The 258,471-nt window shown below is 44.3% G+C and overlaps 2 protein-coding genes across 8 annotated transcripts in view; both read left to right on the top strand.

Annotated features, from left to right (window-relative positions):
• Nucleotides 1–49,849: 49,849 nt before the first annotated feature.
• LOC137432941 (uncharacterized) lies at nt 49,850–184,855 on the top strand. Its single transcript, XM_078783760.1, has 38 exons — nt 49,850–49,873; nt 51,175–51,210; nt 64,926–64,976; nt 71,867–71,902; nt 76,407–76,433; nt 76,615–76,641; nt 78,252–78,278; nt 79,078–79,104; nt 82,601–82,657; nt 84,473–84,598; nt 85,035–85,061; nt 89,056–89,100; nt 92,348–92,383; nt 92,531–92,566; nt 92,709–92,753; nt 103,640–103,684; nt 103,988–104,059; nt 105,942–106,022; nt 110,396–110,458; nt 122,100–122,189; nt 124,704–124,757; nt 129,309–129,353; nt 132,078–132,104; nt 132,209–132,253; nt 133,863–133,970; nt 134,248–134,310; nt 134,755–134,808; nt 134,896–134,946; nt 138,159–138,185; nt 139,008–139,088; nt 148,600–148,635; nt 155,933–155,986; nt 164,453–164,506; nt 166,773–166,799; nt 166,909–166,935; nt 168,174–168,260; nt 178,469–178,507; nt 182,463–184,855. Exons 2-38 carry the CDS (start codon nt 51,199–51,201, stop codon nt 182,490–182,492), a joined length of 1,839 nt encoding a protein of 612 aa, XP_078639886.1. The 5' UTR covers nt 49,850–49,873; nt 51,175–51,198; the 3' UTR covers nt 182,493–184,855.
• A 16,586-nt stretch (nt 184,856–201,441) lies between these two features.
• LOC137432940 (ethanolamine-phosphate phospho-lyase) overlaps nt 201,442–258,471 on the top strand; it is a gene marked incomplete in the record, with an annotated part of 103,347 nt that continues 46,317 nt past the window's right edge. For 2 of the 7 annotated variants that reach the window (XM_078783752.1, XM_078783751.1), the window contains 6 exon segments: nt 201,452–201,601; nt 233,614–233,732; nt 243,629–243,788; nt 253,546–253,620; nt 253,918–254,011; nt 257,770–257,886. In XM_078783752.1, the coding sequence (XP_078639878.1) occupies nt 201,540–201,601; nt 233,614–233,732; nt 243,629–243,788; nt 253,546–253,620; nt 253,918–254,011; nt 257,770–257,886 (627 nt within the window). 7 annotated transcript variants of the gene reach the window in all.

The following is a 258,471-nucleotide window of genomic DNA, read 5'->3' as shown; positions in this document are numbered from 1 at the left end:
TCAGGTGTGTGACAAGGACGGATTGATTAGATTTTGGTAAAGATCTGGATTCGGATACTAGAATTTTAAGTCATTCTTCACTATTGAGAGATTGGGCCAAAAACGATATATAGCAAGATATCTCAAAAAGTTGCAGACGGATTTGGATGAAATTTGGTAGATATGTCAGGTGTGTGACAAGGACGGATTGATTAGATTTTGGTAAAGATCTGGATTCGGATACTGGAATTTTAAGTCATTCTTCACTATTGAGAGATTGGGCCAAAAACGATATATAGCAAGATATCTCAAAAAGTTGCAGACGGATTTGGATGAAATTTGGTAGACATGCCAGGTGTGTGACAAGGACGGATTGATTAGATTTTGGTAAAGATCTGGATTCGGATACTGGAATTTTAAAAGTCATTCTTCACTATTGAGAGATAGGGCCAAAAACGATATATAGCAAGGTATCTGAAAAAGTTGTGAACAGATTCCGACGAAACTTGGTGGACAAGTTGTGTGCATGACAAGGAAGAAATGGTTCGATTTTGCTGAAGATCCAGATCTGGATTCGGATAGTAGAATTTTCTTCAATGATTCTTCACAATCCAGAGATGGGGCCAAAAATGATATATTGCATGATATCGGGGTCCACGCGAAAATTCGTTCCCCTATTCATCATTTTGCATAACTGTCGTCAATTTATTCGGGAAACAAAACATCTATCCGTCCAGTAGTTTCACACTTACCTCATTTTCTGACTGAAGCAGAGGGGATCGATGTACTCCACACAGTGTGAGAACGGTCTCTAACGGGTCTTGATGTCACACCGCTTCGTTATCCACAATGCTGTATGATGATCTCCCTCCCAGGTCTGAATATACAACGTTGTGGACGTACATCGTGAGAGCGTAGGATTTACCATGTTGTATACCTGTAATCCTGTGACCATGAGCGGAAAGTGTCGTGCCAATATAAAGTCGAGCAGTTCGGGTGATGCGACCTGTGCTGCAGGTACGGCCGAAGTGGGCGTAATGACCAAAGTGGTTCCTTCATGTGGTCCCGTGTGGACACCGCAGAGTGGGTCGCAGCAGTGCATGTGCGTGCACAAACACTGGAGCCTGGGTCCTTGGGGGGGGGGGGGGGGAACGTGGCCCAGTAGGAAGGATGGTTTAGAGGGTGAAGGGGTGATGCGGACAGCTTGACAGACGATTCGAGATTTTGAAGGTGCAAAACCGCTAAATAATCATTATAAATGAGTCAAAAGTTTAAAAAGTGTTTGGGTTTTAAAATTTGTTTCATTTACAGTAAAACTTTGCCGTCCATGGGGGTTAGATTCCTGTAAATCTCAGCATTGGCGAAATTGCAAACAGTGAACAGTTTCTAACATGCAAGTCAATGAGACATGTTCCAGCCTCACAAAATTGAAGTCCAAAAATCATGAATGAATTAAAAAATGAGATGTTTAAATAGAAAATTAAGAAAAATTCAGTAAAATAAGATCAAATAAGTAAGATAACATCATAAGATAAGATCATAAGACCACCCCTCCCCCACATGTTTTCAAACAAGGTGTATGTGTGGATTAGGTGACAAGAACAATCCAATTCTATTTTGGTTCAGTTCCGGATCCAGGTCAGGCCCATCAGTGGATATAAACAACAACATGCAATTTAAGGCCATTTTCCCTGCTAGAGCGGGGTTAGCCTTGCGGTCCCCATGACAATCTTCTCCATTTTGCCCTATTTTCTGCATCTCTCCTTGTTAACCCCCTTGCCTGCATTTTTTCTTCCACCATCTTTAGCCAAGTCTTTCTCAGTCTTCCCCGTCCTCTACTTCCTTCTACATTCATTTCCATCACTCTTCTCAACTAGTCACTTTCGTCCTTCCTCAACACATGACCAAACCATCTCAACCTGTTCCTCTTCACAGCATCAATCACAGGCTCTATTCCCATCATCTTTCGCAATTCATCATTTGTCTTCCTCTCTCTCAACGATACCGCACATCCACCGAACCATTCGCATTTCCACCCTTTCCAGCCTTCGTTGCTGCTCTACGTTCATTACCCATGTCTCGCTCCCATAAATCATAACACTTCTCACACATGCAGCATACACCTTTCCCTTCAGCTTCAACGACACTCCCCTCCTCGTCAGCACGCCAGTGGATACAAAACATAAACTGTTCAGCCTTGTGGAGGTATGCCCTCCACAGAGCGACGGTCTAGTTTTGCAGTTGGTGATGGAACTCATTGGTTTCATCATAAAACACACTGATCTTTGGTAAAGACCTTGATCTTGTTGTTTTTCAATCAACAGCCGCATATTGATTCAACATTTTGAGAGGTATCTGGAGAATATAAATAAACTTTTCAGCTGATACCATTGTCTTCATCTTCTTTGCTATGCAGCTCAGGTTTTTTTTTAAAGTTTTTTTTTGTATACAAGATCGAGGCTCATATAAGAGCTAACATTAATCACAAAAAAACAAACAAGCGGACACATAAAAAACATATAATAAAGGGAGCGGGAGACAATATTGGGAGAGAGAGGGAAGCACACAAGTGCAACAGTAGGGAACAGGGACATCGGGAGATCTGTGGGAGGGAGGAGGCATGGGAAGGTGGGGGGGGGGGGGGGGGTGGTGGTATAGTACCGTACATTCACTGCTGTGTGATTTGCGTTTTCGTGGTTTTCCCGGTTGCGAATTTTAGCCGCACTATAAGCGAGCTTCGCGGGATATCCTACCAGATGTGTAAGCAAGTCAACTACGCAAATTATAGAATGCAAACGCTTCATTAAATTGACTACAGTTTGCAATTTATGGTAAAGCATCATCAGAGATGTTACACAATGAAAACGCTTCGGGGGATGTTCCATCAGCGACGAAAACAGGTCAACCCCGTGACTTATAGAATGCAAATCTATTACTGAAATTAGCAGATAGGCTCAATACGGCATCATCCGATAACATCCCCAACAAAAAATGGGTAGAGTACTTCCCGCAACTACCCACGATGCTCGCAATCCTACATATACAGACTGTTTCCTCAATCTCAATCATTGTTCTCGTCCCATTGCTTCGACCTGTGTTTTTGACTCGCTCTGCTCATCATTCAATAATGGCTCCCAAGTGCAAGACCAGTGCCGGAGATGCGTCGACTACCAAGAGGCAGAAGAAAGTGATGTGCCTGAGCCAGATAGTGGAGCTGCTCAACCGTCTTTCGAGAGGAGAGAGTGCGGCCTCTGTTGGCAGGCATTACGGCATCAACAAATCCACTGTTCGTTACATACAGAAGAAGGAGAAGGCGATTTGTGAGAAACTTTCAGCGAGCGCTATATTGAGTACGAAGTTGGTCACCCATGTCCGGAATGTCCACATGAAAAGGATGGAAAAGACTGTCAGAATATGGATTGAGGACAACATGCCGACGAGGGACTTCATACTGAAAACCATGATGCTGAACCGTTTTCTAAACCTGTTCATTGAGGACGAGTTGGACGCCATTCCAAAGGAGGAGGCGGTGACGGGCAGTAAGGAGGAGGAGGTGCCGGGGTCCAACCTCACAGACCAGTTCCTGGGCAAGTTGCGGCAGGACATGCGGGCGATTGTTGACAGTTGTGGGGAGGTACCTCAAGTTCAAGAGGGGCTTGGATGATGTGCTGTTCCCGTACAAAGAGCTGCATCGAAATGTTAGGCAAATGTTGGGCAATGTGTTAGGCTCCCCATTACCCATTTCTTCAGCCCTGATCCCTCCACCTCAAGACCACCAGCACCCTCGCAAGCCTTCCTCTCAGTGTCTTCACCAGCATTCTCACCAACGTCCTCACTTTCTTCTACCTCTCCTGGCTCTGCCTTAGTGCACGATTTTGCTGCACCATCATTTGGGTTGCCCTCAAAGTTCGGGGAATTAGTGGGATTTTAAGTCCATCATCATCATCATCATCATCATCATCATCACCATCATCATCCTCATTTGAAGGTTGCGTGTGTTTGTAGAATAAAAAATTTAAACAGTACATGATTGTGTTGTGTTTCTTTTTGTTTCACGGTACGGTATGGTTAAGCACTTTTAATAAACAGTAAGCGCATTCCTTCAATAAATTGGAAATGCTACCTGGTGTCGTTTTTTTTAAAATTTGGAAGCATTTTTTTTAAGGAAACTGTAATCACGTGCATTTGCGGTTGAAAACATTTCAAACTTAAATCAAAAATTTTCCTCTGAATCGGGAATCGCCGGGAACCTATAACATAGCCCCCTTTTCCCCATTGAAACAATGCCACGGCATACATTCACGGGATTTTCATTGACCTTCCCGGATTTTCGTCGACATTCGTGGGTTTTGTCTCGCCATTTGCGGGACTTTCATCGACTATCGTGGATTATCGTCGACATTCTCGGGATTTGCCTGACCATTCGCAGATTTTGCCTCGCCATTTGCGGTTGTTTCCTCTTTATTCGCGGATTTTCGTAACTCGGGAACCGATTCCCCCCTTTTACATTGAAACAATGCCCCGTTATTCGCTATTCGCGGATTCTCCAGGAACGTAACCCCCGCGAACAGCGGGGTACGACGGTATTGCACGGACTAAATGTATTTTATACAGTGTCACGATATTTTAAACTATTTTCAATAGTTGCTGGAAAACACGACAGCATGTCGAATCATACAAAAGGAATAATAAGACTTAAAACTAAGCAACAGATCTATATACTCTTATAATTAAATAATCGTGGTTATATATTTATATGCACACACACACACGCACTACATTGTACATGCATATTAAGCTTTTCATCTGCTTAGTGACAGCTTTTGACTTTGCATTTGTGAATTGCTGGATGCCCTTCTGGGTTTGCACGTATGATGCCCTCATAAAGAGGTCATCGTGGCGTTTGTCTAAGTTCGGAGCATTTCAATATTTCCATCTACTGAAATATATCTACCATATAAAACACGATGTGAGTTTGTGTGTGTCCTGATGTCTGTCCCCCTTCTTAAAGACGGTGGTGGGTCCACCGCCTTAGTTGTGTCAGAGAGAGACAGAGAGGAAAAAAAGAAAGAAAGAAAGAAACAGAGAGATAAAAAAGGATGGATAGATCGATATTAAAATATATAGCTTTTGATTGCCATTTTGAAGAAATACATTTTTTATGAAAGTCTTTTCTTTGTTGTTTTTTTGCAAGAGGTGATGTCAAGAATGTCAAAAGTGACTTCATCCCACAGTGACTGCCTTGACCCAGCTTGTGTAAAATGCACCTGCATACTAACGAGCTAAACCAAAAGCATTTACGTTCAACTTTTGGACTTGTCGGCTGACCTTGACATTTCTCCTTCCCCTGTTCATTTCTCATGCCTTGATGTCTGCTCTTGTCTCTTTGCTAAGTATGTGTTGAGCATCATGGAACATACATCAGTCCTTTCCACGAATCCTACCCAATGTATATATAAAAATCGTTCAATTTCTCGGCAGCCATTCTTGCCTGTGCTATTTTTGGAGGGGGGAGGTGTGCGTGAAAGCAGAGAACAGGAAGGCTGGCTTGCATTTCCCCCCAGGCCTCGCTGTAGGATGGTGCGAGTGGCCATGACATGGCATGGGATTTACCTCAAGGGCACATGGGAGTCGTCTTGGCATTTGTGTCTTGGCGTCGGCTGGCATCTGATGGCATTCTCTAAAAAAAAAAAGATCTCATCTTAGGCCCGGTGCAGAATGATGCATGAATCTCAGTATATGGCTGTCTGGAGATAACTAGCATGTGTGTTCTCTGAAAGTGACTGACATGTGACCCCATGAGCGGCTGTATTCGTGATATTTGTGCATCCTTTGGTCTTTTGATCAAGTGATAGGTTCTAACATGGCGTAGCATACTTGGCATGTTGACTATGAAAAGCTTGGATGTAATGGATAGCGTTCTGTGGCAGAGGATTCCAGCATTCCCTTCGCTTAAACCTCATTGTCGATTTTTGGATTTGTTGTTTGAGTTTGCCTCTTAGAAAATTCTTCTTTAACGTTGTGGTATTGGTACCCTGGCACTCGGCCATCCAAACTGTTTCACTACGTTGCTGATGCAGACTTGAGCTCGTTGTTTTAGAAGTATTATTGACCGTTTCTCAATTTGCGGTGTCGTTAAAACATGGATTTAATATGAAAACACTTTACAAATGGTTTGCAATTTTAAGAGTCAGGTAAAGGTGAGCTAAGATAGCCTTCTCCTTGCCCTCCCCTACCCCCTCTCTCCAACCTTGGCCCTAGTGGTTATGTGTATCCTGAATATGAGGACTCTCTGGCTAATGATTTGTGCATTATGTTGTGTTTGTGTTGTTTTTGGTTGTTAATCTCCATATGTGAGTTTCAGAAGGTGGAACAGAGTCCTCCCAGGTGTAGAAGTATTCACTTTCATTTCGGTATGGAGTTGGAAGGGGATCATGATTCATGGACAAAGCTGTGAAGTTTTGTTCACAAAGTTTTGTTCCGAGGGCTCTTTTGAGGATCGTCGCTGAGCCCCGGACAGCTTACAACTGCAGTTTGTTTGTTTTAATATTCCTAGTAATAATTTTTAAGATCTCTGTAAGGTTCTTCTTCATCATTCCTGTTGCTCCAATTATCACTGGCACAATTTCAGCATTCTTCAGCTTCCAGGATCTTTTCACTTCATTTTTGAGATCCTTGTATTTGGTCGTTTTCTTGATTTTTGTGTTGTTTAGGCCAAAGTCGCTGGGTACTGACACCTCAATTAGCAATGCCATCTTTTCCTTTTTGTACCTAAGTACTACGTATCCGGTCACAATGCTTTTTTTGTTCTATGTTCACACTCGATAGGATCATCAGTTCATATGTGAGTGTTACTTCCTTGTTTTCAATTATTGCTTTTGGTTCATGTTTCCATGAGTTTTCTGGAACTGGGATATTTAATTTTTTGGCAGATGTGCCATTAGATTACTCCACATACCTTGTTGTGCCTTTGTGTGTACGTACAGAATACCCTGCAGAATCTACACCTGTCTGATTGATTCAGTCCTGCCATTTTCTCAAAGCTGTTGGTATAGCGTCCTTTGTTTTTGGGCATTTTTAATGACTTGTTCTCCATACTAATTGAGCCGACCTCTTCTTAACCATTCCAATGTGTCTTCTTGGTCTATTCCCAATCTGTCCAACTCTTTATTTATTTATTATGTCCATTCTTTTTTTATTGTTCTTCCAGTTGTTGGTGTATATCTCTTGATATTTCATTTTGTATTATTTTGTGTTTTTAGCAATTATTACCTCCTCCACCAAAGCTGGATGGAGGTTATGTTTTCACCCCGTCTGTCTGTTTGTTTGTTTGTTTGTTTGTTTGTTTGTTTGTGAACAAAATATCTCAAAAAGTTGTGGACGGATTCGGACGAAATTTGGCAGAGTTAGCGTATGTTACAAGGGCAAAATTATTAGATTTTGGTGAAGATCTGGATTCGGATCCGGCTACTAGAATTTTTAAAGTGATTCTTCACCATTGGGAGATAGGGCAAAAAACTATACATTGTGGGATATCTCAAAACGTTATGGATGGATTTGGACGAAACTTGGTGGACAGGTGTTGTGTGTGTGTGTGTGTGTGTGTGTGTGTGTGTGTGTGTGTGTGTGTGTGTGTGTGTGTGTGTGTGTGTGACAAGGAAGAATAGATTCAATTTTGGTGAAGATCTGGATCTGGCTAGTAGAATTTTTAAAATGATTCTTCACCATTGAGTGGAATGGCCAAACACGAGGGGTAATCAGGGTATCAAAGACTGGACCTATGGTGATTCCTGTGCTTGATTTTGATTAAATTGTGTGTTGTGATTTCTGATCTACTCTGAGATACAAAACGTAAACTGTTCACCAGCCGGAGGTACGCTCTCTACTGAGTGCCGTTCTAGTTGGGGCTGTATTGCTGTTTCGGTTTAATGTGTGGCATCTTCAATTCATACTTCTCCTTGGAAATCGTTTGCAATGTGGGTTAGTGATGCCTTCTCTGGTTTGCTGTCTTTGTGTTTGGGTGGAAATATAATTCGGTAATCTGTCAAACTTTTCAATTACTTAGCCATTCCTACAGTTACTTTGTGCACTTGTTTGAGCTCCATCAGACCACCACTTTTATGGGATGTATTGGTTTTTGTAGAAATTTTGTGGATGGTGAGGAGTCTTCTTGTTTTGATAACTAGTTCGTTGCTTTCTAGTTGTGCCAAGTTTATTATTCTGCAACTAGATTGGAACACTGGTACTCCGAGTTTGTTTTTGGCTTCATTTTGTTTCTTGGGGAAAGGTGTGTTTTCAGGATCATCCTTGTTCTATGTAGGTATTATTTTGTAATTTCTTTACACAGTTGTTTGTGACATTTTTGGTAGCCCTCTTCTACTTTGAGGTATTTGTGAAATGAATAAAAACCACCTTTAGAGGCCATTTTTCCCCGCAAAGCGGGGGTTGGCCTTTTTCGGGCACCGTGGTTGTTGTTGTTTTTGTTGGTCCCCTTTTTGAAGCAATGTTTTACGGCCGGATGCCCTTCCTGCCGCCAACCCTGTTTGTCGCCTTTTTACGACACACAGGGAATTACCAGTGAACTGGTACTCAATTAGCCGACCTCGGAAGGATGACAGGCTGAGTCAACCCCCCTGGCGTTAATTCAGCGATCGACCGGGAATCGAACCCAGGATCCTAGGATCCTAAGCCGGCACCCTAGCCGTTACACCAACACCAGGCTACACCAGGTTACACCATTTGTGAAATGAATGAATGAATGAATTCATATTCATTCATTCATTCATTCATTTTTGGTAGCCCTCTTCTACTTTGAGGTATTTGTATGATACTTTATTCTCTAGCTCCTGCTGTTTAAGTGGATTTTCATATCTGTTTTTGTTGGTCTACCTCGTACGAATGTGCAATGGGCACATTTATTTCGGTCTTTGAATGATGTCACAGTACCATTTTAATAATTTCATTTGTTCTGCCATTTTTAAATTGTTCAGTGCCAACAGCTTCAAATCATCAATGTATAGTAAATGTGCCACCTTTCCTGTCTCTTTGGATGCTCTTCTATTGGATGTTAGGGTGTGTCTGTGTCCTGACTCAAATGAGGTTTCTCAGTGGGTCCACAACCAGGCAAAACAGGAGGGGTGAAAGGCTGTCTGTCTTCCTAGAAGATCTCACATCATATATATTCACCCCTGGTATTTCGATATTTCCTTCCAAGTGCTGCTGTGAGCCTGGTGTTGGCCTAGCGGTTAGGGTGCCGGCTTGCGATCCAAGGATCCTGGGTTTGAATCCCGGCCGATCGCTGAATGAACGCCAGGGGTGTTGACTCAGCCTGTCATCCTTCCAAGGTCGGCAAATTGAGTACCAGTTCACTAGTAACTCCCTGTGTGTCGCAAAAGGCGACAAACAGGGTTGGCGTCAGGAAGGGCATCCGGTCATAAAAGATTGCTTCAAAAAGGAGACCACGGTGCCCAAAAAAGGCCAACCCCTGCGCTGTGGAGAAAAATGGCCTCTAAAAGTGGTTCTTCCAAGTGCTGTAATATCAATGTGGTATTTCAGAGCTCCATTGCTTTCTCAATCAGTTTGATTACTTGAGGGTTGATAGTGTACTCTTGTGTGCATTTTATCATCCATGAATTTGGAACACTACCAATAGCTTCTTTTTTTTTAGTCTATCCAGGCTATCTACAATTTTCTTCTTCTCATTTTGCAGTTTTCAACGATGTCCTTGTGTAGTTGTCAGTGGTCTATTGTTCTGTAGCATCCTCCTACATTACTTCCGTTCTACCTTGAGACCTCGTTGTTGTGTTAAGTGTTGGTACATCATGTCTGTGATGATTCCCATTAGAAGTGTATACAGTCATGTGAAAAAGTAAGTACACCCCATGTAAAGTTTTGACTTTTTCAACATATTTCAACATACAGATATTTGATCTTCATTTCAACAATATTGACAGATAAAGGTGATATAATATAACAAATATCATGAAACATTTACATTTTGTAGTCCATTGTATAATTTAAATAAACATAAATGCAAATTTCGCATGTGGAAAAAGTAAGTACACCCCTACATTTAACACTACTTCAAATACCTAAAATTAGAATCAGGTGCACCAGCTCAGGTGCAAATGATTAGAACATCGTTAGAGAGGATCTTGGAGGAACCTGCCTTATTTAAACCTCAGACATTTAGTTTGGTTTGCTCTTTGTTGTTGAAGTGTGCGGCGTCACCATGCCTAGATCAAAATAGCTCTCTGAGGCCTTCAGAAAGAAGGTTATAGATGCCTACGAGTCTGGGAAGGGATTTAAAAAGATCTCAAAACAATTTGAAATCAATCATTCGACTGTCCGGAAGATCATCTACAAGTGGAGAAGATTCCAAACAACTGCCAACTTGTTCAGGCCAGGCCGCCACAGCAAGTTCAGCCCGAGAGCAGACCGCCAGATGCTGAAAGAAGTCTCTAAGAACCCCAGAATGTCATCACGGGACCGACAGGTAGCTCTTGCCACTGTTGATGTCAAAGTGCACGAGTCTACCATTAGAAAGAGGCTGCACAAATTTGATCTATATGGGAGGTGTGCCAGGAGGAAGCCTTTGCTGTCCAGAAAGAACATCAGGGCAAGACTAAAGTTTGCCAATGAACACCGAGGCAAAGACCAGCACTTCTGGAACAATGTGCTCTGGACAGATGAGTCAAAGGTAGAGCTATTTGGCCACAGTACCAGAAGACATGTTTGGCGAAAACCAAAGACAGCATTTGACCACAATAACCTGATACCAAGTGTAAAGCATGGTGGTGGAAATATTATGGTTTGGGGCAGCTTTGCTGCATCAGGGCCTGGGCAGCTCACCATCATGGAATCCACTATGAATTCTTCATTGTACCAGAGGGTGCTTGAGGATAATGTGAGGCCATCTGTCGGAAAGTTGAAGCTCAACCGATGGTGGACCTTGCAACATGACAATGACCCTAAACATACCAGTAAATCCACCAAGGAATGGCTGAAAAGAAAGAAATGGAGGGTTCTGGAATGGCCAAGTCAGAGCCCAGATCTAAATCCCATCGAGATGTTGTGGGGGGATTTGAAACGAGCTGTGCATGCAAGAAACCCCTCAAACATCGCACAGCTGAAAGAATTCTGCATGGAGGAGTGGGCAAAAATTTCTTCCAGTCGACGTCAGAGACTGGTGGAACACCAACTTGTTGTTCCTTATAACTGTTGAACAGTTATAAGGAACACCAACTTGAGGATGTTTCTGCCAAAGGGGGCAATACCACCTATTAGAGCCAAGGGTGTACTTACTTTTTCCACATGCGAAATTTGCATTTATGTTTATTTAAATTATACAATGGACTACAAAATGTAAATGTTTCATGATATCTATATTATAATAGCCGTAGATGAGTCTGTCTGTCTGTTGGGCGTCTGTCCGGGGTGTGGCTTACTCGGTTTGCAGAGTAGCTCCACCCATAGCTCCACCCATTCTGGGAGAGCCTTCGCTTCATATAAACAAATATCCACCATTTTATTAACTCGCATAGCTTTGAGGCCTGTTTTGTAGGCCCGTGGTGTCTTGCTCTCTCTCCCAGTTTTATTTCAAATCAAATTCGATATATCATTTCATTTTTCACAGTCGCTAACATAGTTTTAGACTCGGTTGAAAAAAAACGGGAAGAAAATCCGATGAAAGTTGCCGTTTATAGAACGAAATGAATTCTCAAACGCCTGTAACTTCAAGGCCATTGAGTCTCTCTCACGCCTTTATCTCCAATCTAAATCTAACTCACCATATTATTTCATTTTTATCGATGGTTTTGGACTCGGTGTCAGCAACGCGGGAAAATGCAGAGATATATTTTTTAAAATACACCATATCACCGCCCACCGCCCAACCGCCAACAACCGCCCAACCGCCAACAACCGCCCAATATGTATCATACACCGCCCAACATGTATCATACACCGCCCAACATGACAGACGGCAACATGACAGACGGCAACATGACAGACGGCAACATGTCGACATTATCGCTTTTCCTTTAAACGGAGTGAACCGAGCCGAACCGAATAAACCGAGTGAATTCACCGTTTACTTTTGATGACAGTCGTCACAAAACGACATATATTTCTTCGTTTTTATTTCATTCAACATTATTAGCCGGAAGTAAAATATGGTTCAGGAAATTACCGAGAGATATTTCTTCTTTTCTTTATTTATTAGTTATTTGCGCATACACTTTAAATAGGTTTATTTGAAATCTTTAATTTTCACAATGTAATATATTTGTCATTTGATGATGACGAGACACTTCCTCTTGACTCGTGACAATTCATGCGTTGCGTGGAAACTTCCATTTCCAAAATGAATGACACAGTCGATGAAGAACGACTCGGTGTCAGCAACGCGGGAAAATGCAGAGATATATTTTTAAAAATACACCATATCACCGCCCAACAGCCAACAAGTATCATACACCGCCCAACATGACACAGACCGCAACATGTCGACATTATCGCTTTTTCTTTAAACCGAGTGAACCGAGCCGAACCGAATACACCGAGTGAATTCACCGAGCGAATTTCATCCAATTCCACCGAGTTTCATGAAACCGAGAGATATTTCTTAGTTTTTATTTTATTAGTTACCAGCAGAAGTACCCAGCGTTGCGGGCGGGGGAGGGGGGAAAGGCACGTACACTTTAAACATGTATATACATGTGGGATGTGGGATATATACATGTGGGACATGTGTACGTGTGTGTGTGTACGTGCGTGTGCGTGTGTACGTGTGCATATGTGTGTGTGTGTGTGTATATATGTGTATGTAGGCTAACCCCCGCTCTAGCAGGGAAAATGGCCTTAAAATGCATGTTGTTGTTGTATGTGTATATATATATATATGTGTGTGTATGTATGTGTATATGTGTCTGTACGAGTGTGTGTGTGTGTGTGTGTGTGTGTGTGTGTGTGTGTGTGTGTGTGTGTGTGTGTGTGTGGAGATGTATAAATGTGTATAATGTGCATATATGTGTATATGTGGATACATATGTGTATATGTGGATACATATGTGTATACATATTTGCGTGTGTGTGTGTGTGTGTGCGTGAGTGTCGATGTACGTGTGTGTGTATGTGTATATGTGTGTGGGTGTATATGTGTGTGTGTGTATATGTAAACATGGGCCGGTGTGTGTGTAAAGTGTGAGGAGGTATTGGAGAGGAAAATGCAGAGATATATTTTTTAAAATCGCGCCATGATGATAAACGAAAATACACCGCCTAAAATAACAGTCGACATATATTTAAAATTCGTCACACACATCCATGCCCGTGGGATTCCCACGGGTGGGAATCCCACGGGCATGGATGTGTGTGACATTTCGACATATTGAGTTAGATGCTGCACCTGCACATTCAGTTATATAAAATGGTTACTGCCAATTGATCACATCCACAAATGATGTAATCCACACAATTTATGTACTTTACATAACGTTAATAGGAATACATCGCCGTGTAGATGGGAATGACATATAATTCACCGAAAACGTTGAAGCAACCGCATCATATTACGGTGATGTTTAACTCTGAGTGAGAATAGTTCTAAATTTTAAAAACTTTCTTCTGATATTTGTGATTTATTTCAAACAAACTGTATTTCCCATCTACACGGGCATGTATTCCTATTAACGTTATGTAAAGTACATAAATTGTGTGGATTACATCATTTGTGGATGTGATCAATTGCCAGTAACCATTTTATATAACTGAATGTGCAGGTGCAGCATCTAACTCAATATGTCGAAATGTCACACACGTCCATGCCCGTGGGATTCCCACGGGTGACCCCGCTAGTTTGTTATATTATATCACCTTTACCTATCGATATTGTTGAAATGAAGATCAAATATCTGTACGTTGAAATATGTTGAAAAAGTCAAAACTTTACATGGGGTGTACTTACTTTTTCACGTGACTGTATGTTGTTTGTAGACATGTTATTCTTGGTTGATATTTGTGAGTTAGTTGGGTTAGATTTGGGGATGTGGAAGGTGCTGCCTTTTTTGAACAACTCATCCATTACCTTTTCTTCTTGAATAGGTTTGTTGAATGCTCAAGGAGACCTGCTGCAATTTGCTTTCTGTGCACAGTGCTGGTTGAGATGTTCACGTTCAGGCCTGATATAATTTAATTTGTTCGCTGCTGACATGATTTTCTTCTATCACGTAAGCTGAGCAACTTCAACTGCTTGTATTTCCTTGAGGAGTTTCTTTTTGGTCTTCCTGGCCTTTTCTTGTCCCGTTTCCGGGACTATTTATTTAAGGCGTTGCAAAGTGTACCGACACTTGTGGGAGATCTTCAGCTTTTCTGCTATCTTCTTCATAGTGTGCCCATCTCGCAGAGTTTGGATCTTGACACGCTCTTCTGTTGAAAGTTGCTTCCTTGGTGCCATTCTGAACCCACTCATAGACGTTCAAGGAATGGAAGAAGCTGATGAAAAATAATTTCACATGTTCACTAATTTGCTGCTTTTATTGTGGTTTCTTGTAATTCACATTCATGTAACTGGTGTTGATTACTTCATTAATTATTATTCACTGCACAAAAATCCACGAAGTTTCCTGCATATTTTTTTTGTGGTAAGTGCATATTACTCACACATGATAATATAACATATATATATATATATATATATATATATATATATATATATATATATATATATATATATATATATATACAGTGGGACCTCTAAATCCGAATTTAATTCGTTCCAGCGGAAGTTCGGATTGGGAAAAGTTCGGAATTAGAAACTATTTTCCTCATTAGAAATAATGGAAAGTGAATTAATCCGTTCCTGGACCCCAAAAACCCATTATCAAGACACTGTTAACTGCAAATACACATGATTCAAGGTAAAATAAGATGAGTAAATGCCCTAAATATCAAATAATAATAATAATAATAACAAGAAATAAATGTACTAACATGAAAATAACTGCATTTACCTTAGTGGAGAGTTCTGATGGTGCATGTGGAAGCTGGAGAGGAGGAAGGAGGGAGAGGGTTTTATTGCTTGGAAGGTGAGGCACCTTCCAAGCTAACATCAGATGACTGTGCTTCTGGTGTTTGCTCTCTTTGTCTCTTAACACCACTTGTAGAGGGTTGGGGTTCACTAGGCTTGCTTTCTTTAGAGAACCACCTCTCCAAAGTTGCCTGGTGTTGGCGACTTTTCTTAATTTTTCTGAAGTGGTCAATCACATTGTCACCGAACAAGTTAATGCTCCTGTTAACCACTGCTTTATTAGGGTGCCACCTTTCAACAATGGCCTGTGTTTTAGACCAATGGAAGCACAGTTCTTTAATTTCAGCACTGGAAATGTTACCACTAGCTCCCTCTTCCTCCTCTGAATAAATTTCCACTGCCACTTCTTCTTGCTGCATCTTGTGGAGGTGCTGAAGTTCTTCTGTGGTGAGTTCCTTGTTGTGATCCTCCACTAACTCCTCCACATCCTCTTCACTCACCTCCAAGCCCATGGACTGACCCAATGCTACAATAGCAGGCACAATAGGTTCTTCAAAGCCTTCAAAATCTCGACGCTCGCGGCGGGAAATATGAACGACGCTAACGCTATGTTGGCGGTTCGGTTATAGAAATACATTCGGAATTAGGGACAAAATTTTCTCGAATTTACAGTTCGGAATTAGAGTAGTTCGAGATGAGGGGCGTTCGGAATTAGGGGTCACTACTGTATATATATATACAGGGGGCTGCAAAAGTAGGTATACAGTAAGGATTATACCAGTATTACCAGTATTATAATAGTGGTGCTAAGATTCATTTAATTCATTAAAATCATTATTACCATTTTTAATATTTTTTTTTTCGTAATTTTTTCTCTAATACATCTATTATTTGCAGGTGAAGTGGAAATTGATGCTGATAAAGACCTTTGTGCCAGAGTGTGCATGAGTGTCCACACTCGACTAGTGGAGTGTGTGAATGCTGGGGGCAAACAGTCATTTGAGGGATTAATATGTTTATTATTGATATGTTTATTATTGATATGTTTATTATTGATATGTTATTATTGATATGCTTGTATAATCAATAAAATACGTTTTGTGCGCACGTTTTGTTTTTCATTACTGTATACCTACTTTTGCAGCCCCCTGTATATATATATATATATATAATATATATATATATATATATATATATATATACAGTGGAACCTTGACTTACGAGTGCACCAACTTACGAGTTTTCCGAGATACGAGCCGTCGCTCGGGCGGTTTATTGCTTTGAGATGCGAGCCGAGATCTGAGTTACGAGCTTTCGCCACCCGCCACCAGGTGGGTTCCGGTCACGTGGTTATCTTGCCGTGCAAGTACAGTATCTCTGCCGTATATCGCTGCATTTTTGTTTTCGCATGTTGGTTATTTTGAGTTACGCCACCCGCCACCAGGTGGGTTCCGGTCACGTGGTTATCTTGCCGTGCAAGTACAGTATCTCTGCCGTATATCGCTGCATTTTTGTTTTCGCATGTTGGTTATTTTGGAAAATTTCTTAGTTTTAACCACGAGAAAGAGTCCTAAGAAATTGAGTGCCAAGGGCAGTACTGAGAAGAAGAAGAGGATGATGTGCTTGGATATAAAACACGCAATCGTCGAAAAACATGAGCGAGGTGTGCGTGTTGTCGACTTGGTGAGGCGGATGTGAAGGCAGCTGAAGATTTTATTATAAATTTTGCCGAACTGATAGAAGCCGAACGATACATCCCCCAGCAAATCTTCAACTGTGACGAGACAGGGCTCTTCTGGAAAAAGATGCCGAGGAGGACGTATATAACGGCAGAGGAGAAGAGCATGCCAGGCCACAACTTGTTCAGAGTGCCGGCGATAGCTCGCCTTCTCTTTGTGGAAAACACGGTGAGATCCTTAACATCCAACAACTAATGGGACGCAAACGGGGCGCCCAGTTTAGCGGTACACACATTGATGAATCACCCTGCCTGTGATTCACCCATGACAGGTTATAGCTGGGTCGGGATTCAAACCCAGGCTGGACAGTTTAGAGTCAAGTGTGCGTACCTCCAGTCCAGGCCATCCTGCCAACTTGTATGCTGCATACAGGTGAAATATAAAACGCGAGATATTTTTATATATACTGTATATTTAAAAAAAAATTGGTGTGGTTTTTGGCGGGCTGGAACGGATTAATAGCATTTCAATGCATTTTAATGGGGAAATTTGATTTGAGAAACGAGCAAATTGAGTTACGAGCTCGGTCACAGAACGAATTAAACTCGTAAGTCAAGGTTCCACTGTATATATATATATATATAAAAAATACAGCTTTTTCAATTTCCTAATTGATTTTATATACTTAAAGGTCCACAGACACAGAAAATCATGCTTGGTTTAATGAATAGATATGGCTTCACTTAACACTTAATCTTAACTTAATCTAACTTAACACTTAATTGTTCTTTTCTTGAATAAATATCTTGGAAGGAAGATTTTAATGTTTTTAGGTGCCCTTTTAGGCTTGATTGGCACCGCTCTCCCCAAAAAGGGCGATTTGATTGTCATCTATCACATGACTCGCCACGTCATATTGAGGATGCTTTTGCTGCGGGACTTGTTTACATGTGGCCTACATACCCTCGGAACTCTGAAAAAGTATTTCGAATGCCAGCTGGGTGCATTGTTGCTGGTTGTCGCAATACATATAAAGATGGTGTGAGTATGCATAGTTTCCCACAAGATCCAGCTGTAAGGACAATATGGATAACAAAGGTAAAATTGACCAGGGGAAAGTTGCTTGGCCCAACTGCTTCAATCATCATTTGCAGCGTCCACTTTGAGGATGATTTTTATGACACTGGCCTGTATTCCCAGTTTGGGATGAGGAAGTTTAAGCGATTAAAAGCTGACGCGATCCCCACGAAGATTAGAGATGATTCTAATCTCATGGACAAGAAGGAAAAACAGAACAGCTGCAGAAAAGCATGAGAAGCTGAGGGTAAGAAGCGTTTTTGTTTTTTCGCATTTCTATTTTGCATCGGCCATGATTGCCACCACTTTAGTAAAATATCAGTAACTAGCTACGTTGCGTATCAGATATACGTACAGGTACAGCAGTATCAGACATACGTACAGGTACAGCAGTATCAGACACACATACAGGTACAGCAGTATCAGACACACGTACAGGTACAGCAGTATCAGACACACATACAGGTACAGCAGTATCAGACACACGTACAGGTACAGCAGTATCAGACACACATACAGGTACAGCAGTATCAGACATACGTACAGGTACAGCAGTATCAGACACACATACAGGTACAGCAGTATCAGACATACGTACAGGTACAGCAGTATCAGACACACATACAGGTACAGCAGTATCAGACATACGTACAGGTACAGCAGTATCAGACATATACGTACAGCCTTAAGGCTAATTGTAAAATACCCTCCCAACTCGGTCCCATCTTTGCTCTTCATCTCCCTATCCCCCACTTACCCTCCAACCCCAAGTCCTGGGAGGGGGTTAACTGGTGAAGTGGTGATGTCATCTTAAAAGTTTAGAATTTCTTTGTTACAACAACCCCTGACTTACCGTTGTCATTCTATTTGATCACAAATTGGTTGAGTAAACATAAGGCACAATCATGAGATATACAGTGCATTCAGAAAGTATTCAGACCCCTTCACTTTTTTCACATTTTGTTATGTTGCAGCCTTATGCTGAAATCGTTTATATTCATTTTTTCGCTCATCAATCCACACTCAATACACCATAATGACAAAGAGAAAACAGGATTTTAGAAAGTTTTGCAAATTTATTAAAAAGATATCACATTTACATAAGTATTCACACCCTTTGCTATGACACTTGGAATTTAGCTCAAGTGCCTCCCATTTCTCTTGATCATCTTTGAGATGTTTCTACACCTTGATTGGAGTCCACCTGTGGTAAATTCAAACACCTGTCTGAAAAAGGTCTCACAGCTGACAATGCATATCATATCAGAGTCTGGCCACTCTGCCATAAAGCCCAGATCGGTGGCGTGTTGCAGTGATGGTTGTCCTTCTGGAAGTTTCTCCCATCTTCATACAGGATCACTGGAGCTCAGCCAGAGTGACCATCGGGTTCTTGGTCACCTCTCTTACCAAGGCCCTTCTCCCCCGATTCCTGATTGACCGGGCGGCCAGCTCTAGGAAGAGTCCTGGTTGTTCCAAACTTCTTCCATTTCAGAATTATGGGGGCCACTGTACTCTTGGGAACCTTCAATGCAGCAGAATTTTTTTTGTAGGCTTCCCCAGATCTTTGCCTCGACACAATCCTGTCTCTGAGCTCTGCAGGCAGTTCCTTCGACCTCATGGCTTGGTGTTTGCTCTAATATGCATTGTCAGCTGTGAGACCTTATATAGACAGGTGTGTGCCTTTCCAAATCATGTCCAATCAATTGAATTTACCACAGGTGGACTCCAATCAAGGTGTAGAAACATCTCAAAGATGATCAAGAGACATGGGAGGCACCTGAGCTAAATTCCAAGTGTCATAGCAAAGGGTATGAATACTTATGTCAATGTGATATTTCAGTTTTTCCTTTTTAATAAATTTGCAAAACTTTCTAAAATCATGTTTTCTCTTTGTCATTATGGGGTATTGGGTGTAGATTCATGAGGGGGAAAAATGAAAAATGAATTTAAACGATTTCAGCATAAGGCTGCAACATAACAAAATGTGAAAAAAGTGAAGGGGTCTGAATACTTATTGAATGCACTGTATATTGATTATATACAAGGAAATTGGACACAGGAGGGATACATTTGACCCACCATGCCTGTGCTGTCTCAACACTGTCATTTTTAACTCTTACACGAGCCTCGATTCTGTCGACAAAAAAAAAAAAAAAAAAATTTGGACCGATTAGAATATTACATGAAGGTATTGGGATTCCCAGGCATTCCCATGGCAAGTACCAACTCAGGGGTGTGTTATTTGGCTGAAAAACAACCCAAGGTTTCCATTGCCAATCGGCTTGCTATCGCTTGCCAAGCCAGCTGTTCTGTTTCCAGGTTTGGTTGGAATGTGGTTGGAGTACAATTTCAAATTGAGATTAAATTTTTGGTATATGCGTAAATATTTGACCAAATATTGGATTTTGATGCTCGTTTGTTATTTTTGGCAAAGTGAACATGTAGTTTAAAACGAATATCGTTCATTGTGCTTACACCTTTGCAAAATATATCTGGGGGTCAAATTCTTCACCCACTTTCATTTTTCATTCAGTATTTTTGGTGTAAAATGTGCAATGTAGGCCGGATTTCATATTGGGGTTTCTTTTTCTTAATCCAGCAACATTTTTTTTTCAGTCAAGGGGATATTGAAAGGACATATAATAGGGTTTCCAAAAATACTGCACTCTGCTTACGGATATTGCAGGTGACTTTTGCCTTGCGAATAAAACGGTGATTACGACACGCATCGACAAAGAAAATATCATGGTATGGGCTCAAATGTGTTACACCTTTGCAGTGAAAATCTCCAAAACACGTAGCTCTGTAATAGAAAATATGGAGCGGTTTCTAAGTGTTTGGATTGAAAGCCAAACCCACAAAATGTTCCAGTTAACACAACACCATGGTCCTTAAAGCAAAGGCCAATAGCCTTTTCAAAGACTTAAAGTGCAGTGAGGGTGAAAGTTCCACTATGGAGACTTTTGGCGTGAGTGACAGGTGGTTCTCACGTTATATGAAACACCTTAGCTTGCATGGCTTGAAAGTGACATTAGTGGAACTTATTAGCCCACTACCTGGAGGGGACTATACGTTTGCTCTCCGTTTGTCTGTCTGCCTGTCCGTTCGTCCCACCTGTGTTTTTCTGCACTTTTATTTTCTATAGACTACCCTTTAACATATTGAACTGAAACTTGGTAGGGGAAATGTACTGCAAAGCCATTCTCACTCGTTATTATTATTATTTTTTTTTTTTTTGTATTATTAGTATTTTAATATTTTCTCCATTATTACTGAAATTTTGTGGTGGAATTGTTTTGGGGGAAATACCTCCCCGCACTATATTATTAAATACATGGAAAAATCACTCCCGATATATGAACTTTGATTTAAGAACTACTTTTCAGGAATGCATGGTGTTTGTAAATTGAGACATTACTGCAATGATATTTGCATGTGTACATGTGCGTGTGTATGTATATATCTGTGTGTGTGGTCAAAAATCACAATATAACAACATTATCTTTGCTAACTCCACCTACCCCACCCTCACATTTCCCTCTTTTTCTTCCCCCCTCTCGCCTCGCTCTCCCCCTCCTAATAGTACTACGCTCTCTTCTCATCTCTCTCGCTCCCATCCGTCTCCTCAAGCACTCCTTCCCTCCCAGACTATATAGGTGTTGACGTGTGGTGAGGTGTTGCTCTTCCGCGCTTCCTCACTCTCCTGCCTTCCTCACTGCCTCACCCTTCCTTGCTCCCCTCCCCCTTCCTAGCTCACCCTTTCCTTGCCCTCCTCCTCGCTCTACCACCCCTCTCACTCCCCTCTCCCTCCTCTCTCTCCCTCTTCATTTCTCTCTTTCTCTCATACCTCTCTCTCCCACCCCTCTCACTCCCCTCTCCCTCCTCTCTCTCCCTCCTCATTTCTCTCTTTCTCTCATACCTCTCTCTCCCACCCCTCTCACTCTTCCCCCTCTTTCTCTCTACCCACTCCCTCCTCACTCTCCACCTTCCAACCCCCTCCTCTCTCTCTACCTTCCCCCCTCTCTCTCTCGTCACCCTCTTCCTCCCTCCTCCCCCCCCCCCCCCCGATTTCTCTACTATCTCGCTCCCTCTCGACTATCTCACTCTCTCTCCCACCCCTCTCACTCTTCTCCGTCTTTCTCTCTACCCCCCCCCCCCCTCTCCTCTCTTAGTATTCCTGTCAGTAAAGCGACAGATGGTATTTGCTAGTACAGTACATAATAAATTGAAGCTTTATACATTTGATGAAGTGGATTGTGTTTGCATTCAGCAAGCAGCTAAAAAGCTAAAGTATCAAGAACGATTGATTAAAATGAGCTCTTAATTTAACAGTTTACAGCTGTAGTTATTTTAATGTAAATATGACAAAAGTTGAAAAATCCATTTATTCTTTGCATTCTAACGAGTTAGGCAACGCTGTTTGTCGTTAAAGGCGGCAAAAAGGGTTGGCGTCAGGAAGGGCATCCGGCCGTAAAACATTGCTTCAAAAAGGGGACCGAAAAACAACAACTACCACGGTTCCCGAAAAAGGCCAACCCCCGCTTGCGGGGAAAAATGGCCTCTAAAGGTGGTTTTTTTTATTTTTTTATTTTTTTTAATTTTATTTTATTTATTCTAACGAGTTAGGCAACGCCATGAGTTGTAATTTGTGATTTTAAGTATAAGTTTGCTCCCACATTGCAAAGCCACATTGCATTAAGGGGTGCTCCCACATTGCACATTGTTAACAATAGAGCCGGTTTGAGTTATCAACACCACAATTCCACCACCAGACACAGGATTGAAAGGATTAGAGCGTTTCCTCTGGGTCTGCGAAGTTGGCAGTTTGAACCCTGACCGAGTCGTACAAACGACTTTAAATAATGAAAGTTCTGCTTCCTTACTGGATGCCCAGCAATGAAAAAGGATAGAGCCTGGAAAAATGATTGTGGGTCATGTGTGACCTAAACAGACATGTAGCATTTTTGACTTTTTCACAAATAAAATCTACATTTAAGAGGGGGAGTTTACACTCGAACTGATTGCTAGGCAACGGTAACACGCCGCTCTTTCTTGGTGGTGCAGATGCACTTGCACTGGGTGGTGTATTTCAGTGCCAGAGTGATCCAAAATGCAGCAAAAATTTAAATGATGTTTGCAAATTGTTGAATTTAATATTTTGCACAATTTATTTTGGCAATCGATCTGTATTTTGAGAATTTTTGAATGTATGGCCATGCATCTCCTGCATGCTACTTTCCAGGACAAAGCGCTATATCTTTATTTCCTGGTTAATTTCCAACTATGTGGATCATGAATACAGTAAAGGGAAATGTGTATTGATGAAAACATGTTGTGAATGTTTGGCCGAAACAGTGTGCCTGACAGAGGTTAGACTGTAGATATAAACATGTAACCCTTTTAAATATGCACTGTAACACTTGCTTGCCATAGCACACCATCTGTAAACGATAAATTTTTATGGGCACCCTCTCTATTCGAACTGCCATAAAACCAAGAAGTACCAGCTCCCTCAAAGAGCAATCGTACCCGTGCAAGATCACGGGATGTCCCGTTCGCTCGGATCACGTGACCTGCCGTGAGCAGAGCGAGGCTGCACCGGCCGACTTTTATTGCCTCATGTTTTCATTTCCAGACATTTTCCGATGGTTTTGTTTCCTGGGATATTGGCTTTGAGTTGCATTAGTATGCAAAATTTTAGCTTTCTAGCACACCTACAAAAGTACTAAACATTTCGATCAGTGAGCGAGTGAGTCAGTGGTTAGAAATAGCTTTATATACACTAGCAACGGTACCCGCCCTATGTGCGGGGCTTCAATTGGGAGACCCAAATGAAAAGGCAAAATATCAGAAATTGAAGGCTTTTTAAAATTTTAAACGATTCATATAAACATCCGTTGAATCATATTACACGCAAATCATCAAAATCTAAACAGTATATGGCGCCCATTTTGAAAAAAGATTTAATTCTGCAAAACGGAAGCGGCCACGACACGTCTTTCTCAGTCGCATGTTTATGCGTGAAGAGTGCGTGCCGAATCTGTAACACGGAAGCGGCCGCTACAACCTGTTTCTCAGTCACTTTGCACACGCTGCCGTGTTACTTCGGAGCCGCACGTTTATATAGGAAGAGTACGTCAGGAGTCGATCTACTCTCTCCTGGTACGTAGAATAAACAGTATTTGTAGAATTTCAACAAAAGCCACATCACTGTTCATATCGGTAAATATTATTCCATCGTGTTTGGGAAAATTGGAAAACTTGGAAAAACTGGAAAAACAATATAGCCTATTTTACTCCCAGGGTTCCCAGGAATACCCACCCAAAATATCGTTGCAATCAGTTGAACCGTTTTTGTGGTACCTTCGAACGGACGGACGGACATTTGGTGAATTATAGTAAGATTACTGTTTGGGAATGCTTACACACTGCAAGCAATTACTTGAGTGCATCATCTGGCAATATATATATAACTAAATAAATTAATAATATATAACAGAGATAAGCTGTCTGTTCATCAGTTTGCAGTTACACTGATTGGCTGTGTGAGGCTATGTTCAATGTGATTGGATCCTGGCAAGATTGAATAATGTATCGTATAGGCTTATGAAAAGCTGATATTCAAAATATGATTCCGTATTTCGCGATCGGAACTCTTGGCTTAAATAATTGTCAAAATGTAGAGTGAAATCAGAGCAAAATTAAGAAAAAGGGTTTAAAAAAAATTAAATAGGCTCCACGAGACGTGAGGTTAAAATGGCTCCAAATTATTTTTTTCACTCTTTTAAAGGTAATGAATGTCCGTCTGATTTTGTTTTACACCGTTCAGGGACATCGTTAGTGATACTTTTGAATTGCGATTCTACTTTAATTATAAAACTTTACCGTATTGAAATATATACACAACATGGAATCAACAACAACAACATGCATTTTAAGGCCATGTTCCCTGCTAGAGCGGGGGTTAGCCTTGCGGTCCCCATGACAATCTTCTCCATTTTGCCCTATTTTCTGCATCTCTCCTTGTTATAACCCCCTTGCCCGCATTTCTTCTTCCACCATCTTTAGCCAAGTCTTTCTCGGTCTTCCCCGTCCTCTACTTCCTTCTACATTAACTTCCATCACTCTTCTCAACCAGTCACTTTCATCCTTCCTCAATACATGACCAAACCATCTCAACCTGTTCCTCTTCACAGCATCAATCACAGGCTCTATTCCCATCATCTTTCGCAATTCATCATTTGTCTTCCTGTCATCGCATCATTCATCGCAACATGGAATCGCAGTATGATTATTAACAGTGCGTTAAGGATTAATGGTACGCACACAGGATTACTTCGAGGTACGCACACTTGCCTCTAGGTTGTCTACTGTGGGTTCGAATCCTGACCCAGATATAAACTATCATCCCGCTGTTTCACAGACGGGGTAAATCATCAATGTGTGTCATCTCTCCTATGGACGTTAAACTGGGTATCTCATCTTCCAGCATTATTTGATAGACGTTAAAGATCCCGAAGAGTATGTGAGCTATTACCAGCAAATTATAAAATGAACAAATTATAAAATCCTGTCTCCACTACAGCTGGGAAGGCAATGGCAAACCACCCAGTACAACCAATGCTGAGGAAGCTGCTTTGGCAGCACAGGCGCTCTGTACCGAGTATGGTACATCAAATATCAAATATAAGTAACAACTGAATAGCGAAAGCAAAAAAAAAGTGTGAGAGAGGGGAGTGGGGAATGGGGAGGGGGCAGGGATAATGGGGGAGAGAAATGAGGGACAGAGGAGTGGGCGAGGGAGGAGAGAGGGATGAGGAGGATAAGGGGAAGGAGAGAGAGGAGGGGATACTTATGCTGGCTTTTCCTGTCACTTGGGACGGGACTCGTCCGAGTACACAATAAATGTAACCTTTATATATTTGATGAAGTCGATTGAGAGAGATCTTTTATAATTGAGGGCATGGATTGTGGTTGCATACTGTAAGTCAAGAATTGGTGATTAGAATGAGCGCTTTATTTAACAGTTTACAGCCATAATATTTACCTCCGCCACCAAAGGTCGAGTCTTCTTGAGCAATGATGGCATTGCCTTTCTATGGCTGGTACACACGGGTAAGTGTGTGGTATAGACTGGGGGGGGGGGGGGAGGGGGGAGTCGCTCCTCTTGGTCTCTCTGCTGGCCGTTGGGGAATTCATTATCTTCTGCCGGTGCTGTTGGAGTCGACTGGGCTCTCATTCACCAGATATGCAGGGCCATCTGACATTTAAACTGCATGGCTGCAGACCATTACCCTAGTAAGGGGGGCTGACAGGTATTACACCTTGCCTACAGGTGGCCTACACCTTGCCCACAGGTGGCCTGTGGTTCAAAGGATGGAGGTGGATGGAGGATATGTTTTCACCCCCGTATGTCCGTTTGTGAACAAAATATCTCAAAAAGTTTTGACGGATTCGGACGAAATTTTGCAAAGAGGTAGCGAATGCGACAAGGACGAAAGGATTAGAATTTGGTGAAGATCCGGATTCGGATCCGGCTAGTAGAGTCGTTTAAGTGATTCTTCACCATTGAGTGATATGGCCAAAAACGATACATAGCAGGATATCTCAAAAAGTTGTTTGAAAGCCCGCAAAAGACACATGAAAGCCCGCTTGGAGTTTGCAAAAAACCCCTAAATGACTCCCACACTGTGAAAAACAAGCTTCTGTGGGCTTTCATGTGTCTTTCACTGAGGAGAGGCCTCCGTATGGCCACTCTGCCATAAAGTCCAGATCGGTGGAGTGTTGCAGTGATGGTTGTCCTTCTGCAAGTTTCTCCCATCTCCACACAGGATCTCTGGAGCTCAGCCAGAGTTACCATCGGGTTCTTGGTCGCCTCTCTTACCAAGGCCCTTCTCCCCCGATTGCTGTTTGGCCGGGCGGCCAGCTCAAGGAAGAGTCCTGGTTGTTCCAAACTTCTTCCATTTAAGAATTATGGAGGTCACTGTGCTCTTGGGAACCTTCAATGCAGCAGAGATTTTTTTGTAGGCTTCCCCAGATAGGTACCTCGACACAATCCTGTCTCTGAGCTCTGCAGGCAGTTCCTTCGACCTCATGGCTTGGTTTTTGCTCTGATATGCATTGTCAGCTGTGAGACCTTATATGGACAGGTGTGTGCCTTTCCAAATCATGTCCAATCAATTGAATTTACCACAGGTGGACTCCAATCATGGTGTAGAAACATCTCAAAGATGATCAAGAGAAATGGGAGGCACTGGGCATCCTCCATCATGCGAAGTCCTTCCTTGGCACACCTGAGCTCCTCACCACATCCGCAGCTCTATGGAATACTGCTCTCCCCTCTGGTCTGGTGCTCCTGCCTCACACCTAGCCCGTCTTCACGCTGTTGAAACCAAAGCTTTCAGAATCATTGGAATCTCCCGCGATGAAGCTAATCTCTGAGGGCCTTTCACTCACTCACCGCAGGCAGGTAGGTGGTCTTTCTGTCTTCTACGACTCCTCTCCGGCCTTGCCCCCCCAGCCCTCTCTGGGCTCTGTCCCCCAAATATTCCTACAGGTCGCACAAGATCTGCCTGCAACCCTCTTATGGTTAAACTGCCAAAATCAAGACTTTCTGCTCACCTTCACTCCTTCATTCCTCTTTTCTCCCGCCTCTGGAACAAACTCCCTCACTCTCTTCAATCCCACTGCACCCTCCAGGTCTTTAAAACAGCTGTTCACCACCATCTCTTATCCTCCCCCATCCAAAACCTTGATCTTTTCTACCCCCGCTAATTTCGGTCCCCTTGTGTTTTATACTCTCCCCCCTGCCCTCCCCCTCCCACGCCTCCTGCCCCCAAGCCCTCTCCCTCCCACACTTCTCCCTGCTCTCAAATGTTGTGGTTGTGTGCTTCCCCTTCTCTCCCCATCTTGTCTTCCGCTCCCTCTTTTTGTGTGTTTTGTTTGTCTGGTTGATTTGTTTGTGAAATAAATGTTAGCTCTTTCACGAGCCTCGATTCAGTATACAAAAAAAAAAAAACAAACAAAAAAAACCCGAGCTAAATTTCAAGTGTCATAGCAAAGGGTGTGAATACTTATGTAAATGTGATATTTCAGTTTTTTCTTTTTAATAAATTTGCAAAACTTTCTAAAAATCTGTTTTCTCTTTGTCATTATGCGGTATTGATTGTAGATTGATGAGGGAAAAAATGAATTTAAACGATTTCAGCATAAGGCTGCAACACAACAAAATGTGAAAAAAGTGAAGGGGACTGAATACTTTCTGAATGCACAGTAGTGTAAGCTCCATTGTCTTGGGTCACTTGACCTGCAATGAGCAGACAAACGCTGCAGCAGCCGACTTTAATTTCAGATAACTTTGTTCGAACAAATTTTCTGACTGTTTTGTGATTTTTTTTTTCCCTGGAATATTGGCTTGAAATTGCAGCAGAATGTAAGATTTTAGCTTTCTTGCCAACTGAGAAAGCAATAAACATTTATATCACTGTGTGGGTGTGTCAGCAGTGGTTAGAATGAACTTGATATATTTGATTACAGGCACTCCTCGCGATATGCACTCCTGGTTAACCCATTCGAAAGCTTCTTTGAAAATTAAAGATCGACCGTCTTGAAGCTACGTCCACGACTTATTTAATTTCTTCCGATTATTTATATATATATATATGTATGTATATATATATATATATATATATATATATATATATATATATATGTATATATATATATATATATATATATATATATATATATATATACCCCTTCCGTTGAACTTGGGGCTGACTCAGAAGAAGACCTTTGTTGGTCGAAAGCTTGTCGACAATTAAAGATCGACGTCCTGAAGCTACGTCCGCGTCTTATTTAATCTAACGATTATTTATTCAATACAAATGAGACGCCCTGCTCGTACTTTGGAGTTTCTACTATTTCTTACAGTTATATATATATATATATATATATATATATATATATATATATATATATATATATCAACACAGTATACAGTCACGTGAGAAAGTAAGTACACCCCATGTAAAGTTTTGACTTTTTCAACATATTTCAACATACAGCTATTTGATCTTCATTTCAACAATATTGATAGGTAAAGGTGATATAATATAACAAATATCATGAAACATTTACATTTTGTACTCCATTGTATAATTTAAATAAACATACATGCAAATTTCGCATGTGGAAAAAGTAAGTACACCCTTGGCTCTAATAGGTGGTATTGTCCCCTTTGGCAGAAACAACCTCAAGTAGGCATTTCTTATAACTGTCTACCAGTCTCTGACATCGACTGGGAGAAATTTTTGCCCACTCCTCCATGCAGAATTCTTTCAGCTGTGCGATGTTTGAGGGGTTTCTTGCATGCACAGCTCGTTTCAAATCCCCCCACAACATCTCGATGGGATTTAGATCCGGGCTTTGACTTGGCCATTCCAGAACCCTCCATTTCTTTCTTTTCAGCCATTCCTTGGTGGATTTACTGGTATGTTTAGTGTCATTGTCATATTGCAAGGTCCACCTTCGGTTGAGCTTCAACTTTCCGACAGATAGCCTCACATTATCAAGCACCCTCTGGTACAATGAGGAATTCATCATGGATTCTATGATGGTGAGCTGCCCAGGCCCTGATGCAGCAAAGCTGCCCCAAACCATAATATTTCCACCACCATGCTTTACAGTTGGTATCAGGTTCTTGTGCTCAAATGCTGTCTTTGGTTTTTGCCAAACATGTCTTCTGGTTCTGTGGCCAAATAGCTCTACCTTTGACTCATCTGTCCAGAGCACATTGTTCCAGAAGTGCTGGTCTTTGCCGAGGTGTTCATTGGCAAACTTTAGTCTTGCCCTGATGTTCTTTCTGGACAGCAAAGGTTTCCTCCTGGCACACCTCCCATGTAGATCAAATTTGTGCAGCCTCTTTCTTGTGGTAGACTCGTGCACTTTGACATCAACAGTGGCAAGAGCTACCTGTAGGTCCCGCGATGACATTCTGGGGGTTCTTAGAGACCCCTTTCAGCATCTTGCGGTCTGCTCTCGGGCTGAACTTGCTGGGGCGGCCTGGCCTGAACAAGTTGGCAGTTGTCTGGAATCTTCTCCACTTGTAGATGATCTTCCGGACAGTCGGATGATTGATTTCTAATTGTTTACAGATCTTTTTAAATCCATTCCCAGACTCGTAGGCATCTATAACCTTCTTTCTGAAGGCCTCAGAGAGCTCTTTTGATCTAGGCATGGTGACGCCACACACTTGAACAACAAAGAGCAAACCAAACTAAATGTCTGAGGTTTAAATAAGACAGGTTCCTCCAAGATCCTCTCTAACGATGTTCCAATCATTTGCACCTGAGCTGGTGCACCTGATTCTAATTTTAGTATTTGAAGTAGTGATAAATCTTGGGGTGTACTTACTTTTTCCACATGCGAAATTTGCATTTATGTTTATTTAAATTATACAATGGACGACAAAATATAAATGTTTCATGATATTTGTTATATTATATCACCTTTATCTATCAATATTGTTTAAATGAAGATCAAATAGCTGTATGTTGAAATATGTTGAAAAAGTCAAAACTTTACATGGGATGTACTTACTTTTTCACGTGACTGTATACTGTATATATAGCATGTTAACGTTGAACTAAACATGAATAAAATAAGCAAACGCACTACTTTTACGTTTTCAATTCATTCCAAAATAGCATCGAGGTGATTTTTACAAAACAGTGAGGTGGGTGCGGGTAAACATATTATGTACGCACTCTGCCGTAAATAAAAGCACAAGACGTGCATAGCTCGTGATGATGCTGGTTGTTCGATCATCGTTACGGCAAAGCCGCCTGATGCATTGCAACATTGAAGAAGGCCCCACACTTTACTCTACTTTTAATTTGTGTTGTTATGCATTTCCAATTCAGTTATTACGACATCATATACTTGCCAAGCACAGGAATGAAAGTAGCATTTGTTGTTATATTTGAAGTGATTTTCATACATCATTTTGGAATTTGTCATGGGTTTATACATACTATATCATAAAATATTTGCAAGGACATAATAGAAGAATACCTCTTTGAAAGATGGCATTCATTGAGATGTTCTAATAATATGAGCATGACATTAAACATCAATTGTGTATCAGATGTTTTGTGCTAAGCTCCATTGCTCTGCCTTCAACAAAATATCTTCTGTAACTGTGTCCAGACACAAGGCTTTTGAGGACAGCTGTTGGTCTGAAATAGGGTGGCATTCTATCCCAGGAGCTCCGTCTCCTTGCAATATGCTTCTCACTAATGATCGTTGTCACAGTTTGTCGCCATTTCATTTGTGGCTCATGCTTTAAAATTAGAAGGGCATGGCATTATTCAAACAGGACGATAAGGTAAATGCAAAATGTTGAAGCTCTGGAAAAGCTTCTCTTCCTTTTTTCAGAATACTACACATTGTATCGTACAGTAATCCATTCTATTGACAGACAGATCACAGATTCTTCACTCTGCTTATTTTGAATCGATTAGATGTTGGTCTAACAAATGGAACACGTCTTTCAATCATGCCAAATTTTAGTCTCACCGGTTGCATTTGAAGGATCGTAAAACTAACCCACACATCTATTTTCCATAGATAGCCACTGAATGAGGATCAGTCGCTTGAACCCCTAGGTATTATTATTATTTTTGTTATTATTATTATTATTATTATTGTTATTATTATTATTATTATACATGACCTCTTCTGGGTTGACCATATTACCAAGCTGTTGCCATAGTCAGTTGCACACTGGACATCTGTCGTTCCAACTCATTCCTTAATAAATTAGAATTACTGACAGCCTAGAAGGCCTTTGTCCATACCTCAATGGAGAACTGCTCTCCTCTTTGTGCTGGTGCCCAGCATCACATCTTTCTCTCCTGCAATTTGTCGAATCCAAAGCACTCAACATTATTTGCATCTCCGCAATGAGGCCGAAATACAAGGCCTGTTGCTGTCACATTACAGATAGGTCTTTGGTCCATGTTTTTAACTGCCTCTCCTCCAGTTTGTAGTTCCTTCAGCTCCCTTAGTTCTCCGACCACCCCAAGGTCCTCTGGTGTATGTGTTCTTCTAATACCCCTCTCCTGGTTAAATGCCCAAGATTCAGGGTTACTGCACATCACCACATTTTGTTCCTCTTTCCTTACATTTGTGGAACCACATTCCTGAGACTGTTCAATCCCAGTCTTCCCTCCAGGACTTCAATCGGATGGTGCACTTTCATCTAATGTCATCCTGAATCCCCATCCTTGATCTTTTCTCCTGCCAATAACCCCAATCCTTTTACTTCTAGGTTTCACTGTTTCCTCTTCTAAGTCTCTAAGTACTAAGTCCACTACTATTTGTAGCTGTGATGGAGGTGCTGGCTCAGAACGTAAAGGAGGGTTTACCGTGGGAGTTGTTGTATGCAGATGATCTGGTGTTGATTGCGCAAAGTATGGATGGACTGAAGGAAAAGATGAACAAGTGGAAGGAATGTATGGAGACAAAAGGTCTGAAGGTGAATATCGGAAAGACGAAGGTAATGGCAAGTGGTAAAGCATGTGGTGAGGTGGAAAGAACTGGGAAGTGGCCGTGTGCTGTGTGCAGGAAGGGTGTCGGAGTGAACTCCATTCAATGTACAATGTGCGCTGAGTGGGTTCATCAAAAATGTAGTGGTCTGAAAGGGTCATTAACCAGTGTGGCAGCTACATTCAAATGTAAGGTGTACACAGAGGGAGCTGCAGATGGAGGAAATGTTGAGTTGGATCTTGGAGACGGCGTGAAGCTGGAAGGTGTGAAAACATTTTGCTACCTCGGAGACGTGCTGAATGGAGAAGGTGGATCAGACTCGGCAACGGTTGCTGGAGTGATATGTGCATGGAAGAAGTTTCGGGAACTGAGTGGCGTGCTGATGAGGAGGGGAGTGTCGTTGAAGCTGAAGGGAAAGGTGTATGCTGCATGTGTGAGAAGTGTTATGATTTATGCGAGCGAGACATGGGTAATAAACGTAGAGCAGCAACGTAGGCTGGAAAGGGTGGAAATGCGAATGGTTCGGTGGATGTGTGGAGTATCGTTGAGAGAGAGGAAGACAAATGATGAATTGCGAAAGATGATGGGAATAGAGCCTGTGATTGATGCTGTGAAGAGAAACAGGTTGAGATGGTTTGGTCATGTGTTGAGGAAGGATGAAAGTGACTGGTTGAGAAGAGTGATGAAAATGAATGTAGAAGGAAGTAGAGGATGGGGAAGACAGAGAAAGACTTGGCTAAAGATGGTGGAAGAAGAAATGCGGGCAAGGGGGTTAACAAGGGGAGATGCAGAAAATAGGGCAAAATGGAGAAGAGTGTCATGGGGACCGCAAGGCTAACCCCCGCTCTTGCAGGGAAAATGGCCTTAAAATGCATGTTGTTGTTGTTGTTTTCACTGTTTCCTCTTCTCATCTTTCTCCTCTTTCCTGTTTATTCATTCCCCTCCTTGTTCAATCGAAGTATGGCTTCACTGCACCACCGTTGGTTTGTTGCCTCGTTACCCTCTTGCCACATTTCTCTTCCATGAGCCTCTATTTCTATATTGTATCGATAAATATATCAAGAAATTATGTCAACAAATAATGATTCTGTTTTACATTGTGATCATTCAAATTATGTATACATTTGTTTTGCTGATTATCATTCTCTTTCCCCAAACCCTTCTCACCCACATCCCGTCGTAGGCCCACAGGTACGTAATACCCTTTATTCCTTCACTGGCTTGAAAGATGGCACTTTTACATCTGCTTCTGTGTTGTGCAAGAAAAGCTTAAGATAAGGAAGAGAAAATTGTCTTGGTTAATTTCTAGTCTTTGAATGTTGTCTTTATTTGTTCATATGAACAGTTCCATGGCTAAGGCCTTGTTGCAGTGCATTCCCTTGGCTGGTGTGCGTTTCATTCCCCTGACTGTTCAGCTCAGCATCTATATAGCAAACCACCGAATGTTTTATTGTGCTGAAACCTTCTTGGCAATATTGCCACGCTGCGGAGGAGTGTGGTGTGTGGGGATTTGCTTGTATACGTTTGAAATATACACGCAACCTTTATTCATTAACATTGATGCCCGTGAATTGTAGCAACGCCAACTTCTCTGATACAAAGCGTTCTCTAACATTTCCTTATTATTCCCTTCTTGATCGATTTTCCATGTTAGATCTAGGTTTTACCTTTACTTTTAACATTTTCAAGGTTGCCTGCACTTTTTGTCGTGGAAGATTTGACAATGAACTAAAGTTAATGAATCCCTGTTTTTGAATGACAAAAGTATTCCCCAACTCACTTCAAATTTGAAAAGTATCTCTCTGCTTGGTCGCATTTGTCCTGTTGGTGTGGTGAAACATTAATGCGAGAAGCATTAAACATCTTAGGACAATCACTCAGCCATTTCAGAACATCTGCATTCACATCCTTGTTACCTTGAAACTTGATGCAATGAAGATGATCTTTGTGTGGTTTGTAGAGATTGAAATCATACTGTAGAATATATCGACAATAGGGAAGATTTTTTTTAAACTGCTCCCAATCTCACCTGCTTTCTATGAAATATGATTTCACCTAGAATTTATACGCGATCCGCCAACGGCTCGTATTTACTTTGTCTGACCGTTCGCTTCAGAAGAGCCGGACCGGGCCAGCCAACCAAGAGGGCAACGCTCGCTCACTAGCACTACGTCGCTGAAAGTGAAACATTCTTTTGTGTGGAGTTTCATTCGTAGCGGTACACAGTAATGACCAAATTGCGTGCAGTACGTTTGGAAGTACACGTTCCCACTGCTGCGAAGGTAACCTGCGCGACTTCGAGCTCAGTGACACGGCTCTCCATATAATCCCATTATTACATTCCACCAAACCATTGCCTTGAGGATTGTACGCGGTAGTACGGCTCGTGGCGACACCTCGATCCTGGTGAAACTGCTTAATCTCTCGAGACAGAAAAGCCGTACCTCTGTCGCTGTGCATGAATGCGGGATATCTGAACATTAAGAACAATTGCCGCAAACATTCAATCACTGTTGCCAAAGACATGTCAGTGCATGGCAAAGCAAACAGAAATCGAGAGTACTCGTCGACAACATTAAGAATGTAACAGCGTCCCCCTGCGGCTGGCAGCGGACCCTTGAAATCCACGTTCAAACGCTCCCACGGCCGTCCGGCATGAATCAGCGTCCCCATAGACGGTTTATAAAAACTCGGTTTAACTTCGGCGCACGCGGAGCATGTCTTGCAAAGACGCCGGACGTCCTCTATAGAAAAAGGCAAATTCCTGCTTTGCACAAAATGAGCCAATCGAGTGACCCCGGGGTGACAGAGCGAATCATGAATATCCCCTAAATCGCCGGTGGTCATTCCCGAGCAGACAGGTCGAGACAGAGCGTCGGTTGCCAGATTATCTCGTCCCGGTCTGTAAATTATGTCAAAACTGAAGTCAGATAATTCAACACGCCATCGAGCGATTTTCTCATTTTTTATCTTCTGCATATGGCGTCCTTCATACATGAACGCAATTGACTGTTGCTCCGTGATTAACTAGAAATGTTTCCGTAGAAGGAAATGACGACACCGCCTGACAGCTTCAACGATCGCGTAAGCCTCCTTTTCTATAGCGGAATGTCGCCTTTCACTATCAGTCAGTGTACGAGAGAAAAAGGCGACTGGCCTCCCAGCCTGATTGAGGGTAGCCATGATAGCACAGTCTGAGACGTCTTTCTTGATCATAAAAATAATAGTCTTGTCGATCGAGGTCACAACAGCATTAGCTATGTCTGTTTTCAATAGCTGAAAAGTGGCCTTCGCGGCTACGTTCAGTGGAAGTAGTTTACATTCCACCAAAGGCCTTATTTTCTCTGAGAACCCGGGTATCCACTTGGAATAGTGCGCAAACAGTCCCAGTACTCTGTGCAAGACCGCACGGTCGGTGAGAGGAGACATTTCAAGCAAAGGTTGTAGCCGAGCGGCGTCAGGTCGTATCTCCCCTCCGGTCACGGTGTACCCCAAACGATCCACTGTCTGGACGGAGTAATTACACTTCTCTTCTTTGAAGGTCAGTCTGTATTTCTTTGAGACATCCAAGAACCGCCATAAATTCGAGTCATGTTCTACCTGATCGCGGCCACATACGGTGACATTACGGTGACAGTATCGTTGACATTATCGACATAGACAAAAACATCCTTCAGTTGTTCCCTGGTTAAAAAGTCATCCATCACCCGTTTGAAACACGCAACCCTGTTTGTGACTCCGAAAGTATTTATTCGAAACTGATACAGCCTTTGACCAGATTCGAAAGCGATGTAAGGTCAATCACTCTCCCTGATTGGTATCTTCTGGTATGCACTTTGGAAGTCCAAGGTACTGAATACCCGGTAGGTAGATACCTCTCTGACCATGGCATCAAGTTGGGTAAAGCGATTGAATGTCTGGGAATAGTCAATGACCATACGCTTCCGGTGATTAGGATTATTGACAACGAGCACTTGAGCCCTTCTGGGCGAGCTACTCGGCTCGATTATACCCTCGTTTAGAACCATTTGGTCTCATCGGCCATAAATTGTGCATCTGGGCGCGAATATCGCCGAGACTTCACAGTTATAGGGTGAAAATTATGGGTTAAGCATGGGAACAGCGGGGGAGGTTCGATCGACATCTCCGTCAAGCTACATACCGAGAAGAAGCGCATCTCTAGTCGCCCGTGCCTATTCAAAAAATCATGTCCCAGGAGTATGTCAGACGGTTTTACCACACCAAACGGTCTTTACGAGGTCTTACCACGAAAAGGAAAGAAAAAAAGAAAAGAGCACACATTCGGCAATACCATCATTATAACATCCTAGTATAGTATCTCGTTAGCTACCAAGTTCACCACACAGAATCCCTTGGAGCTTTGCCATAGAGCTGCAGAGGCCATGTGCACGTGTTGAGAGGCCGGCACAGTGGACCAGCCGTGCCTGCAAACAAGATCCTGACTGAGATAACTTTCACGGCTTCCAGTGTCGATCAAAGCATTTGCAGCTTCACCGTTAATCACCACAGGAATCATAGCCCTCATCAGGGTGCGAGGCGCATCCCCCAGAGCCGTTCTCAAGGCACGTGCCCCCGTGAGCGTCGTTCGTCTGGTTTTAGCTGATCAACAGACTTTGGAAAAATGTCCTTTCTTACCACATCTATTACACAGCGCATCTCTAGCAGGGCATAAGCTCCTAGATGTCTGCGATTCCCGCAAAAGAAGCATTTGCCAGTCATCGCAGCAGGGGTCGTGGTTGCCGGAGTAATCAAACTGCTCTCCTCGGCATCTGGATTCTCGTCGAAAATACTGGCAAGTGGCGTGCGACGGACAACTTGACCCTGCGGCTGTCACTGTGTCCGAGCATTTCTTGGAGGCAGCAGCGTGCGCTGACAGATAAGGTCGTACGTATGTCTCCGATCGAGTCTGGGCCAACTGCAATACTCGGGCTTGGAGCATCTCGGTCTCCAGCAGCCACTGACGGATGGCTGGAGAAAGGAGACTGGTAATGAAAGCATCTCGCATTAGATCCTCAAGGGCCGTCTGATCCAGAATCCCACAGTCCTTGCCGAGTTGTCGTAACTCCTGCATATACTGCTCCAAAGTCTCAATAGCCTCTTGCCTGCGTGTAGCGAGCAAATGTCGAGCATAAACAGTGCTTCGTGGTTTCACATAGAGAGCTCGCAGGGTCGCCAGAGTCAGCGTAGGTTTCACAGTGGGAGAAATAGTCGTAGACATCGCTGGACACGTTACAGGTGAGAACCTCCATCTGCTGTTGGTCCGCGGCTTCGTGCAAAGCTCACATGTAGAGCTCTGGGGATTTGAACCAGTGGGTCCAGCGTCATCCAGCATTGCTGGCATTGGGATCACCGTCGAGCCTCTCCGGTTTGAGAAACTTGTCCATGGCACTCGAGAGGTGAGATGGGTTTCAATAAATTGTTATGAAATCAATTCGAGACCTCGTTTCCAGATATGAAGCTTTATTGAAATCTATCTCCACATACCCTATACGCACAAAAAAAAAAAAGAATAATATCGGAACTCCTGCAAAGATTCTACTCGCATTTAATTATTCATAAGCAAGCAAATAATTAATTCCCTGTCATACCTTTCTCGAGCGTCCGCTCACAAGAGACAGATACCAAACCAAAAACCCCCTCCTTTCTTGTACAGCCTGTTATATTACCTTCTCAAGGCTATTCCATTCGAATCCTCTTCTTCATATTTTACCACACGTATGCAATGTCGAGGGTCGTGGAAGAGCGAGAACACTGAATGGATCAGGATACAAGAGAGAGAGAGAGAGAGAGAGAGAGAGAGAGAGAGAGAGAGAGAGAGAGAGAGAGAGAGAGAGAAAGAGAAAGAGAAAGAGAAAGAACACGAGAGAACGAGAGCCAGCAACAGGGTTGAAGGACAAAATAGAGGGAGACTTGGACAGTAAAATAACTAAACAAATAAAGAAATTAATGAAGACAAAATAAATGAAGATTATAGAACGGCAAATCGTATATGTCTGATGCAACAAATCTGGGCAGTGTATACTCAGCAGAGGCCTACAGGCCTAATGTGTGAGGCCCACCAGAAAACCAAGATGGTGGCCATATCATTTTGTCTCGGTGCTATCAAGCAACAGATGTGGTGGGGTCCTGTGACATGTCACACGTAAAAACACGACGGATCCAGTTCAGAAAACTTAACTTTGATTGAGGTGGAAGGAGCAGCTCTAGATTGGACCCCCAAAACAGAAGTCGTTATTTTGAAATCCACCTGGCACTTATTGAGCTTCAGGTGCTTCAAGAATGATTGTTTCCACACTACAATACCAATCTGTGACAAATATTATGCATGGATGTGGAGAATGCCCAAAATAATCTGATCAACATGGATAATGGAGTCCTGTACAACTCCATTATCAATACAGCAACACAACGGAAGCAAACAAAATCCTTATCGTTTTGTCAGATAACACACCAAAGTTGCCAAAGCCAGACTGTTATTGGCTCAATCGTGCGCCGATGCTGTTGACCAAATCCCTGCAGTTCCGGCCTGATACTAATACCAATAGCCATCAGCGGAGTTATCAGCGGAGCGCAACTTAACAATGCATCTTCGGGGAAGTGACTACTCTCCTTTGCACATGAGTGTGTTCATCATCACATGACCAATTCACGTTTATGTTTCAACATTATGCACCACTCAAACACATTTCAGAGAGAGAGAGAGATAGAGACAGAGATAGAGATAGATATCGACAAACTGTAGCTGTAATCTCATGTGAATTGCGGCCGGATTGCAATTTTTGTTCACCAGAAGCTTTATGACATATAGCACCTTTGCTTAGCACCCGTGACACAATTTTCTGCCACTTTTGGAAATACCCAGAATTATTTGCACAGCTGCGACATAACTCACAGAAGTTGCTAAGACCACTTTACAAAATTTCAACCACCTGTCATTCTTTTTTACGACAACAATTTTTTTGACAAGGAATGCAATTAACCTTCAAGGAGCTTCAGTTAAAGCTTTTTGTCCCCCGTCGCACCGCGGAGCGAAAGGGGGACTATGGTTTTCTCCTCCGTGCGTCCGTGCGTGCGTGCGAAGGACCAAATTCCAATTTGGTGTGTGGGTGCAACCCACGTCAAAATCCAAGATGGCCGCCGCCATGTATGTCTGACGCCATGTATGTCTGAACCTTGTGAGCGGAATATCTTGAAAAATAAGCGAAGTACCAACTTCTAATCTGGTGTGTGGGTGTTTCTAGGCATGAGGAAGAACGCTATTGAAAATTGGGTCGCCACGTCAAAATCCAAGATGGCCGCCGCCATGTATGTCTGAACACTGTGAGCGGAATATCTTGAAAAATAAGCGAAGTACCAACTTCTAATCTGGTGTGTGGGTGTATCTAGGCATAAGGAAGAATGCTATTGAAAATTGGGTCACCACGTCAAAATCCAAGATGGCCGCCACCATATACTGTATATGTCTGAACCTTGTGAGGGAAATATCTTGAAAAATAAACGAACTACTAACTTCTAATCTGGTGTGTGGGTGGATCTACGCATAAGGAAGAATGCTATTGAAAATTGGGTCGCCACGTTAAAATCCAAGAAGGCCACCACCATATATATGTCTGAACCTTGTGAGCGAAATATCTTGAAAAATAAACGAACTACTAACTTCGAATCTGGTGTGTGGGTGTATCTACGCATAAGGGAGAACTCTATTGAAAATTGGGTCGCCACGTCAAAATTTAAGATGGCCGCCTTGCGTCTTCCACTTTGTCATCTCACATCACTTCACCGACGGGGGACCGAGGCGTAACGCTTGTTCTAAACAGTGATCTAAGGCCAGACTAGAGCTTGCGCATATATCTCTGTCTCACTGAGACCTGGCAACAACCTCTGGACTACTTTGCACTCAACCTCACCACACCCAATGGATATTCTTACATCAATAAACCACGCTCGGAGGGCCGAGGTGGTGGAATTGCCGTTATTCACCGACAAGACATCAGGACCAGCCTCATCTCCATCGCATCTGCTCCATCATTTGAACACCTGGCTTTTAAACTCTCTGGTCACACACAGTCAGTCATGGCTGTTGTCTACCGCCCTCCCAAACCACACCCATCATTCCTGTCTGACTTCTCCTACTTTCTGACCCAGCTATGTTCCCTCTCCCCCTCAATCCTCCTCCTTGGTGATTTCAATATCCACATGGACTCCACTGACTCCACGATAACCACTGACTTCACTGATTTACTCACCTGCTTTAACCTCACTCAACATGTCAACTTTCCTACCCATAACCGTGGTCACATTTTGGACCTTGTCTGCTCTACTGGGCTAATTTTGCACCATCTCTCTGACCACTTAGCCATCACTCTGACCATCAACATCACCACCCCAGCACCAAGGCATTATCGCACTATCAACTTCCGTAAGCTAAACGCTCTTTCACCTACCTCATTCTCATCCACCCTCTCTGAAAAAATGTCCACTTCTCCATTCGTTGACCTCCACACCCCTTCTGACCTCACTGACTACTACAACCACACTCTCTCCTCCTGCCTTGACCAACTTGCGCCTATAAAAACCAAAACAGTTTCTTTCACCCATTCTGCTCCCTGGTTTACCCCTGAACTCCGCCTGATGAAAACTCGTGCTCGCCAACTTGAAAGACTCCGCAATAAAACAGGTCTCACAGTTCACTCCCAGGCCTACAAGGACCACCTACAACACTATAAAGATGCCCTCTCCCGCGCCCGCTCTGCCTACTACTCTCAAATTATCCACTCTGGCTCCGGAAACCCAAAAGCACTCTTCTCTACAATAAACAAACTCCTCAGCCCCCTGAACACCACCACCCAGTCATTCACTGCATCTGCATCTCCAGACAACTGCATCTCCTTCCTTTCATTCTTCCAACGCAAAATTGAAAACATCTACAACAGCTTGACCACCGCTGCACCCGCTCCCCCTCAAACCACCTGCCCCCCCTTATCCTGCCACCCCCTGTCTCAATTCTCCCCAGTCTCCCCTACTGACCTCTCTGAACTCCTCATAGGAATGAAAACTGCCACCTGCACTCTTGACCCCATCCCCTCCAGCTTTGTCAAGGCCTCCCTTCCTGCTCTCTCTCCACTTATCATTGCAACAATAAACTCCTCCCTGTCTACAGGCATCGTCCCACCGTCCCTCAAAATTGCTGCTGTTACCCCCATTCTGAAAAAACCTGGACTAAACCCTGACACTCTAAATAACTTCAGACCCATCTCCAACCTACCCTTTCTGTCAATAGTTTTGGAACGCGCTGTAGCCACTCAACTCAAACATCACCTCTCTGCCAATAACCTGTATGAAACATTCCAATCCGGATTCCGCTCCAACCACAGTACTGAAACTGCTCTCCTCAAAATCACCAACGACCTTCTCCTCTCCTCTGACGCTGGCAACCTCAACATTCTCATCCTCCTCGACCTCAGCGCCGCCTTTGACACCATCGATCACACCATCCTCCTCACCCGACTTGAAACCACCTTTAACATTACCGGCACTGCCCTCTCTTGGATTAAATCATACCTCTCTGACAGACGCCAGTTCATCTCCATCAATAATCTGCAAATCCCCCACTGCTCCCCTCCTCCAAGGTGTCCCCCAAGGTTCAGTTCTTGGCCCCCTCCTCTTCATCCTTTACCTGTCCCCCCTCGGTCACTTAATCCGCCGTCATGGTCTCCAATTCCACTGCTTCGCCGATGACATCCAGCTTTTCATCTCCACCAAGTCCATCTCCACCGCCACCCACTCTATCCTGACAAACTGCATCACTGAAATAAAATCCTGGCTTCAAATCAACTTCCTCAAACTTAACTGTGATAAATCTGAAATAATCATCATTGGCCCAAAAACGCTCATAAAATCCACCCATAACTTTGCCCTCAACATCGACGGTATCCCAGTATCCACCTCCCCTCACATCCGGAATCTTGGCATCATCTTTGACCAAACCCTCTCCTTTGACAAATACACTAAACAGATCACAAAGACAGCCTTCTTTCACCTGAAAAACATCGCCCGTCTCCGTCCATCCCTCTCCTCCGTGGCTGCAGAAACCCTCATCCACGCCTTCATCACTTCCCGTCTGGACTACTGCAATAGCCTCCTTTATGGTTCACCCTCAACAATCACCAATAAACTCCAATACATTCAGAACTCCGCTGCCCGTCTACTCACCCATTCCCGGACCCGTGACCACATCACCCCCGTCCTTTACAAGCTTCACTGGCTCCCCATCTCCCAGAGAATCCAGTACAAAATCCTCCTCTTGACCTACAAAGCCCTCCATAACCTGGCCCCATCCTACCTGGCTGACCTCCTCTCCAGACACACTCCCACCCGCAACCTCCGCTCTGCTGGTACCAACCTCCTGACCCCCCCCCCCCATCCGGACCAAATTTAGATCCTGGGGGGACAGGGCCTTCTCCATCGCTGCTCCCACCCTCTGGAACTCACTACCTCACACCATCAGAGACTCCTCCTCACTCACCACATTCAAAACATCACTCAAGACTCACCTGTTCAACACTGCATTCAACATTTAACCCACAGCATCTAACCCCTGACTATCTCCTCTCCTTCTCCCTCCTTTGTGCTTTGAATATTTCCCAATTGATTCTTCTTTTTTGCAATTGTTTTTATGTTTTGCTATGCATTATGTTTTGCACTCTGTCAAAGCGTCTTTGGGCTTCCTGAAAAGCGCTATATAAAATAAATGCATTATTATATATATATATATATATATATATATATATATATATATATATATATATATATATATATATATATATATATATACATCACATGTCGGACAAGGACTTCAAGAGAGTGTACCTTCACACAAATCAAAAGGACATTAGTAGACAATGGATACATCATCACAGTATTAGGTTGAAACAAGAGCTGTGAGGCTCATGGAAGAGCAAAGTTAAATTGACAGTAAGATATCGGGCAGCAATTATTGGGAGAGAGAGAGAGAGAGAGAGAGAGAGAGAGAGAGAGAGATAGATAGATAGATAGATAGATAGATAGAGATAGAGATAGATAGATATGACATTTCATTCCTCTTTATTACTGGGAAGTTAGTGTACATGATGAAAAGTCATACAACACATTTCATATAAATAAGGATGGGGTTACATGAGGGCAAGGACTAGAATTTACAAATGAACTTGGAGGACACCATCAACCAAGCGGCAAAGGGATTCCTTCACGCACCATCGCTGTGAGAAGAGCGTACATTCAATGAATTCAAGCTCCAGATGTAAACGAGATGTAACTAGACCTTTGAAAATCATAAAAACATCATCATCAGATAAAAGTGGTGCACGAATGGTTTGCATTTTGTGCTTTCTTGATAAATAAATAGCAAGTTTTGCCTCCGCAAACAGATAGTTGGCTAAAATACATTCTTCTTTACACCGGTAAGAAAAATTAAAGCCAAATATAAAAACGCAATGTGTGAAAACCAAGCCTAGCCCTTCAATCACACGTGATAAAACTGAAAAAAGAGGAGCCAACCTCGTACATTCAATAAAAGCATGAAAAACAGTTTCAGGGACATCACAGAAGGGACACATTTCCGAGTTGTCAGGGCATATGCGGTGAGATAAAACGTTTGAAGATAAAATATAATGTGCCAGTCGCCATTGCAGGTCCCCAGTGCGTTTGACAATGGGTGCCCTATACATGGTGAGCCATTTGATTGTTGCGGCAGCGCCAATTTGGAGCAGAGGTCTCCAGTGTGTTTGAGGTTCTGTCGGTTTACAGGGAACAAGAATTCCAACACACATGGAATAAACAGAGGATTTCTCCATTGTATTAAAAGGAATAAAGCCTTGGAAAGAAATTAAAAGTTTTGGAAAGGGGCATTGTGACAAAGAGGGGTTAGCTTCCACCAGTGGGTCCCATTTTAGCCCGGTTTGTTTAAAAAGGCGTAAAATCAGAGAGAAGATCCTCCCAATGACTCTGATACAACGAACACCAGTAGCCACAGCAACGTCAGCTGCTGACTTCCATTTATGGAGAAAAGGGTCTCGAAAGTTTTTGACCTTAGTGCAATCAATATCAATGAATTTTTGCATAAAAGATCGGTCACTACAGACCCCTTTAAAAACTGGGTTTAAAAAGACTGGCTCATTTAAAAACATTGGGAGGGAATAATCACATGCATCACGCTGAAATTGAATCGCCTGCCATGCTTCCAGCATGCTCCTGTAGAATAGGGGGACCAAAGTTAAGTCAATGTTCTTGATGTTGATGAGAAAGAGTTGCTGGTCAAAACCAAGTTTCCCGGCTTGCCTAAGTAGGCAGTGAGCAAAAGCTTTCCACGGGACATCCGTGTACAAGAGCCGGCGTAGTGAGAGGAGGCGAAAAGCCATCACCTTACTGTTGACATCGACCAACCCCTGTCCACCTTCAGCAACGGGCAGGCTTAGCACGCCTGACCGGAGCCAGTGTTTCCCCCCCCCCCCAAAAAGTCAATGAAAACACTTGAGAGTTTTTTAAGAATAAAAGCTGGGGCTTGTAGTGCCTTAAGCTTATGCCACAGCATTGATGCCGCAAGATTGTTTATTATCAGGGTGCGACCCCGATAAGAGAGCTGATTCAGTAAACCTTTCCATTTTAGAAGCTGCTGCTCAGTTTTAGTTATGTGTTTCCCAGTTCTTCGAGACGAAGTCCGGAGTGCCAAGAGAGACCCCGAGATAGTGTATCCCGTCTCGTGCCCACACAAGCTGGCCGGGCAAGGTTGGAGGAGGGGCGTCACTTGGCGGACCCAAGTAGAGAGCATTGCTCTTGAGCCAGTTGATTTTTGCAGAGCTTGCCGAGCTAAACTCCTGGACACAATGAACCAAGGAAGAAACATCTTCATCAGAGCGAACAATTACGCACAGGTCATCTGCATAGGCAATTGTCTTGACCGGGTTTACTGCTGGAAGGGGGGCGAAACCAAGAAGGCACGCACGCAATCGAATAAGCAGAGGCTCAACTGAAAGGGAGTACAAAAGACCAGACAAGGGGCACCCTTGGCGAATTCCTCTACAAACAGAGAATGGCTGGCATAAAATATTATTTACTTTTAACAAGCTAAAAGTATTATTATACAATAATTTAGTGTAAGAGATAAAAAATTCCCCGATACCAAAGCCACGTAAAACAGAAAAGAGATAAAAATGATCAATTGCATCAAAAGCTTTTTCCTGGTCGAGGAAAACCAAACCAACATTCCTTTGTTCAATGGTACAAATATCGATAATGTCGCGAACGATAAAAATACTATCATGTATAGTCCTTTTGGGAATGCAGTAGGATTGGTCGGGGTGTACAATCTCCCCAATCACCAGCTTGAGGCGGTTTGCAAGAGCTTTGGCAAATATTTTATAGTCAGTACAAAGTAACGAGATTGGACGCCAGTTTTTCCAAGTTCTGAAGGTCTCCTTTCTTGGGAATGAGGGCAAGTACAGCCCTACGACAACTGAGGGGTAGCGAGCCAGATCGCAAGCTGTCGTTTAAAAGACCAAGTAGTTCAGGACCCAAAAGGTTCCAGAAGGCCCGGTAGAGTTCCATTGGGATCCCATCTAAGCCTGACGCCTTGCCAGTGGGTAAAGTTTGCAATGCGGAAAAAAGTTCTTCCGAAGTAACTTCCACATCCAACTGTTGGCGTGCCATTTCGGACAAGGTGGGCAAAGAGGTAACCAGAGAGTCAATCATTCCATGATCAATGTTCTTGGCACGGTACAAGTCAGAGAAATATTCCTTGGCGGAACCTCTGATACATTTTTGATCATATGTCACTCTCCCTTCTTTTGTCCGAAGCGAGGTTAGTTGCTGGCTTCGTTTGGTTCGGGTTTCCAATCCAAAGAAGAACTTGGAAGAGGTATCGAGAAAACACAAATTTTCCATTCGGAGCTGGACCAAAGCTCCTCTCGCTCGCTTTACACACAATTCAGCAAGAACGGCCTTTTTCTTAGCCAACAAAAGATTAGTCCGTTCAGCATTAGAAGCTGAGAGGTTAGATTGTAAAGTTAAAATCTCCTTGGTAAGCAGGGATTGAAGAGCAACATCATTCTTGGTATGAAAGGACCCGTACTGCTGGCAAAACATTTTTATCTGGACTTTTGCATTGTCCCACCACTGTCCGAGGAGAGGGAAGGAAGCTTTCCGCAGGAGTAAGGTCTCCCAGAAGATTTTAAAAGCATCAATAAAACATTTGTCTTCCAGAAGACTAACATTGAATGTCCAATAGACAGCACCACGATTACAAATCGGGGAGAAAGTGCGAAACACAACCATGTGGTGATCTGAGAAACCACTCGGGACAATAGCAGTATGGGTCACAATATTTAAAAAATCACTATTAATATAAAACCGGTCTAACCTTGCGAGGGACAGACGGCCATTTAAACACCGACACCACGTATACTGGCGTGTGGATGGATTTCGAGTTCTCCAGATGTCAACAAGGGAGAAGGTTGTCAAAATCCGAGTCAGAGGCACAATACTTGCTGGATGAGGCTCATTCCCATTGCGATCAATGGTAGAGTCCATCGTACAGTTAAAATCCCCTCCTAAACAAACAAATCCATTAAAATCAAAATGTGCAAGGGAGGTTTCTAACTGTGTGTAAAAAGCAATTCTATCCGTGCTGTCACTGGGTGCATAGACGTTCACTATTGTGTGTTTAAAACCATTAAGGGTGAAAGTGAGAGAAATTAAGTACCCTTTAATTATTTCATTAAAATCAACAATGAGATTACAGAGAGAAGGATGCAAATAGATGGCTACCCCAGCCCGAGGACACTCTAAGCTACTGAAGAACCACCTTCCTTTCATTATTCTTTCCCATTCACTCATACAGGAGGAACTACATCTGGTTTCTTGTAAGAGTAAGATATCGATGTGGTTCTGCAAAACAAGCTCCTTAACTTCAGCTTTTCGTAAATACGAGCGTCCTCAGTTTATGTTTAAAGTGGCTATAGAAAAAGCCATAGTGTGGAATTTGGGGAAGGGTATCAGTCAATTGGGTCATGATATGCCTGCAGGTGCTTCCTTGCTTTCAGAACCCATTTCCTGAGACGAAACATTTGTGGTTCAGTCAAACCAAACTGCTCGGACTGAAGGAGCAGTCGCTTTGCGGAGATGATAAAACTGTGCAGATCAGGGAAGGAATCCTGAATTTTAACATTTCTCTTACGGATGGTGTGATGTAAAAACTTTAGGATCTCCTGGGGGGGCACAGTCGGACCACTCTCCGGTTCCTGGGATAAGCCTGGATCATTCCAGACCTCGGTGCTACCACCAGAGGCAAGCGACGACGCGCCATCAGAGTCGTAGTTTAATTGGGGATCTACATTAGTACCGTGCTCCCCCGGTGGAGCAGGTATTTCCATTTCTGCCAGGAGGGGAAAAACTATTTCCGAAACAGAACATACACTCTCTGCTTCCATCATGTCCGGGGTTGTCTGTGGCGCAGACATCTCAGACACTTCACCCTTAGCAGGGAGAGGGACCAAAACAGGTTCATTGCTGACGTCCATGGTTGTAGTATCGGCAACCACAGGGGTAGTCACAGCTACCTCTTGGAACACGACGCTACCTCCTTGTACCTCTTGGGGCACAACACTACCTCCTTGTACCTCTTTGGGCATGACACTACCTCCTTGTGCCTTTTGGGGCACAACATCACCTCCTTGTACCTCTTGGGGCACGACACCACCTTCTTGTTCGTGCTCGTGTTTGTCTTGCTCGTTATCAGGAGCGTTATTATTATCCTCCGTAGCTAACACGGCAAATCTGTTTTCCGTTTCCACGGCAGCAAACGGGGCAGCTGCTTCCAAATGGGAGCCATTTCGTTTGCCCGACGCCGCCAGTTTTTTCGGAACGCTCACCGTTACATCGTGACCATTGACGTTTGGGCGCTTGTTTCTCCGAGATTGAACGGTGATAAAACCCTCGTCATCCGCTTGAGGTCCCTTTAGTTCTGCACTCGCACCGCGGGGCTGATTTATGGGAGGCGTCTGTACACTCCGCTCTAGATGTGCCACTCGTGTCTGGCTTGGGGTCCGCGACTCTAGATGTACCACTGGTGCTTGGTTTGGGTTCCAGGTGTTGAGATTCCCGGTTAGATTCCACACGTTGAGATTCGTCACCGGGAATATTTGGTTTCGGACAAGCGTTCTTTAAATGTCCGTGCTCGCCACAAATAAAGCACGTCATTGCCTCAGTAGCGATGTAAATTTGGTAGCTGCGATCTTTGTGCTTCAAAGTCACAGCAGCACTAAGCGATTGTGCATTGTTCTTTAAAACAATATAACAGTGACGCCGGAAAGACATGATGTGTCTAACCGAAGCGCCAGAACGCAAACGTAAGGGGATCATTGAGATCCGTGACACGACCGTCCCAAAACGGTTTAAAGCACAGGTAATCTCCTCGCTTTTAAAAAAAGGTGGTAAATTCGAAATAATAATTTTGACGGCAGGTGTGTCCAAAGGACACACAGTAAGAAAAAGATCCGGTGCGACAGACAAGCCGGTTTCGACTGTCTGAGCAACGTATCGCTCTTCGGACAGGAAGAGCACGACACGTTGATTCATTTTCGACGCTGCGAGAATGTTTTCGAGCCCAATTTGTTCTCCGAAACCCATTACAACGTCGTCAACACTAACTCCGTCCGGCGGACAAACTATGACCCCGTTCTTTGGAGTAAGTGCCTCGTACACACTATTGTGCAAACGTACGTTTGCCATAGTGTAAAATTAACAAATGAAGTAAATTGAAAAAACAAAAACAAACCTGCCACAAGCAAAACTAGCAAGTGGAGGAAAAGGAAAAGTAATAATATCGGTGAAGTATTTAGCCAAGAAAAGGCTAAATGTATAAACACGGCAAATGGAAGAGCAGGCCCAAACCAGGGGGTCCTGAAGAGGCCTGCTAATCACTTACCATGTGCGCTCTCTTTCTCTCTCCTGTCTCAACAAAGAAAGGAAACACGGGGAAAACTTCACAAACACGTACAAGGACACAAATGGAGTGAAATGGAGGACGGGAAAGACGCCAACACAGCACAGTACTCACAGCTCCTCACACACAGCAGCCATGATTGCCACACCCACGCACGACTCACCAACGACCAGCAGGGGGGGGGAGAGAGAGAGAGAGAGAGAGAGAGAGAGAGAGAGAGAGAAAGAGAAAGAGAAAGAGAAAGAAAAAACTCTGAAACCAGCGAGCAATTGGTTTGGGAAGGGTTAATTGGAGTAATGGATCATGGGGGATGATGTGAGATAGCGATGCACAGCATGCTTGAATTATTGGAGGGAGACGTGTAACCAGGAAAAACCCCCTAGTAAAACATTAAAAAATAGTTATTGTGTCAACAACTGTCATTTTTAACCATGTACAGCAGACATTATATGTTTTGTTCATATTCATGTGAGATAAGTTTTAATTTACCTATCCGGTTGACTGATTTTGTTGCAGGGTCCTCCTGGAAGAGATGGATTTCCGGTAAATTTTTCAAATTGTGATCATCATTATTCTGTTCTCACTCCTGTCATGCGAGTTTTTTTTATTATTATTTTTTTTTTTACAGTCATTTTTTCCACTTTGTCCTCAGTCTAGCCTACTTGCTCTCTTTCTCCATAGCAATCTGTTTCTTACCCTATTTCTATCTTCCTGCCCACCTCTTCCTCTGTATTGAAGTAATGCATACAGTCTCAGGATCATTGAAGTATAACAGGAGTGAGAAAACCACGTCGATCGGCTTATATTTTAGATGGGCATGGGATGATGGAGACGTTTGATGTTAAGGTGATGGGGCCTGGAAGCATTGCCATGTTGTATAGATGGTTATACATGATGGTTTTAGCTTTATGTTGCAAGGGAAAAGGCTATCAAGCCAAGGGTATAATTGTTTCTGATTGGCTGATTTGCACTGTCAAATTGAAGATGGAGGACAGACTTGGAGTAAATTTTCTCCGTTTTTCTTTTCCACCAATTTAACCCATTGTTTGGGCCAAAGATTTTCAGGCAAATGCAATCTAGTAAGCTATTCCCAAAATCTTTCGCTTGGGTTCATTTGTGTTCTGTAAGATGTTAATTTCAACATTTCAAATCTTTTTGGGGCCCTCTTTCGAGTTGTACTTTTCTTGCAACCAATCAACACATTGGAAGGTATTGGCACCAGAAAGAGTCGATAGGTTTAAATTGGAATTAGATAGGTACCTAGAAGTATTGGAGATGGAGGTGTGTAGGGATATTGGCGGGACTTGCAGGTAGCTTGCGTGTGGATGGATGATATCATCTGGCGTTGTTGTAGTGCAGGTACGATGGGCCGAATGGCCTCCTCCTGCGCCAAAGTTCCTTGTTAGTCACATTGTGCTCTCATTGTGGTATAATTACTAACATAGTGAAAGTTGAGTATGACAAGTTTATAAATTTTGTTGTTGTTGTTGTTATGGACAAGAACAACAACAACAATAACAACGGTAGGAGCATCAACATGATAGTTGTACTAGCAAATTTTCCATTGTACATTGGCCTGTCAAAATGCCAGAGATTTGGCCAAATTCCAGCCAAAAGGTAAATGATTCAGCTCAACTAAAACTGGATAGTATGGAACTCGGTAATAGGAAGAGATTTGGGCATAACAGGGCCACAGCACTGGGAGGTGTGTGTACGTTTGCTGTCCGATCGTGTGTCTGCCTCTGCTTGTACGGTTTGTACAAGTAGGGGTGAGGACGAAGCACGTTGCGGCACGGGAGAGATTGGCTGCTGGAAGTTGTCAATGCTGCCTGCTGCCTGTCTAGGGCTGGAAGGGAACACAAGGAAGCATGGGCCTAACGGTGAGTATATACGGTGTACTACATCCCCAAAATAATCTCTGCCTTGTCCACCTGTCCAACATCCTCTCCTCGCCCTGTATCCTTTCTTTTGTCTTCTGCTCTTTGGTGTCCTCCTTTCCTGTGGTCTCCTTAATGATGTTCCCTTCTCCAATCTTCTTCGTTCTAATTTTGTTCCTTTCTGTTTTCTCTTCTTTCTCTCCTCTATCCTATCTCTCTCTCTCTCTCTCTCTCTCTCTCTCTCTCTGTCTCTGTCTCTGTCTCTGTCTCTGTCTCTGTCTCTCTCTCTGTCTCTGTCTCTCTGTCTCTGTCTCTGTCTCTCTGTCTCTCTCTCTCTCTCTCTCTCTCTCTCTCTCTCTCTCTCTGTCTCTGTCTCTCTCTCTCTCTCTCTCTGTCTCTGTCTCTCTCTCTCTCTCTCTATTGTCTCCCATTCTTCTGTCCTACATCTCCCTCTCTGTGCTGCTCGTTTCCCCTCCTATCTTTCATTCATTCCCTAGTTTTGGCAATTTCCTCAGTTCATCTTATTTTCATGTCTTTCCCTTTTTTGTCTCTCTTCATGTTTTTCCTCGTGTGCCCCCATCCCACTCCCTCCCTCATCCGCCTTCCTGCGTTTTTCTTTCCCCATGTCGCTCCTTCATGTTGTCCTCCTCTCTAGTTCCTCTTTCCCTATTGAGTCTTCAGATCTAATATATCCATTTCCCTTTCATCTATCAATTTCCTGCCTGCTGCCCCCCTTACCCATTTCCTTCCTGCTGCCCCCCTTACCCTCCACTGCAACCCCTCCCTCCCCCCTGATTCGTCATCCTGTCTTTCCTCCTGAAAAACGTTCATTATTCCTGTCTTTTTTTCATTTTGAAAGAAAGCAAGACTTTAAAAATACGTTTTCTTTGCAATATCATCCCCTTCCCTCTCTATTTTCTTTATTCGGAATGACATTTACTTTTTTTTATGCCTGGGTTAAGATTATTTAAAGTAAAACCACAATTATGTTATGTGATATATGGTTGGGGAACGAAATGGTACTTTTAAATTTTTGCAAGGACGAAAAATGCAATTGGTGCACAGGGAGTGGTTCGGGGGAAGCCAAAAAGCCACCGACAGGCGACGGTGCATGGCCACGCTAATTAGCAGCCAATTTGTTTGCGGAAACGAGACAGAAAGGCCGGGTGGCCTGAGTAGGCCCTGGGCGCCACCTACAGCTGCACTCCATCACCGAACCTGGCCCAAGCAAAGACCACACGATGTAGGCCTGGTAATCGAAATTCTAAAGATCAGGCTGCATTTGGGTCTTCAGCCCGGTGCATAAAATGACAACTCCTTTCAGTTGGTTTCAGGTTATTATTGTCTTAACAATTCATGATTTTCTCATTTTTGTTCTTGATGTCAGTGCCTTTTGACCAGCACTTTCCCAAATTGAGAAAGAGTACAGGATTATTGCAACACTGGTGGATTCGTTTCCTAGGATCTGACAATTTGAATTGTTTTAGCTCGGTTTCATCTTTTATATTTGCCTTTTTCATCTTGAACTCTTATTTTGAAAGAAGGACCAGCTTTTGTGTTGCTGGGATTGTGTGCAGCACAAGTTTGATACTCCAAACAACTTGTCCTAGGCCTGTCCCTGGAATTTTGTGAGTTAATTTGTTTGTAACCATCATGGCTGTTTTGGGCCCTCGCAAGCCGTCAACACCGAGGATGGAGCACGTTTGTAACCCCAATACTGACCCTTCTTGACACTCATGGCCCCAGTTTGGCATGGCAGCTCGGACTTTGCAGCTCTCTGGTAATTTAGGCTATTACTGGCCCTGCACTTCCCAGTCACATTCCTCTCCATCGTACCACAACTGGGTTGCTCGTCCATGAAAATAATTCAACTCAGCAGTGGCTGACCCCATAGAGCAAACATTTGAGAGGATGAAGTTACACGGGCCAATTTGACGGAACAGATTTATTGCCTTTTTTTTACTGCACTGAATCAATCGTTCTTTAAGGACTTTTATCTGAGACGGTCTTGGAGCGGTGGGTGTGGTGTGGGAGAAAGGAAGCGGCAAGGGAGAGGAGGAAAGGGAAAGACGCAGATAAGAAACACCTCTCATCTTTAACAACAGCGGCTGGCCATATGTATCCCATGCGGTGCATTGTTGCGTGTGTTGGGGTCAAGGCTCAATACACTCTTTTCACTCTGAACTACTTGGAATTCTCTCTATTTGATAAAGCGGCAGTCGATATTTTTAAATATGTTCACTGCAAAATTAGAGAACTTTGACCTGGAGGGTCGTGCATGCTCAGAAAATGTTCAGTTTGCTTGCATTAAAGTTTGCACTATGTGGAGAATGGAACAAATTAGTAACTCCTTTTTAAATGTCTGGACGACCATTGTCCGTGCAAATAATTTTCGCATTTACGACGACGTAGTGTGTTTAAATAGTTGTATGAAATCAGCAGATTTAATTATATAATTATATCGGCAGAAAAATAGATTTCTTTTTTCTCCTTTAATTCGTGTGTGTGTGTGTGTGTGTGTGTGTGTGTATGTATATATATATACACACAGATTGAACCCCCTAACTTTATTCGGAAGCAAGGCACAGATTGAGTCTCACCCCAGCAATTGCTGCACAACCTGATAGCAACGAGTGTCACCTGCCACGCGGACACATTGTGTCTGCCCTGCTCCTCAGCAGTTAGGAGGTTTGCAGTCAGGAATATTAATTTAACCAAAGAAGCACACTGACCCTATGACATGATGCTGACGTCATGTGCCGCTGACGTCATGTGCATAAATTACACCAACACATCACCTCCAGACTCGTAGGCATCCGTGTGGTACTCAAGTCTTTGCAGACTGAGAGTAAAGCTCTATGGTCACAAATAGACAAAGGCAGAGATGTTGATCTCGATTTCGCCCTTATTATGGGCCTTATGGGGCCTGCCTTTTTTATAATAAAAAAGGTTTAAAAAATCAAACATTTAAACAGCCTCGGACGTGCACCTTGACCCCACGGCCAAGGCACACCGTCTATCAAGACTGTCCCATTGGCATACACATGCACCTCAACCAAAAGGCTGAAGCACATGGTCAATAAAGACACATGCATCCTGACCCCAAAGGGCCAGAATGCATGGTCATACAATTGGACCCCTCCTACATAGGAGTGAGTCCCCACAACTTCAACACCATGCCGTCCCGACGAGGGCTTATTATTATTATTTTTTTCCTCATCAGGACAACATAAAACAACAAATTCTTTAATTGTGACCAACCTAAGCCACTAATAAACACAGATTGAACCCCCTAACTTGACTCGGAAGCAAGGCACAGATTGCTGGAGTCTTACCCCAGCAATTTTATGTAATTTATGCACATGACGTCAGCAGCACATGACGTCAGCGTCATGTAATAGGGTGAGTGTGCTTCTTTGGTTAAACTTAATATTCCTGACTGCAAACCTCCTAACTGTTGATGAGCAGGGCAGAGACGATGTGTATGCGTGGCAGGTGACACTTGTTGCTAACAGGTTGTGCAGCAATTGCTGCTCATCAACAACAACCTCTTACAGGTTGTGCAGCATACACTTTTGAAGTGTGTTTGGGGTCATTGTCCTGCTGCAAGGCCCATGACCTTCGATGGAGACTCATCTTTCTGACACTGGGTTGAACATTGCGCTCCAAAATGCCTTGGTAATCTCCTGATTTCATGATGCTGTAGCGGTTCCCGCTGAATGTACACAATCGCCTTGCACCTGCCAGGACGCGGCCAGGGCGCGATCGCCATGCCGGGCTCGTCTGGACGGGCCCAGACGCGCCTCTCCTGGGCATGCCCGGACTCGCTGTTCCCGGGCACGCCCGAACCTCCCGGGCACGCCCGGTCTCGTCTTTCCCGGGCATGCCCGCTCTCGCCTTTCCAGGGCTCGCCCAGAGCGCCCGGGCACGCCCAGCCTCGACTTGCCAGGCCGCGTCCAGGACGCCCGGGCATGTCCAGACTCGCCTTTCTAGGACTCGCCCTTGTCACCCGGGCATGCCCGGTCTCGGTTTTCCCGGGCAAACGCCCGGGCATAAATGTGTATATATATTGCTGCCCGATAAACGGGCTTTTCAGAATACCTGAGCTGTTTTGTTTCAATAAAGCAACTCGGACGAATTCCGTCTTTGGTCGCGTCAATTCTTTCGACTCGCGTTGGAGCGCATCTCCTTCACTGGTGACCTACCGACATGGACACGGCAGTGACTCTTAAACTGCCTACCTTCTGGGAGGCTCACGCGGCTGTTTGGTTTGCCCAGGCGGACTCCCAGTTCGCCCTGCGAGGCATCACCGCGGACGACACCCGCTTCCACCACGTCGTGGCAGCGCTCGGTTCCGCCACCGCGGCCCGCGCCCTGAGCCTCCTCGAGCACCCGCCGGCTGCCGACAAGTATGACGCGCTAAAGACGCTCCTCCTCGACGCTTTCGCCCTCTCACCGGCGGCACGCGCACGGCGCCTGCTCGACCTGCCCGAGCTCGGCGACACGCGCCCGTCCGAGCGCATGGACTATATGCTCTCGTTGCTCGGTGAGCACTCTCCGGATTTTCTGTTCCGCGAGCTGTTCCTTCGCCAGCTGCCTCACCCGGTACGCCTCGCCCTGGCTGGCACGTCGATCATCGATCCCCGCGCCCTCGCCAGGGAAGCCGATAAGATCTCCTCGGCAGGCCAACACATCGGCGCGGCTACCTGGAGCCTGCCGCCGTCAGAGGCGACGCCCGAGCGCCCTGCGCGGTTGGAGGCCGAACTGCCGGTGCAACTGGCGGCCGCCACGGCGCGCCGACCGCTTCCGACACGACGGCCGGGGCCTCCACCTGACCAGGCGTGGTGTTATTACCACGCCAGGTTCGGATACAAGGCTCAGACGTGCCGACCCCCGTGCACTTTCGGCAATTCGGGAAACGGCCGGGCCGGCGTTCATTCCCAGCCATGAGCGCCGGCCACTCGGCGGCGTCCGGGCGGCGTTTCCTTTGTGACACCGGCGCCCAACTGAGCGTCATACCCGCCTCCGAGCAGGACAGGCGGGACGCCGTTTGCGGCCCCTCTTTGGTCGCTGCTAATGGCTCGGCCATACGCACTTTCGGCCCGCGCGACGTCACCCTCTGCTTCGGCAGCCAGCGCTTTCAGTGGACCTTTGTGACCGCCTGCGTCCCCATGGCTTTGCTGGGCGCCGACTTCCTCTGCGCGCACGGGCTGCTGGTCAACGTCAAACGTCGTCGCCTTGTCAACGCCGAGACCTTCAGCTCCCTGGCGTGCACGATGAGCAGCTCCGCGCCGACCGAACTGGCGTGCGCCCTCCCGACGGCGAACGAGTTCGCTCGCCTGCTCGCGGAATTCCCGGCCCTCACACGGCCGACGTTTTCGGCTGTCGCAGTGCGGCATGGGATCGAGCACCACATACCCACTACGGGCCCGCCGGTCTACGCCAGGGTCCGCCGCCTCGACCCGGCCAAGCTCGCCGTGGCAAAGGCCGAGTTCGACGCATTGGAGCACCTCGGCATCGTGCGGCGCTCCAATAGCGCGTGGGCCTCACCACTGCACATCGTGCCAAAGCCGGGGGGCGGGTGGCGACTACCGCCGCCTCAACGACGCTACCACCCCCGACAGGTACCCGATCCCGCACATCCAGGACTTTTCCGCCCGTTTGGCGGGATGGGTCATATTTTCCAAAATTGACCTGATACGGGGATACCACCAGGTACCTGTCCGGGCGGCCGACGTCCCGAAGACGGCCGTCATCACGCCGTTCGGCCTGTTCGAATTTTTGAGGATGCCATTTGGCCTCAAGAACGCGGCCCAGGCGTTCCAGCGCTTAATGGATGGCGTGCTGCGCGACCTGCCATTTCTTTTCGTCTATCTGGACGACATCCTCGTCGCCAGCACGTCCCGCGCCGAGCACCTCCTCCACCTCCGAACACTGTTCGGTCGCCTCAGCGAGCACGGCTTAATTGTCAACCCGGCCAAATGCCACTTCGGCACGACGACAGTTGACTTTTTGGGCCACCGCATCACCAAGACCGGGGCCGTGCCGCTGCCGACCAAGGTCGAGGCCATCACCACGTTCCCGCGTCCCCGTTCCATCAAGGCCCTACAAGAGGTCCTTGGCATGGTGAATTTTTATCACCGATTCGTGCCCTGCGCTGCTCAGCTCATGCGGCCCCTTTACGAGGCCCTCCGGGGCAAGCCGGCCAAGCATGACATCGTTTGGTCCGCGGCCATGGACGCGGCCTTCGCGAGCGCAAAACGGGCCCTCGCCGACGCAACGCTGCTGGCTCACCCGGTGCTCAACGCTCCCATCGCCCTCACTACGGACGCCTCCAACTATGCGGTGGGCGCCGTCCATGAACAATGGGTGGACGGGGTTTGGCAGCCACTCGCTTTTTTCAGCCGGCAGCTCCGGCCGAACGAGTTAAAATACAGCACGTTCGACCGCGAGCTGCTCGGTCTATTCCTGGCCGTTCGCCATTTCCGACACCTCCTGGAGGGCCGCCCGTTCACGGCTTTCGTCGACCACAAGCCGTTGGTCTACGCAATGGCCAAAGTCACGGAGCCGTGGTCGGCCCGCCAGCAGCGCCACCTCCACCGTGTCGGAATTCACCACGGACATCCGGCACGTCGCCGGCAAAGACAACGCCGTGGCCGACTGTCTTTCTCGGGCCAGCGCGAACGCGGTCCACCTCGGCGTGGACTTCGCGCTCATGGTGGCCGACCAGACCAACGACGCCTCGGTGCAGGCCCTCCGGGCGGCGGACACGGGCCTCCGCCTGGCCGACATCCCCTTCGCGGCACCGTCCTGCTCTGCGACGTCTCCCAGGGCCAGCCTCGCCCCATCGTGCCCGTTTCCTGGCAGCGCCGCATCTTCGCCTCCATCCACGGCCTTTCTCACCCGGGCCGGAAAGCTTCTCAGAAGCTGGTGTCGGCGCGTTTCGTCTGGCACGGCCTTCGACGGAACGTCCGCGACTGGGCCAACGCCTGCACGGCCTGCCAGGGGGCCAAGGTCCACCGCCACACCCAGGCCCCGCTAGCACCTTTCACCGTGCCTGCACGGCGTTTCGACCACGTCCATGTGGACCTGGTGGGTCCCCTGCCCCCATCACGGGGGTTCACCCACCTGCTCACCATGGTGGACAGGACCACCAGGTGGCCGGAGGCCGTGTCCCTCACCTCCACCACCACCGCCGACGTGGCGCAGGCATTCATCGCCACCTGGGTGGCGCGCTTCGGCGCACCGGCGGACATCTCGTCCGACCGCGGCCCACAGTTCACGTCCGAACTTTGGGGCGCGGTCGCCCGCTCGTTGGGGGTCACGCTGCACCGCACCACAGCCTACCACCCCCAAGCCAACGGGTTGTGCGAGCGGTTTCACCGCTCCATGAAGGCCGCACTCATGGCCGGCCTTCAGGACGACGGTTGGACCGACCGGCTGCCGTGGGTCCTTTTGGGCCTCCGCACGGCCCCCAAGGAGGACCTCCGGGCGTCCGCCGCCGAGCTCGTCTACGGCCAGCCACTCCGCGTCCCGGGCGAGTTCGTGCCCGACGCTACCAGTCCCTGGTCCGCCGCACACCAGTGCTCGGACCTCCAGGAGGCCGCCCGCCGATTTGCCCCCGTGCCAACGTCCCGCCACGGTGGCCCCCAGTCCTACGTCCCCCCGGCGCTTCGCACAGCGGAGTACGTCTTTGTGCATCATGACGCACACCGGGGGCCACTCCGGCCGCCGTACGACGGGCCCTTCCGGGTCCTGCGACGGGGCGACAAGTCCTTCGTCGTCGACGTCGGCGGCCGGTCGGACCGGATCTCTGTGGACCGCCTCAAACCGGCGCACGTGGACGTCGACCGACCACCACGGTTGGCCCTTCCTCCGCGGCGAGGCCGCCCCCCGTCTACAGTTCCCCCCGCTCGACCACCCACCACCGGATCGGACCCCCCCCCCACCCCCACGACCCTGCAGGGGTCGCTTCGGCCGGGTCATCCGGACCCCCCTTAAATTGACCCTGCCGGTGCAGGTCGATTCTGGAGGGGCGTGTGTAGCGGTTCCCGCTGAATGTACACAATCGCCTTGCACCTGCCAGGACGCGGCCAGGGCACGATCGCCATGCCGGGCTCGTCTGGACGGGCCCAGATGCGCCTCTCCTGGGCATGCCCGGACTCGCTGTTCCCGGACACGCCCGAACCTCCCGGGCACGCCCGGTCTCGTCTTTCCCGGGCATGCCCGCTCTCGCCTTTCCAGGGCTCGCCCAGAGCGCTCGGGCACGCCCAGCCTCGACATGCCAGGCCGCGTCCAGGACGCCCGGGCATGTCCAGACTCGCCTTTCTAGGACTCGCCCTTGACACCCGGGCATGCCCGGTCTCGGTTTTCCTGGGCAAACGCCCGGGCATAAATGTGTATATATATTGCTGCCCGATAAACGGGCTTTTCAGAATACCTGAGCTGTTTTGTTTCAATAAAGCAACTCGGACGAATTCCGTCTTTGGTCGCGTCAATTCTTTCGACTCGCGTTGGAGCGCAGCTCCTTCAATGCCATGCACACATTCAAGGCACCCATTTCCAGGGGCAGCACAGCAACCCCAAAATATCACTGAACCTCCTCCATGTTTGACTGTAGGAAATGTGTGCTTTTCTTTGAAGGCTTCATTTTGTTTTCTGTAAACAGAGTTGATGTGCTTTACCAAAACCTCTAATTTGGTCTCCTCTGTCCACAGGAAATTATCCAAGAAGGATTTTGGCTTGTTCAGATGTGTTTTGGCAAACTCCAGTCGGGCTTTCTTATGTCTCTCTCTCTCTCTCTCTCTCAGCAGAGGGGTCTTCCTAGGTCTCCTACAATAGAACCCCTTTCATTGAGTTGGCAACGGATGGTGTGAGTTGAAACTGTCGTACCTTTTGTCTGAAGGTCAGCTTCAATCTGTTTGGCAGTTGATCGAGGTGCTTTCTCCACCATTCGAACAATCCTTTGCTGCAATCTTCGATCAAGTTTTCTCTTGCGGTCACGTCCAGGGAGGTTGGCTACAGTGCCATGGGCCTTAAACTTCCTGATAACATTGCGTACGATGAACACAGGAACATTAAGGTCTCTGGAGATGGACTTGTAGCCCGAGATTGTCCATGCTTGGCTACAATCTTGTGTCTGACCTCAGACAATTCTCTGGTTTTCTTTCTTTTCTCCATGCTCATTGTGGTACATGCAGTGACACAAAACAGCAGAATGGCTCCTTTTCCCTATTCAAACTGGCTGAATGAGTGATTTTTTTTATTGCAGGCACCTGTAACTCACTACAGGGGAGTTCAATTCCAAAGTAAGGGAGAATCACCTGCTTGAAATCGAATTATTTCTTACAACTTCTAAAAGGTGCCAATAATATTGTCCGGACCATTTTAGGATTTCTGTGTGGAATAAGCTAAGATTTAGTAATTTTTTCACCTTTTTTGTTTTGTTCCACTGCAAACCAAAGAAATACATATGTGGATACCAAAATATTTTTTTATTTCAACAATTTTCTGGAAGAAAATTTTGAAGGAAGTGCAACGGTGCCAATATTTTTGGCCACGACTGCACAGGCCACAACTGTACATTATTTGTTGACTGGTATCCCCTTCCAGGTCACTATCCTCTTCAACTAAAATATCAAACAAGCCCGGCTACTCCGCTGTTAGACTTTCGGTCTTGTTTTTTAGAGATTGACACAGCAGTCAAGCATAGTTTTTATCGGGAGTTTCTTTTAAACTTGGTTTATTTGTCGTTAATTAGACTTTTATTGCACGTGCCTCTCAATATCATCTTGCATGCCACTCGTGTGGCTCACGTGCCATACGTTTACCTTCCTTGCTCTAATTTTGGGTCTTCCAATTCAAAAGTAATAAAAAACCCAAATTGTCAATTTTGAAATGTCCCTAATCCCTCTAATCCTATCATTGTCTCGGCAAATCTGCCTGCATCCGTCTCTTGCCCTTCTACATTAAAGGTACCCTCTGGGTCACATGGTTACCCCACAGATCCATGCTCCAGCCTTCGTGCTGGTGCAGGCTTTCATGGGAAACCCAACACTGGCACTATACTCCATCCCTTATTGCTCACCACATTATTGCTCACAAGTGCACACACTCATGCCGGCATGCACGGGGCCCGCGACTTCAATCTCCTGCACTTGTAGCCCAACATGCACTGAGGCGCACCCATCACCGACCGGCGGTTTGATCTCCGCCACGCAGATTTGAGTGTTGACAGCAGCTCACCCGCATTTGCTCATTCACCCTCCGCCACACCCATGCCTGGCAGCCAGCACCGGGTAGTTTCAAGCTCGTGGCATGTCTGGTCGCGGCATGAACAGAGTAGATTAGGGATAGCAAGAGAAAGATGATGTGAAAGATAGCACTGCCTCCTTTCTGGTATTGCACCCCCTCCATGCTTTGTCCCACCAGGTACCTGCAGGACACACACAGTTCACCGGCAACCCCCTCCGAGTGAAACTGGCAAAATCGACAACCACTTCCTACCTCCACTCATTTGTTCCTCCTTTTCCCCACCTATGGAACCAACTTCCACACTCCCTTCAATCGCATTCTTCCCTCTAGGTCTTCAAGGCAGCTGTTCACCATCATCTTCAATCATCCCCCATCCAAAATCATGATCTTTTCTACACCCGTTAAACCACCCACCCCTCTCGAAATTTTGCTTCTGTATCCATCTTGTCCACCACTTGCATTCTTCCCTACCTCTCATCATTACCCACATCCCTTGTTTGTCTGTCTCCATCCATTTTCTACCTCCGCCCTACTGTTGGCGTTTCTCCTTTCTCCTTGTGCTGTTGCTTTTATGTTGCGTCCTGATCTGTTCTGTGTTCCAACTCTAACACGAGCCACGCCGATGTGTACAAAAAAAATAAAAAATCATATCAATATTCACCAATGCTGAGAACACAAGTGGCAAATTTGATTGGTCGACATGGCGTAAAATGGCGTAATATTTTGGCGTAGAATTTGTGGTCTACATTGTTCAAGTAAATAATTCAATTGAAATAAATAAAAACTTTAAAGGCTGGAGATTTTTTTTCTGGACGTTTACCGCCGTTGATGCACCCACCATCTTTTACACCACCTTTTTGTTTAACACGTTAAATTAGTTATTCGTGCCTGTTGTTTGTTTCCTTTATGACGTCCTTAAAAGCAGGAAGTTTCCTGTTTGGAATTATTTTTCCATTTTGTTTTGCCGCCAGAGAGGCAGACAGAGTAACACAATTACCCAACTTCTCTGTGCGCCTGCGCGCTCAGGCCGAGATTCTGTCCAACTTGCCAAATTCAGAGCGAAAGTGCTGCTAAAATGCAGGTTCCCATTCCGATTCGTGTTCTACAGTGTTCAAAATATAGAATTCAATTGAAATCAAGTGGTTCCTTGATCATACACTGACAAATGGAGACGGACAGTCTGAACCAATTGCTTCACCCCTCTGTGTGCTTCCCGCACAGGGTAATAACCATCTCCTTCTCTTACACGAATCATGAGGACAATTTTCCTGTATCATATGGACAGTCAATCTCAATGAATACTGTCTGCAGCAGCCATTTCTTCAACAACTGCAACATGGTCACCAAGCATCTGGAAGCAACCAATCCCTAAAATATCAAGGAAAATCACCTTGCCAGCTTTACGCAAACACAATGAACATTCCATTGGGTATTTGGACTGCAAATCAGCTTTGTATAATTGGGCTGTTTATTGTTTGCCATTATATACAGGACTGGCGCTCGCATTTTGAGCATACGATCAGTGATTGTCTTTGGCGAGTTAATTTGGCCAATGTCATTCAGCGTCCACTGGAGAGATGTACTCTGACCTCCAAGCTGAATGACTTCCAGAATGAGATCAATCGTGACAGCATATGTGCCTGAAAGTGGGTCTTTTATTCTGGCCTTATAACAACCGTCATTTATATCACGCGTAATCATGCGTAGCAGTATTTTTAAAATTTTGAACAAGTTGTACACTTGAACGTTGTGTTTTTGCTTTCTCTGCATACGTTTTCATTGGCATAAATTGGGAAGATGAGGCTTTGGACTTCTCCGTGGACTGACCTGCAGCTTTTCCAGTGTCACTGTGCTGAGTAGTAACACTGACGTTTCTTGCTCAGATCTTAGTAAAGTACAGGTGCTACTGCCAGGTCCCGCTGAGCTATGGATGGAGGCGAGTTTTTCCACGTCTGGGCACATTTGTAATTATAAGATTTATTGTCCTCATGTGTAAAATTCCACGGGAGATTTATCAGCCTGGGATGAGGTTTTTTTGAGGAGCAGTCTACTTTTTGCTGAAACCCTACGAAGTTTGGTGAAAGCTATCCAGGTTGGGAAATTAAGATGTTTAAGACTGCAGGTGAAGGCCGACCAACCACTGCAACTGATAAGGAACACATTCAGAAGGTGTATATCATTCTTCGGTAGAATTGAAGAGATATTTACCGGGATTTTACACACATCTTTGGATGAAGGAATTGTTATGTGGGTATCAGATATGAGACTTGGACGAGATCAAACCCGTTCGGGCATATTTCAGGAGTTCATAAGCACCAGAAATGACTGTGCTGACATCTTTTCCGTGCCGTACTGCCGGCAAAATATGCATTGCACTTCAGGTAGATATGTGGAATAATGGAGGGTTCTGCTTTCACATCCGCCAGTATTCATTCATCTTTGGCGATTGCAAGGTATCATGTTCATTAAAAGCATCCACAAAACTTTTGAAACAACCCTCGTATATTCCTCAAATTATGAATAGAATAAGAGCTTTGAATATGAAAGAAACTATAATGACAAACTTGATTTTATTCACAAGTATACCCATACATATATATATATATATATATACACACACACGTTTTTTTTTGTTTTTTTTTACACGAGTTTCCTTACAAGGAACTTCAAAGCATGAGGAGGCCATTTAGCCCATCAATCATGGGTTATGCTTCTTTTTTTTTTTAACCCAGCCTAGGATTGTGGAAGAGCTCGGATACAGAACAGATCAGGACGCAACATAACAAAGGGAACATCAGGAGAAAGTGGGAAGATCAATTTCAGGCTGGAGGGAGAAGGTAGACGCAGACGGACAAACAAGGGATGCAAGTAAGGATGAGGGGTAGGAGAGAACGCCAGGGGTGGACAAGATGGATACAGAAGCAATTTTTTGGGAGAGGTGAGGGGTGGTTTAACGGTTGTAGAAAAGATCATGGATTTGGATGTGGGACTTACGACCTGAGATGGTGATGAACAGCTGTCTTGAAGACCCAGAGGATTGTCAATCTATATGGTTGTTTGTCCGTGCTCTATCGTTTTTAAATGCGGAGCATCAAGCAAGTAAGCAGCGCGTACCATTTTTAACGTCTTTCGTATGAGTTGGCCGGGGTCAAACCGCCGACCTCCCACACTCAAAGCGGACGCCCTAACCAATACACTACGAAGTCTGGTATTGATAAGCTCTTCTGGAAACCTTTTTCTATTTTTGCCTTTGCTTTTGTGATAAGGGGTACGTTAGATGCATCAATTCAATCAAGTGGTGTAAACACCATGTATTTTTTTCTGACTTAGCACATGTTGAAGTCATAAAAAAAAGTTTTTGCTTGGAGAGTTCTATTTATGCCAAAATGACCAGGTTAGTATGGCTACAAGTGAGATGTGGGTATTAGTATACCATCGCTCATGATGACTGTGTGTGCTTACAGGGTGCACCTGGAGAGCCAGGCCTATCAGTGGTTGGGCCGCGAGGGCCACCGGTAAGTCTTAGCGTTAGGGCATCTTTTTCTTCTCTTCCGCACTCCTCACCGTTTCCTCATTTATGGAGCTTCAATACTATTCTCACATGGCCATTGTGCTGTCTCTTTGTGTTGTAGTTGATGATACCGGCCTGCGTGGGTCTCTTTCTGTTGGTATCATTATCTCTGTATCTTACGGTCATCAAGCATTTGCCAAAAGTTCCCCTCATGCAATATAGAGTCAAACACTATACCATAGAGCAGATCTTGGAATTTGGAGAAGGGTTTGGGAGTTTATGATCATCATGTGATCAGTTTTCCAAGAATAGGATGTATCTGCATTGTTAATCTTAAAGAATCACATCCGAACGATCTCACATCAGAACTTAGGTATCACTGCATGTACCTAACATGTCATTTTTTGTGAGGACGTTAATATTTTTAATTTAAAAAATGGTTGAAATAACGGCAGAAGATTCCATGCCAGATCTAGGATAAAAATCATATTACAGTGGCATTGCCATCGGCGCATGAGCTGAAAGGCGGGAAAACTGCAATTGTACTCAGATGATCAATCGGATCAATTTGAGGTCCGCTTATTATCTCGTGAAATCACGTGACTATGACGTATTGATTTGATTCCATCATATTTCGGTTTTAAACTATGAATGAATTTTTTTTTTTTTTTTTTAGTTTTGCTGCTCCATCTTAAGAACGTTACATTAATATGAATTTTTTTTCTTCTTAAATTGCTCACGTGGTCGAATTCTGCAACGGACGACCTATACTTAGCTGGGGCATTGCCGGGAAGCGAGAGTTTTCTCTACCCAGAAATGCCATAATTTATATCTCCAACCAAACCTCAGAACAAAATTGGAAAATTGCAGGAATTATTTTAGGACTTTTATTTTTCTTTCTATTGCACCAAAGTGGAAAATTACTATAAGTCCAGAACCACTGCAGGCAGCTGTTTGATATATGAGCGTGGTGGGTTGGCAGCTCAGGGTTTAAATCTCGCGAGACCGTGGAGGCCATATATAATCTTGTCAGTAAGCAAAGGAGAGCATGGTAATGTTAACAAGGCGATCAGATGAGACTTTATTCGTGATAAGCACACTTTGATGGCATTTAGTACGTATATATAATTATATAACACTTGCACCAATAGCACCATTTGTGCAAGTTGTTTTTAATTATTCCCTCCTAAATTGTTCCTGTTTTTTTGTCTTGAAAGGAGGTGATGTGAGGACCTCCTGAACCCTCCTCCGAACCAAACCCTCCCTTCCCCCATCCCCTGATCCACTCTTGCTATACAGAGCTATCCAATAGCTGTGCATATTAAACCTCATTTTTCATGTAATTTTCACAGAAACTGTTCAAAATTCCACTTTTAAAATGTATGTCAAATGCTCACCCTTAGGGGCTCCTTTTGCTTTTCTTTATATATTTATATAATTATATTTTTCATGCTTTATTTATATTATATATAATTTTTAATATAATATGTAGAGTGCTATCTAGGGTACCTGGCATTGTCCATTGCTGTTCTAATCCTGATTGCATTTCTAATAAATCAAATTTATATATATATTTTCCAATTTTTTTTTTCAGTTGTTTTTTGTCGGGGCCTAAAACACTTCCCTACACCCACTAAGGAATGGGGTCAAGGATCATTTAATATAACCTTTCACATAACTACAACGGCATAGGAACGATAAAGTGACTAAAAAAAAAAATTGAAAGAAAAATAATCCAACTTTTTATTCCTCAAAATTGTCAAAAATTGTTTTTGCCTAAAACACTCCCCAGCACTCACTGATGAACCACTGAAAGTTCACACACATCTCGTTTTTTCATTTCTGTTCCTCACAATTCTATCCCTCTTTCATTCACAGACATACACACACACACACACACACACACACACACACAAAAACACACACACACACACACACACACACAAATAATTGTACAGTATCGGTTGTTCCTAAACTTAAATAATTTAAAGGATTGTTGTAAATGATATTAATTTTACAACATCCCATATTCAACTTTATTTAAATTGTAAACCTCAAAGTTTCTCCACCTAAAGCAAGAACCTTAACCTGTAAGCAATTGACTGGTTTCCCGACTGCATGGATCATCAGCTGGACACCGTTCTTCCTCGAGGTTTCAATCCTTTCAGCCCAGGACCTCTCCAAACGGCGGATCCACAACCTCGATCATGGATCCACATCAATAAATGGTACATCAGTAGATCCACAACCTCAGTTGTGTCCAGGCAGTCAGTCAACCCATCAATGCAACATAACTTATTCCAACTTTACTTGCAATAGGATTTAATGTGTTATCATATATTTATAACTTTCCTTACACACTCTATAATATGATAATATCATTAAATCATTCACATCTTACCCTTAAATACATCAATCGACCAACACACACACACACACACACACACACACACACACACACACACACACACACACACACACACACCTCTCTTGTATAGTTCTATATTTAAATGCCTATGGAAGCCGAATGGTTTTGCATCACTCATACTCATCTTGAATGGGGGCCTGATAGGTTATCCATGAAGTTGCAAGTTAATCTTACTGAAAAGAGCAATATTAAATACTTGCAAAAGTACCCTCCATAGTGACGGAACAAGTTTAAGTTAATCTATCAATTTAAATAATTTCATGAACTTTAAAAGGTTCATTGTGTTGCCCTCTTGGTTTCACTCCGAGCCAAATGTTTGAGCTACTTGTACCACCCACTGCAAAATGGTTGTGCAACATCGGGTGGCGGAGGTTGGATTTGTCTAAAAAGAGGACAAAATATAGCTATTTTAAATTTTGTATAACTCCATGAAGATCAGTATTAAATCTAGTTTAATCCAGATGTTTGTGTTAACCTGAAAGATTACCGGAAGGGGCAATAAGGTGACTGACTATGTTGCACCAATAAAAGTGAAATGAAAATGTAAAATAACCAATCAGCAGCTTTGCAAACACAGCACGGGAAGTGGCCGCCGTAAACGGGAGACAGACAAATGCACATACAGTCACCATGGTTTGCAATATATGAGAATTTGACTCTAAACTTGTGGAAACTGAAACCAGACGGCATCAGCCCACGGGTCCTAAAATCCTGCTCTGCCGCTCTTTCACACCCTCTCTCTGTTCTCTTCACCCTCTCTTTTGCTCAAGGTCATCTGCATTCAGTTTGGAAATCAGCCAACATTACCGCTTTACACAAAAAATGTGCAAAAACAAATCCTTAAGGTGGGTTTTCACAGGACACGCGAACGGTTCGCGAAGGATGCGAATGTCGAAAAAATGGCAAAGTCCAACATTCGTATTTTAGGCTCCAAAAGTTCGCCAAACATGCGCGGGGGTTCGGAAGCGTCGTCAATTGTTCGCAGGCAGTCGTTTTTTGTTCGGCGGGTATTTCAAACATTTTTGTTTGAAATACCCGTACGTCAAAAGTATATCGTAGCGTTGTCATTTAAGTAGATTGCAATAAATACGTTGTTCATATATGCACTCTTCATTCTCATCTTTCTTCCTAACTCTTACTCGGACAAGCAAATCCCCTATGCCATCCATAATGGTACACTCTATCCATACACCACATCCTCCCTTCCGTGGATGTTCCACGGGTTTCGGCTAGTTATTAATATTAAGTCCTTGCCTCCCCAAATAGAGAAGTTAAAATACACCAATATATATATATATATATATATTTATATATATTTATATTAATATATTTATATATATTTATTTATATATGTATATATTTATATTTATTTATGTATATATTTATATTTATTTATTTATATATTTTTATTTATATATTTATATATATTTATTTATATATTTATATTTATATATTTATATATTTATATATATTTATTTATATATATTTATTTATATATGTATATATTTATATATTATATTTATATATTGATGTATTGATGTATTTATATATATATTTATGTATTGATATATTTATATATTGAAATATTTATATATTTATATATATATTTAAATATTTATATATTTATCTATATATGCTGTATATATAATGTCCATGTCTCTTTTCATCTCTTGAAAAGTCTAAAGTATGGTATACTATTTCACATAGGGTCATACATTCATTCGTAAGATGTAGGGATATGTTCACATGTGGCTGTTTGTATATGTTAATGCAGCGAAAAATCGATCAAGTTGTAAAATTAAAATCTCCTTCCTTCTTTCTTCATCTGCTCATCATGATACAGACTTGGCATTTAATATGGAATATTTTTTTTGTGCCGGTGAACTTACTTTTCAAGATGACTTAGAACCAAAAGTTCATTGGAATTATGTTGAAATTATTCTAGATTTTGTTAATGTGACCTTTAAAAGAAACAAAAACCACATTTGACATTTCGAAGCAAATAAATTGATCCTTGAAAGTGATGTAAACTGATATCGAACTCAATTCATGCACAGTACTGTGTTAAACTTCTGTACGTTTTCCAGAAGTATCTCTTTATTTTGCACATTATCCCAAAAAAATTTCAACAAAAACAAAAGCTAAATTATGACTGGGCTTACAGACAGTAAAATTACAGTTCAGTACTTCGTGTAACCCCCATGAGCATTCGGGAGAGCACGTACACATCGAGGCATGCTGTTCACGAGATTTGCCAAGGTTTGGACAGGAATCGCTTGCCATGCAGTGACAATAGTCTGCTGCAATTCACGCACAGAGGTCGGCTGGTCCAAGTTGTCGATTTGATGCGTTAATTCTGCCCACAAGTTCTCTATCGGATTCATATCCGGGGACATGGCAGGCCACTCCATATGCTCTACACCACGGTCAGCAAGAAAGTGTTGGATCATGCGAGCACGATGAGGCCGTGCATTGTCATCTTGGAAGACAAAGTTTCCTCGAAAGGCTGCACAAGCAAATGGGAGCAATGTTTCTTCCAGAATGACGCTGTACTTGAACTGGTTCAGGTTTCCATTCAGAACAAGCAGGTCAGTTTTTCCCCCTGCATGAAAAGCAGCCCAAACGGTCACCCCACCACCTCCAGCTTGGACTCTTGGCACTATACAATCTTCGTTGTGGGCTTCATGCACTTGTCTGTGCACTCAGACGTGGCCATCTTGACGATAGACCAGAAATCTAGACTCGTCACTGAAGGTCACGTGATTCCAGTGTCCTGACTGCCATTGACGGTGCTCTCTGGCCCACTACTATCGGCGCTGGCTGTGTTGTCTGGTCAGGCGTGGCTTTCTCAGGGGACGCCTGGCACGATAGCCTGCTTGAACCAGTCATTGGTTGACTAGCCTTCTGGATACAGGCACATTTGTCAGTTGCTGCCGCTCAACCCTAAGCCGATTAGCTGACTTGGTACGGCCATTGCAGACTAACCGGTGCAGCTGGCGATCATCTCTCCTTGTGGTTCTTCGTGGACGTCCTGGCCTCGGTATTGGAGTAGGGACACCCCTCTGAGCATTTCGTTTCAGGATCTTTGACACCTGACCTTGAGTGATGCCACACTGCCGAGCAATAGCACGCTGTTTCATGCCAGAATTTCGTAAAGCCACCACTCCATGACAAACAGCATTGTCAAGTTGACGGACCATCTACAGAGGAAGCGGCAATAACTTTTGTAGACGTGCAGCAGTTGTTTTCCACTAATACAGAACGCAACAACCCTTATATACCCGATTGTGAAGCCAATCGTCAAATGTACCTGTCCTTACATTTTGTCACGCCACCTGTGATATAATCCTGTTATTGACTTCTTGCTGCGAAAGACAATCAGTGACATGGTTCTTTCAACAAAGACATCACCGAAGGGTAAAATAAACTCACCAGATTGATATACCGAGTTCAGAAAGTAAACCCAAGTCAAGAAAAAAAATATATATTCCATATTAAATGCCAAGTCTGTATATAAATGAATTAATTTTGGTGGTTTTCTTTCTCCTTTTTTCTTTCTCCCTCTGTCTTATATTGTAGGTTTATTTTTATTTCATCTGTTTGTTTATTTCTCTCTGACTGGGAAGGTTTTTATGATGTGCACTGCTTTGAGTCGTCCTCCCTTACCTTTTCTCTACCCCATTTCTCCTTCTCTGTGAACCTCTTCTGTCCCTCTTCCTCTCCCGCACCACCCCAACACTATGGCAATGGCTTGTGGAGATCTATTTTTCTCGTCATGTAATGTGGTGTCAAGAAATGTCTCTACCGAGGCAAAAGCATCAGAATTTAACGTTAATTTTAAGGTTTTGCCAATTAAGTCATTAAGGCAAAAGCACATGACAAAAACGTAATTAAGGTTTAAAATACTAGCTTGAAAATGACCCTCCAGGAGGGCCTCTCTCTATCGATCTACCTTTCTCTCTCCCTCTCTCTTGCTCCCCTTCTCAATAGACCTTCAGTGTTTATGTTTTATTCTCCAATGATTGACTCTGAGTGGCATGACGTGGCGCCGTAGATTTGTCGAGGTGAGCATGCCAGGAAGTTGAGGACTCTTGATGCTGAGGAATGTAGCAGTTGTAAATGAAATGGAGAGCAATTGCCAAACTTATTTCTAAAGGAATTATTTTACTTCAACAGTGCTATAGGCCCTGTGCACTTCCTAGAGTAATGGTCATTTGTGCTTGAATGGAGGCAGCGGTGGATGCAAACAAATCCTCTCGGTTCTTCATATCCAACAGTAAGTAAACAGGCCTTAGCTTTACAGAGTGTCCGTTCACTTGTGTTCTTTGCACAAACGTTGAGTTTGAGCAGGTTCTGCATTTCTCGCCAATGGCAGCGAAGGAGAGTTTGAGAGACCATGTGTGTGTTTATTTTAATTTGTTGTGTTATTTATTTTGTTTTTCCTGTTTTCCTCCTCCTCCCTCTAGGGTCAGCCTGGGATGCGGGGTTTCCCAGGATTTCCGGTGTGTGGTCTTGCAAGTGGAGCTAACAACAACCATACCTAACCACTTGTGTCTGGCCAACTGACTAGGATTGGCACAATTATTTTGTTTTTTCCTATTTGCTTTTTTGTGAGTCTTTAATCCAGCGTTGCAATCTAATTAACTCCGCCACTGAAGGGGCGGAGGTCGAGGTTATGTTTTCACCCCTGTCTGTCTGTTTGTCTGTCTGTCTGTCTGTTTGTTTGTGAACAGGATATCTTAAAAAGTTGTGGACGGATTCAGACGAAATTTGGTGGACAGGTTGGGTATATGACAAGGACAAAAACATTAGATTTTGATGAAGATCCGAATCCTGATCCGGATCAGAAATTTTAAGTGATTCTTCACCATTGAGTGATAGGGTTAATGCAATATATAGCAAAATATCTCAAAAGGTTGTGGACGGATTCGGACGAAATTTTGTGGCAAGGACGAAATTATACGATTTTGGTGAAGACCTGAATCCGAATCCAGATCTGAGAATTTTATTTATTTATAAGTGATTCTTCATCATTGAGTAATAAGGCCAAACACAATATATAGCATGATATTTCAAAAAGTTGTGGACGAGTTATGACAAAACTAGGTGGATGAGTTGGTTAGGGGACAAGAACAACCCGATTAGATTTTAGTTCAGGTCTGAATCTAGATCAGACCTATCAGTGGGTACAAAACGTAAAGTGTTCACACTAGCTGAGGTTTGCACTCTACCGAGTGTCGGTCTAGCTTTAACCTGTGATGACAACTCTGGTTCTCGGTTTACAACATAACCGGCTTTGTCTTCATTAAGATGGAAAGCAACAAAACTGAAGATAGCTTTGGCCACACTCAAGCAGATGTGTGTGTGTGTGTGTGTGTGTGTGTGTGTGTGTGTGTGTGTGTGTGTGTGTGTGTGTGTGTGTGTGTGTGTGTGTGTGTGTGTGTGTGTGTGTGTGTAAGTAATGGATTGATGTGACCATAACATTTCCTCTCTAATACTATGCTGTTTCTTTGGGTGTGCATATTTGCATGCATTCTATTAAAACTCCTTTATGTTTAAAATGCAGAATCTCCTTTTTACATTGAGCCCTGTTAGCTGGATTTGCAGGTCAATATATCATGGTAGTTTGAGTGTAGTGCTACTGAGAGATGTGTGAGCCCGGATATATGTTTTTCTCCATATAGGCCCAGTAACAAGTGAATCACTATGATAGATAGGAACAATGTTTTGCTGAGAAAAGAGGTCGCTTTCTGAATTTAGTTTGATAGTTGATTGAAAGTTGAAGTTGAAAACTGATTTGATTGATTTGATTGAGTTGATTTGATAGTTGAAAAAGCCTGGTGTTAGCTTAGCGGTTAGGGTGCCGGCTGGGGATCCTAGGATCCTGGGTTTGAATCCCGATCGATCGCTGAATTAACGCCAGGAGGGTTGACTCAGCCTGTCATCCTTCTGAGGTCCGCAAATGGAGTACCAGCTTGCTGGGATGAATGATCCCGGTGTGTACCCCGGTTTAGAATAGGTACACTGTATCCCTGTGCATCGTAAGAGGCGACCAAGGGTTGGCGTCAGGAAGGGCATCCGGCCATAAAAACATTGCCTCAAACAGGGAACCATGATTGTCATGGGGCCCGCAAGGCTAACCCCTGCTCTAGCGGGGAAAATGGCCTTAAAACGATCATTCATTCAGTTGAGGTTGGTTTCGGTTTAAAAAAATGAACTGGTTTGCATTTATTTAGTGCTTTTAAACAGCAAAAGTAGTATGTTTTGCTGAGGCAGGAAAGTCCCCCTGGATCAATCGGAAACAGGAAGATTAGAGCTGATGGAAAGATGAACCGTTAATGATATAACATTGGTATCATGTGACGGGACACTTCACACTCGTGATTGGTAAGCCACATGCTGCTATCTTGTCACAACTCACAACAAAATGTCACCGTGATCATAAGTGTTACCAGCTTCACAATATTCTCCGTCGGAAATGCGAGCACTTTAGGCTATCGCAGGCACTTTGATGTAATGAGTTCCTAGTTGTGACATCCAAGATAATACTGCCACAAGCCTTTCCCTGACATCCAAGATAATGCACGTCAGACAGATTAATTGGAGCAGATGCTGCAAAAATCGCTGTCTTGTTCGTTTGGCTCACTGTTAAGCCATTGCTGGGGAGCGATAGGTCATTGCAGATTCGCACTCACCCTGAGCTGTCAAGCCTGGGTTCAAATCCCGACCCAGCTATAAACTCCTCCTGGTGTTTCGCAGGCAGGGTAATTCATCAATGGGTCTACCAGGTCCCTCGGATGGATGACAAACTGGGCGTCCCGTCTGCCGGCATTAAGATCGCACGGTGTCTTTCGCGAAGCGTAGGCAGACTGAACTAATTCCCAAAAAACTCCTAATTTAACCTGGAGGGGGCATTGCATCAGCAGCACAGATGCGCCTCCAGCAAACGATGCCACCTGCAGCCATGCACTTTATGCAAAAGAAGGTCATTGCGGTCTTTTTCCCTTGTACCGGTTTATTAGACTGGCATCATTGCTACAATATGCAGTGAGTGATGAAGCAATTGCCTTGAAACATCCCCTTACTTTGTTCCCATTGTGTTTTTGTTGGTTTCTTATTGTATATCCCTTAAACCCGGTTCGTTCTCTTAATGTGCTGTCACTTTTATTACTTCTCAACAGACCTTGAGTCAGTGGTCCCAATATTGAGGGTCATCTCTAGTTGAGTCTCAAGTCAGATTTGGTTTTTGTGTTCATGTCAACCTGAGAATGATGTCACCTTGTCTCACAGGTATTTCTTTCATATCAATCTGTTTTTCCCCTTCATATTCACTTCCACCTGCCTTCCCAGTGGAGATTTTATTTGAAATGCACAATTAAGTTTCCAACGACTCGTAAAATGACTCTCGAGATCAGATCGAAAGACTCGAGTCGAAAGGTCCAAGTCCGAGTCCTGTTGAGTCTCCAGTGAAGTTGTGAGTCATAAAAATCTGGTGACGTATCTACCTCGAGTCTGTCTTCGGCTCAAGTACTACAAACCTGCTTCTCAACTTCCACCCTTCGACCGATTCCTCGTCTTTTTTTTTTCTTTTTTAGCTCACCTGTAACGTATTCCGGGGAACTTTTAGGATGTCACGTCGTCCGTCAGTCCGTAAACACTTGCAAGTTCTTCTCCAAAACTGCTCATGGGATCGTGACCAAACTTGGCTAAAATTATATTTGGTATGTTGCAACTCAAGATTGTTTACAGCATTATAAAAAATTCCGATCGGCAATTCCGATGAAACTTGACCATAACCTTTGTCACCCGTGATGTGCAAAAGTTTGTTTACGACATTTAAAAAATCGGGTTCTAAAGGGGTATTTGGGGGGACAGTGGGCGGTTGCCCTCCAAAATAGGTTGTTTTGTTGTTTAAAGTCTTATGATTATGTTAGTATGATTCTACATGCTGCCCTGTCTCCTAGAAACCATTGAAATTGGTTTAAAATACCGTGATACTGTTTAAAATACCTTTAGTCGGTGTAGTGTACTGTTTTATTCTACCAGGTGTGCACCCAGAGGTATTGCCCCGATTTTTATTATCATCTTCGACGTACTCCTGTTTAAGTTGGACACAAATATTATCTACAATCTCATATTGCTTCTATTAAAGGTTCATTTGACAGTGGATATAGTGTATGTCCATCACACGAGGCTGACATCCTCATCGGTGATGCCTTTTCCTACTTGTTACCCTCTTAAAGGAACACCTGGTTGGTAAAGTGGGGCCAACAGACGTGAACTTTAGGATAATTCTTATTCTTATGATAATTTACCATAAAAATATGTTTTTTACATTTTATAATATGTGCTCTGTGGGATAATAATGTACGAGCAATAAAATAGCAGTAAGAGATTGAGCTTTTATCCCAGTTGATGATTCTGGAGTGGGAACTTGAACTTGTTCAAAGGTATAATCCTATGAGGGACCATGGGAGAGAGATTCCCTTCGAGGCACCTGGAAATGGGAGAAGGTTTGATTGATTTGGAGACAACACTCACCCACCATGACAGGCCCAATGAAACAAAATTTCTCAGCAGATGGCTCGCTCAGCAACTCTAAGCCTCAGCTTGTCACTTGGGGTTTACTGGAAGCCTCTGGCCTAGCAAATTGTCAACTTTCCCATTTCTAGCTAAGCCTTTCTGCCTTAGTTAGTTGACTTGTGCATTACTCCAATACTCACCCTGCTTGTCTTGTTCTTACATGCACTTTGACCTTTCCCTTTCCTTCATGCATCCATCCCCTCCTCTTTTTCCTTTTGACTTTCCCATTGCTGCGTTGCCCGTCTCGGAAAACTTATGCTTGTGTGAATAAGTTTCCGATATGGCGATATAATTGTGTGCCAACAATGTTCACACTCTCTCCCTCTCTCTTTTCTTCTCCTCCTTTGCCTCTCTCATTGCTTGTATTTTCCTTTTTGGATACATTTTCTTATTACTTCTTCCTCTCTTGTTTTCCTTCTTCAGGGGCCGATTGGGCTGGATGGAAGGCCGGTAGGTGAACTCCCCTCTCCTCACTACTGCTAAATGACAAACAACACAATTTGATTGTTCTGGCATTAGTCATTTTATTATATCAGTAATCTGACTATCTTTTTATTGTTTTTACCTTGATCACTTTCTAATGGTTGACTTTGTGGATGCATTTGCCTTGTTTGATGGACTTTTTTCCCAGGCTCCTCCCGGTCGCAAAGGTGACAAGGTGAGTGTTCTATTTCTGCGTTATCATTACCTCCGTCAATAAAGGTGGACGGAGGTTATGTTTTCACTCCTGTTTGCTTGTCTGTGAGCAGGATATCTCAAAAAGTTATGAATGGATTTGGATGAAACTCAGTGGATAGGTTGGGTGTGTGACAAGGAAGAACTGATTTGATTTTGGTGAAGATCCGGATGTAGAATACTGGAACTTTCTTAAGTGAATCTTCACCATTGAGTGATGGGGCCAAAAACGCAATATAGCATGATAACTCAAAAAGTTATGGATAAGTTATGACAAAACTTGGTGGATGAGTTGGTTAGGTGACAAGAACAAGCTGATTCGATTTTCGTTCAGGTCTGAATCCAGATCCGGCCTATCGGTGGGATACAAAATGCAAACTGTTCTACCTGGGGGAGGTATGCTCTCTACCGAGTACCGTTCTAATTCCTCCTTTCATCATAACATATGAGAGGTAGAGTAAGAAGAAATCCGAAGAGCATTTGATCAATGAAGAGCAAATATACAACTGGTTTGGTGGTTGTGCGTGTGTTCGACTAGTTCTTTTCCATTCACTGGCGTGGGGTTGACACCAACATTCATTCATTTGTGATGTTACATGTCTTTGCCTCCTCGAGTAAAATACCTTACCGAAGCAAGATTAATGACATCATGCAGACAATATGCTGCTCTCGCCAAATCCTCCATCCACATTTTCCGAACCAGTGTGTATGCATTTTGACAACGACAATGATGCGGGGCTTTCAGCACCCCCAATACCATATAGTTGAGGTTTAACATTCCTGAGACACAAACGAGTATTCACAACTCTATTAGCGCAACATAATCCAATCAAAATGGTATCGTAAACAAAGGAAAACACTGTTATTATAGTTTTCAGATACGTGGCTCCACGCGGGTAGTTTGTTTACAGCGGGCCTTGCTCGAATGCGAGATTTCACCACCTCTGAAGCAGGAAGACATAGCAGTGGAGAGTTTTGTCTGTGAATGAAAAGTGGTGTGAAATAGAGAAATGAAGGTGACGTGAGAAAATAAACAGTCGGATCAGAATTGATTTTTGGTGAGAGAGCGCTGTGCTCCTCGGTGGGTCGCGGTGCAGAGCTAAAGAGAGAGGGAAGGGCACGGTGGAAGTTCTGAGGGTTGTGAACGAAGGGTTGGGCCTTAGGTCTGTGTATTTTTAATGAAAATTCCGGAAGGTTTGTCTGACAGCTGACGAAAGAAAGTGTGAGGAGAGAGAGCTACCTTGTCTTTGAAAGGCATCTTTGTTGAGGGAAATGAAGAATGTAAGTGGAGGCAGATGTGGCTCGTGTATGGACATGCTGAGAATGGTGTGCGAATGGCAAGCGGCCTTGTCATTTTTATTTTTGTCGATATCTGCAAATCAAAACCATGTATATATCTATCCGTCTACCTTTCTATCCTTCGTCATCTCCAAACTATCCTTCGGTCATCTCTGTGATGGTCGTTTTAAGCTTTGGCAATTCCACAAAGGCAAACCTATAAGTTTGGGTTTTAAAACGATGTACATAGCCATGACGTCACATGGATGTGACATTGAATTCTTATGATTTACACCTGCATTTCCATGTCCGCAGGGTTCACCTGGGCCAAAGGGCGATAAGGTGAGTTTTATCAATTTATTTAAGACATGAGATGTATCAATGCACCATATATACTTGATGGTGATCTTTTTTTTTCAGTACGCTATCATGCATACTTTAAGCGATGCCATAGATTCATAGAATGACAAAAAAGATTAAAGAAAACCTTTCTATAAAACAGGAAGTAAATAACCTTGGAGTTTAGGGAGACCTGATGCGTCTGTTGGACGGTTGAGAAGAATTGTTGCTTCATAATCTGTAATAGAGAAGAAAGTACACTAGCTCAGCTGCAATAGTATCCCTACCAACTTTTATGAGAACATTATGGAATAGAAAACAAATATCTGTGTTTACGTCATCGCCTTTAGGAAATCTTGTATGATGTGGCAAGTGTTCCTTGGCTTGAGAAATGGGTGCATAACACAGCTTACTTATCCTGTGCTGCTCTCTAATAATATATGAGTTGCCGCACAAGGAGCATCAATGCAGGAGGAGGTTGTTCAGCTGCCAACCTATGGTTGGTTGGCAATGCTCTATCTGTTTTTTAAATGCTGAGAGTTCAAGCTAGGAGGTAGCAAGTACCAAGTTTCAAGTCTTTCGTATGACTCGGCCAGAGTCGGGTTCAAACTGCCGACCTCCCATCCTCAGAGCAGATGCTCTTACTGTGACGCCACCAAATGTGGTGATGAGGTTTGTTAAAGTTTCTGTGTTTAATTCTCTGCAAGACAAGTCTGAGTTCAAAAGCATTGTGAACTGAGTGAGGTAACCTTATGAAGTGAAGTCCGCATTGCTTGGTAACCCGATGCTTGGTGTCTTTCAGGGTGATCAGGGAGACATTGGACCACGGGTGAGTAGCATGCCGGTGACCTGTGGTAACTACAAGGGAATGATGTGTTGGGTGCTTTTTCGATGCTTCCTCCTAATCTCGCTTCGCTTCGTGCCACGAGCCACACGTCAAAAGCCGCACCTCGGCACACTGTTCCGTGACAACATTGGCTCGCATTTCTTTTTCCCGAAATTCCAGCACTAGCACCCAGTACTCTGCTAAAGTCCAAACACGTCGTGGGTGTGAGCTAATCCTTTACCTATCCAAGGCACGAGCCTCAGGCAAACAGGCCCAGCTTTGCTTTGCTTCCCATGGCGGTTATCATACCTGTGTCAACTTTTAATTGATAAAACCTATTGGTTGAATTGTCCACTGATGCAGCCTTACATTATGCTCTACAATACAAAGGCGTTGCTGTTCCTTTTCATAATATGGAGGACTTGATGTACCTCTTCGCTGTTTAATATTCTTTGCCAAATAACCTGCCAATAAACCACATCTGTTATCCATATTTAACATTGTCCGTTGTTGGATGTTCAAACCATAAGGCTTGTTCGAGAGCAGTGGTAGTTGTTCCCATACTCTTGACAGAGTGCCAGAGGAACTATCCTGGAGAGGTTGCGAGTCCATCACTGGGGGTTTGAAGTACCCTCAATATCCATGGGAATCAGATCCAAACCAGTGAAGACGATGCACACGTAATTTATTGGACTTATTCAATTGGATGGGCTGGCAGGATGGCCAAGACGTACGCACAAGATGTACGGTTTGAATCCCGACCTGGCTCTAAACTGTCAACCCAGTGTTCCACAAGCAGGGTGATTCATGAATGTGTGTGCCGTACCTCGGATGGATGTTAAATGAGCATCCCATCTGCCAGCATTCGTTGGTGGACGTTAAAGGTCACTGAAAGGTTGACTACTGAGAAACTGCTTTAATACAGCACTAATCCACCTTTAACATTGATATAAGCCAAACAACATTGTTTGTGCGAATGATTCTTCAGATTGGGAGTGATGTAACCAGATCATCATTCATCCAGAATATTTCTATAACTTTCCAACCGTGTGGAGTTCACATCTCAGAGGGTCTAAGGGTGACAAATTCCTCGAAACAGGATGTCCTGGAGATGTTGTATTAGGTTAGGTTTGGAGACATTGCAATCCATGGAATGATTGGGAGACACGGCTTGCTGTGGATAGTCATTGTCTTCTTGCACAATGCACAGTTGTCTATGATGGCATGAAATGGAACAATGAAGAATTGACCAGAATACAGCAGAAAGTTATTCCTCGATGATGATTAGCTTGCTGGTTTTTTTTCCCCTATTCAGTTATGGCCATACATACCATCAGTTACTTTTGCCGTACAAACCACATATTGCATAAGTTTCTGGGAGATACCATCTCCAAGGATGTTTCGGTACCTTATTTTGGTATTTTGGAAGTCAAGGTTGAAACATTACTCCTATTACATCTAAATGTTCCAGGCCCACTACCTCTGGACCAGTTTGCACTCGTGCCTTGTTAAACTCGTATGGAAAAGTGCTGTCAAGACTAATTGGGTTTGCAAATCCGTCTCCATTTTTTTTAAAACGAAATAGCTCCAAACAAGGCATAAAGCCACTCCAGGTAAGGGGCAATGAATGATCGTTTTAAGGCCATTTTCCCCGCAAGAGCAGGGGTTAGCCTTGCGGGCCCCATGACAATCATGGTTCCCTGTTTGAGGCAATGTTTTTATGGCCGGATGCCCTTCCTGACGCCAACCCTTAGTCGCCTCTTACAATGCGCAGGGATACGGTGTACCTATTCTAAATCGGGGTACACACCGGGATCATTCATCCCAGCAAGCTGGTACTCAATTTGCCGACCTCGGAAGGATGACAGGCGGAGTCAACCCCCCTGGCGTTAATTCAGCAATCGACCGGGATTCAAACTCAGGATCCTATGATCCCAAGCCGGCACCCTAACCGCTAAGCCAACACCAGGCTTTTATTTCATATACATACTTAATAAGCATTATTTATTTAAATCTAAAATCTGCACGGCCCATTTCTAAAGTGCGTTTGTAACTGTGTCCTTGATGAGGTCTTGCATCCTGGTTTTATTTTTTTTAGTTTAAACGACGATTAATCTCATTGAAACGGAATCATCGAAAACAGAATCTGCTTTTGCTACGGCTGTCTCGCTCGCCGATACCTGATACAAAGTCTGAATGCCAAGTTTTTGGTTGCAGTTCCTTCATGCCAGATTGGTTCAAGAATGCCAAGAGCAGTTATCTTCAACGATGCAGCTCATCGTCACAAACCTGCTGAAAATAATCATTGAAATTCCATCTGGATTTTAAGAACATTCTCGATGCACACGGTGTGCTTTAAGAACGAGCACCGTGCGTTTTCTTACAGCTACGTGCCACTGTCTCTATTTAGTGTAATCGATATGTTTGTAAATTCCGTTCATTTCGCCTTCTAGAACATTCAGAAATGCAGGCTTTTCCTAATATTTCTTCCTAATTTTTGTTTTTTGCAATTATTTTTTATTTATTTATTATTATTATTATTATTTTTAATTATTTATTTATTTATTTATTTTTCTCCTTTTCCGAATTTTTTTTCCTTATAAAACAACAATGCAAATGATTTCGTGATGTCTAACATAATAGCAATTTAATAGGTCGGAATATCCCTTTTTATTTGCAGCACGTATAAAATTCTTAAGACTGGTCTGACAAACCGAAGGAGTATCGAGTAATTTGTTTATTATGCACATTTTATACCAATTGCCAACCTTCCATATCCTTAGAGACTGGCATGCACATAGCCTTCTGCCAACGTTTGAAGGCCTAGCCTTTTGCTAGTTGTACAACACAGGCCTTGTGTGAGTGATGGGATTAAATTTCCCTCAATACGAATGCGTTTTGCTACAGCTCCTCCTGGGTACTGTGCACCATGTGTAAAAGAGAGTAGGAAGTCGAGTTCAAATGTGTCAAACTGCCACATTTCTTTGGCAGTTAAATTTCTGACAAGCGTGGTCTTTTTCTCTTAAAAGCTTTTACCTTGGCCATTTTTCTTATCCAAATCATAACACGGTTTCAATTGGAGTACTGAGATGATGCAGGGACGCATGGACAGAAACCCGATCGCGTGGCCTCACACGCGGGATTCGTCCACCATGTTTGCCTTTTGCTGTCACTAATCTGCCTGCTGAGTGATTCCACTTGTTGCCTACCGCCCTTCCCTCCTCCCTCCATTCTGCCTCCCCATCCCTCCCGTCAATACCCACATTCCCTCATTTAAACCCCACTTTCCTCATCTATATGCTCTTCATTCAGTTTATTTGCTTTTTGATTTTATTTTATCCTATTTATTATTAATTTTTTAAAACTTAGAACTCTTGCGCAATCTGTATTGCAATTCCATCCGACAACTCCACTTCTCAATCACACCACCCACTCCCTCCACCCATTCAACCCGTCTTCCTTTCTACTTCCCCCTCCTTCCTCGGCTCCTGGGTACCAGGGCCTTTCCGGATTACCACCACCTATTGGTTTCCTCGGTAACCAGATTCAGCTGAAGGTTTGTCTACTAATGCCGCCGATCCCTCTCCCACCTTGGTCGTGCCGGGCCCAGTTTCACCAGTCGCCAACTCTGACGGACCCGACTCTAAAATCGTATTAACGAATGCAACATATGCACATAGCAAAGGCAGTTGAAATGTGTAACATTTCTGACATCAAACTTGATTCCAGTAAACCAAAAATTCATTCAATGAAAGTGTCCCTGGCATGGTCATTTCTGTCAGAATTGCGATCGGCTGAACTGGATTGGTCGTTTGAGTAACTTTGTTCACAGCCTCATATGTCAAACTTCACTTTTTTAGACTCACAATTTGATGCTTGTTTTTTTCATACAACCGTTATTTGATACATCTGTAATGAAACATGGAATTTGCTGGAAATCAGAGGCACCTGTGACCTTGGATGCTCAACGACATCTTCCTGGCACTTTCGCTCACTCTGCCAAACCTTTACTGCACTGACATTTCTCTCTGTCTTTGTCTCGATGTTGCTTATGTTGTCTTTGCTTCCTTTTGTCCCCTGCTTTTGTCTTTTTGTCCTTGTTCCTGTCTCTGTGTGGTTTTGTCTTTCTCTCTCTCTTTCCAGCTCGTCTTCCCCAGGATAAGCCATGGCTTCCTGGCTGCTGATCAGCACTTTATCAAACGACGGTTCTTCAAGGTGGAACGAACCTAATCCTCGATCTGTTTGACACGAGTGGTTCCTTGATCGACACTAACCTATAAAGGCCCAAAATTGATTTTCAAAACCCATGCTGGAGTCATTAGCAAGGGTCTTAATACCCACTTTTCTTTTCCCCGAGGCTCTGTATGAGCGTGCGTTAGGTGTCCCAAAACTGCTTCGTAAGAAAACAGAAACCAGTGTCGAGGCATTCAATGTATTCCAACTTTTCCCAATGATTGCCTTACATTCCTATCACCGTCATGTCCTCTTTTATTCCAATTTAGAGACCTGACATTGAAAGGAAGTACAATTGCATACACTGCACGTTCTGAGTACCTACAGCTGCCACCTTTTCCCCACATTTTCATTGCCTCTCAACTCCAAGAAGTACCTACTTTTTGGATTCCTTGACATTGTACGACGTATACCGTCACATTTGTCAAAATTTTCCTCACGGAGAAGATTTTCTCGTTACTTTCAGTATATTTATAATCCATCCCCAAACCTTCACAAATCGGCCTGCTGCCAGCATGGTTAAAGTCTTTGAAATGTACAACAGGGCCTTGGTAATTCTTGCTGACTTTGTGTGCACTTTGACCTTTTTCAAAATTCATTTGTTTTTCTTCTTCCCTTTTTATTACGTTTCATCCTTTCCTCTTTTCCATATCTGAAGTTTTTGAAAATGCAAACCTCATTGAAAAAGTATAAATGCAGCTGAAATATCACTTTGGTGATTATGCCACCATCTCCGATAGATCGATTGTGGATGTATAATCCCGAAAGTGATATCCCAGCTGTACCCAATTTCTGCATTTATTTTATTTTCTGAACTATCCACTTACTAACTGCTTCCATCATTTTCCAAATCCACCGACGCTTATTATTGTCAGCAATCGAAATATATCACTACGTTCTCATCATGTCAATAATGCTATCACGTCTAATTTATTCACACTCGTTTGTCATAACAAAATTCATTCATCTAATTCATCACTAATGTGGTCATTCATTCTGTTATTTGTTCATAAAGTTCATTCACATATTGCTGTCCTAATATATTCATTCTTGTATTCACAACACCTCCTGGAGGTGTGAAAGTAAGTTCCACATTTTAATTTTTTTCCTGCTATTCCATTTTTTTTTAATTGTTCAGGGTGAACAGGGAATTGCTGGCCCACCTGGACCAGCAGGACCACCAGGACCTCAGGGTATTGAGGGGCCGCCAGGCCCTCAAGGTCCCCTGGGAAAGGATGCTTCCAGAGGCCTTCCAGGGTTACCGGTAGGCCTTGCATCTGTCTGCTGGCTCACTTGTAAATGGGATTGGTGTACCTTTGCCTAATCTATATTCCAGACAAAAATGTAGCTTGTAAGTCTGTTGACCATTAATTTGGGCCTTCCATGCAATAAATCATCAGACTCAAACATATGACCTATTCAATCTTTGAATTTCATCGTTTCATATTTGCATCCCACACATTCCCATTCTGTGCTAAAGCATTGGGCCAAACTTACCAGTACACAATGCTTTTTCCTTACAGTATTCATCCTTTACGTCTTCCTCCCTAACAACCCTTCAGAATAGGAATCATTTTATTTTAACAAAACGCCACGTTTTAAATGAGTCATTTTCCCACGTTTCCTTTTTCTTTGGCTCTTGTTTGAGTATCTAACTCTCATATATTGATTTTCTAGATGTAATATTTTTCTCTTTTCAGGGTGCCCCGGGAATCACAGGATCCAAGGTTGGTCCATATATTAATTGCACTAATGCTTTCCATAAACCTAATTAATTCCTATTTAAAACGGTCTGTCTGTGTCCACATTTTAGAACGGTTTCCTCGGCGTCTCTCAATGGCAAACCACAATAAAAATGACTCACAGAGCATGCAGAGGCAGAGGATTTAACTTCACATCAACTATAAACCAGGAATGCCTCTTCATCTTCTTATTCTTCTTCCTCTTATTCTTCTTTCTCTTCCTCTTCTTCTTCTTCTTCGAGGATTTAATGACTTGGAGTTAGTTGGTCCTTTTATTTGGCAGTTTTTCAGCAGGAAATGCCAGGATATGTGTTGTACAAAGGTGTTGAAAATCTCTCTTTCAGAAAAGGTAGTCCATACAATGCCTTGGAGAGCAACCTTTTTATTGTAAAAAGAGAAATATGTGTCTAAACTCATGGCATTGCTGAGTTACAGTGGAAATGTAGAAATACTGACATTGAGGAGGGAAAAGCAAGCAGATGGAAAGGACAACTTGAGGGCAGTAAACGTTTCGTATAATTAGAAGTTTAGGAGAGAACTTTGGTATAATTTGATATGACGTGATCATAAGCTAACACCTTGAATGAGTTAGATGTGCAGGACTGGACAGAAACTGAAAGACTGTTCCACATATGGAAGAAAAACAAAAAGGGTGACAAGGATTGGACATTAGGTGTCACAATTTCATTTGGAATAAAAAGTGTGTTGGACAATGAAACATGTTCAACAGAATGGAGTTGGAGATGGAGTTGGAGATGGAGTTGGAGATGGAGTTGGAGATGGAGTTGGAGTCGGATGGATTTTTATTTATTTATTCAGAGCCAAGGCTTGTGGAAAAGCTAAAACACCGAATGGATCAGGATGCAACATAACAAAAGGAACAGTAGAAAAAGAAGAAATGCTAACACGTAAATTGCAGAGGGACAAAGTAAATGGAGACAGACAACCAGGAATGCGCGTGTAAGATGAGACCGGGGAGCCAGCCCAGAGGGGAGAGCAGTACTCCATCAAGCGGCGGATGAAAGCCTTGAAGGTGGATAGGAGTTCACCTGTGCTAAGGAAGGACCTTACACGACGGAGGATACCCAGTCGGAGACTGGCTTTGGAGGCCAATGAAAGATCATGGCTGAGTGTGACACCCAAGAGATTTAGTGACTGAACTTCTTTGAGAGAGTTGGTAAGAGATGAGATGGATTTGTCATATGGTCATATGTCATATGTGTGCGTGTGCGTGCGTGTGTGTGTGTGTGTGTGTGTGTGTGTGTGTGTGTGTGTGTGTGTGTGTGTGTGTGTGTGTGTGTGTGTGTGTCATTTCTGAGGAGTAAAAGACATGTTCCAAGTGTTTGGCCAGTTTGATTTTGTTATGGTTTGAAGAGATCCCAGGGCTGCTGCCTGTCTATCTGATGGATGAGGAATGTCATGGCAGAGGTGAAGACATCCTCAAATAGATAACAAGGATTTTCTAGAGTCAGAAAGATCATTGATGGAGATCAGGAATATGACTGGGCCCAGAACACTGCCTTGGGGTACTCAAGCTTTGACAAGGAGAGGGGATGAAAGGATTCTGTTGAGAGCCACATGTTAGCTACGAGAGTAGAGGAAGTTATAGTAACCCAAGAGTGGAGTTGGCCTTAGGTGCCAGAGGCACAGAATTTGGAGAGCAAGTCAAGATGCCAAACTATCATAAGCTTGAGAAGCAGAGGTGGGCTGGGGGAAAAAAACACCACTTAAAATATTGCAATCTATATTGGATCACATGAGCAGATGGGGAGGGTGCTGACATCAAGTGGTGTGACACCATGAATGGATGTGAAAGGGAATTTATTGTCGAGTTGACGTATCATCTGCAAAATGGACATCTTAGGATTCCCCAACTGGATATAAGGTGACGATTTGGTTGAAGCCACGTAGGTGCAAGATGAGGCTTGGTGAACTGTCCATTTTAGAGTGAAGGGGTTGGGTAAATAAGCCTTTTGAAAAAGAAAAGGAAGAGGTTTTGAAGAAGAAGAATAAATTGGTTGTTCCTCATGGAGTAATAAGGAGAGTAAGGCATTTTTTAAATTACATTTTTGAAGGGTTTTGTAAAATGTTGTTAAGAGCTTTCAAAGGAAGAAACGTTTTATTCATTGAAGATTCAGTTTGGGGATATTGAAAAGGAGATGGGATAGGGAATGAAAGAGTAACTCTGTGCATGAGATTAGATTGAGTTTGGTTTATTTTCTGATGATTATGTGGTGTTTTTTGTTGTTGTTTTTTGGAGTGAAGAAGAGCTTTTTGTTGTTTATATATATTTTGGAGCGAGGAGGGGAAAATTTTAATTTGAGGGATAAAGAGTAACAATGCCTTGGCTAAAAGGAGTGAAAATCATGCAAATGCAATCAAAAATGGACACAGAAGCAACAACCCGACTAGCCCAGCCCTTCACGAGTAGGCCGGACTATACCAGAAAACTCGATGATTAACACAAAATACAGTTTGGTACAGAAAATTGGACGAAAACACAACCAGCAAAATAGGAATGAAAACAACATGGTAAAACACAACGTAACTTGTCCGGGAAACATAGATTTGATGAACTGGAAGGACGAACTGCTGATTCCACATCCGTGTGCATTAAACCCTGAACTTAATAAAAGAACTGATATTGCATGACCGGAATAAAGTCGCGAATGAGAGATGCCCACAAAAAAAGTGTGTATATATATACGTATATCTATATATATATTTCTATATATTTCTATATATACTAGCCGAAAGCACCCGACGTTGCCCGGGTTCTTTTTGAATGAATTTACTACTATAATTCAGCTTTTACCTCGCGGCCGTAGAAGATTGACTACTATAATTCAGCTCAGCTGTTAATTGCGAAATGGGCCCAGCCCGGCCGAGGTGGGCCTCGACCGGCCTCGCCACCTAGCCTATAACCTTCCGGGGCCTGTCCCGACATTTTTTGTTTTTGAGGTTTCCTCCTATCTTTCACCGTTCAGGAGATTAGCGTGTGTAGACAAACAAACAAACAAACAAACAAAAACTTTCTTATATATATATATATATATATATATATATATATATATATATATATATATATATATATATAGATATAGATATATATATATATATATATAGATATATATATATATATATATATATATATATATATATATATATATATATATATATATATATATATATATAGATAGATATATCAAGACAAATGTCTTCATTATTTAATTTCGACAAGTTGTTGATTTGCACTTCCCAGCTGCCCTGGCTTCCATTTGATGTAATATTCCCATAACCTTTCGAATCATTAAGTTTGATTAATTTCTGAACCATTTATCCTCGTGTCACTTGAACTTTCATTCTCTGTGAGTCACCACTTAAGATAAGCTTTTTCGGATTTTTATTATTATTAAATGAATGCACATCATTGACTGACTTGTATAAAGGCCATCTTTATGATTTATTTTTATTTTTAAATGAGCGTTTTTTAGCCAATGGAATGCTGTTCTCAACTGTTGCTTTGATTTGTAAGTTCAGGTCCGATAGTTGGATCCAATCAGCATTCTCAAACACCTTTTGTTTTGAGAAGGAGACAATAGTTCAGACCTGTTTATTGGTGTTATATGGATCCACATCTCGTGCATACGAGTCCACAACCAAGTAACTAACGTTAAGTGAAACTTGTAGCCATCTTGGAGAAATAAACTACTACCTTGTGAAGCACTTCGCTACCGTCAGTTCTATATACAATTTCTAGGAAATATATTGCACGCATATTGGGTCACATGATCAGGTATCTGACACTTATTTATGAAATAATAATTAAAAACACATTTCTGCATTGCAGTAGCTTGGTCAACGTAATTTTTATTGCCTTTGATCATTCAGTATGCAAAGATACTTCTTTAAGTCAATATTCCTCCTCCATCTCCTTGACCACCCCTCCATCCCCCCCACCCTTCCCGTTCTCTCACAGGGTGATGCTGGAGACCCAGGAATAAAAGGAAGACAAGGAGAAAATGTAAGGTGTATTGCTATGAGTTCCTGCAGGCAATCTATCACAACAAAGGCCTATCAGTCCTTGTTGATTTATTTATTTATTTTGGTCATTTTCACATCGTTCTATTCAATTATCTTCTCCAGAATTGCAATTGCAATACTACCAAAGCCTGAGTCATGCAAAGTAATTGTTTTATTTTAAGATACCAGTATAATAAAATGTGACAAAATATTGGTAAAATAATGTCTACTGAACGAAATGTTCTCGAACACCATATTGATGTATACAAAATAACAAATGGATTTTTTTTTTTTTTTTTTTTTTTTTTTTTTTGTATACTGAATCGAGGCTCGTGAAAGAGCTAACATTTACTTCACAAACAAATCGACCAGACAAACAAAACACACAAAAAGCGGGAGCGGAAAACAAGATGGGGAGAGAAGGTGAAGCACACAAACACAACATTTGAGAGCAGGGAGATGTGTGGAAGGGAGAGGGCTTGGGGGCAGGAGGCATGGGAAGGGGGGGGGGGGGGGCGGTGGAGGGAGAAGTATAAAACACAAGGACACCAATGACTTCCAGGACAGAAGTTGGTATTTCAAAAAAGTGGAATTGGGGTGAAATTAGCGGGGGTAGAAAAGATCAAGGTTTTGGATGGGGGAAGATAAGAGATGGTGGTGAACAGCTGTTTTAAAGACCTGGAGGGTGGAGTGGGATTGAAGAGAGTGAGGGAGTTTGTTCCAGAGGCGGGAGAAAAGAGGAATGAAGGAGTGAAGGTGAGCAGAGAGTCTTGATTTTGGCAGTTTGACCATAAGAGCGTTGCAGGCAGATCTTGTGAGACCTGCAGGAATATTTGCGGGACAGAGCCCAGAGAGAGCTGGGGGGGGCAAGGCCAGAGAGGAGTCGGTAGAAGATGGAAAGACCACCAACCTGCCTGCGGTGAGTGAGTGAGAGGCCCTTGGAGTTAGCTTCATCGCGGGAGATTCCAATGATTCTGAATGCTTTGGTTTCAACAGCGTGAAGACGAGCTAGGTGTGAGGCAGGAGCACCAGCCCAGAGGGGAGAGCAGTATTCCATTGAGCTGCGGATGAAAGCCTTGTATGTGGTGAGGAGCTCAGGTGTGCCAAGGAAGGACTTCGCACGACGGAGGATGCCCAGTCGACGACTGGCTTTGGAGGCCAGATTTGAAATGTGGTTTTCCCAGGAAAGATCATGGCAGATCCCATGCCCATGGCAGATCCCATGGCAGATCATGGCCCAAAAGCTTGAGTGACAGAACTTCTTGGAGAGGATTATTCAGAAAGTGGATGGGAGGGTTGTGTCCAGTCGGTCTTTTCGGAGAGACATCGTACGAGTGTGAGATTTGTCAGGATTGAAAGACATGTTCCACTTGTTTGCCCAGTCTGTGATTTCGTCCAGGTCTGCAGAGAGTGAGGAGGCAGCAGACTGCCGATCTGAGGGATGAAGAATGGAGCGACAGAGAGTAGAGTCATCAGCAAAGAGATACAGAGGATTTTCAAGAGAGTCAGAGAGATCATTGATGAAGACCAGAAAAAGCACAGGGCCTAGAACACTGCCTTGTGGAACTCCAGCCTGAACAGGAAGAGGAGATGAGAGAAACCCATTCAGGGCCACACGTTGACTACGACTAGAGAGGAAGTCCGCCAGCCATGCGTGGAGATTTCCATGGATACCAAAAGAGGAGAGTTTGGTGAGCAGAGCGGGGTGCCAGACCGTATCGAAGGCACGTGATATGTCAAGGGAGACTGCTCTAATTTCCTGTTTGGCATTGAGGACCTCCATCCATTGTTGAGAAAGCAGAAGCAGCATGTCCAGAGTGGAGTGTCCCGGTCTGAAACCAAATTGATGATCAGAGATCAAGCCATTGGAGAAGAGGAAAGATTTCATATCTGAAGCAATGATGGATTCCATGACTTTGCTGATAATTGGGAGAAGACTGATTGGTCTGTAGTTGCTGGGATCTGTTTTTGCACCTTTTTTGTGCAAAGCGGTGATGTTGGCAGATTTCCAAGCAGATGGAAGATGACCTTGAGCAAAAGAGAGGGTGAAGAGAACAGAGAGAGGGAGTGAAAGAGCGGAAGAACAGGATTTTAGGACCCGTGGGCTGATGCCGTCAGGTCCAGTTGCAGAATCCGAGTCGAGGGTTGACAGAAACTTTTCCACCTTGTCAGGAGGAAAGGACACAGAGTCCAGGAGCAGCTGGGTACGACTGGGTACAGTGGGTACAGAGAGGGATGGGTTTGGGACACAAGATTTAGAGGCAAAAACAGAGTTGAGGCATTCAGCTTTTTCACGTGCGGAGTCAGCCGTGTGGCCATTTGAGGTGAGGGAGGGGATGGAGGGGGAACAAACACCAGAAACAGATTTGACCAGACGCCACCAGGATTTGGAAGAGGGAGACAGATAAGAGAGTTCGGTCCTGAGAACGGAGAGATATTGTTTCCTGGCTCTCCTGAGGGTGGACACACACTTGTTTCGGGCTTTGTGAAAGGAAATGAGATTTCCTTCCGTTGGATTTGCTTTCCAGGAGACGAAAGCAAGTTGTTTCTGGGCAATAGCCTCACCACAAGATTCCGTGTACCATGGACGGGAGGAAGGGTATGACAACAGAAGACGAGATGGGATAAATCTGTGCATGAGAGAGAGCAGTTTGCTTTGGAAGAATTCCCAGGAAGAATTTATGTCAGAGGCAGTAGAGATGGGAGACCAGTCCAGATGATTGATGGCTGCTTGAAGACCGTGCCAGTTGGCCTGAGTGAAATGCCAGACTCGTCGACGCTGAGGAGGCTCTCTGAGAATGGTCAGAGAGATGTCCACTTTAACAAGCACATGATCAGAAGAGCCGATTGGAGCAGAAGAAGAGCAGCAGACATTTTCAGCGAAGTTAGTCATAACCAAGTCCAGAAGAGAAGATGCTCCGTTGACTGAAATCCGGGTCGGGAAATTGACAGATTGTGTCAGTCCCAGTGAGTCACAGAAGTCCTTTGCTGAAGAGCCATGGCTGGTGAGAGAGGTACCCACACCCAGCCAACTGGCATGGTGACAGTTGAAATCACCACATATGAATATTGAATGGTATTGAATGGTTTGAATTTGGTTTGAATGTTGTAGAAACTTCTAGTTTGTTGAGATTGTATTTTCATTTGGTGTCATTTTATTCACGGCTTAGGTAATGGCCTTAGGTGGGTCGACTTGTCTGTCTCAATTTTTTTTCATTCTTAATGTCTCAATGTCTCTTCTTGGCAAGGGTCAAAGTGGTCTTCCTGGCCTCCCTGGGAGGAAGGTAAGTTTCCTGTTTAAGTGTTTCGTCATGCTTAAACAAATGGACAAAGCACGTTTTGATCAGTTTTACATCTTTTATTTCCTTTTTTTTGTCTTTGCTACTGCTTGCTCTTCTTCTTCTTCACATCTATTTCTTTCTTGACACTAGGGTGATACTGGAAGTCAGGGTTTCCCAGGCCTGAAGGTAGGGGCATCTCTTTAATTTGCACATAACCTAATTCTATTTTTATTTTGCTGCTCTGTTTTCGAACCTTTGGTCTTGCATTCATTTCACCAACTTTTCCAATTCGTTTTATCTGTCACCATCCATCATGGCGTTACGCAAGGGTGACAGAGGATATGTAGGTTTTCCTGGAGAGCGAGGGAAGAAGGTGAGTTTTATTTGATTTCCGTTCACTCACCAAGACTGCCAAACTCCCTCAACCTGCTGTGCTGATTACCTTTGCCTAAACAAGCCTGCTCTCTGCTGTGATTTGCATGGGTTTGTTTGTCATGTGTGCTCCTTTTTTATCTGTTTTTCCTTTTCCTCTCTTTTTTCGCTTTTATATACTCTATCCTGCCACACAAGCAAATATAATATTCGGAAATATAAACAAAAACTGACAAATATAGGAGGAAGCCATTTGGCCGATAATGCCGGTGTCGTATCCATAACTCCCATGAATCGGTATATTAACTTGTCTTCTCCTACTCAAATCTTTAAAAGTGAAGGATTTGGGAAGACCTGGGAAGGCTCTGTTCCACCTTCTGAAATCTGTATTTGGAGATAACCACACACCCACGCACACACCGTTGTATGTGAATATTGAATACACACACACACACACACACACACACACCCTGAATACGTTACACTAACTTTTGGGTGACGAATACAAGAATCGATTTTTGCTTTAAGCGAACAAATGTACATTATTGACATTATTGGAATATCCTGTGATCAAGCCAAAGAACAAGACCTGTTGCTGTCATATCACGAATAGATTGGTGACTGATATGTTTTTTTACGGTCTCTCCTCTGGCCCTCTCCCTCTGCCCTCTGATCTCTCAGGCCCTACAAACCCCTCTCCCCCTTCTCCAAGATGTACACATTTTTCCAATAACCTCGTCCTGTTTAAGCTCCCAAAATCCAAGCTTACCACACACCTCCACTCTTTGGTTCCTCTTTGCTCTCATTTGAGGAAGTGTCTTCCTGAGGCTATTCAATCCCATTCCTCCATCCTTGGCTTTAAGCAGGTGGTGCACCACAATCTCATATCATCTCTATCCCCTTCATGTATTATTTGCTACCCCCATTAACATTGCCTAATCGAACCTTCAAATTACTGTGTTTGCTCTCTCTGTCCCTTTCTCCCTGTTCCCCTTTTCCCCTTCTTTCCTTCTCTCTCTCCCCATGTCCTTCTGCTCACTCTCTCCTCCCCTATTCGCCTATTCTCCTTTTCTCCTCTTCCCTTATTCTCCCTTCCCCTCCCTGCCTCGCTCCCATCTCGTCCTCGCTTCTCTCACATCGTCCTCTTTTCTCGCACTCTTTTCCCCTTCATTCACTTGTTTGTTTTGTCAAATTGTGGAACCACTGTCAGTATGTTGCCTTTTTACCCTCTACCTCCTCACCCTTCCATGAGCCTCGATGTAATATTTATTTTTAAATTGTAATCTTCCACTTTCCATGGAGAGAAAAGCCAAACATGACGGAAACAGGTGCATGAGTGTCTCATTCATGGCTTGCACCATCCATATTAATACCAATGTTTATAAGTTATATCTATAGTTATCTTCACCATTGCTATTTTCAGAGTAGTCGTTCTTGTGTGTGCGGTTTGTGTGTGTGACAGCTTTTACGAATGTTCTTCTAAAATGACTGAAGCTGAGAGTTTGCGAAGGACATTCATTTTTGTCTTTTTAAATGTTTCTCTTAGTCTTTTGCAAATGGCAAATGTACAACAAAGCCAGAGATTGTTTTCATTTTGTTCTAATATAAATCAAATACTATTTTCCTTTTTCCAAGGGGATATCTCATGTGGCCGCAACATAATGTTTTCCTACTATTCTTACCCAGGAATAGAAACAGAAAACGTTTTTCTTTGGACCCGGGAGGTTAATTGATTTTGTCATGTACCAACTTCTCCACCATGGCCAATAACATTGCCAACTGAGGCCTACGGTGCTGTGATGATGGAACACACCAGATTCATTATAACACCTTTTGCCAGTTTCTCTTTATTTTAAGTAAAACATTTAGTTTCCAGAATATTACTAAAAGTCTTAAGTCACCCAAGGGCCTCGATTTGTTTAACGGTCATAAAAAAGAGCCAGCACCATGGACTACACATGCTTTTAACACCCTGCGGCTGAAGGGGAAAGCTCTGCCAAAACAAGCGATGCGGACCGGACTTAAGGCTGAGCTGCGATTGGTCTTGCATGGAAACACTAATGAAAAATGATATTTTGTGATAATTTGACTTCCCCTCACCCAAGCGTTTGTTTTTTCAAATTGAAACGCTACGATGGAACACGCCAGTTCTTCGGGGCTGAACGAGGACTGACAGCCGAAACCCGGGCAACTCGTGCAAACAGATTGAGAACAGGAGGCAGTTAGCACGGATGGATTCAGGGCATTGGAAACATCGTTCCAGTATTTCCAACTTAACGCATTTACTGCGTCAGATTATATATTACTTAGCGGCCTTCTCATCACTCACCTAAAGTGTATTTACTTTTTTTCCTGGCCATGGTTAAGCTAAAATGCATTACGGTGACGATCTGATTGTTTCTCGTCGGCTTCACAGTTCATACAACTATTGCTCAACACAATGTTGAGGACCTTGTTTATTCATTAGGCAAGTAAAGAAATTATCGAAGGCTCACTCTTTCGTGAATGCTGAAACTTGTACGCTGGAGCATTATCTCACCGATGGCCTACTCCTATTGATATGGAATATTTTTTGTATACAAGTTTGAGGCTCGTGAAGGAGCAGCACAACAGAGGATGAGAGTATGTCAAACTGCAAGGAAGAGTAGAGGTGGGTTGTCGACATTGAACACATAGTGCAAACCACTTGACATAGGAAATTGGTGGAAGTTTAAAAACACAGGATTATTGGATGGAACAGGAAATGAGATGACGGTGAGTTGCAACCTTGAAGTATTTGAGAAAAGAGTGTGATTCCACTGACATGGGGAGACTATTCCATCAATGAGAGAAAATAGGGACGAGGTGATGAAGGTGAGAAGATGGCATGGAATTTGGAAAGTCTACCAGAATGAACATGTTTATCTGGATTGGGCTGGAGAAGGAAGGACTAGAAGAGCAGGCGGTGCAATACTGAATGAGGATGGTAGAAGACTGAATGACCTCTAATCTTACTTATGGGTGGGTGTAGCACTATGGAGGAGTTTGTACATAGATCACCTGTAGGGTAAGGACATTAGCAGGCACAGCTGTATTTTTTGACAGGGACTTCTAAAGACAACGGATAAATCAACAGTTTGGGCGATTGAAACTTGGATCACAGCAGAGTGAGGTCGTAACTCAGATGGGATCACCAAACAGGGAAACCCAAACTCTTCTTCATAATGCAGCATTTTGCTCACACATTCCCAGGATGGCGTTTTATTGCGGAATCAAATTTGCTGAGAGATCAAATCAGGAAACACGATGACTCAATTGGTTGGATTGAAAGATTCTGAGATTCCCTCTGAGATTTCTTGCAAACTAACTATCTATATACTGTATATATAAAACACAGTTTGTTTGTGTGTTACCTATAGACTCCTAAACGGAGAGGCTCACGTACTTGATATTTGGCATAGACATGGCCATTGAGCCTGGGAAGGACATGGCCTCCCTAAAAATATTTGACGAGATCCATATTTTTTATTCATATTTACCTCAGTGCATTTTATCGAGGAACATTATACACGGAATTTCAGCATGTGCCAGAGCAGCTCGCTGATTCGCTCAGAGCGATCACGTCATGTTCCATCCTCTCCGCCAGACCATTGAACGGAAAATATATAGAATGACCATTGCCATTCACACCACACAGGTGGAGATGTAGCTACCGGGCGCCATCTTGGTTGGCACTCGATGCTGGGCGATGGTGATTTCCGTCATGCGTTTGCACGTAATTCAGAGCGAAAAGCGATTGCGTTTTTTCACCTTTTGTGCGATCGTGTTTTTGTGTCGATTTTTGTCGATTTTGTGCGATATGAATTAAACGTCTTTGAAACAGCTGTGAAACGTCTTTCCACAACCCTTCCGTAACCGACAAAATGGCATTTTAACAGTTGTCTGGCTCCTCCTCTTCCTCCTCTTCCCTCCCCCCTCCCCTTCCCCCCTCCCCCTCCCCTTCCCCCCATCCCCTTCCCCCCATCCCCTTCCCCCTCCCCTTCCCTTCCACCCCTCCCCCCTCACCCTCCCCCCATCCCTTCCCCCTTCCCCCTCCACTTCCCCCTCCCCTTCTCTTCCCACCCCCTTCCCTCCCCTCCCTTCCTCCTCCCCCTCCCCCCTCTCCTCCCCGTTCCCCTCACCTCCCCTCCCCTTCCCCCTCCCCCCCCGTTCCCCTCCCCTCCCCTGCCCGGCAATGCCGGGTACTTCTGCTAGTCCATGATAATGATGCTTTAGGGAATTCCTGACCCTCTTTATTTTACCTTTTCGTATACAAAATCTAGGCTCATCATTCATCATCAGAGCTGTTGAAGAATCCAATGGTCAGGGTTATGCTGGGTGGTTTGCCATTGCTTTTTTTTAGCAGTCAGGGCAGGATTTTGTAAATTGTTCAGGGTGTCGATGATAAATTCACCTTCTCTTCACAAAAGACACTTCACGGATGTTTAATGTCCACCAACAACCATTGCCGGCTAACGGGTCTTCCGGCTTAATCATGCAAAGTCCTTGCTTGGCAAATCTGAATATTTATCAGCTACAAGGCCTTCATCTGCAGCTCAATGGAGTAATGCGCTCCACTCTGGACTAGCACCCCTTCCTCAGACCTTCCACCTCTTGATGCCATGGAAACCAAGGCCCTAAAAATCATTGCAATCTCCCACAAAGACCCTGATTCTCTGGGCCTGTTACTTTCACATCTCAGACAAGTCGATGGCCTCTACCTTCTACTGCCTCCCTTCTGGTCTTGCACCCTCTGCACTTTCCCTTCTCTGCCCCTGCCACCGCTCCCTTGCTCCCATTTTTCTCCAGGAAACAAGCAGTCTGCTAGTAATCCATTTCTAGTGAAACTTCCAAAATCCAGGCTCACTGCTCACCTCCACTCACTTGTTCCTCTTCTTTCTTGCTGTGCAAGCAACTTCCTCAGTCTGTTCAATATCATTTTCCCCTCCAGTGCTTCAAGACCGCTGTTCACTAACATCTCGTCTCATGACCTTTCCTACCCTCATTAACCCTCCCTTCGCGTGTCTTTTGCTTTCCAGCTTATTTTGTGGTCTCCCCTCTTTCTCAACCTTTTGTTTTTGCTATTTCACTCAATTTATGTCTCATTCCCGGTTTTCCATTCCACTTGCTGTGTTTGAACCTGTATCCAACTTGTTTGCCCCCTGTGCCCTCCATCTGCTCCTCTTGTCATTCTTCCCCATTCCCATCATTTCTCCAAGTGTTCCTCTGTTGTGTCCCCACCTTGCTGCTGTTGTTTTCCCCATTTCCATTGTGCTCCTGCTCTGTTTTGTTATGTTCTGGCCCATTCTGTCTTCGAGCTCTTCCAAAACCTCGACTTTGTATTCAGAAAATGTCTTTTTTTCCCCTTTAACCCAAATAATATCCCACAAAACGTGTGCAGTGTGTACAGATGTGATAAAAAAACAATAATATAGCGGTGGAGAAATGGAAAAAGGTTTCATTTGAGAAATGTCATTAAACGTTGCCAGAAAAGTGGAGAGAAAGGCGAAGCAAAGGGATGAAAAGCAGACAGAGGAAAAGAGAGGAGAATGATTAACAAGAATGCTTTTGCAGCTTTTGCTCAGGCAGACTTGGCTGCAGTTGCACAGAGAAACGCGCTCCTGTGTTGCGCGGGACGCAACTCTGCCGTGGGAAGCGATTTTGGTCTCAGGTTACCAGCATGACGGCGCCCCGACTCCGCTACCGCAATACCGGCAGCCCTGACGTTCGGAGCTGACTGCAAAGCACGGCTCGTTAGCTCCCTAGGCCTCTCCTTCCTCGTTAGACTGCCATAGCAGTCTGTTTGTGTTTCACGAAATGTGAGCTGCGCCATAGTTGTGCAAATAGAGGCTGCGTTTTCAACATACTCCTTTTCTCTTCTTGTTTCAACTTTCCTTACCCTTACATTACATTGCTCTTGTCCCGATTCTCTCTTTCTCGCTCCCACCCATTACCTCTCAATGTCTCACTCTCCATTTCCGTCTCTCTCCCCATCTCTCTCTCCTTCGCAGTCTGGTGTTTTGTATTCGTCTCCATTGATTAATACCGTGTGACGTTCTGCTCCACTCCGTTCCTTGTATCCTCCATGTGTATGGTGTAACGTAGTGCGCAAGCTGCCTGGTGGCAAGCCCTGCATTTTAACCTAATTTGTCTTGCTTACGACGCCTCACAGCAGAAACACGTGTCCAAGAGTGATGCTCGTAGCGCCAAACTTGCACACTTCCCCTTAGGGGTTGGTGTCTTTAGTTGAAACGTCGAAACAAATATCACTCGGGGTTGGTCAAATTCATCAATTTGGTTAAGGCTCAGGATTGACGCTTTGGTTTTTTTAATGTATTTTTACTTTTTTTGTATTCAGAATCGAGGCTCGTGGAAGAGCTAACACATTGAACATGAAAACATGCATAGACACATAAAACATACAATGAAGGGAGCGGGAGACAAGAGGGGGAGAGAGAGGGAAGCACAGAAGTACAGCAACAGTAGAGAACAAGGACGTCGGTAGATCTGTGGAAGGGGGAGGGCTGGGGGGAGGAGGGAGGAGTACACGGTATAAAGCAAATGAACACTACTAGGAATTTCAGGAAAGAAATTGGGGATTGAAAGAGGCGGATTTGGGGTGTTTTAACGTGGGTAGAAAATATCAAGGTTTTGGATGGGGGAAGATAAGAGACGGTGGTGAGCAGCTGTTTTAAAGACCTGGGGGAGGAGAGTGATTGAAGAGAGTGAGGGAGTTTGTTCCAGTGGTGGGAGAAAAGAGGAATGAAAGGGTGAAGGTGAGCAGAGAGTCTTGATTTTGGCTGTTTCACCAGAAAAGGGTTGCTGGCACATCTTGTGTCCTGCAGGAATATTTGGGGGGCAGAGCACAGACGGAGCAGGGGGCACAGGGCCGGAGTGCGCCATAGTGCGCCGAAGAAGAGCCGGTAAAAGACAAAAAGACCACCAACCTGCCTGCGGTGAGTGAGTGAAAGGTCCTCAGAATCCGCTTCATCGCGGGAGATTCCAATAATTCTGAATGCTTTGGTTTCAACCACGTGAAGCCGAGCTAGGTGTGAGGCACGAGCACCAGCCCAGAGGGGAGAACAGTATTCCATTGAGCTGCGGATGAAAGCCTTGTATGTGGTGAGGAGCTCAGGTGTGCCAAGGAAGGACTTCGCACGACGGAGGATGCCCAGCGGCGACTGGCTTTGGAGACCAGCTCGGAAATGTGGTTTTCCCAGGAAAGATCATGGCAGATAGTGAGACCCAAGAGCTTGAGTGACAGAGCTTCTTGGAGAGGATTGTTGAGAAAGTAGATGGGAGGGTTGTCCAGACAGTCTTTTTGAAGAGACAAAGTGAGAGTGTGAGATTTGTCAGGATTGAAAGACATGTTCCACTTGTTTGACCAGTTTGTGATGTTACTCAGGTCTGCAGAGAGTGAGGAGGCTGCAGATTGCCGATCTGAGGGTTGTGATATAGAGCCGCAGAGAGTGGAGTCATCAGCAAAGAGATAGAGAGGATTTTCCAGAGAGTCGGAAAGCTAATTCATGAAGACCAGAAAAAGCACAGGGCCCAGAATACTGCCTTGAGGAACTCCAGCCTGAACAGGAAGGGGAGATAAGAGGATTCCATTCAGGGCCACACGTTGACTACGACTAGAGAGGAAGTCTGCAAGCCATGTGTGGAGGTTTCCATGGATACCATACGAGGAGAGTTTGGTGAGCAGAGCGGGGTGCCAGGCCGTATCGAAGGTGTAGAGTGTGAGATTTGTCAGGATTGAAAGACATGTTCCACTTGTTTGACCAATTTGTTTGAGGCTTTCTCAAATTTGGTTGTTCAATTTCCTGTATGTGTTGGCATTTAACATACAAATGGGGTATTTGCTCAAAGCAGCCTTCATGTAGTTACCTCTGCCACCAAACGTGGATGGAGATCATGTCTTTACCCTGTTTGTTTGTCTGTGAGCATGACATCTCGAAAAATTACAGATAGATTTGGATGAAACTTGGTGGACAAGTTGGGTGTGTGACAAGGACAATTTTATTACCCTCGCCAGAGGAGAGGGTATTGCATTTGAGTCAGTTTGTCTGTTTGTCTGTCTGTTTGTCCGCACAGAATAAATATGATTTTCTCTGCAACCGTTGGTCCAATTGACAAGAAATTTTTACCATAGGTGCAACTCGACCTGTACAATATTTTTAATGATAATTAAAACATTGTAGGTCACGTGGTATGGGTGCCATATTTATTTGAACACAAAAGCCTTAAAAAGCACTAAAACCCTCCTGGCGAGGGTCTGAAACCTCTGATTGTTTTAAATCTTGTTAGGCTTTGTTGAAGATCCGGATCCAGATACGGGTGTTTTTTTGAATTTCCAATTGATTTTTCACCATTAAGAGATAGGGCCAAAACGATATATAGCATGATCAAAATGTTTTGGACGGGTTATGATAAAACTAGGTGGACGAGTTGGTTTGATTACAAGAACAAGCCGATTATAGTTTGGTTCAAGTCCAGATCCAGATCCGGCCTATCGGTGGGATACAAAACGTAAACTGTTCAGCGCCTTGCAGAGGTATGCACTCTACTAAGTGCCCTTCTAGTTTTCCAATATATTCAAGCCACGTAGCAAGCCTTGTTTGCTAATGTGATTTTGTCTTTCTGATTAACCTTCGTGGTATAAATAATCTTCCCTAGTGATGACCATGCATTTCGGCCTTGGGGCCAAGGTGCTTGTGTGTTGTTTTGACAAGGTTTTCATGGCCTTCGGAGTAAAGTGTACAGGATGATCTTTGTCAAACGTTCAGATTGTCTTTCTTGATGATCTTTGTCAAATGTTCAGATTCTCTTTCTTAACCTTTAAAACAACAAAATCGACGTTTCATAACAGAGAAGCATGTCTGTCTAAGAATTCAAATACAGGCTTCCGTGTTGCTGTCTTTGGTAATTTAAGGAGGAATTTCTCTCGGGATTGGTTAATTTCGTTTGCTTGATGCGATCTCACACCCTATTAATCTTCATATTAATTTGTCGATCATGTCCTTTTCAGTTTATCATTTTGTCTCTCTGTTTCGTTGTGCGGTTACCCATCTTACAAGGAGTTACATGGAACTTTAACACAGGAGGAGGCCATTAGGCCCATCCAGGCTACAAAATCTTGCTAATATCGAAGTATCCTTCTATCCACACTGCTTCTAGATATCAAACTCAAATTTAAACCTAGAGACTGTTTCTGCTGCCTTTCTAGACCTTTCTAGGGAGACCATTCCATGCATTTTCTACTCTCTTGAGTGAAAGACCCTTACTTTACGACCATCTTAACTCTCGTCTTCCTACAGACTCTACAGTAGCCCCTGCTTCTGTCGCTGTCCATTCTTCTGAAGAACGATTTTGCATTTATTCTGTCCATAACCTTTATTATTTCAAACATCTTTCTCATATCAGCTTGCAATTATCCCTTTTCTAATGTAAAAACTCGGGTCTCCTTCTTTATGTGTCCTTCTCGCTCAACGTTTTCCTCTAAAAGTTTTAACCTCGTTATGCAGTCCTCGTTCCAACAAAAATAGTCTGCGGCACCTTACTTTAGTCCTTACATGCCCGGCGATTCTACTTCCTTTTATAATTGTGGTTTGTGCCTGAAAACTGGTTTATTATTTCTAACTGGATGCTAAATGACTTCCCGGCTCCTTTCATTGGCAGGTTGAATAGGATTGGAGAGTGCATGTGGTGGAAAATCTACAGGCTTCTACTCTTCTCTCGATAGCTCAGCCTTTCAGCTAGCCAAATAAACAGTTCCGGTACCTGCGACTTACCATCTGCCTTTTAATTTACTCTTTCCTTCCTTTTCACCCCTTTTTCTCCCTTTCAAATTGCACATTCTAGTTTTTTCTATCGTTTTGCACCGTTCTCTAAAAAAAACTTTAAGGATTTTTGTGAAGAATGTTTGGATTTTTTACAGGGTCTCAGCCTCATTTTTTTTTTTTTACCTTTTTTTTTGAGCACTGGCCAAACTGGATGTTCGAATGGAGCATCTTAGGTCAGACTATTTTTCAACACATTAACAAGAAAGAGTCTTTCAACATGTCACGATACCACTGCTCTGTCTCTGTGGTGTTCTGCTCCTACGGCAGGTTCAATGCTGCCAAAGCAGTCTCTTAGCAACAATTACACTGGGTGGTTTGCATTTGCCTTCCCAGCTATAGTGAGATTAGGAAACTTCACTACTTATTTTTCATTGCTATTATTTTCCTCTACAAGAATGATTAATAGAAGAACTGAGTGACAAAGTAAAAAGACGATGAACTTACAGTAGGGGAATAGTTGGACACAATAAGAAAGGAGGATATAAACGAACAGAAAAAAAGAAAGAAAGAAAGAAAGAAAGAGAAAAAGAGAAAAAGAATACAGTCACCTTCAAGCAAGAGGGCTCGGTTCGGTAAGATCAATGGTGCTCGCAAAAAACATCTTCGTCCAACTAATGTTTGCAGATAGGTTCCCAGTTTAATGTCCATCCAAGGGATGAAGACTTTACGATGCAACTCCCTGCCTGAGAACCACCAATCCGACAGTTTATGGTCGGGCAAGAATCAAACTCTGACTAGACAGCTCAGAGGAACGTGCCCTACCTCTACCCAGTCCTGTTGGATATGGCTTTTGATTGCAAAATATCAAAATAAATACATCTTTTGTTATTTGTCAATGCCATAAACTTATCAATACCTATTTCGACAGCACCTGTGCATGCAAGACTTCCAGCAATAATCAATTATATGTTACAGTCTTCAATAACCTATCCTAACCGCAACCTCTATCAACATCCTATTCATGTATCTCTACGTTTCCTATACATTTCCTTATTTTCCCCCTTTTCTTATTTCAAAACCTTCCCAGGGTGAGCGAGGCCCATTGGGGTTTGCAGGCCTTTCAGGGACTAAGGTATATTGATTGTTTAAACCCTGCCTTCATTTTAAACAGTACTTGGCCGGCACCACACCTTTAGGCCTAAAACCCCAGCTTTTTTTCCTCTTTTTTTTTTTCATTGTTTGTATTTTCTCCTTTCTACTACATGTTCTATGATGCTGTTTTCATTTCCTTGTTTTTCTTTCAAACGTGCATTTCTCATTCCTCATTTCTTATATTTCTTGTGCTCTTTTTGTACCGTTGTTGTTACCTTGTCAATTGGCCTTCCTCTACTTTCTCTACCTGCCGGGTCTTTCATGTTCACTCGTACTCATCTAGGGTGAGCCAGGTTTCTCCGGCTCTCCTGGCCTCTCAGGGCCACCTGGTTTACCTGGAGTTCCTGGCACCAAGGTGAGCACCCTGTGCACTCTAATAATGGATATGGTTAATTTTGCCTACATTTCCCTCTTGATTAACTTTTCCTTGCATGTGATCGAACGAGGATAGTTTGAGTTCAGCATTTTGTTAAATGACAAAGAAAAGACCAGTTTTTGGCTAAGGGTGCAATTTCCTTGAGTACAATATTTGATACTAGCAACGGTACACGCCCTACGGGCAGGGCTTCAATAGGGAGGCCCAAATGAAAAGGCAAAATATCGGAAATTGAAGGCCTTTTCTTTTCTTTTCTTTTTACTATTTATATGGAGTATTTGTAGATCCCGGTGTGTACCCCGGTTTAGAATAGGTACACCGTATCCCTGCGCATCGTGAGAGGCGACTAAGGGTTGGCATCAGGAAGGGCATCCGGCCATAAAAACATTGCCTCAAACAGGGAACCATGATTGTCATGGGGCCCGCAAGGCTAACCCCCGCTCTAGCGGGGAAAATGGCCTTAAAACGATCATTCATTCATTCATTCATAGAGTATTTGTAGAATTTCAATAAAAGTCACATCATTGTTCATATCGGTAAATATTATTCCAGCGTGTTTGGAAAAATTGGAAATTGGAAAATTGGGGAAAAAAAATTGGAAAAACAATATAACCTATTTTACTCCAGGGGGTCCCAGGATTACCCACCCAAAATTTTGTTGCGATCGGTTCAGCCGTTTTGCGGAACCTGGGAACAGACGGCCAGACAGACATTTGGTGAATTATAGTAAGATTACATCCAAAATTGTTTCCCTCACATATATCACATGAAAAAAATCCATTTATTTCTGTAATTTAACAGGAATTTGTGAAAACTGATCTATGTTTAGTACTGAAACAGAAGGTACAAAAAGATACACCTCCTTCATAATGTCGCACATTCACGATATCTATTGAACTTTGGTTTAATTTAAACAGATAGATGAATGTCTGAGCCCAACTGCAATCAATTCAATGCTTGGGGTATCACGATAGCACCTCATCACTATTCGTGAAATGGCTGACAGGATGGCCGAGACTTGGAGGTGCACACACTCACCTCTAAGCTGTCTGGCCTGGGTTTGAATCCCAACCTAGCTGTCATCCCGATGTTTCACAGGCAGGGGATTCATGAATGTGTGGTGCCGTACCTCGGATGGATGTTAAACGGGCGTCCGTCCCGTCTGCCAGGATTTGTTGGTGGACGTTAAAGATCCCACGGTGTCCTACGTGAAGAGTAGGCGAGCTATCGGTGGCACCATGAACAAATTCCAAATTCCTTCTCTTACCAGCAGAGGGCACTGCATCAGCGGCACAGCAGCGCCCTGAGCCAATGATGCTACCCCGCAGCCTTGTGCTTCACACGAACAAACTATTTTTGAGCTAGCAGACACTACTTTAAAGCTGCCATATTAGTCTTAACCTGCACTATCCTTCCATAAAGAGTGATGTCATAATAGTTGGAGAACTGTTGGTCAATGGTGTTTATCGATTTGACTATGTGGGTCTGCAAACTTGATCAAACTTTCAGCGGATATGAAATGTGATTGATGAGGAGACGAATCGGAATAACTACCATCCAATCATGTGACGTACCTCTACCTAATGTAACAGAAAGGGGGCGTACATAATTTAATCTGGAAAATTTAATAATAGTTACCTTTGCTGCTTAATAAGAGGCTTCTGCATATGAAGATGTAAAGTGAAACATCCGATCACAATTATGTATCGTCAATCTCATTTTGCCTTCATAACTTACCTTACTTTAGTTCCACTTTTAAATGACAGAACAAAGAGAGTTGGACAAGAGGACAGAGGGCATCCATTGAAAGTGAATGTTGTTTGCTGCTCTATTTTAGTATTCTCCTGTCTGTCGTTCTCAGGGTGCCGCTGGCATACGTGGGCTTCCTGGGCCTTTGGGTCTTCCAGGCCTTACTGGGCTATCTGGTCCACCAGGCATGAAAGTGAGAATTTATCATGATCATCAACTAAATAAGCCTTCACATACCCATTTACCCCATAAACCGATTTTCCTCACTACTCTTTAACCTCCATATGTTTCTCCGTTTAGTTAATTTCTCAGCTCATTTATTTGGGATTGGAAGGGGTTGGGGGATATATGGATGGAGTTTGTGGCACTTGAGAAGATTGGTGATTTTCGATACTTAACTAGCACTGAAATGTCAGAAAAATGTAGCTTTTGATTTGGATTAGTACTGATTTGAACATGTAGATAGATCATGCTGTGGCAGGACCTGAACGAGGGGAAAAACTTAGAGTTACGATGAGAAGTCACATTTTTATCATCACCAATGCCATGTTATGAGCTGGCGCGGTAACTTAGAGGTATGTTCACTTGCCCTTAAGATGACCCAGCCTAGTTGTGAATCTTGATCTTTCTTGGGTGAGCTCCCCCTCCTCTGCTCTCCATCCCCCCAGCCTGGTGTTGGTTTAGCGGTTAGGGTGCCGGCTTGGGATCCTAGGATCCTGGGTTCGAATCCCGGTCGATCGCTGAATTAACGCCAGGGGAGTTGACAGCCTGTCATCCTTCCGAGGTCGGCAAATTGAGCACCTGCTTGCTGGGATGAATGATCCCGGTGTGTACCCCGATTTAGAATAGGTACACCGTATCCCTGCGCATCGTAAGAGGCGACTAAGGGTTGGCATCAGGAAGGGCATCCGGCCATAAAAACATTGCCTCAAAAAGGGAACCATTATTGTCATGGGGCCCGCAAGGCTAACCCCCGCTTTAGCGGGGAAAAATGGCCTTAAAACGAACATTCATTCATTCATTCATATTCATTCGTTCATTCATTCAGTCTCTTTTGTGATACTTCTACAAATCAAATACTGTTGTTTCTGGAAGAGCAACACTTCTACTAGACTACAAGCATTGTTTTGCTTAAAACAAGGTTATATACACAATACTTGCTGAAATCAATGCAAGGGGGGAATAATTTTGGCTCACAGGAAGAAGAAGATTAACCCTAATCGGGTCGGGTTATTTTGGATCTTCTCAAATCCGGATTGGGGAGGAGGGGGGAAGGGGTGGGGCAGAATTCCATGGCAACCGTAGATCCGATTTTTTAATATAATTAGTGTCAAAATGTGCGCAAGAGTTGAGCAGAAAAAGTAATGAAAAAATGTCTGCGAAAATATGGCGAAAAAAGTAGAGGGGGGCTGTATCTGTTCCCCGGCCTGATTATGGTTAATGCCATGAATATAATTCTGCAAAATCCTTGTTCTGCAATGGTAACAACTCTTTACTGTGCACGTTGAAAATATATGTATTCCTTGCAAAGAACAGGGCAGTAGACCTGAAAACAACACCATTTTCTTTTTATGTCTGCATTCAAAATTAATGTTCACCATCCATAACAGTCAAAATGCAATATAAAGGTTCTGATGGTTACTTTATGAATGATGGAATCCAGAGAGGAAACCAGCCATAAAAATGTCCAGTTAATTCATGTCCCAAGAAAGCGCATTAGAGGGTGGTGTTCCTCTTGGCTTAACATAAATCGAGAATCATTAGAGCAGCAAGCTGCCTTATTCCGATTCCTTTTCTTTTTTACTCTTACACGTCTCACTGATGTGTGCCATTGCCGGTTTAAACCAAGAAAATTGTATTTGCTCAGGATAATTATTTATTTATCTTCTATCTTCTATTATATATATATAAAAGAAAGTTTGTGTTTGTTTATTTATTTGTTTGTTTGTTTGTTTGTCTGCACACGCTAATCTCCTGAACGGTGAAAGATAGGAGGAAACCTCTAAAACAAAAAATGTCGGGACGGGCCCCGGGAAGGTTATAGGCTAGGTGGCGAGGCCGGTCGAGGCCCACCTCGGCTGGGCTGGGCCCATTTCGCAATTAAAAGCTGAGCTGAATTATAGTAGTCAATCTTCTACGGCCACGAGTAAAAGCTGAATTATAGTAGTAAATTCATTCAAAAAGAAATAAAAATGTCGGGACGGGCCCCGGGAAGGTTATAGGCTAGGTGGTGAGGCCGCTTCGGCCAGGCTGGGCCCATTTCACAATTAAAATCTGAGCTGAATTATAGTAGTCAATCTTCTACGGCCACGAGTAAAAGCTGAATTATAGTAGTAAATTCATTCAAAAAGAAATAAAAATGTCGGGACGGGCCCCGGGAAGGTTATAGGCTAGGTGGTGAGGCCGCTTCGGCCAGGCTGGGCCCATTTCACAATTAAAATCTGAGCTGAATTATAGTAGTCAATCTTCTACGGCCACGAGTAAAAGCTGAATTATATTTGTAAATTCATTCAAAAAGAACCCGGGCAACGCTGGGTGCTTTCGGCTACTTTAATATAAAATTACAACTTACGTATGTATGTGTACCAAATAATTAATGTGATGGAACATGTAGTACATTTGGCCGAAGCCGAGCGAAGCAAGTTCGAGGCCGTTTATACGTGTAACACCCTGCAACCCATGCCTACAGAAAACGGATATTTTGGAACGCCGACTACTTTCTCCATCCAATCGTCATGTAACTTTGCTTTAAAAAAAATTGCAGGTAGCAAGTGCGCTGATCTTCTTCGATGTCCTTTGACACCAGTGCATCCTGCTTGCTAGCATTGCTGTATTTATGGTAGTGGAGGTCCTGGGACACACGTGGGTGGTGGTAGCCCTTTCTGCCACAAACGATGAAGTAAAGCATTGGTTTGCAACCTTTTTCGCTGATTGGACCCTAAACTCTTATGTCTTATTCTGTGGCAGCCCTATTCAATTTTCTATTTGTATAGTTGCCTCAATAACATTGCAGGCTCCACGAGTTAAATTATTGGATAAAATACATAATTTCCTTGGAGCTTGAATTTCCTCGGTGCTCAGCGAGTGCAGCTTTCGGAATAAATCAAACAATCTCGTCATATGCTTACTATTCGCTGTTGTAGCACATTCAATAGGCAATCAATAACTGGCAAAAATGAGGTAATTTTAGATGCCTAGCAGCCCTGATCCTGATCAGGTTGTTCAATGACTGCATGTGGTGTTCGACATGCAGCATGTTCCTCAACAACAGCGCAGTCTGAATTGCTGCAATTTTCCGCCACTAGCTTCTCGTAATGCTAGAAACTGCTGTGCTTGGACTTCACAAAAATACGCAACCCTTTAAGCGACACAACATTGGGTGGTGGAGGCCCCGGGGCATATGTTCAGTGGTGGAGGCCCCCGGGACACATGTTGAGTGGTGGAGGCCCCGGGACACGTTGAGTGGTGGAGGCCCCGGGACACATGTTGAGTGGTGGAGGCCCCGGGACACATGTTGAGTGGTGGAGGCCCCGGGACACAAGTTGAGTGGTGGAGGCCCCGGGACACATGTTGAGTGGTGGAGGCCCCGGGACACATGTTGAGTGGTGGAGGCCCCGGGACACGTTGAGTGGTGGAGGCCCCGGGACACATGTTGAGTGGTGGAGGCCCCGGGACACATGTTGAGTGGTGGAGGCCCTGGGACACATGTTGAGTGGTGGAGGCCCCGGGACCCATGTTGAGTGGTGGAGGCTTCGAGACACATGTTGAGTGGTGGAGGCCCCGGGACGCATGTTGAGTGGTGGAGGCCCCGGGACACATGTTGAGTGGTGGAGGCCCGGGGCACTTGCCCCGGTTACCCTGGGGGTAAATCCGGTCCTGGGTGCTACACTGTAAACAAATTTGAATTCACTTTGTTGTTTGTTGTTGAAAAGACACTGTGATGCAAGTAACGGAAGGCCGGAATAACATTTATTCAGCAAGATGTGATGTTGCATGAAGTTAACAGATTGTAGTAAAAAATGATGTGTTTTATTGACATCCAATTCCTCGCCATTTTAATTGGCCACCGATACAAAAAGGTCAGTATGCCAATGGTGTGATATCCTCTACCCCACTACAAATCATCATCATCATCATCAGCATCATCATCTTCATCTTCATCTTCATCTTCATCTTCACTTGCCTATCATTCTCAAGTCGGTTTCATATTTTCATTGTAAACGGGTAAATGGCGTAAATACCTGTTTCGAAGACATTTACTCTCTGGCCAGTCTGGCAGTGAGCAATCCATAGTTTTGCATTATAATTAAGAGTAGAGGTTCATAAACACAAAAAAAAAAAAATAATACCCCACCTCCAGGTTCACCTGGCTCAGGGAGTCATAAAAGATTAAATTGCATCATGATTTTTGTATTTCCATGATCGTTTTTAAACCGTTACTTGCTTCATAATCTCGAGCGACTCCTGGTGGCTCCATGAGATGCCACATGAGTAAGACCATGATTAAGTGAATCTTTTTGCATACCTACCTGTGCACTTACATTTGCCTTTCTTTTGTCTGCTCAGGGTGAGCAGGGCCTGTCCGGTCCAATGGGAACACGAGGCCAAAGGGGCCGCAGAGGACGCTGGGTATGTGTTACCGCACACGCGACAAGTGCTTCTTAAATCCCGAGATGAAAAGGGACAATTTAATTACTGCGAATCAACATTGGAGACTAAGCAAGCATAGATTTATCCTCATCACGAATCCTCATGAGGTGGAGATGTAATGGATGTCGATGACCTCGTTGGGGAGAACAGGATGGTTTAAACCCTTTAGGGAAAGTGAAACTCGTGGAATTCGTAGAAATAGGGAAAAGATACTTCAGAGTATATCTTTGGTTGCTTTGTTAATACACATGTTTAATTTCGGGTTTTGTGAATCACATGTGTGAAAATGTAGTCTGAGAAAAGTTGGAAATATAATTTACTACTTTTAAAGATCTATATTAACCCTGTCTCCTGAAACAGCATTTTGGGAAACTCAAGATTGGACCAAATTGAATCGGGAGCCTCTCGTATAACCATGTCATGTTCCACTGATGGCAGAAAGTGAAACCGGATGATCAGTTTTTGTTTGGCTTGACTTAAAAAGGCGAGTCGGAATTCATTGGTTAAGTCTCCAATTATATTATTCAGCCGTGGACGTACTGAGCAGCCTTGGTGTTCAAGTCACAGTTAATAATGTGGCAATTCGGAGCAAAGTCATTAAGCGCAACTAAGAGTCAAAAACCTTTTATTTGTATTATTTCTGATGTGAGTAAAACAAACAAACAGGAAATATGTCGTACATAGCACAATACTTTTGAAATCCCTAAAATAAGTTGTTGACCTTTGGCCTGTTGACCTCAAAATAATTGGTGGTTGAATTCAGTGACCTGATGTGGAAATCCTCTTCAAATTTCAAGTCAATCGGATGAAAATTGTTGACCATTGCCATATGTTGACCTCGAAAATAATTGGTGGTTGAATTCAGTGACAGGATATGCAAATCGCCTTCAAATTTAAGGTCATTCGGAAGAAAATTGACGATTTTCGAAATTACACCCAAGTTGTTGACCTTTGGCCTATGTTGACCTTTTGGCATATGTTTACCACAAAAGTTATTGGTGGTCAAGTTCAATGACCAAGTATGCAAATCCTCTTCAAATTCCAAATCAATTTGATGAAAATTGACTATTTTAGAAATTTGGCCTATGTTGATCTTTTGACCTCAAGAATACTTCGTGGTTGAATTATGTGACCAGATATGCAAATCCTGCTCAAATTTCAAATCAATTGGATGAAAATTGAGGATTTTAGAAATATCACCTATGTTGACCATTTTGCTAAAGTTGACCTCAAAAAGAATTGGTGGTTGAATTGAGTGTCCTGACATGTAAATCCTCTTCAAATTCCAAATCAATCGGATGAAAATTGAGGATTTTAGAAATTTGACAGTCATTGACCTTTGGCCTATGTTGACCTTTTGACCTCAAAAATACTCTGTGGTTGAACTAAGTGACCAGATATGCAAATCCTGCTCAAATTTCAAATCAATTGGATGAAAATTGAGGATTTTAGAAACGGCACCTATGTTGACCATTTTGCTAAAGTTGACCTCAGAAATAATTGGTGGTTGAATTGAGTGTCCTGACATGTAAATCCTCTTCAAATTCCAAATCAATCGGATGAAAATTGACGATTTTCGAAATTACACCCAAGTTGTTGACCTTTGGCCTATGTTGACCTTTTGGCATATGTTTACCACAAAAGTTATTGGTGGTCAAGTTCAATGACCAAGTATGCAAATCCTCTTCAAATTCCAAATCAATCGGATGAAAATTGACTATTTTAGAAATTTGGCCTATGTTGATCTTTTGACCTCAAAAATACTTCGTGGTTGAATTATGTGACGAGATATGCAAATCCTGCTCAAATTTCAAATCAATTGGATGAAAATTGAGGATTTTAGAAATATCACCTATGTTGACCATTTTGCTAAAGTTGACCTCAAAAATAATTGGTGGTTGAATTGAGTGTCCTGACATGTAAATCCTCTTCAAATTCCAAATCGATCGGATGAAAATTGAGGATTTTAGAAATTTGACAGTCATTGACCTTTGGCCTATGTTGACCTTTTGACCTCAACAATACTTTGTGGTTGAACTAAGTGACCAGATATGCAAATCCTGCTCAAATTTCAAATCAATTGGATGAAAATTGAGGATTTTAGAAACGGCACCTATGTTGACCATTTTGCTAAAGTTGACCTCAAAAATAATTGGTGGTTGAATTGAGTGTCCTGACATGTAAATCCTCTTCAAATTCCAAATCGATCGGATGAAAATTGAGGATTTTAGAAATTTGACAGTCATTGACCTTTGGCCTATGTTGACCTTTTGACCTCAACAATACTTTGTGGTTGAACTAAGTGACCAGATATGCAAATCCTGCTCAAATTTCAAATCAATTGGATGAAAATTGAGGATTTTAGAAACGGCACCTATGTTGACCATTTTGCTAAAGTTGACCTCAGAAATAATTGGTGGTTGAATTGAGTGTCCTGACATGTAAATCCTCTTCAAATTCCAAATCAATCGGATGAAAATTGAGGATTTTCGAAATTTTACAGTCATTGACCTTTGGCCATCCATGTTGACCTTTGGAACTTTTGTCCTCAAAATCAATAGGCTTCTTTCTTATGACCAATTCTACCATTTTGTGACGTTTTGTAAAGATCGGTTTAAAATTTTGACCTGTATGCGATTGACAGACAGACAGACAGACAGACAGGATAACACACAAGATCAACCAATTTTCCTGAAAATCTTAGATTTTCGCAAGTAACAAACAAACAAAAACCAATGGATTTAACTTGTAGGGTGTTCAAATGCTCTCGGAATGGGATGCTCACAATAGTCCAATAATCTTGTTTTTTATTGAAGGTCGCTCAACATCGAATCTTATAAATATTTTCAAGTGTTCGTGTGTTTGTGTGTTTGTATGTATGTTATTCTTTCACGGCCGAACCGTAGCACCGAGAGTCCCCAAATTTTGGTTGTAGGCACTTCATGATATGGGCAAGGTTTTAAGCTGCTGCATGTTGGCCTTGCTATCCGTTTTGAGGTCACAAACGGTCGCTAGAAAGTGTATATTGGGATGTGGGGTCAGGCAGTGCTTCTGCCGGCAAAAAGTAACCACCATGATGCTGATAACTTCCTAGCTTTTCAATGTCCAACACGTCCTGAAACCAAAATCTCTATCTAAAGGCCATAGGTGGCAATGAATGATGCCTTTCCTTTCTTTTGTATACTTTTTGTGTCTTGTGGAAAGGCGAGAATGCAGAACGGATTGGGACATAACAGAAGGAAAAGAACAGTATAATCGAATTCCGAGTTTCCAACTACAAACCAAGTTTCGATGGCATTCAACCTCCTTTAACCGACAAGGAGGGCAGCCATTTAATGAGATTTAATAGATGAGCAACTTAAATTGTGTAATCTCGAGTGTAATTTTTTTAATTTTTTTTATTTCAAGCCACACCAGCTGAACCAAAATTGCTATTATACTTTGATGTGTTCAGGTGGAGTCCTTGTGTTTAACAGTCTTTCTAAAAAGTCTCTCTTCGTACAAGAGTAATCTGGCAGTAGAAACTCGTTGTTGTACTTTATTATCTGTACAAACATCCATAAATTTAATGAAACGTGTTTATTTGGGTGAGTAAGAGTTAATCAAGTCTGCTAAAGAGATTGGCACGAGAGACCGCATGCGTCTAATGCGCTGCTCTGTTCGTGTACGAAGGATTTGCATGACATCCGGTTTTTATTAACCGAGGCAGAAACGCACCGAGGGTAACAAGCCAAGCTAAGCAAAGTTAGCAGCTGTGTCAGATTAACCAGGGCTGCCCACATGTCTTTCTTTCCATCCTCTTTCTCTCTCTCTCTCCCTCTTTATTTTTTTATTGCAACTGTGGTTTAATATGTCCAGCTGTCGGACATGCGTGGTGGGCCTCACCAGTGTTAAATTTGCTTGGTGCAGACGGATAGGTGGTCAACCATCTGCGCCTGGTTCAACAGAGCAGTGAAAGCATATTGGAGAAAAGTGGGAAAAGGGGAAAGCAAGCGGATATGATGATATCCGCTTGATATCCGCATATCCGATGATATCCGATATGACGAATATGATGATGATTAAAAGTCCACAATGAAAAATTGGCATGTTGTTTTTTAATTTATTTGATTATGGAGCTGCACAATGAGTGGACTGGTTTCACTTGTAGACAAGACCAGGTGAGAAAGACAGATTGTCCCTTCCCTGAAGTTCACTGGTGAGCCAGCTGGGTTTTTACTTCTTCAATTCTATCGCAAAAAATGGTAGTTCTCCTGAGGCTCGCTCGGTTTCCAGAAGCTTCAAATTCAAGTCCTTAATAGTGTTCCCTTCAGCCAGATTTGACCTCGTAACTTCTGATATACCAGTCCAGGCCATCAAGTAATGTTGAGGGGAAACATCTTAAAAGCCATCACTGTATTTGTGGTTGAGATTCGACAATCTTACAAGAGGGGTGTTGTTCTCTTATGGATCTTCCAATTATTAATCAAGAGCAAGGTGGTCTTCCACTCACCTCTCTTTCATTTTTCAAGGAGGCAGGCAGGTCGTGGACTTAAATGAAAACAGAATTTGTTTAAGGATGGTCCATAAGGAGATTATTTGTAAAATCTATAGTATATACTCTGCCGGCAAGAGCAATGCCCTGCTTGCGGTCACTGTTGTGACATCAGGAGCTGCGTGTCCAATGAAGAATGGTTCTGGGGAATGCTGAACTGATTGTCAAACACTGGAAGTTTTATGAGTAGATCAGTCTTTAGATGTGCTGAAACTTTGCTGATGATCAACACGAAGCAGTTTTTGCAGTGAGTGATGCTGGACCCTTTTTATGGAGGAATGTGACATCTTGGACATGCGATGACCTACAGAGAAAAGATGGGAAGAGAGGGAAGTCAGTTTGGCAGAAAGCTGATGCCATCAGCTCAGCAAAAGCAATTTAGGTTTTCCATGAACTTTCGCTCCATTATGGTTCCTAGTATCATGTGGATATTAGAGATAGCCGTTCTTGGAATTGGCCTTAGGATTGGGAATGATGGGTTAAAATCTTGAGCTGAGCCCAGCATTTAGATGCAAAGACAGACTTTATGCCTTTTAACGAGATCGTCTTAAGTTTTACCATCATGTCTGAGGGAGGTAATGGATTATGAAGTGACTGATGGATTATGCATACTGTATATCCTAATGAATGATATCACCTGCATGCTCACTATATACAGGTGTCCGTTTTAATTAGGTACCCATTTTTACCTCCACCACCAAAGGTAGATAAAGGTTAAGTGTTCGCATGTCTGTTTGTCCGTTGGTTTGTGAACCGGATATCTCAAAAAGTTGTGGACGGATTCGGATGAAATTTGGTGGCGAGGTTGGGTATTTGACAATGATGAAATTATTAGGTTTTGGTGAAGGTCCGGATCTGGATCCAGATAATAATACGAGAATTATTTAGTGATTCTTCACCATTGAGTAACAGGGCCAAAACGATATATAGCATGACATTGTCGCATCTACCCTGTAGTGAAGACCTCAGGGCGACGGATGAACAAAACGAGCCTTAACTCCGAGGCGTATGAGCCGAATCGATGGCGGTTCTTCTGTAGGGCGCGTGCAGGAAACGGAGGACCCGTGGTCTTAGTTGAACGGACGGACACGAAGAGGGTTTATCCGAAACCAGAAACAAATAAACGTACAAGAAAATAAATTGAAAATGCAACAAATAATGATTTAATGAAAATAATGCAGGCAATAAAGAAATGAACGGTGAGGTAAAAACTATAATTCCTAAATGAGGAACCACCATCAGACACAAATACAGACACAGGGAGAAAGAAATAAAAATAAAATTTGGTGTGGTGTGTTGGCCGGTACTCAGCCTGGCGTCCTCAAACGGCCCTCGAATCCTGGTGGTCGTTGAATGAATCCCGAGTCATTGCGCGGGAAAACGCACAATAGCGCGAAGTCGCGCCGCAGCCCACTGCCCGCGTGAGTCAGCCGAGATCCCTCCTCCTTCGATTGACACGATCCACTGGGCTCCTGCCACTCGCCTTGCGAGCATGTACCGCTCAAAGCGCAGCCGCCTCCACCGAAAGCCCAGGGGGAGAGAGCGAACAACTGTAACCACCTGCCACGAATGCTGGAACAGAGAGAGAAATGGCATGACCGCTCGCACCAAGAGCCTGGACCAAGAGAGAGAGAAAATGGCGGTCCCTTCACTTTTTCCTCCTCCGTTCTAGATGGTTCCCTCTGACGTCATCCTTTTGACCAATCGCCCAGCGCCGTCAAATCGTCCCAAACAAACGTCCTTCAGGGAGTGGCCTCATGGCCATTCTTGACACCCACTGACGAAACTCGGGGTGTGGCCTAGCCGTCCTTCGGGGATGTTCGACTGGGCGGGGTTCCTCTGTCGATCGGCATGTCCAGTCATACTGTCGGTGGTTGAGGTGGTTATAATTGTTGTGCTTTTTAATTGTAATAAAACATAGGGAAAATCACAGAGCAATTTCACACTGGGGATTATTCTTAAGCCCTACCTAATTAACATGACTTCGCCCCTTGTACGAAGACACACAACCCCCTACACGGACATTCGGCCCTAACTTAGATACATGAAGGTTTATTCTTCACGACATTCGGACACGCTAATCTATACCATTCTATCTCGACTAATGTATTGCATTACCTACCTCCACACACGTAACAATATTTCAAAAAGTTGTTGAAGACATGACAAAACCTGGTGGATAAGTTAGTTAGGTGATAAGAACAAGCTGATTTGATTTTGGTTCCGGTCCGAATCCAGATCCAGCCTATTAGTGGGATACAAAACGTAAATTGTTCATCCTGGTGGAGGTATGCTCTTTACCAAGTGCTATTCTAGTTATTCATTGAATACAACAAGCACACAGCTTTCCAGTTGAAGATGGAACAGTTAATGGAGTAATGTTTGAAGTTTTGTTTAGTACTCAACGTCTATCTTCTCTGTTCTCTTTCAATACATGTCTGGAGACTGAACAAAATTGTCCATACCTTTGGCACAGGTGGCATGGCATGTAACATGAACAGCATTCGTGATGCGATCTTTGACGTCATCCAAAGACGATGGGGGCATGGCATAAACTCAGCTGTCCTTAATGAAACCCCACAAAAACAATCACAGGGAGTCACGTCCAGGGATCTTGGAGGGCCAAGGAAGCAGTGAGTCCACCACGACTGATCCATTTGTTGGGGAACGTTGAATCAAGCAACTCACAGACAGTTTGTTCACAAAAACAATAAAGACAAGTCAGGAGACGACGATGGTTCACGAGCAAGCAGTATTCAATGACAAAGGACGGACTATAACCGAAACAGGCCTGGACAGGCCAGGCCTGGAAATGTCAAAACGAAGGTTACTGACCTTGAAATGAGATAGAAAATAATGTATAATCAGTTATGAGGTTAGTTAGCTACACAATACCGAAAATTCGGTGGAAAATGAAATGAAAATAAATGAAATGAAAAAAAATGATGAAAAATCGAGCTCCGTGGGGCTAGACACATGACATTGGCCAAACCAAATACCGAAACCCCTGTCAGATTCCACCAAACCCCTCGGAGAAGATGTAGCTTGAACTCGATTATCCCCTAAAAATACCTCTTTTTCGGGCGTGGCTCCGCCCACAATGGGCGCAATACGCCCACTCTAGGCAGGACACAACGAGATCATGATATCAACCTTCCACCCAAGTTTCATCAAGATCGCATGATATCATTGGGTAGTTATGCTGCAGACAGGCAGACACACACACACACACACACACACACGCACACACACACACAGACAGACACACACATGACGAATATAGTGGTCACTTGATAACTCGTGAACCAAAAATGAAGTAATAAACTGAAAGACATGGTGGACATATTGAGTAGAAAACAAAACTTCAAACATTATTCCAACTATTTCATATAAGTTTCATCTGGAAAGTTATGTAAGCTTGTTGTATTCAGTAAATAGGAAATAGCCTGTGGGGGACTAACGGATGTGCCCCCATGGTTTCTGAGAAGATTTAAAATAAATGACCTGAATTTTAGGCAAAACCCCCCTTTTCAGCCTCTTATAGGGGGCGGATCAAAATGAGGAGCAAACTGCATTTGACCTTCATGTTCTGATTTATCGTACCAAATTTGGTCCATAATATAATTGGTCATGTAGTTTGTGAGGAAAATATGTTTTGGTGAATATGAGGGATTTGGGGAGGAAGCCTGTTTGGTCAAGCCTCCATTCCAGGGGAGATATGGCCATGGGGTCACAACTTAAGGTTAGGGCATGGTCTCGATACTGTATGGCCAGTTTCGTGTGGATCTGGTAGTTGGTTTCTGAGAAGATTTTTGAATTAAATACCAATATTTGGGGCAAAACCCCCATTCACCCCATTTATAGGGTGCGCATCTGGATGGGGAGCACAACCCCATGAGACCTTGTTGTTCTGACCAAATTAGGTTTTGATCTTTCCCCTTTTATGTTTGCTTTGTGCACCAGTGACTGTCGCAGTTCAAGTCCTAATTATAGTGTTATTAAATAATGCAGATGAGTAATTACCAGATTCCGATTGGATGATACATGTGAATATGTGATGAAGATTAGAAGCTTGTAGGCTCAGGTGTGACCATCATTATTTGGTTCTTCATTTTTTTTTTTTTTTAAGATTTTTTTTTTTTACCGCTCAGCAGGAGGCCATGACACTTTAAATATTCATGATCATAGTAAGAACAAGTTTGAGTATCGTGATTAATGACAAATTGAAATGGAACAATAATTTTGAAGTGTTGGCCAGCAAAGCAAACCAAATAGTGAACTTCCTAAGGAAAGTGAAAGAGTTTCAGATTGATAATATTACTTTGCTTTGAGGCAGGGAAGCTCTCTCTGCCCACTCATGTTAATCATGATGCCATCTGGCAAGCAGGAAGGTAAACATGAAAGGTATTCTGGGGAGGATGTTGTATGCGGACGATCTGTGTGTTATGGTGGAGAATAGACGGGAGATGCAGGATGTACTGTGGGAATGGAAGGAGGCATTTGAGAAACATGGGCTGAAAATGAGTTTGGAGAAGATGAGGGTAATGTGGGTCGGGCAGTAGAGAAAATAAATTAATATCAGGTTAGATGGGCAGGACATCAGACAAGGAAATATGTTTGAGTATCTGGGGGGAACAGTGACCGGGGATGGTAAGTCGGAGACAGAGGTGCGGAGTAGGATTCAGGTGGGTGTGAATGCATGGAGGAGGGCAGAGGGATTAATGGCAGACAGAAAGATATCAAGGAGATTGAAAGGGAAGGTTCTGATGTCGTGCGTAACGACACCTTTACGGTTTTACGGTAACGTAACGGTAACGTAACGTAACGGTAACATAACGACTACCTTTACGGTTTGGAAACGGTGGCACTGACTGAGTCAACAACAGAGGCTGCAGGTTTGTGAGAACAACTGGGTGAGGAAGATGGCATTGATAAATGAACAGGATGGATAGAAGGAGGATGGATGATCTGAGGGAGGAGATTGGTGTGCAGATGAGCTTTGATGGAGAGATTGGTGAAATGCCGGCTGAGATGGGCTGGACATTTGGTACGGATAGAGGAAGAGAGAATGGCAAAGGGAGTTGAAGGAGCAAGGCAGGAGAAAAAGAGGTAGACCACGGTCACCCCTTATCAAGGGAAGAGGAGGAGGAGGAGAAGAATAAAAAAAGACATTATCTTGCTTCTTTTATCAGTCTCTGATCCAAAGTATTCTCACTTTCAATTGTTTCATACTTTTGTTAATTTGTCAAAAGCAAGTGTAAAGAAACTACAAAGATCCAGGAAGATTGCACAACGAGTAACTTAAATGAACCTCCCTCAATTTGTATTTGAGAAAAGTGTTCTCCTGAAGGTTCACAAGACCCATCACACCTTCGGTTTTGTGTTCCACATAGTGTATGCTGTCGTTGTAGACAATCATTTGTACCGAATGCAATTCCTACATAATTAATGGGAATGCAAGAAGAGTTTGATACAATGTAAACTCCTGTAGATACACAGTCTGATCCCTGATCACTGATTCCTCACCATCATAATTTATACCTATAAAAGGTGAATCTCTCTCTCTCTCCCTCTCCCTCTCCCTCTCCCTCTCCCTCTCTCTCTCCCTCTCTCTCCCTCTCTCTCCACCTCTCCACCTCTCCACCTCCCCACCTCTCTCCTCCCCACCTATCTCCTCCCCACCTCTCTCCTCCCCACCTCTCTCCTCCCACCTCTCTCCTCCCCACCTCTCTCCTCCCCCCCTCTCTCTTCCCCCCTCTCTCTTCCCCCCCTCTCTCCTCCCCCCTCTCTCTTCCCCCCTCTCTCTCTCCCTCCCCTCTCTCCCCCCTCTCTCCTCCCCTCCTCATCTCCTCCCCCCTCTCTCTTCCCCCCCTCTCTCCTCCCCCCTCTCTCCTCCCCCCTATCTCCTCCCCCCTATCTCCTCCCCCTCTCTCCTTCCCCCCTCTCTCCCCCCTCTCTCCCTCCTCTCTTCTCCCCCCCTCTCTTCCCCCCTGCTCTCCTCCCCCCTCTCTCCTCCCCCCCTCTTTCCTCCCCCCTCTCTCGTCCCCCCTCTCTCCTCCCTCCTCTCCTCCCCCGTCTCTCCTCCCCCTCTTCCTCCCCCCCTCACCTCCCCCTCTCTCCTCCCCCCTCTCTTCTCCCCCCTCTCTCCTCCCCCCTCTCTCCTCCCCCCTCTCTCCTCCCCCTCTCTCCTCCCCCCCTCTCTCTTCCCCCCTCTCTCTTCCCCCTCCTCTCTCTCTTTTTCCCCCTCTCTCTCTCTCTTTCATCCTTTCTCTCTCTCTCTCTTTCTTTCTCCCTCTCTCTCTCTATCTCTCTCCCTCTCCTCCCTCTTCGTTTGTTTGTGTTGTATGCATGGCCACATCTTTTAAGTTACAAACTCAGGGTACAAATCCAACTTTGTGTGTGGAGTAACATTGGCTATGTGGCTGCGGCCCCACGCGGTGATGTTGTGCCCTTTTTTTTTTTTTTACCTGGGCAACGCTGAGATTAGAGCACTCTTCGCACGAGTAAATTAATTTTGGCAAACAGGGCATCTAATTGGTCCGCAGGGAAGCGATGGGTAGGCTCTGCTAGTTTCTAATCTTTTTGGTTGTTGTATTGCCAATGGATGTCTAGTTTCTATGTTTTATTACATGGACCTTAAGTTATCTTGAATCTTAAATCTTAGCAAAGACCCTCGGAAAAAGATTTAGTAGTTTGTTGTATGCGTGTTTTGTAGTTGCAAAAATGTGTAGTAGTTACAAGAATTGATTTTGTAGTTACAAGAAGAGTTGCAGAGAGGAAGTCGGAGTATGGTACTCATTTTGGCCAAAGTACTGTATATAGAATAGGGCAAGGCTTACTTTGTTCTGAAGTTGGCTGTGTCAAAATGGTCGGAAGTAAAGCAAGGAAGAAGAAAAACAACCGGAGAACTAGTTCCTGGAGAAGAAAGGTTTTGATGAGGATGGATCTTGTACTTTAAGGCCTTAGTCTGACCTATATATACTGTATAGGTATTTATGAAACACCAAACAGGCAAGCTACCTCACATTGCTCTTTTGTGCCTTCCCTCTCATACACATTATTTACCCCGCACATCATCTTTGGCAGAAACGCATTCAGGAGGAAGTGCTAAAAGCTGTAAAGGCTAATGCTGGCCTATTTGGTCAACCAGGAACTCAAGGACCACCTGGCTCAAAGGTAAGCCTTCCATTCATCCACCCAATTTATTTACTCAGTCATCTCACTTTCCCTTTTAAGTCGACTTGTATGTTGTCTCTGCCTATGTCTTCTTTCATCATCCTTTTTACTACACTTCTTGAATTGCTAAAATAAATCTGTGGGCCATGCAAAATGTTCCTGACGTGACTGAAATATCAAATAACTGACATCATTAAGTTACCTTTATCGTTATTGTTGCATTTATTGTGATTTAAAGAAGTGTATCAAAAGGTCACTTGCAAATGGTGATCTGGTTAAGTCGTGCGATGTTGATCTGAAGACCCGTTTGCCACCATGAGTTGCTTCGGTCATTAAAGATCCCATGGCGTATTTTGCAAAGAATCGGTGGCGCCCTGAACAAATTCCAACTCAAGGTACAGGAGGCACAGTATCAGCAGCAAAGAAGTGCCCTCCTGAAATGCTGTACTGCATCTAATGAGTGAATGAATGCATGGATGAATCAAGTCAAGTCCTTAATGAGCAACATCTTGGTTTTGGTTCTAAGGTTTCAAGTCTGAGTCTTTCAAAATATCGTGTCTCAATTTAGTTCCGACTGCATAAAATATTTCACAAAAATAAACCAGACATCTTAAAATAATTGGATGTGTGTCCACTGTCCACTGAGTCAGTGAGGTCCGGTAGTTCGAATTTGGACCGAGTCAAACAAAAGACTTTAAAAATGGCACGTGCTGCTTCCTTGCTTGATGCTCAGTATTGAGAAAAGGTGGAGAACAGACAAACAACCATAGGTTGACAACCATTGTGCAGACTTGATGGGCCAAATAGCTTCCTGCATTGAAGTTGCTTGTCAGGTAACTCGTATTATTTATTACGATAGCAGAAGCTCGTGGTAAAAAAATACCACATTATAAAAAGAAGAAAAAAAGAAGCGTTTTATTCTTATGCTGGTTGAAAGAGCTCAAAAATAGGTTATATATTTATTTTGAGGTCATATATTTAATTCTTAGGTTGTACACTACATGACCAAAAGTATGTGGACACTGAACATCACACATCTCATTCCAAAATCATGGCCATTAATATGGAGTTGGTCCCCCCCCTTTGCTGCAAAAACAGCCTCCACTCTCCTGGGAAGGTTTTCCACTAGATGTTGGAACATTGTTGTGGAGATTTGCTTCCATTCAGCCACAAGAGCATTAGTGAGGTCGGGCACTGATGTTGGATGATTAGGCCTGGCTCGCAGTCGGCGATCCCAAAGGTATACGATGGGGTTGAGGTCAGGGCTCTGTGGAAGCCAGTCAAGTTCTTCCACACCGATCTCGACAAACCATTTCTATTTGGACCTCGCTTTGTGCATGGGGGCATTGTCATTCTGAAACAGGAAAGGACCTTCCCCAAACTGTTGCCACAAAGTTGGAAGCACACAATCGTCTAGAATGTCATTGTATGCTGCAGCGTTAAGATTTCCCTTCACTGGAACTAAGGGGCCGAGCCCAAACAATGAAAAACAGCCCCAGACCATTACTCCTCCGCCACTAAACTTTACAGTTGGCACTATGCATTCGGGCAGGTAACGTTCTCCTGGCATCCGCCAACCCCAGATTCGTCTGTCGGACTGCCAGATGGTGAAGCGTGATTCATCACTCCAGAGAACGCGTTTTCACTGCTCCAGAGTCCAATGGCGGCGAGCTTTACACCACTCCAGCCGACGCTTGGCATTGTGCATGGGGATCTTAGACTTGTTTGCAGCTGCTCAGACATGGAAACCCATTTCATGAAGCCCCCGGACGAACAGTTGTTGTGCTGACGTTGCTTCCAGAGGCAGTTTGGGACTCGGTCATGAATGTTGCATCCGAGGACAGACAATTTTGTTGCATCCGAGGACAGACTCTTGTGAATATTACTTATGATGAACAAATTCATTTTGAACAAATGCTGCCTTAATATGCATGATATTGCAGCAGAATTGTGTATCATTCTTATAAGTGTGGAAACCATTATTCATAAACTTCAATATAGTAAGGACGCAGTGAGATTCTGAAATAACTCACGTTTAATCAGATGGCAGTCTAGATAGGATTTGCTGAACAAGTCCAGATATGTCACCCCTCTAAGTCCCCTGTAAGTCCAAACATGCCACCATGTGATTCCCATCTCTTTAGACCACTCGATGAGCATCTGGGTGGCATCAGGTTTCAAAGCGATGAGGATGTTAAAGGAAATGCCCTGAAATTGCTACAAACTCATCTTAAAATCACTCACTTTTGGCTGTATTAAATATCACCTGAAATCTTTCATTGTTTCTGATTTTAAAACTCTGGCACAGAATATATTTAAGATATTCTTTGACTTCAACGTCTTTCTGTTCAAACTGCCTGTATATATATTTTTTCGGACCCGTCTCGTGCTATTGGATTTTGCATTTCCCCCATTCCATACATTGATCGTGTGATATGACAAATCCTGGTAGTGGTAGTCTCCTCAATTCTTAACACTTCAGAATGACATATCTTGTGTGGTCACACTTTGCAGGGAGATCCAGGCATTCCTGGGAAACTAGGCCCAGGTGGACCATCTGGAGCTGTGGTCAGTCTCTTGTGATTGTGATCATTATCATCCCAATTGTCAACAATGTTATTCTTGTTGCTTTGAGGTTCACATTATGAAATGGAAATTATTTTATAATGAAAAGCTAAAGATTATTGTATTTTGATTATAATTACAGTCTACGGATTGTATATTTGCATGCAAATTGAAAACAAGAGTTAGACATAATGAACAACCAATAACATCACCAAACAGAATCTGCTTCCCTTCAAAGAATATCCAAATCCAATTCTGGTTCTCCGCCTGGAGGCAGGCTCGGTGATGCCAAAGCAGCTTTGTAGCCAAGATTACACTGGATGGTTTGCCGTTGCCTTTCAATCGTAGTCAGGACAGCCATTTGCAATTTGTTTACGGTGCTGGCGATAGGTCACGTACTCTTCGCAAAGGACACCATGGGATCTTCAACGTCCACCAACTAATACTGGCAGACGGCTTCATGTCCATCCGAGGGACGGAGCACACATTGCTGCCTCGGCCTGAACACGAATCACCAGGATGGCAATTTATAGCTGGGTTGAGATTCGAACCCAGGCGAGATAGCTCAGAGGCGAGTGTGTGTACCTCTAGTCTATCCTGCTCGCCCTCAGAGAATATATTTATACTGAAGTTACACATCGTGCTTAATGCTGCTTTTTTACATTAAGGAAATTGATGTGGAAAAGAACGATTTTTGGATTTTTATGTTTTTCAAATTATTTGACTTTTATTGCTTTTAAAAGCTGTTAATGAATTTCTAACAATTTTTGTGCTTTTGGCGACTGAATCAGTTACAGATAAATTGATAATAATTGGCATCATTCAGTGTCTTATATTTTATTTTAAACATTTTACAGTAATACTCTGATTTACATCTCCCATTTTTTTGTCGTTTCGCACATATACCACGACCTGATTTGCGTCGCTTCACTTACGTGGCCTTAAAAGCCATTCCTTTTATTATTTTAAGAACTTAAAAGATGGATAAAGATGTCGGAAATACATGGATAAAGTTCCAAATCAGGAGATCACAAATTCGCATAAACAACTATTGTATTTGGCTTCACACATAAATAAATCGACTGTGCTGTAGATTAGCTACGAGGCATTGTAAAAGTGTTTACCTTGGAAGTTAAATCAGATTTACTTCGTCTAATGGAGGCTGGTCCCTGGTGTTGGGCTAGCGGCTAGGGTGCCGGCTTAGGATCCTAGGCTAGCGGCTAGGGTGCCGGCTTAGGATCCTAGGATCCTGGGTTCGAATCCCGGTCGATCGCTGAATTAACGCCGGGGGGTTGACTCAGCCTGTCATCCTTCCGAGGTCGGCTAATTGAGTACCAGTTCACTGGTAATTCCCTGTTTGTCGTTAAAGGCGGCAAAAATGGTTGGCGTCAGGAAGGGCATCCGGCCGTAAAACATCGCTTCAAAAAGGGGACCAAAAAAAAAAAACAACAACAACAACCACGGTTCCCGAAAAAGGCCAACCCCCGCTGTGCGGGGAAAAATGGCCTCTAAAGGTGTTTTTTTTTTTTTTTTAATGGAGGCTGGTGAATGTGCAGTTGATGTTGCTGGGTTATTACGTTTACCTCCAACTACGGTGCATACCATCTATAAAAATACTGACGTTCATTGTAGAAGGAGGTAAAAGAGTTACCACACAGTTTGATCACTTCCGGAAGAAGTTTATTTTTACCTTTTTTTATTTTTGTGGAAATAAAACTTTATTTTACCTTTTTATCCGGAAGAATTTATTTTTTTTTTTTACCTTTTTGATCACTTCATTTTTTTATTTTTTTTTGTATACAAGATTGAGGCTCGTGTAAGAGCTAACATCAATCACAGAAAAAGAAAAAAAACCAAACAGACACACAAAAGATACAACAAAGGGAACGGGAGACAAGATGGGGAGGGAGAGGGAAGCACACAAGTACAACAGTAAAGAACAGGGAGATCTGTGGGAGGGAGAGGGCTTGGGGAGAGGAGGCGTTGGAAGGCGGTGGGGGGTCGGGGGGGGGGGGGGGATGGGAGAGGTATAAAACACATGGGCACTGCTAGAACTTCCAGAAAAGAAAGAAGTTGGTGTTTCAAAAAAAGTGGATCTGGGGTGAATTAACGGGGGTAGAAGAGATCAAGGTTTTGGATGGGGGAAGATAAGAGATGGTGGTGAACAGCTGTTTTAAAGACCTGGAGGGAGGAGTGGGATTGAAGAGAGTGAGGGAGTTTGTTCCAGAGGTGGGAGTAAAGAGGAATGAAGGAGTGAAGGTGAGCAGAGAGCCTTGATTTTGGCAATTTCACCAGAAGAGGTTGCTGGCAGATCTTGTGCGACCTGTTAGGAATATTTGGGGGACAGAGCACAGATAGAGCTGGGGGAGCTAGGCCCGATAGGAGTCGGTAGAAGACAGAAAGACCACCGAGCTGCCTGCGGTGAGCGAGTGAAAGGCCCTCGTAGTTAGCTTCATCGCAGGAGAATTCCAATGATTCTGAAAGCTTTGGTTTCAACGAAGTGAAGACGAGCTAGGTGTGAGGCAGGAGCACCAGCCCAGAGGGGAGAACAGTATTCCATTGAGCCGCAGATGAATGTCTTGTATGTGGTGAGGAACTCAGGTGTGCCAAGGAAGGACTTTGCACGATGGAGGATGCCCAGTCGGCGACTGGCTTTGGAGGCCAGCTTGGAAATGTGGTTTTCCCAGGAAAGATCATGGCAGATAGTGAGACCCAAAAGCTTGAGTGACAGAACTTATTGTAGAGGATTGCTTAGAAAGTGGATGGGAGGGTTGTCCAGTCGGTCTTTTCGGAGAGACATACTAAGAGTGTGAGATTTGTCAAGATTGAAAGACATGTGCCACTTGTTTGACCTGTCTGTGATTTTGTCCAGGTTTACAGAGAGTGGGGAGGCTGCAGACTGCCGATCTGAGAGATGAGGAATGGAGCGGCAGAGAGTGGTGTCATCAGCAAATAGATAGAGAGGATTTTCAAGAGAGTCAGAGAGATCATTGATAAAGACCAGAAAAAGCACAGGGCCCAGAACACTGCCTTGAGGAACTCCAACCTGAACAGGAAGGGGAGATGAAAGAGGTACCCATTCAGGGCCACACGTTGACTACGACCAGAGAGGAAGTCCGCAAACCATGCGTGGAGATTTCCATGGATACCATAGGAGGAGAGTTTGGTGAGCAGAGCGGGGTGCCAGACTGTATCGAAGGCACGTGATTTGTCAAGGCTCTAATTTCTTGTTTGGCATTGAGGACCTCCATCCATTGTTGAGACAGCAGAAGCAGCATGTCCAGAGTAGAATGACCTGGTCTGAAACCAAATTTGTCGGTCGACAAGAGCGTTGTGTTGCTGCTGTTGCTATTGGTGGTGTTGGTGGTGGTGTTGTTGTGGGGTCGATTTTTGAAATGTGCACCCATTGGTCAGACTGCTGCTGGACCACACCCACCTCTGTTGCTTCACTCCACCCACCAAGACAAAATGTTTTGGCTGCCATCTTGTTTCCTGGTGGGCTTAACACAGGACTATAGGTTCTGCTGATTATACACTGCCGGCTTTGTTGCTTCATATGTCCATTGGCTTTGTTTGGGTCGAGTGTTAAATTAATTAGTAAGGTTTATTCAAGCTCAAAGGTGCCTCCCTAAAAAAAATGAAATTTTTGAACGGCCCCGTATTCGGCCCGTTACTGGATTTTTAAAGTCAATTCATTCACGCTTAATGGCAAAGTCCAGTACCTCAAATGACTACGTGTATTTGGAGATGAATTGTCTAATACCTTCAACAGCAAGGATGAGGGGGTTGATGTGAAAATATAATACGTGAACTGGTGACATTAGGAACGCATCCCACGCTTATTCCATTAATTCTTATGAGAAAAATTGCTTTGACTTACTTGTTTCGATATTTGTCGCACCTTTCAGGAACGCATCCCCGATGTAAACCAGAGTATTACTGTACAGTGTTTGCTGCTTGTTTGTGTGCAAATCAAATTGAATGCACAGCTTACTGTATTTTGTTTTCCGTGATCTATCTGTATTTCACTGAATTTATCTCGATTTAGATCTTTCTTGATCCCGATCTCAATCTCTCTTTTTTGGTGTCAATCTTAATCTTCCTCAATTCCTATCATTTGAATATAACCTCCCATATAACATTAGCCTGGTGTTGGCTTAGCAGTTAGGGTGCCGGCTTGGGATCCTAGGATCCTGGGTTTGAGTCCCGGTCGATCGCTGAATTAACGCCAGGGGGGTTGACTCAGCCTGTCATCCTTCCGAGGTCGGCAAATTGAGTACCAGCTTGCTGGGATGAATGCTCCCGGTGTGTACCCGGTTTAGAATAGGTACACCGTATCCCTGCGCATCGTAAGAGGCGACTAAGGGTTGGCGTCAGGAAGAGCATCCGGCCATAAAAACATTGCCTCAAAGAGGGAACCATGATTGTCATGGGGCCCGCAAGGCTAACCCCCGCTCTAGCAGGGAAAATGGCCTTAAAACGATCATTCATTCATTCATTCTCCCATATAACATTACATGATTTCCATGTGCCTACTTGTGTTGTACTTTACAGGGGGAGCCAGGAATTCCTGGGAAACCCGGACCATCTGACGCTCGGGTCAGTCTCTTATGATTGTAATCATTGTCATTATCATAATATCAAAGATGATTTCAGATATGATAGAGCAGGAGGATGAAACAAATGTTCATATTTTACGGATAGGGATTCCTAAATACATATATTTTTGAGGTTTTATTTATTGGGGACATTAAAACATTCATCAATTGTTATGATGCACAGTGGGGTCCTTTCTAGAGTTAAATATCCTCTTTCTGAAAATAAAATAATTCCATCAACTAATCTCTATGATGCAGTAATTAAACTAAATGTAATAACCTCGTCATTGCATCATAAACTAGAACGGCACTCAGTAGAGAGCAAACCTCCGCCTGGTTGGCCGCCTTCATTTAATGGTGAAGAATCACTTAAAAATATTCTAAAAAGCTGGATCCAGATCCAGATCTTCACCAAAATTGAATCGATTCTTCCTTGTCAGACACCCAGCGGGTCCACTAAGTTTCGTCCAAATCCGTCAACGACTTTTTGAGATATCCTGATATGCATCATTTTTTGACCATATTTCCCAATTGTGAAGAATCACTTAAAAACTTCCAGGAGCCGGATCCGAAGCCGGATCTTCACCAAAATCTAATCATTTGGTCCTTGTCACATACGCTACATCTCTGCTAAATTTCGTCCGAATCCGTCCACAACCTTTTGAGATATTTTGTTCACGGACGGACAAACAAACAGGGGTGAAAACATAACCTCCATCCACCTTTGGTGGTGGAGGTAACAAGTGCTTGTGAATCGAGACTGTTATCCATAATGTCTTCTTGGGTCACAGCAGTGTCTAACCAGCACACGTGCTCCTGGTTCGGTCCATCTTGACTTGGCATAGTGACAAACTGCTATCAAATCTTTCACTTACCGCACACTCTGCAATCTTGCTTTGAGGACACGGTCTCCTGCGCCTCAGGTCCAAATCCCACTCCTGACACCTTTGTGACAGTTGTTGCCCATGGTAACTTCAGATGGCATGACGAGTCTTTAAATACCACAATCGCCTTTCGTACCCTTAACCTCGAGCTGGCTCTCAGGTCCAACGCAGTGTTATCATTACAGGTGAGGTTACCCTTATGAACAGGTATCATGCCGACAGTCACATGCTGGAGCTTACCTGATCAGCCATGTGGGACCATGCCATGTACCCCATTCCTTTATACAGCCCAATTGTATTAGACCAATTCGTCAACAGCTGTCATATATGCCACCATCGGGATGAGCAGGAAAAGTCAGGAAACATATGCTTTTTACCTCCGCCACCAAAGGTGGATGGAGGTTATGTTTTCACCACTGTCTGTTTGTCCGTTTGTCTGTCTGTCTTTGTCTGTGAACAAAATATCTCAAAAGGTTGTGGACGGATTTGGACGAAATTTGTCAGAGATGTAGCGTATGTGACACGGACGAAATAATTAGATTTTGGTGAAGATCCGGATTCGGATCAGGCTACTAGAATTTTTAAAGTGATTCTTCACCATTGGGAGATCGGGCCAAAAACGATACATAGCAGGATATGTCAAAAGCTTATAGATGGATTTGGACGAAACTTGTTGGACAGGTTGTGTGTGTAAAAAAATCCATTTCGGTGAAGATCCGGATCCGGATCTGGATCCAGCTCGTATAATTTTTTTAAGTGATTCTTCACCATTGAGTGATATGGTCAACCAGGCGGATCTATGCTCTCTACTGAGTGCCGTTCTAGTTATACATGTATTCAAATCTGGCATGTATTTACAAAGCAATACACAAAGCACATATATACAAGGCAACTCACATTCCCCTTATCCCCTATGTGTACAAACCTGCCTTTGGAGTCCTCAGCAATCACGTATCACTTTACAATATGGCCGGCCTCACCCATCTGAGAGAGAGAGAGAGAGAGAGAGAGAGAGAGAGAGAGAGAGAGAGAGACAGACAGACAGACAGACAGACAGACAGACGGAGACAGAGACAGAGAGACAGAGACAGATGGTGTATATGTAGCACTTGTAGCAGAGCCCCTCCGCACATCACGGCATCTCTGCAGATCTGACACAATCTACCTGTTGTGAGCGCTGCCGGGAATTCCCCACACATCTCGTGGATAAAGCTTTGAGGAGATGAAAACACTGTCATAGAAGAACTGCTCCTTTCACGTGTTCAGACGCATTGGGCTGCTGGGGTAGATTTTCCTTGGGTAGGGGGACACAGTCCTAGATGGGTCGCCACTCCGATGCAGGATTATCTTTTGGCTTATCAAAGGAGTATATTGTGCCACAAAAAGCTACAAAAAGTTATTATGGCGTATCGAACGAAGTTTGGCTTATCGAAAGAGATGCTGTGAAATTCCACTTGTAGGAAGTTTCTTAGAGGTTTCATGTTGCTGACCTTCCTGCCATTAATTATCGAGGCATGTCAGAAAGAGCCAAATTGTTCTGGGGTTACTTGGGGTGAAGCCTTAAGTTAGAATACTCTGACCAGTCATTAACTAGCAAGACAAATGCCCTGGTTAGAGAGAATCCTGGTCCACTGGTGTTTGTTCCCAATCCCCGAATGAATATCAATAACGATACTTGTACATGTCATGGAGAACGTCCTATTCATTTCGATTTGTCGTGCTGTATCAAATGATGTCTTTATTCTGCCCCGCCTTTCCTCTTCCTCCCCTTTTGTGCTATCTCTTATATCATTTCCTCATTGACTGTTTTATCTTTTTCACCTCGTCTTCCCAAAAATCAGGCTCTTCTCGGCTCACCTGGACCCAAGGTAAATGTTCATGTATCGAGTCATGACAGACTCACACATTTAAATAACCTTTTGTCATGTGACTCATATTTTCGCACCATTTCCAACCCCATTTTTTGCCATAGGGGGAGATGGGATTTCCAGGTTCTCCTGGCCTTGATGGAAAGCAGGTATCCACAATTTCCTCACACTCGAGATATCAGTCATATCATTTTAGGCTGTTTTACTCTCGTATTGTTGAGTCTGTCATCCTTAGATATTTGCTATTTATGCTGATGATAGTACTTTATGTTATCATATTACATGCTAATTTAATTGTGTTTTTCACTATATGAAGGCAACTGTACAAAAGTCCCCTTAGTAAAAACATGTAATTACTTATTTATATTACCATTAATTCTTTCTTTCATTCGGAGAGGTCGAGATATTGAATGAATGAATGTGTGGAAAAGGGAGAGGGTCAGTGTAGTTCAGTTGAGAAACTGTAGAACTTTGGAAAGGAATAATCTGCATGGAAAAGGGAAAAATTGGAGGGTAAAGAGGTGGTGAAGATGAAGCTTGTAGAAAAGGGAAAGGTCATTTTGAGAGGATTTAGAGAGGGGACAGAAGGGAATGTATGGAGGAGAGGTGGTAGATATCAGATTCTGCCAAATTCGTGTACATATTATTTAGATATCCACTTTTAATACTTTCATCATTTTAATATATTGCATTACCAAAACTAGAACGGAACTCGGAAGAGAGAATACCTCTGCCAGGATGGACAGTTTATGCTTTGAATCCCACTGATAGTCTGGATCTCGATCTGCATCCGAACTTAAATCAAAATCGAATAGGCTTGTCCTTGTCGCCTACCCAAATCTTCCACCAAGTTTTGACCAAATCCGTCCTTAATTTTTTGAGATATCATGCTATATATCGTCTTTGATCCTATCTCTCAATTATGAAGAATCACTTAAAAGTTAAAAAAAACATTCTCGTATCCGGATCCCGATCCCAACCTTAACCAAAATCTAATTGGCTTGTTATTGTCACCTACCCAACTCATCCAACAAGTTTTGTCATAATCTGTCGATAACTTGATGAAATGTCATGCTATATGTCATTTTTGTCCCTATCTCGGTTTTCCAGAAGACCTGGTTTCGATTCCTGGTCTGGGCATGTAATTTTCCCACATATGTCAATTTAATTATTTGTAATCCTGTTAATTAATCTTATTGCTTCACTTCGCCCCCAGTGGTGTTTATAATAGAGGACATGGATATGTCCCCTCCCATTGGAGAAAGACCCTCTCGTGTTCAGGCCGTTGGTGCTTCTATGGTTGGCAGCGAGTGCCCCGGAAGCATTGACGGAAAGAGTGGCAATTCTATGTGTGGGAAAATTGCATGCTCAGTCAGGGTCACCCAGATAGCTCAGATGGCAGAGCACTGGTACGGTTTTCCAGAGGACCTGGGTTGGGGTTCGATTCGATTCCTGGTCTGGGCATGTAATTTTCCCACATATATCAATTTAGTTATTTAAAAATTAAAATTTTCTCATATCCGGATCCGGATCTTCACCAAAATCGAATCTATTTGGCCTTGTCACACACCCAATATGTCCCCCAACTTTTCGTCGGAATATATGTCCATAATTTTTTCAGATATCCTGCTCACAGATAGACAAACAGGGGTGAAAATATAACCTCTGTCCAACTTCAGTGGCGGAGGTAATGATGTTGTTTTAAGAGGCCATTTGAATTCAATATCATGATCCTACCATTGTCTTTTCACATTATAGGGTGCCCCAGGGGTGGATGGTGCGCCCGGGCCCAAGGGAGACTTTGGACCTCACGGTCTTCCAGGATTGAAGGGAGACAAAGGGGGGTTCGGACTACCTGGACCACAGGTAGAGTTATTTCCTTAGAGTGACCGGTTTTCTCGGCTTGAATTTGAATATCAGTGGAGAGTGAAATAGATATGAGTATCATTGCCATTGTATGACAATGAAATGCTCTTTGCTCTGGAGGATATCTACATATTACACATGCAAAAATGTTGGAATGTTTGACCCCACCTTTCACATGTATAATATTTACTTGAATATGTCCCCCTATTGTATTTCGAGGAGTTAGATTGCAGAATGTTATGAGAAATGACAATGTTGAATCGGTCTGTGTCGACAGGGTGAAGTAGGACAGAATGGCATACCAGGGAAAGATGGAGCACCTGGACCTCGAGGTCCACAGGTAAATTAGTGAAGTGCTGCCTCATGAATACTTCAATTGTTGTTAAAAGGATAATTTATTTAAATGTTCATTTCCACCAAGAATAACAGGCACATTGAGGAGTAAATATGAAAGCATGGTGTCGTGAAGGCAGTAAGTTGTCCATTTGGGACCAAGCTCACTTGTGAACTGATGTTGTAAATTGTGAGAGATGTTTTGACCCATTTATTGTTTAATCCACAGTGTAGTTCAATCAGACGTTAACTTCCATGTTGCTGCATTACTAGTATGGGAGCAAGTCATTGTGGATGATGCCATATTCCGTCAGAAACATGTTCTCGGCTGCCCCTTCTGCAATCATGTCTCCAAACATTTCCCTCTTTTCTTTTCTTTTTTCCTTTTCCATACCTCTTCCAAACTCTCTTTTATCATACAAAGTTCAATGCCATCTTTCATACCTCACAGGGCTTAAAAGGAAAACCTGGGAACATCATAAGCAATCATAATCTCCCAGGCACAGTGAGTTTCTCCATTTGTCTTATTCAATGAAATTGTGCTTTGCTAACCAATCCACCTGCAATTCTAATTTTTGGTCTTTTGAACCAGATGAGCCTTCGTCAAGGACTTCCAGGTCCCCCTGGTCCTCCTGGGATTATGGTGAGTTCATCCCAGTTTTATAGCAATTGGGAATTTTCTACAGCTGAGTGATGGAGTAGGTTAGAGATCATGTGGTATCAGTCCTGCATTCATGTATATTTTTTTCTCGTTTACCACCACATTGGTGATGTCACATTATGGATGCTATCCCATGGAACTTCAATTTCAATGGTTATTTAAACACTTTTCTATTTCTCAGACATCTACTAATTTATATTTAACCAGACTAGGTGGGGTAATGGTTAGAGTGTCCACTCTGTGTCTAGGAGGTTAGCATGTCAAACCCTGACTGAGTAACAACAAAGACTTTATGTGCACCCTCCTCTCTTGACACTCAGCATTTAAAAAAGATAGAGCACGGACAGCCACCTTAGGTTGGCAAAACTAGCGCAAGTGTTGATGGGCCTAATGGCAGCGTCTTATGACGAAGTTCTTTCCATGAGAACATAATTACCCTGTGCTCTCGAAGCAAAAACTGGGTTAAGCGATCAGTGGCAAACATACATACGTACGTCGGTCATACATACATACATACATACATACATACATACATACATACAGTCACGTGAAAAAGTAAGTACACCCCATGTAAAGTTTTGACTTTTTCAACATATTTCAACATACAGCTATTTGATCTTCATTTCAACAATATTGATAGATAAAGGTGATATAATATAACAAATATCATGAAACATTTAGTAGTCCATTGTATAATTTAAATAAACATAAATGCAAATTTTGCATGTGGAAAAAGTAAGTACACCCCTACATTTATCACTACTTCAAATACCTAAAATTAGAATCGGGTGCACCAGCTCAGGTGCAAATGATTAGAACATCGTTAGAGAGGATCTTGGAGGAACCTGTCTTATTTAAACCTCAGATATTTAGTTTGGTTTGCTCTTTGTTGTTGAAGTGTGTGGCGTCACCATGCCTAGATAAAAAGAGCTCTCTGAGGCCTTCAGAAAGAAGGTTATAGATGCCTACGACTCTGGGAAGGGATTTAAAAAGATCTCCAAACAATTTGAAATCAATCATTCCACTGTCCGGAAGATCATCTACAAGTGGAGAAGATTCCCAACAACTGCCAACTTGTTCAGGCCAGGCCGCCCCAGCAAGTTCAGCCCGAGAGCAGACCGCAAAATGCTGAAAGAAGTCTCGAAGAACCTCAGAATGTCATCACGGGACCTGCAGGTAGCTCTTGCCACTGTTGATGTCAAAGTGCACGAGTCTATCATTAGAAAGAGGCTGCACAAATTTGATCTACATGGGAGGTGTGCCAGGGGGAAACCTTTGCTGTCCAGAAAGAACATCAGGGCAAGACTAAAGTTTGCCAATGAACACCGAGGCAAAGACCAGCACTTCTGGAACAATGTGCTCTGGAGAGATGAGTCAAAGGTAGAGCTATTTGGCCACAGTACCAGAAGACATGTTTGGCGAAAACCAAAGACAGCATTTGACCACAAGAACCTGATACCAACTGTAAAGCATGGTGGTGGAAATATTATGGTTTGGGGCAGCTTTGCTGCATCAGGGCCTGGGCAGCTCCCCATCATAGAATCCACTATGAATTCTTCATTGTACCAGAGGGTGCTTGAGGATAATGTGAGGCCATCTGTCGGAAAGTTGAAGTTCAACCGAAGGTGGACCTTGCAACATGACAATGACCCTAAACATACCAGTAAATCCACCAAGGAATGGCTTAAAAGAAAGAAATGGAGGGTTCTGGAATGGCCAAGTCAAAGCCCGGATCTAAATCCCATTGAGATGTCGTGGGGGGATTTGAAACGAGCTGTGCATGCAAGAAACCCCTCAAATATCGCACAGCTGAAAGAATTCTGCATGGAGGAGTGGGCAAAAATTTCTCCCAGTCGATGTCAGAGACTGGTAGACAGTTAGAAGAAACGCCTACTTGAGGTTGTTTCTGCCAAAGGGGGCAATACCACCTATTAGAGCCAAGGGTGTACTTACTTTTTCCACATGCGGAATTTTCATTTATGTTTATTTAAATTATACAATGGACTACAAAATGTAAATGTTTCATGATATTTGTTATATTATTTCACCTTTATCTATCAATATTGTTGAAATGAAGATCAAATAGCTGTATGTTGAAATATGTTGAAAAAGTCAAAACTTTACATGGGGTGCATGGCTGGGATGTCTTGTGGAGGACACACTTAAAGAGAGGGCAGGAGAAAGGACAGCTGCAAGCATATATAAACTAAAGAGTCGACCAACTTGCTGCTGCTGGAAGAGTGACAGTCCCAATGAATCAACCTCCTTCCCGTCTTGAGCTAAAATGGTGCAGACGCCAGAAGGCCATGTTTTCGACTCTCTCAAGAGGAGCAAGGTCTGACTGTACATACATACATACATACATACATACATACATACATACATAATTACATACATACATACAAACATACATACATACATACATGTCTGCATTTTAAAACTTCATTTTCTTGGCAAACGTTGGTCTTTAATTGACACAATTTTTTCACCATACGATGTGTCTGCTCATGTAGAATTTTGTATTGATTAGTATGACATCATAGGTCACATGGTACTGGCACTATTTTGTTGAAATTCATTTTCTCCGCAACCGTTGATCTGATTGACATGAAATGTTCACCAGAATATGCATCTACTCGTGCAGAATATTTAATAATTATGATGTCATAGGTCACGTGGTACGGGCACCTTCTTGGAAAAACGGAAAAACATTGGACCTGTATATCTCTGAAACTGCTCCATGTAAAAAAAAAACTTGAAACATGGCTCATTGTAAAGAACTCTGCATCGGTTTAAGCATTAATGATGACGTCATTGGTGCCTCCATTATGACGTCATAATTAGACCCGGACTAATTCGACTTGGTCTGATTAGTTTGAAATTTATTGAGCATGATCTACCCAACAATTATATTGGAGAATGTAAACTTATGACATCATTGGTCATGTGGTCAGTAGCCATATTGGATCAAAGAAGAAAAAAAAAAAACCTTAAAAAACGGAAGAGTTGGCTCACACCAAGTCGACTCCGGGGGATAAGTATTCTTTGAACACCATCTAGTTATTATTATTAATTGGTACATTACTTTGAACATGGTTAACTCACTATCGACCATTAATTCCTTTCATCTCTCTCTCTCTCTCTCTCTCTCTCTCTCTCTCCCTCTCCCTCTCCCTCTCCCTCTGTCATGGCAGGGGCCTCCCGGTTTGCCTGGACCCAAGGTGAGGTTTATGGGCTGTCCATATGGTTTTGTTACCTGTTTCCTTCTTGCAATCATTGGCATATCCCTGCACCAATACTCCCAACAAAATACAGTGGAATCTAATTTTGAGGAGGAACTGTCGTTCAGAAAATTTATCAAAATAATAGCAAAACAGTTAAAATTCCATCTCTTTCATTAATTCATTCAATCTTTTATAAATCTGTTTGCTTGTTTTCAATTTGACCCAATGTCCAAACAGCAATCTGGCACGCACTAATCCTTTCTTTACCTCTCTAGGACTGTACCTCTTAATGAGAGTCTAGTGCTGTATAAAAAAATGTGACATTTGCTAATTCCAGCAAATGGGATGCCAGATTCAACATCCATTTGATGGAAGGCGCAGCCATTCCACTCTGATGGAAGGCGCAGCCTCACCATGCATGCGAAACATCAGGACGATAATTTATAGCTGCATTGGGATTCAAGCCCAGGCTAGACAGCTCATGGATGAGTGATATACTGCTATAGCCTATCTTACCATTGGATCCCTAAAACTTAAATGGAATATCATGAAATCGTCAAAATTATTCTTTGAAGTATTTTCATATGGCCACAAATTCCTTTGGGTTCATATTGCTCAAGGTTCCATAATTTCCTGTTCTCCCTTATATACTTACTCCATAATTATAATGCTTCCATTGTCTTCTGATATTAGTTTCCATTTGGAATCTGTGTGCAATAATAACCCCATGATACTTAATTTCACCCCTTTTGCATCATGACTGGTAAGAATGACATGTGAACAATGCACTTTGCAAGGCAACATTGTGTGTTGTTGTAGGGTGACCTGGGTTTCGATGGCTTGCCTGGACCAAAGGGCGGCACTGGTACTAAGGGTGAACGTGGCGCCTTGGGTCTTCCGGTTAGTGCCACGGCCGCTTGTGCTAACGCTCGAGGAAAATGGAGCATGCAGCAGTCTTGTAGGATGACAGTGATTGTTTTATTGATTTTAATTGCAGTGAAGATAATTTTATTGATGTTGAGTAAATTAATTGCAAAGTCCCTTGTTTCAAATACCTCCTGATACTTTCATGAAATCAACTGAGAATGCCATTTTCTAAAGGAGGTAAGTGATTGAATAAGGTGGGGCAAGTTGGTGTTTCACTTTGTGTGTGTCCTCTTCAGTCCTTTGCTCAGTATATTGAACGTTTTTCATGTCAAGCTTCCCACGACACCATTAGCCAGAAAGCCCTCTGGGTTGGACGTTCAGGATACGGAATATATAACTAGGACTGAGGAGGTTGTATGCATAGGGTTCAACGGAGGGGTTTTACCCAATCATTCCCGACAGGAGCATATTGCCCCACCTTACTTTAATTACATCTACCCCACGATCGGGCCACATTGAAGTGTGGCACAAGAGCCACCTTTTGCATGCTTTTGTGGTGTGTCATGGTTTGCTGTGGTTTTTATGTGGCCATTAACTTGTGAGCCTCACTTAATTCCCACCGTGGCGTAGCACATCACATGGGCAGGCCATTCTTTCGGCCACATGTTTCCCATCAGCAGGGTCTCCCTCAATGTCCACGCGGCCATCTGGCGCTCGATTGCTAATCCTCTCAGCTTTGATGCTCCGGTAATTATCCAAAATCTCAAATTTTGCTTCCAAGTGATCTTTCCCTCAACCTGAATCTCTTTCAGAACTATCAACCCATTTTGAGTTGGTTGGGTTGTAAATGTATCCATTCCAGGCGTCTTGTTGAGGTAATCCGAAGGTTAAAGTTCACTGATGTATCCCTTAAATGAGCACAGTAAGTCACCTGTTGCCAGCTCTTCTTTCCTTGAAAGCCTTTTTTTTTGCCCAATCAGTGTGTTTCAAGCCGTAGGTGTTCAAAGTAAAACAAGATGAATAACACATGAAATTGGCCTGATCTGGGTCTGGTTTATCTTGCGTAACTTGTCAACATCAAGAATGATGCCACTTTGATGAAGAACATTGAAAACAGAGTATAATTCATTAATTAGTTGAAGTTAAAAAAAACATATTTAAAACAAATGACCTGCATTTCATTAACTACAGAATATAAAACTCCTCAGAAAATAAAACTCCATAATGTCTCTCCTACTCTGAAATCCCTGAACACCCCTCTTCTATCCCACAATTATTTGTTGTGTACTCTTTTACTTTCACCTTCTCCAACACTTCCTTTTCTCCCCCCTCTCCTGGCTCATTCGCAGGGCCACATCTCACCTCTTTACCCACACTTACAGTTCTAATAAACTATACACCCTCAACCAACCCTTGCTCAACAACTGTCGGGGACGCCTCTTCGTGGTGGTTGTACCGCCCAATGCAAGCTGGGGGCCACATATTCCCCATTATTCCCTGCTTCCGAGATTCTCAGGGCAGTGCAGTCATGGTCAGAGTGCCGATCGGTCCCCATGAACCAGCCCTTTTCATTTTGTCTCTGACTCTTCTCTCTCTCTCTCCCTCTCTTCCTCTCTCTGTCTAACTCTGTCATGGTCCTGACTTGCAGGTGGGAGTGCGCCATCCCGGATGTGGGAGATCTCTGGGTCACTGCTCGGAGATTGATCAGCTGTCTCCCTGCTGCGGACTTGTTTGAGATAACTGTCCAGGGCTATACAACAACAACAACAGCAATAACAACAACAACCCTTGCTCACTCTCTGTTGACATGCTCAACTCTGCATTGCTGAAATGGGTTGATTGAAATGTGACCAGACCAGCACAGGTCCAAAAATAACACCTGCTCCCTGCTCACTCACCCCCCTTCTCACCTTTCCCTGCTTACCTCCACCAGCGTCCTCTTGTGTTTGCTTCTCTCTCTCTCTCTAACCAACTGGTCCACCAAAATCAGAGGTTGCACTTTAAACCTCTGACTCGGATATTGTATGTCTTACTGAAGCACATCTTTCACAGAATGTTCCGGACTCTTTTTGTGTGCCTCCTCTGCTGTGACGTGCCTGATCCCACACTGATTCTGGTGTCGCTGTGTATGTTTGTTCTTCTCCCACCCTATGGAGTACATTTGCCTTCTTGGGCCTTTCTGTAACAATCTATTCTTTGTTTGTGTGGTCGGCCTTCCGCCACACCGATAATTAATGATTCCATGTACGAGACTCTCCACAAACCATTCTCTCTGTGGTCCTCTCACTCCTATGCACCCTTCCTTAATCTGTGAAGACATTAATTGCCACCATGATAGCTGGCTTGGTATTGGTTGACATGTCAGCATTTGGCCAGGTAGCTAAACCATTCTGTGAAAGGACTGGTCTTTCTCTGTGTGTTTCTTTTCCAACACAAATCTCCCCATATGGCAACCATTCTTTCCTGGACCTTGTCCCATCAAATCTTTCCTCAAAATTGTTCTGCTCCTTCTCAGCTTCTCTCGGCTCTTCTGATCATGTATTGGTAAAATCAGATGGATGTCTCTTTGGCAGTTATTGAGAACCCACAAAGTGCAGACGTGTGCATATTGGTAATGATGATTGATTTGGCCTAAAATAAACCCTCCAGTCAAGACTGGTCCATTATCACATCAGCTCCAAACATTGATTGTTCCTGGAATAGATTTTACAAGAGACTAGTTTCTCTTTGTCACAAGTTAATCCCATCACATATTCAACTTTTTTGTCCATCATCTCGACTCTGGTACACTGATGTATGTGGTGAGCCCATCGCAAGTAAACAACTTACATTCTCCTTCCGGAAGGCAAGCCCAACTGATGGTAACCTGTAGTCCCTCCACACAGCTCAGAAACACTGTGTATCTGTCCTACAGTCACATGAAAAAGTAAGTACACCCCATGTAAAGTTTTGACTTTTTCAACATATTTCAACATACAGCTATTTGATCTTCATTTCAACAATATTGATAGATAAAGGTGATATAATATAACAAATATCATGAAACATTTACATTTTGTAGTCCATTGTATAATTTAAATAAACATAAATGCAAATTTTGAATGTGGAAAAAGTAAGTACACCCTTGGCTCTAATAGGTGGTATTGCCCCCTTTGGCAGAAACAACCTCAAGTAGGCGTTTATTATAACTGTCTACCAGTCTCTGACATCGACCTGGAGAAATTTTTGCCCACTCCTCCATGCAGAATTCTTTCAGCTGTGCGATGTTTGAGGGGTTTCTTGCATGCACAGCTCGTTTCAAATCCCCCCCCACAACATCTCGATGGGATTTAGATCCGGCCTTTGACTTGGCCATTCCAGAACCCTCCATTTATTTCTTTTCAGCCATTCCTTGGTGGATTTACTGGTATGTTTAGGGTCATTGTCATGTTGCAAGATCCACCTTCGGTTGAGCTTTACTTTCCGACAGATGGCCTCACATTATCCTCAAGCATCCTCTGGTACAATGAATAATTCATATTGGATTCTATGATGGTGAGCTGCCCAGGCCCTGATGCAGCAAAGCTGCCCCAAACCATAATATTTCCACCACCATGCTTTACAGTTGGTATCAGGTTCTTGTGGTCAAATGCTGTCTTTGGTTTTCGCCAAACATGTCTTCTGGTACTGTGGCCAAATAGCTCTACCTTTGACTCATCTGTCCAGAGCACATTGTTCCAGAAGTGCTGGTCTTTGCCTAGGTGTTCATTGGCAAACTTTAGTCTTGCGCTGATGTTCTTTCTGGACAGCAAAGGTTTCCTCCTGGCACACCTCCCATGCAGATCAAATTTGTGCAGCCTCTTTCTAATGGTAGACTCGTGCACTTTGACATCAACAGTGGCAAGAGCTACCTGTAGGTCCCGTGATGACATTCTGGGGTTCTTAGAGACTTCTTTCAGAATCTTGCATCTGCTCTCGGGCTGAACTTGCTGGGGCGGCCAGGCCTGAACAAGTTGGCAGTTGTTTGGAATTTTCTCCACTTGTAGATGATCTTCCGGACAGTCGAATGATTGATTTCAAATTGTTTGGAGATTTTTTAAAATCCCTTCCCAGACTCGTAGGCATCTATAACCTTCTTTCTGAAGGCCTCAGATAGCTCTTTTGTTCTAGGCATGGTGACGCCACACACTTCAACAACAAAGAGCAAACCAAACGAAATGTCTGAGGTTTAAATAAGACAGGTTCCTCCAAGATCCTCTCTAACGATGTTCTAATCATTTGCACCTGAGCTGGTGCACCTGATTCTAATTTTAGGTATTTGAAGTAGTGATAAATGTAGGGGTGTACTTACTTTTTCCACATACGAAATTTACATTTATGTTTATTTAAATTATACAATGGACTACAAAATGTAAATGTTTCATGATATTTGTTATATTATATCACCTTTATCTATCAATATTGTTGAAATGAAGATCAAATATCTGTATGTTGAAATATGTTGAAAAAGTCAAAACTTTACATGGGGTGTACTTACTTTTTCACGTGACTGTACAAAGGGCCAGGGCTAAACATCAGGCTCACCTGCAATCCAATTTCAAATATCAGGCTCACCTGCAATGCAGATTCGCCAGCCTCTAAACATCTTCCAATGTCTAATGTGAGCTTGCCAGGTCTACCTCTAGAGCACGCTCCCCTTCCATTCATAATCTCTGAAAGGACAGAGTAATGTTGGACACAGTCTTTTTGACTGAAGCCAGAGTTCACATTCTCTGCTTTTTCTTCAGCAAAGGTTCCAAATCCGTCCCTTCCTGTACCCCATTACAGAATGCTCCCGGTAGTATGTGGACTCCCCCCCCCCCCCCCCCCCCCCAATCCCCCACCATAGCAAGAATTTTCTTACTGAGCCCTACTCCTCTTCTGCAATCAGTCCTGATATGACCCAAATGCTCTAGTCCTCAAGAATGTGCTTCAGTCCTAATATACCCTCTCTCCTCTCTCTTTCATAGGTTCTCTATTTTGGAAGGTTACAAACAGTATGCCTATCCCAAAGAAATACTCCAAAATGGATCCCTTCAACTATAGACCCAACAGCCTTCTCCCCACAATAAGCGAAGTCATTTAAGTCAATCATTGCATCCGAGCTCAAGAATTTTCTCTTCTCTTATCTCACTAATCTCTGACAAACAGTTTGGCTTCCGACCTGATTTCTGCCTTGGATATGCTACTCCTTCTGACACAGCAGTGTATGGATGCCCTGAACCATATGCAAGAAGATAGGCCAATCTCGCTAGATGTCTCCTTTGACAATGTCAGGCATCTCGCCTTTGATGCTGTCTGGCATCCATAAACAGGTTAAGAATGCAGGTGAGACTTCCCTTTTCTAGGATGCGCAGGGTGGAAGAAGGACTCAAACCTTTGCAAATCAGGTGCAAGACGAGAGCCAGTGACGAAGTTGGTCCAAATACGAGGTAAAACTGCCACAAACAGCGCCAGTGACGAGTGTAACCCAAGATTCAGAAAGTCAAACGGAGCACAATGAAAATGAGCCATGAGGAAGGCCAGCAATGACGAGCCCCTCTTTACCAGGCGTCGTGGTGCTCTTTATCCTTTTCAGATGAGGCCTCTTGTTCCACTCTTCATCCTTTCTCCAGGCTCTTCTTCTTCACCCCCTTCAAGTGAGGTGGCTCCTTCCCTTCTCCAAAAACAGGATGATGCCAGCTTGGGCCAATTCCACAGAGACAAAGCCACAATCAATGTCTCCTCACAAAACTCCTCCATGACCAGCTTGCCCTCCTTCCACAAGCTCCTTTCTGATCTCCCCTTCTCTTCTTCCTCCTGGGTGGAGTTCTTCTCTGGGCCATCCCACCCATGGGGCGACCACAATAAAAAATAAATGTACATTGGCACTTCTGGCTCCATAGCACACTGTGCCACCATGGCTGACACACACTGGCCTGACAGATCGTGATGGCTTTGTCACACACATTTGACACATGTGTCTCTCTCATGAGAAATCCTCACCTAGCCCCATCCACAAACAAGAGGTGTTTACACACAAAATTAATGTCTACCCTGTCTATAAATTACATATGATGCCTCCTCAGCATCACGTTTCAAACGACTTACTCTGACAGGTCCCTATTACATGGCAATCTAACCTACTCAAAATACATTGACCATAGTACACTTACCACAATCTAGTTATGGACCCCTCCCATCCCCCTTCAACATTACGATAAAACGGATTCTATTGAAACCAACTCGACCGTTTTGCCAATAACTCCACTGTGTGCAGAACGATACATCCCACTTGTGAAGGATTGGCCACTGCTGAATCGTTTTTGTCAGACCTGACAAGATAAGCTGCTTGTCAAATACTTTGTCATGTATGCAGTGCAAATGTTCACCGTTGTATCCCTACACCGGGACCGGGTTGTATCCCTACGGCAGAGCTCGGATGGCGCTGCTGTGAATCGGGCCTTGATCGGCAGAGTGAATAAACGCGTACGACAATTGATCGCAGTTTGTCGAGATACTTTACATGGCGACGAGGATGGGTCTCGTCGTTTATTCACTCTGCCGATCAAGGCCCGATTCACAGCAGCGCCATCCGAGCTCTGCCGTAGGGATACAACCCGGTCCCGGTGTAGGGATACAACGGTGAACATTTGCACTGCATACATGACATACTTGGAACATGACGTTGCATGCTGGCAAGTCACACACACTCGCAGTCTCTCCACAAGGATCCGTAGACCGTAATCAAACGATCCAATCTACCTCTCCCAACAGCCACTTAAAGAGGTGTGCAGTCCCTGGGAATCCTCGACATCACTATCTGCCATAACCTTTCATGGGATGTTCACATCACCAAGCAAGCATCAAAGATTAGTCACTGCTGGGGTATTCTCTGCAGAGCTAAGGCATTCCTTGGTCGGACCAAGCTCATCACGGTGTACAAGACTTTCATATCGACTTCCATGGAGTATGGCTCTCCACTCACGACCTTGCTCCTCTTGAGAGAGTCGAAAACATGGCCTTCTGGCTTCTGCACCATTTTAGCTCAAGACGGGAAGGAGGTTGATTCATTGGGACTGTCACTCTTCCAGCAGCAGCAAGTTGGTCGACTCTTTAATTTGTATATGCTTGCAGCTGTCCTTTCTCCTGCCCTATCTTTAAGTGTGTCGTCCACAAGACATCCCAGCCATGCACGCATTCCTCAAGAAATCATCACTTGCTCAGCTTCTCACAAAGTCCAGGCTGTCTGCACATCTGCATTCATTCGTCCCCTTATGCCCCCGATTGTGGAATAGTCTCCCTATGTCCGTTATCTCATCCCCCTGATTATGGAATAGTCTCCCTATGTCCGTTATCTCATCCCCCTGATTGTGGAATAGTCTCCCTATGTCCGTTATCTCATCCCTTTGATTGTGAAATAGTCTCCCTATGTTTGTTATCTCATCCCCCTGATTGTGGAATAGTCTCCCTATGTCCGTTATCTCATCCCCCTGATTGTGGAATAGTCTCCCTTTGTCCATTATCTCATCCCCCTTATTGTGGAATAGTCTCCCTATGTCCGTTATCTCATCCCCCTGATTATGGAATAGTCTCCCTATGTCCGTTATCTCTTCCCCCTGATTGTGGAATAGTCTCCCTATGTCCGTTATCTCATCCCCCTGATTGTGAAATAGTTTCCCTATGTCCGTTATCTCATCCCCCTTATTGTGGAATAGTCTCCCTATGTCCGTTATCTCATCCCCCTGATTGTGAAATAGTCTCCCTATGTCCGTTATCTCATCCCCCTGATTATGGAATAGTCTCCCTATGTCCGTTATCTCATCCCCCTGATTATGGAATAGTCTCCCTATGTCCGTTATCTCATCCCCCTGATTGTGGAATAGTCTCCCTATGTCCGTTATCTCATCCCCCTGATTGTGGAATAGTCTCCCTATGTCCGTTATCTCATCCCCCTGATTGTGGAATAGTCTCCCTATGTCCGTTATCTCATCCCCCTGATTGTGGAATAGTCTCCCTATGTCCGTTATCTCATCCCCCTGATTGTGGAATAGTCTCCCTATGTCCGTTATCTCATCCCCCTGATTGTGGAATAGTCTCCCTATGTCCGTTATCTCATCCCCCTGATTGTGGAATAGTCTCCCTATGTGTTATCTCATCCCCATGATTGTGGAATAGTCTCCCTATGTCCGTTATCTCATCCCCCTGATTGTGGAATAGTCTCCCTATGTCCGTTATCTCATCCCCCTGATTGTGAAATAGTCTCCCTATGTCCGTTATCTCATCCCCCTGATTATGGAATAGTCTCCCTATGTCCGTTATCTCATCCCCCTGATTGTGGAATAGTCTCCCTATGTGTTATCTCATCCCGCTGATTGTGGAATCATCTCCCTGTGCCTGTTATTTCATCCCCCTGATTAGGAATAGTCTCCCTATGTTTGATATCTCATCCCCCTGATTGTGGAATCATCTCCCTATGTCTGTTGTCTCATTCTCCCCACTTCAATCTTTAAAATGTGCTTCCCATCACCATGTCATGCGCTCACCCATGCACATCCACAATCTCGTCCACACACGCTTGTTCTTTCCCATTGCATTTTGATCAAAGTGGTTAGTTAAACACAGTCAAAGCAATAACATTTAGAAGACTTTTAATTCATTTTATCAGTGAACGTTGTACAGAAGGAAAACAATGCAATGTCTTGCAGGGCACAGGCCTGTCTATGATTGTCTATGATTATGTTGCTAATCATAGCAGACAATGGTTTAGCATTGTGGAGGGATACCAACACGAGTTTATCGAAGAAGCGAAGAGTGGACGCTGATTGCTGAGTGTTTAACAACAAGTGGACTTCAAAATACTTTAACAGACATTTGGACAATCTGGCAAACACAAACTCACTATTACCTCTGTGATTGTCATGCGAAAACGTCTTAACGCATTAAAATTTAATGGCTTACCGTTCACGCATCATGAATTCAAAAATGATTTTGATGATGAGGAAATTTTATTACAAAACAGATATGCGACCTGTGTGACTTGACATACCGAAATTCTTATGTGGCCCACCCGCAAAAATGAGTGCCCACCTCGGCCCAGCTTTGTCGTTTTGCTCCTCCATGAGTGGAGACCCTTGTTAAAAAAAAAAACAACCAATGTAACCCTGTCTTTATCTGCATATCATTCTGAGAGGCAATTGATCAGCATTAGAATTTCATGTATCCTGCAATTTTCCAATACTGCATCATATGCTTGAACCTCAGAACGTTTTTCCAGCTGCACAGCAAAAATGTGCAGCTTTCCAGTTTTTGCCATGAAAAAAAAAATTACCAATAAGAAAATGCCTATGATGTGTTTTACTGCTTTCCGTCACACGAAGAACCCAAACCACTACCGAGTAGATTTGGGAAGGCTCTATGGTCACATGGGTTTGCCATCCCTCATCCTTGCTGTGCACCGCCACCATTTCCTCAGCCATTTCACTGAACGCTTTACCTTGTGTTTTCCATGCTCGTCACACTAACCCCATCCCAACACCTCCCCTAGGGGGCTTCGGGCTTAGATGGGCATCCGGGGATGCCGGTGAGTAGCCCTACTCAAGCCCCTCTCCACTCTTGCTTATCGGCTAATGCAATGCACGTATCCCTGGCTGCGTTCATCAAGTTGCATTTATTTACAGATGATTCTTGGAAAAATTTACCATTTGTACTCCTTGCTTATCGGAATGCCAGTGCACAAACCATCATCAATCATCAATCTTCATGCTTCATTTCAGGAAGCTAAATTTGTTTTGGATAAATTCTATATATTGGCAATGAGATACCTTTGGCAACTTTTGAGTATCATTGCTTGTAGTCGATTTAGAACATCTTGCCTTTTCACAAAGCACTCTCCATCATGAATTAATTTTATACCTTTTTGTTTCATGCTGAGTAAACGTTGTAATGGATCACTCGTGTTCAAAGGTCTTGGTGGCTGAGGTGGAGTTTGGTGGTAAACCGATACCCGTGAAGCACTCGGATTTTCCACATCCTCCGAGGGAAAGCGAAAGCTTAGCCAGAGGAGATATCTGGAAAAGTCAATATCTGAAAAAGTCAATATCTGAAAATCAATCTTGGAACTCGTGTGATCAGCTTAATCGTGCAGAAAACAACGGGGATCAAAAAGGGGGAAGTGACATCAGTATGATGTGATTGAAACTTTTAAGTAGTAACAATGAAAATGGTTATTTCTAAATTATTGGACAAAAAAAAGATTACGGCCTTTCAGGTTTTGTGATGTGGATCCATTTGGGTGGGAGGTTGTTTGGGGGCCTTGGGTGTTTAACTGACGTAGACTAATTCCTCGAACCACCATCAGCCCAAAACCTTTGTTGCTGTCTCTGTGATCCCCATAGCATCTCCTCACAACACTTGGTTTCAGTAAGGCGCTGGTTGCTACCTGGATGAACCCAAATGGATGAGAGGCAGAGAAATGGAGATTCTTGAGGAAGTGAATGGCAGGAAGGGGAGTGATGCAGCAGGAAAGGAGGAGAAGAGAGACAAATCGGAGGGAAATTATCGAGAAAAGAATTTTTTTGTTCTGAATTGGTGGAACTAATTGAGGTTCAAGAGTGACATTGACAATCTCACCTATGGAGTGCTGTTTCGGTCTGGAGGAGAAGTACGTGATTGACCAAAACCAAGATGGGTTGGCTTGACCTGCTCTGGAACAGACTTCCGTTTCCACGAGCATTTTCCATCCATTCCACGGGCCTGTCCATCCCACCATACATCGGCTCTGTGCTGAAAAACGAGGTCCTCCGTGGCTTAGTACCTCCATTCCTCATTCCTGCCAATCACCTCATCACTGCCAAATGGCACCAACCTGCCACATCATACTGCCCTTTTATTCAGGACATTATGATTGGTGCTTTGCATGTTTGCCTGCTTAACTGCCATCTATTGGTGTATTTTTAATTATTATTTATACCTTAAGGAATGTTTTTCTTTTCCAATATTTTGAACACAATGTGTTGATCTTGTCTTGTTCGCGTAAACCTTGTAGCTGTTAATTAAAGTGGAAATCTGGAGTTTGTGTTGGGGTTATGGGTAAGGGAGGGGAGGGTGGGCAGTTCCAAAAGTGGGCAGAGGTTATTTCTCTTAGAAAACTTGTAATCCAGTATAGTGAAAGAGAATCTCCTTTGCCTTTTTTTTTCACTGGGGGTGAATGGGCTGGGGAGGAAGAGGGGAGCTGGGGTGGGTGAGAGGGCTTGACACCCCTTATTTCCCCAGTCTAATCACCGCTCTTGGTGTTTTTCATGTAATTTTATGATTTGAAGTTCCTGCAAAATGACACCATTCGATGCAAGATAAAGCGTTTCCCTTTATTCAAGGCAAAGACTTTACCGGGTGTTTGATAAATTGCATTGCCTTTCGATAAAGACTACAAGTAATCTACTCAGCTCTAGATTGGACTCGTAATGCACTGAAGAATGCTGATTGTCACGAGCAATAAAAACAACTTTGTCGGTGGACCATGAAACCTCCCTCCCGTCTCTCTAGCTCCAACCGAATAATTTTTTTAAATTCCGCTGATACCTGGGCAGCGGAGAATTTTAGTGCTGGCAGTGGCTAACCATATTGTAGAGTTAGAAAATGAATAAGGTATTGATCAAGTCTGTGGAGATGTATAAAAATACACAATTATTCATTATTTTATTATACGTACACAAAAACTGGTTGTAATTGGGAAGATTCGTATTCAAAAGTGATAGCACTACCAAGCAGTATAGCTGACCAACCAGCACGGCTCAGGTCCGGAGTTTCGACCACCGAGGGGTCTTCATCTTGGACTGCGCAGGAATTGTGTGCTCGGTGTTAGGTATCCTCTCAAGGGAGCCGAGAGTGGGACATCACATGGCTACAGCATGCGGATTGTTAGACCCTACGTCATTTTCATCATCGCCCATTTTGACGGTGTTTTGATGAAGACCACTCGATGGTCAAACATTGGACCAGAGGCTTGCCTACTGGGCAGCTATACTACTTGGAAGTGCCTTCAGTTTTGAATATCTACTCTAGTTATTTTATCATGTACGAGACGAGCAATAGGATAACTCAATTGGTAAGTGTGACAAACTCATGACATTAACGTGAGTCGCTAGTGTGTGAAGAAGAGTATGTAATTATAGGTGATGTATCTCCTAGAACCAAGTGCATTTGCAGGTTTAACATATATATGCGGTGCTGATTTGTCGGATAGTGTCAGCCATTCTCGTTTGGTTGGCTGAGACACTCACACTGTACTATAAACACAGCTTTGGTCTGATTCCACCTCCTGTCTGACCTCACGCTTCCTGTCCTATCAGTCATATGGCCCTGTCAAACACTAACATGTTGCACACATTTAGGTAATAGGTATATCCAATCGGACCACTTGACTAGGGGGATCTTTGGAGGAGATGTGGAAACTATCTACCCAAGACGTCTCATCTTAATTCATAAAGCGAGACCCGAACACGCCGTTACTTCCTTTCTTCTTCCCCGAGTTGCAACCTAAGGGAATGGAAAACCCACCGCATGTGTCTATAACAAATGAAGCACCAAATAATTTACTGCAAACAGCGAAATGCAGGATTTTTTTACTCAACGATGTCGACGATAGGAGGAAAGTTTGAACCACCGACACTCCCGAGCTTTCTTGGAGCATCATCGGGGGCAACCGATGTTCCTCCAAGTCAACTCGCAATTGTTCTGCGTGAAGTATATGCTTGGGAATATATAACGATGATTAAAGGACCTTCATAATTCGAATAAGGGCATGATTATGATTTTTAAAATGTCATCACTCCTGAAAACAATGTTCTTAAGGACCTGCAGATGAAGCTTCTAGAGCTTTTGCAGGATTACGGAATGTCGTATGGAAGCAGGTATTCAGCCCTCCATGATGAATCGGCAATGTCCAAGAGGTCTCCATTTGAAGATTCCTTCTAAAGCTTGAGCACGCACGGTTGTTGCCAATCTGTAAAGTCCAATTTCAAAACATGAGTGCCCTATGACGTTGTTTCAATCTTGATTCGCTGCTTAGATCCAGTGACAAAACAAGGGTCAATGCAAAGGAAACTTAATGAATTTCAGGCATTCAAGGATTTTCAAATGCAATCCTAGACCAGAAATATCATGGTCTCCTTCATTTATTCTGGGATTCTCTTGGGTTGATTCTACACATTGACGGGCCATTTTTTTTTTTTTTTTTTTGTATACTGAATCGAGGCTCGTGAAAGAGCTAACATTTATTTCACAAACAAATCAACCAGACAAACAAAACACACAAAAAGAGGGAGCGGAAGACAAGATGGGGAGAGAAGGGGAAGCACACAACCACAACATTTGAGAGCAGGGAGAAGTGTGGGAGGGGGAGGGCGGGGGGGAGAGGTATAAAACACAAGGGGACCGAAATTAGCGGGGGTAGAAAAGATCAAGGTTTTGGATGGGGGAGGATAAGAGATGGTGGTGAACAGCTGTTTTAAAGACCTGGAGGGATGAGTGGGATTGAAGAGAGTGAGCGAGTTTGTTCCAGAGGCGGGAGAAAAGAGGAATGAAGGAGTGAAGGTGAGCAGAAAGTCTTGATTTTGGCAGTTTAACCATAAGAGGGTTGCAGGCAGATCTTGTGCGACCTGTAGGAATATTTGGGGGACAGAGCCCAGAGAGGGCTGGGGGGGCAAGGCCAGAGAGGAGTCGGTAGAAGACGGAAAGACCACCAACCTGCCTGCGGTGAGTGAGTGAAAGGCCCTTGGACTTATCATCAGGATCTCATCAGGTGGATCAGGATTTAAGATGAGATTTGCATTAAAGCATTTTTGGAGACGACTGTATTGATACTAAAATAATACAAAAGTGTCACAAGGACATTCTGCAAATAATTTAAGGAGATTCCAGAACTGTAGTTTGCTGGTTTTATTTATTTATTTATTTATAGTTTACTAATGCAGTTGCCCTCTTCATATTGCATCCCATCTACATGGTTGATTGCACAGAGCAATCTATCAGAGGTGGGTGTAACAGCTCTGGGTGTCCATGATGAATTGCCAAAGTCTCAGAGGTCTCCATTTGAGGATTCCTGCTAAAGCTGAACACGCGTGGTTGTTGCCAATCTGTGGAGTCCAGTTCAGGGAAACTTTATTTTTAAATAAGGTACATATACAGGGTGTTTCAAAAAGAGTGATACAACTTTAAACGTTTATTTACAAAGAAACAGGAACCTCAGGAATGTGAACCAAACATTCCTTGAAAGCTTATGACATGGTATTTTCTCGAACTTATTGCTATTGCATTAAGTCACCGCTTGAGTCAGTGAGAGCCCAAGGACTGAATTTGGCATTTACGCAAAATCCTTGTAATTAACGTTCTCGATGTGTGCCCCTCCACGGTTCAAACAGGCATTGATCCTGACTCCAAAGTTCTGTCCAGCTTTCCTGTCGGTCTCATGTGGCATTGCCTGGAGGTACTCTGACACCTCCTGCTTCAGATCATCCCGTGTGGCAGGGCGATTGACGAAGACAGAGCGGTCGGTACCCAGGGCAACGAGGCGGTTTCTGAAGAGCTGCTGCAGGAAAGTGATGGTGTCACCAGCTGTATGCGGGGGTGCACCATCCTGCATAAACCAGGTCATGCTGCGCTGGTTTTGGGTGACCTTTTGGGATAAATCATTATGGAACTTCTGGAGCACGACCAGGTAGCGCTCACCATTGATCATCACCGTTCTACTGTTGTGTTTTCTCAAATAAGTAAGGCCCTAGCATTCCCCATCTGGCATTGAAGGCGCAGAAGCAGGTGACCTTAGGCCGTTATAGGTACCTCTCAGTGATCTCATCAGGTGGTTCTGCCCCCCAGAAAATGTTGTTTTGGTTGTTGATTTAGTCTCCGACCACAGAGCCACCACTTTTGTCTTCTGCTCCACTGTCAATGGTATAGTTGAGCTACAGAGCTAGAAATCCCAGGGAGCAAATACCACGATTACACCACCAAACCCTGGAAAGGAAAACGGTACAGGTCAAAAAACAAAGAAATGGCAGGAAGCCAGTTGTATCAATCTTTTTGAAACACCATGTATACAGGCCTGACAGGAACTGGTATGGCCTAATGAACAGGAAGTGCGCAGATTTCAAGCCTCGTAACATGGGACCTCCAGTGCAAAACAACATGTATATGTGGCTATTGTTTACGGTATCACCAATGGGTTTATATGGTTACTACAGGCAAGGATATATTGAGAGGACAAGCTATATATAGGGGTAGCACTGTGCAAGCCGAGAATATCTGCTACAGATGACTTCATACGAAGGCAAAACGAAAGCAACAATTTCTAAGTTATTCCACGTTATCCAAATTAATTATTCCTTGGAGCAAAAGTTCATCAGGGAAAGTGTGATTGCATATAAAACTCTGCAGCCATGATTACTAAGCAGGATAGGCACTAATTAAACAAATTAAACTTTTAAAAACTGATATTAGAACCTTGTCAAATTAATTTATTTTATCTGTCGTACTCCAAATGGCTTAGCGGTTAGGGTGCTGGCTTGGGATCCTAGGATCCTGGGTTCGAATCCCGGTCGATCGCTGAATTAACGCCAGGGGGGTTGACTCAGCCTGTCATCCTTACAAGGTCGGCAAATTGAGTACCAGCTTGCTGGGATGAATGATCACGGTGTGTACCCCGATTTAGAATAGGTACACCGTATCCCTGCGCATCATAAGAGCGTGACCAAGGGTTGGCGTCAGGAAGGGCATCCGGCCATAAAAACATTGCCACAAACAGGGAACCATGATTGTCATGGGGCCCGCAAGGCTAACCCCCGCTCTAGTGGGGAAAATGGCCTCAAAACGATCATTCATTCATTCATAATTGTCGTACTCCAAATGCACAAGAGCACAAAAGGCAACTTGAATCCCTTTCAGAAACCAGGCCAAGTTCAGTTGATACTGTATAGCGCCATCTAGTGCTCCTACTTAACACTTACCCTCTGTCACTCTTTCCTTCCAGGAACTGATTACATACAAAGTAGACATACAAGGAACTTAGATGCAGGGGAGGCCATTTGTCCCATCATGCCTGTGTTATATCAATACCACATGAATTCAATCGATCAGTTTATCGACTTAATTTAAATTTTTTTTTAAAGGTTTGGGAGAGGTGGGGAGAATAGTGGGACAGGCACAGGGGTATCACTAGGGTCACGTGTATTACATATATATATAGTGTATATATATATACTGTACATACTGTATATATGTATGTGTAGAGGGTGTGGAAGTGGTATGAAGAGGGTTATAGGGTAAGAAATTAACATCACCAAAAGCACATTTACCTTTTGAGGAGACCCTCTCACACACATGACAATCACTGCACATGTATCCAATCACCCATCCATACCTAAGCTACTAACCAGTCCTGCCAATGTCCATGTGCACCTCCATCCATGATGCTTCCAGGTATCTATCCAACTCCAGTTTAAATATCTCTGCTGTTCCTGCTGCCACTGTCCTTCCAGGGAGACCATTCCATGCATTAACTACTCTCTAATTTAAAGCTACCGGTACCAATTACTACTGTCCTAACTCTCTTCTTCTTTTTTTTACTTTGAAACTGTGACCTCTGGTCCTGTCACTGCCCATTATGCTTAAGACATTTACAACATACATCACATTAACAGTAACGTCATTGTCACAGTTTTACTAATTCACCATTGTGACAGGTTGATAAAACTTCTCAGACATACATTAATAACAAGGCATTGATTATTTTAAGAAGCTTATTGTTATTGAGCACTCTTGGTTGCCTCTAATTGCTTGTTTGTAAGTTGTATGACAATTCAATATATCTTTCCTCCTCCATGCAGGGCCCTGTAGGAGCAGTTGGTCCATCCGGCCCGCCCGGCCCAAAGGGAATGAAGGTGAAGTTGGGTTTGACCCTTTGGAAGGTTGTGCGCAAGTGTTGTTAGCTTTTAATCATACTAAAATATGCAATTTGGTGTCTGTCTGTCTGTCTGACTATTTTTGACCGTGATATATTCGGTCGTTACTTACCCAATCTCAACCAAATGTAACAGGAGGACTAAGGGTCACCCAATGAAGGCTGCAGCAAATTCATTCCCCCTCCCTCCCCAAGGGTGTTTTATCTGCCAAGGGGGATTATACCGCCATTGGGGTTGCATGTTGGGGTGTATATCTGTGTAAAAATAGCTTTATCGTGGCGTTTTTCCAAGGCCGCTTCTAATAGCAAAAACATAATATTACAAAACAAAACAAAATTACAAATTACAAATGTTATTATGTTATTACATGTATTACAATGTTATTACAAAACAAAATTAAAACTAATAATATCCAAACCCCCCAAGGGGTGTTTTGTCCTTGAACAAACACCGTGTTAACGTTTATAAAGAACTTATTGTGCCGTTTTTGTGGGAGCACCCCTATCAGAAGTAACAATATTATAAACCACAAACACATATGATTACCTTTTTAAACAGTTGTTAATACTGTTTAACACTAAACTGAAAGAAATTTGGAGGAACCCCAAGATCCGTGAGGCAAATTTTAGTTACGGAACTGAGCGACGATCTACTGTAATCTACATACCCCACACGGGTTAATAACATGAACCCTCCCTGTTGCTAATGTGGCGTTTTTCATGGAGGCCTTTTGAAACAGTCGCTACTGCTGTTTAACACGAAACTGAAAGGGAGAAAACCCAGATATGTTCAGTTACCATTAAGCTTTCTCTTGCCAAGTCAGCCGTTCCTTATCAACGATTTTGAATGGAGTGTTTGCTTGAATGCTTAAGCCACTTGGTGAGGGCTCTACAAGAAACATTGGAAATAAACATGCCCCCAACCCATGTTATTGAAGCCAGACCCTAGATATACTGTAATCTATATATCCCAGAGAGGAATGACCCTTCTGCCGCCACTGTAGGGAACAGGTGTACTAGTGTTTTAAATGTGTAAATGGCGAAACTACAGACTTGGCATTTAATATGGAATCTTTTTTTTTTCTTGACTTGGGTTTACTTTCTTAACTCAGTATATCAATCTGGTGAGTTTCTTTTACACTTTGGTGATTTATTTGTTAAAAGAACCATGTCACTGATTGTCTGTCGCAGCAAGAAGTCAACAACAGGATTATATCACAGGTGGCGTGGCAAAATGTATGGACAGGTGCATTTGATGATTGGCTTCACAGTCGGGTATACAAGGGTTGTTGCATTCTGTATTAGTGGAAAACAACTGCTGCACGTCTCCAAAAGTTATTGCCGCTTCCTCTGGAGATGGTCCGTCAACTCGACAATGCTGTTTGTCATGGAGTGGTGGCTTTACGAAATTACGGCATGAAACAGCGTGCTATTGCTCGGCAGTATGGCATCACTCAAGGTCAGGTGTCAAAGATCCTGAAACAAAATGCTCAGAGGGGTGTCCCTACTCCAATACCGATGCCAGGACGTCCCCGCAGAACCACAAGGAGGGATGATCGCCAGCTGCACCGGTTAGTCCGCAATGGCCGTACCAAGTCAGCTAATCGGCTTAGGGCTGAGTGGCAGCAACTGACAAATGTGCCTGTATCCAGAAGGCTAGTCAACCAACGACTGGTTCAAGCAGGCTATCGTGCCAGGCGTCCCCTGAGAAAGCCACGCCTGACCAGACAATACCGCCAGCGCCAATTGCAGTGGGCCAGAGAGCACCGTCAATGGCAGCCAGGACACTGGAATCACGTGATCTTCAGTGACGAGTTTAGATTTCTGGTCTATCGTCAAGATGGCCGCGTCCGAGTGCGCAGACAAGTGCATGAAGCCTACAACAAAGATGGTATAGTGCCAAGAGTCCAAGCTGGAGGTGGTGAGGTGACTGTTTGGGCTGCTTTTCATGCAGGGGGCAAAACTGACCTGCTTGTTCTGAATGGAAACCTGAACCAGTTCAAGTACAGGGCCATTCTGGAAGAAACATTGCTTCCATTTGCTCGTGCAGCCTTTCGAGGAAACTGTCTTCCAAGATGACAATGCACGGCCTCGTCGTGCTCGCATGATCCAACACTTTCTTGCTGACCGTGGTGTAGAGCATATGGAGTGGCCTGCCATGTCCCCGGATATTAATCCGATAGAGAACTTGTGGGCAGAATTAACGCATCAAATCGACCACTTGGACCAGCAGCCGACCTCTGTGCGTGAATTGCAGCAGGCTATTGTCACTGCATGGCAAGCGATTCCTGTCCAAACCTTGGCAAATCTCGTGAACAGCATGCCTCAACGTGTACATGCTCTCCTGAATGCTCGTGGGGGTTCCACGAAGTACTGAACTGTAATTTTACTGTCCGTAATCCCAGTCACAATTTAAGTTTTGTTTTTGTTAAAAAAATTTTTGGCTAATGGCCAAAATAAAGAGATACTTCTGGAAAACGTACAGAAGTTTAACACAGTACTGTCCATGAATTGAGTTCGATATCAGTTTACATCACTTTCAAGGATCAATTTATTTGTTTCGAAATGTCAAATGTGATTTTTGTTTCTTTTAAAGGTCACATTAACAAAATCTAGAATAATTTCAACATAATTCCAATGAACTTTTGGTTCTAAGACATCTTGAAAAGTAAGTTCACCCCCACAAAAAAAATATTCCATATTAAATGCCAAGTCTGTATATGAAACACTTACATTAATCCTGAAAATAATAATTACTTGAATTGTGTTTTTACTTTTATTTTATTGCTCTATGTCTATGATGTCTCAGGCTCATGGATGTACTTGCACGTATCACATGTTGGATTAAGAGAATGGAAAACATTTATGTACTGTTACCTGAATTACAAAGACATCAGTATAAAATGGGCCTGACATGATGGCCTAGACTCCTAGAGGTACGCACACTCGCCTCTAAGCTGTCTAGCTTAAGTTTGATTCGCAACCCAACTAAAAACTGTCATCCCAGTGTTTCGCAGGCAGGGCGATTCATCAATGCGAGTGTCGTCCCTTGGATGGACGTTAAACTAGTGTTCCATTTGGCAGCAATCGTTGGTTGATGCTAAAGATCCCATGATCCCAGATCCGGCACCATGGGCAAATTTTGAAATTCCAGCCCTCACCAGCAGAGGGCATGGCATCAGCGGCATTTCCGTGCCCTTGGCCAACGATGCTAACCCACAGCCTTGTGCTGCACACAAACGAAGAAGTAGTGCAAAAAATAAATGCAGAATTTTGAATTCAACCTGGGATCCTGACATCGTGAGCTGTCCATCGCATCGTCCACAAAGTTGCGTATTTACAATCATCTGCAATTCGTCTGCAAGTTTAGTCGGATCAAGCTTAATCAATGGCATTCTGTTTTATATTTCCCTGAACTCATGAAATGGCCAAGGTCTGTACATAAGCTCTCTGTCCCCCTGTCCAACCCCCGGAACCTGTCTGTGGGGGAAATAAATTAATGTGGGATGACAGCTTCGAGATCCCCGTCGTTACAGTGTCATGGTCCCCCTTCAAGGGCGTCACCCTTTGAGAGGCTGGTGGCAGTGTGGGACCCGGCCCACCACTTCGCAAATGATAGGCTTGGGAACCATGCTGAGGGCTGAAATAATTTGAGGTCGGGACAATCGGTTCTTGGGTGCTCTGTTGGATCCCCATATCACCAAAATCTAACAACTAGGTAATTAATAGACATATCACATTGGAACAGTAGGTAATTAATAGACATATCACATTGGAACAATAGGTAAATAATAGACGTATCACATTGGAACAGTCGGTAATTAATAGACGTATCACATTGGAACAGTGGGTAATTAATAGACATATCACATTGGAACAGTAGGTAATTAATAGATGTATCACATTGGAACAGTGGGTAATTAATAGACGTATCACATTGCAACATTCGGTAATTAATAGACATATCACATTGGAGCAGTCGGTAATTAATAGACGTATTACATTGGAACAGTAGGTAATTAATAGACGTGTCACATTGGAGCAGTAGGTAATTAATAGACGTATCACATTGGAACAGTAGGTAATTAATAGACATATCACATTGGAACAGTAGGTAATTAATAGACGTATTACATTGGAACAGTAGGTAATTAATAGACGTGTCACATTGGAGCAGTAGGTAATTAATAGACTTATCACATTGGAGCAGTAGGTAATTAATAGACATATCACATTGGAGCAGTCGGTAATTAATAGACATATCACATTGGAACAGTCGGTAATTAATAGACATATCACATTGGAGCAGTCGGTAATTAATAGACGTATTACATTGGAACAGTAGGTAATTAATAGACGTGTCACATTGGAACAGTAGGTAATTAATAGACGTATCACATTGGAACAGTAGGTAATTAATAGACTTATCACATTGGAACAGTAGGTAATTAATAGACGTATCACATTGGAACAGTCGGTAATTAATAGATGTATCACATTGGAACAGTAGGTAATTAATAGACGTGTCACATTTGAGCAGTAGGTAATTAATAGACGTATTACATTGGAACAGTAGGTAATTAATAGACGTGTCACATAGGAGCAGTCGGTAATTAATAGACGTATTACATTGGAACAGTAGGTAATTAATAGACGTGTCACATTGGAGCAGTCGGTAATTAATAGACTTATCACATTGGAGCAGTAGGTAATTAATAGACTTATCACATTGGAGCAGTAGGTAATTAATAGACTTATCACATTGGAACAGTAGGTAATTAATAGACGTATCACATTGGAGCAGTAGATAAATTAATAGACGTATCACATTGGAACAGTAGGTAATTAATAGACGTATCACATTGGAACAGTAGGTAATTAATAGACGTATCACATTGTAGCAGTAGATAATTAATAGACGTATCACATTGGAACAGTCGGTAATTAATAGACGTATCACATTGGAACAGTAGGTAATTAATAGACGTATCACATTGGAGCAGTAGTTAATTAATAGACCTATCACATTGGAGCAGTAGGTAATTAATAGACGTATCACATTGGAACAGTAGGTAATTAATAGATGTATCACATTGGATCAGTAGGTAATTAATAGACGTATCACATTGGAGCAGTAGGTAATTAATAGACGTATTACATTGGAACAGTAGGTAATTAATAGACGTGTCACATTGGAACAGCTCACATGGAAACATCAAATAGAAATCTCACATCCAATGTCAATTTGAACTGGGGATCCATCTCTTCATCCTGTGAAATGAAACTGCATGTACATGTCATCTAATTACCGTAAATAATTATCATAAACCAACCGAAATCAAACACAAAACATTGTTAAAAAGCATTTTAAATGTACACATTTCGCCTAATACTTTTGTCCTGAATGAGATGTTGTTAGACCGGTTTTATATCCAGGATGCGTTCCAGAGAAGTGCAACAAATATCGAAACGATGTAAATCAAATGTATTTTTTCCTCACAATAATATAATTAATGGAATACGTGGGGGATGCGTTCCTCATATTGCCACCTCACCTATTATATTTGGCTTCTTACCGATGATATTACCCTTTTTGATTAATGACAGTTATATTCAAGTTTACACATGCATAAATAAATAAATAAACTAGAATGGCACTCGGTAGAGAGCACACTTCTCCGCCAGGCTGAGCAATTTACGTTTTGTATCGCACTCACTGATGGATCATATCTGGATCTGGACTTGAATCAAAATATAATCGACTTGTTCATGTCACTTACCCAACTCATCCACTAAGATTTGTCATCAGTCGTGCACAACTTTTTGAAATATCATGCTACATGTCATTTTAGGCCCTATTACTCAATGGTGAAGAATTACTTTTTTAAAAAATTATAACTCCCCTATCCGGATCTGGATTTGAATCTTCACCAAAATCGAATCTATTCGTCCTCGTCACATAACCAAGCTGTGCGCCAAGTTTCGTCCGAATCCTTCCACAAGTTTTTGTGATGTCGTGCTATATATTGGTTTTAGCCCTATCACTCAATGGTGAAGAATCTTTTTTTTTTTTTTTAAATCTCTGATTCGGATTCGAATCTTCACCAAAAATGAACTGTCCACAACTTTTTTAAATTAAATTTTAAATTTTTGAGATATCGTGTTTTTTGCCTTATCTCGCAATGGTGAAGAATTATTTTAAATCAATTTAAATGGTTGCTAGAAGACAGGGCAGAATGTAGAATCATACAAACAAAATCATAAGACTTTAAACAAACAAACAAAAAAATAGCTATTTTGGGGGTCAACCCCCATATATCCTCAGACCCCAATTTTTGCAATGCCTTGAACAAACATTGGTTCATCACGGATGATGAAGGTTGTGGTGAAGTTTCATCAAAATTGTGTGTGTATGTTCTGAGAAAAAAGCAAATGCCTATTTTGGGGGGCAACACCCCCCCCCCCTCGATCCCCAAAGGGGCAGATTTTTTTTAATGCCGTGAACAAACGTTGGTTCATCACGGGTGGTGAAGGTTGTGGTAAAGTTTCATCGGAATTGCGTGTGTAGTTTCTGAGGAAAAGCTTCAAAAATTTGGGTCTTAGGAGGTATTTGGGGGAGGGGGGGCGAGGGTTACCCCCAAAATAGGTATTTTTTTCTTTGTTTGTTTAAAGTCATGATTATGTTAGTATGATTCCACATGCTGCCCTGTCTTCTAGCAACCATTGAAATTGGTTTAAAATACCTTTAGTCGGTGCAGTATACTATTTATTCCACCAGGTTTAGTGTCGGTGTCCATCGTGCCCTGCTTTTTGGGGAAAAAAATTCATTAAGGTAGAATTTTAAATGCTACCAATTGGTTAACATTACGCGATGGTTGAATGGGAACCATCAACGATCGCCAACCGCAGCCCTATAATTTATAGATGGCACGCATCGTAATCGGAGGCAAACTTAATAACCCGGCACCATCAACTTGGTTCACCAGCATCTAATCGATTCGACGAATCTTACTATAATTCACCAAATGTCCATCTGTCCGTTCGAAGGTACTGCAAAAACGGCTCAACCAATCGCAACGATATTTTGGGTGGGTATTCCTGGGACCCCTGGGAGTAAAATAGGCTATATTGTTTTTCAAAATTTTCCAAATTTTCCAGTTTTTCCAAAAACGATGGAATAATATTTACCGATATGAACAGTGATGTGGCTTTTATTGAAATTCTACAAATACTGTTTAGATTTTGATGACAATTATGAACCTGCCGCGAATGCAGAAGTGGACAGATGATGGCAATGCGCGGGTTTGATAATATCCAAATACAACGTCATTCAATCGTAATGTTAAATTGTTAAACATTAATCGTGTTAATCGTTTTGTTAAAGTGTCAATTGATGATTGGAATTGAGTGAATACAAGTACGATTTTGAATTCGTAATTGTGTTCACCCAACCGTACGGAACTTCACATCAGGATTTAAATATTTGTTTATGTCACGAATGTTGTTAAAAGTTTATTTTTTATATTAATGTTATTTAATTTGTGATTGGAGTTTTGCTGTTTTGGAATGAAAAAAGAGATATCGAGTTCAAGTGAATGACAAAATGTGAAGGGTTTCTACTTTCTAAATGTGAATTCGCGGATCGCCATATGCAGATTCGCCATTGACTGGGTATGGAACAAACGTACACGTTTGTTTGCCAACGGGTACGTTTTTCATGGAAGTCCTCCACGAACTTGCTGTCCATGTCTGATGTGTGACTGAAGGTGCTACAGGAATGTGGAATTTATTGGTTTCATGCTTTAGCATTCGACGTTTCTGCATTGTCTGTTTGCTTCTGGCCTCCCACCCGTGATACGCACGGGTGCCTCACTAGTAATATCTAATTTCACTTCTAAGGTAACAAACACTTTTACAATCCCTTATCCAATCTGCAGTGCAGTACATATCTTTGGATGTGACACAAAGTAAGGTAGTTCCTTTGGTGATGTTGCGATCTCCGGATTTGGTAATTTAGCGATCTATCCTTGTAAGTTCTGAAAACACGCGAGAATAAAAGGTATGACTTTTGAAGTGACGTAAGTGCGAGTTGAGGCAACGCAAATCGGGTAGAGGTATTAAGAAGGTGACGACGCATTTGCTAAACAACCGAAAAAGAGGAGACATAAATCAAGGTATTGCTGTATATGTACAAAATGTCCAAGGAGCCCGAGATGCTTTAAAAGAAATAGTTTGCATATAGACGCTTCGCAATTTATTCACTATTTAATGACCTGGGCGAATGATTAAATGTTGAAATGCCCAGGTCCATCCAGTTGGTGCTTCTCTGAGGATGGAAGGCAAGCATATCTTTATTAGGCCGTGATGAGTGACTGGCCAGTTAAGATGTGCTGTATGGGCAATAATTTCTGTCATGTAACCAAGCAACCAATCGGTATGTATGCAGGGTGACCAAGGTGACTCTGGAAGGGAAGGTACCCGCGGTCCACTCGGAACACCCGTAAGTCAAAAAAGCAATGGCTACGTTTGTTGTCATGATCATAATAATTGTGCTTTTGGTGAATTGATGTGTGCATATAATTCTGCAATATAACATGTCTTGTGTTAAATTTCCATCTGTGGCACAATATTACGTAATGTAGGTTGTTTCACATCACAAAATGCTGTGCTGTTTATTGCATTTTACCCAGACAATCTTCCTCTACTTCTCTCTTTAAAAGCCACAGTTATTCCCACCTTCTAATTGTGGTCAGCCAGGGAAAGTTTGGCCCATGTCTTTCGCAAATATGCTCACCTAGTCTGATGTTCGACTAATAAGTAGGTTGGAGCAGGTATTAGCAATTTCTTTATGGTGCCAGCCGCAGCTCACCTACTGTTCACGAAGGACACCGTGGGATCTTTACCTTCCATCAACTAATGCTGGCAGACAGGGCGCCCGTTTAACATCCATCCAAGAGACAACACACACATTGATGAATCACCCTTCCTATAAAACATCAGGATGACAGTTTACAGCTGGGTCGGGATTCAAACTCAGGCGAGAGCTTGGAGACGGGTATGCGTACCTCTAGATGATCTTGCCAGTCAGTTTTAGACAAAAAATGGCATTTAATCACATATAATACAGGTTGTATGGCATATCGGTGTATAGGTTACCCTATGAGCCATCAATTTATTATGTAGACACAGAGGGAGTGCATATAGTTGCAATTTAAAAAAAAACACAGAAAAGGAAAGGGGAGGATGGATAAAAGGGAAGGAGGATAAAAATCACTTATTCAACCAGTTTGAAGAGAAAAAAGGAGTCATTCTGCTGCTTTGTGTCACTGTGTGCACCGCAATGAGCATGGAGAAAAGAAAGAAAACCACCAAAGAATTGTCTGAGGAGGTCAGACAGATTGTAGCCAAGCATAGACAATCTCAAGGCTACAAGTACATCTCCAGAGACCTTGATGTTCCTGTGTCTACCATACGCAATGTTATCAGGAAGTTTAAGGCCCACAGCACTGCAGCCAACCTCCCTGGACGTGGCCGCAAGAGAAAACTTGATCGAAGATTGCAGCGAAGGATTGTTCGAATTGTGAAGAAAGCACCTCGACCAACTGCAAACAGATTCAAGCTGTCCTTCTGACACAAGGTACGACAGTTTCAACTCGCACCATCCGTCACCAACTCAATGAAAGGGGGTTTTATGGTACGAAACCCAGGAGGAGCCCACTGCTGAGAGAGAGACATAAATAAGCCTGACTGGAGTTTGCCAAAACACACCTGAACAAGCCAAAATCCATCTGGGAGAATGTCCACATTACAGATATAGACAGATGAGACCAAATTACAGCTTTGTTGTAAAGTACATAATCTCTATGTTTACAGAAAACAAAATGAAGCCTTCAAAGAAAAGAACACCTTCCCAACTGTTAAACATGGAGGAGGTTCAGTGATATTTTGGGGTTGCTGTGCTGCCTCTGACACTGGGTGCCTTGAATGCGTGCATGGCATCATGAAATCAGGAGATTACCAGGGCATTTGGAGCGCAATGTTCAACCCAATGCCAGAAAGCTGTGTCTCCGTCGAAGGTCATGGGTCTTGTAGCAGGACAATGACCCCAAACACACTTCAAAAAGTACCCAGGAATGGTTCAAGACAAAACGCTGAACTGTTCTGAAATGGCCAGCAATGAGTCCAGATCTAAATCCCATTGAACACCTGTGGGGAGATCTGTAAACAGCATTTGGGAGAAGGCACCCTTCAAATCTGGGAGAACTGGAGCAGTTTGCACACGAAGAATGGGCCAAACTGCCAGTGGAAAGGTGTAGGAAGCTCAATCATGGCTATAGGAAGCGCTTGACTGTAGTTATTTTGTCCAATGTCTGTGCCACCAAATATTAAGTCGAGGGTGTCATTAATTTTGTCAATGCCATTTCTTTTTATTTTCTGATTTAAAAGGTTATATTAAGTTCTGAATCAAAAACAAAGGTTCTGTTATATTAATAGTGAAATACAGAATTGTGTAGACTAAATACGTTCGTTAATTTCAACTTATTTTTAGAGAAAATTGTGAGTTATTTGAAAAAGTGCAAGGTGTCAATATTTTTGGCCACGACTGTGTGTGTGTGTATATATATATATATATATATATATATATATATATATATATATATATACTCGTATAAGTATGTACATATATGTGTGTGTGTGTGTGTGTGTGTGCGCGTGTGTGTATATGTGTTTATGTAAGAAATTGATTGATTATTGATCGGTTGCAGGGCCGCAATGGTGCGATGGGTATCCAGGTAAGGATGCTTCTCGTAATAGACACCTATCAGGAGTTCAATCTGCTGCCAAACGACCAGCTTTTGTTTATGGACCACCAATCGTTTTTCTCTTTATGTCCATTTGCAGGGACCTACAGGAGAGAAGGGAGAGAGGGTAAGCATCGACTCCTGTAAGCACACATATGGAGTTAAAAACATGAATCGGTTGTAATATTCCCACCTAAATGATAAACCAATCATTTGCGCTTGGTTCGGCATTTGAGTCACTATCCTAATTTTTACAGTTCCATTAGTTCACCATACTTTCTTTAATCCTGGATGACCATCATTCAATTTATCAATGATAATGGGGACTCACAGCTGTGTCTGCTCTTATAGGCCACTAACATACCTATTAAAGAAAATTGAATGTAATTGGGACACATCACATGCCACAGACTTTGCAGGTCACACACCTTCAGTTGGACACATCCTCATTCCTACTGAACCTCTCCTGCTCACTGTCCATCTTCTCTCCTTCACCCTTTTCCTTCCCGCATTTCCCTCCACTCCTTATCTCTCCAACTTTCACCTTGTATTCCAATGAACCCCCCACTTTTCTCACATTCCTCTTGCCCCATTCCATCTCACCATTCACTTTCACCTTATTTTCCACCCCTTACTTTGACTTCACACTTGGCACATATATCTAGCCTAGTCCTGATTGAAGACCATCCCTTCATTGCAACGCCAAACCACCAAGCATGTGTCCTCAGGAGAGATTCCAAAGTGGTTTTGTTTCCGAATCTTTTCAAATTTGGTGTCACTGCACATTTTAAACCATATCTTGTTTTTATCACCCTGCCATTGTGTATATAAAGCATTACATGTATCAAGATATTACAATTCTTTCTTTTTTTGTGATTAAGAAAGTACAGGAAAAATGCGAGCGTGAGTTCGGTTTTGTCCCGTCAGCTAATCATGGTTGTGTGCTCTCTTTTCACGCCCATCAGGCAAATTTTCCTTTCCAGCTGGCATTTCTACTTTGTCTGTTTAACCACTCCCTGGTGCTCTTCACGTGCACTGTAGGCACTTCAGTTGTGTATTTTGTGTACAGAGATCTGCACCACCACATGCTCCCTCTTTTCACAGCTCTGGCTCCTATCTGCCTTGCTCTCCCACTCTTCTATTCACACTGAACTCCTTAATAATGTCTTGTTTTCCTCCCACATATTTGTTGTTAGTTTTTTTAATCCTAAAATTGTTCATTTCTATTTTGTGCCTTTCTTACTTTCACTGTTTTCCTATTTGTTTTTATTTTTCTTTGCTCCTCATACTCTCCATGTTGCCGAAGCAATTCCTCCATGCATCTCCTCTCCATGGGAGCTACTAATGTGCTCATTGCCTTTACAGGGTGTGAGGGGCAACCGTGGTCGAAAGGGTCCCAAAGGTGCTAAGGGGGAGCAGGGTGCTCCAGGATTAGATGCACCTTGTCCGTTGGTATGTTTTCCTTTGCTCCTCACCCACCCATCCCCTCTATGTCTGGCCATGTGAACCCAAAATGTACTTGTCAGGATGGAGTTCGGGGTCTCTGCTCTCTTGTGTCCGAATCCCAGTTCCTTACCCTCTCTCTGTGGCCGGCGGAGAGAGTGGAAGGGGCGAGGGAGAGGGTATTTCTAATGAAATCCCTGCTGTGATGCTCAGGGCATGCGGGGTGTCAGAGGGGAGAAGGGGGATCCAGGAATGCCAGGACTGGACGGCATAGATGCACCCTGTGCATTGGTACAGTATTCCTACCACTCAAGCTGCTTTGGCCCCAACCCTCTCACTCAGTCCTCTCACAGCATGCTCTTCATGTAACCACCCCAGCCTTCTCACTCATATAACTCACCCATACCTTCAAATCCCCAACTGCGACTACTGCATTACCTTGTCCTTCACCTCAGAATATTTCCTTCCTTCCTTATAACCTTTTCCTTTGCACCTTTCTCTTTTCTCACCTTTGTGTGCTTTTCTTTCTTCTTTCTTCCACTCTACTCCTTTTCATTTTCTCTATTCTCTTTCTCCCCTTTCAATGGATCTGTTCCCATCATCCAATACATGGTGCTCAAGCATGCATAATACCATTGGGCATCAGCATGCTCCTTGTACCCGAGCATGTTACACCCTGGCATGCTGCACCTTTGCATGCTGCACCCTTGCCTATGGCAATTTTAGACATGTTGCATCCCTGCATCCTTGTATTGTGCACCTTTGCATCTTGCATCCCTGCATCCTTGTATTGTGCACCCTTGCATCTCGCATCCCTGCATCCTTGTATTGTGCACCTTTGCATGCTGCACCCTTGCCTATGGCAATTTTAGACATGTTGCATCCTTGTATTGTGCACCCTTGCATCTTGCATCCCTGCATCCTTGTATTGTGCACCTTTGCATCTTGCATCCCTGCATCCTTGTATTGTGCACCCTTGCATCTTGCATCCCTGCACACATGCCTATTGACAAGGTCACTCGTCGACTGCTGGCTGTGCAGGGATTTTACTATAGATAGGGTGCATAAAAAAATGTACGTACATATTTACATTCTGCATGCTGTCCTCTTCAAATACCTCAATAATAAGAAGGGTCAAAAAGCTGCTGAAAATGGGAAAGCTTGCATCGCCCAGATTCATCGCAATGATCCGCCATGATTCCTTTTTTCGCAAAGGGTTCAGTCTCTAAAGATTGTAGTCCATTCGATTTGTAGAGGTATTTTAAAGTGAAATTGTGAAGCTCCTCGTGCTGGCTGACAATACGTCATTCGAATGTGTTGTTTTCTCTTCTGCACTTGTTGGAGGAGGTATTGATGTTGGGTTGTTTTTTTAATACCAAATCAATGTCAAGAACCGTGAAGGTATCAACATCCGAACACTTTCACAGCCACAATCATTCCTCTGAAATAATTTACTCATTACTGGGCCTGTCCATTCTTAAACTAATGACACTGGTAAGTTTACAACAAAGAATACCTAACCATTAAAAAAAAAAACATTCACTTGCGAGTAAACAGCTGTACCCTTCACCTACATCACTGTGATGTTCGGATTTTGATAACTGTTTCCTGACAGTTCAGGTTCCATTCAAAAAGCGGTCGACCTTTGTTCATTGCAGAAACTTGGCCCGAAAGTTATGCCAACCGGTGGTGAGAGCAAACAAATAAAACTAGATAATACTTGGACAAATCTTGCATAGTTGCAACTGCTGTTTATCCTAAAAGAATCTTTTTGTGATAAACATGTGCTGTTTATACAGAGTGACTCTGCATTTCCTGGAAATGCAACAGTTGGCAAAGTTTAATGAGGGATTTGTGAGTTCCATGTAGTAAAATACTACGTGGGTTGAAGTCTATTTAATCAAATAAATAAACTGTGTTGGCATACTTTACGGACCCTTTTTTGATAGCTCTTCTATTGCACACCGCTCCTTTCCCTATTCCATCTCCAGGCGCTGCCTGACGTCATTGCTGGGCACCGAAGGGGGCCCGGCAATGATGCACGCTGAAAGGGAGTACTCAGTTTTCACCGACTCGGTTTTTGTTTTTTTTGTTTTTTTTGTATACAAGACCGAGGCTCTGGTAAGAGCTAACATCAATCACAAAAAAAAAACGGACACACAAAGCATACAATAAATGGAGTGGGAGACAAGATGGGGAGAGAGAGGGAAGCACACAAGTACAACAGCAGAGAATAGGGACATCGGAAGATCTGTGGGAGGGAGAGGGCTTGTGGGGAGGAGGCATGGGAAGGGGGGTGGGAGATGTATAAAACACGTGGACACTGCGAGAACTTCCAGGAAAGAAGTCGGTATTTCAAAAAAAGTGGATCTGGGGTGAATTAACGGGGGTAGAAGAGATCAAGGTTTTGGATGGGGGGAGATAAGAGATGGTGGTGAACAGCTGTTTTAAAGACCTGGAGGGAGGAGTGGGATTGAAGAGTGAGGGAGTTTGTTCCAGAGGTGGGAGTATAGAGGAATGATGGAGAGAAGGTGAGCAGAGAGTCTTGATTTTGGCAGTTTCACCAGAAGAGGGTTGCTCGCAGATATTGTGCGACCTGTAGGAATATTTGGGGGACAGAGTACAGATAGAGCTGGGGGAGCTAGGCCGGATAGGAGTTGGTAGAAGACAGAAAGACCACCTACCTGCCTGCGGTGAGTGAGTGAAAGGCCTTGGAGTTAGCTTCATTGCGGGAGATTCCAGTGATTCTGAAAGCTTTGATTTCAACAGCGTGAAGCCGAGCTAGGTGTGAGGCAGGAGCACCAGCCCAGAGGGGAGAACAGTATTCCATTGAGCTGTGGATGAAAGCCTTGTATGTGGTGAGGAGCTCAGGTGTGCCAAGGAAGGACTTCGCACGACGGAGGATGCCCAGTCGGCGACTGGCTTTGGAGGCCAGCTTGGAAATGTGGTTTTCCCAGGAAAGATCATGGCAGATAGTGAGACCCAAAAGCTTGAGTGACAGAACTTCTTGGAGAGGATTGTTCAGAAAGTGGATGGGAGGGTTGTCCAGTCGGTCTTTTCGGAGAGACAGTGAGAGTGTGAGATTTGTCAGGATTGAAAGACGTGTTCCACTTGTTTGACCAGTCTGTGATTTTGTCCAGGTCTTCAGAGAGTGAGGAGCCTGCAGACTGCCGATCTGAGGGATGAGGAATGGAGTGGCAGAGAGTGGAGTCATCAGCAAAGAGATAGAGAGGATTTTCAAGAGAGTCAGAGAGATCATTGATGAAGACCAGAAAAAGCACAGGGTGCAGAACACTGCCTTGGGGAACTCCAGCCTGAATAGGAAGGGGAGATGAGAGAAATCCTTTCAGGGCCACATGTTGACTACGACCAGAGAGGAGGTCTGCAATCCATTCGTGGAGATTTCCATGGATTGCCACGGAGACCCCTGGAGTACCTTCAGATAGTGAATGTGGCGACGCGCTGCTCATCCTCCCATACCTGACCTGACCTGACCTGACCTGACCTGACCTGCATGGGGGTGGTGTACTTTGAATATATCATCTGTAGTTGTTTTGGAACTGTTTCTATTTTTCTGGAAGATGTTACTCAACGATTGGCTTCTAAATTATATCGGTGTAAAAAACAGAAACATTTTAAAGTACATCCTTCATTATTATTTATCTTCAGTGTTGTTTGTGAATTTTTTTTTTCTGCATTGAGCAATGGTTTGGCCGGTACATTTGTGTGTGTTTTTGTGTGTTCGGTCAGTAACCCGCTTGATCTCGTTATTTCAACATCACTGTCATCATAGAATGGTATAATCAGCATCATTGTACTTCTAGTTATAACCTTTCCCATGTCACATCTAACTCTGTCTGTTATGTTCATGATTAACGAGATAATCAATTACAAACTTTATTGTGTGACACTGACATTTTTGTGCATCCATTTCTACTATGAGGTATGTTGTGGTGTGGGGTTTTAAAGCCCGTGCTCTAACGGCGAACCCAGGGATGTTAATGAAATGACATTGAGGAAAGCAAACACAACAAAAAGGGAGGATTGTTTGTTTATGGACATATTTACACATGTATACATACATACTTATATATATATATATATATTGATATTGATATTGATATTGAACTGGATATAAACAGGCACTCCTCTAAGGTTAAAAAGCAACCCTATGTCGGTCCACAGTTCTCATTGTAAATGTTTGCCATTGTTCAATCTTCTTGGCTGCAAGTATATTTATCTGTGCAGTCTTTAACCTAGAATGGCACTTTGTAGAAAGCATAACACCGCCAGGCCGAACAGTCAACGTTTTGTATCCCACTGATAAGCCGGATATGCACCCGGACCTTAACCAAAATTTATTGAATTTGTTCTTGTCACCTACTCAACTCATCCACCAAGTTTGGTCATAATCCGTCCACAACTTTTTGAAATATCGTGCTGTATATCGTTTTTGGCCGCATCTCTCAATGGTGAAAAGTCACTTTTAAAAAATTTAAAATTCTCGTATCCGGCTCCAGATCTTCACCAAAATCTAATCTCCCGTGAATCTGTCCACCAAGTTTCGTTTGAATCCATCCACAACCTTTTGAGATATCTTGCTCACAAAGAGACTAACAGACATGAAAACATGACCCTCGTCCACCTTTGGTAGCAGAGTAACTATGCTCTCCTGAAAGCCATGCCTCAATCATTAATGTACCACATTGCCCTTTGTAATCATAGAATTATCTTTAGACTATCATCTCTTGTAGCTCGACATGTTGCCCCTGATGACATTTTATGCTTTTTACAATATATAACAGCAAGAAAATGCTGTTTATGTAAGGCAATCATGAATTTGGCAATTCATTATATAAATGTACAACGCAAGACAAGACATGGCCAGCAGTATCTTTTTCAGCAAATAATTCATTTTCAGTTTAAAGCTTATGAGTGATTAAATGCTCTAATATTATACAATATATAAGGCAGAATGTCTCAACTCATTATTTGTCCACACGTCTCGTGTAACCAACCCATTTGGCTCTGTCGCCATCTCACACCCACTGTCCATTGGACTTTGTCCCTCTGCACTCTTAAACTAGCTGTCATTACCCTTTGGCCACCTTCTGTCTGCCTGGACGTCAGCAAAATTACTTTATCCCATCCACAATGAGGTTGCAAAACCAGACCGTATCAACTGCAGATATATAAATCTACTTCCAATATTGTAAACAAAATTCATAGAATTCATCGTTGCTGCTGATTCATCGTCTTTCATCGAATTCATCGTCTTTCCCCCATTTCAAACACTGATTGTTTGGATTTCGTCACACTCACTCAATTCTGAACATGCTGTTGTTCCTCTCTCAGTAATGCTTGAATGGCATAAATCTTAAACAAAAAGTCAAGACCATTTCCCCCAGACAGGTCCCAGGAATTAGACACAGTAAATTAAATTCAATTCGGTTTTATTACAAAAATAAATATCCCCGAGTGGACTAACGGTCATCTCTTGAGGTTGTAGTTCAGGCCTCTGCTGATTTGGGGAAACTCCCTCCACCCCCTCTTGAGAGTCCCCTGATCCCCTGGGTGGCCCCTTGATCCGAAATCGAAAACTGAGTGATCTTGTGGACCATTGAGTAGAAGGGCTGTATCGGGTTTCAGAGCAATTGGTTGGTAAATAAGGAACGAGTTAGGACCCGAAGTTTCAGGGGGTAACCCTGTCCTGGGAACCCCTCCTCATGCGAAATCGAAAAATCTAAGCCCGAGCGATTGTGTGGGTTATTGCCTTGTATTCATTACCGTGCGCTCGTGAAGCGAAAAGCAGAGTTAGGCATTCGGTTGCATACGTGTGGCGTGTCTGCATTTTCAAAATTCATTTTCTAAGGAACCGTTGGTCCGATTGACACAAAATTTTACCATAGGAACGCCTCTATAAATTTTTCACTCATAATTATGACGTCATAGATCACATGGTACGGACGTCATCTTGGAAAAATGTTACACCTCTGTATCTCCAAAACTGCTCAATGGAAAAAGTGGAAACAAGGCTCGATTGTATAAAAAAAAATTCCTCTGCAACTGTTAGTCCGATGGAAACGAAATTTGTACCATAGGGCCCCCTCCTGTAGAGTTTTTTTTAATGATAATTATGACGTAGGTCACGTGGTACAGGCGCCATCTTGGAAAAATCTAAAAACGTTGCACCTCTATATCTCCGAAACCACTCCATGGAAAAAATTGAAGCATGGCTCATTGTCAAGTTCTCCCGATGGGGAATAAGATATGTTAATGATGATGTCATCGGTACCTTATTGATGACATCATAATTCGACAAGTACAATGCTTCATTCGATCAGTATGAATTTTTTTTTTCTCTGCAATTCTTGGTCCGATTGACACAAAATTTTCACCATCGGAGCGGCTCCTCCGGTTCATTATTTTAATGATAATTCTGATGTCATAGGTCACATGGTACAGGCGCCATCTTAGAAAACCTGAAAAAGTTGCACCTCTATATCTCCAAAACCACTCCATGGAAAAAATTTAAATGTGGCTCAATGGAAAGAACTCCACATGGGAAACGATGACGTCATATGACGTCATAATTCGACAGGGACTACACTTAGTCTGATCATTTTGAAATTTATTGAGCGTGATCTAAACAACAATTATATTGGAGAATATAAATGTATGATGTAATCGCTCACGTGGTCTGGCAGCCATATTGGATCCAAGAAAAAAAAAACAGAAGAGTTGGCTCGCAACAAGTTAATTGCACAGGGTAAGCATTCTATGAATACCCTGTAGTTTGTCAAGTTTCAGAACAATTAGCCAGGTGGCAAAGAAGTAGTAGCAAAAATAGCAAAAAAAAGTTAACGGATGGACAGCCATCCGGACATCATGACCCATTTTATAAGTTAATCTCTTCGAGAATCGAGATGAGATGACCTCATGACATGACAGAGGTCTGAGGACTAAAATAGTCGGTGTTACAATTTAAAATGAGAGATGATTTACAGGTTCTAATAGTAATAATTATGGATTAAGAGATGATAAAAAGCGAGTTGTGAAATACATACACCAATATAAAGTTATGTGTACAAGTATAGCCTGATGAAAAATAAGTTGAGACAAGCATTATCTTCTGCTTTCCAAATTTGCTGCCTGTGGGATACGAGGCCGTCTTCAGACGTCACTCTCTGACTTCCTCCACTCACATAGTCAGCACTTTTCTTTAAATGGAACCTTCTTATCTTCTATTCCAATGGAACCTGGACCGCCACAAGGCAGTATATTGGGCCCAGTCGTGCTCCTTACCTATGTTAACAACCTCTGCTATGCTCGAGATATCTCTGTTCCTTTTGCAGGTAAACTCCACATTGTATCGTGCCATCCCACTGATGGGCATACAGCAGCTGTATTACTCTCAGCTGATCTGGAATTGATTAGTTGTTTGGCTGATAAAAAGAGCATGCCTATCAACCCTGGCAAATCTCAGTCTCACCCGATCACTTCAGAAGGATCGTCAAATAAACATACTTTCTGTACCTATTTCTGTGGTCAGCCACTGGAAGTTGTTCAGTCTCTTAAAGTTCTAGACCTCACCATCAGCCATTATCTCTCCTGGACTGACCTCAAAAGCCATTCACAGACTGCGCATCCAACGTTAATCAAAGTCATTCCTGAAAAAAAAAATCACAACTACTCACAACTTACAAGGTCTTTATCAATAGCTTAAGGAGTGCTGCTCTCCCCTATGGGCTGGAGCCCCAGCATCATATCTCTCTCTCTCTCTCTCTCTCTCTCTCTCTCTCTCTCTCTCTCTCTCTCTCTCTCTCTCTCTCTCCCTCTCTCTCCCTCTCTCTCCCTCTCTCTCCCTCTCTCTCCCTCTCTCTCCCTCTCTCTCACCCTCTCTCCCTCCCTCACCCTCTCTCCCTCCCTCACCCTCTCTCTCCCTCTCTCTCCCTCCCTCACCCTCTCTGTCCTTGATTCTGTAGAATCTAAATCTCTCTAAATAATTTCCATCTCCCATGATGAGGCAGACACACAAGGCCTGTTTCTGTTAAATTGGAGACAGTTAGAGTTTTGTTTTTCACTCAAATTCCCCCTTTTTACCACTTCTCCTTTGGTCTAGCTCCCTATACTTTCTCAGGCCTTGGACGCTCACCAGTTCCTCCTGGATGCACATGTAATATTCTTCCAGTAAGCACTCCTGGTTAAACTGCCAAAATTTAAGCTGAATTCCAACCTCTAACCTTTTAGTTCTAAATTTCTCCTGTTTGTGGAACTGCCTTCCAGAGAAAGAGCTCTTCAGGACTTCAAGCAAGCAGTGTACCACCATCCAATGTTATTTGCCATCTCTACCCACAATCTTTTCTACTCCAACAACGCTACCTAACCCTACTCTCTCGCTCTCTCTCTTGTAGGTTACTGCCTTCCTTCCCTTCTTTTTCTCCTCGTTTCATGTTTGTTCATTCCCTTGATTATTGCATACATCTGTGGCCCCCATAATGCATTGCTTTTTTACCTTTTGTTACCTCGCTCTTCTATGAGCCTCAATTTTGTATACAAAAGACGAGTGTGCGCAGTAAGACTCGGTTAACTCGGAAGGCTTTCAAACAAAATAAGTGCATATCTACCATGTTTTATGAAAAACAACCTGAAATGTAGATGGCAGAGTTTGAATTACCAATTGTTTATCTTATAAGTGTTTTTGTGTTTGTTTGTGCCTTTGTACATTACCCTTTCAAGGCCGAACTGTGGCACATAGAGGCCCATAATTTTGTCTTTAGGTACTTCAGAATCTAGGCAAGGTTTTAAGCTGACAAATGTTGGCCTTGACGTCCGTTTTAAGGCCACTATAAAGTGTACATTGGTAGGGAGGTCAGGCAGTGCTGCAGCTGACCCACAGACAAAAGGTAACCACCATGAGGCCAATAACCCCATCGCTTTTCAATGCCCAACACATGCCGGAACCACTGCCGGGAAAAGCTCACCCAACCGGGCAGCACCCGGTGTCACCCCACAGCCCCCAAACCCTCCCGGGCAGCGCCAGATAGCCCCTGCTAGTGGATTTATAAATATGAAGATTAACCATCTAAGCATCTATATAAATATAACACAGTTTGTGTGTGTGTGTTACCTGTAGACTCCTAAACGGAGAGGCTCACGTACTTGATTTTTGACAGAGACATGGCCATTGGGCCTGGGAAGGACATGGCCAACCTAAAAATGACCTCTGATGACGAGATCCATATTTTTTATTCATAGTTAACATAGCGCATGTCAGCGAGGAACATTATACACTGAATCTCAGCCTGTGCCAGAGCAGCTCACTCATTCGCTCAGGGCGATCACGTGATGTTCCATCCTCGCCGCCAGACCCCCCTCCTTCCCCCCTTCCCCCTCCTTCCCTATTCCCCCCTGCCCCCTTCCCCTCCTTCCTTCCCCTCCCCTCCCCCTCCACCCCTTCCCCCCCTCCCCCAGCCCCTCCCCTTCCCCCCTTCTCCTCCCTCCCCCCTTCCTCCCCCCTCCCCTTCCCCCCCCCGTCCCCTTCCCCCTCCCCCCCCATTCCTCCCCATCCCCCTCTGCTTCCCCCCCTCCCTTCCCCTCCTCTTTCCCCCCTCCTCCTCCACCCCTCCCCTTCCCCCCCCTCCCCTCCCTCCTCCCATCCCCTTCCCCCCCCTCCCCTCCCTCCTCCCATCCCCTTCCCCCCCTCCCCTCCCCTCCCCTCTCCTCCTCCTCCCCCCCTCCCCCTCCCCTGCCCGGCAACGCCGGGTACTTCTGCTAGTTCATTATATATCAAGTTGTTTTTCTGTTTTAGTTTGTGTCTCCCCATCAGGAAGATAATGAAGTCTCAACCAATAGGTGTATTATCTTTCACAAGGATTGCCTCTGCATGAATTATGACAATTAAATGTTCAGTACAAGACACCAGATGTGATACACTCAAGCTATTTTACAGTATGGCTATTTGAAGTGCTATTTGGCAGTCAAATCCAGATATGTAACTTGTGTAAAGAAATCAAGACTAACTTAACTCACTGTGATGATATACAGCAACTTTAAAAACCTCCAAAGAGAGCAAAACACAAACAATGTCCGAGTTTTGTGGGTTTTCCCCACACAAATTTCCCTGGGTTCGGCACAATTCAACAATAATCTTTGTCTGCACATCATAGTCTTTCCCTGTCTCACTCATGCGCTGTGTCCCTGTCCCTTTGACGCAGGGCTCCGATGGTCTTCCACTGCCTGGCTGCTGGCAGAAGGTGAGTCACAATGGCTTCCCTTTGACCTTTTTTGTTTATAACAAATGGTGAAGAGCCTTGTTGAGATTATTGCAAAGCCAAGTCAAATTAAATGAATGTTTTGACCATGTATATAACCTTTACAGGTGTACCATACGATATGATGGCACCTATGGCAATGCCTGTGTTATTATTACCTTTTTAATATGTATTCGACTATTTGAATTAAGCCATCGGCTTTTTCGCTTTTACGCATTAGTCTGAGTACAGACAGATTTTCTTGAAAAAAAAATATTTTAAAAATGAAAAATTAAATAAAAGATGTGACGTGTTATGTGTCTCAACCTGTGTCTTGCTGCCTCATCAAGTTAGTGTTCGATTTTTACTTAACTAGCTTAGAGTGGTCATAAATAAACAGTTTGGCAGTATGTCGTCCAAATGATCCCATAATGAGGGCAAAATCAAGGTCGGCGGCTCAGCTTTTATTTATTTGTGACCATAAAACCGCACAATGTAAAATTGTGACTTCAAGTATTCCACTCCCCCCACTTCCTTCCTCTCCCCCCCCCCCCCCCCCCCCCCCCCCCCCACGCAAACCATGGTGACCACTCAAACCACCATTTGGTACCTTGAGCCTGCATGGTGACCACTCTAACCACCATTTGGTGCCTTGAGCCTGCATGGTGACCACTCTAACCACCATTTGGTGCCTTGAGCCTGCATGGTGACCACTCTAAATACCATTTGGTGCCTTGAGCCTGCATGGTGACCACTCTAACCACCATTTGGTGCCTTGAGCCTGCATGGTGACCACTCGAACCACCATTTGGTGCCTTGAGCCTGCATGGTGACCACTCGAACCACCATTTGGTGCCTTGAGCCTGCATGGTGACCACTCTAAACACCATTTGGTGCCTTGAGCCTGCATGGTGACCACTCTAACCACCATTTGGTGCCTTGAGCCTGCATGGTGACCACTCTAACCACCATTTGGTGCCTTGAGCCTGCATGGTGACCACTCGAACCACCATTTGGTACCTTGAGCCTGCATGGTGACCACTCTAAACACCATTTGGTGCCTTGAGCCTGCATGGTGACCACTCTAACCACCATTTGGTACCTTGAGCCTGCATGGTGACCACTCGAACCACCATTTGGTGCCTTGAGCCTGCATGGTGACCACTCGAACCACCATTTGGTACCTTGAGCCTGCATGGTGACCACTCTAACCACCATTTGGTGCCTTGAGCCTGCATGGTGACCACTCTAACCACCATTTGGTGCCTTGAGCCTGCATGGTGACCACTCTAACCACCATTTGGTGCCTTGAGCCTGCATGGTGACCACTCTAACCACCATTTGGTGCCTTGAGCCAGCATGGTGACCACTCAAACCACCATTTGGTACCTTGAGCCTGCATGGTGACCACTCTAACCAACATTTGGTGCCTTGAGCCTGCATGGTGACCACTCGAACCACCATTTGGTGCCTTGAGCCTGCATGGTGACCATTCGAACCACCATTTGGGGCCTTGAGCCAGCATGGTGACCACTCAAACCTATGAAGATTTGTGCCTTGAGCCTGCATGGTGACCACTCAAACCACCATTTGGTGCCTTGAGCCAGCATGGTGACCACTCAAACCTATGAAGATTTGTGCCTTGAGCCAGCATGGTGACCACTCAAACCACGATTTGGTGCCTTGAGCCTGCATGGTGCCCACTCAAACCACCATTTGGTGCCTTGAGCCTGCATGGTGACCACTCAAACCTATGAAGATTTGTGCCTTGAGCCTGCATGGTGACCACTCAAACCACGATTTGGTGCCTTGAGCCTGCATGGTGCCCACTCAAACCACCATTTGGTGCCTTGAGCCTGCATGGTGACCACTCAAACCACCATTTGGTGCCTTGAGCCTGCATGGTGACCACTCAAACCACCATTTGGTGCCTTGATCCGGCATTGTGACCACTCGAACCACCATTTGGTGCCTTGAGCCTGCATGGTGACCACTCGAACCACCATTTGGTGCCTTGAGCCTGCATGGTGACCCCTCGAACCACCATTTGGTGCCTTGCTCCGGCATTGTGACCACTCAAACCACCATTTTATGCCTTGAGCCAGCATGGTGACCACTCTAACCACCATTTGTTGCCTTGAGCCAGCATGGTGACCACTCTAACCACCATTTGGTGCCTTGAGCCTGCATGGTGACCACTCTAACCACCATTTGGTACCTTGAGCCAGCATGGTGACCACTCTAACCACCATTTGGTACCTTGAGCCTGCATGGTGACCACTCTAACCACCATTTGGTACCTTGAGCCTGCATGGTGACCACTCTAACCACCATTTGGTACCTTGAGCCTGCATGGTGACCACTCTAACCACCATTTGGTACCTTGAGCCTGCATGGTGACCACTCTAACCACCATTTGTTGCCTTGAGCCAGCACGGTGACCGCCCAAACCCATGAAGATTTGTGCCTTGAGCCAGCACGGTGACCGCCCAAACCCATGAAGATTTGTGCCTTGAGCCAGCACGGTGACCGCCCAAACCCATGAAGATTTGTTGCCTTGAGCCTGCATGGTGACCGCCCAAACCCATGAAGATTTGTGCCTTGAGCCTGCATGGTGACCGCCTAAACATCTGAAGATGGGTTTGGCTTAGCATAGCACCGACATGGTGAACGTATGATTTTTCAGTGGATAGTTGTGGGTCAAGTCAGGCAAGCTGTCCAACCAATGGGTGGAAAGGAATGCTGCACACAGACGGACGGACAACCAAGTGTATTATTATAAAAGAAGATTATTTGTGGCAATACGAATGCCTTTTCATTACAATATATCTTTAATAAACCATATTTAGCCTTTAGTTGTACATAATCAACCATTAGATCAAAACCTTAAGATTAGGTCAAAACAATAGGCTTATTTAGGAAGAAGAAGAAGAAGAAGCCATTAGGTCTAAAAACAACTACCCTTGATATATAAATCCTGTGTCAGAGTGGCGACCCATCCAGGATTGTAACCGCACCACAAAACCTACTTTGGCATAAAAGACGCTCAATATAGAGCATGAGACATGATGATGATGATATTTAAAGTTATTTATTGAATGATTCAGAATCTTGGCTTTGCTGTGACCTCATTGGCTGCTCAACCATGAAACTTGTACGTGTGAACTAAAACTCTTCTTCCTGTCTCACTTTCGTGTGTTTGCAGTGATACGCATGCATTAAATGCATCCAACTTGGGACTGCTGTACATAGGATATAAATACTATATTTTGTACTGAGCGGTAATTTTGTACAATGTCTTGAGGTTTTTCTTTATTTGGAAAACTTGTCTTATTTTCACACTTTTGTACTATGCTTTGTAAACAAGCTAAGAATTAATTTATACATTTACCTGCAGTATTTGCATACACCTACACCTGTCTGAGCAGCTCATGGGAACGGCATTAGGTTGGAAATGATATTCTTATAGTTATTATTCGCAACAATAAGATGTTTTGATTCCAAAGTGCCAACTTATTACCAAATCCAGGTATTTACGATGGGTACATTTTGGGATAATTTGGGATTTATTTGTGCAGTATCTAACTTGCTGCTGTTACTTTGTTTGAAATGCATTCCAAATTAAACTATTTTTCTTAACCTTGATGTTCTAGTGTTATCCAGTCAGTATATTCCATTTTACCTACAACATTTGCTTCTTTTATTTTCTTTCTTTCTGACAGACCCTTCAGAGGTCTCCTAGGTTACATGTATCTAATGATGACGCGACCACTTTTATTGGGAGAGACATTCATGGGTGGTGTGCTTGTAACTGTGCATGGACGTTTGCTGTGAAAACCCCCAAATCTAGCACTCAAGATCTTACAAATCCACATCCTGCATGCCAATCAACCCGTCCCTTAAACCTCTCCCATCCCCATCCTCACTGATGCCTCTCGTGAACCTTGGGTGCGAAAAGGGCCAATCGCCGTGGATGACGGCGAATTGAAGAGGTGATGAAGAAGCTGGCTGTTTGGTTTGAGTACGCTCGAGCAAAACGTGGACGGATCTGGGAAGAAGGTGTCCGGGATGCCAAGGAATGCCAGATGATTCCACAGAACCCGAGGCGTGGCTCAGGGCGACTGCCTGGCATCACCCAGACCATGCCAAGCAGCACGTTATACACATGCTGGAGAGACTGAAAAGGAGAGAGTGGAGAAGAAAGTCTTTAACGATGTATTGAGTGTAATAATCACACAGGCTTGTGCCGGTGTACATGGTGGGGTATGACGAGCTTTTTGTAAAATGGGGCCTCGACACACATCTGGTATAACCTTCACTCTGAACTTTACCAATGACTCCAGTGGTATGCATTTTAAGCGTTGTGATGATGTGAAGGCAAGACGTTGCAACCTGCCTCTGCGTGGTTATACGCCAGCGTAACACTGCAATGGGCCTTGTCCCCTCTCCACCATTCTGTTGGTCGAGCTTGTCTTGTCTAGACCGTTAAAAGAGCTCTAGTTTTCATCGTCTGCCTCCTGCTTGACACTCGTTTTGTGTACAAAATGTCAGGACATTTACGCCTTATTTCCGTTTACGCCTCTACACGCAGCTCTTTTAAATTTTTATAAAGCTGTTTTTAAAGCGTTATTTACCAACTATTATATTTGGTTAATAATCATTCCTTGCCTTGGATGTAAAGAGGGATTCCGTGTGCCATGTATATCTCGTATTATGCTTGTAGATACACCACCCATACTTTACACAACCTTATAGTTTTGGGCCATATACAAAGTACATGACTCTATTTTGACAGTTGTCTTCGATACCCACCCTCTCCCTTTCCCTGTGATGCTTGATGTCCTTCGCCGAACCCACTGTAAAGAATTGTGACTATGAATGAGAGCAACGTCGACTTTTTTTTTCCGATCAGCTTCCATTCTGCAAGTTTCTTTTTTATCGGCAGCGCCTGACATCTCAGTTAATGATTTATTTAATTTAGCCCTTCAGCTCTCTCCAAATCTCACAAACTTGCAGTTGAACCTCCAGTTTTCTTATTCTTCGGAAATGCCCACTCATAGCCTCGAATCGATGATTTAAACAGCGCCTCTGCCAATTTTTGGTGAATTGAAGTGAAAGATAGGCCCGTCTAAACTGATGCATCCTGTCATGGTGGAGAGGAAATTCAAAATGGCTGCACCCATGACATTGAATTCAAGATGGCTGCACTCATGACAATGAATTCAAGATGGCTGCCCCCAAGAAGAAATACCATCGTGTGACTGTGATTCTGACACCCATCTCCCCCCAACCCCTCCCATGACGCGTAGAGAAACAACCGCATCCCCAACCTCTAAGTGTCACATTAATTTGTGTATGGCCCCTTGAACTATACGGCAAAACTTTCAAAAGTGTTGAATTTTTGAAAAGTTTTGAATCTCATCAACTTTCACTTTCAGGATTCATTTTGCAAACCATAAATTAAGCTGGATTTTTACTTGATCTCAATAACCAGAATCTGTACAGGTGCCTATTGCCGTTAGCGTGACGACGGGGTAGTGTGTTCTTTGGACCGCTAACCGAGCGATACCACTTTACGTCTACACTTTGCTCATTGGTTGTTAAAAGCCACGTTCTTTCTTTGCTTATTTATTTATTATCACGTGCTTCATTTGATGCATTTCATTTGCTACCTATCACAGGATGTTGTACATATTTATTTCCTTTTTTTGTGTTTTTATACGTCGGGCAATTAAGAACCTATGCAAAGAAAGTGCATTTATTTTGTCGAGTAATTTGTTGAAAACACGGTCAGGTTTGGCCCCCCAATAAATTTTATTGGCAATTTTTGTTTTGTAAATAACCATGGAAGTTTGCACCGAACTATGTATATGGTAAAAGGACGGCGTGTTGTAACAGAACAGCAGGAACTTCTCACCTAATATTGTACCTGTTGGTTTCACCCTCAATTGACCAGCCCGAATATTGCTCAGTTTGATTGCTCAAGGTTCTTGATTGTTTGAAGCTTGGTGTTACCTGTGCAGTGTGACGTCACTTCTTAAGAAATGTCAACTGAAGCTTTGCAATTCTCACACATCTTAATTCATATGTTGCCTCTGATACTTATTAACCATTTTATAATTGGCTTTCTTCAGCATATGTAAACTGTGCAAATGAAAATCACATACACATGTTCTTACTGAAGCCACAGACATGCTTGTTGCGGAGTTTCGGAACTTTTTCTGGACCGACACCTTCATCTGATGCAAACACTGTGCCTTTTCAAAATAAACCAAAATTACTTTGTACTGGTTGTGCATTACATGCAAGCTCAAATATGCTGTATTTTCTAAATAAAGACATTTATAATCACTCTTTGTTTCTATACTTCACTTACACACAAATGGACTCTTCCAGAAACAAATGGACTCTTCCAGCAACAAATTGGACTCTTCCAGAAACAAATGGACTCTTCCAGAAACAAATGGACTCTTCCAGCAACAAATTGGACTCTTCCAGAAACAAATGGACTCTTCCAGCAACAAATTGGACTCTTCCAGAAACAAATGGACTCTTCCAGAAACAAATGGGCTCTTCCAGAAACAAATGGACTCTTCCAGAAACAAATGGACTCTTCCAGAAACAAATGGACTCTTCCAGAAACAAATGGACTCTTCCAGAAACAAATGGACTCTTCCAGCAACAAATTGGACGTGCAATGGTTGCGGTGGTCGAGTTGATCGTCTCGCTGCGGTTTTGTCCTAAGCAGGCCAAGCGCTTAGACCTCTGCAATTGCCATCCTAAAATTTATTCAGTTGCAATAAACAGCCTAATATATGGAGACAAATAGATTGGACATTGCAACCCACATCAGTGATACAAACTTTCTTCAACTAAAAACTTACGACAATCTCAATAATAAACGGTAACCACTTGAATCACCAAATCAGCTCAAGTCAGTAAATCAGAAAGCAACATACGGCAATTCGATTTCAACAACTGAAGGTTTTATCAACTCACCTGCTTGCACTGATCAATGGAGGTAAGGTAACCACGAAGTATGCTTATCTATGGAATATCAGATACTCACACATGGAGAAGAGCAGAGACAAAAAAGCGAATACATTACTAGCCTATAAATTACAACTACCGTAATTCCTGTCCTCTTCAAGTGGAGGCTGCAGTTCACCAAGGTGGAATGTTAATATGTTGTACATGACCTCTCCAATGGTTAGGAAAATGGCCTCTCTTCCTTTTTACCAATGACTACACTGTCATGCAGCAAGTTTAACCTATCCCACTGACAGAGTGGGTCACTTTAAGCTGATATGGATTACATGCTGGTATGATAAAGGGGACATGTCTTTGAATCCTGGGAAATCTCAGTCTCATCCTGTTGCTCTGACACAAAGAAAGTAAGGAGAGAGAGAGAGAGAGAGAGAGAGAGAGAGAGAGAGAGAGAGAGAGAGAGAGAGAGAGAGAGAGAGAGAGAGAAAGAGAAAGAGAAAGAGAAAGAGAAAGAGAAAGAGAAAGAGAAAGAAAGAGAAAGAGAGAGCCAGTCCATGGGGACCGATCGGCATCTGGACAGCAGGGAAGAATGTGCATTGTTGTGGTACATAATGTTGAGTACACAGGTGTCACAACAATCCACATGTCGCAGTCAGATGATCACGCTAAAAAGACAGCAACCAATCCCAAATCATGGATCCGGTTGCAGCCCAGATTCCAAATGGATGGAGTAAAAAAGGGGTTTAACAATTTTATCAGAGAAACAGGACTCGTGGCAAATTTCGTGAAACAGAAAACTAACTCTTTGTTTACAATTTAGACACTTTAACCAAATTATACCCAGATGACCTTTAATCTGTGCTTAACTAAGAAAAATACATCACCACAATCTCTGAAATGTAAAACGATGGAGGCCATCATAGTACATCATGGTATCGAGACAAAGTATGGTCGACTTGATGCGCAGTGTGCAGAAGAGACAATTACAACTCATTTTAACGAAGGCAATAATTATGAACCAGAAAACGTACTGCTGCAAGAGGACAATGTCACGTGGTTAGTGCAGCGCGATGATGCTGAGAAATGGTACTTTGTTACGCTTCCCTGCAAAGCACAGCTCTTTAGATAGATGACAATTTAGATTTTAGAGAAGTTATTTGGATTTCAACGGTTTGTTTGTTTGGATTTCACAAGTTTAGTGCGATGCATGACTTTCTTATTACCCTGCGCTCGCGTAGCGAAAAGCGGGGTTAAGCATTCAGTTGCGTACGTGTGCCGTAAGTGTCTGCATTTTAAAAATTCATTTTCTCAGCAACCGTTGGTCCGATTGACACGAACGTTTAACATAGAAGCGCCTCCGCCTGTATATTTTTTTTATGCATAATTATGACGTCATAGGTCACGTGGTGCGGACGCCATCTTGGAAAAACGTTACACTACATATCCCAAACTGCTCAATGGAAAAAATTGAAACATGGCTCATTGTCAAGTGCTCACCGTGGGGAATAACATATGTTGATGGTGATGTCATCGGTGCCTTATTTATGACGTCATAATTCGACAAGTACAACGCTTGATCTGATCAGTATGAATAAAACAAAAATTCCTCTGCAACTGTTAGACTGATGGACACGAAATTTTCAGAATATGTGCGGCTCCTCCTGTATAATTTTTTAATGATAATTATAACGCTATAGGTCACGTGGTACACTGGTACAGACACCATCTTGGAAAAAATCGAAAAAAGTTGCACCTCTATATCTCCAAAAACACTCCATGGAAAAAATTGAAACATGGCTCATTGTCAAGTACTCCCCATGGGGAATACGACATGTTAATGATGATGTCATCAGTGCCTTCGGTATGACGTCATAATTCGACAAGTACAATACTTATCCGATCATTGTGAATTTGTTTTCTCAGCAACTTGGTCTGATGGGCACGAAATTTTCACCATAGTTGCGCCTCCTCCTGTAGAATATTTTAATGATAATCCTGACGTCATAGGTCATGTGGTACAGGTGCCATCTTGGAAAAACAAAAATGTTGCACCTCTATATCTCCAAAACCGCTGCATGGAAAAAATTGAAACATGGCTCATTGTAAATAACTCCATATGGGGAATAGGTATTGTTAACGATGACGTCATTGGTGCCATAATTATGATGTCATAATTCGACAGGGACAACGCTTAGTCTGATCAGTTTGAAATGTATTGAGCGTGATCTATACAACAATTATATTAGAGAATATAAATTTAAGATGTCATCGCTCAAGGTGGTCGGGCAGCCATATTGGATCAAAGAAAAAAAATGTAAAAAAACAGAAGAGTTGGCTCGCAACAAGTTGACTGTGCAGGGTAAGTATTCGATGAATACCATCTAGTTTTTACACTTTAATAAGTGTTCTCACACGGTTTTGTGGAGGTAATCAGGGAAACTTAACCTTTACAAATACTTAGTCTCACATTGATGACAAAATGTTGAAGTTGTAAATGACCCACCACTTAGAAAACGATCTGACATGAAATGGCAGTGTATTTGCCAATTTTAAACACTAACGATAGTTCTTCTTCCAAGCGGACCATCATCTATGGTCTTCCAAGCGGACCAAGTATAAGAGAGCCGTGTATGTGTCTGTCTGTCTGTCTCTGTCAGTCTGTGTGTGTATGTCTGTTTGTGTGTGTGTGTGTGTGTGTCTGTCTGTCTGTCTGTCTGTGTGTGTGTGTGTGTGTGTGTGTACGTGTGTGTCTGCGTGTGTGTGTGTGTGTGTGTGTGTGTGTCTGTCTGTCTGCGTGTGTGTGTCTGTCTGCGTGTGTGTCTGTCTGCGTGTGTGTCTGTTTGTTTGTGTCTTTGTCTGTATGCATGTGTCTGTCTGTTTGTGTGTGTTTGTTTTGTGTGTGTTTGTTTTGTGTGTGTGTCTGTCTGTGTGTGTTTGCGTGTCTGTGTGTGTGTCTGTCTGTCTGTATGCGTGTGTCTGTTTGTTTGTGTGTGTGTGTGTGTTTGTTTTTGTGTGTGTGTGTGTCTGTGTCGGCATTATTTTCAGAGATTGCTGAACAGATCTTCGTCAATCTTTCAGAGGTTCATCAGTGAGTGCCGGAGAGTGTTTTGGGCAAAAATAAATAAATAAACGTTTTGAAAAAAAACAGATTCGTTTTTCTTTTTCTTTTTAAAAAATCTTTATATAGTGCCTGAGCATTTGGTTAAGGTAATATGAAATTATCCCCGATTAGTGTGTGTGTGTGTGTGTCTGTGTGTGTGTGTGTGAGACATTAAATATAAATTGTCCTTATTGGGTGCAGCACCGTTAGGGGAGTGTTTTCGGCACCAACAATGAATACTAAAAAAAAAATTTGATTTCTTCAAAATGCCAACAGGATTAGAACATCACTGGGCAACCAACGCCGGGTTCTCCTGCTAGTTGTCTGTAAGGTAAACATGTAACACGAGTCATGTCCACATCATGACTTTTACGTTGAATTCCAATTTCGACCAAAACACACTCCAAAACATTTCTCATTTGAGGTGAGACATCAACGAACCCGTCGCAGACATTGAAATCCAGACTTTCTGGTTACTGAGTGAGGCTGAGGAAAAGCAGACACTCAATGCCAAGCGTGCCACTTCTGGGTTATCCCATCAATTTAGAGTTAACCTTTGAAGTTCATTGACTTCTTGTTGCACAAAATAATTCATTGGACTGGATATCATTGGACTGGATATCACTGATCTGGATATAACCGGGCTGGATATCACCGGAATGTATATCACCGGAATGTATATCACCGGAATGCATATCACTGGACTGGATATCACCAGACTGGATATCACTGAACTGGATAGCACTGGACTAGATATCATTGGACTGTATATCACTGGTCTGGATATAACAGGGCTGGATATCACCGGACTGGATATCACCGGAATGTATATCACCGGAATGTATATCACCGAAATGTATATCACCGGAATGTATATCACCGGAATGCATATCACCGGACTGGATATCACCGGACTGGATATCACCGAACCTGATAGCACTGGACTGGATATCACGGGGCTGGATATCACTGGGCTGGATATCACCGGACTGGATATCACCGAACTGTATATCACCGGACTGTATATCACAACTGGATAGCACTGGACTGGATATCACTGGACTGGATAGCACTGGAGTGGATATCACTGGGCTGGATATCACCAGGCTGGATATCACTGAACTGGATATCACTGGGCTGGATATCACTGGGCTGGATATCACTGGGCTGGATATCACTGAACTGGATATCACTGGGCTGGATACCACTGAACTAGATATCACTGGGCTGGATACCACTGAACTAGATATCACTGGACTGGATATCACTGGACTGGATATCACTGGGCTGGATATCACTGGGCTGGATATCGCTGAACTGGATATCACTGGGCTGGATACCACTGAACTGGATATCACTGTGCTGGATACCACTGAACTAGATATCACTGGACTGGCTATCACTGGACTGGCTATCACTGAATTGGATATCACCGGACTGGATATCACCGGACTGGATATCACCGGGCTGGATATCACCGAACTGGATATCACCGGGCTGGGTATCACTGGACTGGATATCACTGGGCTGGATATCACTGGGCTGGATATCACTGGGCTGGATATCACTGGGCTGTATATCACCGGACTGGATATCACCGGACTGGATATCACCGGGCTGGATAGCACTGGGCTGTATATCACCGGACTGGATATCACCGGGCTGGATAGCACTGGACTGGATATCAATGGGCTGGATATCACTGGGGTGGATATAACCAGACTGGATATCACTGGGCTGGATATCACTGGGCTTGATATCACTGGACTGGATATCACTGGGCTGGATATCATTGGTCTGGATATCACCGGACTGGATATCACTGGACTGGATATCACTGGACTGGATATCACTGAACTGGACAGCACTGGACTGGATAGCACTGGACTGGATAGCACTGGACTGGATATCACTGGACTGGATAGCACTGGACTGGATATCACTGGGCTGGATATCACTGGGCTGGATAGCACTGGGCTAGATATCACTGGGCTGGATATCACTGGGCTGGATATCACTGAACTGGATAGCACTGGACTGGATATCACTGAACTGGATAGCACTGGACTGGATATCACTGGGCTGGATATCACCGGACTGGATATCACCGGGCTGGATATCACTGGGCTGGATATCACTGGGCTGGATATGCCTGGACTGGATGTCACTGGGCTGGATATCACCGGGCTGGATATCACCGGATTGGATATCACCGGGCTGGATATCACCGGGCTGTATATCACCGGGCTGGATATCACTGCACTGGATATCACTGCACTGGATATCACCGGACTGGATATCACCGGGCTGTATATCACCGGGCTGGATATCACTGGACTGGATATCACTGCACTGGATATCACCGGACTGGATATCACTGGGCTGGATATCACTGAACTGGATATCACTGCACTGGATATCACCAGACTGGATATCACCGGACTGGATATCACTGAACTGGATATCACTGGGCTGGGTATCACTGGACTGGGTATCACTGGACTGGATATCACTGGGCTGGATATCACCGGGCTGGATATCACCGGACTGGATATCACCGGGCTGGATATCACTGGACTGGATATCACCGGACTGGATATCACTGGGCTGGATATCACCGGACTGGATATCACCGGACTGGATATCACCGGGCTGGATATCACCGGGCTGGATATCACCAGACTGGATATCACCGGGCTGGATATCACCGGACAGGATATCACCGGACTGGATATCACCGGACTGGGTATCACCGGACTGGATATCACCGGGCTGGATATCACCGGACTGGATATCACCGGACTGGATATCACTGGACTGGATATCACCGGACTGGATATCACCGGACTGGATATCACTGGGCTGGATATCACTGGACTGGATATCCCCGGACTGGATATCCCCGGACTGGATATCACTGGACTGGATATCACTAGACTGGATATCACCGGGCTGGATATCACCGGGCTGGATATCACCGGGCTGGATATCACCGGGCTGGATATCACCGGGCTGGATATCACCGGGCTGGATATCACCGGGCTGGATATCACTGGACAGGATATCACTGGACAGGATATCACTGGGGTGGATATCACTGGACTGGATATCACCGGGCTGGATATCACCGGACTGGATATCACCGGGCTGGATATCACCGGACTGGATATCACCGGACTGGATATCACCGGACTGGATATCACCGGGCTGGATATCACCGGGCTGGATATCGCCGGGCTGGATATCGCCGGGCTGGATATCACCGGGCTGGATATCACTGGACAGGATATCACTGGGGTGGATATCACTGGGCTGGATATCACTGGGCTGGATATCACTGGGCTGGATATCACCGGACTGGTGACAAACTGAACCCGAGAGGCATTTGAAGTAATAGTGCACAACATAAGCACTGATTGGTCAAGCAGTCTCATGTATTCACAAATCCAAACATTTTCATTGACAACTTTGGCTATAATCTTGCAGGTTCAGTTCATTACTGTTCATTCAATGTTGAATGTCTTTGATGAAAACAAAATCCGTGAATTAATGGCGTTTACACCAAAATATGTGTGCAAAGTTTCTCAAGATAAATGTTGTTGTTTATACACGTTTTGCTTCTTCAATGAGAATGAGAAAGGAATCATTTCCACTTTTCGGATGTTCTCAAATCACCTGAAAAACAACATTCAGATATTAACATGTCCAACTAGAATGACACTCTGTAGAACGCATACCTCTGCCAGGTTGAAGAGTTCACTTTTTGTTTTGCATGATCTCAACACTGTTCGGCCAGATCTGGATTCGGGCCTGAACCAAAATCGAATCGGCTTGTTCTTGTCGCCGAATCAAGTCATCCACATAGTTTTATCATTAGTCGTCCACAACTTTTTGAGATATCCTGCTATATATCGTTTTTGGCCCAATCTCTCAATGGTGAAGAATCACTTGTTAAATTCTCTGATCCAGACCTCGGTGGCGGAGGTAACTCTTGTTTGGGACTTGTCGTCCCAAAGAGTTATTTAGGCCCTACTATCGACTCTTCGCTGCTTGTCCTGGGAAAGTAAAGCAGAAGGCTTTAAACCACGAGAACAGCAATGGCAAAACTATGAAGTGCATAAAGTGAATAAACCCTTGAACTCGCAAAACAAGTCTCACTTGAATTTATACCCCACAGTCATCTCCCCATGTGGAGAAGAAGCCCTGGAACCCGTGGGTATATTCATAGAACAGCAGAGATACTTTGGGAAGATGGGGGAATGGGATGAGGGGTGTGTGGGACACAGGTTCAGGTAAAGTATGGGAACAAGGTTGGTGTGTGTGTGTGTGTGTGTGTGTGTGTGTGTGTGTGTTTGTGTATATATGTTAATGTGTGTGTGTACATGTGTGTTTGTGTATATGTGTGTGTGTGTATTCGATATATATTGTTACGGTATTCCACCGCCCTTCTTACCCTTACCAAGGGGGGATTAAGCCCCTTGTTCTTTCTGGGCTTGGCGGAACCAAGGGACTTGAAACGCCTCTTCCGGGCAAATGCAAGGTAGGGTTTCGGGACCAAGTCTCGCTCGTACCTAAATCCCTGCGCCGCCACGGAAGCGGGGAAGCAAGCCTCGCACTAGCCACGTGTAATTTGGGGTACACCGAGCGGATTGAGTACCATGTGGTCCGTGCAGTCACCGTTAATTAGAGCGGTTCTATTCGTACCACGCTTCGTCAATGAGGACATCACAAGAACGATCGAATGGAAGGAAGAACACAGGTTTAATTATTATTCCCACATATGTACAAGGATCGGTAGAAGCAGAGACACAGAGCAGAACTTAAACAGTCTTATCCTTAACACCCAGACTTGGGCCTGTCACACTCACACAGGGAATTGCAGGCAGGTTGATGGTCAGGCCAAACGCGCCGACGTGGTCGTCCAGGAACGGCCCTGTCCGGCTCTCCACGGTCCCAGCACATCCCGCGAAGAAGGCAAGCAGGCGGTGGAAGGATCCTCGAAGCGCGTCTCCCGAACAAACGGCAGCCGATGAGGTAAGAATGCAAACGTACGCGTCTCTTAGCGCGGCTGGCGGTTACACAGCGCGTTATCACTCGCCTAACTCAATGCACTATAACAGCGCGGCTTCAAGCTCAACCGAGCGTCATTTTCATATGAGCGCATATCCTGGTTCATGCGCGATTGCGCGTCTTTCTCCACTCAATGCCAACTCTGTCCTCATACCTCAATTGCTGCTTGAACTCCTGGGTGCCAACTCCTCACGCGCTCTCTCTGAACTCTTCCGCTGGTGGCTTTGCGCAACGGCTTATATCGGTACGCCCCGAACCTTCTCGAACCTTCTCAAACCTTCCAACCACGCCCTGTGACGCAGTGCTGCAGCCACACCCTGTGAGCCCTGATTGGCAGCTCGCGCTTACCGTCAGCTTCTCTGCCGCCCTCATTCGGTCCCGCCCCGACCCTCCTAGCCGGCCTCGTGTTAATTCGCGCCAAAAAGCCAAAGGCAGCCCTTCGAGACGTAAGGCGATGGAGGTGGCATAGGACAATGGAAGCGATGAAAGGACCTATTCTCCTTACTCTACTCAACGCAGAACTAACACAGGAAAAGGAATAAGCTCACAAATACTAAGAAATAACTGAACTATCATGAGGCTACATGTTGTTTGTGTGACTAACTATGAGGGGAAATTTAACCTTTATTATACAAAACTCAAAACTGCAACACTACCCCTCTCCCTCGTAAGACTCGTCCCCAAGTCGAACCTACAAAAATTGGAACGACTGGTTTTGAGAAAGATCTGGAAATTTACTTTTACTTTTACATGTGACATATAGATGTGGTTCCCTCTAACATTTACTCTAACCCGTTTATGCGACAGTTTTAAAACTGTCGTATGGTTTGAGTAGCTACTCAAACCTGTCGTATGGTTTGAGTAGCTAAACTTGAGTAGCTACTCTAACAGAATCACGCCCACAATTAACCGAATCCGGAATTTGTCAAACTGAACATATAGCCGGTGGGCAGCATTTTATATACAAGCACAAAAACGTACTCCTTATTTACAGTTCTATGACCCAGGACCTGTCCTTTTTGGAAAGAAGATTGGAGGGGAGAGAAAGCACAGCAAAGCACAAAAACACACTCAAAAGTCATCACATTTGATGCTTGCTTCTTGCATCTTGCTGCTTGCATCTTCTGTGTGCATATATCAAACCGGCAAGCTCCCGGACCGGCATACAGGCCATTCCTGCTCTTCAGGGCTAATTAAACTTCCAACTCTTCTCGTCCCTAGCACACCATAATAAAAACACACAAAGAATTCGTTTTATTTCATTGCCAAGCAGGGCCAACCCTATGTGGTCCGACTGCGTGACTTTGATGCAACTCAAAACAAGTGGTCCGAAGATGCAAGGTGAATTTGCAGCAAGGTGCTGCACAGCAGAGGAGCCAGGCCACAAAACCTGTGGTCCATAAGTGTAATGTGCAGCAAAGTGTTTGTGGCAGCAAGGTGCTGCACAGGTGCAGCAAAGTTATAACACAAGGATATGGCAGCAATTGCTGCACCGATCAGCTGCACAGTTGTATCAAAGTGCAGCAGGGATGCTGTACAGGTCGCTGGTGCTGCACAGTTCCACCTCCAAAATGGTCCTGGGGTGGGGGGAGAGACAAAGCACGACCAGCAAAGCGGAAAGGTCACAAAGGTACACAAAACACAAGGTAATGCAGCATGAGGGGCACGGAAGAGCGAGCAGAGCAGGCTCGTCCCTAGCCGTCCATACCCCTCAACGTCGGCTTACACTACCCTAGCCCTTCCTTGTATTTACAAATTCGTCCTTACGTTTTGTCTCCCATATCCCCCTCTAATCCAAATTCATCTCCCAATCCCTCCCAGGAAGGAAGGAATGGAACAACCACAATGTCTTCTTCCGTCGTGATGCATCTTACACTCAAACAGTTTACAAAGTCCTGGTGTGGAGTTTCATCCTCCTTGTTGCATGGCTGTGGATGGCGCGAAGGGGATTTCTCTTCCTAACTACTCTAATGACATTTACTTTTACCCTACCCGGGGTTGTACCCTGCCAATCGGCCATCTTTAAACTATGTGGTTCGAAAAACCGAATTCCCATTGACCACTCTGCGGTGCCCCTGAAATTTGGGTCTCACTCCCACAAATTTTCATACTGTGCCCTTGCATAATTTCGGGGCTGGGTCGTGTGGCTCCACTAGCAAGTCCAACTACCTGCGCACCTCCGCCACTGAAGTCGCCACCCGAGCTTACCTGCTCCTGCGACTAACTAACTGGGGAAGGCCCCTCCTGGCACTTTACCCCCTGATGCCCACCTTGGCATTGGGCAACCCGGGTCCTTCTCTTGGATCCTTGGGCCCCACTCACAACTACTCACAACTACCCTAACTGGCTCCCAGAGCCTACCTGCGGCCTCACCTGGCCGACAAACTACCAGTGGCGGAGTACCCCAATAACCATACACACCAATTAAACCACACGCCCAGCCATTTCACTGACTCATGCACCCTCCAAAGCACTACTTGCCACTACCTGCACCACAGGTGTCAATATCCATACAAATTCCTTCGCACCATGCATTCCACACCAAATATTCTCACACACCATTTATTTCACACCCCTTTTGTCTCGCACACCAAATTCGCACACCTTTTATCTCGCACACCATTGATCTCGCACACCACTTTTGTGCTCACACACCTCCAAACACAATTCCATTTATTTCAACATGCAATTCCTCACACACAGCATCATCTATCTAACTGGTTTTCCCCTAAACTCGTGCTTCCCCGTCTTCCCTTTACACCAAGCATTCCCTTCGTCATTATCAACCATCTAAACTACCTAAACTACCACTATAGTTCAGATGTCCCTACTTAAATCTTATGTCCCTAAAGTCCTCTAATTCCCTAACAATTATCCTAGCCCTCCCTCGGCTAGCTTCGGTGCCCCATGGAGGTAACCATTGTTGGCCCCCCATGTGCCTATCACTGCCACCCCCCTAATCTAATGCTCATGGGCCCCAAATCCTGTGAGGAATGGTCAAACTACCATTTCTCCATGCAGGGTACACTCCTTTCATCAGTCCGCTATAGTTGAGCCTCTTCGTGCAGAAATACATCGTCACAGCTCGGCTTTGAAAGGCCGAGCGATCCATGCGGTTGGTTAGTCTCCTGTATGGGGTGTCCGTCCGGCATTTTCGATCCAGGGGAGGAGGCATGGACGGGCCGAGGTTCAGGGCTCCATCCCTATGCGGGGCCTCGCAGTCCCATGCACGATGGCCAAACCGCCCACGGTCGGAGCACCGCACCCGCAAGGGTGCGCGGCTCCGAACTCTCCTACCTCCCCTTGAACCTTGCCGATTGCCTTTCCCGCCACGGCGCGGCACCAACCATACAGGGCGGGGGCCGGCACGAATCGTGCACGTCGGTCCTTGTGACACAGCCGTGGCATCGATCCCCGCCGGTCCCTGCCGCACACAACTCACCGAGGGCTCACATCGGCTATCCATCACGCTAAACGCTACCCCGGTAGGTGTCGATGCTTGAGCCGCGTTCTCACCACACGCGACCCACTCCGCACTCGCACACCCAAGCGCCCCCATACACTCCGCTACTGCACACTCTCCTTCCACATTCTCTGGTGTGCATTCTTCCTCACACACCGTACTCGCACCTGAACACCTAGGCGTACTCAAACCTTCCACACAATCCGTTACACACTCTTTCCGCACACAGTCTGTAACACCCACGGGTGTGCACTCTCCTGTTGTTGCACACCCAATGATCGCACACCCTCACGCACACCCTGGCGCACACTCTTCCATTACACACTCAGTAACACCCCCGGGTGTGCACTCTCTTGTTACACACCCTGCAACATGCTCTGGTGTGCACTCCTGCACACTCTCTGTAACACACTCTCCTGTTACACACTCTTCCCACACACATTCTGTCATACACTTTTCTTACTCACACTCACGTTCCGGTGCACACTTTTCTCTCACACGCGCGCCAGTCGCCCTCGTACACCGCACAATGGACCTTCCACGACCGCCCGGGTCCCGTTTCTTTCCCAAGCGCGCCAAAAACCCATTCGCGCCATTAGTCCTACTCACCCAGGGGACCTTCTTTTCTGCCAGCACCTGCAAACTCTTTATTTGGTTAGCAAGCCTGACATCACGGTGCAAATACAAACTTTGAGTACATTCCATTTCTATCCTCTGTGGTTCATTTTCTGACTCTGCCGTCTCTTCGGCCCCAATTATTTCAATTCGAATTATTTCTTTTTCTACCTCGACCGTCGGCGCCCATGAATTTTCCATGTCCAATTCGGCGACCGTCGGTTCTTTTACACCCCGCGTCGCAATTTCCATACCATCGGTCAACTTAGCTGTGCTCTGCTCTACCTCGCTCCCCACACGCTCCTCACATCGCGTCACCTCGTCGCGTACCAATGCGACCTCCTCGCCCAACATGCGTCCAATGTCCCCCCCTGTTTCTTCCAATTCCTGGGTGAATTTGTCACTTTGGGCGTCCATTTTGTTTTCCAACCTTTTTAACCCATATTTCATTTCCTGGGTGGATTTGTCACTCTGGGTATCCATTTTTTCCTCTTGGATGTCCATTTTCCCATTGATTTTATTTATGTCATTCTTCAGTTCGCCCTTCATTTCTTTCATTTCTGCCATGAATTGCGTCATGAGTGAGTACAGGTCCGAAACCGCTGGCACCGCGGACTCGGCTCTCACCGCCATGTGCGAGGTGCCGTCATTTTCTACCCCTGCTGCCCACCTTCATCAATTTCCTCCTCTTCTACCAACCCTTCCTGTGGGTCCTGAGTCATTAATTCCTCCTCATCATCTACCCCCACCAGCATTCGACCGCCTTGACTAGCCATGGTACGAATATAAAATTGGTTTTTACACTAAATTTCGTCCGCTCGCAATTTGGAGCCAATTCGTCCAAAAATTTTTTGTTAGGGTTCCAAATCCCACTCCCGGACACCAATTGTTACAGTTCTCCGCCGCCCTTCTTACCCTTACCAAGGGGGGATCAAGCCCCTAGTTCTTTCTGGGCTTGGCGGAACCGAGAGACTTGAAAGGCCTCTTCCGGGCAAACGCAAGGTAGGGTTTCGGGACCAAGTCTTGCTCGTACCTAAATCCCTGCGCCGCCACGGAAACGGGGAAGCAAGCCTCGCACGAGCCACGTGTGATTTGGGTACACCGAGCGGATTGAGTACCTCGTGGTCCGTGCAGTCACCGTTAATTATTGGACCCCGATTTGAGCGGTTCTATTCGTACCACGCATAGTCAATGAGGAAATCACAAGAACGATCGAATGGAAGGAAGAACACAGGTTTAATTATTATTCCCACACGTATGTACAATGATCGATAGAAGCAGAGACACAGAGCAGACCTTAAACAGTCTTATTATTAACTCCCAGACTGGGGCCCGTCACACCCACACAGGGAATTGCAGGCAGGTTGATGTTCAGGCCAAACGCGCCGACGTGGTCGTCCAGGAACGGCCCCGTCCGGCTCTCCACGGTCCCAGCACATCCCGCGAAGAAGGCAAGCAGGCGGTGGAAGGATCCTCGTAGCGTGTCTCCCGAACAAACGGCAGCCGATGAGGTAAGAATGCAAAGTACGCGTCTCTCAGCGTGGCTGGCGGTTACACAGCGCGTTATCACTCGCGTAACTCAATGCACTATACGCGGCTCGGCTTCAAGCACAACCGAGCGTCACTTTCATATGAGCGCGTATCCTGGTTCATGCGCATCTTTCTTCACTCAATGCCAACTCAGTCCTCGTACATCAATTGCTGCTCGAACTCCTCTGCTCACCGCACTCTCCTTGAACTCTTCTGCTGGTGGCTTGGCGCAACGGCTTATATCGGTATGCCCGGAACCTTCTCGAACCTTCTCGAACCTTCTCGAACCTTCCAACCACGCCCTGTGACGCAGTGCTGCAGCCACACCCTGTGAGCCCTGATTGGCGGCTCGCGCTTACCGTCAGCTTCTCTGTCGCCCTCATTCGGTCCCGCCCCGACCCTCCTGGCCGGCCTCGTGTTAATTCGCGCCAAAAAGTCAAAGGCAGCCTAAGAGACGTAAGGCGATGGATTTGGCATAGGACAATGGAAGCGATGAAAGGAGCTATTCTCCTTACTCTACTCAACGCAGAACTAACACAGGAAAAGGACTAAGCTCACAAATTCTAAGAGATAACTACACTATCGCGAGGCTACATGTTGTTTGTGTGACTAACTATGAGGGGGAAATTTAACCTTTATTATACTGACTGTTACCAAAACTCAAAACCGCAACAATATGAATAGTTTATACATGCATAATTTGTTACAAACTAAGGTGTGTATGTATCATCGTACGTATTTGCTTCGTCATCACAGAATCTACCTTCGGGCAGAGCACGAAGAAAGAGGAATTTGGGTTGGGATTTTGTAAGTGTACATCCCTTACGGTGATTACACCTTATTTTCTAACAAATTATGCACGTATAAACTATTGATCTAATAACGTGGTTGAACCATCAGCATTTGCGGCAATAAAACTATTTCTTTCTCTTGATATTTCAACAAACATCGGGGCAATACCACTGGCGCTCACCTGGTAGACGAAACAGTATACTACACCGACTAATGGTATTTTAAACAATTTCAAAGGTTGCTAGAAGACAGGGCAGCATGTAGACTCATACTAACATAATCATAAGACTTTAAACAAACAAACAAACCAAAAAATACCTCTTTTTGGGGGAAACCCCTACCCCCCCCCCCCATCCCCCTCCAATCCTATATATCTCCTCAGATCCCAATTTTTCTAATGCCTTGAATAAACTTCGGTACATCACGGGTGGTGAAGGTTGTGGTCAAGTTTCATTGAAATTGTGTGTGTAGTTTCTGAGAAGAAAACAAATACCTATTTTGGGGGGCAACCCCCCAGTAGACCCCTCACTGTCTGATTTTTTTTTTAATGCCGTGAATAAACCGGTACATCACGGGTGGTGAAGGTTGTGGTCAAGTTTCATGGAAATACTGTGTGTAGTTTCAGAAGAAAAAGCAAATTCCTATTTTGGGGGTTCAAACCTGGATCCACTTTGACCCCGGTAAACCCCCTTAGATCCCGATTTTTTTTGATGCAATGAACAAACTTTAGTCAAAACACAACAAATATCATTTGTGCCAAATTCGGTCGCAATCCCATCAGCGGTTTCGGAGAAGAAGTTTCAAGTTTTTATGAACGGACTGACGGACGGACTGATGGACTGACGGACGGACTGGCGGACAATGCGCCATCGCATTAGCTCCCCTGAACTTCGTTCCAGGTGAGATAAAAAGGTACCTACAAACGTTATCATCCTAAACTATGACGATGCACAAACACACATTAAATCCATGGAAATTACATGTGTGTAGGTCGTGTTTGCGGATGGGGGTACGTAATAAATCGATGTATTCGGTGCCCTCTCCAAACTCCAGTATGTTTGGCGCACGGATCAGGAATTACTCATTAAAAGAAATCCTCCAATGTCGTATTTCATGACGTTCACAGTGTTCCACATCCTAGTTCTTTCGACACAAATTTTGTTTGTTTGTTTGTTTTTATCCGCTTTGATTCACACGTCATGTGTGTTTACAAAGGGGTATATTTTGGATCGTTTGTCTCCTCCTCCTCCTCCTCCCCCTGCGCCGTCCCTCCCCGACCACGTCGCACTTGATCAACCACCCACAGAGCACCTGTCCCTGTCCCTCCCCTCCGTTTACTGCTAACTTCGTTGTATATATATATAACTGTCAGGGCGTAAATATCAGAACACATTCCCAAGGTGAGAATTGGAAGAGCCGGTGTGAAACTCTTGCCTCGTGTGCACTTTGGGAACTTTCTCCCAAGTTTCGCGCCCATTATGGCTTCTGGGGAGTTGTTTGATAAATCAGAAACGTTGGCACTGCGTGGGAAGCTCATCGGGTGAGGATTACATCACGTGCTGTGTTTATCCATCGATCATATTACTCTGCTTGTGCCAACGATTGTGCCCGATGGTTCCTCCTGTGTACGACTAATTGTATTGACATTTGCCATGTTTTATTGATGGCATAGAGGTACGGACTCTTACTTCTGAGCTGCCAAGCCTGGGTTTGAAGACGACACAACTGTAAACCTCCGTCATGGTGTTTCGCTTTCAGGACGAGGCGATTAACGATCTCTCTGTCTCCATCTCTCTCTACCTCTATCTCCCCAAAGTCAGCTTCAGTGCTGCCAAAGTTGCCCTAAGACTAGGATGAACTTGGGTGGTTTGCTTTTGCCTTCTGGGCGATGGGAATTTGTAATTCGTCTCGTGTGCCGGTGATAACTCACCCACTCTTTGTAACCGACACCAAGGGACATTGAACGTCCACCAGCCAATGCTGGTGCACATTACTAATTATGCTGCAGAAATGCATCGCCATTATATTATTATAGCTATACCGTTGGACTTGGGTATTAGGACCCTATTATCAAACGTAGGACCCAGTTGGACTTCAAACTTAGGACACAGATAACGAACGACAGCTTACTTATGCAAATCTTTTTTTCGACATCAGATCCAAGATGGACTGGCGGCCATTTTGTTACTTAAATGTGTCCCCAACCATTTATTGAATGCATTGTCCGATTTTGTTCAAACTTGACACAAAGACAATACATGAGAATATACATGTGCAAAATATTTTGTTTTGTAATCTAACCAAAGATGGCCGACTGGCGGCCATTTTATTACTTAAATGTGTCCCCAACCAATGTTCTTGAACTCAAATCTTGAACTTGAACTTAAATTCATTACATGTTCTTGAACATGCATGGTCCGACTTATTTTGTTCTATCTTGGCACAAGCGCAGCACATGACGGCATATACGTGCACCTCACTTTATTTTGCGATCTGATTAAAGATGGCCGACTGGTAGACTGGTGGCCATTTCAGTTGTAAAAAACCTGATATTGAACACGTCCTCAACCATTTCTTGGAAATGCATTTACCGCTCTTGTTTAAATTTAGCACACAGATAATGAATGATGACATGAGAGTATCCGTATGCAAAATAATTTGTTTTGTAATCCGATCAAAGATGGCAGACTGACGGCCTTTAACTCCGTACAGCAAAATTACTAAAACCACGGTGGCTATGACATTTTTATGTATTTTTCTTCTTGTTGTTACAGCCGTCGGGCTGTGCCAGTTGCCTGGTAGGAATCCCGGCGACCCGCTTCAAAGTTGTCACGTTGGCCGACTGATTTTGTCGTTCCAGACCGGATCACATGTCTATCCACCACAATATCGTGCTGAGTGGGCCAACCAAGCCGGTAGATGCGCCACACTAATTCGTTGGCATACGCCTGCCTGATCTCTAATAGTGACCAAGCTAAGTCACGAGGTCCATGGAACGGCCTTGTTGTGGGTGCTAACCACCCGTATCAAATTGCCCTTTTTCTCTTTTTTTTTTGTATACATACCGGTAGTCGATGCTCATGGAAGAGATAATACACTGAACGGTTCAGGACGTAACAGACAAAAAATGATGCAAAACAAGCATGAATGAGGACAAGATGGACACAGAAGGAAACTCCAAGGAGGGAAACTGGAAAATAGGAAGGAGGAGGGATTTGGGTGGAGTTAACGAGTGGAGAAAAGATCATTGTTTTGGATTGGCAACGATCTGAGATGGTGGTGAACAGCTCTCTTCAAGACCTGGAGGTAAGAATGAGATTGAAGAGATTGTGGAAGTTGATCGCACAAATGGGAAGAAAAAGAGGAACAAATGAGTAGAGTTGAGCAGTGATCCTGGATTTAGGTCGTTTCATGAGAGGGGGGGTTGATGGTGGACCGTGTGAGTCCTGCATAAACCTGACTGGGACAAAGCACGGAAAGAGCAGAGGGTGCAAGACCAGAAAGGATGTGGTAGAAGACAGAGAGATCACCGACCTGTCTGCATTTGCAAAGTGATAGACCCAAGACTCAGCTTCAGCGCAGGAGACTCTAATGATATTGAAGGCCTTGGTTTCCATGGCGTTAACCTATTAACCTAAGCAAGATGTGAGGCAGGAGCACCAGCCCAGAAGCGAGAGCAGTACTCCATCACGCTGGTGATGAAAGCTTTGTAGGTGGATATAGGAGCTCAGGTGTGCCAAATGTTAAGTGCTCCTCCCCGACCCCCTGGTCACGGTGTTCCTCCGAGCCCCGAGAGGAGCCACGGCAGAAAAATATGTTAGTCTGTGTCAAAAATCAATAGGGAAACCACACCAATGGTTATCAACAAACAAATATTGTATTGAAAATCACACAAGAATAACGATACAACAATAATAGCAATCAAAAGTACAATCAACACATCTTATGATGGTACCATCAGCTAGTATAGGATAACTCACTGTGCTCCAAGTGAGTGAAAAAAACAACATTCCCCAATGTCTCTATAGCTCAAAGATGATCCCCTCCAGTGATCATTAGAGCGATGTCGAATCGAAACCCAAACCCCGTTCAGATGACGGGCCCGGTCACACTGCCAAAACAGCAGAAAGGCGTATGCAACCGAAGCGGCGCAAAGAGTCACGTGGTCCAAAACTGCATAAAGCAAACTCAAGGCGAATGGGAAATCCAAAGGCGCCACTGCGTAAGGCAAACTCAAGGTGAATGGGAAATCCAAAGGCGCCCTCCAGGTCTGAACTTTCACGGCTCAGTCGGCGAACCGCAAATTAATCTTCCAAAAGCCACGGTGCACACACACACACACATCAGATATGTCTGAAAGCGGTGGAAATGGGTGACGAAGCAAATACCTTGCTTGACGCGCGAAGCGCACGAATCAAAATGGCCGACGGCTCGTTCTCGAGTCGCAACGACCGGCGATGATTCTTCAGAATCCCAACGACGAGCCTGACACCCAGGTTGATCAGTCACAGCGATAACCCCTATCGCAGGAATTCCTATCCAGGAAATTCAAAGTTCACTCGTGACTCTTGCTCGACAACGTTCGATCCAGAATGCAAAGCAACCAGCTTCTTGTCTGACTTTTCGCTCCTTTATTTCTCTCACCTCCTCTTCTTCTTCATCTTCCAGTTCCCAATCCTGTATCCTGTTTCATTTAACATTAACCTTTTTACCTTTTGACAATAATAATGGCTAGTTCCCTCAAACAATAATAATAATAATAATAATAATAATACATAGAACCAGAAATGCTTCAAGTGGATGAAAACCACAACACCGGAAGTGACGAATCCGTAACACCCCCCCCCCTCAAGAAAGAAAGTTTGAACAAAGTGAAAACTTTCTTTGTCGGCAAAACTCTCCCAACAAACAAAAGTAAACTCACACCCAAATCATCAATTCCCGTGAGCAACGATATAATCAATATTTCCCAAAAATAAAGCAACAAAACTTCAAACAACCTACAGAGATTTTCAAAGTTAATTCACTCTGGACAAAGCATCAGCAACGACATTGTCCCTGCTGCCCTTTACATGCTCAATTTCCCAGATGAACTCCTGCAAAGCCAAACTCCATCACATCAACCTCTGATATTTATTTTTATTTTCTTTTGAATGAAGCTTAAGGGGTTGTGATCAAAAATCCAAAGTCAAGCAAATCTATAGCACTTTTTCTGGGAGGCCGAGCTGAGACCCAGGTTCCATGTTGGTTGGGTGGTGAGGCCTGGAAGTATTCACGACATGGACGCCTTTAGGAACGTGGAGTTCACGGTTAATCCGTGTAGGAAAGTTCACTACATGGACACCTTTAGGAACGTGGAGTTCACGGTTAATCCGTGTAGGAAAGTTCACTACATGGACGCCTTTAGGAACGTTCACGGTTAATGATCATTAGCGTTAATGATCATTAATCACAGCGTTCACGGTTAATCCGTGTAGGAATCTTGGGTCGGCTGCTCCGCAGCATTCAGTGCTTCAACTCTTCCTAACTTTCATAAAAATCACGGTTGGACCGCTTGTCGCTGTAGTCACGTGAATAGCGGTCTCCTTCTCGGCAACTACCCTGATAATCATCCCTTCGGGCGATGCCGTAACTCTGGGAGCCTCCATAATAATATGGACTGCGGCCACCACCAAAACTACTACTCCCACCCCAGGAGCCATAGCCACCCCTGAAACAACCTCCACGTTTTCCTCCTCTGTAGTGCCCACGACGCCTATGGCCTGCCTTCTCTACTGTTATGGTCCGACCATCCAAATCCTTGCCATTCAAATCCTTTACTGCATCTTTGGCATCCTTTGTGTTTTCAAATGTGACAAAGCCAAATCCTCTTGACTTTTGCGTCTCCCTGTCTTTTATCAGCAGCACTTCCAAGAGCGGTCCATATTTGCCGAAGACAGAATCCAGAACATCTTCCCTTGTGTTGAAGTTCAGTCCACCTACAAAGAGCTTGCCAACATTGCTTCCATCCCTGACTTGTGTGTGCTGACACTTAGTTTCAGGGTACTTCTTCTTCTCTTCAGGGCGCTTCCTACCCATAGCACGAGTCGCGGTACAGGATGGAAAGATACCTGGAATCTCCTGCTCTACCTGTGCGGTGTTATTTTCAATACGAGGCTTTTCAACAAACATCGGGTGAACAGAAACCTGACCACCGGCCAAATCATTCCCGACAACAAAAGATACTCCCTCTACAGGAAGAGTGGCTTGTAAACCTACGGTGACCGGTCCTGACACCAAATCAGACTGCAAATGGATGACATGAAGTGGGGCTTTAACATAGCCACCAACCCCCTGTAAACGAACACTGACACCAGTTGCCATCTTCTCTGACAATGGCAAAATGCCCTCAAGCATCAAAGATTGATGTGCTCTTGTGTCCCTCAATACCCTAACAGGTATCTGGTTAGTCAAGTCTCCATCCAGTGACACAAACCCCTCTGAAATAAATGGTTTGTAACCCTCTTGAACAAGGTCGTTCGGTGATGCCGTAACTTTGGCATGGGAACCCTCACAAGGCTCTGTCCTCCAAAGACGATTTCTCACATTTGCCAAAGCATTCGGGGTTGTACTAGTCTCACCCCGCTCCTGATTTTTCCTTTCCAGGGCATAACATTGAGACATCAAATGTCCAGGTTTCTTGCAAAAAGCGCAAGTAGGCCCGGAGGAAAAACTCGTGGTCTGCCTCGAGCCCCCCCGGAAGATAAGTCTGTCTTGGAACTGTAGACTTCTGATCCCTAAGAGACGCGGTAGCAGAGTTGTCCTCATAGTCATCTCTAGGCCGCCCCCATGAATTTTCGTTCTCCGCACCGGATGTACCATAACTCCCCTGACGAACTCTAGGCGGGAAGTTAGGTTTGTGGAACCCCATCCTGTGTGTCAAGGCATAGTCATCTGCCACGGTTGCTGCCTCATACAACTCTGGTACCTTCTTTTCCTCCAGATGTACTTTAATGTCCGCGTGGACACACTGTTTGAATTCCTCCACCAAGATCAATTGTCACAACAGTTTGAAGTCTTTCCCAGCCCCTTTCGAATCACACCACCGATCAAACATGGTTTCTTTCATTCTGGCAAACTCCACATGGGTCTCACTCTCCCTCTTCCTGGCGTTCTGGAATTTTTGCCGGTAAGCTTCAGGGACCAATTCATAGGCTTTGAGAATGGTTTTCTTCACTATCTCATAATCTGCACATTGGTCAATCGGTAAAGCCGAAAATATATCTTGAGCTTTACCCACCAGAACACTTTGCACTAACATCGTCCAGGATTCCACAGGCCATTTTAGCATTTGAGCCACTTTCTCAAAGTGTAAAAAAAACTTGGCTACCTCCTTTTCATTGAAGGGTGGAACCAGCCTCACCTGCCTACCAACATCCCTAGTGTTCTGACTAGTTGTCGAACAAGCCGGCATGGATGCTACCTCTCCCCGTTCTCTCATTAATTCCAACTTCTTGAGTTCAATTTCCTTCTGACACTCCATGTCACGTTCCTTGAACTCCCTTTCGGCTCTCCTCTCCTCTGCTCTTTCCTTTTCTCTTCTTTCTTCGAGTTCCCTTTCAGTTCTCCTTTCCTCTGCTCTTCTCTCCTCGATTTATCTTGCAGCTCTCCTTTCCTCTGCTTTGAACCTTTCCTGGCTCTGCAGTTGCATCTCCGTTTCCCGGAGCTCCAAATTTTCTTTTTCCTCGGGTAACCAATCCAAGGCTACTTCTGTCCATGTTCCCTGTCCCACCAGAGATTCTACCACCAATGTCTGCATCTCTGCCGTCTTCATACTAACTCGGACCTCCAAGTTAAAATGTCTGGCCAATATCAAGAGTTCCGATTTTTTTAATGCTTGGAACTGTGCCTCATTAGGGGACGCCGCAAACTTTCCTGCGTCAAACACAATGGTGACTATCAGTTAACACCTGTTAACCTTCACACAAAAAAATTTCCGATTTTTTTTTGTTGAAAAATTTGGGAATGTTGGAAAAAAAAATTCCAAATTTGGGAATTTTGGGAATGCTAGGGAATTCTATCCCGGACGAATTTATCAGGGAATTTAATCCCGGACGAAGACCCAATTTCGAGCCCCCGAGTCAATTGGACAAGCCCCCAATTTCTGTTACGTGCTCCTCCCCGACCCCCCCGAGCCCCGAGAGGAGCCACGGCAGAAAAATATGTTGTTCTGTGTCAAAAATCAATAGGGAAACCACACCAATGGTTATCAACAAACAAATATTGTATTAAAAATCACACAAGAATGACGATACAACAATAATAGCAATCAAAAGTACAATCAACACATATTATGATGGTACCATCAGCTAGTATAGGATAACTCACTGTGCTCCAAGTGAGTGAAAAAAAAAACATTCCCCAATGCCTCTATAGCTCAAAGTTGATCCCCTCCAGTGATCATTAGAGCGATGTCGACTCGAAACCCGAACCCCGTTCAGATGGCGGGCCCGGTCACACTGCCAAAACAGCAGAAAGGCGTATGCGGCCGAAGTGGCCCAAAGAGTCACGTGGTCCAAAACTGTGTAAAGCCAACTCAAGGCGAATGGGAAATCCAAAGGCGCCACTGTGTAAGGCAAACTCAAGGCGAATGGGAAATCCAAAGGCTTTCATGACCAAAGGATATGCGGATATGCGGAAAGGATATGCGGAAAGGACGACCCAAAACCAATTATCTTCTTTTTGATTCGTATATAAACATCATTAAAAGTAAATAATGACCTCGGCCAAAGTTCAAACGACGTGAGTTTAATCTCTACATGAGACAATTCCACATAGCTATTTGGGCGGTGTATAAGCTAATAGATCGCTGTCTCCATCGATCTTGCCAAAGCCGTAACACCTATCGGCTCAAAATCCTTTTAACTGTTGACTTGGTAGTTTTTACAATGAAGGAAACATTAACAATGTTGTTAAAAGTTTATTTTGTGATTTTTTTTTTTTTTTTTTGTTTTGTTTTGTTTTGTTTTGTATACTGAATCGAGGCTCGTGAAAGAGCTAACATTTACTTCACAAACAAATCAACCAGACAAACAAAACACACAAAAAGAGGGAGCGGAAAACAAGATGGGGAGAGAAGGGGAAGCACACAAACACAACATTTGAGAGCAGGTAGATGTGTGGAAGGGGAGGAGGCGTGGGAAGGGGGGGGGGGTGGAGGGAGAAGTATAAAACACAAGGACACCAAGGACTTCAAGGACAGAAGTTGGTATTTCAAAAAAGTGGAATTGGGGTGAAATTAGCGGGGGTAGAAAAGATCAAGGTTTTGGATGGGGGAAGATAAGAGATGGTGGTGAACAGCTGTTTTAAAGACCTGGAGGGTGGAGTGGGATTGAAGAGGGTGAGGGAGTTTGTTCCAGAGGCGGGAGAAAAGAGGAATGAAGGAGTGAAGGTGAGCAGAGAGTCTTGATTTTGGCAGTTTGACCATAAGAGGGTTGCAGGCAGATCTTGTGCGACCTGTAGGAATATTTGCGGGACAGAGTCCAGAGAGAGCTGGGGGGGCAAGGCCAGAGAGGAGTCGGTAGAAGATGGAAAGACCACCAACCTGCCTGCGGTGAGTGAGTGAGAGGCCCTTGGAGTTAGCTTCATCGCGGGAGATTCCAATGATTCTGAATGCTTTGGTTTCAACAGCGTGAGGACGAGCTAGGTGTGAGGCAGGAGCACCAGCCCAGAGGGGAGAGCAGTATTCCATTGAGCTGCGGATGAAAGCCTTGTATGTGGTGAGGAGCTCAGGTGTGCCAAGGAAGGACTTTGCACGACGGAGGATGCCCAGTCGGCGACTGGCTTTGGAGGGCAGATTTGAAATGTGGTTTTCCCAGGAAAGATTATGGCAGATAGTGAGACCCAAAAGCTTGAGTGACAGAACTTCTTGGAGAGGATTATTCAGAAAGTGGATGGGAGGGTTGTCCAGTCGGTCTTTTCGGAGAGACATCGTAAGAGTGTGAGATTTGTCAGGATTGAAAGACATGTTCCACTTGTTTGCCCAGTCTGTGATTTTGTCCAGGTCTGCAGAGAGTGAGGAGGCAGCAGACTGCCGATCTGAGGGATGGAGAATGGAGCGACAGAGAGTAGAGTCATCAGCAAAGAGATACAGAGGATTTTCAAGAGAGTCAGAGAGATCATTGATGAAGACCAGAAAACGCACAGGGCCCAGAACACTGCCTAGTGGACTCCAGCCTGAACAGGAAGAGGAGATGAGAGAAACCCATTCAGGGCCACACGTTGACTACGACTAGAGAGGAAGTCCGCCAGCCATGCGTGGAGATTTCCATTGATACCAAAAGTGGAGAGTTTGGTGAGCAGAGCGGGGTGCCAGACCGTATCGAAGGTACGTGATATGTCAAGGGAGACTGCTCTAATTTCCTGTTTGGCATTGAGGACCTCCATCCATTGTTGAGAAAGCAGAAGCAGCATGTCCAGAGTAGAGTGTCCAGGTCTGAAACCAAATTGATGATCAGAGATCAAGCCATTGGAGAAGAGGAAAGATTTCATATCTGAAGCAATGATGGATTCCATGACTTTGCTGATAATTGGGAGAAGGCTGATTGGTCTGTAGTTGCTGGGATCTGTTTTTGCACCTTTTTTGTGCAAAGCGGTGATGTTGGTAGATTTCCAAGCAGATGGAAGATGACCTTGAGCAAAAGAGAGGGTGAAGAGAACAGAGAGAGGGAGTGAAAGAGCGGAAGAACAGGATTTTAGGACCCGTGGGCTGATGCCGTCAGGTCCAGTTGCAGAATCCGAGTCGAGGGTTGACAGAAACTTTTCCACCTTGTCAGGAGGAAAGGACACAGAGTCCAGGAGCAGCTGGGTACGACTGGGTACGGTGGGTACAGAGAGGGATGGGTTTGGGACACAAGATTTAGAGGCAAACACAGAGTTGAGGCATTCAGCTTTTTCACGTGCTGAGTCAGCCGTGTGGCCATTTGAGGTGAGGGAGGGGATGGAGGGGGAACAAACACCAGAAACAGATTTGACCAGATGCCACCAGGATTTGGAAGAGGGAGACAGATAAGAGAGTTCGGTCCTGAGAACGGAGAGATATTGTTTCCTGGCTCTCCTGAGGGTGGACACACACTTGTTTCGGGCTTTGTGAAAGGAAATGAGATTTCCTTCCGTTGGATTTGCTTTCCAGGAGACGAAAGCAAGTTGTTTCTGGGCAATAGCCTCACCACAAGCTTCCGTGTACCATGGACGGGAGGAAGGGTAAGACATCAGAAGACGAGATGGGATAAATCTGTGCATGAGAGAGAGCAGTTTGCTTTGGAAGAATTCCCAGGAAGAATTTATGTCAGAGGCAGTAGAGATGGGAGACCAGTCCAGATGATTGATGGCTGCTTGAAGACCGTGCCAGTTGGCCTGAGTGAAATGCCAGACTCGTCGACGCTGAGGAGGCTCTCTGAGAATGGTCAGAGAGATGTCCACTTTAACAAGCACATGATCAGAAGAGCCGATTGGAGCAGAAGAAGAGCAGCAGACATTTTCAGGGAAGTTAGTCATAACCAAGTCCAGAAGAGAAGATGCTCCGTTGACTGAAATCCGGGTCGGGAAATTGACAGATTGTGTCAGTCCCAGTGAGTCACAGAAGTCCTTTGCTGAAGAGCCATGGCTGGTGAGAGCGGTACCCACACCCAGCCAACTGGCATGGTGACAGTTGAAATCACCACATATGAGGAAGAGAGAGTTGGGATGGGTAGATAGAAGTTGGTCCATATTCTCAGACAGCGAGATGTAGATGGAGTCATCACTGTTTGGTGGACGGTACAACACACATATGAACAAAAGGTGGGAGCGAAGGGGAAGCCGTAGCCAAAGGTATTCCTGGGGGTGAGGTGGAGAGAGGGCAGTGCAGGGCGAGTGAGGAAGAGAGTTTTTTATAAAGATAGCAACCCCACCTCCAGGACGAGGCTCAGGTCTATCATACCGGAGGAGGGAGTAACCTGGGAGAGATACCAAGGAATCAGAGACATCATGAAGGAGGAAAGTTTCTGTTAAGCAGATCACGTCTGATTTGTCAGAAGCAACCTGTATGGAGAGATCAGACAAGTTTGAGCGAAGGCCCCGGATGTTTGAGGTCCATACTGTTAAGGAAGAGGAAGGGGGAGCATCGGATACAGAACAGGGGGGGGGGGGGAGCGGTAGGGTAAGATGTGGAAGAGGAGGAAGAGGTAGGGATAGCTGTTGAAGGTGTGTCGGAGATTACAGAATAGCTTGGAGAAAGGGAAGAATGGGGCAGACAAAAGGTTTGATGGTGATTGGGAGAGGCGCAGTGAGGTGTTATTTGACGAGGGGGAAGAGCGAGGCAGAAGGTTGAGGGAGATTAAGGTGAAAGTTGGAAGGGGGAAGAAGCGGGGAGGACGCTTTGAGGGGGAGGGGTGAGAGGGGAGTCTAGGAGGGGAGGAGCGAGGGAGAGTCTCGGAGCGGAGGGGTGTGGGGGGAGATTTGAAAGGAATGGGTGATTGGGAAGATTTGGAGGGGAGGGGCAAGGGGGAAGATTTGAAAGAGATGGGTGATGGGGATGATTTGGAGGGGATGGGCAAGGGGGTAGATTTAGAGGGGAGGGGTGATGGGAAATGGGATTTTGGGGTGATGGGATTTTGAAAAATGTACGATTAATGGGAAACGAACATTTATTGCAAAATGAGTTTCTTGAGACATTCGAGTCAAAAATACGTTTGAGGACGCTGGAGGGAGGATGGAGTGCTGGAGAGTTTAGGGCACTATAAGAGATGGAATTTTTTTTTGGAATGAATGGATTTGGTGAGCAAGTCGAAAGCATCCTTTTATAGAAGAAGAAGAAAAAGGTGTTTTAGAATATGACAGAATACAGGTCTTCAGGGGTCAGATGAGACATTTTTTAACAACGTGATCACAAACGAAACAACGTGGTCGAAAAACGAACGAACGAACAAATAAGAACGAATAAATGAATAAGGACAGAAGGAAATGTTTTTGGGTTTTTTTTTTTTTTTTGAGATTTTAAAACAAGGAAGTATGGGATGAAAAGACCGTGAAAAACAGAGACTGGAAAATAATTGCAGCGCGATCAGAGAACCGCTGAGACAAAAACGAAGCCTCAAGCCAAGGTTGGACACAGTAGCCTAGTACTACACTTAGGCCTCAGAATACGCGATAAGAGAGACCGACGATTCTGTACACAGGTATGAAAAACCAACGCCAAGAATACTATTCAAGACACCCCAATAGGTACATACAAGACCAGTTTCGACAAAAACACAATTGAGAAAAGTTACTTAACTTCGAAAGCGAGCGTGCATTGCATGGACAGCTTTGAAGAGACGAGACCTCCAATCTTGCGCATGCGCATCAATCGAATTGGAGTTATGTTGTTTTGTTTGTGATTTGTGATTGTGATTGTGTTGTGATTGTGATTAATTGTGATTGATGGAGTTATGTTGTGATTGTGATTAATTTGTGATTGGAGTTATGTTGTTTGGAATGAAAAAAGAGATATCGAGTTCAAGTGAATGACGACATGCCGTGATGGTTTCTACTTTCTAAACGTAAGCTTCGCGGATCGCCATATGCAGATTCACCACGGACCCATGATTGATGTTTCTATACGTGAACGTACCCGTTGGTTTGCGAACGGGTACGTTTTTCATGGAAGTCCTTCACGAACTTGCTGTCCATGTCTGACGTGTGACTGAGGGTGCTACAGGAATGTGCAATTTATTGGTTTCATGCTTTAGCATTCGCCGTATCTGCATTGCCTGTTTGCTTCTGGCCTCCCACCCATGCGTAGCACGGGTATCTCACTAGTTATAACAATGCAGGTTCTCGGCAGCACGGGCCTGGATGAATTCTCAAATCCAGAAAGGTCCAGAACCAAGACGAAATTTACAACCATTTTATATCCAGATCTTATGCTTAGAAAAAGTATTTACACCCTGGAAGACTTAAAGGGGTGGAAATCTTTGGATGCCTACAACCAGTTGAAGTTTGGGTGGATCAGTGATGTGGCTGTTCTTGTGAAGAATCTGTATGGCGATCACATTGTATGGGCATTCCATCTGCTTGGAAATCAGCCAACATCACCGCTTTGCACAAAAAAGGTGCAAAAACAGATCCCAGCAACTACAGACCAATCAGCCTCCTCCCAATTATCAGCAAAGTCATGGAATCCATCATTGCTTCAGATATGAAATCTTTCCTCTTCTCCAATGGCTTGATCTCTGATCATCAATTTGGTTTCAGACCTGGTCACTCTACTCTGGACATGCTGCTTCTGCTTTCTCAACAATGGATGGAGGTCCTCAACGCCAAACAGGAAATTAGAGCCGTCTCCCTTGACATTTCACGTGCCTTCGATACGGTCTGGCACCCTGCTCTGCTCACCAAACTCTCCTCCTTTGGTATCCATGGAAATCTCCACGCATGGCTGGCGGACTTCCTCTCTGGTCGTAGTCAACGTGTGGCCCTGAATGGGTTTCTCTCATCTCCTCTTCCTGTTCAGGCTGGAGTTCCCCAAGGTAGTGTTCTGGGCCCTGTGCTTTTTCTGGTCTTCATCAATGATCTCTCTGACTCTCTTGAAAATCCTCTCTATCTCTTTGCTGACGACTCTACTCTCTGTCGCTCCATTCCTCATCCCTCAGATCGGCAGTCTGCAGCCTCCTCACTCTCTGCAGACCTGGACAAAATCACAGACTGGGCAAACAAATGGAACATGTCTTTCAATCCTGATAAATCTCACACTCTTACGATGTCTCTCCGAAAAGACCGACTGGAAAACCCTCCCATCCACTTTCTGAATAATCCTCTCCAAGAAGTTCTGTCACTCAAGCTTTTGGGTCTCACTATTTGCCATGATCTTTCCTGGGAAAACCACATTTCAAATCTGGCCTCCAAAGCCAGTCACCGACTGGGCATCCTCCGTCGTGCGAAGTCCTTCCTTGGCACACCTGAGCTCCTCACCACATACAAGGCTTTCATCCGCAGCTCTATGGAATACTGCTCTCCCCTCTGGTCTGGTGCTCCTACCTCACACCTAGCCCGTCTTCACGCTGTTGAAACCAAAGCGTTCAGAATCATTGGAATCTCCCGCGATGAAGCTAACTCCAAGGGCCTTTCACTCACTCACCGCAGGCAGGTTGGTGGTCTTTCCGTCTTCTACCGACTCCTCTCTGGCCTTGCCCCCCCAGCCCTCTCTGGGCTCTGTCCCCCAAATATTCCTACAGGTCGCACAAGATCTGCCTGCAACCCTCTTATGGTTAAACTGCCAAAATCAAGACTTTCTGCTCACCTTCACTCCTTCATTCCTCTTTTCTCCTGCCTCTGGAACAAACTCCCTCACTCTCTTCAATCCCACTCCACCCTCCAGGTCTTTAAAACAGCTGTTCACCACCATCTCTTATCCTCCCCCATCCAAAACCTTGATCTTTTCCATCCCCTCTAATTTCGGTCCCCTTGTGTTTTATACTTCTCCCACCCCCCCCCCCCCCCTTCCCACGCCTCCTGCCCCCAAGCCCTCTCCCTCCCACACTTCTCCCTGCTCTCAAATGTTGTGGTTGTGTGCTTCCCCTTCTCTCCCCATCTTGTCTTCCGCTCCCTCTTTTTGTATATTTTGTTTGTCTGGTTGATTTGTTTGTGAAATAAATGTTAGCTCTTTCACGAGCCTCGATTCAGTATACAAAAAAAAAAAGAAAAAAAAAAAGGTGGGCCTGTAATACATCACTGGCACGAACTCATGTTGGCACAGCAGGCAAGTATGTCGTTATGTTATTATGTTAACATCATGGTTACCTACTCTGCCATCTCCTTCAATACTCGAGGATGTTTATCCGGCCCCGAAGTTTTATCTTCTTTCGTCATTTCCAAGAAAGGTACCAACCAATATGTATGAAGTTAGAGGATTTTTAATCATTACCGATCATTATGTTCATTCTTATGTCTTTCAGACCGTGTTCATTTTTGAAGTTGCAATAAACCGCCAACTGGATTAACAAAGAGAACTGGTCTTATTTATGAACACGGTCTTGCGGATCGAGATCTGACAAGAATCTCCCGCCTCAGCGCAATCAGCTCTTCCCGGTGATCACCTCAGCATCTCCCTGCAAACCTCAACTTAACACTCCCCGGAAAAATAAAATTCAGCCCCATTGGTGAACCCGTCACCTGGTGCCATAGAATGGTTGTCTGTGCAAAGAAGAATGGCCAGCCACGCCGCACCGTTGATTTCCAGGCCCTCAACGCCCATGCTACATGGGAAACACATCACACGCCATCACCCTTTCATCAGGCTAGATCGGTTCCGAACGGTAAGAAGAAGACGGTCTTTGATGCGTGGAACGGTTACCACAGCGTGCCCATCTGCAAAGAAGATCGGCACCTGACCACCTTCATCACACCCTGGGGGTGGATACCGCTATAAAACAGCCCCTCAAGGGTATATTGCGTCTGGCGATGGATATACAAGACGTTATGACGAGATCGTGTCTGACATCCCCAATAAGACCAAATGCGTTGATGACGTCTTGCTATGGTCTGACTCACTGGCAGACAGTTTCTTCCAGGCTGTTCAGTGGCTTGACACCTGTGGACAGAATGGAATCACCCTGAACCCTGACAAGTTTGTGTTTGGCGAAGATATAGTGGAATTTGCTGGGTTCGAAATAACTCCCAATAGTGTCCGTCCTTGCAGGAAATACCTACGCGCAATCCTCGATTTCCCAACACCCAAGGACATCACAGATGTACGTTCTTGGTTTGGACTTGTCAATCAAGTGTCATACGCTTTTAGTATGGCTGAGAAGATGTTGCCCTTCTGGCAACTACTTAAACCTAGTACACCGTTTAAGTGGGATGAGCACCTCCAAGATGCATTTGAAGAGTCGAAAGCTGTCATTGCCAGTGAGATCGAGGAGGGTGTCCGGATATTCGACCCAAGCAAGCCCACGTGCCTCGCTACAGACTGGTCCAAGACTGGCATTGGCTTCTGGATACTGCAGAAACACTGTACCTGTACCAACATAAAACCCTTCTGTTGGCAACAGGTTCATAAAACCCTTCTGTTGCTCGTTGGCAACAGATTCACCCACCCTGCTGAATCACGTTATGCACCAGTTGAGGGTGAGGCCCTAGCAGTTGCTGATGCCCTAGACAAGGCCAGATACTTTGTTCTGGGATGTGAAGACCTCATAATCGCTGTTGACCACAAACCTCTGCTCAGGATCTTTAATGATCGAAGTCTAGAGGATATCTCAAACGCTCGACTTAGGAACTTGAAGGAGAAGACCCTGCGATACAGGTTCCGGATGGTCCATGTGCTGGGGATTAGACATCGCGCCACAGTCTGCATCTCATGCCACCCTACTGGAGAGCCTGTGAAACTGACCCTCACTGACGATATGGCGGCCATTGATTCCACACCCATCATCCTGACGCATTCCAAAACCCTCCTGAGTGGCTTACGTAGATCAGCACCAGAAACCCCCGACGAGTATGTTTCCACGTCTGCTATGTCCTCCCTCGCCTCAGTCAGGAAGTAAAGATCTACTTCCGGTATACGGGACGCCCAGTTTAATGTCCATCCGAAGGATGGCACACACATTGATGAATCTCCATGCCTGTGAAACACCAGGATGACAGTTTAGAGCTGGGCCGGGATTCTAACCCAGGTAGAGAGTCGAGACTGACTGATCTGACTGACTGATCTAACTGACTGACTGATGAGGTAGAGAGTAGAGAGTAGAGACTTTCTCCCACCCCTCCCCCCCTCCCAACCCCCTTCCCACGCCTCCTCCCTCCAAGCCCTCTCCCTCCCACAGATCTCCCGATGTCCCTGCTCTCAAATGTGTTTGTGTGCTTCCCCTTCTCTCCCCATCTTGTCTACCGCTCCCCTTATTATATACTTTGTGTGTCTGTTTGATTTGTTTGTGTGATAAATGTTAGCTCTTTCACGAGCCTCGATTCTGCAGACAAAAAAAAAATCTGACAAAAAACAACATGGAATTCTGAATTGTGAGATCAAGTAGGTCCGAGTGTTAATAAAGTAGATGGGAGGGTTTGCCACACGGTCCTTTCGGAGGGATAGTGAGAGTGTGAGATTTGTCAGGATTGAAATAGATGTTCCAAGTGTTTAACCAGCTTGTGATTTTGTCTAGGTCTGAAGAGAGGGAAGAAGCTGCGGCCTGTCTGTCTGGAATGAGGGATGTCCCGGCACAGTGTGGAGTCATCAGCAAATAGATAAACGGGGATTTTCCAGAGTCAGAGAGATCATGGATGAAGATTAAGAATAGGACTGTGCCCAAAACACTGACTTGGGGTACTCCAGCCTTGACAGGGAGAGGAGATGAAAGGATTCCATTGAGCATCACACATTGGCTACGAGAGTGGAGGAAGGCAGTGTAAGCCATGTGTGGAGTTGGCCTTGGATACCATAGGAAGGGACTTTGGAGAGTAAGGCGGGATGCCAGACTGTATGAAAAGGACGAGATATGTCCAGAGAGACATCCTTGATCTCATGGGTATGGAATCTTTAACATCCATCAACTAATGCTGGTAGATGGAATGTGCAGTTTAACGTCAATCTGAGGGACGACACACACCTTGATGCAACACCCTGCCTGCGAGACATCGATGAGAGTCACTACCCCGGACTAGGCAGCTCAAAAGTAAGTGTGAATACCTCTCGAGTCTAGGCCATCCTGTCAGCCTGATGACAGGGGCGAAAGGGTTTCATGAGTTCAAAGGGCAAGCAGATTGCTCAATATGCTTATTCAGCAGTTACCTCTGATGTTTGTGTACTTTGTGCTGCTCTGTTAAAGCGAACGTTGTTAAAAGCCCTAAGGTGAATGCTGTGTCTAAAGAATCCCTAAGGTGAACGTTTTTCGTCGCATTCGATTATTACATAGACCAAACGTAGATATAAGGGACCTCAGACGTGTGCACGCAACCGTACTCTACCCAGACAGCACTTAACATTTTCCATTTCACTAATTTCACAGCAGATCCTGAATATTACACTTTATTTCTACAAGAGCGAGGCTATTGGAAGTGCAAGGTTAAATTCACAGTGAGAGTAGTGGGGCAACTATTGGGCACAACTGGCAAGGGGATAAATTAATTGAAAAGGAGGGAAGGGAAGGAGACACTGAAATCAGCAAATGGGGGTAGAGGAGGTAGGACGGGATAATGGGGGTAATAAAGATCGTGGGTCTGGATGGGGATGGCACACGATGGTGGTGCACTGACTACTTGAAGCCCTAGAGGAAAGAGTTGGGTGTGTACAGCTGTTCTGACATGAGTTTTTTACATCCAAATAGGAAGTGGCTCGTACTTTGTTTCTACCTTGCAGAACCTACACTTAGCCGATTGATTCAGTTCCGCCATCTTCTTGAAGCCATTGGTGTAGTGTCCTTGGTCTTGGCCATTTAGTATGATTTGTTCTCCATTCCAGTTGAGCTGACCTCATCTTAGCCATTCCAAGAATCCTTCTTTGTCTATCCCCAATCTGTCCAACTCTGTTTTGAATTTTCCTACTCTTTTGTCTTTTTCTCAGTTGTCACTATATCTGTTGATATTTCGTCGTGTATTTTCCTTTCGCCTTTCTTTGCAATCATTGGGAGTGTATTTGTTGCTGTTTGTGTTTGGCACATAACATCTTCAATCACACCTGTTTTTGGAGGTCTTACAAGGTGAGCGAGAGATACCTTTTCTGGTTTGTTTTGTTCATACTTGTATGCAAATTGTATTCGGTAGTCTGTTGAACTTCATGCACTCTGCTAGTCTGCTATCCTTCAGTCATCGCTCTGTGCACTTGATTGAGTTACATCAGGCCGCCACCTCCTTTCCTCGGCAGGTACATTCTTGGAATGCACTGATTTTAGAAGAACATTTTGTGGATAGTGAGGAGTTTCCTTTTTACTTGCAAATGCGAACATTTTTCAAGTATATTGATCGGTTGCGTTTCTTATTGTCCCCCGTCGCACAGCGGAGTGAAAGGGGGACTATGGTTTTCCCCTCCGTCCGTGTGTCCGTCCGTCCGTCCGTGCGTCCGTGCGTGTGTGCGTGCGGGCGTGCGTGTTTGCATGCGGGCGTGCGTGCGTGCGTGCATAAGCGAAGGACCGCATTCGAATTTGGTGTGTGGGTGCAACCCACGTCAAAATCCAAGATGGCCGCCGCCATGTATGTCTGATGCCATGTATGTCTGAACCTTGTGAGATGAATATCTTGAAAAATAAGCGAAGTACCAACTTCTAATTTGGTGTGTGGGTGTATCTCGGCGTAAGGAAGAACGCTGTTGGAAATTGGGTCGCCAAGTCAAAATCCAAGATGGCCGCCACCATATATATGTCTGAACCTTGTGAGCGAAATATCTTGAAAAATAAGCGAAGTACCAACTTCTAATCTGGTGTGTGGGTGTATCTAGGCACAAGCAAGAAGGCTGTTTAAAATTGGGTCGCCACCTCAAATTCCAAGATGGCCGCCGCCATGAATGTCTGAACCTTGTGAGATGAATATCTTGAAAAATAAGCGAAGTACCAACTTCTAATTTGGCATGTGGGTGTATCTCGGCATAAGGAAGAACGCTATTGTAAATTGGGTCGCCACGTCAAACTCCAAGATGGCCGCCACCATATATATGTCTGAACCTTGTGAGTGAAATATCTTGGAAAATAAGCAAAGTACCAACTTCTAATCTGGTGTTTGGGTGTATCTCGGCATAAGGAAGAACGCTATTGAAAATTGGGTCGCCACGTCAAAATCCAAGATGGCCACCGCCATGTATGTCTGCACCTTGTGAGCGGAATATCTTGAAAAATAAGCGAAGTACCAAGTTCTAATCTGGTGTGTGGGTGTATCTCGGCATAAGGAAGAACGCTATTGAAAATTGGGTCGCCACGTCAAAATCCAAGATGGCCACCGCCATGTATGTCTGAACCTTGTGAGCGGAATATCTTGAAAAATAAGCGAAGTACCAACTTCTAATCTGGTGTGTGGGTGTATCTAGGCATAAGGAAGAACGCTATTGAAAATTGGGTCGCCACGTCAAAATCAAAGATGGCCGCCTCCATGTATATCTGAACCTTGTGAGCGAAATATCATATCATAGCATGTTTTCTGCGTCTTCCACTTTGTCAACTCACATCACTTCACCGACGGGGGACCTAGGCGTAACGCTTGTTCTGTCTGTCTGTTTGTTTGCCTGTCTGTCTGTTTGTCACTCGCCTACAGGTCACAAATCCAAACCGATGGTCATGAAACTTCACCAAGTTGTAGAGGTCGTTAAAATTGAGAAGCCTATTGCTTTAGAGGTCAAAGGTCAAAGGTCAACTGGTGGTTGAAATTTTAAAATCGCCATTTTTCATCCAATTGACTTGAAAATTGAACAGCATTTGTACATTGAGTCAATAAATTGGGAAACCAACTATTTTTGAGGTCAAAAGGTCAAAGGTCAACTCAAGGTCAAACTTCCAAAATCATCAATTTGCATCTGAAAAATCATCAATTTTCATCCGATTGACTTGAAAATTTAACATTTGCAGAGTGCCTCACTGAATTAAGAAACCAACTATTTTTGAGGTCAAAAGGTCAAAGGTCAACTCTAAGTCAAACTTCTAAAATCATCAATTTTCATCTGAAAAATGGTCACTTTTCTTCCTATTGACCCGAGCTTTGATCAAGATCGTCAATTTTAATCTTCAGGAAATGGACAATTTGCTGGATCAATGGCAACCTTTTTTGGGGGGAGGGGGTGGATTTTGCAAGTATCATGGCTTAGCCTGGTGTTGGCTTAGCGGTTAGGGTGCCGCTTGGGATCCTAGGATCCTGGGTCCGAATCCCGGTCGATCGCTGAATTAACACCAGGGGGGTTGACTCAGCCTGTCATCCTTCCGAGGTCGGCAACTTGAGTACCAGCTTGCTGGGATGAATGATCCCGGTGTGTACCCTGGTTTAGAATAGGTACACCATATCCCTGCGCATCGTAAGAGGCGACTAAGTTTGGTGTCAGGAAGGGCATCCGGCCATAAAAACATTGCCTCAAAACAGGGAACCATGATTGTCATGGGGCCCGCAAGGCCAACCCCGCTCAAGTGGGGAAAATGGCCTTAAAACGATCATTCATTCATTCATTCATGCCCTGCATGACGTCTTCTTGTTTGTTTCTCTGTCTGTTTGTCACTCGCCTACAGGTCACAATTCCAAACCAATCGTCATGAAACTTCACCAAGTGGTAGAGGTCGTCACAATTGAGAAGCCTATTGATTTTGAGGTCAAAAGTTAAAGGTCATTTGGAGGTCAAATTTCTAGAATTGCCATTTTTCGTCCGATTGAGTTGAATATTGATCAGCATTTGTATATTAAGTCACTAAATAGGGAAACCAACTATTTTAAGGTCAAAAGGTCAAACATCAACTCAAGGTCAAACTTCCAAAATCATCAATTTTCATATGAAAAATCATCAATTTTCATCCGATTAACTTGAAAAAATTAAACAGCAATTACATAGTGTATCACTGATTTGGGAAACCAACTAATTTAGGTCAAAATATCAAAGGTGAACTCAAGATCAAACTCCTGAAATCATCAATTTTCACCTGAAAAAGAATCAATTTTAATACAATTGACCCGAGCTTTGATTATATTATGATCGTCATTTTTAATCTTAATGAAATTTACAATTTGATGTATCCGTGGCAACCTTTGGGGGGGGGGGGGGGGAGTGGATTTTGCAAGTATCCTGCTCTGCATGACGTCTTCTTGTCTTGATATCAAGTTTTTTTATGTCCTTTTATAGCCAGTTTACTAATCCGCAGCTGGACTGGATCACTGTTACTGCTATTTGGTTTATGGCTTTGATTTTGTTTCTTGGGGTGAGATATGTTTTCAGGAACTCCTTGTTTTGCGTAGGTATTCTTTGTTAATAGTTTTGCGCATTGTTTATGACAAATTTGGTGGCCCTCTTCCACTCCAAGGTGTTTGTAAGATGCTTCATTGTCTATCGCCTGTATTGTTGTATCTAGGTCGATCTTTATGTTGTTGTTGGTGTACCTTGAAAGATTGTGCACTTGGCACACGTATCTAGACCAAATTATATTTGGATGTTGTCAGAATGCCGTTTTTCTCATTCAATTGTTCTGCCAATTTTTTGTCATTCGGTGCAAAGATCATTAAATCATCCATGTACAGTAGATGTATCAACTTTCCTCTTTCTTTGGACTTTATTAGCCCCCGTTGGACTTAGTCCAAAACGGTAGCTTATGGATTGGGTCTCGTCTGTCCGTCCGTCCATGTGTGCAAGAGAGGTATGGACCGATTTTGTTCATACTTGGCACAAAGGTACAATACATGAAAGTATACACATGCAGAAGATTTTGTTTAGTAATCCGACGAAAATGGCCGACTGGTGGCCTTTAACTCAACTCTGTACAACAACATTACTAAAACCACAGAGGTTATGACATTTTACGTCTTTTTCTTGGTTGTTAGGGTATATCTGTGTCCTTGCTCATTTTGCAGCAGCAGCAGCTAAACCTCTAAAAATGCAGTTGGTACAGATATATACATTTCAGTGAAGACACCAAGAGGACTCTCTCCATCCTGAGACAAAGCACAAAGTGTCAATTAATTCAACATCCCCTTCAGGCTAACTGATTTTTTTATCATCTGTTTCATTACCTTCGGTCAATTCCCAGCACAAGCACTGCCTTCACGAGAAATGTCAAGCAGATATACTATCGCTATGGGCAAGCATGTTATTGAGGGGATTGTTGGGTTCCCATACCACATGGGCATCAATACCCTGTCACCTGTTGTTGCACTATTACTGGGACTAGGGCTGTGCTGCTGATGCAGTGTCCCTTGTTTCCAGTAAGTTGGTACTCATTTTCTCGGCCTCAGAAAGATCAACCCACCTGGTGTTTTTAAGTGGCACAACAGGGGGTCAAACTGAAGACCCTAAGATCTTAAGCTAGCCACGTCAACTGCTAAGCCAACATAATGCTTAATATAAAATAAAGATCAATGGATTTCATATACTAGTACACCCACTAACTGCGGGAGGGACAAAAAGGGTCATTCCTCTTTGGGTATAGAGATTACAGTCGACCTATGGACTGGTCTCAAGAACATTGGGTGTGTGTTCATTTACCAAGTTTCTTATGGAGAGATCGCCAAGTGGTTAAAGCATTCGAGCAAGCACTCCATTCAAAACCGTTAAGGAACGGCTGCCTTGGCAAGCGCTAGCTAGCTGCTTGGTAAATGAGCACACCCCGGGCTTCCTCCTAGTCTAGTAGGAAGACTAGGTCCCCCTGCACCCCCCGGAGATATACTTCTAATCAGTGTTTCTAGATTGGAAAAAATGTGTAGAAAATGACTAGCTATGGCCCCAAGCTGAAAAAATGTCCCACATACCATTTTTATGCAAATTACTGCTGCAAATTTTATGCAAAATTATGCAAATTTTATGCAAATTTTTGATGAGGAGTAGAGTTGAGGGGTCTTTGAGGGCTTCATCGAGGTGCTCTCGGTTGCAAGACTGGGTCATTCTGAGAAGCACAGCAGGGTCAGAGATCATGATGTTCTCCTCCTCAGTGAATCTCTCCATCAACAGCCTCTCCATTGCCTCACACACTGTTTTGAGGCAAAAGAGGGACTTTGCGTAGGCCTTTCCACTGAGAACACCTTTGAGAGATCCACTTGTTACTAGTTGTGCCTCAAAGAGAATCTCTGCATATCCAGAACCACGCATCTTGTGTCCAGTGAGCATCCCGATGTAGTTCATGGATGTGTGGAAGGGTCCAATCGTTACTACATGACTAGCAAATTCATTTGGCCAGCGCCAGATGATGGGAAGGGCTTTCATGCAGACACCCAGATCAAATGTATTCAGGACCCATCTCTGACCCACCTCAGCAGTTGCTGCCTCGGAACGCTTCAGTAGCTCACGAACAACTGCGTTGTCTGTGATCGGTCTGTGCCTGGTGCCTGCATGGCATGGCAATGGCCTGCAGCCTGTGCCTGGGCTAGGGGGTTTCACCTCTGCAACTGGTTCTCCCCCACCCAGCAAATCAACAGTCGACTACTGCACGCCTATCCACCAACCGATCACAGACAACGCAGTTGTTCGTGAGCTACTGAAGCGTTCCGAGGCAGCAACTGCTGAGGTGGGTCAGAGATGGGTCCTGAATACATTTGATCTGGGTGTCTGCATGAAAGCCCTTCCCATCATCTGGCGCTGGCCAAATGAATTTGCTAGTCATGTAGTAACGATTGGACCCTTCCACACATCCATGAACTACATCGGGATGCTCACTGGACACAAGATGCGTGGTTCTGGATATGCAGAGATTCTCTTTGAGGCACAACTAGTAACAAGTGGATCTCTCAAAGGTGTTCTCAGTGGAAAGGCCTACGCAAAGTCCCTCTTTTGCCTCAAAACAGTGTGTGAGGCAATGGAGAGGCTGTTGATGGAGAGATTCACTGAGGAGGAGAACATCATGATCTCTGACCCTGCTGTGCCTCTCAGAATGACCCAGTCTTGCAACCGAGAGCACCTCGATGAAGCCCTCAAAGACCCCTCAACTCTACTCCTCATCAAAAATTTGCATAAAATTTGCATAATTTTGCATAAAATTTGCAGCAGTAATTTGCATACAAATGGTATGTGGGACATTTTTTCAGCTTGGGGCCATAGCTAGTCATTTTCTACACATTATTTCCAATCTAGAAACACTGATTAGAAGTATATCTCCGGGGGGTGCAGGGGGACCTAGTCTTCCTACTAGACTATCCCTTTCAGTTTCGTGTTAAACAGAAGGAGCGAGTTTCAAAAGTTCACGACGAAAAACGCCACGTTAGAGCCAGGAAGGGTCATGTTATTGTTACGGACACGACTTAGATGTTATGATGGGCCGAGCGGAATGGCCGCCGTGTTCGCACAGTTTACCCGATTACACTCGAACGTTGGCCGAATCGCGCTACGCTAGATCAATGAAGGAAAGGACACAACGGCTGGGATTAAGGCAACGACACAAGGGGTACAGTTCTCAAGACCTCCGGAGGAGGATATAATATTGGTTATGCAGAACGGTTAGATTACACGGCAAGAGGTAAAGCACAGCAAGATGGGCACTTAGATACAGTCGTATCTTATGCCCGACAGACCACAGACAAACGGGACAAGACTGACTCACACAGGGATTGATGGCAAGGAAGGGCAGGCAGTCGATAGCTCAAGGTGCACCTTGGCTCAGGGGCAGAATCGACCCGGTCCGGTCCAGAGATACGGGGAGGTATCGTCGCGCTGGAGGTGGCGTCCTTTTCTCTCCAAGCTGAGGCGCATCTGACGTCACCTCCGTCTTCCTGCGCATGCCCAGCGGGGAGTGACACGCCCTCGGCTCATTAGCTCCGCCCCAGATGGAATCGGTCCGCCGCTTCTTATTGGGTGCGGGGGGTTACCGGGCTCCGCCCTTGACGAGGAGCTGACAGCGAGCCCCTGGGTGGTAACCCCGTCGGAGCACATGTTCAATGGCGGCTAACCAAGCCGGAGTGAGGACGCACACTCCCTGCGCCGCCTCCGCGCCGCCGCCGCTGTTGTTGTTGTTGGTGTTGTTGTTCCATGAGGAAGAGATGCGGGGAGGTATTGGGAGGTCCTAAACTTTCTAACGGTGCCATACAATCACATTCTGGTGCAACGAAGAGTCAGAATTAATGGAAACGAGTCCTTAACTGACATAGACTAAGAATAACTAGCAAGATGTCCTATAGTTGTCTACGTGAGATGCGGTGAACCTGGGTACGACATTTAATGGGGGAAAAAGGGGAAGGTCGGGGCTACAGAGTGTTGTTTACAGATAATGGGACTAGGGAATGGGGGATTGGGGATAGTTGGGGAGTATTGGGGAAATAGGGGAATATTTACAAGCGGATATGGATGGAGGCCAAATCCCATATCCGCAACATTATTAACCCAACACTTATGGGGCACGTAGAGTACAGTACATCTTCGCTCAGTTCTGTAAGTAAAACGTACCTCACGCATGTCTGGATTCCTCCAAATTTCTTCATTTATTGTGATAAACAGCATCAGCGACTGTTTAAAAAGCTAATCATACGTGTTTGTGGTTCATAATATTCATCACTGTGTGGTGCTGGGCACACACGTTAAACAAAGGTAGGCCACAACGCTTTGGGTTAAGTCGAGCTCTTTATTGCTTGCTCACTCGTCACCACTGCCGTGCTCGGGGCTGCGAGCCCGCGTGTATATCCGGAGGCCACGCCTCACCTGGGGCGTGGCCGACACCCACTGGTGCGCGGAATGATGTCATTGCACCAGCGAGCCATCGTGTCCGCCACACGCGCCCCCCCAGAATTCCCGCGCACCTGAAGAGTCAGTTTGCGGGGCAACCGGATGACCCGGCCGAAGCGCCCTCTGGTGGCTGGCGGCGTCTGGGATGCCGGGATGCCATCTGGGATGCCTCTGGCGGCATCTGGGATGGGTGCAGGGCAGGGGGGTGGCGTGACGGCGGTGTTGGGCGGTGCCGGGGGTCCGCCCGCCGGGGGTCCGACCGCCGGGGGGCGGCCCCGACGCGGGGGCAGAGCCGCTGGCGGGGGGTGGTCCAAGTCGAGGTGGGCCGGCTTGAGGCGGTCCACGGAGACGCGGTCAGGAGTACCGCCGATGTCCAGGGTGAAATGCTTCACCCCGGTCTCCAGCACGCGGAAGGGCCCGTCGTACGGGGGCCGCAGCGGTGTCCGGTGGGCGTCGTGGCGGACGAACACGTACTCCGCCGTGCGAAGCTCCGGGGCGACGTGCGTTGGCGGGCAACCATGGTGCGCCGTCGGCACCGGTGCGAACCTCCGGGCGGTCTCCTGCAGGGCGGAGCGCTGCTGCGCCGCGGACCATGGTGCCGTGGAGTCAGGGGAGGAACTCGCCCGGCACCCGCAGCGGTTGTCCGAAGACCAACTCCGCCGCGGATGTGCGCAGGTCGTCCTTGGGCACCGTCCTGAGGCCCAGCAGGACCCAGGGGAGCCTGTCGACCCAGCCGCCATCACGGAGGCTGGCCCGGAGCGCGGCCTTCATGGCGCGATGGAAGAGCTCGCACAGGCCATTGGCCTGGGGGTGGTAGGCCGTGGTGCAGTGCAGCTGGACGTCGAGCCCCCGCGCTACCGCCCCCCAGAGCTCCGAGGTGAACTGGGGGCCGCGGTCGGACGAGATGTCCGAGGGGGCGCCGAACCGGGCAACCCAAGTGGCGATGAACGCCTGCGTGACGTCCGCCGCCGTTGTTGCTGCCAAAGGCACGGCCTCCGGCCACCGGGTGGTGCGGTCCACCATGGTGAGGACGTGGGTGAAACCCCGCGAGGGGGGCAGAGGTCCCACCAAGTCCATGTGAACGTGGTCAAACCGACGTTCGGGCACCGTAAACGGGGCCAGCGAGGCCTGGGTGTGGCGGTGAACCTTCGCGCGCTGGCACGCGAGGCACGTCCTGGCCCAATCGCGGACGGCCTTCCAGAGGCCATGTTAGACGAACTTGTCGGCGACCAGATTCTGGGAGGCCTTCGTGCCCGGGTGGGACAGGCTATGGATGGCGGCAAAAACCCGGCGCTGCCAGCCAGCGGGCACGATGGGGCGAGGCCGGCCGAGGGAGACGTCGCACAAGAGGGCCGCGCCCGCGCCGTCGAACGGTACCTCGGTGACACGGAGGCCCATGACGGTGGTCCGAAAAGCCTGGACGGCGGGGTCGGCGGACTGGTCTGCCGCCATCCGGGCATAGTCGATCCCGAGGTGGACCGCGTGGGCGACGGACCGGGAAAGGCAATCCGCCACTGGGTTGTCCTTCCCCGCAACGTGCCGGATGTCCGTCGTGTACTCGGACACGGCCGAGAGGTGACGCTGCTGCCAGGCTGACCACGGCTCGGTGACCTTGGCCATCGCGAAGACCAGGGGCTTGTGGTCGACGAAGGCCGTGAATGGGCGGCCCTCGAGCAGATGGCGGAAGTGCCGGACCGCCAGGTGGAGCCCGAGCAGCTCGCGGTCGAAGGTACTGTACCGCCGTTCATGCGGGCGGAGCTGCCGGCTAAAAAACGCCAGCGGCTGCCAAGCTCCCTTCACCCATTGCTCGTGGACCGCGCCCACCGCGTAGTCCGACGCGTCGGTGGTGAGGGCGATCGGTGCATCGGGCGCCGAGTGCGCGAGCATGGTGGCGTTAGCCAAGGCGAGCTTCGCGCCCGCGAACGCCGCGTCCATCGGCTCGGTCCAGGAAACGTTGCCTTTGCCCGGCTTCCCCCGGAGGGCCTCGTGCAGGGGGCGCAGGAGCTGGGCGATGCGGGGCAGGAAACGGTGATAAAAGTTCACCATGCCCAGGAACTCCTGGAGCCCCTTGATCATGCGGGGGCGTGGAAAACCTCTGACTGCCTCCACCTTGGCCGGGAAGGGGATGGCCCCGTGCCTGGTGACGCGGTGCCCCAAAAAGTCGATTTCGGTGACGCCGAACCTGCACTTGGCGGGGTTGATTATCAGGCCATGCTGGCCCAGGCGTTCGAAGAGCGTGCGGAGATGGCGGAGGTGCTCCTCACGGGACGCGCTTGCGATGAGGATGTTGTCCAGGTAGACGTACACGAAGTCCAAGTCGCGCAAGACGCTGTCCATAAGCCGCTGGAACGCCTGGGCCGCATTCTTCAACCCAAAGGGCATCCGCAGAAACTCGAAGAGGCCGAATGGTGTGATGACGGCTGTCTTCGGTATGTCCTCCGGCCTGACGGGGACCTGGTGGTATCCGCGGATGAGGTCCACCTTGGAGAAGAGGGACATTTTCGCCAACCGGGCGGAAAAGTCCTGGATGTGAGGGACCGGGTAGCGGTCGGGGGTGGTAGCATCGTTGAGGTGGCGGTAGTCTCCGCACGGCCGCCATCCACCGCTGGGCTTGGGCACAATGTGCAGCGGCGATGCCCATGCGCTGTTGGAGCGCCGGACGATGCCCAGTCGCTCCAGCGTGGCGAACTCCTCCTGCGCCACGGCGAGCTTCGCCGGGTCGAGGCGGCGCGCCCGGGCGTAGACCGGTGGCCCGACGGTGGGGATGTGATGCTCCACCCCGTGCTTGACGGCCACCGCTGAGAAGGTGGGCCGCGTGAGGGCCGGGAAACTGGCGAGGAGGCGGGTGAACTCGTCCGCTGCCGGAAGCATGCAGACCAACCTCGCCGGGACCAAACTGCTCAGCAAGCCGTTTGGCGAGCCGCTCGGTGAGCCGCCCAGGGAGCTGCTCAATGAACTGCTCAGCGTGCAAGCAAGCGAGCTGAAGGTTTCGGCTTGGACAAGGCATCTGTGCCTCACGTCCACCAACAGCCCATGTGCACAGAGGAAGTCCGCTTCGAGTAGGCCCATGGGGACACTAGCGGTAACGAACGACCACTGAAAGCGCTGCCCCCCGAACCGCAGCGAGAGACAACGCTTCCCGAACATGCGGATGGGCATGCCGTTGGCGGCAAGCAAAGCTGGGCCTCGGCCCTCCGCTTGCTTGTTGGACGCGGAGGCAGGGAGGACGCTCACCTGCGCTCCCGTGTCGCACAGGAAGCTACGACCCAAGGAGGTGTCTGTTACGAACAGAAGGCTGCCAGTATGGCCGACGCTCATGGCAGGAAGCGAGCGCCGGCCTGGCCGTTTCCCGACCTGCCAAAAGTACAAGGCGGGTGGCAGGACTTGGCCTTGTGGCCGAACCTGGTATGGAAGTGGCACCAGGTCTGGCCCGGTGGTGGTTGTCGCACCGGTCGTGACGACGGTGGTGGGCGGGGCGTGGCGGCGGCCACGCGCAGATCCGCCAAACCTGCGCCGTGTTCGGGAGGATCCGAACGTACGCGCGGACCCGCCAAACCTGCGCCGTTTTCGGGAGGATCCGAACGCCATGCCACGTGGCGATCCGAACCACTTGCGCCGTGCGCGGCGCCGGGATCCACGACGGCCGTGCTATATGCCGGCCGTGCGTCATGGGCTGTGAAAACTTGGCCGCCTCCCTGGCCAGGGCGCGCGGTTCCGCAATGGTCGAACCGGCCAGCGCGAGCCGTACCTGTATAGGTAGCTGGTGGAGGAAGAGAGCACGGAAAAGGAAATCCGCGTGGTCGTCGCCGAGCAGGGACAGCATGTAATCCATGTGGGTGGACGGTCGTGTGTCGCCGAGGACGGGAAGGTCCAAAAGACGGTCAGCGTGGTCGGCCTCTGTGAGGCCAAATGTGTCGAGGAGAAGTCGCTTGAGTGCTGCGTACTTGCTCTCGTCCGGCGGGTGCCGGAGGAAGGACACGACTCGGGCAGCCGTGCCGGATCCAAGGGCCGCGACCACGTAAAAGTACCTCGTGTCGTCCGCCGTGACGCCCCGGAGCTGGAATTGGGCCTCGGCCTGTAGAAACCAGGTGTCGGCCTGTGCTTCCCAGAACTCGGGGAGCTTGATCGCTACAGCATTGATGGCCATGGTGCGTTCGGGGAACAGCAACGGCTGAACCAGTCGGAGGTCACCAGTGTGGTGCTGGGCACACACGTTAAACAAAGGTAGGCCACAACGCTTTGGGTTAAGTCGAGCTCTTTATTGCTTGCTCACTCGTCAGCACTGCCGTGCTCGAGGCTGCGCGCCCGCGTGTATATCCGGAGGCCACGCCTCACCTGGGGCGTGGCCGACACCCACTGGTGCGTGGAATTATGTCATTGCGCCAGCGAGCCATCGTGTCCGCCACAACTGTTCATTAATGTTCATTACCTCAGGTAGAGGCCGTTGCTCCCACAAAAACGCCATGATAAGCTATTTATTTACGTTGACTCGCCGGAAAAACCCCTTGGGGAGGTGGGATATTATTGGTAATATGACCTTACTGAAAAGCCGCAATGAGCCGGCGATGCCAAAGCCTCTTGCCACTATTTTACCCATCACTATGGCATCAGTAGGTTAGGTAGTTGGTAGTAGGTAGGGTGTAGTAGGTACCGTACCTAGTTCAAAATGACACCATTTGCATTCTGGATGAGATTAAAATTGATAAAAATTTACTTCTTCATTAATTCGGTGAATTCCGTCTCAACTTCGGATATTTCCTGCCGTGCAAAAACTATCCCCCGACGGCCGTGAGATTTCTAAAAAATAATTCTTCGTCAATTTTAGAATATCTGACGCCGTTTTCAGCCTCCAAAACACGGTAATAGCCGGCGAAGCCGGTGTTGTGAATGAACGCGTACGTATTATGTTGAAAAGCCAGATTTTGCTGGATCATTTCGAAGCTTTGATGCACCAAATCGCTCAATGGAGGCCACCATCTTGTGGATGCAGAAGTATGCATAACAAATTGAAAAAAGTTCAATAGGAGTATGTTTCACCCGTCTTTTTTTGATTCACATTCTTATGCACCTCTAATTTGTAATTAAAATACTTTAAGACCAACCTCGGCCCGCACGGGCCTGGTTATCTTCAACGAAAGTCGTCACCAAACACCGGAACCAATGAGATTCGAGCATTTGAAAAAATATTTCTAAAACCAAATCACTCAATGGAGGCCGCAATCTTCCGGATGCGGAAGTATGCATAAAAAAATTGCGAAAAAGTTCAATAGGAGTTTGTTTCACCCGTCTTTGTTTGATTCACAATCTTATGCACCTCTAATTTGTAATTAAAATACTTTAAGACCAATCTCGGCCCGCACGGGCCTGGTTATCTTCAACGAAAGTCGTCACCAAACACCGGAACCAATGAGATTCGAGCATTTGAAAAAATATTTCAAAAACCAAATCGCTCCATGGAGGCCGCCATCTTCTGGATGCGGAAGTATGCATAACAAAATTGCGAAAAGGTTCAATAGGAGTTTGTTTCACCCATCTTTGTTTGATTCACAATCTTATGCACCTCTAATTTGTAATTAAAATACTTTAAGACCAATCTCGGCCCGCACAGGCCTGGTTATCTTCAACGAAAGTCGTCACCAAACACCGGAACTAATGAGATTCGAGCATTTGAAAAAGTATTTCATACTTCCGCATCCGCAAGATGGCGGCCTCCTTTGAGCGATTTGGTGCGTCAAAGCTTCGAAATTCTCAAAGGATCCAACAAAATCTGGCTTTTCAACATAATACGTACGCGTTCATTCACAACACTGGCTTCACCGGCTATTATAGCTAGTTTTGTTATTCGAAGTGGCCTTGGAAAAACGCCATGATAAAGCTAACTTAATATGGCTATACACCTCAACACGCAACCCATTGACGGCAATCGCGGGGAAAACCCGCTCGGGGGAGAAAACCCCTTTGGGGAGGGGAGCAAATGAATGCGCTACAACCTTCATTATGTAACCCTTGGTCATCCTGTCAAGTTTGGTTGAAATTGGACAAGTAACGAAGGAATGTATTGGCGTCAGAAATTCATCAGACAGACACAAATGACGTATTTTTGTATGATTCTAAGCTTGCCTAAAAGCTTCACCTGTGCATACATACACATGTAAATGACATGCTCCCTACCTATGTTTAGCAATGCTCAACCTTATAGTATTAAAAAAAAAAAAATATTTGCATTTCATTTTTTACATCCTCAGGCCAACATGCCGTCTCTTCTTTCCTCATGATCCAATCAAGATGGTTAGAGCACGTGGACAATACATGTACAACGAAGCAGGAGAGAAGTACTTGGATTGCATCAATAATGTGGCACATGGTATGGTTGATTGTCTAATTGCGGCGTTTGCGTATGCTTTGTATATTCCTTTCTTTATCTTGTTTTTTTCACCTTTTCCCTCTGTTTTTTGACTGCTATATTCCCACCATTTTGATTTTTATCTATAAAAATATACCTGTTTAGACAGAGATATCACAATTTTTCTCCCGCAACAATCATATGAATCTAGTATTACAATATTCTGGTTTTAATGTAGCGGAAAATAGGGTTAATTGGCACACAGCCCACATGGTACATTGGGACATCCCATCTAGCATATTGTTGCGGCTATGAGGACTGTATTTTTTTATTGTGTGCTTTATTATTATTATCGTTTATTCTGCGCCTCCTGCCTCCAGTGATGTGTAAAAGTAAAAAGGGCGTCCCGGTAGTTATTCCATGAAACACCACATTGCAGGACCCGATAAAACCCTTGTTCAGCAGTTTATATCCTTATTATGTGTTTTAGGGTAAGGCCTTGTCGTCCATTAACATGACACTCCATTGCACCGAGTAAAAGAGATAGATTCCCTTCATTCCCATTCCCAAAAACCTCCATTTCCCCTTTCGTAATGGCCAAGCCTCAATTTGGCAATTACATCCCCTCCAAAGCCGCCATTGACCACGAGGCAGGGTTGGGGAAGAAAGGCGGGTCTCCACCTCGTCATAGAGGGGAGGAGTAAGTCGGCCCCGCTCATCCAACCCAGAACGAGGGGTTTGGCTTGAGAGGGTGGAGAGAGAATGCTTGGGGGAGGTTCGCAAAGGGTGAAGGGCGGGGCCTATATAACCCGCCGCGGGACGCTCCCCAAGCAGACAAGCAGATGAGTCCAAGAGATGAGCTGAAAGGCTGAACTGAGCTGCGTGGTGAGGTGGAAAGGAAAGAGCTGGGTCGTCAGAGCAGGGCTGAGTTGTGAGGTCCAAAAGCAGAAGATCATCCAGGGAAGCACAAAGCCTGCTATTCGTCACCTTGCTCGCCAGCAGCAGCGTCTACAGCAGCAACAAGACTCGACAGCCGTTTGGGGGCCTGGACGGCAGTTTGGAGCAGGGCCGCGAAGGGACGGCGGCTGCCGAATGCGCCGATTCATGCTGCCGAACAAATTGGACTTTCCTCTCCTTCCAGCCAATTCCTATCATCATTCCCCGTGTGAGTCATCTTTGTTTGTTCTGTCCTGGGTAGTTAATTAAGTCTGTATAAGCTAGTATTTTCCTTGTGTCTCTAAAAGCTTCTGTATATTATTTTCTTATCTTTCCTTCTCCTTGGTTATTTTGAGCCTGTAAATAGTAAATAAATTTAGTAGTATTTTCAACCCTTTTCTCGTCTTCTTCTTCCTCTTTGCATTCGTCGTCTTAGTCTTTTCCCCATTGAATATCTGTGGCGCGATACGGCCAACGTTTGGGTGAATCGTGTTTAGTCGGGGAACAACTGTTCGGCCGCGGTGCCTTCGCTCGGCAAACAACATCCTTATCCGCGGACCGTAACAAATGGTGTCAGGAGTGTCGGATCGGACCCGAAGCGCGCTTAACGCGCTCAAAATTACGAGCTGCTGGAAATTTGTGTTGTAAAGCAAAACCCGAATTTTGAAATCGCGCCATGGCTGGTCAAGGCGATCGGATGCAGGTGGGTGAGCTAGAGGAGGGGTTAGGAGTAACCCAGGACCTCGGGGTAATGTATATGGAGGAGGTGGTTGAGGGGGTATCAGGCGCACAAGATGGCGTCCTCGCGCACGTGGGTGTAGCGGCACCACATTTTGCCGCACCCGTGACCGTAGCAGCACCAAACTGCGCTGCGCACATGATCGCGGCAGCCGAGCCAGAGATGCCAGAGTACATGCGAGTCTTTATGATTCAAATGATGGCAAAAATGGATGCTCAGGGGGAGCGATTGGAAGCCAAAATGGGGAACCGGATGGATGCTCAGGGTGAGCGATTGGAGGGCCAAATGGGAGACCAAATTGGAGGTTTGAAAAACAGTATGGGGGTAATGAGGGATGAAGCGAGGGCTGATAGTGAGCGATTGGGGGGCGAAATGGGGGGCAAAATGGGAGAAATGGGGAACGGCTAGAAGCTAAATTTGAGGGGTTAGACAACGGAATAAAAGAGGTAAAGAATGGGTTAACGGGGGTGGAAAATAGAATGGCTGCCCAGGAGAATCAGTTAGAGGGGGTGAAAAATGGGTTAAGGGGGTTAGAAGATAGGATGGAAGACAAATTGCGGGAGATAGGGGAGCAATCCGCCCGAGAAATTAAACAAATGGGAGAGCAGATAGAGGAGGTAAAAATCGGGGTAGAAACCAAATTGGATGCTCAGAGGGATGAATTGGGACAGATGAGGGCGGCATCTACAAAAGAGAGGGAGGAGATGAAAGAGGAGATACGACGAGGTGTAAGTGAGGAGGTCTTGGGGGTATGCGAGGAGGTAAAGCGAGGCGAAAAGCGTATAGAGAAAGAGGTGAGAAATGGGACGGCAAAGTTACAAGGGGGCATAGAGGACCTGACGGAGGAGGTGGAACAGCTGACGGTGGGACAGACGGAGTTAGTGGAGCAGGTTCAAAGGAACACTGCGGTACTAGGAGGGTTAAAAGCGACACAAAACGACATTAAAAATGACTTGATAACGACACAGAGGCAATGTCAGATGGTACATGAGGGACTGACAATGAGGTTGGACAAGGTGACAGAGATAATGGAGACGAAGGACCGGCAGGTGAGGACACACATAGAAACGGTCAAGGTAGCCTTAGAGGACGAACTTGAGGAGACGCACCGGGAAATAAAAGAGGTGAAGCAAAAATTAGAGGAAGTGGAAGAAGAGGTGAGTGAAATTAAGAAGGGACGGACAGAAACTAAAAAGGAGATAAGGGAGGAAGTGATGGAGTATGTGCAAGGTCTGTGTTCAAATCATGATGATGTGCTCACTAACCAAATAAAGAGTTTGCAGGTGGCGAAGGAGGTGAGGAGACGAGGTGCCAAGGTGAGTGGCGATATACGTGGAAATGTAGATGATGTGAGGGGAGCTTCAGTCGGCTTGGGGGTTGCTTTGGACCCGGGTGTTCGTGAGAGGCCGTTGGTGAAGTGTGCGACAGGTCTGGTGTGCGAAAGAGGAGGTGTGCGAGAATGTCCGACTCTGGGGTGTGTGAGGAAAAAGTGCACACCGAGGAGAGAGTGTGCCGTCGAGAGTGAGTTGGTTGTTGCGCGTGTGCGAGGGGGCACATGGAAGCGCGGAGTGGGGAGTGTTACGGAGGAAGTAACGAGAGAGTGTGTGCAAGAGGATGTGCGAGAAAGGTGTGTAACGGACGGGTGCATGGGGAAAGAGTGCGCTGGCAAGAGTGAGGGAGAATGCACGCCTGTGGTAAGTGTTACAGAGGATGTAACGGGAGAGTGTGCGCAAGAGGATGCGCGAGAAAGGTGTGTAACAGACGGGTGCATGGGGAAAGAGTGCACTGTCAAGAGTGAGGGAGAATGCACGCCTGTGTTGAGTGTTACAGAGGATGTAACGGGAGAGTGTGCGCAAGAGGATGCGCGAGAAAGGTGTGTAACGGACGGGTGCATGGGGAAAGAGTGCGCTGTCAAGAGTGAGGGAGAATGCACACCTGTGGTGAGTGTTACAGAGGGTGTAACGGAAGAGTGTGCGTGAGAAAGATGTGTAACGGACAGGTGCATGAGGAAAGAGTGCGCTGTCGAGAGTAAGGGTGAGTGCGTTGTCAAGAGTGGTGGTGAAAGTAGTGAGAGTGACACGGAGCGTGAGTTGGTTGTGACAGGTGAGAGAGGATGTACACCTGGAATGAAGGGATGCACACCTGGAATGGTAGAGCGTGTGTGGGAATGCACACTTGAGTTGGTAGTGAGGCACGTGGTTGGGTGTGCGAGTGAGAGCACACTTGTGATTGTCACAGAGGAGGTGACCGAGGAGGGGGCACGAAGAGGTGTGTTGGTGAGGTGTGCGAACAACGAGTGTGTGCAAAGGTGTGAGGTGGTCAGGTGTGTGACCAAGTCTGTGAGCGGAATGAGTGTACCTGGGTGTGTAAGAGAAGGTGCAATGACGAGGAGCATGGGAACAGCTGGATGTATGAGCAAGGAACGGGCTGCGGGGTGTAAGCATGCAGGTGAGGCATCGACGGTAACCGGGTTAGCGGTTAGAACGACATTTAGCCGAATCGGGCCCTCGGTGCGCGTCGGGCAGCTTCGCGTGCCGCGAGGACCAGTGGGGATCCGAACCACGGCGGGTTCGAAAGGACCGCCGTACGCGATCCACGCTGGGCATCGCTTTGAACGGCCGCGTCCGTGCTCCACTAGGCGGAGCGGGCAGCCCAATAGGAAGGGTCGTCATGGCGACCCCTTTTTGTTGAGAGGTTCCGCAGGTCGAGATCGGGCCATTGGACGGCTCTGTGCCAAGATGGTGCGTGGGATCTCGGCCCGGGTAAGCGTCCTTCCCTGCACCGAATGCGGGACGTATCCAGCCGCCGGCACCAAACAACCCACATTCATTGCTCGGCTTTACGAAGCCGGGCTTTGGACAGGAATTGGCGCACTGAGAGGCATTAGTAAGTAGACTGTAATGATGAGGATAGTGGTCTGGAGCCGAAATTAGAAAAACAAAATTTGATGATTGGCAAAGGATTGGCAGAGTGATGATTGGCAGAGTGATGATTGGCAGAGGATTGGTAGAGTGATTGGCAAATTTTTGATTGGCTGAAATTTGGTGAGCAAAATTGGTAGTGGAACATGCCCCATGTGATGGGATGGCCAATCCACCATCCCTCACAGCGGGGGGCAAAGGAGCACTAGTTATGGGGTTTATGGCAGTGAAAACTAGCCCGGGTGGGTTAGGATATCGTGTGTAGGGATCTAGAAGACATTGACATTAGGTAACGTTAAGATTAGTTAGTGACAATGACACCTGTAGTGGGGACGCAGGTAGATTAGAGTGGATGATAATGACGTGGTATGTGCTTAGTTTAAACTTTAAAGGGAAGACGGGGAGCATTAAGTTAGCAGGGCAATAGGTAAATGAGATGATGCCGTGTGAGTGTTGGAGGTGTATAGAAGTGTATTGTGAAAAGTGTGTAAGGAACAGGTGTGATTGCACAGGTGTGCAACTGGACAGGTGTGTGGAGCAGTGTATGAGTGAGTGATAGTGATGTGAGTTGTATTGACCAAATGGTCCAGGAAGGAAGGAGGGTGCAGGTGGCACCAGGTGTGAGTGCACAGGTGTGCACCAACAGGTGTATGGAATAAATGGTTGTATGGAGAATGGTTGTGTGGAATAAATGGTAGTGTGGAATATCTGGAGTATTGGAATGGATGGTCGTGGAGTGAGTATGGTGGAGACTATGGAGTGGAGTGGATGGTGCGAAGGTGTGAATGGGGGAAGAGTGGACCCCCATCACGAATACCCGGGGCGGGTAGTGTAAGTGTGAGGTAGAGGGTACAGGTAAATTGTGGTTGGATATTGGCATCTGCGGTGCGGGTGGAAGAATGATGTTTGGATGGGTGCATTAGTGTTGTGGAAATGGCTGGGCGTGTAGCCTGTTAGTGTGTGTAGTTGGTTTGGGCACTCCACCACTGTGAGGATGTCGGCCAGGTGAGGCCGCAGGTGGGCTCTGGGAGCCGGTAGTTGTGGATGGGGCCCGAGGATCCGGAGGACGGACCCGGGTAGCCCAGTGCCAGAGGGCACCAAGGGGTGACAGAGCCAGGAGGGGCCTTCCCCGGTTAGTTAGGTTAGGGTGAGGAGCTAGGTAAGCTCGGGTGGCAACTACAGTGGTGGAGGTGTGCAGGTGGGTAGACGTGCTGGGAGAGCTACACGCCCCAGCCCAGAAATTGTGCAAGGGCACCGGGAGATGAATCGGGGGAGTGAGACCCCAAATTGAGAAGCACCACAGTTTGGTCAATGGGAATTGGTTATTAGAACCCATAGTGTAAGTTGGCCAATGGATTGGCAGGGAAAGACCCCGGGTAGTGTAACGGGTGTTAAAGTCATTTAGAGGATAGTTAGGATTGGAGTCTCCTCGCACCATCTGCATCCACTCACCTGAGGTGACGTAACTCCACACCATGCCATGATTTATTATTTTTATGGTGCAAATGTTTGGATTGTGAGACGCATCATGACGTGGGTGTGACATTGTGCTTTGTGTTCCATCTCTTCCTCCTTATGAGGATTGATGATGAATTGGGTGATGGCAAATTTTGAAGTAGAGGGAATGAAGACGAATTTGGTATAGGGGGAGACGTGACAGTAGCGACGAATTTGTAAATGTGTAGATTTTGTACATATGGGGTAAGGGCAAGGGTAGTGTAGGTGACAGGGGGGTGACGTACGGTAGGGACGAGCTTTCTCACTTCGCCCTCCGTACGCATTTCACCTTGCATTGCCTTATTGATGTGTACCCTTGTGACCTTACCCCTCGCTCATCTGTCTTCCCCCTTTTGTCTCCCACATGACCTGAGCGCCACTGGGTGCAGAGGGGAGCGTGCGTGAGTCCTCCATTGTGCGCCCGGAACTCCCAGAACCAGCTCTCTGCATCGATGCACCACATTATGGACCACATGTCTGTGGCCGAGCACCACTTATGGACCCCATGGGTTGGGGCATGGCCCCTCTGCTGGAACCGGCCATGAGGGCCCGAAATCTTGCTGGCGGACCTGGGCCACAGGGCACCGATGCCCCACAGGTGAACCACACTAGTCAGCCCTTGTGGGCCATAAATACAATAAATAAAATGGACACGTTTGGGCAAGTTTTATTACAAATAGGCCGCCAGCAAAGGAAAAGACAACATCTGGAAGAACAAATAATAATAGCCAGCAGAGGGAGCCGAAGAGCAAGAGACCACCTGCAGGGTTAGGGGTTGTTGATTTTATTTTTATTCATTGAACAGTGGTGACTGCACCGATTGGTGCTTGAGGGTGTATTGGTGCGTTTTTGGGTGCTTTCATGGTGCGTCGATGCAGAGCAGACTGTCTCCCCCCCCCAGAAAGAACAATTACAGGTCCTGGGTTAGTCTTGTAAATAAAAGTAGTGTCAACTGTAAATAATGCTCCCCACCGTCAGTGTGTAGTTTGAAAACCATTCCGCAATTCGGTTAGCTGTGGGCGTGAGTCTGTTAGGCAGGGTGCAATGGAGCAGCGGGACATATTTATTTATGTTTTAAAACTGTCGCACTCAGGGTCAGGTTGAAAGTAGAGGGAACTACACCTACGTGTCACACTAAATAAAAGTTGTAGGCCCGGGACGTGCCTAAGATGAGGAGGGTGCAGTGTTGTGGCTATGAGGATTGTATTTTTTTATTGTGTGCTTTATTATTATTATCGTTTATTCTGCGCCTCCTGCCTCCAGTGTTGTGTAAAAGTAAAAAGGGCGTCCCGGTAGTTATTCCATGAAACACCACATTGCAGGACCCGATAAAACCCTTGTTCAGCAGTTTATATCCTTATTATGTGTTTTAGGGTAAGGCCTTGTCGTCCATTAACATGACACTCCATTGCACCGAGTAAAAGAGATAGATTCCCTTCATTCCCATTCCCAAAAACCTCCATTTCCCCTTTCGTAATGGCCAAGCCTCAATTTGGCAATTACATCTCCTCCAAAGCCGCCATTGACCACGAGGCAGGGTTGGGGAAGAAAGGCGGGTCTCCACCTCATCATAGAGGGGAGGAGTAAGTCGGCCCCGCTCATCCAACCCAGAACGAGGGGTTTGGCTTGAGAGGGCGGAGAGAGAATGCTTGGGGGAGGTTCGCAAAGGGTGAAGGGCGGGGCCTATATAACCCGCCGCGGGACGCTCCCCAAGCAGACAAGCAGATGAGTCCAAGAGATGAGCTGAAAGGCTGAGCTGAGCTGCGTGGTGAGGTGGAAAGGAAAGCTGGGTCGTCAGAGCAGGGCTGAGTTGTGAGGTCCAAAAGCAGATCATCCAGGGAAGCACAAAGCCTGCTATTCGTCACCTTGCTCGCCAGCAGCAGCGTCTACAGCAGCAACAAGACTCGACAGCCGTTTGGGGCCTGGACCGCAGTTTGGAGCAGGGCCGCGAAGGGACGGCGGCTGCCGAACGCGCCGATTCGTGCTGCTGAACAAATTGGACTTTCCTCTCCTTCCAGCCAATTCCTATCATCATTCCCCGTGTGAGTCATCTTTGTTTGTTCTGTCCTGGGTAGGTAATTAAGTCTGTATAAGCTAGTATTTTCCCTGTGTCTCTAAAAGCTTCTGTATATTATTTTCTTATCTTTCCTTCTCCTTGGTTATTTTGAGCCTGTAAATAGTAAATAAATTTAGTAGTATTTTCAACCCTTTTCTCATCTTCTTCTTCCTCTTTGCATTCGTCATCTTAGTCTTTTCCCCATTGAATATCTGTGGCGCGATACGGCCAACGTTTGGGTGAATCGGGTTTAGTCGGGGAACAACTGTTCAGCCGCGGTGCCTTCGCTCGGCAAACAACATCCTTATCCGCGGACCGTAACAATATATTGTTGGCATCCATGCACAGCAGGAGACGGGTTTTGAAATCACTTCTGTGTCTGTGTATGTGTGTCTGTCCGGGCCATACCTTTTTTTTAAACAATTTAAGCTATTGTCATACATTTTCACCAAAGCTTTATTATGAAAATACGGAGAAGACCAATTAATAATTTTGTCAAAAGATCAAAAAGTCAAAGGTCAGCGTAACCTAAAATCATCAATTTTCATGCAATTGACCTGAAATTTCAGTTTACCATTTGAGTTTTGTCATCAAATTTCCAACAAAAGTTTATTATGGGAATATGGAGAAGGGAAATTAATAAATTGTCAAAAGGTCAAAGGTCAGTGTCACATAAAATCATCAATTTTCATCCGATTGACCTGAAATTTTAAGAATTTGCATATTGGGTCACTGAATTGGTTCACCAATCAAAAGCTAGAAGCTGATTTTTTTTTAGATCAAAAGGTCAAAAGTCAAGGGTGCATAAAATCATTATTTTTAATATATATAGATATATACATATAAATCAGTCATTATGTGACTTCATACCATCAGTGGGGAACCGCCAGTAAGGTTTCCCATACAGCTGTTGCTGCAACTTACTGGGAGCGATACGCACTGCCTGCCACACGGTAACATTATCTCTGGTATCCACTCACAATATGGAGTCGACCTGGATGCGGTTGGGAGTTACTAATCGCATAATGACATATAAAAACCGAAAGGTTTTCAGAGTTACAAGTGTATGGAAGGCTCACTGCGTTTTTTTTTTTTGTTTTGTTTTTTTTTGTATACAAGATCGAGGCTCGTGAAAGAGCGAAAGTTGCCCTGATGAAGCCCCAACAAGGGTGAAACCAGGTCGGTAACTGTGAGTTTTGCACACACTGATGACAGTATCTGAATTTAAGATCCATTATGACGCACTGCTCGATGGCCCCTCCGGAGCTTGGCAGGCAATGTGGACATGCGTGGCGATGCCGTGATGACGCTCGCTCATTAGGTTGGAGCACCAAATTACAGATATATATATATATATATATATATATATATATATATATATATATATATATATATATATATATATATATATATATGTATATAAACTTCTTTCTTTATTTTGAGCCTACATAAAAAGAAGAAGACGTCTGAATACAAACGGACGCTGATGGGCTTTGCATTTTCAGCTGCTTTCTAGTTGGCACTTTCATCATCTTGTTTTAAGTGTTCATGCATTGAAAGTTGATGTGAATAACAACACATTGGTACTCAATGCCACTGGGCAAGAATGGTATGTGAGGGTAGGTGGCCCAAAGCACCCAGTTTCCCCGACTTGTAGTGATGAACTCAAATATGGTTTATTGTTTTGTGGCTTGTTTTGGGGTTTATATTGAAGCAAACAAACTCCTCTCCTGCTATTTTTACAAAATGTTGCCTCTTCTTCATCTAGTCGGCCATTGTCACCCTCATGTGGTCTCGGCTGCCTCCAAGCAAATGGAAACCATCAACACCAACTCGCGCTTCCTCCATGACAACCTCGTGGCTTATGCGCGGCGCCTGGCAGAAACGCTTCCTCCAAGTCTGTCTGTCTTTTACTTCGTTAACTCTGGGTAAAAGCACTCGTATTTAGGCCTCTTCTATAACTCTAAGTTATGATTTAAGACTGCTATGGATAATGATCGTGACAGGATGTTGCACTTGTGTCTGAGCTGTCACTTCCGGGGTTGATTTTCGATCCGACTATAAACTGTCAGGTTGGTGCTTCACGGACAGGGAGTTGCATCAGAAAGTGCGCTGTCCCTTTTATGGACATGAAGCTGGGTGTCCTGTCTGCTAGCAATATTTGGTGGACACTACGATGTAATTCATACAACATTATGCGAGTTATTGCAGGCACTTGGACCAAATCAAAATTTCCTGCTCCAAATGAGTGTCTAAAAACATATATAACCACCTTTGAGGCCATTTTTCCCCGCAAAGCGGGGGTTGGCCTTTTTCGGGAACCGTGGTTGTTGTTGTTTTTCGGTTCCCTTTTTGAAGCAATGTTTTACGGCCGGATGCCCTTCCTGACGCCAACCCTTTTTGCCGCCGTTAACGACAAGCAGGGAATTACCAGTGAACTGGTACTCAATTAGCCGACCTCGGAAGGAATGACAGGCTGAGTCAACCCCCTTGGACGTTAATTCAGCAATCGACCGGGATTCGAACACCAGGATCCTTGGTGTATCCTAAGCCGGCACCCTAGCCGCTAGCCTAACACCAGGGTTAGTCTATCTGCACCAACACTAACACAAGTGCGAAAAGTGGTTTTTCCACACTAATACAAGTGCAAAAGTGGTTTCCTGCACCAACACAAGTGCGAAAAGTGGTTTTTCCACACTAATACAAGTGCAAAAGTGGTTTTTCAACACTAACACAAGTGCGAAAAGTGGTTTTTCCACACTAATACAAGTGCAAAAGTGGTTTTTCAACACTAACACAAGTGCGAAAAGTGGTTTTTCCACACTAATACAAGTGCAAAAGTGGTTTTTCAACACTAACACAAGTGCGAAAAGTGGTTTTTCCACACTAATACAAGTGCAAAAGTGGTTTCCTGCACCAACACAAGTGCGAAAAGTGGTTTTTCCACACTAATACAAGTGCAAAAGTGGTTTCCTGCACCAATACAAGTGCGAAAAGTGGTTTTTCAACACTATCACAAGTGCGAAAAGTGGTTTTTCCACACTAATACAAGTGCAAAAGTGGTTTCCTGCACCAACACAAGTGCGAAAAGTGGTTTTTCAACACTATCACAAGTGCGAAAATTGGTTTTTCAACACTATCACAAGTGCGAAAATTGGTTTTTCAACACTATCACAAGTGCGAAAAGTGGTTTCCTGCACCAACACAAGTGCGAAAAGTGTTTTCCTGCACCAACACAAGTCTGTTGGAACGATAAGCATTGACAGACAATTTGTGACAGACATTGGCCAAAACCTTCCCCTGTCTCACCCCCACAATAATGTGAAGATAATTATAGTACAAGTAGTAGTAGAAATCATAAGTCGGTGAAATTCAGTAGAAGTCAAAGTATAAGTAGTATATGTATAAATAGTACATGTATAAGTAGTATATGTATAAATAGTACATGTATAAGTAGTATATGTATAAATAGTACATGTATAAGTAGTATATGTATAAATAGTACATGTATAAGTAGTATATGAGTACATGTATAAGTAGTATATGTATAAATAGTAGATGTATAAGTAGTATATGAGTACATGTATAAGTAGTATATGTATAAATAGTAGATGTATAAGTAGTATATGTATAAATAGTACATGTATAAGTAGTATATGTATAAATAGTACATGTATAAGTAGTATATGTATAAATAGTACATGTACAAGTAGTATATGTATAAATAGTACATGTATAAGTAGTATATGTATAAATAGTACATGTATAAGTAGTATATGTATAAAATAGTACATGTATAAGTAGTATATGTATAAATAGTAGATGTATAAGTAGTATATGTATAAATACTACATGTATAAGTAGTATATGTATAAATAGTAGATGTATAAGTAGTAGATGTATAAGTAGTAGATGTATAAGTAGTAGTTGTATAAGTAGTCGATGTATGCAGTATAAGTAGTGTATAAGTAGTAGATGTATAAGTAGTAGATGTATAACGAGTAGATGTATAAGTAGTCGATGTATAAGTCGTCGATGTATAAGTAGTCGATGTATAAGTCGTCGATGTATAAGTAGTAGATGTATAAGTAGTAGCTGTATAAGTAGTAGATGTATAAGTAGTAGATGTATAAGTAGTAGATGTATAAGTAGTCGATGTATAAGTAGTAGTTGTATAAGTAGTAGATGTATAAGTAGTAGGTGTATAAGTTGTAGATGTATAAGTAGTAGATGTATAACTAGTAGATGTATAAGTAGTCGATGTATAAGTAGTAGATGTATAAGTAGTAGATGTATAAGTAGTAGGTGTATAAGTAGTAGATGTATAAGTAGTAGGTGTATAAGTAGTAGATGTATAAGTAGTCGATGTATAAGTAGTAGATGTATAAGTAGTAGATGTATAAGTAGTATATGTATAAATAGTACATGTATAAGTAGTATATGTATAAATAGTACATGTATAAGTAGTATATGTATAAATAGTACATGTATAAGTAGTAGCTGTATAAGTAGTAGTTGTATAAGTAGTAGATGTATAAGTAGTAGATGTATAAGTAGTAGTTGTATAAGTAGTCGATGTATGCAGTATAAGTAGTGTATAAGTAGTAGATGTATAAGTAGTAGATGTATAACGAGTAGATGTATAAGTAGTCGATGTATAAGTCGTCGATGTATAAGTAGTCGATGTATAAGTCGTCGATGTATAAGTAGTAGATGTATAAGTAGTAGCTGTATAAGTAGTAGATGTATAAGTAGTAGATGTATAAGTAGTAGATGTATAAGTAGTCGATGTATAAGTAGTAGTTGTATAAGTAGTAGATGTATAAGTAGTAGGTGTATAAGTTGTAGATGTATAAGTAGTAGATGTATAAGTAGTAGGTGTATAAGTAGTAGTTGTATAAGTAGTAGATGTATAAGTAGTAGATGTATAACTAGTAGATGTATAAGTAGTCGATGTATAAGTCGTCGATGTATAAGTAGTCGATGTATAAGTAGTAGATGTATAAGTAGTAGATGTATAAGTAGTAGATGTATAAGTAGTAGGTGTATAAGTAGTAGTTGTATAAGTAGTAGATGTATAAGTAGTAGATGTATAACTAGTAGATGTATAAGTAGTCGATGTATAAGTCGTCGATGTATAAGTAGTCGATGTATAAGTAGTCGATGTATAAGTAGTAGATGTATAAGTAGTAGATGTATAAGTAGTAGATGTATAAGTAGTCGATGCATAAGTAGTAGATGTATAAGTAGTCGATGTATAAGTAGTAGATGTATAAGTAGTCGATGTATAAGTAGTAGATGTATAAGTAGTCGATGTATAAGTAGTAGATGTATAACTAGTCGATGTATAAGTAGTAGATGTATAAGTAGTCGATGTATAAGTAGTAGATGTATAAGTAGTGGATGTATAAGTAGTAGATGTATAAGTAGTAGATGTATAAGTAGTCGATGTATAAGTAGTAGATGTATAAGTTGTAGTAGTAGTCATAGTAGAAGACAAGAAGTTGGGAATAATTGAGGCTGTTAAAGTAGTAGTAACCATGCAAGGTTGAAGTAATTGGGCCCAGTAAAATATCTGTGTGTATCATTGATGAAACCTGGTATTGCCTTAGCAGTTACGGTGCCGGCTTGGGATCCTAGGATCCTGGGTTTGAATCCCGGTCGATCGCTGAACGCCAGGGGGGGTTGACTCAGCCTGTCATCCTTCCGAGGTCGATGAATCCAGCTCTCTGGTAATCTGGAATTACCAGCTCTCTGGTAATTCCCTGCGTGTCGCAAGAGGCGACTAACAGGGTTGGCGGCAGGAAGGGTATCTGGCCATAAAACATTGCTTCAAAAAGGGGACCACGGTGCCCGAAATAGGCCAACCCCCACTCTGCAGGGAAAAATGGCCTCTAAAGGTGGTTTTTGTATGTATACTGAAACGCAAAAGAAACTTACCACCTTTGAAACCTTTAAATATCAACAATAACACTGCGTGTAGTAAATGTGTGAACTTATTTGTGGACAATAGTGTCCTCACTGTCAGACAAAACGGTCACAGATGGTCACTTGAACCTTCAATGGTCACATCATAGCACAGCTGTTGAACAGCCGTTTTGACTGTCAGTGATTAGCCAAGGGGTACGGGATGATTTTAATGAGCTGCACGTGATGTCTTGATATTGGCTTTAAAAAGGCCAGTGCAAAATGGGCATTTCAATCAACATGCCACGATTGTCAAGGGATCAACGGCAGCGTGCCCTGGGCATGCTGCAAGGCGTACTGAGCTACCGTGAGGTGGCACGTCGCCTTGGCTGTTCACACCAGACGATATCGGCCTTGACTCATCGCTTGACTCATCGCTGAAACAGAACCTTGACTCATCGCTGAAAGCGACCTCGTTCCACTGCACCAAGGTCCACCGCTGATGCTGCTGGCACCATCTCTGTCGGTTGCGGTGATGGGCAGCCGTCATCACGGGGCCTCTGTATGGTCTTCTGGCAGTCAGACCATAGTCATGCAGTCGTCTTCGTGCAGTATCATTGGAGATCCGTGGGTTTGCACGCCCCGGAGTTTCTGCCACAGTGCGGGATGCTGGATGGAATCGATTCCACAGGTGACTTCGGACCATCTGCCTGTCCTGCCTTGCAGTGGTGACTCTTGGCCTCCCTGATCGAGGTCTGTCATCTGCAGAGTTGTGGAGGGTGTCTCTTTCCACTAGGGCCGATATCGTCTGGTGTGAACAGCCAAGGCGACGTGCCACCTCACGGTAGCTCAGTCCGCCTTGCAGCATGCCCAGGGCACGCTGCCGTTGATCCCTTGACAATCGTGGCATGTTGATTGAAATGCCCATTTTGCACTGGCCTTTTTAAAGCCAATATCAAGACATCACTTGCAGCTCATTAAAATCATCCCGTACCCCTTGGCTAATCACTGACAGTCAAAACGGCTGTTCAACAGCTGTGCTATGAAGTGACCATTGAAGGTTCAAGTGACCATCCGTGACCGTTTTGTCTGACAGTGAGGACACTATTGTCCACAAATAGGTTCACACATTTACTACACACAGTGTTATTGTTGATATTTAAAGGTTTCAAAGGTGGTAAGTTTCTTTTGCGTTTCAGTATATAATTGATGATGAAATTGTTGAAGGACTGTTCCTATGTTCATTTCAAGGAGCCTTTGGCACGAGGGATGTGTAGAACACTTGATTGCATGTATCTAAATGATGTCATTGCCTCATGAAGTAATCATTCGGCACGTGAGACTCATCTGCACTTAGGATTTTTTAGGTGACACGCATCATGCTGAGCAAATTCTAAACAGTCCTTCTGAGATACCGGCACGTGGATCATCCAAAAAAACACTGATTACATTCTTCAACAAACTATTATAATGACACAGCTGTCAGAAAATGAGAGGAATCAAAACTTTGGACACCTTCAGGCACGGTTTAACATTAGCCAGGTTGAAAGGCTTCAACGTTAGGAGAGGAACTGTTTTTGACCTCAGAAGATGTTAATCTAGCCATTAGAACAAGAAGAGATATTCCAAGAAGTGGACGTCCCAGGATAACGACTCCCACTAAAGACTGATACATTCTCATGACCCATCTACGCAATCAGTTTCACACTACGCAGAGTACTGCAAACACTCCATGGATCTCAATGCAGTGATTGATGGTGGAGGTGAACTTACCCGGTATTGAGATTTTTACTTCCATGTTGGACCTCCATGTGAAAACATCAGTCATAATGCAGCCTCACATGATTAGGTCACAAGGAAATGGACATGTAAATTATTCGGCATTTATCACTCACTGTGAGGTGCATTTGTTGTGAGGTGACCTCATCTGTTTCCCATGAGTTCACATAAATTAATCAGAAATCAATCCAGCAGTAATTGGGGCAGGAATTTGTCATTTGTTTCAGGCTGCTGGTGATAGCTCGCCTACTCTTCGCAAAGGACACCGTGGGGTCTTTATGGCTTACCAACTAATGCTGGCAAACAGGATGCCAGTTTAACGTCCAGTCCATCCGAAGGACAGCACACACATTGCTAAACCATCCTGGCTGTTAAACACAGCAATAACAGTTTGTAGCTGGGCCGGGATTCAAGCCGAGGCCAGACAGCATAGAGGTGAGTGTGCGTACCTGATCTAGGCCATCCTGTAAGCCCAGCAGAGAGTATAGTCGACTTCTATCCACAATTGGACTAATTCAGGCCTTTTTTTTTTAAACTCCCTTTCATCTTTCTTTAAAAAGTAGAATCCATGTATCTCTGTACTATAAATATCTGTTGTACAACAACCCATTGTTGTCATCTACTGCATTCTCACTCTGAGCTATTAGAATTATTAGCCCCCGTTGGACTTAGTCCGAAACGGGGGCTTATGGATTGGGTCTCGTCCGTCGGTCCGCAACCATATCTCAGAGATGTATGGACCAATTTTGTTCAAAGAAAGACAATACATAATGGTATACATAGGCACGTTATTTTGTTTCGCGATGTGATTAAAGATGGCCGACTGGCGGCCATTTTAGTTGTTAAAAAAAACCCCATGTTGAACACCTCATCAACCATTTCTTGGACATGCATTTACCGATGTTATTCAAACTATGCACACAGACAATGAATGTCGGGTTACATAAGCATGCCATTGTTTTTTCGAGATCATGTCCAAGATGACCGACTGGCGGCCATTTTGTTACTTAAACATTTCCCCAACCATTTCTTGACATGCATGGACCGATTTTGTTCAAACTTGGCACAAAGACAATACATGAAAGTATACATATGCTGAAGATTTTGTTTTGTAATCCGACCAAAGATGGCCGACTGACGGCCTTTAACTCCGTACAGCATCCTGGAAAGGTCATCTGCCAGCATCCTGGAAATCAGCTAACATTACCGCTTTACACAAAAAAGGTGCAAAAACAGATCCTTGCAACTACAGACCAATCAGCCTGCTCCCAATTATCAGCAAAGTCATGGAATCCATCATTGCTTCGGATATGAAATCTTTCCTCTTCTCCAATGGCTTGATCTCTGATCATCAATTTGGTTTCAGACCAGGTCACTCTACTCTGGACATGCTGCTTCTGCTGTCTCAACAATGGATGGAGGTCCTCAATGCCAAACAGGAAATCAGAGCTGTCTCCCTTGACATATCAAGGGCCTTTGATACGGTCTGGCACCCAGCTCTGCTCACCAAACTCTCCTCCTATGGTATCCATGGAAATCTCCATGCATGGCTTGCGGACTTCCTCTCTGGTCGTAGTCAACGTGTGGCCCTGAATGGATTTCTCTCATCTCCCCTTCCTGTTCAGGCTGGAGTTCCCCAAGGAAGTGTGCTGGGCCCTGTGCTTTTTCTGGTCTTTATCAATGATCTCTCTGACTCTCTGGAAAATCCTCTCTATCTCTTTGCTGATGACTCCACTCTCTGCCGCTCCATTCCTCTTCCCTCAGATCGGCAGTCTGCAGCCTCCTCACTCTCTGAAGACCTGGACAAAATCACAGACTGGTCAAACAAGTGGAACATGTCTTTCAATCCTGCCAAATCTCACTCTCTTACTATGTCTCTCCGAAAAGATCGACTGGACAACCCTCCCATCTACTTTCTCAACAATCCTCTCCAAGAAGTTCTGTCACTCAAGCTTTTGGGTCTCACTATCTGCCATGATCTTTCTTGGGAAAACCACATTTCCAAGCTGGCCTCCAAAGCCAGTCGCCGACTGGGCATCCTCCGTCGTGCGAAGTCCTTCCTCGGCACACCTGAGCTCCTCACCACATACAAGGCTTTCATCCGCAGCTCAATGGAATACTGTTCTCCCCTATGGGCTGGTGCTCCTGCCTCACACCTGGCTCGGCTTCACGCTGTTGAATCCAAAGCTTTCAAAATCATTGGAATCTCCCGCGATGAAGCTATCTCTGAGGGCCTTTCACTCACTCACCGCAGGCAGGTAGGTGGTCTTTCTGTCTTCTACCGACTCCTCTCCGGCCTTGCTCCCCCAGCTCTCTCTGTGCTCTGTCCCCCAAATATTCCTACAGGTCGCACAAGATCTGCCAGCAACCCTCTGATGGTTAAACTGCCGAAATCTCGGCTCTCTGCTCACCTTCACTCTTTCATTCCTCTTTTCTCCCGCCTGTGGAACAAACTCCCACACTCCCTTCAATCCCTCTCCTCCCTCCAGGTCTTTAAAACAGCTGTTCACCACCATCTCTTATCTTCCCCCATCCATAACCTTGATCTTTTCTACCCCCACTAATTCACCCCAGATCCACCTTGTTTGAAATTCCAACTTATTTCCTGGAAATCCTGGCAGTGTCCATATGTTTATACCTCTCCCACCCCCCCCCCTTCACATGCCTCCCCCCCTTCACATGCCTCCCCCCCTTCACATGCCTCCCCCCCCTTCACATGCCTCCCCCCCCAAAGCCCTCTCCCTCCCACAGATCTCTCGATGTCTCCATGTCTCTCGGTCCCTGCTCTCAAATGTTGTGTTTGTGTCCTTCCCCCTCTCTCCCCATCTTGTCTACCGCTCCCGATGTTATTTGTTTTATGTGTCTGTTTGTCTTTCTGTGTGATAAATGTTCGCTCTTTCACGAGCCTCGATCTTGTATACAAAAAAAAAAAAAAAAAAAAAAAAAAAAAAAAAAAAAAACAGCAAAATTACTAAAACCACAGAGGCTATGACATTTTATCTTTTTTTTTTTTTTGGAATGAAATATTTAGATATGAATGATAAACAAGAAAATATTGTGTTTACGGGAACGTCTTGTCGGGATATGCAATGATCTAGCTATCCTAAGTTGGATAGCAGGCGATGCTTAAGCTGTATGTGTTTACAACTAACCTAAACAAACAAAACAAACATAACGAAATATATTGTTCTTTTTACCCCTGCCACCGAAGCTGCACAGAGGTTATGTTTTCACTCTGGTCTGTTTGCCTGTTTTTCTGACTGTTTTATGACTGTTGAGGACGGATTAGGACTAAATTTGGTGGAGAGATTGGCTATGTGACAAGGACGAATTGATTCGATTTTGGTGAAGATCGGTATCCACATCTGTATCTGAGAATTTTTTTTACTTTTTTAAGTGATTCTTCAAAATTGAGGGATAGGGCCAAATACTAGATGTAGTACTAGCAGAGTAACCTGGCGTTGCCCGGAAAATAAATAGTCCGTCACGTAATTTAGTTTAGTGGGCTTTTTATAGTCATAGGAAGCCACGCCATGCTGCCACGCCCCTTGGGCACGCCCCGAGTCAAAATCTGATGCGTCCATGTTTTTTGTCGTGAAAAGGTTACCCCCCCTCCCCCCATGGACCCTCTCTTCCCTCTCTAAGTCACTTCCTTAGGCTGTCCATGAGGCATAACCGAACAAACAGACGTTCACATTTATATGTATAGATATATGTATAGATAAACGATCTCAAAAAGTTGTGGACATCTTATGACAAAGTTTGGTGGATGAGTTTGGTTTAATTTGTCAAATACAAGATCATCCGATGAACTTGTTGACTGTCAACTACGAGTTGACAAATTAATCTGCTGTTATACTGTGATCTGATGTCCATATTTATAGAGACTATGACAGTGGATGTGTTTTGTACAAGCTCAAGAGCAGTGCTTGTTTGAAGATTGTATTTGATTATCTTTCGTAATTATTCGGATTTTTTTTCACCTGCTGTTCCCCACAGGTCAGAGGCCAATGACCTGGCAGTGCAGTTGGCAAGACGTTACACCGGAAACTACGACGTGATGGTAATGGATAAGTGAGTCACATTTTTCCCTGGATTCAATAATTATCAATACCATCATTATTTCATCCAACATTATCTCTATCAACGTGCTCACATTTATTAACATCATTAACACAAACCGAATTCTCATCCTATCAAAATCACTTTCTTATGCCTTTCATAATAGTTCTCATAATGATGATAATTAATCTATTATTTTAAAGATTTCTCATGTTTTATTCAACCTTATCATCCTCATAATAACTGTCGCAAATGTCTGAATTTCCAGCGATAGAGTTGATAGCGCAGCTTTGTGTACTTCCCCGGCAGCGCCTATCATGGAAACACAGCATTGCTTATGGACATTAGTCCATACAAGTTCAAACGGGCTGGTTCCAGTGGCAAGAGGGACTGGGTGCACGTGGTATGTATGCTTCCTGTCATAGTCGTACTCTTCTTCACCAACTTTAACCTCATGCTTGTTAATAAAACCTAAGAGATTGCCTTTTTTAACCCTTGGAAGCAGTGATTGGGCCTCGGAGGCCCACAAGGTTTTTTTTGTTGCAAAATCTATGCTGTACAATTTTTTTTGGAATGAGCCTCATTTTCACCGACGTTCATGTTGTTACTCAAAATTCAGTGACATAAATAAATAAAAATTTCATTCAGGCTCGTGGGAAAATCTTCATTCTTCACTTATAACCCGAAAATCCGACACGAATGCAGGCCTGGGGCCTCCAAAGCCCAGCATAAATGTTGTTGTACTACTATGTTATATCATTATTTTCTTGATATGAGCTTCATTATATGCTCCTATAACTTGGTTACAAATAATTCAGTGACAAAAATATGAAAATTCAAAAACTTTACACGAATACATTAATGGGGCCTCCGAGGCCCAATGGCTGCATAGGTGTAGGATTTTTGACAGTTGTGGTCATATATATTCGAAATAAAAGTATCAGTGAATCATTTTTTGAGCAAATACTCGTTCATGAGCCTCAACGTTTTAGAGATAAAAAAGTTGAAAAACCAAGAACAAAAATTTTTTGGGGAAAAAAAAAAGATTCATTACTTATATGGGATTCTTCCAACTAATAGGATCAATGATTCACATTTTCTGAGCAAATACACATCCATGAGCATCGACTTGGATTGAAAAAGGATATGAAAGAAAAAATCTATAAAAAATAATAAATAAATAAAACATTAAACGAATACATCCATTGGGCCTCCAAGGCCCAATGGCTGCATAGGTGTAGGATTTTTGACAGTTGTGGACATATACATTCTAAATAAAAGGATTAGTGAATCATATTTTTTGAGCAAATACTCCTCTATGAGCCTCAACTTTTTAGAGAAAAAAAAGTTGAAAAACCAAAGAACAAAAAAAAGATTTTGAAAAAAAGAAGAAGATTCATTACTTGTATGGGATTCTTCCAACTAATAGGATCAATGATTCACATTTTCTGAGCATATACACATCCATGAGCATCGACTTGGATTGAAAAAGGATATGACAGAAAAAATCTATAAAAAATAATAAATAAATAAACATTAAACAATACATCCGTTGGGCCTCCGAGGCCCAATGGCTGCATTTATGTAGGATTTTTGACACCCGCATCTAAGAGTTAATACAAATCTGACAATCACATTGAAATCACTGTCTATTTTAAACTCCATGTATTTTTTTCATCATACAAACATATTTTTAATCCCACGCATGCAAAGCGAAAAGCGGGGTTAAGCAATTGGTTCACTTCTGTCTGTCTTTCTGTCTACAAACGTCAGTTTATGATCGAGGAACAACTTAATTTCAATTGAATGTTATGTTTTGAAAATGAATTAGAAAACAAACCTGTAGTTTAACAGTACTTTGCTTCTGAATTCATCCCGATCACACACGCACAGAGAGGAGTGAGATAATTTCTTACCCTGTATATCTGGCAGCCAAACAAAAATAAAAATCATTCCAAATAGGAATCTTACTGTTTTTAAGAATGCTATAAAGGACACAAACAACAGGCATGGAGAACTAATGTAATGTGTTAAATAAGGTGGTGTAAAAGACAATGCATCAATGGCCGTTATCTTCCAGAATTTTTTTAATACGACCTTTAAAATCTTAATTTCATTTAAATTGAATTATATACTTCAACACTAAAACACAATCACCTGTTTGACACTTTCAAAATCCCTTCTGTTTAGCAGTTTGACACTTTCAAAACCCTTTGACAAAATATTACGGCATCTTATGTCATCACAACCAATCAAATTTGCCGCCCATAGATCCTGCCCATGTCATTGTTTGTCAAAACAGTGCAGGGCAATGCGTCCCATGAATTCTCTAGTTTTAACCTTCTTTTACTCACCCTATAACTGAACTAAAGAAATTCACCTACTTTTAGAAGCTGTGGGTGGGTGGTTCATTCTCTTTCGCAGACTGCAACCCAACCTGAAGTTCCATTTTAACGAGAAAATAATGGATAAAACAGAATAATATATATAAACAAGAAATATGTCCTGCATGGCATGATAATTGTGAAATCCCTAAAATAAGTTGTTGGCCCATGTTGACCTCAAAAATACGTGGTGGTTGAATTCAGTGACCAGATATGCAAGTCCTCTTCAAATTTCAAGTTAATCAGGCAAAAATTGAGGATTTTAGAAATTTGGCCTAGGTTGACCTTTTTGCCTATGTTGACCTCAAAAATACTTGGTGGTTGAATTCAGTGACCAGATATGCAAGTCCTCTTCAAATTTCAAGTTAATCAGTGTTACGGAGTCCTCTACAATCTCCGGGTCTCGGTAACCCCCGAACCCCGAGAGGAGCCCCGGCAGAAAAATATGTTACCCTGTGTTGAAAATCAATAGTGAAACCACACCAATGATTATAACTGAACAAAATTGTGTTAGAAATCACACACAGGTATAACGGTACCACAAATGGCCATTAAGAGTGCACTCTATATATATCTTAGATAACTCACTGCTCTGCCAGCAAATGAACAGACACTCCTCAATGTCTCTATAACTTTTCCCAAGGCGAATGGGATTCGCCCCAATGGTCGATAGAACGAAATCCGGTCGAAGCCCGAATCCCGCTCTCCAGTCGATATCCGAAGCGTGTACAGTGGGCAAGGGTCCTCACCCCGCCAAACTGTACAACAGCGCCCTCCAGAGGCGCACCTTCACCGCTCCCTCAGCAAACCGCAACGTAATTGGAGACGAAGCGGTCGCACACACACATCCCCGACAGACAGTAGGATGTTGGGGTGAAGATGACACGAAGCAAACCTTCAAAGGTGTCCGAAGCACGGGGTTCAAAATGGCCGATGGCTCTGGCTTGAGCCGATGCGACGAGGCGAGGATTCGTCGGAATCTCAGCGCCCCAAATCTGACTACGCAGATTTCTCCACTCCAGCGAATATTCCTATCGCCGGATGTCCCTTCCAGGAACTCAAAATCCCCTCGCGGCTTTCGGTAGACCTTGTTCGTTACGGAGCGCTGACGTCACGCGTCTTCTCCAACTTGGCTCGCGCTGCTTCTTCCCCTTCACCTTCTCGTCTTTCCGGTTCGGTGTCCTGTATCATTTAAAGTTAGCCTTTTTAACTTTAAATAACCGTTCCTGAATAATAAGCCTTTTGAAGATAATAATAGTACATAATATCAGAACTACTTCAAGTGGGTGAAAACCACAATAACGGAAGTTACGAATCCGTAACAATCAGGAAAAAATTTAGGATTTTAGAAATTTGGCCGAGGTTGACCTCTTGGCTTCTGTTGACCTTCTGGCCTATGTTCACCTCAAAATACTTGGTGGTTGAATTTAGTGACCAGATATGCAAATCCTCTTCAAATTTCAAGTCAATCGGATGAAAATTGAGGATATTAGAAATATGGCCTAGGTTGACCTTTTGGCCTATGTTAACCTATTGACTTTTTTACCCCCAAAACAAAAGGCTTTTTGTTTATGATAAACTTTACAATTTGGTGAAGTTTCGTGAAGATCGGTTGAAAATTGTGACTTTTAGGCGACTGACATACAGACAGCCAAACAGACAGACAGAATAACGCACAAGACCAACCAATATACTTCAAAAATCTTCGATTTTCACCAGTAACAATGGATCCCCTATTTAATGAGCATATCTCTCTTCCTGTCACCCATATTCATAGGTTCCAGCACCAAGTACATACCGAAAAATCTTTCAGGAAGATAACATAGACCTTGGGAAGGCCTATGCAGATGAAGTGAAAAAGCAACTTGGTGATTTGAAAGCATCAGAGAAAATTGTATGTATTCCTATGGTTCTAGATTTCCAATTTTATCATTCTGTTACTATCTGATATGTAATTAGTGTAAATGTAACTGAATTATAGATCTTTTGGGTTCAAATTCCCAGTGATAACAATATTAATCATCTCCATTTCTGATGTTGCACAAGCATAGTTTGTGTGCCAGAACATAATGAACTACCTTTAGAGGCCATTTTTCCCCGCAGAGCAGGGGTTTGCCTTTTTCGGGCACCGTGGTCCCCATTTTGAAGCAATGTTTTATGGCCGGATGCCCTTCCTGCCGCCAACCCTGTTAGTCGCCTCTTGCGACACACCGGGCTTCCTGCCGCCAACCCTGTTAGTCGCCTCTTGCGACACACCGGGATCATTCATCCCAGCAAGCTGGTACTCAATTTGCCGACCTCGGAAGGATGACAGGCTGAGTCAACCCCCCTGGTGTTAATTCAGCGATTAGACCGGGATTCGAACCCAGGATCCTAGGATCCCAAGCCAGCACCCTAAATGCTAAGCCAACACCAGACTATGATTACCAACCTATGGTTGTTGTTTGTCCATGCTCTACCCTTTTGAAAGGCTAAGCGT

Source organism: Myxine glutinosa, chromosome 8 (assembly GCF_964187855.1).
Source record: "Myxine glutinosa chromosome 8, kmMyxGlut1.1, whole genome shotgun sequence".
Classification (NCBI taxonomy): Eukaryota; Metazoa; Chordata; class Myxini; order Myxiniformes; family Myxinidae; genus Myxine; species Myxine glutinosa.
Note: the sequence above shows the minus strand (reverse complement) of the source record. Positions and strands in the feature narration are given on the sequence as shown.

What these genes read in the sequence shown, in the direction of transcription:
- LOC137432941 (XM_078783760.1), top strand. An exon ending in AAGGACCACCTGGCTCAAAG is followed by an intron (nt 122,190 to 124,703) that starts GTAAGCCTTCCA and finishes CACACTTTGCAG; the next exon opens with GGAGATCCAGGCATTCCTGG. An exon ending in TAGATGCACCTTGTCCGTTG is followed by an intron (nt 168,261 to 178,468) that starts GTATGTTTTCCT and finishes CCTTTGACGCAG; the next exon opens with GGCTCCGATGGTCTTCCACT.